General features: G+C 41.0%; 2 long non-coding RNA genes across 11 annotated transcripts; one reads left to right on the forward strand and one right to left on the reverse strand.

Moving 5' to 3' along the window:
- Positions 1-53964: 53964 nt before the first annotated feature.
- Positions 53965-181229, reverse strand: LOC138848806 (uncharacterized). Of its 2 annotated transcripts, none has more exons than XR_016230182.1 (3): positions 181000-181229; positions 79819-79970; positions 53965-57103 (listed from the first exon to the last, which is right to left on the reverse strand). It is a non-coding gene; the product is annotated as an uncharacterized LOC138848806 (long non-coding RNA). The 2 variants fall into 2 exon arrangements; XR_011386901.2 differs by lacking the exons at positions 53965-57103; positions 79819-79970 and adding exons at positions 90908-91902; positions 115578-115787.
- Positions 146483-205854, forward strand: LOC103346804 (uncharacterized). 9 transcript variants are annotated; one of them, XR_016230174.1, is made up of 6 exons: positions 146501-146641; positions 148926-148982; positions 166564-166664; positions 167904-167992; positions 168676-168854; positions 172309-173885. It is a non-coding gene; the product is annotated as an uncharacterized LOC103346804 (long non-coding RNA). The 9 variants fall into 9 exon arrangements; XR_016230176.1 differs by lacking the exon at positions 168676-168854 and having other exon boundaries at positions 146483-146641; XR_016230173.1 differs by lacking the exon at positions 167904-167992 and having other exon boundaries at positions 146483-146641.
- The last annotated feature ends 82504 nt before the right edge of the window (positions 205855-288358 follow it).

The raw sequence follows: 288358 nt of genomic DNA on the forward strand, positions 1-288358 counted from the left end.
AGACTGAATATAAGAATATTGAAGGAAATTTAAACATGGATTTATTATACTTGTTTGAAAGGCAAAGACAGAGAGACAGAGAGAGAGAGAGAGAGAGAGAGAGAAAGGTTGACTGATTTGACTGATTCCACTTCTATCCTCTGGCTCATGCTCCAAATCCCCACAACTGCTGGGGTTTGGCCAGGCTGAAGCTGGGAATTAGAAACTCAGTACTAGTGCCCCATATTGCTGGCAGGTACCTAAGTACTTGAGCCATCACCTTTTGCCAGGAGAAGCTGGAATAGCACGTAGAGCCAAGATTTAAACCCCTGACACTCCAAAAAAACTACTGTGTGAGCATTCCCAGTGCTGTCTTAAGTACCGCACCAAACACCCATCCCAGGATGTTTTTTCTCTTGATGATATCATCATTTAATGAAATAGAGGAGGACTGAGACCAGAATCTTTGAGAACACTCATAGAGAGTTGTTCAGAAGAAAAAACTTGGAGAATGATGGAGTGGTTAGAAACAGAGGCAGAGACTCAGGGGGGTGCAGGGAATGAAGCATTTTATGGTGCATGGACAGAATACTGGCAGATATCACAGGAAGGTTGGAGGGACTCCTATTGTGTAGTCCTTATTATTCACTACATTGCTCCACGCTTGTAGAACATCATCTCATTTAATCCCAATAGCAATGTGGCCCCAAAGAGGGGCCATATCCTTACTTTTCAGGTTTAGAGAGGGCGGATTACCTTGCTGAGGTCATTCCATTGTGGGGGAAAGAGCCTAGCTGAGATTCTGGGGTGTCTGGGTGAACACCCTTGCCTTTGTGTTAGATATTATGTTGTCTGTTTCTCCAAACCAGAGGAAAATTGTAAAAACTGTACACAATTTCTAGATAACCTTTTTTTCCTAGGACAGGGATCAGACATCTATGGCTAGTGAGACAAATCTGGCTCACTGCTATTACAATAAACAAAGCTTTATTGACACACAGCCATGCCCATTCCTCCATGTATTATTGGTGGCTACTTGCTCAATACAACTACAGAGTTGAATGGTCATGAAGGAGACACATAAAGTATATAAGTTGACTGTCGGCCTTTCCCAGAAACTTTGCTGACCCATGCCTAACTTACAAAGTTATATAAAAATTATGGATTATGAATGCTAATTCTGTTTAACATAATTCTCCAAGATGGTCAAATAGCGGTGCCTGGTATTTGTCTCTTTCTCCATAGAGAAGGAGCAACATAACAAGCAGAAAACTTAATTCTAAGGGGAATGCCCAATGGAGAGCAGCACTGGAGCTCTGGAAGAGAGATTGGGGGATGTCTGAGGACACAGACACCTGGAATGGCAAGACACATAGAGGAACTTAGCACATGGGCATCCACGACCCTAGCCCCGCAACCAGGGGATTCCCTATTGCAGGACCCAGCAGACCCCATCTCCACAGATGCTGGATATTTGCAACCTTAGTTACAGAAAGAATTCTCTGTTGTCACAAGTTTGGAACCCAGAAACGTGAGTTACCTGGAAGACACACGGTAGCTTTGTTTCACAGAAGGAACTCACATGGCCTGCTCCTCAACTTCCAGAGTGCAGATTGAAGTAGTATGACATAACCTGGAGAAAACAGTAACTGTTGGGATCCAAATTGCCCAAGAGGACAGAAGCGTCTGACTAGATTCATCTGTGAGGCCCCACCTACATTCTATCATATTAGAAAAAGGACTACAGTCAGGCTGGTGCCATGGCTCACTTGGCTAATCCTCTGCCTGTGGTGCCGGCACCCCGGGTTCTAGTCCTGGTTGGGGTGCCAGGTACTAGTCCCGGTTGCTTCTCTTCCAGTCCAGCTCTTTGCTGTGGACCGGGAGGGCAGCGGAGGATGGCCCAAGTCCTTGGGCCCTGCACCCGCATGGGAGACCGGGAGGAAGTACCCGGCTCCTGGCTTCAGATCAGCATAGTGCCGGCCGTAGCGGCCATTAGGGGAGTGAACCAATGGAAGGAAGATCTTTCTCTCTGTTTCTCTCTCACTGTCTATAACTCTCTCTCTCTCCCTCTCTCTCTCTCACTGTCTAACTGTGCCTGGCAAAACAAAAAAACAAAACAAAACAAAAAAAGGACTACAATCTTACAAACTTAACTGGACCCAGCAGCAATGTTGACTCCATCACTTCAGCCCAAGAAATCCTGCACTACATGGGTCAGGTGGTTCTACTTAGCAGAGTGAGTTCAGGAAGAAGCTCCTGGCTCCTGGTTTGGATCAGCACAGCTCCGCCTGTTGCGGTCATCTGGGGAGTGAACCAGCGGATGAAATACCTCGCTCTTTCTCTCTCTGCTTCTCCTCTCTCGGTGTAACTCGGACTGACTTTCAAATAAATAAATACATCTTTTAAAAAATACATTAGAAAGTCTTGACAATAGACTAGATAAAGCAAAAGAAAGAAATATTTGAACTTGAAGACAGGAATTTTGAAATATTGTAGTCAGATAAAAAATGAAAAATCAAAGAACGAAGATAATTGGAGCATAATTAAGCAAATAAATATTCAAGTTTTGGGAATTTTTGTGAAACAAAATGGAAGTAAAGGATTGGGAAAATCTAGTCAGAAAAATAATAGCTGAAAACTTTCCCAATGTGGAGATAAATGGATGTCTAAGTACAAAAGGCCTACAGAAATCCAAATAGATATGACCAGAAAAGATCTTCACCATGAAATATTATACTTAAATTCTCAAAAGCATAAAGAAGACAGAACCCTTAAATTGACAAGAGAAAAAGATAAAATTCATTTTTTGAGGGAACTCCTATTAGATTAACTCAGATTTTTCCACAGAAACTTTATAGACAAGGAGGAAATGGAATAATATATATTTCAAATTCTGAAAGTAACTGCCAACTTTTTCATAAGTGGAAGAGAAATGGGGACTTCCCAAGAAAAGCAAAAATTGAAAGAATTCATCATTATAGACCAAACTCACAAATATGCTTAAAGAATACAGAAAAACAAAGAATCTACCATCATGAATACATGTGAAAGCATAAAATGCATCAGTAAAAGAAAAAAGTTTATTAAAAATAAACAAAACAATTTTAAAATAACAGAACTAAAATTACTTATCAATAATAACTATGAATATAAACTGACTAAATTTACCAAATTAAAAGACACAGGCTGGCTGAATAGATAACAAACAAGATCAATGATATGCTGCCTACAAGAAATTCACTTTCCCAGTAAAGACATACAAAGACTTAAAGTGAAAGGATTGAGAAATGTGATTGATGCAAAAAGAAATGCCAAATGAGCAGGAGCATCTATACTTATATCAGACAAATAGACAAGAACTGTAAAAATAGGCAAGGAAGAAAACAGCATAATGCGGACTATGTCAATACAACAAGATATCACAACTGTAAATGTATACTTACCAAATGTTAGGCCAGCCATTTTTTTTTTTTTTTTTTTGACAGGCAGAGTGGACAGTGTGAGAGAGAGACAGAGAGAAAGGTCTTTCCTTTGCCGTTGGTTCACCCTCCAATGGCCACTGCGGCCGGTGCGCTGCGGCTGGTGCACCGTGCTGATCTGATGGCAGGAGCCAGGTGCTTCTCCTGGTCTCCCATGGGGTGCAGGGCCCAAGCACTTGGGCCATCCTCCACTGCACTCCCTGGCCACAGCAGAGAGCTGGCCTGGAAGAGGGGCAGCCGGGACAGAATCTGGCGCCCCAACCGGGACTAGAACCCGGTGTGCCAGCGCCGCAAGGCGGAGGATTAGCCTAGTGAGCCGCGGCGCCAGCCAAGGCCAGCCAATTTTATAAAACAAATATTTTAAGATATTCTTTACGATATAGGGAGAGAAACAAGCTCCAAGGGAGTAATAATGGGGGACTTCTGCAGTCCACTTTCATCAAGGGATAGATCATTCAGACAAAAATCAACACACACTGGAATTAAATCACACTATAGATCAAATGTACTTAATCAATATTTATAGTGCATTCCATCAAACAGCTGAAGAGCGCACCCTACTTTCATCAGCACACAGAAGATTCTCTAAGATAGACTATCTATTAGGCCACAAAACAAGTATCAACATATTTTAAAAAATCAAAATTATATCATATGTCTTTTCTGAGCACAATGGAATAAAACCAGAAATGAACAAAGGAAAAAAATCCTGTAGAAACTGTACAAATACATGGACACTGACGAACATGTTTCTGAATGAACTAAGAATCATCACAGAAAAGAAAATTTAAAAATTTTGTGAAATGAATGAAAATGGAAATACATACATGAAAATTTATGGGACATAGCCTAGTACCAAAAGAATGTCTGTAGCGGCCGGCGCCGCGACTCACTAGGCTACTCCTCCACCTTGCAGCGCTGGCACACAGGGTTCTAGTCCCAGTCAGGGCGCCGGATTCTGTCCCGGTTGCCCCTCTTCCAGGACAGCTCTCTGCTGTGGCCCAGGAAGGCAGTGGAGGATGGCCCAAGTGCTTGGGCCCTGCACCCCATGGGAGACCAGGATAAGTACTTGGCTCCTGCCATCGGATCAGCGCAGTGTGCCGGCCGCAGTGCGCCGGCCGCGGCGGCCATTGGAGGGTGAACCAACGGCAAAAGGAAGACCTTTCTCTCTGTCTCTCTCTCTCACTCTCCACTCTGCCTGTCAAAAAAAAAAAAAAAAAGAATGTCTGTAGCAAGAACTATGTTCCCTGCTATGGCCTGGGAAAGCAGTAGAAGATGGCCCAAGTCCTTGGGCCCCTGTACCCATGTGGGAGACACAGAAAAAGCTCCTGGCTCCTGGCTTTGGATTGGTGCAGCTCTGGCTATTGCGGTCAGTTGGGGAGTGAACCAGCAGATGAAAGACCTCTCTCCTCTCTCTCTCTCTCTCTCTCTCTTTTTCTCTCTCTTCCTTTCCTTCTCTATGTAACTCTGACTTTCAAATAAATAAATAAATCTTTAAAAAAACACAAAATTTGAGGCATCACAAGATTTTATTGTAAGACATACTACAGGGCTATTGTTACAGTATGGCATTGACATAAAATGGCCACATAGATAAATGGAAAAATTAGAGATCACAGAAATTTATTCAGGCATCTACAGTGAACTAATTATCAACAAAATCACCAAAAACATACACTGGAGAAAGAAGGATCTCTTCAATAATGGTGCTGGAAAAGTGGATATTCATGTGTAGAAGACTGAGTCTTACCCTCTCCCATTTCTTACCTCATACAAAAACCAGCTCAAAATTGGCCAGAAATCTAAATTTAAATACATATAATTGTATTAAATCTAAAGTTTAATACATAAAATTGCTAGCAGAAAACATAAACAAGACCTAGGAAAAACCAACTCAAAACCACAATGAGAAACCATTATAATCTAGTTAGAATGGCTATTGTCAAAAGATAATAGTGGCAGGCACCTTGGCTCACTTGGCTAATCCTCCGCATGTGGCACCAGCACCCCAGATTCTAGGCCCTGTTGGGGTGCTGGATTCTGTCCCGGTTGCTCCTCTTCCAGTCCAGCTCTCTGTTGTGGCCCGGAAGGCAGTGGAGGATGGCCCAAGTGCTTGGGTCCTGCACCCGCTTGGGAGACCAGGAGGAAGCACCTGGTTCCTGGCTTCGGATCGCCGCAGTGCGCCAGCCGTGGCAGCCATTTAGGGGGTGAACCAACGGAAAAAGGAAGACCTTTCTCTGTCTCTCTCTCACTGTCTAACTCTGCCTGTCAAAAAAAAAAAAAAAAAAAAAAAGACAATAGTAACAAATACTGGCAAGGATCTGGAGAAAGGAAAATCTCTATATACTGCTGGTGGGAATGAAAATTAGTACAAATGTTATGGAAAACAACACAGAGATTCCTCAAAAATTAAGAATAGAAGTACCATACCAGCTATGCCACTTCATATATAAGAAGTGAAATGGGGGCCGGCGTCGTGGCTCACTTGGCTAATCCTCTGCCTGCGGCCCTGCATCCCATATGGGCACTGGATTCTAGTCCTGGTTGCTCCTCTTCCAGTCCAGCTCTCTGCTGTGGCCCGGGAAGGCAGTGGAGGATGGCACAAGTGCTTGGGCACCTGCACCTGCATGGGAGACCAGGAAGAAGCACCTGGCTCCTGGCTTCAGATCGGCGCAGTGCCGGCTGTAGCGGCCATTTGGGCGGTGAACCAACGGAAGGAAGACCTTTCTGGCTGTCTCTCTCTCTCACTGTCTACAACTCTACCTGTCAAATAAAAAAAAAACTTAAAAAAAAGAAGTGAAATGAAATATATGTACATTCATATTAAGGAAATACATATACAGAGGGAATGAAATCAGCAATATGAAAGTGGTACCTACACTCCCGTGTTCATTATGGTAGTATTCACAACAGCCACAGGTAGAGAATCAACACAGGTGCCCATTAATGGATGAGTGCATAAAGAAAATGTGGTATATATATATTTTGGGATATTATTCAACTATAAAAAACAATGGAATCTTGACATTTGCAGCAAAATGGTTGGAACTAGATGGCATTGTGTTTAGAGAAAGAAGCTAGTCAGAAAAAGAAAACCAGCACATATTATTTCCTACTTGCAGAAGTGTAATAATAGGAAAAGTGAGTAGAGGCTATGAAGGGGAGGGGAGGTCAGATAATGGATCCTGAAACACAGCCATATAAATTAGCAAGTTCTAGTCTTCCATGAGATGAGTGTATAATGTACATCTTGTATAAACAATGAAGGAGAGGAGCTGATGGGCTCCAAACACGAAGAAAAGACAAGGAAATGTAATGGTTAGTTGCCTGTATTAATGGGTTTATACTATGTATATGTGTTGAAATATTGCACTATACATCCCCAAAATGTGCAATTATTACATGCTGATCAAAAATTCTAGCTAAACAGTAAGATACTTGTTTTATAATGAAAATATACCTACAGAGAAAATCAGATATAGTACCAAAATGATTTCCATCTCTCTAGGAGTAACACCTGCCACTCCAAACTGTACTTAATTGGGCTGCTATTTCTTATTTTCAGAGATTTAGAAGAAACAGAAGATGACAATCTGCATCTTTTAAGGACACAAGGAACATAGGTTGAGTGGGGAGGTAGCAAAATAAGGGGGCATCATACTTAAATACAATAATCTCCAAGGACTATGAATTTAGCACACTAGGGGCACCAGCTAATTTGGTCCCCCATCCATGCGCCAGGACCCCAGGGCCTTGAGGAAGGACATCTGTCTCTATTCTGCTCTGTCTGGCAAGACCTTGGGCTCCTTGGAGGCGAGGCGTGTCCCTTGGGCTGGCAGCCTCCCTGGTGTTGGTAGCACAGCAGGCTGTCAGAGGTGGCAGTCCTGCTGGGGCACATCTGTCCCTCTCAATATTCACACTGCTAATATCTCACTCTGGTGACAAATGCAAATTGGGTTGCTTCGTCCAAACATGTCAGCCTCATTAGCAGGTGCATAGCAATTGGCACAAGGCACCAGCCTCCCGGCTTCTTCTGTTCTTACCTCCAAGATGCTCAACCTTCGGGGTTGATGATGGGACGTCTTGTTGTGGGGAGCAAGCAGGAAAACCCGTTCTGAAAAAAAGAGAAGTCTGTGGTTGCTAGGGGATGTTTAACTGAGTTTATTCCCTGTAAAGCAAATGGGCCTGGTCAAAAATTAAGCAAAACCAGGCAAAAATATACCTTGAACTTGAAGAAAACTTGTGACATTCACTGTCCCTCCAGGCCACAATGGCCTATACAATTACAGCTCTGGAGATGAGAAAGAAGCAGATATGGATTTTTTTTTGTTTGCTTAAATGCAGTCTTGTTGATTAAGAATGATTTTTAAATGAATAATATCATCAAATCACTAAAATGCTGTCTTTTCCTTCCATTTAATTGAATCTACACCTTTAATTAATTTTTCTGTTACAGCAGGAATTTGAAAGCACGGGGTGATTTTGAGTTTCTTAAATGTTTAACAGGGTTATTGTGATAACAAAAGCCTGGAAATTCAGTTGAGGACAATATCTTTCTCCTTATTAAATGTCCCCACGTTCCTATGTCCCAGAAAGATTTGGATTGTCTTCGTTGTAATAGAAATCCTTTTTAAAGTCTTTTTTTGATACCAATAATGTGCTTGTTTAATAACTTGTAACAGAATAAGAACACTATTATTTAATAACGACAAGTGATTTCTACTTTGAATTTATTTGATTGAATATACATTTTTGCAATGTCAAATAAGTAATTTTTCTTGCTAACAACTCCTGTTTAATGATTTTAAAGTCTGCTATAAAGTGGTATCAATTTTGGCTGGATACTGTGTTTGGGACACTAAACATGAACCTTTTGGATTCAAAGTCAGTTTTTAATATGTTCTTGAGTATGGAAAATTTTGAATTCCCTCCCAACTTTGTTTTTCAGAAAAACAAAAATAACTAGAATTTCTAGTCATTCTACTAAAACACATCTTTGCTCTGCCTAAGGCTCTACAAAATAATGAATGACAAAAAGTTAATGCAGCAATTGAATATATAATTCTTTTATAGTTTGCTTTGTGCTTTATTTCCATAATATCAAAATAACGCTATTTGGCCAATTATTTTGATGGTCACAGTATAGATATTTGATACTAGTGACAAACATTTGAATTTTCATGCTTGTTTCATGTATATTTACTTGGTGTTTAGTTCATTCTATATATGCTTAGGGTTTCATTTTAAGGATTAAAAATTATATTTGTATTTATTTGAGGGACAGGGAGACACTGAAAGAGAGAGAGGGAGAGGCATTGCATGTGAGAGAGAGAGAGCGCTTGAGCACTCATATCTGGTTGTTCACTCTCCAAATGCCCTCAGTGACTGGGATTGGCCAAGGCTGAAGCAAGAGCCAGGAACTTAATCCAAGTCTCCCATGCAGGTAGCAAGAATCTATCACTTGAGTCATCACTTGTTGCCTCCCAAGGTCTACATTAGCAGAAAGCTGTAGTCAGGGACTAGAGGTGGGGCTTAAATCCAGTTATCCTGATAAGATAGGTGCAATTTAACTGAGAGACCAAATGACTTCCCTTCTTTAAATTTTTTTAAAAGACTTCTTACTTTTTAACAGTAGCACAGATCTACAGACTTCAAGAGCTGAATTGATAAAAGAAAGTAAAGCATCAGTTTGAGGCATCAGTTGGGATAGAGGTTGAGATACCACTTGGGACACTGCTTCCCATATCTTATCTGGTTGCCTGCCTGCAAGTCCCTATTCCTTTCCCAACTCTAGCTTCTTGCTAATGCATACCCTGGGAAGCAGCAAGTGATGACTCCGGTATTAGAGTCCATACCACTCATGTGGCAGATCTGGGAAGAGTTCTGAACTCTTGGCTTTGGACTGGCCCAGCTTTGGTTGTGGCAGGCATTTGAAGAGTGAACCAGAGGATGAGCCATCTCTATGTCTAACCATCTGTCTGTCTCTTTCTTTGTCTCTGTCTCTGCCTTTCATATAAATTAAATACATAAATAAGAATTGGGACTGCGGTTGTGCCACAGTCAGTTTAGCTTCAATACCAGCGTCCTGTTCGCACATGGGTTTAAGTCACAGCTGCTTAACTTCAGAGCAGCTCCCTGCTAATGTACCTGTCCGTACCACCCATGTGGGCAATGCAATGGAGTTCCAGGCTTCTGGCTTCAGCCTGGTCCAGCCCTGGCCATTGGAGCATTTGGCAAATAAGTCAGTGAATGGAAGATCTCTCTCTCTACCTCTGTAACTCTGCCTTTCAAATAAACAAATCTTTAGAAAAGTTTTGAGAAGAAATAAAAATTAAAAAAAGTTCATTTTGGTGAATGCCAGTTTGAAAATCTTTTTTTCATAATATGTATACTCTATAACCTTTTTGAAGACCATGTTTATATATGTATATTTCAGTATATATGTTTATTATATATATTATAAATGTATATATTATATATGTATATTGCAGAGGACATATCAGGTCATTATGTTGTCTTCTCTTTAAATTTCCAAAGTATAGCTTATGGATTACAATGGCTTTGTCTTCTCTTTAAAGGAACAAAACTGCCCAGGTTTAGGACTCACAGAACCCCATGCTGTATGCCTGTTTTGGGAAGATCAAACCAAATAGAAAGAGAAGAGAGGAGTCAGAACAACAGAGATGTAGCAATCCAGAATCTTTTTTTTAAGGAAAAGAGTTTATTGGGGGAAACCTGACAGACTGGAGGGAAGGGGCAAAGAAGAAGAAGAGGGAGAAGGAGACAGAGACAGAGTTTAGGAGACGGGGAGGGAGAGATAGAGGAGAGGAGAGGAGAGGAGAGGAGAGGAGAGAGAGGAGAGAGAGGAGAGAGAGGAGAGAAGAGGAGAGGAGAGGAGAGGAGAGGGGAGGAGAGGGGAGGGGAGGAGAGGAGAGGAGAGGGGAGGGGAGGAGAGGAGAGGAGAGGGGAGGGGAGGAGAGGAGAGGAGAGGAGAGCAGAGGGGAGGGGAGGGGAGGAGAGGAGAGGAGAGAGAGGAGAGGAGAGGAGAGGAGAGCAGAGGAAAGGAGAGGAGAGGAGAGGAGAGGAGAGGGGAAGGGAGGGGAGGGGAGGAGAGGAGAGGAGAGAGAGGAGAGGAGAGGAGAGAGAGGAGAGGGGAGGGGAGGGGAGGGGAGGGGAGGGGAGGAGAGGAGAGGAGAGGAGAGGAGAGGAGAGGAGAGGAGAGGAGAGGAGAGGGGAGCCAAGAGAGAAGAGAGAGTGTGAGCAGGAGAGAGGAGCTGAGAGAGAGGAGAGGAGCAGAGAGCACAGAGAGTGAGAGAGAGCAAGAGAGGGCCACGTGTTCAGGAACAGGTCCTTTTAAAATTTTGGCAGAGGGCAGCCAGGGAAGTAGGATCAGCGAATCCCATTAGGATGGGGGTGGAGCTTGACACCGGTGGTTGGGCCATCTGGCCACCTGGCTTTCAGCAACGGCGGTGGGGAGCTAGAGACTAGGATGGTGTCAGGGTGTAGATCACCCATAGATAAGACTGCACCGTTTTCCTAACATTCCCCCCTTTTGTTTTTTTATAAAGCAGGAGTTGTATGCAATTGCATAAGTCCCAAAACTCCAGAAGGGGTAGAGCGACGATGATCTGTTCTTAGAGCTACTTCCTGCTGACATGGGGTGACGAGATACTCTTCGCTGGCATGGGGCGATGTCTCAAGCTGCTGTCTTCTGGGTGGGGAGCCAAGCATATCCCTGTAGCAGCAGCAGCATTTGGTTGACCGCCTGGTTGCTGAAGGCCTTGGTTCATTCCATTATCACCTGCTGTAAACACTTAAACAGACACTGTAGTATACAAGTCAGGGTTAGAATAGCAACCAATGATCCTAAGAGTGGCATTAACCAGGTAATGAGAGGATTTCATAGAGGAGAGGAAATGAGAGGTGTCTCTGGATCCTTGTGAGGACAGTTTGATGGATGTGGTTTAAAGCTGATCCAACCAAGACCGGGAGAAGGGCCACTCAACTTTTGTGGGTAGAGAGGTTTGTCTGTAGAGAAATTCTGAACAATCATACAACAGTAAGTGGAGGAGAGGACCATCAGTACACACAGGTTGGGAGTAGAGCCTTTGATGTTAAACTAGAGGCTATGACTATGAAGGAATGAGGCCCAAGTGGGCTAAACAGGTTCTAGAACAAAGGACAGAGTCATTATTAGAGTACCTAAGAAAGGTGCTAAACCAAATAGAACCTGACAGAAAAGGCCTGATAACAATCAGGTTGGCTTTAAGGCCTCATAAGTTAAGAGGCCTGGACTTATCTATCTCTTCATAGGCTACATCCTAAGGGAGGTGTGAACCTCCTTGAGGAAGGCACCCTGTTGACTTCCATTACCTAGCTGGCCTGGCAGGAGAGCTGGCTAGGTAAAGGCAGGTGGCATCTCTAACAGGAAATTTACAGTTCTGCCTGCAATGTTACTGACCCTACTCGGCTGTCCCCTCCACAGCAGTGGTTACTTTGGAAGCTGGGCCGAGTGAAGGGCTTTTCATCTTAGAGCCATAAGATCTGTGGCTCTGACCTGGGCGTCCTTTGGCTCCAGGGCAGTTCCATTTCCAGTGATCCAACTCTGGCAGAGCTGCCAGGGCTCTTCACAAGCTGACTTCTGCTGAAGCCCAGGCTTACCACATTGAAAGCCACTGCAGTGGACTGTTCTGTTGGGTCTCTTTGAGGGCAGATCATTGTACAGAGCAGTCTTTAATTGGCCTGCCACCTATCTTTACATTGTTTCTGATGCCTAGCTTTCTTTTCCTCCTGGTTATTGTTAAAGCAGACCAGAGGCAATCCAGAATCTTGATAAGAGTCTGGGATGGTCTGAGGAGCCACCTTGGCCATATGGGCCTCAAAGGCTCCAGGGCTCCCCCATCCACTACACTGCACTCACCACCACCTTCACAACAAACTATCAGCACTTCATCTTTTCTACTTTTCACAATATTTTGTTTATTTATTTCCACTTTATTTGAAAGATTTTCCATTCACTGGTTCACTCTCTAAATGTCCACAACATCCAGAGATGGGCCAGGCCAAAGTCAGGAGAGGGAACTAAATGTCTGTCTCCAACATGGGTGGCAAGGACCCAAGTACTTGAGCCATCATTGCTGCCTCCCAGGGTGTGCATTAGCAGGAAGTTGGACTCAGAACTGGATTCAGGACTTGAGTCCGGACATCCCACGCTGTGTCTTAAACACTGCACAAATTTTCTGCCACTTTCCTTTTGTTTTTAAAGCATTTAGCTTCTCAGGGTAGCAGCCATTGTGACTGCCTTCCTCCTTTCCAGATGAGGTACCTGCAGACTGCCTTAGCCACTCCTTTTCCTTCTCTGCATTGGACCATGCACCTGTCTATGCCAGCTCCTAAATTCCAAATTTAAAAAGTAACTCCTCTTTTGGCGAACTCAAAAGGCTTCCATAGCCTTGGTAGCTCATGACAAGAGCCTCCGGTGATTACTGACGCCGTAAACAAGAGTGTCAATTGTTAAATCAACAACAGGAGTCACTGTGCACCTACTCCCCATGTAGGATCTCTGTCCTTAATGTGTTGTACTATGTAAATTAACGGTATAACTAGTACTCAAACAGTACTTTGCACTTCGTGTTTCTATGTGGGTGCAAACTGTTGAAATCTTTACTTAGTATATACTAAATTGATCTTCTGTATATAAAGATAATTGAAAATGAATCTTGATGTGAATGGGATGGGAGAGGGAATGGGAGATGGGATGATTGTGGGTGAGAGGGAGGTTATGGAAAGAAAAAGCCACTGTAATCCAAAAGCTGTACTTTGGAAATTTATATTTATTAAATAAAAGTTTAAAAAAAAAGAAAAAAAATAACTCCTCCTTGGGACTGTGCAGTGCCCAGTTTTCTCATCAGCAGCTGCCTGCTCTAGACCAGTGACAGCAGAAATCTGAAGAGCTGTTCCACTGAGGACATTCCCAGGGTGGGGACAGTTCTCAGGCATCTGCTTCCTGCAGTCACCTTTTCACTTGCAGCCTAGCCCCTCCATGGGATTCCTCTCCGGTGACAGAATACAGTCTAGAGGTGGGCCCTGGGCAGGAGGTGGTGACTGGAGTCTGGGGGCACAGCCCGCCATGGGTGAAACTTGGACAATGGCTGTATTAATCAGTTTCTCATCACAATATCAAGATATCTGGCAGAAGCTTCTTCGAAGGAAGGAGGTTTATTTTGGCTCGCAGTTTTAGGGGTTCATAGTTCAAGACTGGTCAAGCCCCACTGGTTCTGGCATTCTATGTAGTTAAAGAAGGGCAATGGTGGGGTGTGGAGCAGGTGCCAAGGATCACTAAATGAAACAGGAAGTAGGGCAAACAGCTGGGCTCAACTTGCTATAACCAGCCCTTTCAAGGAAACTGCGTATTGATGGCACAGCGTAAGTGACCAAAGGACCTTGTCCTAGGCCTACCTTCCAAATACAACAATAGGGTTGAGTTTCTATCTTGTTAGCACCATCAGTTAATAACTTTAGGATTTAAATGTCTATTTAAGCTCTGGAACCAAATCATGTTCACTTACTGTCATAAGTAAATGAAGCTCATGTCGTTTCTTAAAGGGGAAGAGGAGAAAGGGGGCAGGAGTGCTCTGAGAGATGACCCCTTTCTATCCTTTCGTGTAGATAACTTGTATTCGGGATCTGCAACACCTGTGTGGAAAGCTATGTCCACTTTTGAATGCCACAGGTCTAACTCAATGATGGAACTGCATTAGCACCCCAAGAATTTCCTCAAAAGCCACAGAAAGTTTGGCTATGTACTTAGAACCACAGGGGAACAGTTCTGAGCCAGTTTCATAACTTGAGGTCAAATGTCTTCCTTTTTAAAAACCCTTAATTTTACCTAACCCAATTTCTTAGATGTTTGTTGGAATAGTTGGGCTGCTGTACATGCCTCTTCTAAGGAGGTGAATATTTGCTGGAGTAGCACAGGGAGTTAAGTCTTTGGAAAGACTGTGGGTGTTAAATTATTTCAGGTGCTCCATTCAGAATAAAGAGCACTTCAATATCTGAAAGCTGTAAACGGATTTTTTGGTTCAAATATGGGGGGAAAATCAGTCACTTGGAATTAATCTGCTAAAATGTGGGATTTGTAGGCATTCAGCATGTGTAGAGGTTGCAAACTTAAATGTCTTCTGAGAGGATGCAGGACAGCTGGCTGTGGTGGGTGGCCATGCCTGAGCTGCAGGCTGCAGGCTCCACTGAGGGCCAACAGATGCCATTAGCTTTAACATACCATGGTGGCTCTAAGCCATCCACCTGGACGTTGAACCCACCCATTTATGGGAAGGAACAGAGGCCCAGGGTCATCCTGTAACTGGCCTAGGGTGACTCAGTTCATCAACCAGAGAGCCAAGAAAAACCTGGAGCTTCTGACTCCTAGCCCAAAATTCTTTCCATTGCCACTGCCAAGTTCCCACAAGGAGGAAATAGAGTTGAAAGTTTTGTACATGGTCATCGTTCTTCTCTTCTCAAATCTGAAATTATTGGAGCCTCTTCCTCTCCCATGTGTAAAATGGGCATAATGTTTTTACCCATATGGTTGGAGCAAGGATTAAGTGAGATAACATACGTTGAAGAACAAAGCAAAGCTCAGTCATGGGAGTACAGCTGACAACGAGCTTTCCTCTCCTGCCCTCTCTCTTGCCTTTCCTCCTGTCTTCCTTGCTACTTTCCTCCCCTTTCTATTTTTCCTTCCTCTTCTCTCTTCCTTTGCCTTCCTCTTTACTTCCCTCTCCACCTTCCCTCTCCTCTCATTTTTTAAACTTGAATTGTAGTTCCAGAAATAGTAGAATTGCCTTTTATGTGCACCAAACTTTCAGTACATTTTGACTGCTGTGACATGTGCTGATGGTAAGCTATGGGGGCAAAAGCTGTGGCACATTGTAGGCCAGGAGAGGCCTCCATCCTACTACTGTTTACATGCTTCCTTTTATGGACAGTGGTTCTGAATCTGTGCTTCCCACAGTCTTTCTGTCAATGATAATAGGTTACCCTCTACACATATGCCAAAGGGCTGCCAGGGTCTGTGGAATAGCCTGCTGATTCTGTGCAAAACCAACTGAAGCATTTGTGTGCTGAAGACTCCAACTTGGCCTCCTCAGCTCCAGGCTTCATTCAGTTAATTGACATCTTTCTTCTGTTTTCAAATTTAAGACTACTCCTTTTTATTTTATTTATTTATTTATTCATTTATTTGAAAGGGAGGGTGGAAGAGAGAAAGAGAAATACCCTACCTTCTTGTTTGCTCCCCAAATCCCTGAAAAATCAGGCCTAATCCAGGCCAAATCTGGGATCCAGGAACAGAATCCGGATCTCCTATGTGGGTGGCAAGAACTTAACTACTTGAGTCTTTACTTGAGGGCCCCATCCCCCCAAGGGTACACATTCACAGAAGGCTGGAACCAGGACTTCAACCCAGGCACTCTGACTTGGAATGTGGGAGTCCCAAGTGGTTTCCAACCACTGTGTCCCATGCCTATCCCTGTTTACCTCTTTTTCATGTATGATGCTAAACCTTGGGGTTTGATACTGGAAGGAAAACAAGCAGAGGGTCATGTCTCTTTGTCGTTGGAGTGGGGGCTCCTCTTATCTCTTATGCAGGGACAACATGCTGCCAACCTCAGGAGAAGCCTCAAATAGTCAGGGCTGAGAGGTCTCTGTGGCACCTGTTTCTGGAACAAGGGGGTGTGGCAGGACACATCCAGTTGCTCCTGGGGGAAGATCCCTCTGTAGGTTTCTGGTGATGATTCCACTGGTCTCTGCTTGGTCATTCAATCCTCAACCTCTCTGATTTATTCTGTAGGAGTCAGTGTTGGCTGTGGCTGGGGAAGGCTCTTGTCAGCTTGCATTGTTTGCCATTCTGTCTCCTTTTTGGGAAAATTCCAATTTCAGTCCCAGTATTATTTCTCTTGCCAAAACATATGTTAAAAATTACAGGGAATTAGTCAAAGTAATACAAATATGAAGAAATACTTGACATAGCTCTTGTTCTTTGTCAGTGCTTCACAAACTTAAGCCATTCAATTATCACAGATTTTTGGAGGTAGCTACTATCATATCACCATTCTCTGTTACACTTGAGGAAATGTAAGTGTTGTATGTAAGTGTTGAGTGGCCAAGAATTGCCAACAGTCACACATTTGGTTAAGGGTGGGGTCCACATTTGAGAACCTGTGTAGCTTGGCTCCATAGCCTGACCATTGAACCCTCTGCCATATTGTCTTCACCAATGGTGTCAGAGCACTTGAGGTGTATGTGTGCTGTGCCTGATTTTTGTACTCTGCAACTTGCATCACTCCTTATGTCAGTGATATCATATGGACAACTGCTACTGTGTGTGTCATTCCTCCTGCCCCTACCATGGCACTCTTAGTCTGTTCAGGCTGCTATAACAAAAATACTTTAAACTGAGTGACTAAGCATCAGTAGAAATTTGAGTCTCACAGTTCTGGAGGTTGGGAAGTCCAAGATCAAGGTGCTGAGGGTGGTCTATGGTTCATAGATACAGCTTCTTGCTGTTTCCTCACATAGTGGAGGTGAATGAAGCCCTCTGGGATCTCTTCTTATGATGGCATTGATTGCATGCTCATGAACTAATCACCTCTGAAAGACACATCTAATACCAACACCTTGGGGGTTAGAATTTCAACATGGGAATTTTGAGGTGGGCAGCACAAATATTCAGGTTCTAGCACAGTCTCTGTTCTTGCCTCAGAATCTTTGTTAAAGTAGTACACCCAGTAGCCTCTATAAAATAGTTGCAAGTCCTATGTGAAATGAAGTGTATTTGCCACCCTTAGAGTATGCAGAAATTACTATTTTTATACTTTGACCTACTTATATTTGAAGGAAATTTGAAATATTATACCTGAACTCTGACTAAAACAATGGTTTTTGAATGCATATGTTGGCAACGGTGTGTGTGTGTGTGTATGTATGTGTGTGTGCGCATGTGCGTGCCTGGGATCTCCAAAGGGTTATGCCCTTTGAGAGTGCTCATTCCAAGGTTCCATTAAGGGTAGTTTCCCATCCAGTAGGTTTCATCATGCTGGGATGTACCTGTGGCTTGGCATGCACCAGGAACTCTATAGGTGACTAATGATGACATGGCCCTTTTGTTCCTGACAGTCATCATTGTGAGCAAGTAACACATTGGGTTCCCAAATATGATCACCAAAGTTGAGTCAAACATAGCTCTATGTTTAACCTGGAGTTACTGGTAGGAAAGAAGTCATCATTTGGGGTTGTAGATTTGGATAATTATTAATACATGAAATTCTAGGTCCCAACATCAGGAGATGTTTTAGATAGCTTCACAACCACAGTACCAAATCCATCCTCCATGACTCCTTTGTCCAACTCTCTCTTTTCTTTGTCTTCCCCAATCATCTATTACCCAGGGTTACCCTTCTTTCCCCTATCTTTTCATTTAAGGTTCTTCTCTTCTCCATGTAATTAAAAAGAAATCCACGAGCAGATAAGAAACAGTTTCTTATTTTGCTGCTTTTTAAAAACTTAGAAGGGTGTATGTATGAATAATTTTACGTTTTTATGCATATGAAATTGAGGAAGATAGAATAAGTCTAGGAGAATATTCGGGTAGTGGGGGAGAGAGAGAGAGGTAAACAGGATCTGTAGAAATTCTATCCACAAAATAGACATTTTTCAAATTTTAATGAGGAAATACAGTTTCTATTCTTAAGTTCAAAGCTAAATAAGGAGTAGATGTCGTAATATTTGCCAGATTTTACATTTATTAAAAGCCAGGATAGACAGGAATAATAGCATAACTCAATATTTATGATGCAGCAGCTTCTACATAAATATTAAAATGAGGCAGTTATCATCAGAACTATTTGTTGTTTATATTTGCTTTCAAATTTTAATGAACACAAATGCTACTTATGTGGTAAAGTTCAATACCTGAGAAAATAACTCATTTGTCCATTAATGAATCTAGTCAAAGAACTGTCATGAGAGAAAGTCATCTTTTAAAAGAAATAATAATTTAAGGAGACATGAAAAAAGACTTCCATTTCTGGGAAGACAGAGTGAATGTACTTTCTCCTATTCCTTCTGCTAAGAGTAACTACAAATCATGGATGCTATAGATGGAAAAATCAAGAATTCTGCAAGGTAGAGAGTTGGACTACATAAGAACTGTGGGAGCTGATAAGTGACATGTCAGTGACGTTGTGGTTGTCCTTTGTGCATCAGATGTCCCAGAGTAAGTACTAGAGATGCCAGCTGCCTGGAAATATCAATGAGTGCAGGCAAGAAAAGGACCAGGTAAGGGGCAACCTGGCCCAGCCAAACAAAAAATGCTTGAAAATATACATTGCTATTCCAGATAAACATCTCAGGAAAATGGTGACCTCCCCACTCCTGTTAATCAAGTTTGAGTAGGGGTAGTCTAGACTTCCACCTTCCCAAAGGGTTTAGCAAGGTGCTCCACCCCCCATCCAGTTCCTATTCACTAGACTAGGACAAGGGGATCCAAGACTTTCATTCTACAGGTGGTAATGGTTGCTCCCCCCAACTTTCACCTCCTTGTGAGAGCCTTCACCTCCAATGCCTCAGCAGTGAGGAGTTGCCTCCCATTCTGGGGAGATGTGAGACCAGGCCTGGTGGAACATCAAGACTTTTACTGACACTCAGCAGTAGCAAGGCTATTTATTCTTCCACTTCATTTGGTGTCAGTTATGGACTTGTGGGGAGTAACAAACAGGCACCCCTGCCCCTCCCAGAAGGGTTCATCAAGAGAGTCTAGTGGGTGGACTCCCCAGGAATAAAACTCTTCCCAGTAGTAGAAGGGAGCCCTCACAACCTGAGGTGTCAAACTCAAGTCAAGTCATGAAGCTGCAGCTCCTTACCCACCTGATGCTAATGAAGTAATGTTCCTCTTTCCTCACCAGAGTAGGGTGAGAGAAGAGCTGCTAAAGTATGATTTAACTATCCTATCACATACTACTCAAAGGTGTTAATCTAAGATCACTTGTGTAACTATCAGAAATATTATAAGTTGTAAGGGAAGAGAAAAATCAGCATTCAATAACACGGGGATGATAGAGATGCTAATAAATAGATAGAGATGCTGGATAAAGAAATTATGGGATATGTACTCTTTAGAATACTATACCGCAGTAAGAAACAACGAAATCCAGTCATTTGCAATTAAATAGAGGAATCTGGAACACATCATGCTGAGTGAAATAAGCCAGTCCCAAAGGGACAAATACCATATGTTTGCCCTGATCGGTGACAACTGACTGAACACCAAAAAGGAAACCTGTTGAAGTGAAATCGACACTATGAGAAACGGTGACTTGATCAGCATAGCCCTGACTGTTAATGAACAACTTAATACATTATCCCTCTTAGTAGGTTTTTTTTGTCTGTTCTACTTAATATGACTGGTTTAATTCTGTAATTAATACACAGTTATTCTTAAGTGTTGAAATTTAACTGAAATGTGATCCCTGTTAAACATAAGAGTGGGGATAAGAGAGGGAAGAGATGTACAATTTGGGACATGCTCAAGCTGACTTGCCCCAAATGGTAGAGTTAGAAACATACCAGGGGACCCCCATTTAATCCCATCAAGGTGGCATGTACCAATGCCATCTCACTAGTCCAAGTGATCAATTTCAGTTCACAACTGATCATAATGAAAGGACTAAGAGTCAAAGGGAGCACATAAACAAGTCTAGTACCTGCCAATACTAACCGATAGAATAAATAAAGGGGAGAGTGATCCAACATGGGAAGCGAGATACTCAGCAGACTCATAGAATGGCGGATGTCCTAAACAGCACTCTGGCCTCAGAATCAGCCCTAAAGGCATTCCGATCTGGCTGAAAAGCCCATGAGAGTATTTCAGGCATGGAAAGCCAAGACACTCTGGCAAAAAAAAAACAAAACAAAAAAAAAAAAAACCACACCACAAAAAACCTAAATGAAAGATCTCTGTGTGTGAGATCCCAGTGGAAAGAACAGGTCCTCAAAGAAGGAGGTACCTTTCTTTTTTTTTTTTTAACTTTTATTTAATGAATATAAATTTCCAAAGTACGATTTATGGATTACAATGGCTTCCCCCCCATTCCGTCCCTCCCACCCACTACCCTCCCCTTTCCCACTCCCTCTCCCCTTCCATTCACATCAAGATTCATTTTCGATTATCTTAATATACAGAAGATCAGCTTAGTATACATTAAGTAAGGATTTCAACAGTTTGCTCTCACACAGAAACATAAAGTGAGAAATAATAGATGATTTTTTTTAAATGATGATGAAATCAGATCAGACCTATTGTCATGTTTAATCCCAGTGAGAGTCAAGTTGGGAGTTGATAATTTCTTTCTTTCTTTCTTTCTTTTTTTTTTTTTTTTTTTTAACAGAGGATCAGTTTAGTATGCATTAAGTAAAGATTTCAACAGTTTGCACCCCCATAGAAACACAAAGTGAAATATATTGTTTGAGTACTCGTTATAGCATTAAATCTCAATACACAGCACATCAAGGAGAGAGATCCTACATGAGGAGTAAGTGCACAGTGACTCCTGTTGTTGACTTTACCAATTGACACTCCTGTCTATGATGCCATAGACAGGAGTGTCAATTGGTAAAGTCAACAACAAGAAGGAGGTACCTTTCTCTGAAGGGAGGAGAGAACCTCCACTTTGACTATGACCTTGTCTAAACAAGATAAGAGTCAGAGAACTCAAGGGGCTTCCATAGCCTTGGAAACTCAAGACTGGTGCATAGGGAGATTACTGATGCCATAAACAGGAGTGTCAATTTGTAAAGTCAACAACAGGAGTCACTGTGCACTTACTCCTCATGTAGGATCTCTGTCCTTAATGTGCTGTACATTGAGGCTTAATGCTATAACAAGTACTCAAACAGTATATTTCACTTTGTGTTTCTATGGGGGTGCAAACCGTTGAAATCTTTACTTAATGTATACTAAACTGATCTTCTGTTAAAAAAAAAAAAAAGAAGAAGAAATTATCAATTCCCAACTTGACTCTCGCTGGGATTAAACATGACAATAGGTCTTATCTGATTTCATCATCATTTTAAAAATCATCTATTATTTTTCACTTTATGTTTCTGTGTGGGAGCAAACTGTTGAAATGTTTACTTAATGTATGCTAAACTGATCTTCTGTATATAAAGAGAATTGAAAATGAATCCTCATGTGAATGGAAGGGGAGAGGGAATGGGAAAGGGGAGGGTTGGGGTGGGAGGGACGTCATGGGGGGGAAGCCATTGCAATCCATAAGCCGTACTTTGGAAATTTATATTCATTAAATGAAAGTTAAAAAAAATTATTTAACTGAGGTTTGAAAGTAGTCATATAAAATGCTTCAGTGAGGAATTACAAACATACTTGATAAAAGTGACAAATAAAGAGTCTCAGCAAAAGAAGACATAAAGAAAAATCAAGTGAATATTTTAGAAATGAAAAATATTATAACTGAAATTAAAGAAATCAGCAGCAAATGAAAAAGACAGAAGTAAGAGTTTTTGGTAGAAAAGTAGATATATTCAGGCTCAGAAATAGAGAAAATAGAGTTGACTGGGAGAATTCAGAACCTCATTGAAATACATAATCATAATAAAAGACTTAACATTTGTGTCACTGAAGCACCAGAAAAGAAAAAAAAAAAAATAGGTGATACTATTAGACTTTGGTAGGTCATATATACAGCAATATCTAAAGCTACCACAAAATAAAAAGGTTAAATTTAAAACTACTATAGATAGATCAAAATGAGATTCTAAAATGGCTGAAGTACTCCACAGGGAAGTAGAGAAAAGCAAATACTGAAATAAAAACAGAGGGATGGGCATTTCACACAATGGTGACAATGTTGCTTGGGACTTAGACCCCATACAGAGTGCCTGAGTGAATGCTGGCTTTGATTTTGATCCACTTTTATGGTAATGTATACCCTAGGAGGCAGCAGGTACTTGAGGCAGCTCAAGTACTTGGATCACTGCCATCCACATAGGAGATCCAGATTGAGTTCCAGGTTACTGGCTTCTACCTGGTCCAACCCTAGCTGTTGCTGGCATTTGAAGAGTAAGACAACCAATGGAAAATCTCTGTCTCTCTGCCTTTCAAATAAACAAATCAATAAAATTTTTTAAAGATTTGTTTATTTGAAAGGCAGAGTTAGAGAGGTGTGGGGGGGAGATCTTTCATCTCCCCCAAATGACAGCAATGCCTGGAGTTGAGCAGATCTGAAGCCAGGAGTCAGGAGCCTCCTCCAGACCACTCATGTTGCTACAGGGGCCCAAGCACTTGGGCCATCCTTTGCTGCTTTCCCAAGCCATCAGCTGGGAGCTGGATCAGAAGTGGAACTGCCTGGACGGGACTCCAATCAGTGCCCCTGTGGGATGCTGGCACTGCAGACAACGGCTTTACCCATTATGCCACAGCACCATCCCCAAAAATAAATTAATTTTTTAAAGATTTATTTATTTACTTGAAAGTCAGAGTTATACAGAGAGAAGGAGAGGCAGAGAAAGAGGTTTCCATCTGCTGGATCACTCCCCAGATGGCCACAATGACCAGAGCTGTACCCTTCCAAAGCTAGGAGCCAGGAGCTTCCTCCAGGTCTTCCATGCAGGTGCAGGGGCCCAAGGACTTGGGCCATCTTCTGCTGCTTTCTCAGGCTATAGCAGAGAGCTGGATCGGAAGCAGAGCAGCCAGGACTTGAACCAGCGCCCATATGGGATGCCAGCACTGCAGGCAGTGGCTGTACCTGCTACACCACAGTGCTGGCCCCAAAAGTAAATAAATTTTTAAAAAGAATTGAAACATAGAGAACAAACAGAAAACAGAACATAAAATTGTAGACTTAAATTTTACTGTATCAATAAATACATTAAAATGCAAATGCTCTAATTACACAAATTAAAAAACAACAGAGGTCATTATCCTGAACAAAAAAAATAAGCCAGCTCTGTTTTTTACAGGAAATTGTTCTACATCAAATATAATAGCACATGGAAATTGAATTAAAACGGTGGAGATGTACCACACAAGCCTTAATCAAGGAAAGTAAACATAGATAAGCTAATAGAGAAAACATAGGGTGAGAGATGTACATTGTATAATGATTAAAATGATTAAATACCAACCCACCTAGAAGAAGACATAGCAGTACTGAATGTATATGTCTCAAAGAACAGAACTGTTAAATATATGAAGCAAAATGGATAGAAGTACACGTGAAGAATTATAGTTGCAGACTTCAGAACCTTCTCTGAACAATTGCTACAACTAGAAAAATTATGAATGACATAGAAGAATTCAATGAAACCGTAAGTCAGTAGGATCCAATGGACATTTATAGAACATTTCACACAGCAGGAATAGAATAAGCAAACAAGGAGTCTTCACAAAGTTCAGGGAAAATATACATGAATTATAAAATTTATAAAATTATATATGAAATACTGCATATGAATTTTAAAATTTTTGGTACCAAAAGCCTTTTCTTTTAATTCCACTTTCCACATTTTGAAGTACTCTTACATTTCTCAAGTACCCTGCCATATATATTCATGTAGTGTAGACCATAGCCTGAACTACCAATCACAAAAAGTTAAAAGAATCAAAATTATAAAGAATGTGTTCACCCACAGAGAAATCAAACTAGAAATCAGTATCAGGAAAGTTTCTAAACACCTGGAAACTTCAAGTAATCCACGAACCATAGAAGAAGTCTCCAGGGAAATAAACCAAAGGAAAGATGAAAATTAAAATACAACCAAATTTGTGGGATACAACTTAAGTGATGTGGAAAAGGAAATTTATAGTAGTAAATAAACTAGAAAAGATGAAAAGTGTCAAAGCAATAGAGAAATCCCACCCCAAGAATCAGAAAAATAAGAGCAGAACAAGGCACAGAAAGCAGAGTAAGGAAATAACAAAGATAAAAACAGAAATAAATGTGACACAAACACTAAAACAAAACTGGTTCTTTAGAAACAGCAACACCAACGTACGGCATCCAACTTTATTGAACGCATTTATTAGTTCTAAGAGGATTTTAAAAAGTTCATAGTGGGGCCAGCGCTGTGGCTCAGCGGGTTAACGCCCTGGCCTGAAGCTCCACTTCCAATCCAGCTCTCTGCTTTGGCCTGGGAAAGCAGTAGAAGATGCCCCAAGTCCTTGGGAGACCCACGTGGGAGACTGGGAGGAAGCTCCTGGCTCCTGGCTTCAGATCTGCACAGCTCTGGCTGTTGTAGCCAATTGGGAAATGAATCATCAGATGGAAGACCTCTTTCTCTGCCTCTCTTCTCTCTGTGTAACTCTGACTTTCAAATAAAAATAAACAAATCTTTAAAAAATGTATTGATTTAGTTATTTATTTAAGAGCTGGAAATAGAGGTGATGGAGATAGAGACAGAGACAGAGACAGAGATAGAGATAGAGATAGAGACAGAGATAGACAAAGACATAGAGACATGGAGAAAGAGATGGATCAAGAGGACCCATACACTGGTTCACTCCCCAAATTCTCACAATGGCTCTTGTGTAGGTCTGGAGCAAGGAACCAGGAACTCAGTGCAGATCTCCTGTGTGGTCCCTTTAGTCATCACCTGCTGCGTCCTTGTGTGCACAGTAGCAGGAAATTTGAACTGGGAGTGGAGCCAGGTCTCAAACCTAGGTACTCTGACACAGGATGTAGGCTTCTTAACAAGTTACTAGTTACTAGTTCAAAAGCACAAAAGTTGAGCTTAACCTTTTAATTCTATTTCTCCAGTAACATATATATTTTTTAATTTTTAAAAAATGTTATTTCAAAGAGAGAAAGTGAGAGACAAAGAGGGTGAAAGATGAGGGAATGAGCCCCAGTCTGTGGGGTCACTCCCCAAATGCCCACAACAGCCTGGGTTGGACCAAGGCAAGAGCCAGCAGACAGGAACACAGTTGAGTCTCTCACAGGGATGGCATGTAACCAATTACTTGAGCCAACACTGCAGCTGCTCAGGGTCTGCAATGGAAGGGAGTTGGAGTCAGATGTGCAAGGGCGTATTACCTGCTAAGCTAAATGCTTGGTCCCCTTTAAAAATCCTTTAATACTTTTTATTATTTATTTGGAGGCAGAGAAAGAAAGAGAGCTATAAACTTTCAAAATTACCATCATAGATCATCATGTCATCTGCAGACAGGAACTGTTTTTTTTTGTCTTTCTTCCAGATATGTATGCATTTTATTTCTTTTCATTGCCTTATTGTGCAGGCTAGACTTCCAGTATTATGTTGAATAGCAGTGATGAGATCAGACATCCTGTTTTGTTTCAGGCAAAAGCATTTAGTCTTTCACCACTAAGCATTACTTTAGCTGTAGATTTTTATAGATACTTATTGAGGTAAGGAAGTCCTTTATTTTTATTTTTTTGAGAATTTGTGCCATATGTGATGTTGGATATGTTAAATACTTTTTTCTGCAATAATTAGTATGATCATGAGACCATTTTTCTTTAGCATTTTAATGCAGAAGATTACATTGGTTGATTTTTTGAATATTGAACATACCTGCCATTCCTGGAATAAACCACATTTCATCATTGTGATACAGTGAGTTAAGCTGCTGCTGGCAACACCAGAATTTCATATTCCAATGTTGGGTTGAGTCCTGGCTACCATGCTTCCAATTCAGCTTCCTGCTAATGTGCCTGGGAAGGCAGCAGAAAAAGGCCCAAGTACTTGGGTTCCTGTCACCATATGGCCAGGACGGAGTTATTGGCCCCTGACTGGCCCAGACCTGTCCATTGCAGCCATTTGGAGAATAAACCAGTGGATTGAAGATCTCTGTCTCTCCCTTTCTGTGTAACTTTGCATTCTAAATAAATAAATAATATATCTTTTTTTAAAAATCATGGCATATACTGTTAAAATTCAATATTTCAAAAACCCAGTAGCAGGTGTTTGGTGTAGTAGTTAAGACACCACACCTGGCTGCCCGTATTCTAAATTGGAGTGCCTGCTTTTGAGTCCTGGCTCTGCTTCTGATTTCTGCTTCTTACGAATGTGCACTTGAGAGGCAACAGGTGATGGCTCAAGAAATTAGGTTCCCACATCCTACATCTGGGACCTGGATCAAGTTCTGGGCTCTTGACCCAGTTTGGGTTATTGTACGCATTTGTAGAATGAACCAGTGGATTTCTGTCTGTCCCTATCATTCTTTCTGTGTTTCTCTGCCTTTAAAATAGAATTAAAATGAGTAAGTAAAATATTTAAAAAAAAACACAATTAGAAAATGGGATAAAGTCACCAAGATTCATTTCAACAAAGAAGATACATAGTTGGAAAATAAGTACATACAAAGCTGTTCAATGTCATTAGCCATTAAAGAAACATAAATTTAGACCAAAATGAGATATCACTATGTATCTGTAAGAGCAGCTAAAAGAAAACTAGTGAAAATAGCAAATGCTGGGGAAGATGCAGAGAAACTGGATCTCTCATACATTGCCAGTAGGAATGTAAAATGATATGATGACTCCAAGAAATAGAAAGTTTCTTTAAAAATGAAAATACATTTAGCATATTACCCAGCAATTGCAGTCCTTGACATCTTTTTCCAGAGAAAAAGAACTTTAGTTCATAGAAAATAGCAAACATCAATATTCATAACAGTTATGATATCCTCAAACAAGAAATCACCAAAATGTTTCTCAATAACCAGTATCCATGTGGGCACCAGTTCCAGTCAAAGCTGTACCATTTCCAATCCAGCTTCCTGCTAATGAGCTTGGAAAAGTAGAGGAGAATAGCCCAAGTACCTTTCCCACCTATGTGTGAGAGCTGGATGTAGTTCCAATTCCTGGTTTCAGCCTGGCCTAGCCCTGGCTTTTGTGGCCATTTGGGGATTGAACTAGTAGATGTCAGATCTCTCTCTCTCTCTGTCTCTCCCTCTCTCTCTCTGTAACTATGACTTTCAGATAAATGAATGAATGAATGAATGAATGAATAAATCTATTTTTAAAAAGGAACTGGAACTCATAAACTGTAGTAGTATATTATTCTTAACCATTTCTTCAACAAAGATATAAAACAAAATTTTACCAAACATTCTTTTCAGAAAAACTGACACAAACAGGCATTTCTTTTTTGGTTTATGTTTTTTGATTAAAAAATTGCTTTTAGCCCTTGCCTATAAAGTTTTTTTTTACTTTTTATTCATTGAATATTACTAGTGGAGCATTAAACCTTTGACTAAATGTAAACTAAAAAGTATGTTGTCTCAAAAATGAAAAACAAAAAATGAAAAAAGAAAAAAATTTTAGAATATTTAAAATAGAAGATTCCAAGATGGCTTAATAGGGAAAGGACATACTGCTTTAGCTGAGGGGAAAATAGTAGCAAAGAAGTAGAGGAAGTGCATTCCCAGAGGAGAATTGGAGAGAAATCTGCAGTGGAAATTCTACAGAAGGAAGAGGGACACTGTGGATCAGTATGGAAGTTAGGGACACACAGCAATGAGTGCAGACACAACACACAATCCCTGTAGCTGAGAGCCAGAGGAAGCCTCAGCTTTGGAGAGAAAGGTGAGAGCAGATTGCAGCAGCCCCTGTCACTGGTGATATTGCTGGAAGGAGAGCCTTGCAGATTACACAGTCTTTGAATCCAGGCTGGAGTTCTAATAGGGAACAAGGTATCCATCTAATCAGTGATAAATGGTCACATTACTTTCTCCCCATCCCCCCACAAAGGCCCCGCAACTGTCAGGGAGACAGTGCAATTTTGACACCAGTTGTGGCTGTGGTGGCTCTTTTGCCTGTGCCTGGCAACCAGCAGAGAGAAGGTGCCATTTTGACACCAGTAGTGGCTGTGGCAGCTTTTGTGCAGGTATGTGATCTGGGAATTTTATCAGAGGGAAAAATGCATATTCTCCCCTGGCTTTTGAGTCAGGCTGGGAAGGTTGACAGGGGGTTGGGCACCCAAGGAAAACTGTAAGGTGTCCCTAGCCTCTCAATATATCATAGGCTCCAAGGCTAAAGCCACCAAGTTGGAGCACCTACAGGCAACTGACTCTGGAATCATCTCCGCTCTCTCCGTGGATGGAACAGGCTAGCAGGTCAGAGCTGAGCCTCTGCACCCCATGACTATGGGACCCTTGTGTGCTGAGACTTATGGCAACTCTGACTGCATGAGAGGGCCCAGGGTGTAGCTTGGTCTCTGGGCAATCACTGTGTGCAGTACCAGAGGCTTAGAGTTCTCTGACTGCAGCAGGATCCACACTCACACTGAGGACTGCACAGATTCTTTGTTGTGATTCATGCAGCAGTATGGGTGAGTGTTGTACCTACTGTGGGCTAACTGTAGGCATCAAGTACCTTGGAAGAGAGGTGAGGGTATGATTATAATAACAGAGATGATCATACCCTCCACCTGCTGGCAGTAGAGGAGATCTATCACTCCCAAGTTGGGTGTCACCTGGGATACTTGCCTCACCCTGGAGCACTGACCAGAACTCCCTAGTCATATCCAGCACATACCTTTGGATATCCATCGAAAGAGCAGACACTCAAGTAAGCCACAGAGGTATAATTCAAAGATAAATGCCATCAGAGGAAAAAAAACACAAGTATTTCCCCAGTTGCCAAAAGATAAACACAGAAATTCAAGAAACAAGAATAAGGAAGACAACGTAACTCCCCCAAAGGAACACACAGCACTTAAATATTATAACATGAAGATGAAGAGATTGATGAAATGTCTGAAACAGAATTCAAAAGATCAGTCACAGATTACTCAGATGCATTGAGAAGCAAATTCACAAATTAAAGTAATCCATACATGACATGAATGAAAAATTCTCCCATGCAATTCAGATTTTGAAGATAAATCAAAATGAAATAATAGAAATAAAGAATACTATAAGTCAAATAAAAATACAGTGGAAAGCCTTAACAACAAACTTGGTAAGGCAGAAGAAAGAATATTCAAGTAGGAAAGGCAAATCTTTGGAAATTTGAAAAATTAAAAACAATGTTGAAGATTTATGGGATATGCTATCAAATGATGCAACAAACTGGTATTAGGAGTTCCTGGAGGTGTGGAAAGAGAGAATGAATTAAGAGGCTGATTCAGTGTAATAATTACAGAAAACTTCCCTAATTTGGAGAAGGAAAGGGACAGCCAAGTAAATGAGGCACATAGAACTCTTTACAGATATGACCAGAAAAGATCTTCACCACGACACATTGTAGTCAAACTTTCCACAATAAAACATAAAGAAAAGATCCTAAAATGTGCAAAAGAGAAATGCCAGGTTACTTTCAGAGGATCACCATTTAGACTCACAGCTGACTTCCCATCGCTACAGGCTAGGAGAGAATGGAGAGACATAATCCAAGTCTTAAGAGAAACTGTCAACCCAGAATACTGTACCCTGCAAAGCTCTCATTTATGAATGAAGGTGAAATAAAGACCTCCCATAACAAACTGATATTGAAAAAATTTGTCACCACTCATCCAGCCTCACAAATGATGCTTAAAGGATTTGCTACACACAGAAACACAGAAAGATAGTCATCATTAGGGAAGAAGGTGAAGGCAGAAAGCCTCAGTAAAGGTACAAAGTAAATCCATAGCAAACAACAGGAATACTTTTTGGAAAAATGGCAGGACTACATCGTTACTTATCAATAGTAACTTTGAATGTAAATAGCCTAAACTCTCCAATTAAAAGATACAGAATGGCTGAATGTATTTTTAAAAAGATCAATTTATTTGTTGCCTACAAGAAACAGCTTATCATTAAGGACACATGCAGACTGAAAGTGAAAGAATGGAAAAAAAATTATTCCATGCTAACAAAAAGCAAAAATTAGCAGGTATAGCCATCCTAATATCAGAAAAAAATAGACTTTGGCACAAAAGCTGTTAAAAGAGACATGATTCTATATATTTAAGGGAACCAAAAGACTCTATAAAGAGACTATTGGAACTCATAAGAGAGTTTGGTAAAGCTGCAGGATATAAAATCAACACACAAAAATCAATAAGCTTTGTATGCAGACAATGCCATGGCTGAGAAAGAACTTCTAAGATCAATCCTTTTCACAATAGCTACCAAAAATACCTTGGAATATAGTTAACTAGAGAGGTGAAATATCTCTATAATGAAAATTACAAAACATCCAAGAAAGAAATAGAAGAACACAACAAATGGAAAAAGCTTCCATGTTTATGGATTGGAAAAATCAATATCATCAAAATGTCCACACTACTGAAAGCTATTTAGATATTCGATATGATCTCAATTAATATAACAATGAAATTCTTCTCAGATCTAGAAAAATGATGCCAAAATTCACATGGAAACACAAGGAACCACGAATGCCTAAAGCAATTTTATATAATAAAAACAAAACTGATGCATCACAATATCAGATTTCAAGACATACTACAGGACAGTTATAATAAAAATAGTCTGGTATTGGCACAAGAATAGACATGTAGACCAATGGTACAGAATAGAATCAATCCATGCCTCTACAATCTACTAATCTTTGACAAAGGAGTTAGTCAATCCCTGTAGAAGGGACAGTTTCTTCAACAAATGGTGCTGGGAAAATTGGATCTGCTGGTGCAAAATTATGAAATAAGACTCCTACTTTACATCTTATATAAGAATCAACTAAAAATGAATCAAAGATCTAAATCTATGACCTGATATCATCAAATTACAAGAGCATAACATTGGAAAAATGTCTGTAAAACATTGTCATAGAAAAAGACTTCTTAGAAAAGACCACAGATGCACAAGCAGTCATAGACAAAATACATAAATGGGTTTCATCAAGCTGAGAAGCTTCTGCACTGCAAAGGAACCACTCAGAAAAATGGAGTGACCACTGACAGAATGGGAGAAAATATTTGCAAACTACACAATTGATAAAGGGTTAACAACCAGAATCTATAAAGAGCTCAAAAAATTCAACAACAACAAAACAAACAATCCAGTTAAGAAATGAGCAAAGGACTTGAACAGGTATTTTTCAAAAAAGTAAATTCAAATGGCCAACAGAAACTTGAAAATATGCTCAGTATCATTAGCAGTCAGAGAAATATGCATCAAACACACAATGAAGTTTCACTTCATCCCAGTTAAAATGACTCTCAGGAGGGTCAGTGCCGTGGCTCACTTGGTTAATCCTCCAACTGTGGCGCAGGCATCCCATATGGATGCCGGGTTCTAATTCCAGTTGCTCCTCTTCCAGTCCAGCTCTCTGCTGCAGCCCAGGAGGGCAGTAGAGGGTGGCCCAAGTGCTTGGGCCCTTGTACCCCCATGGGAGACCAGGAAGAGGCACCTGGCTCCTGGCTTCGGATTGGCGTAACACTGGCTGTAGCAGCCATTTGGGGAGTGAACCCACGGAAGGAAGACCTTTCTCTGTGTGTCTCTCTCTCACACTATCTATAACTCTACCAGTCAAATAAATTAAAAAAAATGACTCTCATACAGAAACAGAAATCAATAAACAAGAAATGCTGGTGGGGATGTGGAGAAAAAGGTCTCCTAATCCACTGTTGGTGGGAATGTAAACTAGGACAGCCATTGTGGAAGACAATATGGAGATAACTCAGAAAGCTGAAAACAGATATAGCGTATGGCCCAGCCATCCCACTCCTGGGAATTTACCCAAACAAAATGAAATCAGCAGATGAAAGAGTTATCTGTACCCCCATGTTTACTATAGCTCAATTCACAATAGCTAATATATGGAATCAACTCAGGTGTCCATCAATTGATGACTGGATAAAAATTATGATGTATGTATACATGTATATATGTATATATATGTGTGTGTGTGTATGTATATATATATATATATAGTGTGTGGGTTACCACTCAGCCACAAAAATGAATGAGATTCTGTCTTTTGCAACAAAATAGATGCAACTGGAAACCATTATACTTAGTGAAAGGAGCCAGTTCCAAAAAGACAAATAGCACATATTTTCCCTGATCTGTAGTAACTAATAGAATATCAAAAATGTGATATATAGGAGTGAAATTCACACTTTCAGACTCAATGATTATTTGCAGCCCTTGTCTCTACTGTTGAGGAACAATGTTTTTTTCTTCTTACTATTTGTTGAACTCTTTACTTAGTGTAGTGTTAATCTTATGAGTATAAAGTAAACTCAATAGGTCATTGTAAAAATTAAGAGAGGGAATAAGAGCAGAAGAAGGAATAATTGTGGGCTTTGGTGGGGAGGGGGGGAAGGAGGGTAGGGTGGAAAGTATCACTATGTTCCTAAATCTGTGTGTATGAAATTTGTTTACCTTAAATAAATTTTAAATGAAAAGAATCTTTAAAATAAAAGAAAAGAGGAATGGACATTTGATTTAGAGGTTAATATACTTACATTACACCAGGTAGTGCCTGTGTTCCACTCCTGGTTATGCTCTTGACTTCAGCGTCCTGCTAATAGAGATCCTGGGAGGTAGCATGTGAGGGCTCATGTTGTAGGCTTCATGCCACATATGTGGGAAATGTGAACTGAGTTTCCAGCACAGTCCGGCCATTGCAGACACTTGGGAGAGTGATGAGCTGATAGGAGTGTAGGAACATGTACTCTCTCTCTCTGCCTCTCAAAAATAAATAAACTAAAATGTTAGAAAGAGAAGAACAGGAGAAATTGAGCTTAATCTATATTTTTTCACTTGGCATTATCACCATGGATTGTAATTGAGAGCCAGAATACCTGAATAAGAGAAATGAATGAACGATGGGTGGATGGGAGAATCACCCAGTTCTTGGTTTGTTGATTTCTCCCCCATTTAAGGATTATGAGTACGTGTGAGTAGGAGTGGGTTTGCATGTGGGTGAAAATGCGGGGGCTTGTCAATTTGCTGACATTTTATTGCAGGTTCTGAACATTCATTTTCCATTTAATGTTGCTTCTCTTTTGATTTCACAGCAGCTCCAGCTACCAGAACATTCTGTGGAGACCTGCTCAAAGACAGGAAGGGAATTGTATCAGCCTCTGGCTAAATGCTCTAAGGGAACGAACTTCCAGAAATGAGAGGCACAGACATTGGATAAAACACTTTTGGAACTAGTACAAGTACAAAATAAGGAATCAGAAAACCAGCCCTATATCTGATCATTGGTTTGTCTATATGTAAGGATTCACTAAAGACATTGACATGCTGGTGGTGTCTAAAACACACCCGTATTAAAAAGTCTTTTCAAAGTGTGGCTCCAAGGCAAGCCTTCCTCTTTTATTCTGATTTCTTTACAGCTACTCGAAGCCCAGAATTAGATGATTGTAGCATCTTATGCCAACTTGGCCATCTCTGAGAACAGCAGCCTCAGCTCAGGTTTCTGACCGTATGAGAGGTAATACACTTTTCCCTGGGTGTGGAAGGTCTTTTAGATCATGCCACCCTCATTTTGACACTTATTCTTCTCTCCTACTGCCAGCCACATGGCCTGTCCCTTTGTCCACATGCTAGAGATCATCCAAAGTTCATGGAAAAAGCTGTGCATGCCTCAGATAATTTGTTTCTGTCCCCATTGTCACCTCTCCCACTACATAAATGAAATGCAGGTCCAGAGGGTCACACCTTCACACACATGTCGTAGTCTTTAGACTTTTCCACGTGGGACTCTGACTTTATATTTAATCTGTGACTTTTAAAAATGCAGTAGGATGGGGCCAGCACTGTGGTATAGTAGTTTAAGCCCCGCCCACAATATAGACATCCCATAAGGGCACTGGATTGTGTTCTGGCTGCTCCTCTTCCGATCCAGCTCTCTGCTGTGGCCTAGGAAAGCAGTAGAAGACGGCCCAAGTCCTTGGGCTCTTGCACCTGTGTGGGAGACCCAGAAGAAGCTCCTGGCTCCTGGCTTCAGATCAGCCCAGCTGTAGCCATTTGGGAAGTGAACCAGCAGATGGAAGACGTCTCTCTCTGTCTCTCCCCCTCTCTCTCTCTGTAACTCTGCCTCTCAAATAAATAAATCTTAAAAAAAAAAAAAAACAATGCAATAAGTTCTCTCCTCCCTGACTGAAATAGAATTAGCACTGAGGGCCACTGTCATACAGAGCAGACGGCATAGAAAGGATAAGGATAGGAAGACAAAGCAATTAGAATTGCTAACCACTGTGGTAATGACGATTATCGACACAATCACACTTCCACAGCAATGCGATGCCTGCAACCTCCTGGAAAATTAACCCTACCCAGACTAACCAGTGTACACTTTAAAAAATTATTGTTGTTATCAAGGACATGTCATGCTTGGGAATATATCTGTGCCACCGAAAGAGATATGGCATCTTTAAATTACGGGCAGCATAGATCAAGAGCTGGAGCTCTGCCAAGGTAAAAGTTGTAAAAGTGGATTGATTTTCTCTACAGCTTGCTAAGGGCTCCCCAGAGCCAGGATGCAGTGTTCAAATATAATAATTGATAGCCTGAAAAAATATTTCTGATAAGTGTGTCGAGGTAACCCAGAGCCCTGCCTGAGATGAAGCGCGTCTTTGTGCTACCGCAAACGCCACAACTGACTGAGGCGACCCAGATCTGCAGCTCGGGCAGGCCATCAGTCTCTGATTAGAGCCACGGGCTTGCTGCTCCTGGTCCCCCCCCTCCCCAGCCCTGCCTCCCCGCCACCACCCTCTCTTGCCTTGACTGCTGCTTCCTCCAGCTGCAGAGAAAATGGTCTTGGGCTTCACATCGGGGCGTTTGTTAAATGCTGTTGTGGAGAAGTAATTATCCAACAATCAGACCTGTATGTGTGTGCGGGGGAAATCGCATTCGTTACTAGCACCTTGCTAATCCCAGGGGGCAGAGGGGTTCACGCTAATCTGACCCTTTTTCAGGCTTGCCTTGGTGAGCTGACCACCCCAAGCTGTGAGTGTGTATGTCTAAATTGCTTGGGATTCAATTGAACACATTAAAATTTAAAAAGGATTTAACTGAAATTTTTCAATAGCTTCTGAGAGGGGGCATAATTTATTAGCTCGGAGTAAATTAAAATCTCAAGCAGGGGTAAAGACTTCGAAGATTGCTTTAATACATTTTATATGCTTTCAAAAGAAATGTTCTTTTAAATGGCCCCAAAATCAGCTAATTTTGTCCTATTTAGCAAATTACCTCCTAAGGCCACAATGTTGAAAAACTTAACAATTATTATTATTATTTTTTAGGGAAAAAGGAAGAGGGGTGAAAAAAAAATCATACACCTTCCATAACAGCCAACCAAACTGTAAATTGCTGTGCCTTTTATATGCCACAGTTAGGATTTATTTTTCCGTACGTAATTCAAAAGTCAGTAAAACATTTGTGTTCCCTTCTGCCAGGCCACACAGGGGCCTTTTTGCCACATGGCGACTGCAGGCTTGGGAGGTTGGAAGGTTAATGGAGGGGCATTGGAAGGCTGAGTCCCATGTGCTGTGCTGATAATTTACACCATTATCACAGGCTGTGTTCACCTGTGGAGTAGCAGGGCCAGCAAGGTGAGTTGAACTTGTTGCCCTGTTCAGCCCTAGGCATCCCTATCTGACAGATTTCTTGCTTTGAATTATCTGTGTAATAAAAGAGCACTTCCCAGCTTCAGCTGACATCCTGAAATGGAGAGAGGAAGGCTTAGGTCTCCTCAATTCGTGCTTTCCTTCACTCTCTTCCCCCTGCAGGTCAGCGGTATTTTGGGGTTTAGCTTTCGAAGGATTTGCTTAATGTGCAAAGTATATCTCCTTGCTTGTGTCTTTTCCTCCAATTGGAACGTCTATTCCAGTTTCCCCAGGAGCATCGTGTACATCAGTTTCATTCAGAATGGGGGGACACTGGCAACTTTCAGGTCATTTCAGATATGAACCAGTTTGAAGGCATAGCTATGATCAGTCTAGAGGTCATTTCCAGGCAAAGTGTGTGCAGCACTTAAAAACACACACACACACACACACATACACCACATGGCCACTTCAAAAAGTTCCTGGAAGTTGGAATAAAACGATGTTTATTTTGGAGCAGAATAATTTGAAATTGAGGTATACATGGGTTCTCCAAAAAAGCTCATGAAAAGAGAGTATTATGAAAAAGCAATGCCCAGATTTCAATTTTTTGGCATCAAAATAAACTTATAGAATTCCGTTTTTTCCATGACCTTTTTGAAATGCTCTCATGTGTACACATCTAATTAAAGATGAGATGGGGGCAATAAAAAGAAAATGAAAGAAAATGAAGAAATAAAAGAAGGGCGAACCAGCCGGCCTGAGAAGTTTATTCTTTCCAATCAAGAATTAATCATTCCTGTATCAACACTCTATTTGGGGAACATATGCCCTGAGGAGTAGGCCATAAAAACATACTCTGCACACAGCTCTGACTTCTAGATTCTTATTGCACAGTCTAAAACGTACCTGTTTCTAGGCAGGGACCCATCCAGGATATAAACAGTAGCCCCAGCCTCTTGATTTTAGACCAATATAAGGTCTGAAAAGACCAGCTTGTAGAAACAAGAACAAATGATTTTTATGGTTGGCTGACTCAAAGGGCACTTGAAAATTCACACAGTTTAAGGATAAGGGAATAAATCATACAGGTCTCAAGATTAACAAACTTCTCTCTCTCTTTTTTTTTTTTTTTTTTTTGACAGGCAGAGTGGACAGTGAGAGAGAGAGATAGAGAGAAAGGTCTTCCTTTGCTGTTGGTTCACCCTCCAATGGCTGCTGCGGCTGGCGCGCTGCGGCCGGCGCACCGCGCTGATCCGATGGCAGGAGCCAGGAGCCAGGTGCTTTTCCTGGTCTCCCATGGGGTGCAGGGCCCAAGCACTTGGGCCATCCTCCACTGCACTCCCGGGCCACAGCAGAGAGCAGGCCTGGAAGAGGGGCAACCGGGACAGAATCCAGTGCCCCGACCGGGACTAGAACCCGGTGTGCCGGCGCCGCAAGGCGGAGGATTAGCCTAGTGAGCCGCGGCGCCGGCCAACTTCTCTCTTTTTTAAGATTTATTTATTTATTTGTAAGCAGAGTTACAGAGAGGCAGAGGCAGAGAGAAAGAGAGAGAGGTATTTTCCATCCACTGGTTCACACTCCCCAGATGGTCACAATGGCCGGAGCTTCGTCAATCCGAAGCCAGGAGCCAGGAGCTTCCCCTGGGTCTCCCACGCGGGTGCAGGGGCCCAAGCACTTGAGCCATCATCCACTGCTTCTCCAGACCATAGCAGAGCATAGTGGAGCAGCCGGGACTTGAACTGGTGCCCATATGGGATGCCGGCACCGCAGGCGGTGGCTTTTCCTGTTTCGCCACAGCACCAGCAGCAAACTCTTCTTGATGATCTGGAAATCCAGCAGGTGAGAGACCTGATGTGCCAAAATCATTCATTTCTCCTTAAAATGTCAGGGATTGCCTTATAACGAAAGGTGATTAACTTGAGGCTTCTAATCTTTATTATTTCTGTTTTCTAGTTCATGACTATCTGTTAACTTTTCCTTCTCTTTTTTGAATTTGTTTTTCTTCTATGTCTCTAATTTGTTACATTTGGCATGTAACTCCTTCATTTTTATTATACTAACTAGTCTATACTATGTCATGCTTTTAATTTTACTTTTAATTTTTATTAATATAAAGAGTACAGTTTTCATAGGTAGAATTCCAAGAAGATAACCATACTTTCCTAACTTCCTCTCTCCCTCTCTTCATCCCCCTTCTCCCTCCCTCCCTCCCTCCCTTCCTCTCTCTTTCTCTATTTCTTTTGTTTAATTTTTGTAAAAACGTAATTTCAAACCACTCTATAATCACAAGCTTAATGCTCCACTAACCATAATATTCAACAAGTAAAAAGTAGAAAGACCACAGCTCCATAGGAGTATAGACAAGGTCTTAAAACAACAATTAAATCACAGGATGTCCATTTCGTTACTATACTGTATTTTTGTAATCTACATTAACTACCACATATCAGAGAATACACATGATATTTGCCTTTTAACTATCATAAGGACTTCCGGTTCATGCATATTGTAGCAAAAGAAAGGATTTTTATTTTTTTGTATGGTTGATTTGTATTCCTGTGTGTGTGTGTTTGTGTACATCACATGCCATGTTTTTGCATTTTCCTTTTTTTTTTTTATTTTTTTTTGATGTTGTTAGTTTGATAGCAATTCTTTATTTCATTATCTTATTTCCTTCCCAGATTAGAAAGTGACTTAAGTCTTATTTCTGGATTTTTCTTAAAGTTATACAATGAACAGATTGACTAGGAAACTAAACTCAAGTGTAAAGGATAAACTTGGGCTCATTTTCATCTTCCAATCCCAACGATGTGACTCACGTGGGTTTGCGTCATTTGAAAATTTCTAAATGGTGTTGCATGTTGTTCTTAGGGGAATTAATATAAGCTTCACTAATTACATAAGCTTCTGGTCCCGGGGCACCTGACTGGGTGAGCTGCGGAAGCATTTGCTGTGATGAAATATAGGTTTCTCAACATTTCTAGTGCCTCCCAGAGGATCGGAACCTTTTCATTTATAACTTATCTCCTGTCTTCTGTGCTGTTATGGATAAGCACTTTAATGTTTGCTTTTAAATTTTTCCAAATTAGATATATTTTTAATGTTAATAAGTTAATTTAGATTGATTTATAAATATTTATATTCTTACACCCATTTTAAAAATATCAGTGTTTCTGTGTTTTACTTTTTCCCTTTTGAGTTTTTTCAAATATGTTTTTCAGTATTTTTTGAGTAATAGTTTGTGAATGCTGTATTCTCCAAATGCTGATTTCAAACCATCTTTATTTGCTACTCACATGTATATAACAGTTTAACTGCACAGGGATTGTCAAGCAATTCTATTTTTTTTTTGTTTCCTCTCCTATTTGTAAAGAAATACTTTCAGTCAGCACTCCGTGTGTTTGCTTTGAGAAACGCTAATTATTTTTAAGATGTTCTCTTTGTTTTCTAATTTTATTATAAATGATCTAAATGTGAAATGCTTTTCATTTTTTAATATTTTAAAGATTATTTATTTGAAAGGCAGAGTGACAAAGAGAGAGGGAGGAAGGAGACTTTCCACGTGCTGGCCCACTCCCCAAATGGCCATGTCAGGGTTGGGCCTGACTAAAACCAGGAGTCAAGAACTCCATCCTGATCCCCCTAGTGGGTGGCAGGACCCCAAGGACTTGGGCCATTGTCCGCTGCTTCCCAAGCACATCAGCAGGGAACGGGATCAGAAGTAAGCAGCCAGGACTCGAGCCAGGCACTCCAATGTGGGGCATGGACCATAAGTGCTGTGCCATTATGCTGGTTCCCTCATGTTTACTTACTTAGGAAGTGGGGTTCCTTTTTTCCATCCAAGTACTAACCAGGCTCAGGGCCAACATAGTGGTGTAGCAGGTAAAGCCTCTGCCTGCAGTGCCGGCATTCCATATGGGCACTGCTTCGAGTCCAGCTCTCTGCTATGGCCTGGGAAAGCAGCAGAAGACAGCCCAAGTCCTTGGGCCCCTGCACCTGTGTGGGAGACCCAGAGGAAGCTCCTGGCTCCTGGCTTAGGATCAGCACAGCTCTGGCCATTGCGGCCAATTGGGGAGTGAACCAGTGGATGGAAGACCTCTCTCTCTCTCTCTCTCTTTGCTTCTCCTTCTCTCTCTGTGCAACTCTGACTTTCAAGTAAATAAATAAATCTTTTAAAAACAAACAAACAGGGCCAGCGCCGTGGCTCACTAGGCTAATCCTCTGCCTTGCGGTGCCAGCACACTGGGTTCTAGTCCCGGTTGGGGCGCTGGATTCTGTCCCGGTTGCCCCTCTTCCAGACCAGCTCTCTGCTGTGGCCAGGGAGTGCAGTGGAGGATGGCCCAAGTACTTGGGCCCTGCACTCCATGGGAGACCAGGATAAGTACCTGGCTCCTGCCTTTGGATCAGCGCAGTGCACCGGCCGTGGCGGCCATTGGAGGGTGAACCAACAGCAGAGGAAGACCTTTCTCTCTGTCTCTCTCTCTCACTGTCCACTCTGCCTGTCAAAAATAAATAAATAAATAAATAGAAAGCAAACAAAAAACCAAACAACAAAGCAATAACAAGTACTAACCAGGCCTGTCTCTGCTTAACTTCTGAGATCAGAAAAGAGTGGGCATGGTCTGGGTGGTACGGCCATAGACAGTGGGGTGACTTTTTAAGCTGAGACTTCATGATTTTCTTCAATTGTGAAAATTTACCATTTTCTCTTGAAATAGGATTTTTTTAAAAGATTTACTAGAATCCTTACTACATGTATATGGAATATCATCTCTGTTATTTTAATTTCTTTAAAATTTTACCTTTCTATTTGTGAATGCATTCTGAGTTATTCTCTCAATTTTCCCATTCAGTCCTTTTGCCTACTTTGTCTGATCTGCTAATTGATCCCATGCGGTGTTTTTAAAAAATATCAGTAACAACAATTTTGCCATGTTACTGCAGTCTCTCATACTCAGATCTCCCATACTCAGTCTCCCATAGATACTCAGATATTTAGAGCTGCTTCAAATTTGTGACACTGCAAAGCATTTCTTCCAAAAAGCCAGGAATGATGGCTATATGTCATGAGGAACTAGTACATGATTTTAAACAAAAGTGATGTAGGTGCTGATATTTACTAAAGATTCACAATTTACACACTCGTGCACACCCATTACACATTTTAAATGTGGCAGGTGTTGTGTGATGTATTTGTGTATTTTGTTGCATTATCTGATTTATACTGACAAAACATTATAATGTGGACATTACTATCATTAAGTGTGAATAAGCCTTTTTTATTTATTTTTTTAACCAATGAGGACACCCAATTAGAAGGCAGATAATTTTCCAAAAATAACTTGATCAGAAAGTTTGGCAGTAGGATTTTAACTTAAACACTCTACATCTGGAGTCCATGCTGTAGATACAGACATAACGATGATGGTGAAGAGAGGTTGACACTTATTAAGTGCATGCTATATCCCAGGAAATTATGCATTTCATTGATTAACAAATTTACATCTTCACAAAATTCCCATGAGCCAGTAATTATTTTTGCTCCCAGTTCGTAGAAGAAAAAACTTGGGGCCACGGGCTATCAGCCATATCATTTGTAAATGGTTGGTTTGGATTTTGAAGTCAGGCAGTTAGAGTCTAGAGCTCACCCTCAGAAATTACGCTCAGAGTCGGAGAGAGATGAAAGATTACTTAGCTGTGTGCTCAGGTTGTCTAGTTAGGGAATAATTAGGGTTTGGGCTACAGTGGTTGTGATGAGAATGGAGGAGCATCAGGTATGAAAGTCCTGACAGAGTTAACATAAAAACACTTGGCTTTGTGTGTGTCTGGGAGAGGAAGAGCTGTGGCTCAGGACAGACCTGAGGACGATTCCCTGACATCCGGATGCTGTTGGGTACTAATGGTTTTACCCCAAATGGTAGTACATGAATAAGAACTGTGTTGGTTGCTCTATAAGAGATATATTAAACTGAAAAGTTTTGTTGAATTCAGCTACTACTACTACTATTATTTTTTAAAGATTCATTCATTTATTCAAAAGGCAGAACTACAGAGAGGCAGAGGCAGAGAGAGAGAGAGGTCATCCATACTCTGGTTCATTCACTGATTGGCCACAATGGCCGGAGCTGCGCTGATCGAAAGCCAGGAGCCAGGAGCTTCTTCCAGGTCTCCCATGGCGGGGTTCAGAGTCCCAAGGACTTGGGCTATTTTCTACTGCTTTCCCAGGCCATAGCAGAGAGCTGGATCAGAAGTGGAGCAGCCAGGACTCGAACCTGCACCTACCTGGGATGACAGCACTGCAGGCAGCGGCTTCACCCACTATGCCACAGCACCAGCCCTGAATTCAGCTATTATTTTGATAACATTGAATCAAAGATTTTCCAGCGAACTAATTCAAGAATATTTGTGGTAACTCTATGTAAAATAAATTTCCTGCAAAGTGAATGCTCATCCCTCTGTTGTATTTCTTTATTTTATCTGAGATGCAAATTTGAGAGAGAAAGAAGAAATGAAAGAGAAAGAAAGAGAAAGCCTATTACCATCAGCTGTTTCAGTCCCCAAACACGAACAACAGCCAAAACTGGGCCAGGACACAGAGCCTGGAGCCTGGAACTAAATCCAGGTGTCCTTTGTGGGTGACAAGTACTGACTCAGCTATTTAAGACATCGCTGCTGCCTCCCCGGCTACATTAGCAGGAGGCTGGAACTGGGAGGTAGACCTGTGACTCACACTCGGGTGCTCTTATATGGGAGGCAGGCATTTTAACCTGTAGTTTACTCACACTGAAGGCTACCTCACCACTCTTCTGTCTCACAAAATCTCATTCAATTATGTATTTCTCAGGGATGTAGAATTGCATGCCAATTTAGCAAGTCATTCACAAAATCCACTTGGTAGAGACCATGCATGTATGGAGAATTATGCTTGTTGTCCTTTCTAGATGAAGTTTACTTCCATCAACCTCGAGGTTCTCATACAGCGGTCGCTGTTGGAGTCATAATAGATTCGTGGTGCTCTAGCCGAATCCTTTTGCTTGGCTCCTCCCTCTGCTCATAGCCATACATTTTTCCAGACAGGTGGCCTGTGTTGGGAATAGTCTGGGTACAGGAACGAGACAAAAGCTAAGTGGCCCACATGGGCACTGAACCCCTCACCTTCACCTCATTAGCACAGTGCTCTGACCATCTGAGCTTACCCGCCACCGACTAATGATGTGTGCATGGAGGCGCAGCCACATCAATCACATTTTCCAAAGCAAAACTCACTATCCTGAAAGCAACCGGAAGAGTCATCCATTTAGATCTGATCACTGAGGGAACACAAAGCTATCCTAATGGATGGTGGCTGTATTTCTTTTCTACAAGCCATACATTCATCATCCCTTGGTCCTAAAAAGATTTGAGGATGCCTAGGAATTTATGTTAGTTAATTTGCACTGTTAAGAATGTTCGTTTTCTTCCTTGTTGACTGCTATAGCCAGCACTGTGCAAACTGTGATTCTGTTATGTCAAGTAGCAAAGACCTAGAATTCCCCCAGGTAGGAATTCTTAATGTTTTCTCATAGATAGGGTTTTAGGGGTTATCTTCAAGCTCCCAAAAATTTAGGTTAAAAAAATTTAGGTTAAAAAATTTTAGGTTAAAAAAAAGTGTGTGTGCATGTTTGTGCATATGCACAAATGCATTTCTTTTCTTTTTTCCTGTTTAGAGAATATTCATAATTTCTTTAGCTGAAGATCTGTGTCTTTGGGACTTGTGCCATGGCACAGCAGGTTAAGTTATCACTTGCAACACCAAAATCCTGTATCAGAGCCCTTGTTCAAGTCTCAACTTTTCTGCTTCCATCCCAGCTTTCTGTTAATGTGCCTCAGAACATGGCACAAGTAGTTAGGTCCTTGCCACCCACATGGAAAATCTGGATAGAGCTCCAGGCTCCTGACTTCAGCCTGGACAGCCTTGAGGCCATTTGGGGAACGAAGCGGCAGATGGAAGATGTCTCTCTTTCTCTCGCCTCTCTCTGTTACTCTGCCTTTCAAATAAATAATAAAATAAATCTTTAAAAATATGTGGCTTTAAACCATAAAGGCAATAAAGGAAGGATGAAGGAAAAAGAGCATATTTTCCAAATGCCTACTCTATGTAAAAGGTCACTTGTCACATTATTATTATTTTAATTTATTTTAAAGGCAGAGAGACAGGAATAGAAACAAAGAAATGTCTTTCATCTGCTGGTTCATTCTTGAATGCCCACAACAGCTGGGACTGAGCCAGGCTGAAACCAGGAGCCTGGAACCCAATATGGCTCTCCCACATAGATGGCAAGGACCCAGGTTCTTGAGCTGCCACTGCTGCCTCCTACATTAGGTAGAATCAGAAGAAGAGCTGCGACTACAGCCCCGGCACTGTGATATGGGTTGCTGGTGTCCCAATTGGCATCTTAACCGCTGTGTCAGTGTGTCGCTCCCCCTCTTCGTGGAGGAGCAACACAGGACCCTGCGCTGTTCTTTCGTCTGCTCGGCCTTCCCCGGGTTTGCTGCTGGTTCTTCCCGGGTTGGCTACTATCCCTTCCACCTCCGTGGAAGGGCAGTTCCCCCTGGCCGCATTCCCCACTTCCGCAGGGGAACGGCACACCGCCGGCCGGCTTTCTCGGGGGCTGCACGGGTTCCCTTAGATGTTCCCCATAGATGTTCCTGGTACATGCCGTCTCTCTCCTCCTTTATAGTCCTCCTCCGCCAATCCTAACTCGGCTGCCCACACGCCGAGTACGCTGCTCTCCAATCAGGAGCAAGTCCTACAATTTATTAGTTGAACTGGAGGCAGCTGTGCGGAAGCTGTTTACTTCTCTCCCAGCGCCATATTGTGGGAGAGCAGATGCATAGAATAAGTCTTAATTCGAGTAACTTAGTCTAGTCCGGATTGCTCCCCACAGATCCCCCTTTCTTTTTATTTTTGGCGTTGATACGCGCCTGTCTTCGGTGTCCCGCGGCACACACTCTGCTCTACTTGCTAGAGTTGCCACAGGCTCTTACAAGTCCTATCAATCAGGAAAACCGAATCCGGGTCCTTTCTTCGCCATGTTGTGAGGAGGTTTTTAGGCGCTGATGCGTGCCTGTGTTCGGTGCCCTGCAGCGCATGCTCTGCTCTGCCTGCAGGGGACTTACAAGACCTATCAGGCAAACCGAATCCAAGCTTAATATTGTTGTATTGTGGGGAAGCCTTACTGATGTTAATTCGTGCCTGTCTTCGGTGACCTGCGGCGCATAAGCTGCTAGCTGCCCGCAGGTGCTCATCGCCTCACTTGATTAGGCAGACCGAATCCAAGCTCTCACATTGCAGTGTTGTAGGGAGGCCTATTTCTCTATTTCTCTATCTCCGGGCATTCCTATCTCTCCCATTTTACTTCTATCTGCCAACATTCCCATTTCTCTCACTCCACTTCCAAACTTCTGTTTCTCTTATCCCCGCAGCTTCCCGCTCTCATTCCATTTCTAAACTTCTGTTTTCTCTTATCCCCGCGGCTTCCCGGCGCCTCGCCCTGCCGGCAGCTTCACGGCTCCGCGCAGCTTCCCGGCGCCTCGCCCCGCCAGCGGGCTCCGCCCCGAGGCTGCTTCTCCGCGCCTCGCCGGCTCTGAGCCGCTTCAGCCCGCGCCTCATCTGCGCGGCTTCCCGGCTTTGCGCGGCTTGGCTTCGCGCTCCGCGGTCTCCACGCCCTTCGCGTCCGCACCACGGCCTACGCCAGCCCCGTTCCCTATCTATTCACGCCCCGTGCTCTCTCTGCACGCGGCGGCTTCCGCGAGTAACACAGCGTAGCTTGCGTCTCCGCCACTAGGATTCAATCTAAGTTCCCCGGGCTAGCCTGGCGAATTCAACCCAGCGTACGTCTCCGCCCCACGGTTTGGCTTCCCGTCCTTTGCTCCCCGGGCTAATCAGACGGATCCCAATCTGGCTTACGTCTCAGCTTCTGGTTTCAACTTTTCGCCCCCTATTCCCGGGCTAACTTGAGAATCCCAAAGTGGCTTTCGTTTCCGCCTCGGCCTGCCCCCCGCGGCTTCAATTTCCCTAACATTTTTCTATACCCGGTATGTTTCCCCAAGCTTTCTTCCAACGATATTCCTCCCTCATTTCTCCTGGCCTCTCCCCACAGTCCGCGTCCGAGTCTGTTTGTTCTAGCTTTCACTTTCGCTTTCGACCTTAAAGATTTCTCCCAGCTTCCCCCCGTAGTCCGTATCCGAGTCTATGCCTAGGCTTTCAATAGCTTCTTCCGGCTCCTTTTTCGTCCGGCTTTTCCCTAGGCTGTTTCGAGTCTATGCCTAGGCTTTCAATAGCTTCTTCCGGCTCCTTTTTCGTCCGGCTTTTCCCTAGGCTGTTTGCTAGTTTCTCTCTCCGATATTTTCCCAATTCTTCCCGTTTCTTCCCTCCTAAGTTTCATATCCGTCCTAAGTTTCCTATCCAAGCTAGGTTTCCTATCCGAGCTAGGTTTCCTATCCGAGTCACGGCACCATTATGTCGCTCCCCCTCTTCGTGGAGGAGCAACACAGGACCCTGCGCTGTTCTTTCGTCTGCTCGGCCTTCCCCGGGTTTGCTGCTGGTTCTTCCCGGGTTGGCTACTATCCCTTCCACCTCCGTGGAAGGGCAGTTCCCCCTGGCCGCATTCCCCACTTCCGCAGGGGAACGGCACACCGCCGGCCGGCTTTCTCGGGGGCTGCACGGGTTCCCTTAGATGTTCCCCATAGATGTTCCTGGTACATGCCGTCTCTCTCCTCCTTTATAGTCCTCCTCCGCCAATCCTAACTCGGCTGCCCACACGCCGAGTACGCTGCTCTCCAATCAGGAGCAAGTCCTACAATTTATTAGTTGAACTGGAGGCAGCTGTGCGGAAGCTGTTTACTTCTCTCCCAGCGCCATATTGTGGGAGAGCAGATGCATAGAATAAGTCTTAATTCGAGTAACTTAGTCTAGTCCGGATTGCTCCCCACATCAGTGCTTATTATTTTTAAAGAAATATGAAAGAGAAAATTGACATAGTGACAAAAATTCAAGAACCCTTGGATGGCTGAGCATGAGGGTGTGGTTGTTTGGCAGGAAGCAACTCTGTTTCCTGGAGAATATCATACCTCTGACCAGTCACTGACGGGGAGATGTAGTGAGACCACAACCGATGCCCTGCCTGAGAGATTATGTCTGGTTGGTGAATGGTTGTTGCTTATTTATTCAAAGAAGTCTACTTTGAAAGGAAAGGAATGGGAAATAATCCGAAGACTCCCAGCTTCCTCTGATACATATTCTTTAAGTTTCTCAGAGAGACTGAAGGGTAGGAATATGTGAATAATGAGACATCAGAATAGAAAGTCTATACTGCAAGAAAATAAGAATGAGAAAGGAAATGAGAATGCTTCTGCTTCCAGCAAGTTTGCAGCAGGATGGTCTTGGGCTCTTTCTTTATCTGTTTACCTATAACCTATTTAGCTATCACCTGTCATGTATTTCTCTATCACCTATCATTATCTATGTGTCCTCTATGTATCATGATCTAATATCATTTCTTACAGATGGTTTTATGCTATTGTTCTACCTCTATAAAGGGTGGGCAAGTAATATTAGGAGAAATTTAAACACCCAGGGTCATGCAGCCACAGATCTTGGCACCAGTGTTTGAACCTAGATTGCCAGGGTCCAGGCCGTGGGTCAGCAAACTGGTCCTGAGGCCACATCCAGCGTGCAAAAATACCTTTGCAAGTCACGTTTCAGTGGAACCAAGCCACACTCATTTGTTCCCATATTGTCTCTGGTTGTGTTTTTTCTTCAATGGCCAAGGCAAACAGTTGTGATGGAGGCTGTCACAACCACACAGAACTGAAGCCTATTTTTAAGATGAAAACTCGGTGTCCCTTGCTTACAATGATTAAGAATTTAAAGACAGTGACAGCTGAGAATTAAACCAAGCACAGTGATCTACCTATGGGGCCTGGTGTGACTGTGTAAATAATCTTGTGACCATGAAGTCAATACTGGGTTCACAAAGTCTGAACTCTATGGCACGTAGTAGGAAAATGTTGCTGAATTCCTGTGTTTTTCGTTTCTGCCCATGATAAAGCTTCACTTTACCACAAATGAGAAGATGTATGGGATTTCCCACAAATCTAGATGGTCCAGATGTGTCTAATATGAAATCCTTTAACTTGATATTCTTCCCAATTTTTTGGTACTAAAATACCCTTTTCTTTAAGATTTATTTTATTTATTTGAAAGACAGAGTTACAGAGAGAGATATAGACAGAGAGAGAGGTCTTCCATCTGCTGGTTAACTCTCCAGATGGCCACAATGGCCGGAGCTGCGCCCATCCAAAGCCGGGAGCCAGGAGCTTCTTCCAGGTCTGCCACGTGGGTACAAGGGCCCAAGGACTTGGGTCATCTTCTACTGCTTTCCCAGACCATAGCAGAGAGTTGGATCAGAAGAGGGGCAGCTGGGACTAGAACCCCATATAGGATGCTGGCACTTCAGGCCAGGGTTTTAGCCCACTGCGCCACAGTGCCAGCCCCAAAATAAACTTTTAATGAAAAGGTAAGGAAGAGTAGGTGGTAGACATTTGTCTTACACCCTTAATTGGCAAAAAAAATTATTACTTTATGCCAATAATCTAATTAAAGAGTTACCAGTACAACAGTCACAAGAGGTACATAATACTAAATGGATGGACAGAAAAAAAAAAAAAAAACAAAAAAACATGGCATTGCACATACAGCACAGTATCTCACGTGCATAGTAAATGCACACTCTCTCTACTTCAAATATGTGAACTATATACCCATATGTATCAGAGACATTTACCAAACTTTATGGCATAGGGAAGGAGGTGGCATTGAGCAGGAAAGTATGGAATTAGAGAAGGCCATGCGCAATGTAACTTTCAAAACACATATTTAATTGAGAATCCAATTAATTGAACTGAACTTTCATCATCTGAGGTTCAAAACACAAGCCATTCTTGCACTGACATTGAAACATTATCTCAGGAAGTGCACCCCTAAGGCTCTGTATAATCCTCTGGGATGGGCAGGCCTCCTCATAGCCACTGTTTCTCAGAGCATCACAATAAAGCATTTGAGATACGTTTTGTGGTTGGCAAAGTGCTTCTCTTTCATTAGCTTTTTGAATTCCAGCTGCACCCTAGGATCATTGATATTTTTATCACCAGCTGATAGACAAGCAACCTGAAACTCAGGTCATTGACCAGTCAATAAAAAATATGACAGAAACTAGACTCAGAGCCAGGCTGTATGGATTTCATTCATAGGCTTTTCCCAGTCTCCATGAGATGATTAGAACATCTGTCCTGCCCAAACTCAGTTTAGTCCCAAGTCTTATGAAATGGTGCTAAGAGGTTAGAAACTTAATCCAATATGGTGGCTGTAAGTGAGGTCCTTGGGAAGGGGTTGGATTGGGTTGAGTTGTTAGGTGCAGCCTTCTCAGTGGGGCCCTTTACAGCTTTGTGAGAGACCACACAGACGACACTTGAGCTTCCAGTCCCTCATGATGTGATGCTCTGTGTGCCACCTCAAGACTGCTACCACCAGACAATAAACAATCTTGGACTTGAACTTCCAGAACCATGAGCCAAAGTCAACCTCTTTTCTTTATTAAGTTAGGCTGCCTTTTTATCATAGTACTGAAAAACTGCTTGAAGTTGTACAAGCTAAAGAATGTCATACTTCAGAAGTGACAGCCAGATGAGGAAATGTTTGCTTTTACGAACATTATGTTGGTGGTGTCTTTAAATACAGTTGCAAAGGAGTAAGAAATTCATCCCTTAGGGTCTCTGCCTTTATTCTCTCCCTTACTGCTGTTTGTCTCATTCTCATACCTGGCTTTATCAAATTCTAGGGTTAAATGTGTCCCTTGGGGGTGATTCTAATTTTACTATGATGTAGGACACAAGTAAAAAATTCTAAATATATGACCATTCATGCTTTAAATGACCTGATTCTGATTCTCTAAGTATCCTTGTGTCTTCCACTCAGTCTTGCAAATGGACCATTCTTGCTTGTAGCCCTCCTGTTGCATTTGCACTATAGTCCTTTCTTCTCAAGAATCCCGCTCTGTTCTTTAAGACTGTTATCAAGTGCTCTGCCCTTCCTCAGGCTATTGAAACCAAGATCCTTTTGCATTTTGTCATAGATACTTCATGACATGTTAATCACTTGTTTCTCACTCCCTTGGCACTTGATACTCTCCCACTTTCTCTTAGACATTACATGGCCTCTCTGGATGCCTACAGTGACGGTTTACAGCACTGACTCTCAAAGTGTAGTCCCTGGACTGGCAGCATTAGCACCATCAGATCATTTATTTGAAATATAGATTTCTGGGCTCTACCCTGAACCTTCCATGTCAGCAGCTCTGAGGTTGGGACCTCCACAGTTTTGTTTAGCAAGGGGATTCCAGTGCATGTAAAAGTTTAAAAATTATTTTTTCAATACTCCATTTTTCTCTTCTGTTGTGTGCAGAAGCATTTTTTGTCCCCACTTATTTGAGTGCATTCAATAGCTTGCATTGGCCAATAGGATGTTAATTAATGTGAGCCTTAATATGCTGGGAGAGCCCAGAAGATTCATCAGCTTCCTGTTTCAGGTTCCACTTGCTAAAAACTACACATTGTGAAAGAAAAACTATCTATTTCAAAAATATGCATTGATAGAGCCATTCCTAAGGAAACTACCATTTTTATTATTACAAATTATTTTGTTTCTCTTTCTTCCTCCCTCTCCTCAGTGTTAAAAAGACGCAGCAAGCTTGCAAATGCAGATGCTCATAAATTGTTTGAAACATGAAAATTTTTATTTGTTCCCTCCCCAAGCAGCATTGTAATTATACATTCTTTGCTTCAAAATATGTGAAGTGAAAGCTTAGGGGGGATTTCTCTGAAAGGCATTGCCCTGGAGAATTAGACTTATGTGCACGCATCCAATCCTACAGCTTTCGCTAAGCAGGCCATCAATAGCAACAGAACCTCTTCCTCAGCTCCTGCTTCTAGGATATTTCCTGTCATTTTATTCTCTTTGAGTTAGAGCTCTTTCATGTTTATCACCTGTTCTGTACCTAGTCATGATAATATGAGATACTATAAAAATTTCGTAGAAAATGCATATTATGAAAAAACTATGCATGGGTTTTGATATGTGTTGTGCCAAAACAAATTAATCTTTGAATCCTACTTTTCCATGGATGTTTTGAAGTATATTCATATTTATACATTTCACAGCTTGAAAAATACTTTTGTATACTGAATTTGCATAATTTGATTTTGATTTTAAAACTAGCCTTTAAGATAGGTAAAGAGATTTTATTTATTCATTTTATAGCTGGAGAAACTGAGATTTGGCTGGTCATTTAACGACCACTGAAAAGCAATGTAACCATCTAATATAGAACTCAAACTGGCCTTGGTGACTGCATCTAAACTCAGAGTAAATTTCATAATTATACATTGAACATCTCATAGTTAGCAGGTAACAGCTGAGCAGAATGACTAGAAGGAGCTTCTTGGGTTGGATACCTGGGTTCAAATCCTCCCCGTTAAGTATTAAGTGACTTATTGCTCTGAGCCTCATTTTCTGATATTTAAAATGGGATCACAGTAGCATCTTCCTCCTAAGGTTGGTGTGAGGATTTAATGGCATAAGATATATTAAATACTTATTAAAAGTCATGGCCAGGAGGCTGGAGCCATGGCTCACTAGGCTAATCCTCCACCTGCAGCGCCGGCAACCCGGGTTCTAGTCCTGGTTGGGGCGCCGGTTCTGTCCCAGTTGCTCCTCTTCCAGTCCAGCTCTCTGCTGTGGCCCAGAAGGCAGTGGAAAATGACCCAAGTGCTTGGGCCCTGCACCCGCATGGGAGACCAGGAGGGAGCACCTGGCTCCTGGCTTCGGATCAGCGCAGCACACCAGGTGTGGAGGCCATTTGGGGGTGAACCAACAGAAGGAAGACCTTCCTCTTGGTCTCTCTCTATCACTTTCTAACTCTGCCTGTCAAAAAAAAAAAATAAATAAATAAATAAAATAAAAGTCATGGCCAGGGCAATGCCAGCATTCCATATGGGCACCAGTTCATGTCCTGGCTGCTCCAATCCAGCTACCTGCTAATGGCCTGGGGAAAGCAGCAGAAGATGGTCCAAGTGCTTGGGACTCTACTAACCAAATGGGAGTCATGGAAGAAGCTCCTGAGTCCTGGCTTCTTCCTGGACCAGTCCCAACCCCAGCTATTGCAGCCATCTGTGGAGTGAGCTAGTGGACAGAAGATCTTTCTCTGTCTCTGTTTCTCCCTCTCTCTCTCTATAACTCTGACTTACAAATAAATAAGTCTTTAAAAAAATCATGTCCTGGCAAATTTGAGACCCTCTCAAATGAAATATCTGTTACCCTACATAAAATGTGTGTGTGTGTGTGTGTGTGTGTGTGTGTCTGTAAGATGTAATAGAGGTTTATTAGGCTAGCTAATGAAGTTATTTTTCTAAGTAGGTTGAGATGTTTCCATTGTCTTTTACCTTAAATCTGAGCAATGTCAATCATTAACTAATAAATTTCTTATAAGTATGCTGAATGGTTTCATAGATCTTAATTCGGTTTTCCAATCTTGAATGAAAAAAATGAAATAATAATTAATACAATTAATTTTAATTTTAATTTAATAAAAATAATTTTTTAAAAATACAATAATTTTTGATAGAATGGTGGGCATTGTGACAGTAAGTTAAACAGCCACTTGGCATGCCCACATCCTATATTAGAGAGATAGTTTGCTTCCCTGCATTTGCACTTTGGATCCAGCTTCCTGCTGATGCATTCTGGGAGACAGCAGATGATGGCTAAAATGCTTGGATTCCAGCCACCCACATGGAAGATCAGGATCAGTTTCAGAATCCTAGCTTTGGCCTGGTCCAGCCCTTGCTGTTGTAGGCATCTGGGGAGTGAACCAGCAGATGGAAGATTTCTCTCTCATGCTCTCTCACTCTTTCAGCTTTTCAAGTAAGATGAAAATAAACAAGTAAACATTTTTTAAAAAATTTGGGTAAAATATATAATAAATAAAATTTATAATCTTAATCATTTTATTTAAAAATGTATTACTTTCATATTTATTTACTTTAAGAGAGAATGACAGAGAAGAGAGTTACATACACACACACACACACACACATACAGAATCTTCCATCTGCTGGTTCATTCCCCAAATGAACGTAATGACTGGGTCTGTGCCAGGCCAAAGCCAACAACCAGAAACTCCATCCCGGTCTCCCACATGAGTAGGAGGGATCCAAGTACTTGGGCCATTTTGTAATTGCCTTCCCAGGTACTGTAGCAGAAAGCTGATTCAGAAGCAGAAAGCTGGACTTGAACCAGAGCTCCTACATGGGATACCAGCATTGCAAACAGTAGATTAATCTGCTGTGCTACAACACCAATAATCTGTTTAAAATATACATTTCAGTGGTAATAAGTAATTGATACCATTGTGCTACTATTGTCATCATCCATCTTCAAAAATTTTTCAACTTAAAAAACTGAAATAATATCTCCATGAAACACTAAATCCCCATTTCCCTCTGCTCACAATCATCATTCTACTTTCTGCCTCCACAGTAAATGTGACTACCCTAAGGACTTCATGGAAGTGGACTTACCCAGTATTTGTTCTTTTGTGCCTAGTATATCTCACCAGCTTAATGTCATCAAAATTATCCATGTTGCAGCATGTATCAGAATTTCCTTCTTTTTTGAGGCTGAATAATACTCCATTATATGGATATAGCATATATTATTTACCCACCCATTTGTAAATAGACACTTATGTTGCTTCCAACATTTAGATGTGATTAGTACTGTTATTCATAGAAATGTATAAGGAAGTAAACAATTCTTTTTTTTTTTATTTTTTTTATTTTTATTTTTTTTGACAGGCAGAGTGGACAGTGAGAGAGAGAGACAGAGAGAGAAAGGTCTTCCTTTGCCGTTGGATCACCCTCCAATGGCCGCCGCTGCAGCCGGCGCACCGCGCTGATCCGATGGCAGGAGCCAGGATCCAGGTGCTTTTCCTGGTCTCCCATGGGGTGCAGGGCCCAAGCACCTGGGCCATCCTCCACTGCACTCCCTGGCCATAGCAGAGAGCTGGCCTGGAAGAGGGGCAACCGGGAAGTAAACAATTCTTATTCAAAGCTGTTTTCTTTGAGAAATGAATAAAGAAGGGCCTTTTATGTAGAAAATAGTTTACACAGGCATGCTAAATTTAAATTAAGTAATTGTGTATAGGTAGCTAATGGAGACATATGTAGACATACCCTTGGATATCTTGGGATAGGTCAGGCAAGAGAACAGAAGTCTGAACATTATGAATATAAAGGAAACTTACAGAATCTAAAAGGAAGTGAAATGCAGTAGGGCGAGCGTGGTGTTGGAGGTGACTACTGAAGTGAGGCTGACCCATTCTTTAGACAAAACTACAGAAAGTTTAAATCAGCAAAATCTTCTTGGTTGAGAAGAATATGGAGAAGGCAGAGAGTGGAAAGCACATGGACTGAAGCAATATTTCAGAACCAGTATTTCTTGAGGACAGTCTACAAAGGAGCTGAACTGGTAGAATACAGAGCACCATTCACAAATAGGACAGTAGGCATTGTGAAATCTTGTAATGAAAATATAGCTCTTTGGAAAAAAATAAAAACTTATGAATGTCTCCTAGGAAAGTTGAGAAGTCATTCAGGAGGCATTTATTTACTTCTAACAAACAACACAAGACATTCTCAAAGTATTTTCAAACTTGTCCATAACAGTAATGCCAGTATCCCCTGTTCTTTTGGAATCTTGCCACACTCAGATCAGAAAGCAGAGTTTAATTTCCCTCTCTTTGAATCTGATTAAGCTGGTGACTCACTTGTAACTGAGAGAATGAAATGGGAGTGATATTGCATGACTCCGAAGACGAGTTCAGAAAAGGCATTGCAGTTCCAGTCTTGCTTCTGACACTTGATCTCAAAGTCTTGAGCTATTAGGTAAGTAGTCCTCTTATCCCCCAACTGCCATGATGTGAGGAAGCCCGACTAGCCAGAAGAAGCACCACTTTGAGAGGCCCTGAGTCTTCAAGGGACAAGGATTCTCAGAAAGTCCCTATCTGTACCATGTTCAGTAACCACATGAGAGATTCTGAGGCAGAGCTGCTAAGCATAGGAGTCAGAAAGGAGTCCCTTTCTAATTCCTGACCCACAGGAATTGTGAACAATAATAAGATGGTAGTGGTTGTTTTAAACTCCTACATTTGTGTTATACAGCCTTGGCTAACCTGAATACTATTTTGGGGTCAGGCACTAGTTTATGTACTATTGTGTAGTGGTTTGAAAATAGAAGTCTTTATTCTTATGAAATTTACAGATGAGTTGGAAAATAACAATAATTTGAATAAACACCTGTCAAAGAGACAAGATGGAATGACTAAGAACAATGGTAGAGTAAATTATTGAAAAATCAGAATGGCTAGAACTTTCTTGGTATTTGGGGGTGAGAGGGAAAAGGACATAGTTCCTTCTGCACTTCCTTGATGTAGGATAGGAAAGGAAATGAGGAGAGGGAAGTACCAGGAAAGAAAAAGTAAGAAGGAAAGAATGAAATGTAATGCCTCCCTGAGGACAATTCTATCTTCAACTATGGAAAGTAGTTTTTAGCCAGTCCTAGACATGAGGAAAATGCTGTTACAGTCATCCCCCTTTTGGGGGCACTCAGGGGTCATGCTTCCATTCAGGTACTGATTCTTAAGCAGTGGGCAGAACCAACCCTGGCTGTGGGTGTTCTGTGACCAGAACAAAGGGCAAAATACGTGAATAACACTCCCCCCTCCCCGTATAATTTATAGCATTTTAATTCTCCTACTTGTCTCCGCTTATGAATTTCTCATGGAATTATTTAATGGTGTGAGTTCAATGGGCAATTTAAAAACCTACTTAACTTACCATTTCTTTCCTCAGCCATGCGGCTAGAAGTACTGCACACCATACTGCCGAGGTGGCAGCCCGGACGTGGCTGAGCGGAAATTCACCCAACATCAGACAATTAATACTTAAGCAGGCTCCAACTCCCTCTCCCCAAACCCCAATAACCATGACAGAAATGCTTGGGAGTTTCACAGATCAAAGGAAGAGTGAATCACGTTAAAGCAATGGCATCAAATATATCCTGTGCCCAGTTGATCGCCCCCTGTGTCTCTAGACATCCTCCAATGTGAAGGGAATAGATTTTACAGGGCAAGTGCAATAAACGCAAAGGAGCAAAGGATGTAATCTTAAATTGAGTCAGTAGTCTGGAAAGAGAGACATGAAGAATATGCCCAGTAGCATTGGAGAAACTTGTTACTGTAATAAGCTCAGGAATCACTTGTACAGATCGCTGACATTAGTGAATATATATTAGTAAATTAGGGTTACTATGAATATTCAAGATTCTTCTGAATGGATCCACTACAATGGCTGGCAATAGACAACTTGTGAGGCAGAGGATAGAGTGGGTGGGAGTAAGAGGCTGAACGAGCAGCTACTAAGAATCCTAGGCAGGCAGATACGTATGATTGCCTCCCACTAGCTCTGCTCCCAGGGTATTTTCCCATCAGAGCAGTGGCAAACCTGATAGATAGTGAGGGAGTACCACCCACAGGTGAAATATCCCACTCCTTCCAGGCAAGGGTGAGCATCTCATCATATCTTATGGCAAATCAATTTCAGGGCATTTGTTTCTTGCGTTAGGCAAACCAGTAGGTCACAGTTTCAAAGCCAAGTTTGTAATAACTGAAAGGCATTCCCTCATCTGGGAGAGATGACAGACAACCTCTGCATAGCCTCATATGAAATGAAGCGTCTGTCTTCATGCAGTTCTTCATAGAGGAACTGTCTGCATCACTCAGCTGATGCTGACAGTTTAAGGAAGGAAGAGGTTGACACACATGCTGGGTATTCCCTTCTCATCTTGACATATGGAGATGGTGGGGATGTGTTTGGTCACATAGATGGAAAGCCACGGACATCAGAATCATCAGCGGAGCCTTTACACAAGCATGGAATTCAATCTGGAGAGAGAGGGGAGAGAGAGACTCAAATTAGTAACCAAACATGCCTCTGTTTCCTGATGCTTATTCAGACAGAGGCTCAGTGGCTGGAAATTATTGAAATGAGGCAGATGTCAAGGGATGGTGCAAATACAGCCACTTCCCAGCAGAAGCAGTGGTGCACCTGCAGCTGCAGCGTCCATGTCAAGTCTCCACATTGTGAAGAACCCCAAGTACCTGCGGGTGCAACTTTCCTCTGCGGGGCCAAGTTGAGCAAAAGCTCTGTGAGCTACTTGAGGATAACCTTGTCCAGTCTGTACCTCCCTTCCTTCCCCCGCAGCAGAAACTTCTTTTCAGAGTGAGACTCATTTACTCTTTCCTGTCCTTGGACTTGCTCTGTGCCTCCCCCTTAAATGGATGGATATCCATTTACAATGAGCAGGAAGAGAAACAGTTGGGAAACCAGCCATTTCCTTCTGGTTTCTCAACTGAGTGCCATCAGGTTTGGTTTGTAAGGCATCTTAGAGGTGAAGGAATATTCAGGTTTACCATGGAGTTCTTACTGCTGCTGTTTGAAAGGTGGTCAGGTGGTTGGTTCTGAACAAGACAGGAGGTGGGAGAGTACCTGCCTGTTCTTATACCTGTAACCAAAAAGATGCTTTTCTGCCTTCTGCTGACTTCAAGGAATGAAGCATCTGTTTAAGGAAGTTCTGAATGGATCCTCTGTAGGGTGAGAGAGGATCATCTAGAGTTGTCAAGCTAAGGTAGATCGGGATACCAGGGTTCTCCCTCCCTCCCTCCCTCCCTCCCTCCCTCCCTCCCTCCCTCCCTCCCTTTCTTCTTCCTCTTTCTTTCTTTCTTTCTTTCTTTCTTTCTTTCTTTCTTTCTTTCTTTCTTTCTTTCTTTCTTTCTAAGGCAGAGTTAGAGAAAGAGGGAGAGAGAGGGAGATACAGAGAGTGAGACAGAGATCTTCCATTCACTGGTTCACTTTCCAGAGGATTGCAATGGCCAGGCAGAAGCCAGAATCCAGGAGCTTCTTCCAGGTCTCCCGTGTGGGTGCAGGGGCCCAAGCACTTGGGCCATTTCCTGTTGTTTTCCCAAGTACATTAGCAGGGAGCTGGATCTGAAGTGGAGCCACATGAACAGGCTCCCATATGAGATACCAGCATAGCAGGTAGAGAGAGGCTTCATCCACTTTGCCACAATACCTGCACCACTAGGGTTTTCTTTTGTAGAAAAACGACTTTATGTTTAACCAGGGTTATGTTTAACCAGCTAAAAGCTTACAAGAGACCAATTTGTGTTCTAAAATGGTACTGATAAGTCTGAGCATTTTCCTATTCTAAGGCTGCACCCTGGGCAAATGTTTATGTGGTCATTGAAGAAGTGGCCATCTGCTACACCAACCAGACTTAGGAGAATAGGACATCAAGATTCTCCTCCTAAGGAATGCAGCCTCAGTTATTTTGAAATCATATACTTATTGTCTTATATTAACTATTGAAACTAGATTCAATATGGAAAATATGAAAGGGAAAATGTATTCACCCAATTCAACATCTAACCTCACCTCACTTTAGAGCAAGGTTATTAAAAAAAAGGGATTTTTTTAAAAAAACGTTTTATAATTTTTAATTAATTTATTTTTAACACTCCCTTTTTGTTTTTAATAAAGCTAATGTTTTATGGGATTACATTGGCCCCAAAAGTTCAGGAGGGGTGGAGGGATGATGATCTGTCTTCTAGAGCTACTTCCTACTGGCATGGGGAGATGAGTTACTCTCTGCTGGCATGGGGTGATGTCTCAAGCCACAATCTCCTGGGTAGGGAGTTGAGTATATCCCTGTAGGGATACATCTTTGCTTCATAGAGATTGTGACTTAGAATGTGTGAATTTCTTCCTTCCTTTTCCATTCACATCAGTTTAAAAAAAAAAGAGAGAAAAAGATAATAACATCACAGAGAGAGAGTGAGGGAGAGAACGAGAAAAAGAGAGAGAGAGAGAGAGAATCTGTCATTTGTTACTCTGAATGTACTTCAAGAGTTCAGGTAGTTTTAAATTTAAAACTTTTAGATACAATATAAAAAATTGTTGAAAGGCATATATATGATTTTGACTTCACAAAAGACACACTTCATAATTCACAGTAGCCATTCTTGAGGACAGAACAACATCACTACTCATAAATTGCTGGTTTCTCCTTCATGGTTAAATATTCACCGTCTGTCTGTCTGGTTCATATTTTTTCCATTTCTAGTGAGCACTCTCACAAGTCAGGAATACATTTGAAACTCAATGCATAAGGACTTTTATTATAAATTGTGACAAACTGGCAAAACTCAGACTTGATGAGTTCAACATCATCCATAAACAAAGGCAAGGAACTGGGCTGGGTAGATCCTGAAGATGGCTAATAACACTCCATGGATAATCTCTAGTATCACATCACTGGAAAATAGTTGCGTCCTTTTAACTTTATTTAGGAAACTGCTTTTATAATGTTTAATTCAATAATCTGTTAAAATTTTAAGTATGGAATGCTAAATTATCCTTATGTTTGAAATGACATTCAATTGCAAGCCATCCTAAACATTGATTAGAATGGGAGCTAGTCTAGACATTATATAAAAATTCCTGAATTATGAACTTCACAAGTAACTTACACACTGTATATCATGGCTGTAAATTCATGTATTTTGTTAATTCTCTGGTTTGGTTGTATAAGTTTCACATATATAAAAGCAAAAATAGGTATAAAGTTGCTCAGAAAGAGCTTGGTTATGGAACAGATTGGAATTTGGATTTTAGTCATCAAAGATGTGATAAACAACACTGGGCATTAATGCAGAAAACAGATTGAGCTTTTTAATGGGACATCAAATAAGAGTTTATTAGCATCTATTAGGTTCAACCCAAAGCTCAGGAAATAGCATTAATGAGCATCATATATCAGTCTGTCTGTTATTAGATAACAGTATCCCTTAAAACTAGCAAGCCATATAGTACTTTATACTTTTTTACCTTTATCTTTAGAATTAGCTGACATTCTATCCTGCCACACTGGCCTTACTATTAGTAATAGTGAACCAATTTATAAACCCATTAGTGACACTTTTTCCAGAAGATAAAAACAGTCAAAATTATCTGGCAGCAATTAATCTTAATGGCTGTATGTAGTAAACAGCAATGGGCTAATTCCAGCTCTGTCAGCCCCATCAAACAATCCCGCATTAGGCAGCTTTTCAGTGATCCATTAAGCATATTCAGAACAACAACAAATTCAATGCTGAAGGCATATGCACTAAACATTACAACAGTGATCTTCTGAAGCCATCATTATCTCTTAAATAGTACTTCCCCCATGTATTATCATTATGCTGTACATTAGAAATACTTTGATTAAACTCCCTTAATTCATAACAGACAGCTGCAGACCATTTATGCAGTTAATCTCAACACAACAGCTATTGAGGAAATATAACAAATGAAGGCTGTAAACTGGAAGTCATTACTATGAAAGATACTGGTTTTCCAGCCCTCTTAGAGCAGAGTGCATCATAAGGATGGGCTTTGGGCCTACAATAATGAGCGTGAACTCGTTAATGACCTTCCACTTTCCTGTAACATCTGTCCCCAGGCTTGCACTGGAAGCTGGGCATGTGACCATGTTTCCTGTGTGTTGACCAGTCCAAGGGCTGGATGGAGAAGAACTGATGTACTGGTTAATGCCCCCTTTCCAGCTTTTGGACCAAGAAGTCAAGGTTTTGGTTGACTATGAATGATCATATTGATTCCACTAACTCATGACTATGAAGCACTGAGAAACTACGCTGGCTGTGTGTCATCATTAGTAACAACTTCTGATTCCCTCTCCAGGAGGAATGTCTTTCTACATGCAATTCATAATACTAGAGTTTACATACTTAAACAATACTCTACATTTCCTCCATAAACTGCATTTCCAATATGGTATGCTCACTTAATTCAGAAAAGTTTTGCACTCAAAATTTAAAATATGCCCCCCAACACCAATTCAAGGAGCCACACCCTAGTTTCAGCTCTGCGGAATAAAATATGCACTGGTTTAATCTGATGAACAAGAAATCTATGTCAACTTTCCCCACACTACACCTTCATAGACTCTCTCCTTTTCACAGGTAGAGAAACCATAAACATGTGTATGAATAGGCCCTATGTGCCTGGCATGTTTTTTTCCTCATATAGGGTTCATTTCAAAGTCCTAAACCACAGACACCGTGTCTACCGTTTGATGAAATGGCCAAGTAATTAAAACATAAATTTAGAGTCCCCTAGCCAACTTTGACAGTAGTTTCAGGTTTTGGGGTTAGCATAAATGAATTAAATATTGATTCAAAATGTAAAGCACCATCACTGTGAAGATAAGGTGTTGCTTTCAGAGGGAAAGGCTGCTCCCTGTGGCATTGACATTGGAAGTCTGAAGACATGGCCGCAACTGGGCTACATTGACCCAATCCTCCAAGCTGTCCTTGAACACAAGAGTGTGAATGTTCACGGCTCAGTCCTTGAGATCACCTTGGTGCTACAGAGACCCCTTCTTGCCTTCCCCCACACTCCCACCTACCCACTTCTGGAACTATGCTTTTATTTCATTTTTATTGTTTTTATTAGGTAGACTCAAAACCTTTTATTATGACAATTGTTAATGAGCCATAGCTGATTATTACAGCAGTGCTTCTACCTGGTAAATTTGTTAGCAGTTCCCACATCTGACTAGGTATATGGATCCACATTATATAATTGCAAAAACTTTCCCTACCATATATCAAATTAATAGGAACCATGGTTTTTAAAAATGGCAGATCTGAGCAGCTTTCTAGAACACGTTCTTGCTTCCCTTAAACTCTTGGATAGGGTGGATATGGTGACTGCTTCTGTGCCTCTTGCTTCTTAGATCTTGTGCCTGGAACACAGCTCTGCAATCACTCCTGGGCACCTGGGTGTCCTGATGCTCTGGTTATGGGATTCGCAGCTACTTTGTAAGGTCTTCTTATTCTGAACTTGAGCTTCCCACCACGTGACTTACAGAGTTTCACGAGCAATGGTTGAGGCACAAAATAAGTCTGAGAACTGATATTCCTCCCTTGAAATTTACAGCACATGTCAGCATAGTAAAGCCTCCAAGAAGTTCTACAGAAAGGAAGCTTGTTGAATGGCGATTAGCTCAGCACACCAAAGCTACCCAACTGATTTTTTTTAAATAATACAACTGTTAACATCTTACAGGGCACTAATCTTTTACAGAAGATATTCTAGGGCATGTTTTTCTAAATTCCTGCATGTAATCTTTATGCCTCCAGATTAATCTGTGGCAGGAAAGAACAAGTTTACAAATTGATTAATTTTGCTTGCTTCTAATTTTGGTTGTAAGATTCCATTTGGCTTTAACTTAGTTCACAACTGACAAGTGGCCATCAGCAAATGAAATTAGATTTGGAATTCACAAGCTTGTTTGACATTGATTCTTGCCATTCATTCCAAGAATCTAAGTTCAATAAACAATGTTCATATAGAACATTTTTCTGATTGAGACATAAGATTTTCTTCAACTTATAATTAAATTTTTGCAACTGATGTGAAACATATGCATAACTCTTGAATGTGTTAATTTTCCCTGCTGTGGAACATTATCTTTAGCTAAAACACATCAATATCTTATATCAGGAGTTCTGTCTAGATGTATCTACATTTACCTATATCTGTCCCCTGTTTAGGAAACTTCAGGTTCTATGTGGGTAACTTCTAAATGCTAATTTGAAATACATTGCTCAGGATACATTTTCTCAAAAGAATATCTCACAAGTAGTGATTACATTCTACAACCGAACTGTAAAAGTCTGTTTAACCCATTGCAACTGCATGGCTCACACACTGTGTACTCTTGAAAAACAAGCCAAATGTCAGTACAGCTGCTTTGCTGGTAAGTTAAACCAAGTAGAAAAATAAGGTAATAAAATTAAGAAATGCTTTTACAGGTTTGAGCTAAAATGTTGATGCTTGGGGACATGTAGCTTTAAATTTAAAGAGAATTGTAAGGGCCAGCATTGTGACGAAGCCGATTAAGCCACCAACTGTGCAAGGCCCGTGTCCTGTAGGGGAATCTCAGCTTCTGCACTTTCAATCCAGTTCCCTGCTAATGCTTTGGGGAAAGCAGTGGAAGATGGCTGGAGTGCTTGGGCCCCTGTCATCCACCTGGGAGACCTGGATGGATTTCTGGTTTCCTGGCTTTTGCCTAGACCAGCCCCTGTGGTTGCAGCCATTTGGGATATGAACAAGCAGATGAAAGATCTCTGTCTCTGTCTCTCTGTCTCTCTCTGCCTTTAGAATAAATAAAAATAAATCTCACCCAAAAAAGATGAAGTATAGACTAAGATTTGTATGTAATTACACACAAGTGTGCGTGTGCATAGTTTCTGATGGAAATTTTTTTTAAATTATTTATTTGAAAGGTAGAGTTACAGAGAGGCAGAGAGAGAAAGAGAGAGAGAGAGAGAGAGAGAGAGAGAAGCTTTCATGAAATTAAGAGAGGCGTTTGTAGTGAAATACAAAAATGATTAGGGAACCACACCGCACCTGTGCAGTACTTTCCAAAGATGCTCCTGGAAAGGATAACAAGAGTGGGGATAGTTTTGTTGCCACCTACTTAGTGGCCAATTTGCCTTGGGTTGTGCTTCACACATCTGTATACCACCAAGTTCCAACCTTTTCCTAATTCATGGTCTAGAGCTTAGTTCAGCTCTGATTCCTTGGTGACTTGGTATTTGGGCACCCGAAATCTTCTCAGTTCTTTTCCCCCTTTTCAGTCCCCCACCCCAGCCACTGCCTTGACTCCTGACACTGCTCCTGGCTTGCCCACCTGCTCTTGCCTCCTGCTGGTCCCTGCCATGCTTCCCCTGTTCTGGGCCCTCTAGCAGCCTCTGACCTAAACCTCTAGGGCTCAGGGCAGGCCTTCACCTCTGTCAACACTCTTGTCTCCCCAGCGTATTCTTTACACTGCTGTGAGCCATTCTGTTTTTAAAAAATAATTTTTAGTTTGTTTTAAAGTGACACAGAAAACTACCTGTTTGTGGGATGCCATGTGACATTTCAATATATGTTTATATTGTGTTTTGTTCCAGTCAGAGTCAGCAGATCTATGCCCTCCAATACTTACCAGTTCTTTATGGTGAGAACACTCAAAATCCTTCCTTCTGGCTTTCCAAAACATGTCGGGTTCAGTACCAGCACCTATAATCACCCCACTAGACAGCAGGGTGGCAGAACCTCTAGAGTCATCTTAATAAATGCCATATGGTCTGGTTAGAACCCTCCTGAACCCCAGTCTGCGACTTCTTGTATGATCCATCTTCCACTCTTTCCCCTACTTTGTTTCCTGCCTCCTGAGTTTCAGCTCTGCTGGCTTCCTGAAGAGTTGTCCCATGAGCCACTATTTACTCTCACCTCCATATCTCTGCACAAACTGATCCCCTCCCCCTAGCTTTTTTTCCTATTAACTGACTCCTACTCGTCAATACTAAGTTCATTTATCATGTCTTTTGAAAATCGTGGTCTCTGGCTAAGCAAGATGCTCCTACTCACTGAATTCTAATTCACCGAACTGTAATTACTTTCCTTTCTCACAGAACTGCTGGAGGACAGGACAATGTCCCTCATTTTGTCTCACAAGCTCATAGAATATTTCTTGGAACACAGTATGCACTTAAAAATGCTCCCTGAATGGATGAACCAATGAATATACAGAAATGTCAGGTAGAGGGACCGCTCCTTCTTCTAGTGTGATATTGGAACTGCAGAATTGTCAAATGGTTCACAAACAGTAAACTAGTCAGTTTTTCATGGCTGTAACAGCATACCTGAGACAAGATACTTGTAAAGCACACAGGACTAGATTTAGCTCATGGTGTTGGAGGATGGATGTCCAAATTGTTTGATGTGAGCTCTGGAGAAGGCTCCATGAGAGTGCACACGGCAGAGCATGTGTGGAGGCAGGAGCACATGATGGACTGGGGATCAGAGGGAGAGACTGGGCCTCCTAAAAAGAATGATCATTCCCCACCTTGATAAAAATCCTCCTGCTAGACCTGTCCTCTGAGTTCATGCTCCAAAGGACCTCGCATCAGGCCCTGCCTTTTAACAGTTCCTCCACCTCACAATAGTGTCGTACTTGGAACCAAGCCTTTAACATATGGGCCTTTGGACAACATTCATCATTCAAACTGTAGCAGTTCGTTATAGCATTATAAATTAACTATACTCTAGAGAAAAAAAAAGATGTTTTTATCTAGAAAATAGGCATCAGAAGATTTAAAACTGATGCTCTGAATGGAGGTGGGATTATATGTAATTTTATTATAGTCTTTTTTAAGATTTACTTATTTATTGTGTGACAGGCAGAGCTAGAGAGAGAAAGGAAAAGAACGAGACAAATCTTCCATCTGCTGGTTTGCCCCCCAAATGACTGCAAAAGCCATGTCTGGGCTAGGCTAAACTTAAGAATCAGGAATTCCATCCTGGCCTCCTACATGGGTGGCAGGGGCCTAAGTACTTGACCCGTCATCTGCTGCCTCTCCAGGCACATTAGCAGGAGCTGAATCAGAAGTGGTGTAGCTAGGACTTGAAGCGGCCCTCTGAGATGGGATGCTGGTGTTGCAAACCGCAGTTCAACCCACTGCACCAGAGCCAGCTCTGATTTCATTCTACCTGTATGTGCATGAACACATTCATCTAAGTTTTTAGAAAGAACATGGGTTATACTTTTCTTTCTGACAGAGAGAGAGAGAGGGGGAGAGAGAGAGAGAGAGAGAGAGAGAGATTGATTGAGAGAAATCCCATTTGCTGGTTCACTCTTCATATGCCTGAAATGACTGGGATTTGTCCATACCAAAGCCAGAAGCTTGGAGCCAGGAACTCAATCAAGGTTTCCCACATGGCTGGCGAGGACTCGATTACCTGAATGATTACCATGCATCCAGGGTTTCCATTGCAAGGAAACTAGAATCAGGAGATGGAATCAGAATCCAACCCAAGTATTCCAATGTGGGAAGTAGGCATCTTAGCCACTAGGACAAATGGTCACCCATTGGCTTACTTTCCTTATATAAAAACAAGACCACCAATCCTACAAAATGAAGTCCCCTTGACTGCTGCTTCCATGATGACTGCTCGTCTTCTTTCCTGGCCCCCTCTTTCTCTCTCTTCTGGTTTTCCCTCCCAGAGTCACTGGTAGGAGTTTTGGCCTGGACTTAGAGAGAGTTGGCGGCCTATGTTTGAATGTGGGCAGGATGCTTCCCACTGGAAACTTCAGGCTGACTGTTCTTTTAAGAACAGCTCTGCTAAACTAGCCTTCTGTCCATCACTGACCAGTTGAACCTCATTGTCAACATGTCCCAAAGCTGTGGTGGCAGCGATGCCAAGAGCACTAAAGAATTCACTTCTCCTGGCATTCCTGGGCAAGCATTTCTTCTAGAAGATGAGAGTCAAGGCCAGTCATTTATTTGCTTCAAGACGCACTGTATCAACTTCTCCTAAGGAGGCAGAGTGGCTGGTTCACCAAAGGAAAATAAAGGAACCAGCCAAATTCTCCCCACACCTCCCTCCCACAGCCAAGTGTATCCTGAGCCTTCCCCTGCATCATTAAGACAGCACCTCTGCCCACAGCAGGGCAGAGCACAGAGCCCACCCCATAAATGTTGTTGACGGGCTGGTCCTTATGGGTTCCACTCAATAGGCCTTTCATTCCTATGAAGGTTTGCAAATTCTCTTAAATAGCAGTGCAATATTTAATGTTTCTTCTAACTCCTTGTCTATGGACATATTGAGGAAAATTGGTACAGTAGTCTAATACTATTAAAGATGATCAAGAAAAAATGTAATGGCACTTGGAACACGCTAGCCCTCTGCTTTCATGGCAGCATCAGGGGACTGCAGTCTTCTGTCTTAATCATGAGATTTATTGATAGGCCAAGTTAATTAAGTTCAACAAACATTTAGTGGGTGCCTAATACATTCAAGGTTCCATGCTAGGGGCTGAAAGGATAAAACAAAAATGGTCCTTGTCCTCAAGGAATTTTGAATATGGTGCCTGCAACTGAGGTATAAACGCTTTCGTCTTTGATTATAACTCAGCAGAATAAACATTTTTGTTTCCATTTATTAAATTATTTTTAAGGTGAGGTTGAGTCTCCATTCCTCTGGTAAACTTCAGTAACTTACTCACTATATTACACATGCCTTTTAGCCAACTTCATCGATACATTCATTTATGTCTCACTCAACAAATATTTATGTAATGCCACTATGTGCCAGGAACAGTTCTAAAAGTTCAGAGATATAGTGGTGAATGAACACACTTACATCTATATAAATATGCATGTATACATGTGTATTGCATGAATCATATAAATATGAATCTGTATAAAGACGTATGTATAGTTATGTATCATGTAAGTATGAATATGTATATAGATTGTATATTTGTATGTATGTGTGTGCACATATATGAATGTGCATACTTTTGACCCTCTAACGCAAATTCTGCACCTATGGATTCAAACAACTGCAGATGAAAAATCAACTGTGTCTGTGGTGACTAGTGCTTTTTTCTCTTGTCATTATTTCCTAGGCAATAAAGTATGTCAACTATTGACAAAATGTTTAGCTTGTGTTAGATATCATAAGTCATCTAGAGATAGTTTCAAGTGTACAGGAGGATGTGCATAAATTCTATGCAAATGCTACGCTTTTATAGAAGAGACTCAAGCATCAGATTTCAGTACCTGCAGGAGGACTCCTGGAATCAATACCCCATAGGCACTGGGAGGTGACTGTATGTATGTATGTAGATGTACGTTTGTATGTATACATATACACTTAAATGAACACACACATACATCTTCCTTATCATGAGTTAGTAAGAGAAAGCCAGTGGAATGAGAGGGCCCAGAAAGTGCAGGGTCCATCTGGGGTGGGTTGTGTCAGAAAAGGCTGCATGAGGAGCTGGCCCTTGTGTGGAGCCTTGCGGAAGGAGGCAGGCACCTCTGCAGAGCAACACAGGGACTGCATGGTTTGAACAATGTGGGGGGTAGGAGGTGAAGGCTGAGCCAGGATCACGTTCCAGATTAGAGGGGCTTGCAGACTGGGCTGCATTCTCATTGTGGAGGATTTTGAGCATAGAAAGGACCTATTCTGACCTTAATTCTTAAAAGATTATCCTGACTCCTCTCTGTGGAGACAGACTGCCTTGTAGAATATGGTAAAGTAAACAAATGTCTGCTCCATTACTTCAGTTCTAGTCCTGATTAATTTGCACAAACAAGTTACTCTTCCATGGCTTCAATTACACTACCAATAATTTGTCAATACAATCACTGTTACCAAAGAGCAGTTTCTAACCAGAAGATTTTAACTCAATATCAGTAAAACAATGTGACCACAAGAACCGCCCAGCTGTGAGCTCCTGTGTTTAGAAGGTTCCAAATAAAAATCATGCTCTTGGGGCCAGTGCTGTGGCACAGAGGATAAAGCCGCCGCCTGCAGTGCCGGCATCTCATATGGGCGCCGGTTCAAGTCTCGGCAGCTCCACTTCCAATCTAGCTCTCTGCTATGGCCTGGAAAAGCAGTAGAAGATGCCCAAGTCCTTGGGCCCCTGCACCTGTGTGGGAGACCTGGAAGAAGCTCCTGACTCCTGGCTTCGGATCAGCACAGCTCCATTTGGGCCAACTGGGGAGTGAACCAGCGGATGGAAGACCTCTCTCTCTCTGCCTCTCCTTCTCTCTCTGTTTAACTCTGACTTTCAAATAAATAAATAAATAAATCTTTAAAAAAAGAAAACATGCTCTTGAGGGAATCAGAGTCATTCTACAGTAAGGGGACACTAACTTTGGCTACTCTAAGATCCTATACTATTCTGAAAGTATCTAATTCTCCATCTTCATTTCCTTCCCGTTTAGTGATAGAGAACGCATAAGATTTTAGATTTACGTTGAGACACAGGGAGTAGAATGGACATCATGTTGAGCTTTTCACATCCTTTGAGGATTCAAAAAACTCCCATTTGCTGCTGGGAGTGGTGATAGCAGACAGTTGTCCACTGACAGGCACTCCAGAAATTTCTCTGGGTTGGAGGGAGCTGCCTGGCTCACACTCATGCATTTTTTTAGGATATCCCATATTCAGGATTGGGGTATAGATACCCAGGCCCAGCCTGGGACAATTTTGAATGGGCTTGTGAACGCCACAGCTCTTCCCTTGGCCTCTCCCTGCTGCATTTCCTTCCCTTCCACCATATTGGTCCCCCCTGGAGCTTCCCACTCAACCTCCTGCACTTCGAGCCTCATCTCTGAGTCTGCTTCCTGAAAACCCAAGTGGAGAGCACCCTTGTATGGGAAAACAGAGTATCCTTGAAGTCATTTACACAGCTCAAGCCCAGGGCTCTTGTGTGTGTGCTGAAGAGGCTCGTTCTCACCAAAGTCTTAGGAGAGCTGTGGACCAGGGAGGTGCCTCACTTCCACAAAAAGCAGATACCCTTGTCATTAAGAGTGTGGGATTTAGGCAAGAGCTAGGCACAGGAACAGAAGCGGAGAATCTGATACAGTCTAATCATCAGAGTTTGTTTTCCAGGAGGACTTATCTTACAACAGTGTAGTGAGAAGGGCTGACTACCAGTCACCCAATGAAAACTGTAAGAAACCAGAGTTTTTTAACAGTGCATGAAGATGTTTGATGATTGAGCAGGAAGGACTCTCCCACGGCTCCTTTTCACATCCTGGATGTGTATTTCAGACAGGAAGGGCCTGCTGCTTTCCTTTTTCAACATTTTAAAACACTTCCCTAACCCTTGCAATTTAAACCTTGGAAACTTGCTTCTTCAAGAGGCAGTTTCTTTAGGGAACTATACCTTTCACTGTCTCCTTGGAGCAGTTCCAGCTTGAAGGTGGTTGTTTAGTGACACCCCAAGCATACAGACCTCTTGTGCCTCCCAACACTCTGGGACTCGCTAAGCATTCTCCACGCTGCTGGTGCATGTACGTATTGAGCACAGAGTGGTAGCTCAGTAACTATGTACAGGAAGTTATTCAATATAAACCACAAGACTTATCCTGATTCTGAAGGTTCTGTACGGCACCCTGGGCCAGTGGTAGGGTGCTCTGGAGATGAGAGCTGAAGCCTAGGTAGGGATGAGGAAAAAGAGGACTCTGGTCTAGAAACATACTCTGGAAACTGCAAGAGAAAAGTGGGCTACCTGGCAGTGTAGACTGGGAAAGCAGAGCAACGCTGTAAGAGAAAATACATAAAGCTGGGAGATCTGCCCTTCTCAAATATCCTGAGCAAGTGCTGTCATTTATGCATTTATTCCAAATAATTTTATATGTTTCTCTGATATTTTATCCTAATGCTTTTTTTCTTGAAATGCTTCAAGAATGGATTTTTAAAAACACCTTTCACTTGAATATGCTTATTGGCAATACAACTTTTAATGACAAATTTAGCTACAAAAGCAACTACGTTAAATATTATATGTTCTGGGCTGGCGCTGTGGCACAGCAGGTTAAAGCCATGGCCTGCAGCCCCGGCATTACATATGGACACCAGTTCAAGTCCCGGCTGCTCCACTTCTGATCCAGCTCCATGCTGATGTGCCTCGAAAAGCAACAAAGGATGGTCCAAGTCTTTAGGCCCCTGCACCCAGAAGTCCCTGGCTCCCGGCTTAAGCTTGACCCAACATTTGGGGAGTGAACCAGCTGATGGAAGACCTCTTTCTGTCTATCCCTCTGTCTCTAATAAATAAACAAATCTTAAAAATATCACATGATATACATAGCATAGAGGTCACTGGAACTTCGTCTACATTAGTTGCATTTTAGTCTGGGGTAGGGAAAATTTTTATGAACATTAATTTGAATTCTGCATAGGTATTATGAGAATAGAAAGACATCTGAATATGTTGTCCTAAAAACAATAAATGCTGCGGGGCTGGTGCTGTGGTGTAGCAGGTAAAGCTGCTGCCTGCAGTGCCAGCATCCCATATGGGCGCTGGTTCTAGTCCTGGCTGCTCCACTTCCGATCCAGCTCTCTGCTATGCCCTAGGAAAGCAAGTGAGTCATGGTGCTGGCCCCCACAAGAGATTTTTAATCCAACTTTGTTACCTCCATTCTACGTGTGGTCTGGGTGGGCCACTCTTAAGTCCCATAATATTCAGGGTAGTTCAAAAAGTTTGTGTAAAATGGAATTAAAATTAAAGATAAATTTTCCTTGGTGCAAGAAATTTTGAAATCATTGCCTTGTTTTGATAATATGTATTCTCCATTAGTTTTTTTTAATTCATCATATTTAACTTGCAATGAATTTTAAATTTTCTAGTTTTAGCTTACTTACATTTCTCTGTTCTCTGACATGGTAACAATACCAATGAAGTTTTCAAAATTCAGTGCAAAGTATTTTCTCAACATTTGACCTCTTTATGCATTTTTATACATTTCATTTGAATCATATCAGTAATTCAAATTGATTAGTATTAACACCACGAAAGAAGCGACCTTATAAAGATTTAGTGTGCATATCTACATAGAGATACTGTTGTAGACTATGGGAAAAATAGTCTTTCTACAAACATCCAAGAGAAGCAAGGAAATTGATGGTCGTGAACTATCTTTTTTCCAAATAAATGCAAAAATTCTTTCTCTAAAGTTAGGCAGTAGTAAGTATGAATCTTAAGTTAGATACTGAATACATTTGTTATAGCCTTCTTCGTCGTTTCTTTATGAAGTTGAGAGGCTACCGATGCTCAGGCTGTTACGCATTCTAATGTACACACACAAATCTAACGCATGGGAAACTGAAATTCAAAGACACTTTTATTTGGGTGCAAAAATTTTTGAAATTCATTTGTAGCTTTCCCATAATGTGTATTTTTCATGAATCTTTTGAAGATATCTTGCATGCTTGGATTTCTTTGTTTGTTTTTACACCAAAATTAAAGTATCTTTTCATTCCATTGCCGTGAACTTTTTGAAGTATCCTCATGCTGTGATATTGCTTCCTGCTTTGGTTCAACAGAGATACCTGAACGCCAAACCACATTTCATTCGATCTTGTCAGCATTAACAGCAAATGTTCTCCATCACATTCACATCCCCATCATATTTTTTGGAACCACATATCTGGGTTTTGTGAAATGGGGGCTTTACACACGACAGACAAGGAACCTTCTGGAAGATTATGGTCTGGAATTTTGTCTTCTCTCTCAAAGTCAGGTACATTTCTGTCTTTTTTTAAAGTCATGAAGCTGCAACAGTGTTTATGCTCCCATGAAGTATTTCAGCAATTCATAGCCAATTTATCAATGACCATGCAGCTGCAGGCACTGCAGTTTATAAAAATATACCAGCTCCCTCCGTGTTTACATAGGCTCTGAACGCCCGCGGCGTGGTCTTGGTGGGTGATGGGAGCCACTGGAGTGATTAGAAAGGTACACTGGAGCCCCGCCTGGGATGGAGGAGGGATGTTTGCATTACAGCCCAACACATCATTAAAGACACAATTGTTATTTAATGTGGCACAATCATCTTTCTACTCTTCATGAAATCCACTTAAGTAATTACCTTCTTAGCTCACTGGTTCTGAGAGCTGCCTGGTTAGAAAGGGTTATATCTAAGGAAATATTAAAAACCGGGCTCACACAATTGCCCCTTTTAAACTGACTTGTATTTATTAACATATTCGCCATGAGGATTTTTTTTTCCCCAGCCCTGAAAGAGTGAGGAAACTCCAGGGTAAATAAAATGCTGAAGAGCATTAGCTGGATTTACAAAGAATGAGAACACATTAGCCCAAGTCTCTTCCACTGTCAGCCATTCTTAAAAAACAGCTGATACCTGCATAACGTGGGGCTCTTTGTAGTTTCAGTTTGACATCTGTTTTAGCCAATCAATTTTTCATTACAGTCGAAATGCTGTTTTAAATTTTGTCTTGGCTTTCTCTTTTTGAGACAAGAGCAAATTCATGACGAAAATACTCTTTTACAAAATTCCATGCAGCGGCTTCCTAAGCTATGTGGATCTTTCTAAGCGGTGTGGTTTTGAAGACTGGATTTGAATAGTCTAGATGTTAAGACGCAAGATTTAAAGACTGCACAGAACTTATTTTCAGAGCACATTTAAATGTCTTTCAAGCACTTTTTTTTTTTTTTACTATGACGTGTCCGAGATGAGCTTGCAAAGAGTCAGCATCATTTAAGGAAAGCAGCAACCAAGTCTCGAATTGAAATTACTTGAAAACACACATCTGCATTGGAAACTTTAAGCTCGCTTTCAAAATACACTGTACAATCCTTGTTTACTATAAATACGGTGAGGTGAGTCTGAAATACCTTTATCTCATTGGTAGCTCTGTGTTTGCGCCTCTTTGTTTGAGCAGAAGTGTCAACTGTATTTTACTTTATTATATAAAAAAGTTTCAGAACTTAATTAAGGGTCAAGTACCAGCAGTAGATAAATGCAGCAGCTAAAGCATATTTCTGATCACTCTGAAGTCTGCAATCATGAAAATTATTATCATTGAGTAAAACTGGTCTCAATGATGGTGGCTGGGAGATGGATTCTGTGTTACTCAGCCGTCATTTACATAATAATGGGTTCCAGTTTTCATCAGCACCTTTTGTTTGTACAGTGCTTACTGCTACAGTAAATTGTCAAAATGTCATTCCTCTCCAATCAGCCAGAAAATATCAACAGTAAACAAGGCACAGGAAGAAATTCTCTGATTACAAGTGTGGCAGAGGAAGAGTAGTGCTGCAGTCTCCGTGACGGCTTGAAATGTGTTATTCTGGTGTTCCCAGTGATACAGGCGGACGGCTTAGGAACACGACTCCTCTCTCCCAGCCCCACTAATGAAGAAATACCACTCTGCTGCTGAGGTCACTCCCAAACCTCAAGGCTGTCACTGGGGAGTCACAGACTTCTGCATGTGCTTGTCCATGCCACTCTGGTTCCTCTCCCTGGGGGTCAGTCTCTCCTTGTCCTGCCATGGCGTCTTGGGGTAAGCAGGCTGGATTCTCTTCCACTCTTCTTCTCCCTCTTGGGTTCTCTGCCTCCTGACCAGTGGGATCTCTGAAGATCAAGCAGCTGTGGTGCAAGACCAAGCTGCCATCACCAGGGCAGCTACAGAGATGCTCCCATCAGCTGATTCCCCTCCTTTCAGCAGAAGAGCTGCTGGAGCAGACGCTGGGGGATGGGTTCCACCTCTCCCCTTTCTTGTGGCCATCACCAGAGCCTGGAGACCCGGAAGGAGGAAGGATAACATGCCAAAGCCGAAGCCAATCCAGAGCCAGCATCTGGGGCCCTGAGCCCAGGTGCCGCACTCCACACTCTCTTTTTGCCTTCCTGGCTGCCCATTTCTCCTTATTTGATGTTTTAAAGGATGTGAGAAATCAAGGTATCTTTCTGTTCCTCAAGGAAATCTCCCCAGGACCAGGAAACGATGAGGATGAATTAGTACAGTATATGCCTTATAAACATTATAGTTACCAAGTATATTAAAATTAAAGACTTCACATTGTGTTTGAAATAAAAATGAAGACAGTGGCATCGTGCCAAGAGTCCCAGAAACCACTCTTGTGTGGAATTGAAACATTTGGCTCATATAATACTTAATTTATTTTTATGAAATGACAAGTTATATAAATGTGTGTTTAAAACAGAGGGGTACGGTGTGGTTTTCCGGTAAGTTTCTTTGTATTCTGCCTTATGGAGCTACACACAGTTAGGACTTTCATCCAAACGGAACAAAAACCCACAGCATTTCCCAAAGTGTTGCTGTTTCTTCCAGCGCTGTTCCCCCAGTATCACAGAATATGATGGAGTAGTTAGGTTGACCCAGGCGGGACTCACCCTACCTTCTTTTGGAAATGAATAGGAGTTTTTAAAAAGCTACTGAAATGAAGTGTTGTGTGTCATCAGGGAATATTGCATAGGGCTTTCTGGTTTCTTACCATGCACTTTATTTTGCTTGGCTACTTTTAATTCCTGTCCCCCCCTCCCGCCCCCCGCCACGTCTTCTCTTTGAAAATCCGACATTGTCCAAACCCTTTCGATTAAGAAGCTTGGCTGAATGGAAGCACCCGCACTGCTGTGGTGGAGCATCAATAAGCAGGAGCCCTGAGAAGCTGGGCAGCGCGCGGAGAAATAGGGTTGATCAGTGGTAATTACCCTGACACCTCAAGCAGCACAGGGAATTAACTCCTAGGACTTTGGGCCGAATGAAGAAGAAGTTGATGTTTCACGTTGTCAATGCATCAGTGCCTGAACCCATTACCAGTTTAAACAGAGATGGGAATTTACTATACACTTTTTTTTTTTTAAGTTGGGAATGTAGATGGTGTGCAGAAAATGAGAAAGGAAGTCAGGATGCTGAAGCAACAGCGATGTGTGTGTGTGTGTGTGTGTGTGCGTGTGCGTGTGTGTGTATTAAGGCTTCTATCTTCTGATTCTATATCATATCCATAATGTGTACATAAATAAAAGAGCAGGTCCATGGCAACCATTGTCTTGAAAAGAAGGAGCTCATTGTCTTAAAGGAAGGGTTAGCAGGTCACCGAAGTAGGTGAAGGTCTTCCGTGACAGACCTATAGAAAGGAAAGTGCTTGAAAACGCAGAGCAGGAGGGGAGGCACAGCTCAAAAGGCAACTAGTTAGCAGCTGCCACTATGACCTTTAGCTGCATCCATGGTAACTGGGCTAAAGATGGAGTTCCATTTTATTATTCTCACACCCACAATGTTAAGCCTGTGAATCCCATTGCAATTTAATGGCTGAAATCAGAAGGCAGATCTGTGTTCATTGGACCAGTGCCGATACCCTCTTAGCTAATGAGCGCAATAAACATTTTCATGCCAGGAAGCCAGTGCAAGTAGAAATATTATGCCATACAGAAACGTATACTCAAACACAAAGAAATGGTCAGTAAAGCTCATCTTTTATGTGTATTTGCATATTCTAACATTCAAAGCCAATCATCTTTTAAGAAAAGAATAAAAAATGCTGCTAGGTGTTCTAAAAACGATGGCATAGCACGAGGCTTATTGTGAATGAGAAACCTGAAGAGTTATGAATTCTGGAGTTAATGACTATTGCTGCCTGTTCTATTATTTTCCTTCGTGAATCTTATTATTTGTAAATGTATGCTTCCCTTTATGTGACTCTAATATACTTCCTGCCTTTTCCCCGACTATATACTGTACCTCCAGCTGAGTCACATCCAGGGCAAAGCAATGCCGGTTTTGTTGGTAACGGCGAGGAGGTTTTCTTATGACTTTGCCTTCACAGCCAGTTGGTTCATAGCTCCTTAAAAATTAATGACCCCAGTGTCATACTGCTGTCACTGACCATGCAACCTGCAAGGATACTTAGCTCATACTTTTGGGTTTTGAACAAAATGGTGATAGCAGCTGACCATTAGTGACCATTAGCCTTTGAACACACGCTGCCTCTTTGAGTGAGTTCTGGTAATGCTTCCAATGGAAAATGCAGATTTCAGTTTAGAATGAGACGAGAACTGAATTTGAGCTCCTCAGGTTAAGAAAGAGCCATTTTCAGAGGTTTAAGCATGATTAACACATTATATGAATTCCTAACTCTTACTGTTCTGCTTCTCCCTGGCATTAATTCCTTTTATGAAACTTATTTTAACACCTTGAAGTTTAGCTGTGTAAATATGCTGCTTGTATCAGAAAGCTGCAAGGAATTATCCTTGAAACATATCCCATTTATTTGAATAAGGTTTGGTCAAAGTTATCAAACTACATGCATATCTGCAGATAAGGTAATCTATGGAATTTTTTCTGTCCTTTTCTTCAAAATTTTTCTCCATAGTCCTAAAATAGTTCTCAACTTTATTTTGGTTAAAGTGTTTTCTGAGATGAGAAGAGGGCTTAATGATTTTCCTTATCAGGAAGAATATATACTTTCCCTATGGAATGATGCCAAGTGTTCTTTGTAGGAAAAATCTTAAACTATTTTGCTAACAGAAGCTGCTTGTCCGGGAAGCTAAAAAGGTCAGATAGAAAATAATTTTAGCTGCTTCTTACCAGCTAAAACAATGTCACTTTTATCATTATGAGGGAATTTTAGTAAGGTTAAAAAGAGAGAGAGAGACAAAGGAAGTGAGAACTCAGACCTGCGTAATCACACCTGTTTACTTGACTTATAAAAGGGCAGGATGTGCCTCCATCAGTTTAATAAAAGATGTTCTATCAATTTAGACAATTATACCAAAGATTAAGAATGTCATGAAGCTGATGAAATCTCCTAGGTAACATTAAAAAATAATATGCTTTTAGATCACATCATATATTAAATGACAACTGCCAATTTTTTTAGGAGTACTCAAAATTCGTTCTTGAATGACAATTTGAAGTTAAAATACTTTGTTCTTAATAGTTAACTTCATTGACATGAAGCCGCTGTTTCTTGACTGAAGAAACTTGGCTAATAAGAGCTTTTTGTTTAGTCAAGTCAAAGTGGACTGCAAGATATAGTATTTCACGGCCTCCTGGCATTTTTGCTTAATTAAGGTAAGCATAAGAAATGTTTTGCTAGTGCATTCCTTGGCTTAAAATATTTAAATATGACTCCCATTTAAATATTTAATCTCTACCTGAACAATGTTTTTTTCTATCATGAACCTAGGAAACATCATTACCAGCTTTAACTAAAGGAGTGATGGTACTCACTGCAGAAAAGATCAGAAGATGGACTGACAGTGACCTTGGTCCCAGATCCAGCTCTGTGCAGGACTAATTGTAGGAGCAGACATGGATGGGTAGATGCAGTTCTCCTTCATGGCCTATTTGCTCAATGTGCATAATATTGTCTTTCCCACCTTGAAACTGTTATACAGATACCCGACAGCCATTTGTGTAGTCTAACCTTCCCTCACATGGAGCTGGAGAAACCTATAAACATTGAACCGCCTTTAAACAACGTATTTGCTGTAGCATTCAGACCTGGGGGAATGATTCGAGAGTCCTTCTAGCTATTACCACCTGCAGCCCCACCTTCACAAAGGTCCCTCCTTCTTGTTTGATCTGCAAAGTAGAAGGAGAACAGACACCCAGGTGGGCTACAGACCTGGAACCCAGGCATTAGTGGTGATATCTAGGGGTCCAGAATATAAGTAGAGGTACCACAAGCCTACTGAGACTCTCATCTCCAGGGGCGTCTGCCATCACCACCCAGCTCAGACTTTCTTTATGCTTCTGCTATGGCTTGAATATGTCCGCGAAATTCACATGTTGGAAACTGAATCCCCAGATGCATATGTTGGTGGTATTTGGAGGTGAAGCCTTTGAGGGGTGGTTAGGATGAGATGAGGTTATGAGAATGGCATCACTGTGATGGAATTTGTGGCTTTCTAAGAATAATGAGAGAGGCTCCAGCGGGTGCACTTGCTCTGTCTCGCCATGGGATGTCCTCTGCTGTGGTATTGTGCAGCAAGAAGGCTCTCCCTGGGGCTGTGGTGTTGGACTACACAAACTTCAGAACTGTGGGCCACATACACTTCCATTTTTTTGTAAACTACATGATCACCAGTATTTTTAGTTATAGGAAAAGAAAATAGACTAACACAATTTCCACTGTCAAAATCTGCCTTCTCCTCCTCATCTACCTTCACCCTCACCTTCTGGCTCCTGGCCCAGTTTCATAAGTTGATTCACTGTACTGTCAGACAAAGCACCAAGTGCTTGTGGATTAAATGTGACATCACATGAAAAGCCCATTGTCAATGTCTACTTTTTACTTCCAGTCCCCTGACAGGATCCCTTTGCCTTTGTAGATGTCAAATTGCCATCATTATTCTCATCAGTATCTGCAGCAACAATACTCATTTATCAAGCTTTTACCTGGTTGTGTCCAAAGCACTATCTCATTTAATCTTTACAGTCATTCTATGAGGAAACCAACTGTGGAAAGCTTCAACTTTCCAGAGGTTACATAGATAGGAAGTCACTGAGTTAAGTTGTAATTCCCAGAGACATCAACTATGAAGATGTAAATATGAGGTTTGGTTGCATCTTTTGGGTATAGATGCTAAGGTCTAAGGAAACTTAGGCAGTTCTGCTACTTGTGGAAATGGAGGGTGGGTTTTTCTTTTCTAAGGGATTTTATTCTGAAGTTCCTGGCAAACCCATCAACTCTACTGCTCAGAGGTGTGGGAGGGAGAGTGCTAACCTGTGAGCTGCACTTCTGATCCTTTAGTGCCCACTGCAGAGGGTTGATAGCAAGTTCAGCACTCCTGTGCCATTCTCAGCCTGTGACCTGCCTGTGTCTGACGTCATGTAGTATTCATGTGCTGGGTTTCCTCCGTGTCCTGGCTTCTGGTGTGGATTCCAAAGTATCTCCATTGGACAAATTTTGGGCATCTTTTTTTTAGCAAAATCACTTTCTTAGATGCCCTCAATGGAAAGGGAATGTGGAAGAGAGATGATCACTCCTTTTTCAGTTGAGGTAGGATATTCTTTACATATGCCTATCCCCTCCTATTCTCTCCTCAAAGGGAGACACAGATAATACTGGCACATCACAATGTAAGGGCTGAGTTCTTAAGAAGAAAGACTTAGGCATGAAGATGTATCTGACTTTGCAAAAATGTCCAGTGTGACTTGAAAATCACTGCTGGGCTACAATATGATGGAGCTTCCTCACCTCCACTTCCAGCCTCAGTCTGTGTGTAGAAGTAGGCACTGTACAATGGTCAAGTCAGGAAGACCACCAGAGCAGGGAAACTCTCCATGGGTCAGTGAGAGAAACAGTTCTGATTCCAGAAGAATCTTCTCTGATTACTCAATGTATTGTATCTGCAGGGAAGGAAAAGTCAAATTGCAGAAGAATTGGGAAAAGGAGGTAGGTAAACAGTGGAAAGCAATTTTCTGAATGTATCAGTTGTCAGACTATGGATGATAACAGGAGAAATGAAAGCAACATGTTTCAAAGGTGGCACAATGGCAATCTAACACCAGAGATGGGAAAACACGACTAATAGGAAGGAGCAAAGGAGAGCTGAGTGTCGCAAAATCATTTTTGTGGGGATAAGTCAATAACATTGAGGGAACGGAGAAAACACACAAACCATAGAACCTTGATCTTTGGGTAATAAATAAGGCAATTTGCATGCACCAGTGGCTCAAAATGGAATTGTATGGGAAGAAAAACCAAACAATAATTCAAAATGAAAAATCACGCCAACCTCCAAAAAACAAAACAAAACAAAAAGCCCACAACTCTTCTTATCAAATAACAAAGTGCATCAACCAATTCTTGTCAATGTTGTAAAATATTTTTGGCAGATGTTTCAAGTTAATATTCAAAAAGATTCATATACAAATAATAAAGATGTTTTTCTAAAAATCAAGGCCACAAACTTTAATTACTTAGTACATTTTGGCACCGTTAATATCACTGTTATTGGTCCCATAATGAAAAAATCAAAATGATAAATAGATCAAAGAGAGAAAAGCATTCATATGGTAGATTCTGATATTCATATGTTAGTTTAAAAAAATCACATATTGCTATTTAGGATTGGCTAAATATAACAAAGTTACAGATAAAGCTGTGCTCTAGCCTCTGGCTTGACACACTTGGGACAGTTTTATTATTATAAATCATGACTTCCCTAAGCCAAAATACAATGTTAATCTATGCTTCTATTTATTTCTGCTTTAGCATGAAGTAATTGCAACATTCAGTGTGTGCTGATGAGTCCAATAGGCACCAAGATAAATAAAGAGAGGGAAAACACATCAGATTCAATGCACTCCAAGCCCAGCCCATAACAGACAATTCCTGTTGACATCTTAATTAAGACATGCTTTCAATTGGTCACTCTTTCTGAAGATGGTAATTGCTTGTGCTTACCAATGATCTACGATTCTTATTCTGTTTTCCTTGTGATTCCAAGAATTGTCTAAAACCTTAATTTTCTAGGATGGTGGTTTGGATTTTCTGGAAACCGAAATGCAAATAATTAGGATCAAATTTGGTGTCTATCCATTTCTACTGATATGCTTCTGAACTACATTGTGATGGAGTGTTGCATCTTCACCCAAATCAGTGAGATTCAGCCAAATGGATTCTAAGAGGAATCGAGAGAGGCAGAAGAGAGAGAGAGACTTGATATGGTTGTCAATGTGCTCTGTTCACGCTTCCACGGGATGGCGTTGACATAGGGTGAGAGGGGTAGAGATTCCTGAGACTCAGTTCTTCAACTGATCACCATTTCTGTGGCTCCACTCATGGGCATCTCTCCTTTGAGTGTCATTCTGGTGAATCTAGGTCCAGGAAATGCATTCATACAGTGTGGCACCTACATATAAAATGGCTACAACCTCAGAAGCTGTAATCTATTCCAATTTGGGAAGAAAAATAGTCTGTGTGCAATACTGAGAGGTAGTGCCATGCTTCATTTGACAGTGGAGATGGAGGAATTACTTTCAAGGATGATTTGAGTAATCTTGTTTTTGTTTTTTAATCTGAGCTGAAATTCTCTAAGATATGACTTTATCTTATCTACATGTTTAGCAAGACACATCAAGTGCAGTCATCCCTCACTATCTACAACATAACGGTTCCAGGCCCTGTGGATCCCAAACTCCATGGATGCTCAAGGCTCTTATAGAAAATTGATAACATCTGCATATAACCTCTGTATATCCTTCTGTGAGCTTTACATCATGCCTGAGTGACTGATAATATTTAATACAATGTTAATGCTATGAAATAGTTGTATACTGCATCATTTAGAAAATAATGACAAGTAAAAAAGTGTGTACATATTCCACATATGTGCATTTTTCTACTATTTTCCATTCAAGTTTGGTTGAAGCCACAAATGCAGAATTCACAGATACAGACTGACTATATGCCACATTCGAGTGTTATCTTGACTTGGGGGTCATATTATTGCCTACCTTACACGTTTAAATGTTTAACCTATTAATGCATTCATTTCATCTTTTTTTGTCATTCTGTTATTCCAAAACATAAAATTCAGAAAGAATTGTGCATAAATTCTAGGTAGTATTTAGGGGGAAAGTGGTGCAGTGAAAAAGGTCCTAATTATAGCATTTATATCACAAATTTGCTGCATTTTTCTTTGATATATTAACACACATTTGAAGGATGGCTTCTCCCTGCCCTTATTTTGATCTTTTTGTGTTCCATTTTCACTAAGTCTGTGTCATTCAGCATCATAGGCATAAGCTGTTGTGATAATTTAAATTTTAATTCTTTAAAATTGACTATTAAAATTTTAAGTTCTTTAGTAGCATTAGCTGCATCTCAAGTGCTCAAGAGCTGCAAGTGGCTAGTGGCTACCATGTAAGAGAGCATAGATATAAAAGATTTACAGAAATAAGGAAAGTTCTATGAAACTGAGCTGTGTTAGACTCTTAATTTGAAAAATGGAGATGACATTTCACATATTAATTAAATTATCGTTTTTTCCCCTTCAGGGTGAAAATACACTTTTTGTTATTAAGGACTACTAAGACATTGTTGGATATCTGAAAATATAGACAGAAATGGAAGACAAAATTACTGATTTTTCAATAGCACTAACTTCACAGGGTTTCTATTTGCTTTTACTTTCAATTTTGTTAATCTCCTGATTTACTGGTATTTGACATATTTAAGAAATTAGAGAATTTGAAGTTGTGGATAATTTGGAATTTTACAGAAATAGCTATGGTTTATGAGTATAAAGCTTTTAAAATACATGCTACAGATATTGTGCCTTGTGCCATAGCATGCTAAGCCTCCATCCCACAGCAGAATGCCTTCAATGGAGGCATGCCTCTGTGTCTAACCCAGCTTCCTGCTAATGAGCCTAGGAGACAGCAGATGACAGTTTGAGTCAGTGCCACCCACATGGGAAAACCTGATGTGGTCCCTGTTTCCTGGCTTCAACGTGGCTGTTGTAGGCATTTGAGGAATGAACCAGCAGATGAAATAATTCTTTCTCTGTCTCTCCCTCTTTTCTGTAGCTGTGCCTTTCAAATAAATAAGTAAAACTCAAAAAAAAATACATAGTACCGTTTCTGGCTTTGGGGAATGGTGCAGTAGACTGGTAGTATTAACTCTCTGTGGAGCAATGGCAAAATCTGGACAAAATTTAAGCACATACCATAACCCAAATAAATTGAAGTTGCTTTTTTATTTAAGGTATACAAATTTCATGCACTTCATATGTACAAATTTAGAAACATAGTAATTCTTCCCACCCTTGCATCACTGCCACCCCCACTCCCACCCTCTTCCTCCTCCTTCTTCTATTCCTACTCATGTTTTATACAAAGATCTATTTAAAATTAACTTTATAATAGTAAGACGAAATCTACAGTGAGTAAAGAGTTCAACAAATATGATCTAGAGATTCTTGACTGAATGTTGTTGATTTCCAGCTTCATTCTGTTGTGGTCAAAAAAGATGCATGGTATGATTTCCATTCTTTTGAATTTTCTGAGACTTGCTTTATGGCCTACATATGGTCTATCTTAGAGAAAGTTCCATACACTGATGATAAGAATGTGTATTCTGCAACTGTGGTGTGAAAAGTTCTGTAGGTATCAGTTAGGTTCATTTGGTCCGTAGTGTCAACTAGCTCTGTTGTTTCTTTGTTGACTTTCTGTATAGTTGATCTGTCCACTGATGAAAGTGGGGTGTTGAAGTTCCAATACTATGTGTTGGAGTCTATGTCTCCCTTTTGATCCATTAACATTTCTTTTAAATAGCCAGGCACTCTGTAATTGGGTGCATACACATTTATTTTAGTCACATCTCCCTGTGGAATTGATCTCCTTAATACATAGTGCCCTTCTTTATCTCTTTTAACAGTTTTTATGTTAAAGTATATTTTGTCTGATATTATGATGGCAACACCTCCCTTTTTTTGCTTTATGATAGCATGGAACATCTTTTTCCATCTGTTCATTTTGGGTCTGCATGTATCTTTGTTGGTGAGATGTGTTTCTTGTAGGTAGTAAATAGATGGGTCTTGTTTTTTTAATCAATTCAGCCAGTCTGAATCTTTTAACTGGAGAGTTGAGGATATTTACATTCAAGTTAACTATTGAAAATTAAGGACTCGGCCCTGCCATTTTCCCATAAATATTCCTATTATTTACTTTGGATTTCCTTTGTACTTTTGCTGGATAACATGTTCCTGAATGAACAGTGGGTTATAGAAGAAATCAAAAGAAAAATCAAAAAATTTCTGGAAACAAAGGAAGATAACAGTACAACATATGAAAATTTATGGGATGCAGCAAAAGCAGTGTTAAGACAAAAGTTTATAGCAATGGTTGCCTATGTGAAGAAATTGGAAAGATACCATATAATTGAGCTATCACTGCATCTCAAGGACCTGGAAAAATGACCACAAAACAAACTCCAAATTAATAGGAGGAAACAAATAGTTACAATTAGAGAATAAACAAAATTGAAACAAACAAAATGGATCAGTGAAATGAAAAGCTGGTTTTATGAAAAAATAAACAAAATTGATACACCATTGGAAATTGGCCCAACTAACCAAAAAAAAAAAAAAAAGAGAGAGAGAGAGAGAGAAGACACAAATCAATAAAATCAGAGATGAAAAGGAAATGTGACAACAATGACCACAGAAATAAAAGGAATCATCAGGAATTACTACGAAGAGCTGTATGGCAACAAATTGGGAAATCTAGAAGAAATGGATACATTCCTTGACACATAGAATGTACTAAAATTGAGTCAAGAATATGTAGAAAACCTAAACAGACCAAATAACCAGGTTGGAAATTGAGTCAGTAATAAAGACCCTCCCAACAAAGAAAAGCTTAGGACCGGACAGCTTTACTGCTGAATTCTACCAGGCATTAAAATAATTATTTCCAATTCTTCTCAAGCTAGTCAAAACAACTGAAAGGAAGGGAATACTCCTAACCTCCTTCTATAAAGGTTGCATCACCTTAATTACTAAGCCAGAAAAAGAATCAACAGAGAAAGAGAACTAAAGACCAATATCTCTGATGAACATAGGAGCAAAAATCCTAACAAAATATTTGCTAATTAAATCCACCAACACATCAGAAAGATCATTCACCCGACCAAGTGAGATTTATCCCTGGTATGCAGGGATGATTCAACATTTGCAAATCAATAATTGTGATACAACACATCAACAAACTGAAGAACAAATACCAGTTATCTCAATAGATGCAGAGAAAGTGTTTGATAAAATATTACATCCTTTTAATGATGAAAACTTTAAGTAAATAGGGTGTAGAAAGAATATTCCTCAACACAATCAAGGCGGTCTATGACAAACCTATGGCCACCATACTATTGAATGGGGAAAGCTGGAGCATTTCCCCTAAGATCCAGAACCAGACAAGAATGCCCACTCTCAGCATTGCTATTTAGTGTAGACCTGGAAGTTTTAGCCAGAGCCATTAGGCAAGAAAAAGAAATCAAAGGGAAGCAAATTTGAAAGGAGGAAATCAAATTATCCCAATTTACAGATGACATGATTCTGTAAATAGGGGATCCAAAAGACTCCACCAAGAAACTATTGGAATTCATAAAAGAATTTGGTAAATTTGCAGGATATAAAATCAATGCAGAAAAATTCAATAGCCTTTGTACACACAATGTCATGGCTGAGAAGAACTTTTTTTTAATACTAAAAGGCCATATATGCCTTTAAAAAAATTTATTTATTTATTATTTGAAAGAAAGAGTTACAGAGAGGTGGGGAGAGAGAGAGAGTCTTCTATATGCTGGTTCACTCCCCAAATGGCTGCAATGACCTGAGCTGAGCTGATCTGAAGCCAGAAGCCTGGAGCTTCTTCCAAGTCTCCCTTGTGGATGCAGGGGTCCAAGGAGTTAGGCCATCTTCTACTGCTTTCCCAGGCTATAGAAGAGAGCTGTATTGGAAGTGGTGCAGCTGGGACTAAAACCAGTGCCCATATGGGATGGCAGAACTGCAGGCAGTGGCTCTTCCTGTTATGCCACAGGTATGGCCCCAGAAATAACTTTTAAGATCAATCCCACTCACAATATTGCCAAAAAGAATTAAGTGACTTGGAATAAATTTAAATAAGGATATCAAATATTTCTATGATGCTAATTGCAAACACTAAAGAAAGAAGTAGAAGACATTAAAAAATGGAAATATCTTCCATGTTCATGCATTGGAAGAGTCAATATCATCAAAATGGGCTGGCGCCGCGGCTCACTAGGCTAATCCTCCGCCTAGCGGCGCCGGCACACCGGGTTCTAGTCCCGGTCGGGGCGCCGGATTCTGTCCCGGTTGCCCCTCTTCCAGGCCAGCCCTCTGCTGTGGCCCAGGAGTGCAGTGGAGGATGGCCCAGGTGCTTGGGCCCTGCACCCCATGGGAGACCAGGATAAGCACCTGGCTCCTGGCTCCTGCCATCGGATCAGCGCGGTGCGCAGGACGCAGCGCGCCGGCCGCGGCGGCCATTGGAGGGTGAACCAACGGCAAAAGGAAGACCTTTCTCTCTGTCTCTCTCTCTCACTGTCCACTCTGCCTGTCAAAAAAAAAAAAAAAATCATCAAAATGTCCATACTTCAAAAAGCAATTTACAGATTCAATGAGATCCCAATCAAAATACCAATGACATTCTTCGTAGATCTAGAAAAAATGATGCTAAAATTCATATGGAAGCACAACAGACCCCGAATAGTTATAGCAATCATGTATAACCAAAATAAAGCTAGAAGCATCACAATACCTGATTTTAAGACATACTACAGGACAGTTATACTCAAAACAGCCTGGTACTGGCCCAAAAACAGATTTGTAGACCAATGGTCCAGAACAGAAACTCCAGAAATCAATCCATGTATCCATAGTTAACTCATCCTTGGTAAAGGAGCTAAAATCAACCCTTGGATCAAGGATGGTGTCTTTAACAAATGATGCTGGGAGAACTGGATCTCCACATGCAGAAGTATGAAAAATACCCCTACCTTTCACCTTACACAAAATCCACTCAAAATGGATCAAAGACCTAATTCTACAACCTGATACCATCATTAGAGAACTTTGAGTAAACTCTGAAAGACATTGGCATAGGCAAAGCTTCTTGGAAAAGACCCCAGAAGCACAGGCAATCAAAGCCAAAATTGATAAATGGGGTTATATCAAGCTGAGAAGTTTCTGCACTGCAAAAGAAATACTCAGTACAGTGAAGAGGCAACTGACAGAATGGGAGAAAATATTTGCAAACTATACAACTGATAAAGTTTTACTATCTAGAATCTATAAAGAGCTCAAGAAATTCAACAATAACAATACAAATAATCCAGTTAAGAAATGAGCAAAAATAGGCATTTTTCAAATGGAGAAATTCAAATGGCCAACAGACACCTCAGAAAATGTTCAAGATCTCTAGCCATCAGGGAAATGCAAATAAAAATCATGGTGAGGTATCACCTTACACCAGATAGAATGGTTCTCAATCAGAAGTCAACAAACTACAAATTCTGGCGAGGATGTGGGGAAAAAGGTACCCTAGTCCACCATTGGTGGGAATGTAAACTGGTGCAGCTGCTGTGGAAGACACTGTCACGATAACTCAGAATTCTGAATATAGACCTACCATAGGATCCAGCCATCCCACTCCTGGGAATTTACCTATTCAAACAAATCAGCATATGAAAGAGTTATCTGTACCCTCATGTTCATTTCAGCACAATTTACAATAGCTAAGATATAGAATCAACCCAGATGTCCATCAACTGTTGATGGATAAAGAAATTATGGTATATATACACACTATGGAGTACTACTCAAAGGTAAAAAAAAATGAAATTCTGTATTTTGCAACACAATAGACACAATTGGAAACTCATATTTAGTGAAATAAGTCAGTCCCAAAAAGACATAATATCATGTGTTTTCCCTGATGCAAGGTAACTAATATAGTACCTGAAATGTGTTATATTAAAGTGTAGTAGACATTTGAGATTCAATGGTTGTTTACAGCCCTTTTCTCTTCCATTGAGGACCAGTGTTTTTTTTTCTTCATACTATTTGTTGCACTCTTTTACTTCATGTGGCATTAACTATATGATCTTTGTAAAAACTAAGAGTGGGAATGTGAGAACGGGGAGGAGGAAACTTTGGAGCATGGGTAGGAGGGAGGGTTGCAGGGAAGTGTGAATATGTTCCTACATCTGTATATATGAAATACATGAAACTTGCATAATTTTAAAAAGTTTAAAAAAATGGTATGGGTAAATAAAAAAATATGTTCCTCAATAGTCACAAGGGCTGTTCAAAATCTTAGCATCTCAAAGTTGCTTTAGAGAAAGGGAAACTAGGAGGATACTTGGAGGAGATAAGTCTGACCTTGAAAGATGGATTGCAATAAATGAGATTTGAAAGTTTGTGCCCAACAGTCTGAGAACACTCCCTAATCTTCTGTGGTTCTGGTGGCAGAAAGCCATAGATGTATTGACTTGCAGTGTCAGGAGACAGTTTTGGGGGCTGGCCAAGCAGCCAGAAAATTTGTGGATAAATCCTGGAAGGACAAGAGGTGCAAAAGGTTAAGCTTCCAATTTGTGTTAAAAACTTTCCCCATATCCTCTAATTCCCTTTAAATACACATAATGTGAGACTTTAAGGAGCACATCAGAAAAGCAATAGATTTAATCCAAAATGGTTGTATAGAAATTTCAACTGCTGCTTACCACTGGAGACACAGAGTTTGTGGTTTGAGCCTGGCCAAATTAACTGGCTGCTATGGCAGAAGTCATACTTCAAAGAACACCATGGAATCCAGAGTCTCTACAATATATTATTGCTAGGGCCCAGTACTGATAAAAGATGCTTAAATGTGGAATGAAACAAGAAAACATAATTTGCATCAAGAAAGACGTCAGTCAATGGAAATTTAAACTCAGATGACTCGGATATTTCCATTAGCCAACCAAGATGTTAAAATTATTATAAACATATTTAGGCTGGTGCCACAGCTCACTGGGCTAATCCTCCGCCTTGTGGCACCTGCACACCAGGTTCTAGTCCCGGTCAGGGCGCCGGATACTGTCCTGGTTGCCCCTCTTCCAGGCCAGCTCTCTGCTGTGGCCAGGGAGTGCAGTGGAGGATGGCCCAAGTCCTTGGGCCCTGCACCCCATGGGAGACCAGGAGAAGTACCTGGCTCCTGCCATCTGATCAGGGCAGTGCGCTGGCCGCAGCGCGCTGGCCGTGGCGGCCATTGGAGGGTGAACCAACGGCAAAGGAAGACCTTTCTCTCTGTCTCTCTCTCTCACTGTCCGCTCTGCCTGTCCAAAAAAAAATTATTATAAACATATTTAAAGATATATGGCAAATATATACACACAGTGAATTAAAGTATGTGGAAACGTAGCAGAGAAGTAGAAACTACAGCAAATATCTAAATGGAAATTATAGAATTCTATATTGTATTAGCAGAAAAAGAAGAGCTGGATAAATTTGGTTGCAGAGTGAATATACTGAAATGAAAAGTAGATCAATGGAAATCATCTTATCTGAAAAAGAGAGAAGAGGGGCTGGTGCTGTGGTGTACCTGGTATCTTAACATATACGCAATTCAAGTCTCAGAAAGAGAAGACGAAGAGAATGGGGCAGAAAATATATTTGAAGAAATGATGGCAAAAATTTTGCTACAACACTCTAGAATTTCAATTAGCTGCCAAAATAAATAAAAAGAAAATCATATTGTGGGAAAATGCTAAAATCTAAGCATAAAAAGAAAATCAGAGAATTGGGTAGAGGAGAACAACATATAACATGAAGAAAAATATAGCATACATGAAGATTGACTTCTCATTAGAAACATGGTGGCCAAGAAATCAAACTGCAGCAAATCATAAATAATGAGCCAAATCTTTAAAATGATGACAGAATAAATATGTTAAATAAATATAAATATGCTAAAATGTGTTGTCACATAATTCTATATTCAATGAAAGCATCCTTCAAAATTTTAAAGTTAAACAAGCTCTGAGAATGTATTGACAACAGATCTATATTAGAAAAGTTAGGCAATGATACCAGAAGGAATGACAGTCACTAGAAAAGTTATGTAGATACATATTAAAGACTAAAAATACGTATTTATTTTCTTCTATTATTTAAAAAACATACAGATGTTTAAAGAGAAAATTACATCCTGTGTCAAGGGCATTTTAATGGTTCTTGGTATAGCTAATATGTTGATAATACAAAGGGAGGTAAAGGATATTTTATTCTTGAAACTTCTTACATTTTATACAAGGTCCTATTTACTCCAATTAATTGTTTTAAACCAAGAAGTTATATTATAATTCCTAAATCATCCACTAAAAATACAAAGGATAGTTAAGTAAAAGTCAACACAAGGATGAAAATGAAATATTTAAAACATTCAGTTATTTCAAAATAACTCAAGGAATGAGAGAAATCAAAATCAGATGAGATAAATATAAAACAAATAGAAAAAAATCAAAATACCACCATAACTATGACTATGTTAAATGTAAATGAGTGAAATATTATAAGCAAAGGGCAGATTGTAGGGTTAGATGAAATAGAAATACCTAACTGTATGTTTTCTATGAGAGATACACTTGAAGTGGAAAGACATAATTAGATTTAAAGTTAACATGACTATATTGGTATAGCTATATTAAGTCAAAGATGACTTTACAAAAAGGAGTATTACTAAACAAAAAATGAATATTTCATATTAAAAAGGGTCAATAAATCATGATGACATAATTATGTGCTAAATTTTTATTATGTGCATATTATTGATATATGATAATAATATAACAATAATAATTATGATATACTATTAATACAATTTCAAAATAAAAACTCTTGGAACTAAAGGAGAAATAATAAGATCACAGTGAAAAAGTTTGATAGTTTCTACTCCATAATTCATAGAAGATTTAGAAAAATTAATTATGTCTAGAGGTAGAAAAATCAGTAAGGACATGTGAAAACACTTTCAAAGCTTAGAAAATGGAACTAATAAATTTTTTTGGTACAAAAACTTTTGAAATATATACATATAAGAAACCGTCAAAAAGTTCATGAAAATTGTGTTTTATGAAAAAAACTAAGCATAGATTGTAAAAAATTGACACCAAAATAAATTTAGTTTTAGCTCCATGTTTCCTCATTGTTTTTGGCATACTAATAGAAAATGTCGATGATACTATCAATGACATGGATTAACTGACATTAATAGACCACAACACTCAACAACTGCTGAAAGCACAATATTGTCAAGTGCACATGGAATGTTCATCAAGATTGCTCATATGCTGGACTGTAAACAAATCCCACAATTTAAAAATATAATCATTTTGCAGCATATGTTACTTGAAAAAAAAGAAGGAATTAAAATATAATGTGTACATTCTGAAAATCGGGTTTTATAATTTTACAGAGTGCAGATTATAACATCAGATAGAATTCTCTAAAGCATTTTTATGTTGGTATGATTATACACACACCCATGCATGTGTGTGTGCGCACACACACACACATTGATATTGGTTTGCGGCCACAATTCTTAGATCATAGCTCCTTCCTCAAAGGAGTCCATAGAAATTAGAATTTCTCTTCCCCAAAGCAAGTTGTAGAAACTCTAATCTTCCTTTGCCGTTCTGTGTTGGAACTGGTGATAAAGAAGTTCTCTGATCTACCCTTGTCCTACCGAGGGTATGTGGTATCCGGGAGGAGGAATGCTGTGTAGAAAAGAAAAGAAGAAAATGAACAGGCAGATTTTGTTGGGTTTCCCCACCAGGTTTAATAGAAATTCTGCATATGTAATGAGGCCTCTGTAAAAGTCCCATGGGACAGAGGTTGGAGAGTTTCTGGATGCCTGAACTCTTGAAGGTTCCTGAAGGGTAGTTCACCTAGAGAGGGCACGGGGATTCTGCACTCCTTCCAGTTTTCTCCCCAGGCATCTCTTTACCTGGCTGCTTATCTGTATTCTAAAATGTCCTATTTGCTATTGTTGCAACTCTAATTGTCCTCCTGAATGCTGTGTGATACCCAGATTTATGGCCATTGTCCAGAAGCAGTGGTCAAACAAGATAGGGCTTGGGACTGGCATATGCATTTGGGGGTCGGGGACAGTCTTGGAGACCAAGCTCCCAACTGGTGGGATATCCAGATAGACAGTGTCAGAACTGACAGAACTGAATGAATTGGAAGACACCCAGCTGGCAGCTGCTGCAGAATTGATTTCTTGGTGGGGAGAGGGAAAACCCCCACAGCTGGTGTCAGAAGTAACCTGTTGTGAATGTATCATAGGAGAAACTGAGTCTGAAATTAAGTTGTTTTCTTCCTATTCTATTTCCAGCATCAGAAATTGGGACTTCAACATAAAAATTCTAGAAGGAGAGGATCACATAAGATTATACAGAAACTTAAATGTAAGCTGTCAGTAGAACCAGTTAGGTCAACAAAGATTCACTAGACAGAAAACCAGAATTGATATAGCTGAAATGTTATAGTCAGCTAGTGCCAACTAGATTGGTCTACATCAAAAAATATGTGAGACTGCCACATTTTCATAAAAATGTGACATGAAAAATATTTGTAATAAAAATTGTTGGGGGCCAGCGTTGTGACGTAGATGGTAAACCTACTACTTGCAATGCTGGAATCTTATATGGGTGCTGGTTCATGTCGTGGCTGCTCTATTTCCAATCCAACTCCCTGCTAATGTGCCTGGAAAAGCAGTGGAAGACAGCCTGAGTGCTTGGGCCTCTGCTATCCAAGTGGGAGACCTGGAAGAAGCTCCTGGCTCCTGGCTCCTGGCATCAGCCTGGCCTAGCCCTGGCCGTTGCAGCCATCTGGGAGTGAACCAGCAGATGGAAAATTCTTTCTCTCTCCCTTTCTCTCTGTGACTCTGATTTTCAAATAAATAAATCTTTTTACAAATAAAATTTGTGAATATGTCTTATAAATCTTGGAAGATAACCTGCTATGTCACTTTCAAAAGAATACTTCTTAGGGTGGTTGTTTGGCCTAGTGGTTAAGGTGACAGTTAAAATGTCTGCATCCCATATTCATACCCAGCTCCATTCTTGACTCCAGCTTCCTGCTAATGCAGACTTGAGGAGGCAGTAGTGATTGTTTAAGGGACTGAGTTCCTTTTGCATATGTGAGAGAATTGGGTTGAGTTCTCTGATCTTTGCTTTGTTCCAACCCATCCCCAGGCATTGTGGGTATTTTGGATGTGAACCAGTGAATGAGACTCATTATCTCTCTCTCTTTCTGCCTCTCAAATAATAATAAAAATAAAATTATTATTTTTACTTTTATTATTATACTTCTAAAAACATTCTGATTTTATGTCCCAAGATATCCAAAATATTGATATTGGCAGTAGTGAAAATAACTATTTCAGTCTTATTGCAGAATATTATTTGCACAGAAATAAGTCCATAATATATTGCTGAGCCATAAAATAAGATTCTATTGAAAATCTACAGAATTATACTATTTTATAAAAACCTATATATGAAGGTGCTTCAAAAAGTTCATGGAAGAATAAAAATGAAAAATTCCATATGGGATCGCTGGCTGCATTCATATCAGAGAGCCTAGGTTTATGTTCCAGTTCTACTTCCAATTCCAGCTTCCTGCCAATGCATACAAAGGGAGACAGCAGGAGAAGAGCCCCTGCTATTCACAGGGAAGTCCCAGATTGAATTCCAGGCTCCTGACTTAAGCCTGGCCCAATGTCTGGTATTGTGGGCATTTCAAGAGTGAGCCAATGGAAGGGACATCTCTGTGTGCCTGTCTTTCTCTGTCTCTCTAGCTCCCTGTCTTTCAAATAAATATAAAATAAATAAAAACATTCAAAAACAATAATGTTAATTTTTTGTATACTTTTTGAAGTCCTTTCATCTGTATGAAGATATTCTATAACTTCTAATGGGGTTATATTCCAACCAAACCATTATAAGTTGAAAATAATGTATTTAATCTGCCAATCAATAGAACATCATAGTTTAGCAACACAGTACCCTACAGTTTATGGGGTGCCCCCCTGGGGCTGACTTGCAGCTGTAGTGTACCTACCACTGCCCAGCATTGTGTGAGAGCCTGGAAAAAGGTCAAAAATCAAAATTTGAAATACAGTTTCTGGTAAATGCATATTGTTTTCACACCATTGTAAAGTTGAAAAATTGTCAGCTGAACCATCATAAGTCATTGCACCATCTGGACTCATATATGTTAGAAAGAATTAAAGAGTAAGTATCAGAAAAACAGTAGTTGTTTTCTCCAGCCTTGCTTTCTTTTCTTCTTTCCTTAACAAACTCTTTAAAAATCTGTAATATCACAGTTCCTGTGGCTTAACTGTGGTGTCAGCATCAGAATGAGCATGCAATGGCACACACTGTGATTTAGTGCTTTGTATATATCATCTCATTTAATTCTTGAGCAATAATTAGATAAACAAAGAGATTGAGTAATTTTTCCAAGCTTACACAGGCTTCATGTGATTAAGTTGGGATTTTAACCAAGGAAGCCTGATTTTGGAGCTGCTACTCTGAAACTCTATGCCACCAAAGTTACCCAAAAAGTCTGTATCAGTGATTGAAAAAAAAAAAAATCTAAAAGAGCAAATAGCTTCTGAGATAAGTCTCTCAGGAGACAACAAAGAAAAGCAAAGGCAGAATCCAAGGCCAATGAGGACACAACTGGAGGAACAAATGGGATATTGTCACTGTGGGTAACAGGGCCCAGAGATGAGTCAAACGAGTTGCAGGCAGGGCATTGGGATGACTGTCTGAGAGTAGGTCTGAAACGGAGCTTCCAGGTTGGTGAAAGAAGCCTTGAAAAACCTTTCCTGCTGCACTCAGGAGCTGTGACACGAACCTGTGTGCTCAGAGAGGAAGAATGCACTGAGACTACTCTAGCATCAGGAACCAGGACAAGCCACTCCCTGAGTAGAGTCATCCAAATGCCGTTGCAAAGCCAGAGTGTCCTGTGACTCCTGTAAACCCTGGGTCCGGAGTCAGAGCTCTAGGGATAGCTGGTAGGGTACCAAAAAGGTGCTCTGCACAGGAGTGCACAGGGAAGAGTGTGAATTGCATAAAAAATTTCAACATTCCACAGGTGTACCTACAAATAAAAATTTCAGACTATTTTGAACAACTCTAGTGCCGGCAAAGAGCCAACCTACAAATTCACTACAGAAAAATCAGAATACTAGAGTAATCCTGAAAAAGGTTTCAAGTATATGTATAAATCCTTAGTGAGACAAGTGAAGGAATAAAATCTGTCACATGAATAATAAACTACAAAAAATAGAATTAAAAGTTTTATGTAAAACTGGAAATCAGAGAAATAATTCAAATAAATTTATCAGGTAAATCTATAAAGGAAATATTTAAAAGTGAGTAATAAAATTTAGAAATAGTACTGAAAATTTCCCCCAGATTAATTTTCTCTCTCTCTCGTCTCTGTCTCTCTCAATAAAAGGAAGACACAAGGTGACTGACTTGATAAAAATAAGACCCAACTATATGCTTCTTACAAGAGATTCACTTCACCTTTAAGGATACTCATTGCCTGAAGGAAAGGGATGGAAAAATATACTTCACGCAAATGGAAACCAAGAAGGAGCAATGATAGACTTTATGTCAAAAACTGAAAGAAGACACAAAGATGGACACTGTATGTTAAAAGGGTAAATCCATCAACAAGATATAATGATTACAAATATATGCCCACCTACCAGTGGGGCACCTAAAAATATATCGAGGAGAGCTGTTTTAAAATGCGTTAAGAGTAGGGGCTTCAATATATAGTTTGAACACTAGATTGTGTGGAAAGAAAATCAATAAGGAAATACTGAATTGAAACAGCACCTTAGACCAAATGAATTTAACAGACATACAGGACATCCCACCCAACAGGTGCATACAGAACATTCATCCAGATCACATGTTAGGCTGCAACACAAGTCTTCGCAAATTTGAGAAGACTGAAATACTATCAAATATCTTTTCCAAACATAGCAGTATGAAACTAAAAATCATTAACAGGAGGTATTCTAGAAAATTAATAAATACAGGATAGTTAAATATTATGCCTCTGAACAATGAAAAGGTCAACAAAAATCAAAAGAGAAATAAAAAAGTCTTGAGACAAATGAAAATGGAAATACAGCATACCAAAATTTATGGGATCAGCAAAAGCAATTCTAAGAGGAAAGTTTATAGCAATAAACATTTATATAAAAAGAAGACTGCAAGTATACAATTTAATATTATGTTTCATAGTAATAGAAAGATAAACTAAATCCAAGTTTAGCAGAAAGAAATAATAAAGACTTAAGCATAAATAGATGAAATACACAAAAAATACAAAAATCAATGAAATTGAGTTGGTTCTCTGAAGAGATAAATAAAAATTAACAAACCTTTACCCTTACTAAGAAAAACAGAAAATTCAAATAAAATTAGAAATTAAAGCAGAGAGGCTGGCCTTGTGGCACATTGGTTAACGCATTTCATATGAGCACCAGTCCAATCAAAACTCTGCTTCCATTGCAGTTCCCTGCTAATGCCTGGGGAAGCAGTTGCTTGGGAAAGCAGCAGAAGATGGCTCAAGTGTTTGGGTCCCTACCACCTACATGGTTACTCAGATAGTGTTCAAAGCTCCTGGTTCCAGCCTTGCCCAGTCTCAGCAATTGGGGCCATTTTGGAAGTGACCTGGCAGATGGAAGATCTCTCTCTGTCTCCCTAATGTCTGAAGTTCTGTCTTTCAAATAAACAAATTAACTTTTTTAAAAAATAAATGAAAGCAGAGACATTATAAGGGATCCACCAGAAATACAAAGAATGTTTTAAAAAATTAACTGTCAAAAATTTGGATAATCTAGAAAAAATGGATAAATTCTAAGAAACATACAACCTATTAATTCATAAGGAGGTCAGATAAGCAATAAAAATCTCCCATCAAAGATAAGCCTAGGACTTAATGGTTTCACAATTGAAATCTACCAAACATTTAAATAAGAATTAATGCTAATTCTCCACAATCATTTCCAAAAGTTGAAGAGGAAGTAATACTTCTAAATGTGTTTTTTTTGTTTTGTTTTGTTTTTTGTTTTTTTTCTGACAGGCAGAGTGGACAGTGAGAGAGAGATACAGAGAGAAAGGTCTTCCTTTGCCATTGGTTCACCCTCCAATGGCCGCCGCGGCCGGTGCACTGAGGCCAGCGCACCGCGCTGATCCGAAGGCAGCAGCCAGGTGCTTCTCCTGGTCTCCCATGGGGTGCAGGGCCCAAGCACTTGGGCCATCCTCCATTGCACTCCCGGGCCACAGCAGAGAGCTGGCCTGGAAGAGGGGCAACCGGGACAGAATCCGGCGCCCTGACCGGGACTAGAACCCGGTGTGCCAGTGCCGCAAGGCGGAGGATTAGCCTAGTGAGCCGTGGCACCAGCCCTAAATGTGTTTTACAGTGCCAACATTATCATTACATTATCAAATCCAGACAGGAACATCACAAGAGAAGACGAGAGGTTAACATCTATGATAAACATGGATATAAATATTCTCAACATAATCAGTCATAGATCAAATTCAAGAGCACATTAAAAGGATCATTCATCGTGATCAAGTGGGATTTATCCCTGGAATGCAAGAATCGTTCAACATTTTTAAACCAATACATTTGATACATGGCATTTAGAGAAGCAAGGGTAATAACACTGTGATGGTCTCATTAGATGCAAAGAAAATATTTGATAAAATTCAATGTCTTGTCATGATAAAAAACATCCTATAATAATAAAATCACACCTAAAATACTCAATAGAAAAAAAAAAACTGAATCCTTTAAGACTTGGGACAAGACAAATATGTGGTTCATATTCATGACTTCTAATCAACAGAGTATTGGAAGTCCTTGCTAGAAAAATAAGGTAAGGATGAAATAAAAGGAGGAAAGAAAGAGGGCCCAGCACTGTGGCATAGTAGGCTGAGCCTCTGCCTGTGGTGCCAGCATCCCATTAGAGCACTGGTTCATATCCTGGCTGCTCCTCTTCCCAGCCAGTTCTCTATCATGGCCTGGGAAAACAGTGGAAGATGGCCCAAGTTCTTGGGCCCTGGACATGCATGGGAGACCTGGAAGAAGCTCCTAGTTCCTGGCTTCTGATTGGCTCATTGTGGCCATTTGGGTGAGTGAACCAGTGGATGGAAGACCCCTCTCTCTTTCTGTCCCTCTCCTTATCTGTAACTCTACCTCTCAAAGAAAAAAGTAAAATCTTTAAAAAAAAAAAAAAGAATGGGCACTTTTGATCACAGGATCCCATATATAGAAAACACTAAGGAATCTACCAAAGAATTCTTAGAACTGACAAACAAATTCAGTACAGTTACAAAATACAAATCAACATGTAAACATCAGTAGCATTCTCTATGCTAACAATGGATTTTTCAAAAAAGGAATCAAGAAATAATTCCATTCAATATAAATAGTGAAATTAAAATACTTAAACTTTAACAACTGAAAAACCTGCACTCTAAAAACTATAAAATATTAGTGAAAGAAATTGAAGAATGGATAAATAAATGAGAATACAGCCTGTGTTCATTGTTTGGCAAAATTAATGTTGCTCAGTACTGTCCAAAGTGATGTGCAGAGTCATGCACTCTTTACCAAGAATCCGATGTAATTTTTCATAAACATAGAAAGACAAATTCTAAAATCTGCATGGAAACACAAACATTCCTGAATGGGCACAGCAATCATGAACAAAAAGAACAAAGCTGAAGTTAACACATTGCTTGATTTGGAATTACACTACTTAACTAGCATAAAATGAATTCACATCTATGGTCAATTGATTTTTTTTTACAAAAATGTCAAGAAAGTGCAATGGAAAGGACAGATTCTTTAATAAATGAAATTGGGAAGATTGGATATCCGTGTGAAAGTGAATGGAATGGACACTGTCTTACACTATATACCAAAATCAACTGAAAATGGATTATAGACTTAAACATTAAGCCCAAAACTAAAGTTACTAGAAGAAAATATGGGGCGAAGCTACATAACCTGACCTGGGCAAGAATATTTTATATCCAACCCTAATGTGTGATCAAAGAATAAAAACATAAATGCATGTGCTTGTATCAAATGAACAAATCTGCACAGCACAGGAAACAACAGAATGAAGAGACACACTGTGGACTGGGAGAAAATATTTGTAGACCATACATATTATAAAAATTAATATCTAAAATTTACAAGGAATTCAAGCAACTTTATAGAAAACAAATAATGCGATTAAGAAATGGGCAAATTACCTAAATAGGTATTTCTAAATAAAAAAACAAATGACTAATGGACAAAAAGGTTGACATTACTAATTATTAGGTAGATGCAAATTAAGACCACAATAAGGTATCACCTCACACCTGTTAAATTGGCTATTCTCAAAAAGTGAAATGATAACACATAGTGGCAAGGATGTGGACAAAAGAGCCCTTATATATTGTTGGTGGGAATGTAAATTGATATAATAATTATGGGAAGCAGTATAGAGATTCCTCAAAAACCCAAAAACAGACTACTTTACGATCCAGCAATCCCATTACTAGGTAGATTTGAAATCAGTGTGTCAAAAATCTGTCTGCAGTCCCATGTTCATGGCAATACTCTACACAAGAGTCAAGTCATGGAGGCAAACTGAATGTCCATCAAAGGATAAACAAATACACATTTGGTGTACATATACACAATGGAATATTGTTTAGTCTTAGAAAGGAAGAAATTCTGTTGTTCGTGACAATGTAGATGTATTTGAAGAACATTATACTGAGTGAAATAAGCCAAAAAGAAAGAAAAATAAACCCCACAAGTTCTTACTTGTATGTAATCTAAAACAGTTGAACACGTAGGAGCAGGCATTTGAAAGAGTGGTACAGAATTTGGGTTTGGGGGACTGGGAAATGGTACAAAGCCTCAGACAGGAGAAATAAGTTGGATTTTTTGGGATCAATTTCAAAACATGATAAATATAGCTAATAATTGAGTTCTGCACATTTCAATATTGCTGAAAGAGTAATCTCAAATGTCCTTATCCCCCCAATATGTCAAAGATTTGAGATAATAGATAAGCTAATTAATCCAATTTAATAATTTAACATTGTATTCAAAAATCACAACACTTTGTAGCTCATAAGTTTACATAAAATAATTTGTCAATGTGTAATTTAAAGAGATGTAACTCCTTAGATTAAAAATTATATTTGTGCAGGGGTTTGTCTTGGCAATTAGGGCACTGATGGGGGTGCACTCATTCCACATCAGAGGGCTTGGATTTGAGTTTCAGCTCCAGTATTGATTCATATTTCTGTTAATGCACACTTTGGGAGGTAGGTGGATCTGTAACATACACATGGGACACCTACACTGAGGTCCCGGCTCCTGGCTTTGGCCTGGCTTCATCGCTGTCATCACAGGCATTTAGGAAGGGAATCTGCAGGTGGGAGTTGTCTTTCTCTAATAATCAAATAAATGAAATTTTAAAAATATCCTCCATAGATACTCAGGTGTATGGGAACTCTTTATACTATTTCACAATTTTTGCTTTATAAATTTAAAATGATTCTGAAATCAAAAGTTAAGAATCCCTCCAAATAGAAACTAAGGAAGTGGGGAACCTACATTCCATAGTGAAATAATATACTACAAAAGAGCCCAACACAAAAAAGAGTTTACATTTAAGTATTTGACAACTGACTTCTCCCCCTGGCAATAAATGACCCCTGAAGACAATGGAAAAATATCTTCACTGCTATCAGCCTGTATCCCACACCCCACAAATTTATAACTCAATCAGGAGAGAACTTTTTACAGAATTCATAAATACTGCGCTTACTACTCACAGATTTCATTGAAAAAAACTCAGTGCTGTACTTCGTCAGGATGAAAAACAAGTATGGAGAGGAGTAGGATAGGAAAATAAGAACAGGAGCAGGTGTCTAGCACATCTGTTAGGACACCACTTAGGATGCCTGCATCCCATATCCAAGTGCCTGGTTCAAGTCCTGGCTCCTCTTCTTCTGATTGCGCTCTCTGACAATATACATCCTGAGAGGCAGTAGGTGATGGCTCAAGTACTTCATCCCTGCCACCCACACGGGACATCCGATTCAAGCTCCTGTCTCCTGGTTTCAGCCTGGCCTAGTCCTGACAGTTGCACACATTTGGAGAGCAAACCAGCAGATGGAAGATCTCTCTCTGTCTCTATCTACCTATCTTTCATCTATCATATTCTATCTCTATTATCTCTCATCTCAATATCTTCTCTGTCTGCCTTTCTGTCTTTCAAATAAAATGAAAATAAAGCAAAATTAAAAAGGGAAAAATAACAAATCTTATGGTGGTGTAATACAGGACATACTTTTTATATTTTTTTTAAAAAATTAAGATTTATTTTATTTGTTTGAAGGATGGAGTTACAGAAAGAGGTAGAGAGAGAGACAGGGAGATTTTCCATCTGCTGGTTCACTCCCCAAATGGCAGGAATGGGTTCGAGTTGGGCCAATCTGAAGCCAGGAGCCTGGAGCTTCTTCCAGGTCTCCCACGGGGGTGCAGAGGCCCAAGCACATGGGCCATGTTCTGCTGCTTTCCCAGGTCACAGCAGAGAGCTGGATGGGAAGTTGAGCAGCCAGGACTCGAACCAGTGCCCATATGGGTTGCCAGCACTGCAGATGGCAGCTTTATCTGCTACTCCACAGTGCCAGCCCCTCATATTTTTTCTTTTGTTTTTAAATATAATACTACAAATATTCAGCTACAATAATATGATAAGAGTGAGAGAAAAGAGACAAAGAGAGAGAAATTGGAGAAAGATGTATGGGTGTGAGCTGCTGCTGTTCAATTGCACTGCCTGAGAGCTGAGGCACCTGTCATATTCAGAAAGGGCACGGAGACACCAAATAACCATTGATCATGTTAGAAATATTTACAGTTAATATTCTGAGACAAGAATATTTAAAGTATTTCTTTATTTATTTGAAAGACCGAATTACAGAGAGGGAGAGACAGAGAGAAAGAAAAAGAGAGTGAGAGCTAAGGAGAGATCATCCATCCGCTGGTTCACTCCCCAAATGGCTACAACAGGCATATCTGGGCCACGTTGAAGCCAGGATTCAGGAAGTCTATTCAGATTTCCCACATATGAGTCAGGGGCTCAAGTGTTTCGGCCTGATTCCCAGGTGTGTTAGCAGAAAGCTGCACTGGAAGCTGAACAGGCAGGACTCAAACCGTCCGCATAATACAGGATGTTCACATCGCAAGGGGCAGTTTAACCTGCTGTGCCACAACTTGAGCCCCCATGAGAAAAATTTTTTAATTTTTTAAATTTTTTTTTAATTTTTTAAAAATTTTTGACAGGCAGAGTGGACAGTGAGAGAGAGAGACAGAGAGAAAGGTCTTCCTTTGCCGTTGGTTCACCCTCCAATGGCCGCCGCGGCCAGCGCACCACGCTGATCTGATGGCAGGAGCCAGGTACTTATCCTGGTCTCCCATGGGGTGCAGGGCCCAAGCACTTGGGCCATCCTCCACTGCACTCCCTGGCCACAGCAGAGAGCTGGCCTGGAAGAGGGGCAACCGGGACAGAATCCAGCACCCCGACCGGGACTAGAACCCGATGTGCCGGCACCGCTAGGCAGAGGATTAGCCTAGTAAGCCGTGGTGCCGGCCCCCATGAGACAAATATTAAAAAGGAATATAAAAAACTTTATTGAATATACAGAAATTAAGATTATGAAAAATTGCAAAAAAGAATGACAGAAAAATTAATTACAAACATATCAGTAATTGCAATAAATGTTAAGAAATCAAACCTGTCTATTGTAAGATTGACACCGGTAGAGTGAATTTTTTGAAAAACGAAACATGAAACAAAATCACATAGAAATATTAGAAGTAAAAGGACAGAAATAAATTTAATGATTTGCAAATGTTAATATAATAATATTTAATATCAAAAAAGAAAATAAAATTGATTATTATGGTTAAAGAGGGAAATTGTGTAATTTTAGTAACTCGGGAAACATTGTCCAAGTGAGCTGTTAGAATAACCATGACCTTGAAGATCAGAGGGTAGGAGAATGTACTGTCCCTGCCTCCTCCCCCTGAATACTGCAGACACTAAAGACGTTTTATGAGATTCAGTTTTTCCTCTTGAAATCCCTGCTATTTTGATGTCCAATTTCTATGAGTTGAAAGGAAAAGTAATTCTCCTGATTTTATTTGTTATTGCTGTTACAGTTTTAACTCTGCTTGCATAGTTGTCAGCATAGTACTGAAGGTGATAAAAAGCATGTCCAACGGGAATGAAAACTGAACAAGACACATGAAAACATTTGCTAAGGTGAGAGAGAGTATTCATATCAGAAGATAAGAAAATTAACTGGACAGTGTGCATGACATGCAGAGATCCAAGGGTCATAGCTGGGAAGAGTCAGTTTCCTTTCATCCATTTGACAGGTGAGAACTCAAGTCCACTTTGTCCTTACAGGGTCACTGAGACAGAGTGATCAGTGACTCATTTTCAGGTGCCTGGGGTGCAAAAAGAAGTTGAGCATCAGTGTAACTCAGCCCTCATGATAAAATCTGGAATGGCGCAAAGAAAAGAGTCAGTAAAAAGTTTCAAATGTTGTACAAAAGATGTGAGCTGAGGTCCTTTATGTGATTTCAGAACACTTTGGTCTTCAAGGCAGAGAGACAAAATGTGGTTGCAAAATATGAAACCTAAGAAAAAGCTGTTTGGGTGTTACAAAATAGATACCTTCAAACTCAAGCAGTTGTCCAACTCAGTCAAGAACATCACAGTAAATGTGAAGTAGACAAGGAATAATTCTTAATATGTTTTTTTACCAGACCAAGTGGGATAATTCATTCCTGGTATGCTGGGATGGTTCAACATTCACAAATCAATAAATGTTACACATCACATTAACAAACTGAAGAATAAACACCACATTATCATCTCAATAGATGCAGAGAAAGCACCCGATAAAACACAACATTGTTTCATGATGAAATTCTTAAGCACACAATCAAGGCAATTCATGACAAATTCACAGCCAGCATCCTACCGAACGGGGAAAAGTTGGAAGCATCTCCACCAAGAACCAGAACCAGACAGGGATGCCCACCCTCACCACTGCCACTCAATACAGTCCTAGAAGCTCCAGCCAGAGCCATCAGGCAAGAAAAGGAAATCAAACAGATACAAATTGGAAAGGAGGAAGCCAAACCATCTCTATTTGCAGATGACATGATTGTATATATAGGGCATCCAAAAGACTCCACAAAGAGATCACTGGGACTCCTATAGAAGAGTTTGGCAAAGTGGCAGGATACAAAGTCAACATACAAAAGTCAACAGCCTTTGCACACACAGACAATGCCATGGCTGAGAAAGAACTGCCAAGATCAACCACATTCACAACAGCTACAGAAAATCAAACACCTTGGAATACATCTAACATAAGAGGTGAAAGATCTCCACGATGAAAACCACAAAACACTAAAGAAAAAAATAGAATAATATGTGAAAAAAATGGAAAAAATATTCCATGTTCATGGATTGGAATGATCAACATCACCAAAATATCCACACTACAGAAAGCAATCTACAGATACAATGCAATCCCAATCAAAATATTAATAACATTCTTCTCAGATCTAGAAAAATGATGCTAAAACTCACATGAAAACACAAGAGACCCTGGAATAGCCAAAGCAATCCTATACAACAAAAACAAAGCCAGAGGCATCACAACACCAGACCTCAAAACACACTTCAGGGCAGTTATTACTTCTTCTAAATAAGCAGCTCAAATTTAAAATATAGTGCTTTTTTAACCAGAAGAATTTGTGGTCTTTTGACAAATTTGAGAGGAAGCCTGGAGGTTTGTCTTAGACTGACAATGATTAATCACTAATAAAGATTGATTTCTCAAGGTACTGGAGACTGGGAAATCCAGGATCTGGGGGCTTTCATCTGGTGAAGGTCTTACTATCTCATCCCATGAAGAAAGGAAGAAGGTCAAGAAGGCACACAGGACTGAACGCGATCAAACTCGCCATCACAAGCTCCTCGTAGACTCAGCATCATCCCTTTATAAGAGTGCAGACCTGCGCCGGCACACCGGGTTCTAGTCCCGGTTGGGGCGCCGGATTCTGTCCCGGTTGCCCCTCTTCCAGGCCAGCTCTCTGCTATGGCCAGGGAGTGCAGTGGAGGATGGCCCAGGTGCTTGGGCCCTGCACCCCATGGGAGACCAGGAAAAGCACCTGGCTCCTGGCTCCTGCCAGGATCAGCGCGGTGCGCCGGCTGCAGCGGCGGCCATTGGAGGGTGAACCAACGGCAAAGGAAGACCTTTCTCTCTGTCTCTCTCTCTCACTGTCCACTCTGCCTGTCAAAAAAAAAAAAAAAAAAAAAAAAAAAAAAAAAAAAAAAAAGAGTGCAGACCTTAGCCGGCGCTGTGGCTCAATAGGTTAATCCTCCGCCTGCAGTGCCGGCACCTCGGGTTCTAGTCCCGGTTGGGGCACCGGATTTTGTCCCGGTTGCTCCTCTTCCAGGCCAGCTCTCTGCTGTGGCCCGGGAAGGCAGTGGAGGATGGCCCAAGTGCTTGGGCCCTGCACCCGCATGGTAGACCAGGAGAAGCATCTGGCTCCTGGCTTTGGATCAGCGCGGTGCCATTTGGGGAATGGGGGTGAGCCAACGGCAAAGGAAGACCTTTCTCTCTATCTCTCTCTCTCACTGTCCACTCTACCTGTCAAAAAAAAGTGTGCAGACCTCAAAATATAAACACTTCCTGTTAGGCTGTGCCTCCACCACAGTTTCCTTGGTGATTTTAGCTTACAACATATGCTTTTTGGAAGACACATTCAACTCATAGCAGGGTTCTACATATTCTTTCTCTTCTGTTTCTGCAATTTTTCAAAATTAAGTGACTTGAGTTGGAGCTTCTCTAGTTCTCATTTGAACCTTACTTAAATAAAAATTTATGATCCATTTGGTTAACAACAATTAGATATATTTTATTGTAGCTTTCTTTGTGTATCTTATTGTATAGAGGAAGACGTAACCATTTATTCCTGCCTTGAACAAAATGGAGCAGTGCAAATATTTTCTGTAAAATCAGTAAGTGTGCTATTACTGAGAAATTCATATAGTTTTGAAAAGAACACCTGAACTCAATAATAATAAAAAAAGAACTGTGTCAGATACTTCAGGTGGTAAATATATATTTGTATTTTGACCTTGTCATCAATTTCCAAACTTTACTTGCTATTTTAGTGTTTGTGTTTTCTCAAGTCAACCTCCTGGGAATATCTTTTTTATATCGTTCAGACACTGCAGCATCCATAAATAGCTTTGTAGCATTACCTTGAGCCAGAGAACCCAACATTCCATTGCATGAGCAATGTGGAATCTTCAGTTTTGAAGAAAAAGTAGTCTAAATGACATTTTGCTTTCAGTAGTGAAATTCAAGAAAAAAACAAATCACAGAAGAGAGACACAGATGTTTCTCTGATAGTTGGAATCTTTTGAAAATGACTATCAATTTAATGAAGGTAATTGATAACATTGTGTTATATGATCAGTGTATTTGGTTGGTTATCTACAAAGTCATCAAAAAAGTCACCTGTATATAGTGTTCCAAGCAGGGACTGCTTCTGGACTTCATCAAAACCTCTTCTGCAAACCTTTTTTATAACTTAATTAGCAAAGTCAAGATCAAGATGCAACTCCAGGGTGTTTAGATGAGACAATTTCTTTGCAAGGACACTTCATTAAAACAGTTAATAATGTAGTAAACTCTTGTTATCAAAGAAATCTCTTAGAAAATATTTTTGTCAATTGATAAAATGATTCCACCCAAAATATTTATTCTGTGAGAAACATACAAATACTGTTCCCCCGGCAGCCCTGTCCTGGCTCTGTATCTGTCTCTGCTTTCTAACTTCCAAAACAGTTTTGTGACTGAGGGTTCACTGAGTGTCTACTCTGTGGCAAGCAGTGTTCTAGGTACCGTGGGAACAACAGTGAACAGAATAATGGATTCGTTTTCATGAGGTTCACTTTCTGAAAACGATAGGCAATAGACAAGGACACTAATAAAAACCACATATACTTACTGCATTCAGAGAGTGGATCACACAATCAACTTTAAAGAATTTTTATCATGCCAGAATGAAACTTTCTAGTCTTTAGTGATCCTCTGCAATTCTCCCATACAATACTCATACTCCAACACACACACCCAGTCCTAGGCAAACACTAACCTATTTCCTTTCTCTATAGATTTACCCATGCTGGACGTTTCGTAAAATGGAACCGTACAGTATGTCATCTTTTGTAAGTGATTTCTTTCACTCAGTATACTAAAGATTTATCACATTGTACCATGTATAAATATTTGTTTTGTATTGCTGAATAATAATCTACTTAGATGGATTAATTAATTCATAAACACTGGTGTTTTTTCCACTTTGGGTGTTATGAGTAAGGCTGCTATGAACATTCATCCACAGGTTTTAATTTATTTTGAGTATATTCCAATGAGTGAAATTGCTGTTATATGGTAACTATATTTTTAATCTTTTGAGGGTATTTTCCAAAGTTGCTGCATGCATCATTTTACATTTCCCTCTGTCCTCACCAACATTTGATTGTTTGTTATTGGATATAAAATGATATCTCATTGTGGATTTGATTTGCATTTCCCTAATGAATAATGATGTTAGCTATTTGCCACTTACACATCATCTTCAGAGAAACGTCTATCCTTCAAATACTTTGCCTATTTTATTGGGTTATTTGTCATTTTATTACTGAGTTTAAGAATTCTTAGTTCTCCATATATTCTAAATATGTCTCTTATCAAGGACATTATTTGCAAATATTTTCTCTCATTCACTGTAGTATCTCTTTACTTTTAGTTATTTTAACTAAATTTTAATTTTAACTGAGGGTGTCCTTTGAAACACTAAAGTTTTTAAATTTTACAAAGTAAAATCTAATGATTCTTCTTTGGTTGGTTGTGCTTTTGGTATCATATCTTATAAATCATTGTCAATTCACAGGTCAGAATGGTTTGCTCGTATGTTTTTTCCTAAGATTTTTGCAGTTTTTAACTCTTCCATGTAGGTCTTTGATCTACTTTTGAGTTAATTTTCACATATTGTGTAAGGTAGCGATCATGTGACTGGGATTTCCCAGGAAGGGGACAAATTCCTCTTAGTAAAAGCATTTCCGAAAACATATTGCTCATTTATTTAAAACTATTTATTCTTGTTCTGGGCACATTTCTGTCAATAAAATAACAAGATTCTCGCTTTCAGGGAGTTTCCATTGCATGTTGACAGAAGAGAATAACATATACAAATAACAAAGCCCAAAGCTCCAGAATGGTAAAGGGTGGAGAGTGCTGAGGGTGTTGTTTATATTTTGAGATGTAATAGAGGGCTTCTAGGGTGAGGGATTTGAACACAAACTTGAAGAGGGTGAATGTGAAACACCTGGGGCCAGCTGAGGAGAAAGCAGCTCAGGCAGAGGGAACAAGGAAAGGACAAGCCTAGAGGTGGAGATGTGTGCTATGTCTGTGGAACCGCAGGGGTGTTCATCATCCTGGAGAACCGAGAGGTACGCGGGAGCAGGGTCAGTTGCATCCTCATGGATCCTGGGTGAGAATTTGGATGTAGCATTGACTGAGACTGGAAGACATGGGAGGGGTTTGAGCAGAGGGAACAAATGATTTTTTTTTATGTTTTTAAAAGATTATCCTGGTGAATATTGGAGAATAACCCAAAATGCATTAGAAGGTAACAATTCAGGTTAGAAGGGGACAGAGCTTCAAGGTAGTAAAACTGGGAATGGTCAGTGGCAAGGCATATTTGGAAGAAAAACCAATAAACCTAAGATATGAGGAAATAGAGGGAAACTTAGTATCATTCCAGAGTTTTTGAACTGGGAAAATGGAAGCATGAGTTCTCATTAACTAAAATGGGGTAGAAGTCAGAAGGAGCTTAGACTGAACAGGAGGCAGGAGTTCAGCATGGAGCATGCTAACATTGAGACACCCAGCAGACATCCAAGTGGAAATATTCAGTGGGTATCTTGATGCAATCTAATTGTGAATGGAAATGCCTGGTGGAGGAACACATTTGATACTAACAGCAAAGAGTTGAAGTTTTCACCATTAGGATGGTAAGAGGTCATATGTGGAGTAAGGAAGGTGGAGAGGGTAGAAATAAGCACTGGTTCCTTTGATGCGTCCATGATGCAGGTCTAAGTGGAAAGAGGGAAAAGAATTGGCACAGAATGATGGAGATGTGATCAGTAATCCATGAGAACTCAGAGAAGCTGGTGTCATATTGCAACGGCTTCAAAGGTAATTGATGGGATAGAAAGCATGGACAGTACGAAGATGACAGTAAGTTACTTAGCTTCAGCAAATATGTAGTGACAACTATGCTAGACGTTGTTTCAGAGATAACCAGTGAAGAAGAGAGCCTCAGATCTAGTCTTTATGAGCATGGCGTTCTAACAGGGAGCGACAGAAAATCAATGATGATCACTATGTAAATTATACAGTATTAGAAGATAATTCTTGCTTTGAACTAAAAGTAAGGACTTGTGGGTGGGGTTTGTGTAGAGACAGATATGGACTGACCAGGGCAATATTTACTGCAAAGATGGCATTAAACAATGATGTGAAGGGGGTAAAGAGCGTACCAGACAGAATATTCACCACACCAGGCCTGGATGGGCCTACGTGGAGGAGAAACAGTAAGTGCACCACAGCAAATGGGGAGTATTAAGAGGCACAGTGGGAGAGGTGACACAGAACGAGAGTTAAGTTCTTGCAAGAGATTTTAAAGATGTGCGCTTCTGCTCTGTGTGCAAGAGGGACAATCAGGTGACAGAGTGAAGGAACGACCCAATAGGATAACCTGATGGGTAGTCAACAGGTCAGATTCTGTATGTATTCTTAAAGTAAACCTTAAAGAATATGTGTGTGTATGTATATGTATATGTATATGTATATGTATATGTGTTGCTGTGGTTTTGTTCTGAGAGTAGGAGCACAGTGGAGGCTGAGGTGCGGAGTCACCACACAGACACTGGGAGTCGGGTGAAAGCAGGCTAGAGGCAAGCAGCTTACAGATTCATTTATTTCAATTGGTGCAGCAGCATATATAGCCAAGGCAGCCCATCTAGTCAAGGGGCGGTTTATGCCGTAACCAATCACTGCCTGTTGCCAGGCAGGCTCCTTTGCCAGGTGAGTTCCAAAGCCATTTCCTGAGTAACTGATGCTTGCTTGCCAGAGGCCATCTTGGCATGACCTTCTCATTCCACCACATATATGTATATGTATTTGTATATGTGTGTGTGTGTGTAAATATTAATAAATGATTCCTGGCTTATAAATCTCATGGTCTTTCTTATTTTGAAATGGTTTCAGTTCAGGGCTAGTATTGTGTCATAGTAGGTTAAGCCTCCACCTGTGGTGCTGGAATCCCAAATAGGTGCCAATGCGAGACGTGGCAGTTCCACTTCCGATCCAGCTAATGGCTGGGAAAGCAGGGGAGGATGGCCCAAGTGCTTGGGGCTCTGCATACCCATGGGAGACCCAGAAGAAGCTCCTGGCTCCTGGCTTCGGATCAGCCCAGCTCCGGCTGTTGTGGCCATTTGGGGAGTGAACCAGCATATGGAGGACCGCTCCCCGCCCCCCACATTGGTCCCTGTCTGTAAGTCTGTCTCTCAAATAAATAAATAAATCTTAAAACAAAAAGAAATGGCTTCAGCTCAATACAGATGAAAGACTATCCTTTGTTACGATATTTGGTTTTTTCAGCCTCAGAAGGAGATCTGAGAAAGCAACATCTTTCTGATCCTCTCCTTCCCCCCGTCTCACCTGTATTTTCTTCTTTCCAAGGAGGCCATAGAAGCCAGAATTTCTCTTCCTCAAGATGAGTCATAGACACTAATCCTCCCCCACCTTTATGTCTTGGAGGGAACTCTGTGGTCTATCTTGTCTGATAGTAAGTCATAAGACCCACCTCCCACCACCACATCTGAAGTGATTCCACCCCATGGCCGGGAGGAAGAGATGATATGCAGAGATGCCTGGGATCCTTGGACCTCACCTATGTATCTCCTGCAGCTGACTGCTCTTTAACATATCCTTTATAATAAAATGGTAAAAATAAGAGTTTCCCAGATGTCTGCGGGCATCGCAAGCAAATTAATCAAATCTGAGAAAGGGCTCATGGGGATTTTAATTGGGGGCACATTGCTCAGAAGTTCTGGAGGTCCGGCGGGAGCTGATATTATCTACAGATTGACAGTATCAAAATAGATTTGAATTAGAGGACCCCCAGCTGGTGTCTAGGGCAGAGTTGCTTGCTTGCTTGCTTGCTGATGGGGAGAACTCACATGGATTTCGGGTCACAGCAGTGATTTCTGCTGTGAGTACGTGGTAGAAGAAGCTGAGTCTGCATTTTGCTTCCCCTCCACACCTTCAGGTCAGGTTTACTGATGAAAGCTCTGTGAGGATTCCAAGAATCAGAAATCCTACAGAGGGCCCATTTTTGACCTGGGCAACATGAAGGTTTGGTGGTCTTCACTTGAGATGGGGTAGAATGGTGGGTGAAACAGGTAGGGGAGAAAGTTCAGGTACAGTTGATAAAATACTGCAGTGTTGAGTCTTCAGGGAATTTCTGTTTAGTCAAATATTTCTAGTACTAACACCCTAATGAATTCATTCTCAGCCAAATATTTCTTAAAGTCCTCCAGATTTTATGTCAGCCTCTTATATTCTCTTATATTCCTATGATAAACCATGAGGATTTTAATTATGGTAATAAATTTTTGACATGAGGTAAACAATAGTTTCCAATAAAGAAATTTTGTAGAATACCATCTTATGTCTCCTTTTTAAAGATTATGAATAAAGAGGAATCTGTGTGTATTTGTAATCCATGTTTGAAGAATGATCGATCCTCTTAACAGAAAACAATCTCAGTTTGGGTGGTTAAATAAGCATTTTAAATATTTAGACTGTATAGTTTCTACTAAGGGTAAAAATTTGGATAACTGAGAAGTTCATATTTTCTGTGATATTTTACATCCGTGTTGTATATTCCCAATTCTATATGTTTACATTTATGAACTGAAATAAAAACAATTTCAAATATCTTTCTTTTTCTCAACTGAAATGATTCTAAGGATGTGAAACACATTTGACTGCAGCTCAAATATCACACTCCATTGAAGCATGACCTGATTTCACCAGGAGAGTGGTTGCTCATTGGACTGTCCTCTCGTAGCAGTTGGTTTATATCTTGATTAAAAGCATTATCACATTGTGTTTCAATAAAGTGTGTGCATGTCTGTTCCTTTGATCTATAGGGTCTTCCTAGAGCAGACAGCAATATTTGCCTACCGTGTGGTCCCCAGAGTTTTAGTGGTTCCTGGAATATGGAAGACGTTCAATAGATGTTGAATGAATACATTCATGAATGAGTACAGGATTCCATACATTTTTTTTAAAATTTATTTTATTGATTTGAAAGGCAGTGTTACAGAGAGAGGTAGAGACAGAGAAAGAGGTCTTCCATCCACTGGTTCACTCCCTAGATGGCCGCAACGGCCAGAGCTGCGCTGATATGAAGCCAGGAGCCAGGAGCTTCTTCCGGGTCTCCCACGTGGGTGCAGGGGCCCAAGGACTTGGGCCATCTGCTGCTGCTTTCCCAGGCCATAGCAGAGAGCTGGTTTGGAAGAGGAACAGCTGGGACTAGAACTGGCGCCCATATGGGCTGCCGGCTCTCCAGGCCAGGGTGTTAACCCGCTGCGCCACAGCGCCGACACACATAAATGTTGTTTCTGAACTCTCTTCGTGAGGAGCTAAGTTTTTGCCCTGATTTTCACTGGGCCCATCTGTCACATTCCTCCACCACTTGAGAAAACCCTGAGAAACTTGAGAAAGACAAAGGTACTCACTACATCCCAGGTGCAACATTGATTAAACAAACAAATCTCTTCTCTGCATTTTTTTTTTCATTTCAAAGTTTCCATTTTTTCCTAAAAGATTTTTATTTATTTATTTGAGAGAGAGAGTTACAGACAGTGAGAAGGAGAGACAGAGAGAAAGGTCTTCCTTCAGCTGGTTCACTCCCCAAACGGTAATAATGGCTGGCGCTATGCCGATCTGAAGCCAGGAGCCAGGTGTTTCTTCCTGGTCTCCCACACGAGTTCAGGGGCCCAAGGACTCGGGCCGTCTTCTATTGCTTTCCCAGGCCACAGGAGAGAGCTGGATTGGAAGAGGAGCAACCAGGACCAGAACTGGCGCTCATATGGGATGCCAGCGCCGCAGGCAGAGGATTAATTTACTGTGCCAAGGTGCCGGCCCCTCAAAGTTTCCTTGTCAAGTTTCATCATGAAGGTAACAATTCTAGGGGCCAGCTTTCTGGTACGGTGGGTGAAGCTGCTACCTGCAATGCCGAATTCACATTTAAGTGCCAGTTGAAGTCCTGGCTGGTCTTTTGACTAAGATCTCTGCTGATGCACCTGGGAAAGCAGCAGAAGATGGACCAAGCACTTGAGCCCTTGCTACACAGGTGGGAAACCTGTATGGAATCCCAGTCTCTTGGCTTCGGCCTGGCCTCACCCTGATTGCTGTGGTCAGTTGAGGAATGAACCTACGATAGAAGATCTATTTGTGTGTGTGTGTGTGTGTGTGTGTGTCTCCCTCTCTGTAACTCTGCCTTTCAAATAAGTAAAATGCATCTTAAATTGCATGCCATTCTCAGTAGCATTCTGAAATCTCATGCCTTCTTATGCTGTTCAACCTGGGACATAAATTATCCCTGTGTCCAGCATATCCATACTCATTACCTGCCCATGAGTCACTTCGCAGCCATCTGGGTTATCAGATCACTACTGTGGCAGTATTTCAGTGTTATGGCCAAGTAACGCTTATTCCACAAAATAATGGCTCCAAAGCGTAAGAGGTGATGCTGGAGATTCAAACCACCATAAAGAATCTATAAAGTGATAGAAGTTTGCCATAGGTGTGAATGTATAGTACATATTGAGCTTGGTACTATCCACAGTTGCAAGCATCCTATAGGAGTCTTGGAACATGCCCTCTATGGGTAAGAGGGGACTACTATATACACAAATAGGTTATTTCCCTTTCTGGCCACTCTAGCACAGATTTCTCCCACAACATTCTGGGCAGAGAATGAAGCTGAGAAAATGTTGCTTCTGGATGCTATAAAGGACAGCCTTAAGGAGGACACATGGGTCTTTATAGACAGCATCTTGTTTTTATGGGAATACCTCACCCTTTGATGTCACATCACCAGTGTTTTGCAGAGTGCCTATTTAGGACAGGAGAAAATGTGACTACCTAAGTATTTGCAAGAGGCACAAGGCTGGTAAAGAAATCCCACTGTTTGAGGGTCTCTCCATTGCTTTGAGGGAACCAGGGAATTCTCCAGAAGCCATAGTTAAGGGTCACTTTAGCAATTGGAAACAATGATCAAGCAGCAAATTGTTGGCAGGGGAAATTCAGACAGAAGGTAGCTTAAATTGATGGCTCCCGAGGAGGCTAAGGGAATTTGAAACAGAATTTGCCTGGATTTTGTGCGGCCAAATCACCTTTATGAAAGAACTGCGATGCCCAAACTCCAGGTCAGATTCAGAAAGAGAGAATCAGGAGTTTCTAACCAAATGAAAGTTATTCTAGAGGACTGAAGTGACTACAAGTTTGCTCCCTCAATTTGTTTTATAAGCATTATTATTCTTGTTTACCAGCTTCTAAGAATTTTTTTTTTGACAGGCAGAGTGGACAGTGAGAGAGAGAGACAAAGAGAAAGGTCTTCCTTTGCCGTTGGTTCACCCTCCAATGGCTGCCATGGCCAGCACGCTGCGGCCAGCACACCACGCTGATCCAATGGCAGGAGCCAGGTGCTTCTCCTGGTCTCCCATGAGGTGCAGGGCCCAAGCACTTGGGCCATCCTCCACTGCACTCCCTGGCCACAGCAGAGAGCTGGCCTGGAAGAGGGGCAACTGGGACAGAATCCGGTGCCCCGACCGGGACTAGAACCCGGTGTGCCGGTGCTGCAAGGCGGAGGATTAGCCTAGTGAGCCGCGGTGCCGGCCAAGAATTTTTGTATGATTTATACCACTTTAAACTTTATTTGATTGTACAGGTGCTCAACTTGTGATGGTGTTATGTTTTATCAAACTCATCATTTGTTGAAAATATTCAAAGTTAAATATGCATTCAGCAGAAGCTCAGCTTAGCAGTTAGGCTGCTGGTTAAGACGCCCATGTTCCGTAGTAGAGTACCTGGATTTGATGCTCAGCTCAGATCCTCATTTCAGCTTCCTGCTAACGTAGGTGCTGGCAGACAGCAGTGATGGCTCATGTGATAGGGTTCCTCCCATCCATGTAAGACCTGGATTGAGTTCTCACCTTCCCTGTCAGCCTGGTCCTTGAGGGTATTTTGCAAGTGAAACAGCAGATGGGACCTCATTCTCTGTCTCTCATTCTGTTTATCTATCAAAGAAATAAGTAAATGAATACATAATTTTAAAAATGTACTCAATACATCTACCCTACAACACATCCTAGCTGAGTAGCATGCTCAATGTAGAGGATGAGTTGTTTCCCTTGTGACCGTGAGCATGACCATGGGGCTGACAGACAGCTGGGGCTGCTGCTGCCGACTACCATGAGAGAGGACCGGAATGCACAGTGCCAGCCCAGGAAAACATCCAAATTCACTATTCCAAGTATAGTTTCAACAAAGTGCCTATGGCTTTCCTACCACTGATGAATGGTAAGACTGTAAGTCCAACCATTGTAAATCAGTAACCATCTGTAATGACTCGTATCCTCTTTTGTTAGAGTGCAGTTCACTAGGACAACTTTAACCAGTTTAAAAGTGTTGATTTTAGCTCCTTTGTCAAATATTAGTAGGTTGAAGATGCGTGGATCAAATTCTAGAGTTTCTGATCTGCTCCATGACTCTACACGTCTGTTTTTGTGCCTGTACCAGGATGTTTTGATGACAACTGCCTGTAGTATATCTTGAAATCTGGTATTGTGATGCCTCCAAGTTTGTTTTTATTGTTTAAGATTATGTCAGCTATTCAGGGTCTCCTGTGTTTCCATATGATTTTTAGCATCATTTTTTCTATATCTGAAAAGAATGTTATTGGTATTTTGATTGGGATAACATTGAATTTGTAAATTGCTTTCAGTAGTATGGCCATTTTGATGATATTAATTCTTTCAATCCATAAAAATGGAAGATTTATCCATTTTGTTGTGTCATATTTCTTTCTTCAATGTTTTGTAATTTTCATTGTAGAGATCTTTTACTCTCTTGGTTAAATTTATTTCAGGTATTTAAAGTTTTTGTAGCTATTGTGAATGGAACTTATCTTACAAGTTCTTTCTCAGCCATAGCATTGTCTGTGTATACAAAGGCTACTGATTTTTGTGCACTGATTTTATATCTTGCAACTTTACCAAGCTCTTTTATGAGTTCCAATAGTCTCTTAGTGGAGTCTTTTGGTTACCCTATTGAGAATCATGTCATCTGCAAACAAGGATAGTTTGACTTCCTCTTTTCCAATTTTTCTCACTTTGATTTCTTTTTCATGCCTAATGGCTCTGGCCAAAACTGTCTGAACATTATTGAATAGTAATTGTGAAACTGGGCATTCTTGTCTGGTTCTGGATCTTAGTGGAAATGTTTTCAACTTTCCCCATTCAGTATGACACTGGCTGTGGGTTTGTCATATATTGCCTTGATTATGTTGAGGAATGTTCCTTGTATACTCAATATACTTTAAGGTTTTTTTTTTTTTGTCATGAAAGAATGTTGTATTTTATCAAATGTTTTCTCTGCATCCAGCTCTAGGCTCCTGTTTTCAGGCTGAGCCAGCCCTGGCTGTTGTGACCATCGGGGGAGTAAACCAGTGAGAAGCAGATTTTCACTCTCTCTCTCTTTCTCCCTCTCTCTCCCTCTCTTTCTCTCTGTAACTCTGACTTTAAAATAAATAAATAAATCTTAAAAAAAAAAAAAAACAAACAATTTGCACCAAAGATGAGTGTGGGTGCATCTGATGTTCAAGCAGTTTACCCTGGCAATGTCTTATAAGGCATGTAGAGAGAGCAGGCACAACATGATGATGCCTGACTGCAGGGCAGCTGTCTAGAGAGTATTTTCAGAGTTTGGGGGTTCTTCCCTTTCTTAGAGGTATATCCAGTCTTTGACAAAGGAGCTAAAACCAATCCCTGGAGAGAGGACAGTCTCTTCAACAAATGCTGCTGAGAAAATTGGATCTCCACATGCAGAGTATGAAACAAGACCCCTACCTCACATCCTACACAAAGATCAACTCAAAATGGGTCAAGGATTTAAAGCTATAACTTGATATCATCAAATTACTAGATGAGACCATTGGAGGAATTCTGCAAGACATTGGAATAGGCAAGACTTTCTGAAAAAAAAAAAAAACAAACAAACCCAGAAGCCTAAGAAATTACAACAAAGATAGACAGTTGGAATTATCTCAATCTAAGAAGCTTTTGCACTGCAAAGGAGACACTCAATAAAATGAATATACAACAGAATGGGAGAAAATATTTGCACATTATGCAACTTATAAAGGGTGGAAAGTATCATTATGTTCCTAAATCTATATATATATATGAAATACATGAAATTTATACATCTTAAATAAAATAAAAAATTTTTAAAAATTACAGGAAAATATTTTAAAAAAAGATTAATGTCTCGAATCTAAAGAGCTCAAGAGACTCAACAACAACAAAACAATCCAGTTAAGAAATGAGCAAATTACTTGAACAGACATTTGTCAAAAGAGGAAATTCAAATGGTCAACAAACACATGAGAAAATGCTCAGGATCATTAGCCATAAGGGAAAGAAAAATCAAAACCACAATGAAGTTTCACCTCACACCAATTTGATGGCTATCACACAGAAATCAAAAACCAATAATTGCTAGGATGTGAGGGAAATATTATCCTAAACCACTGTTGGTGGAAATGTAAACTAGTACAGCCACTTAGAAAGACAGTATGGAGATGCCTGAGAAATCTGAAAGTAGATCTAGCATATGACCCAGCCATCCCACTCCTAGCTCCTAGGAATGTATTCAAGGGAAATGAAATCAGTGTATGAAAGAGTTATCTATACTCTCATGTTTATTGCAGCTCAATTCACAATAGCTAAGATATGGAATCAACCCAGATATCCATCATCAGATGACTGGATAAAAAATGTGGTATATATACTACAGAATGCTATTCAACTGTAAAAAAGAATGAAATCCTGTCTTTCAAAACAAAATGGATGCGACTGAAAACACTGCTTTTTAAAAATTTTTTTTTTAATTTATTTAAATTTTTCTCTGTGTCTCTCAAATGAATTCACTACACTCTCCAAATGCCCTCAACAACCAGGATCTTGGAACTCAATCCAGGTTTCCCAAGTTGGTGGCAGGGACCTAAGTATTTGAGCCATCACCTGCTACCTCCCAGGGTGTGCTTTAGTAGGAAATTGACATTGGGATTAGTGCCAAGACTCAAACAGAAACTTCCAATTTGAGATGTGGGTATCACAAACAGTGTCTTAACCGATGATCCAAATGCCCGCCACTTGTTGTTGTTATTTTGATTTATTTATTTATTTTTTTTGGCAGGCAGAGTGTACAGTGAGAGAGAGAGACAGAGAGAAAGGTCTTCCTTTGCCGTTGGTTCACCCTCCAATGGCCGCCGCGGCCGGCACGCTGCGGCCGGCGCACCGTGCTGATCCGATGGCAGGAGCCAGGAGCCAGGTGCTTTTCCTGGTCTTCCATGGGGTGCAGGGCCCACTGCACTCCCTGGCCACAGCAGAGAGCTGGCCTGGAAGAGGGGCAACTGGGACAGAATCCGGTGCCCCAACCGGGACTAGAACCCGGTGTGCTGGCGCCGCTAGGCGGAGGATTAGCCTAGTGAGCCGCGGCGCCGGCCGTTATTTTGATTTTAGTGATCCGTGGAAGTAATGAATCTAATACGTAAGGGTCAGGGACTGATGGTGTGGAAAGTTTCTGTGCCTACACCTCTCGTCAACACTTCCTCAACTGCTGTTGTTAGAGAACTGCAGAGTCTTTCTAATCAGCTGTTTATTTTACAATTTTATTTAAAATGGAGTACTTTGGAACCCTTCATATGGACAAATAATGCTAACAACCTTAGAAGTCACACTCAGAGGGTTTACGGCACGGCAAAAATGGTGATCAGTACATCACTGTGTGGTTTCATTTTTATTTTATTTCAGAGTGATCTTGGAGAAAGGTTCCAGTTTTCAGAATGTCTTAGGTCGGATGGCATGCTGTGACAGAATACCACAGACCAGGTGGTTAGCAAAAACAGGAATTTCTTAGAATTTTGGAGACTGGGAAAGTTAAGATCAAGGTGCTGCAGGCAGATTCAACATCTGGTGAGGGCTGCTTCCTGGTTATAGGTGACGCCTTCTTGCTGTGTCCTTTCCTGGTGAAAGGGGTGAGTGAGCTCTCTGGAGCTTCTTTCATAAGGACACTAACCCCATGCATGACCTCATGACTTAATCACCTGCCAAAGGCCCTACCTTCAGATAGGATCACCCTGGGGGTGAGGACATCAACACAGGAATGTTAGGGGACACAAATGTTCAGAGGCTAGCAAAGATAGGAAACTGATTGTCTAATTCCAGTATTTCCTTGGACAGAAGGAATGCTTTGTTTCATTTTCTGCAGAACTGAGAGTATTCAAGCGAAACCCTTCCAGTGGTCTTCTGTGCCTTCTGAACTCTTGCTGGCTGGTTAGGAGTGGCTGATGTGAGCAGTGAGTTTGGGAGGGTGAATGGACTCGGTCAGGCTGCACACAACCTGCTCCCTTTGGACCCTTGAGTGCACCTGCTGGAGCTTTTTCACCTGCTCACAGGGATAAGCTTCACTTGTACGGGATACTGATGTACCTAAATCACTTCTCAAATCAGTTAGGTTGACATAGTTGATATTTCCACTAACATTTTTGTCTCCTGTGTCTGATTCCTTATTAGATACTAAACTGGGGAGGGGAAGACAGGGCTTTTCTTGGCCACCATGAAACTTCTAAATCAAATTTTAACTGGAAAATCAAAGACTGAACAATGAACTTTGCATTAAAAACACATTCAGTGATTCCTTGGAAAGTAACAAGCAATTTAAAATGGCCTCAAAGAAATGAGATTTATGAAGATTTGGATATCAGAATCTTCTTTTTGGGAGGAGAGATAAAAAAAAAGTTATTTGAGGAAAATGGGTACTGCCAAAGCCTTGGCCATGAGTCTAGAAGTGTTTTGTGCTTACACGTGAACATACATACCAGATGTTACTTCATAGCCCCTGCTGGGGAGAAAATGTGATTTTTGTTGATAGAATGCTATCATTTACCCATACCTCATGGTATGGGAGACAAATAGGAATTAAAATACTAATTTATTTATTTATTGGCTTTACCAGTCTGACAAACATGAGGATACTTCAACAGTTTGTAGAAAAGTGAAATTAAAAGATTTTTAAAAGCCATATTCAGTTTTTTCATAATACACATTTTCCATGAATTTTCAAAAAAATGGTTTTTGGGGGCCAGCATTGTGGTATAGCTGGGAAAGCTGTCATTTGAGATGCTGGCATGCCATATTGGCACCATTTTGAGCCCTGGCTGCTCCAGTTTCAGTTCATCTCCCTGCTCATGACCTAGGAAAGTGGAGGAGGATGGCCCGAGTATTTGGGCCCCTGATACCCATGTGGGAGACCCCAATGGAGTTCCTGGCTCCTGGCTTTGGCCTGGCCCAGCACCGGCCATTGTGGCTCTCTGTGGAGTGAGCAAAGATGCAAAAATCTATCTCCCTGTCTTGCCCTCTTTGTCTGGAACTCTGACTTTCAAAATAAATCAACCTTTTTTAAAAATGTTATTCATTTAGTCAGGAGCTGGGATCTCAATCAAGGTCTGCCACATGGTGGGTGGCAAGGACACAGCTATGTGACCCATTGCTGCTGCATCCCAGGGTAGGCATTAACAGAAACCTGCAGGCATGAGCTGGAAACAGATACTAAATCTCCATACTCTGATGTGGGACCCTGACATCTTAATCATCAGGCTAAACACCTTCCCCTCCATGAATTTTTGAAGATCTCTCTTATGCATGGATTCAAAAGTCATTTTGCACCAGGATCAATTTTTTAATTCCATCTTCCATGAACCTTTTGAAGTATGCCTGTCCTAGCAAACACTGGATGGTGACTGCTGCCTCTCAAATCTAGAGACCTCCAAGTGGTATGGATAGTAGACAACCCACCTGAGAGAGAAACTCCCTGGTGTGTGGAAGAGACTAGGGACCTTGGCTATGCCCTGGGTGAGCCCCAGGTGTGAACAGCCTCAGACAGGGCTGTTGATTGGCTGGGCTGTGGCCCAAGCCTAGGAAAATGGGACTTTCCTTCGGAGCAGTTTGGGTCCTGTTACTAGACAAGCAGCACCTGCTTCTTTCATGAGGCAGGAGCTGGCAGGGTCGTAGAGAGAAGGCTGACCACTGCTCTCAGGAGCATCTGCCCCAGAGGGGTGGCTGGAGGCAGCTAGCCCAGGAATCTTTGCCTGCCCCTAGGGAGTGGGGAAGGAGAGGCACAGGCCTACAAGGCTCCCTTCTGCCATGCACCTCTCTTAACACACCTCCTTCTAGATGACAATAACTCTTCATCCTGCTTTGAAGTGGAATTCATCAACTCTGTAAAATAAAAATATTCAGATCACTTACATATTTGAATGGAGTGAAGGAATGTCAACATTGTCCAAATTGCTTCTTTTCTTAGTAATACACCTATTGTTAGTGTGCTTGTGTCCTTCAGATATGGATGTTTGATTTGTCTGAGTGACACATGGAAGAATCCCAACTATGCATTTGGGGGCTGGGAGGCAGGAGTGTAGATATAATCTTCCTTCAGCCCTGCTATCATATGCCCTTTCTCAGCACTCACAATGATATTGATAAGGTCAAGGTTTTTTATTTGTATCCGCATAGGGATTTCTAATTATTTAATCTATATTAAATAATAGGCAGACAGAGACAAATACAGACCACACAGAGAGAAATATGCCATTCACTCTACAAATGCCTGTGCCCATCAGAGCTTGGTCCAGTCAACGCTAGGAGGCCAGAACACCCTCTGGATCTCACATGGGTGACAGGGACCCAAGAACTTGAGCCATCACATGCTGCCTCCTAGGATGCACGTTGGCAAAAAGCTAGAATGGGAAACAGGGCCAGGACTTGAATTCAGCCATACTGATATGCGACCAGAGCAAACCAAACAGTGTCTTAGCTATTGCTGACCAAATGCCTGTCCCCTGAGTGATTTTGGATTTTTGCTTTTAGAAAACTCCTATGAAAAACTGTCTTGCAAGTTTGTTTTCACTCTCCCTCTTGGAAGGCCACTGTGCCTTGCCATTCCTAAATCTGGGTGCTGTCATCTCCATCGACTCCCACGGGTACAACAGGGTTTCTCCGGAATAAGAGTATAGAAAGAGGCTAAGAGGCTAAGATGTGCTGCTTCGTGGCAGTAAAAACTGCAGTGTTCCCCTTTCTCCCTGAGACTATAAAAGGAAGGTCAGATTAGGTTTGAGATCACAAGGACAATTCCTTGGGAGGCAAACTTTTCTGTCTGATATGAAAGGCACCGCTCAGAGGAGTCAAACAGATAGCCCTCTCACCCCCGAGTCAATAGGAGATTCAAGTCCATTCACATTGACATTGGCAGAAGGAGTTTCCGGATGATTGACATAAATTGCTATCTCGGAAGAACTGTGCAGAAATGTCATTTCCAAAATTAAATAGCTCGAATCTCCGTGACCAGAGGAGGGGTGGCAGGTGGGCGACCACACACAGCAGGGTGCTCACTTGGCATTTAGCTCACTTACACCGGCACGCTGAACAAGACCCTCTGCAAAGAGAAAGAAAAGAGATTCCTTTGCTTAGAAAACCAAAACTTCACTATACATAAGCCAGACAGAGGAAGGAAAAGCTCTTTTGCTCTTTGACTGCCTTTGTATCTGATTTTTCCTTTTTAAAGGAAAGGAAGGAGAGGAACTATTCTGATGAATCACCTGGTGTGATGAGAAAAAGTGAGTCAGGCGCTGTCTCCTGGCATCTCCGCTGAGGGGTAATGACCACCTGGCTCGCAGCATCTCCAGGAAGGAGAGAGGACGGACATGCAGAAAGTCCTCTTGCTAATGAATAATATCTTGGCACACAACCCGCCAACTTTTCATCCTGTTTTACACAGTAGTAGAAAGGAGTAAAACAAGGGCAGCTTTCAGAGACAGAATGTGGCAACGGAGAGTCAGTATTCTCTTCACTTAAATGTGAATTTTGCTTGCACACTGGTTGCAATGTGTCAGCATACGTGATTTGTAGGGAAATATATATATACATATATATAATGGTATTTCAGATGAACATGATCCTCTGAATGTGTGTGTCTTTGAAGAGTGAGAAATGCTGTAACAAATTACTAACTTTTAAAAACCTGGAAGGAAGCTTTTAGGAAAGGAGATGTATACTTAAGTTGTATTGAAGTAAGTAAGTGCTGACCATTTAAAGGGAATAAAATTGACGTTAAATAGTGTATGTTAGGGTGCTGAACTTTGCTTGGTGTTTTTGTTTGGTCACAGATCTTGCAACAGTTTCACAGATACCTCCTTTGTATATAGAGCAGTTTGCCTTGCCCTTCTGGTTGATGTTATGTATCATTGCTGGAAAAACCTGTACCACTTCGCCAGGAAATACAGAACTCCCAATTTCAACATCTCTTCGTCTTGTCTAGATTAAAACTCTTCAGAACTGTCCAGTAAATTTTTCAATTATCTACAACTATGTAGCAAGCATCTCAGATCATGTTATGATGTGCACAGATTCTTTGGGTCAGAATTTCACGGTGGATCCGATCAGTTGTCTGGGTTCTCTGCTGGGAGGTCCTGACACTTGTTTTATTTTGGGGGGGGGGATTATAATTCTTTATAATTTTAAAGGAAGTTTCACATCTTATTTTATGTAAAAAATAAGAGATACATTGTTGCTGAATTTGTGGTTCTTAAAAAGTTCAGAACATTTGGAAGCTGTGGTTGATGATGGAGGATCTACTACTTTATGAGACTTTAGAATAGAATTATTAAGCATTAAAATGAATGAGTATTAGCCAGCACCATGGCTCACTAGGCTAATCCTCCGCCTTGCGGCACCGGCACACCGGGTTCTAGTCCTGGACGGGGCGCCGGATTCTGTCCCGGTTGCCCCTCTTCTAGGCCAGCTCTCTGCCGTGGCCAGGGAGTGCAATGGAGGATGGCTCAAGTGCTTGGAACCTGCACCCTGTGGGAGACCAGGAGAAGCACCTGGCTCCTGCCATCGGATCAGTGCGGCACGCCGGCTACAGCGCACTGGCCGCGGCGGCCACTGGAGGGTGAACCAATGGCAAAGGAAGACCTTTCTCTCTCTCTCTCTCTGTCCACTCAAACAGTATATTTCACTTTGTGTTTCTATGGGGGTGCAAACTGTTGAAATCTTTACTTAATGTACACTAAACTGATCTTCTGTTAAAAAAAAAAAAAAAAAGAAAAGAAACTATCAATTCCCAACTTGACTCTCACTGGGATTAAACATGACAATAGGTCTGATCTGATTTCATCATCATTTAAAAAAAAATCATCTATTATTTTTCACTTTATGTTTCTGTGTGGGAACAAACTGTTGAAATCCTTACTTAAGGTATACTAAGCTGATCTTCTGTATACTAAGATAATCGAAAATGAATCTTGATGTGAATGGAAGGGGAGAGGGAGTGGGAAAGGGGAGGGTGGTGGGTGGGAGGGACGGTATGGGGGGGAAAGCCATTGTAACCCATGAGACGTACTTTGGAAATTTATATTCATTAAATAAAAGATAAAAAAAAAAAATAAATAAATAAATAGAAAAAAAAATTATTATGAGATACTGATTTAGCTTCCTAATTCATAAAAGAAAGACAATGCTAATTTGAATTCCATTTAAAATAAAGCTTGTAACTAAACAACAAAAAAAAAAAAAAAAAAAAAAAAAAAATTAAAAAAAAATAACTTAAAAAAAATGAATGAGTATTACATTGTGGAAGCACTTGGGGAGACACTGAAGTAGAGTTCCCACACAGAAACTTAGAGCTGAAATGATTGATGATAGAACTCAGAAGAAACTGGCCGGCACCGCGGCTCACTAGGCTAATCCTCTGCCTTGCGGCGCCAGCACACCGGGTTCTAGTCCCAGTCGGGGCGCCGGATTCTGTCCCGGTTGGCCCCTCTTCCAGGCCAGCTCTCTGCTGTGGCCCGGGAGTGCAGTGGAGGATGGCCCAGGTGCTTGGGCCCTGCACCCCATGGGAGACCAGGATAAGTACCTGGCTCCTGCCATTGGATCGGCGCAGTGCGCTGGTTGCAGCGCGCCGGCCGCGGCGGCCATTGGAGGGTGAACCAACGGCAAAAAGGAAGACCTTTCTCTCTGTCTCTCTCTCTCACTGTCCACTCCTGCCTGTCAAAAAAAGAAAAAAAAAACTCAGAAGAAACTGGCAGTTTTCTGGTTTTCCATATTTCTAAGCAGCCCATATATAAATATCCACTCTCTGTAAATAGTGACACCACAATCAAGAACTTTTTTCTTGAGAATTAAAAAAGGCATTATGCGGAAAAGGCTACATCCTTTATAATTCCAACTCTATGACACCTTGGAGAAGGCAAAACTATGAATGCAGTGAAGTGATCAGTGGGTGCCAGGAGGAAGGGAGAATTAATGGGAGTTTTGGTCAGTGAAACTATTCAGTATGATTTTATCAGGGGAACAAATGCTCTTATACATTTGCCAAAACTCATTGAATACAAGGATGCTTAAAGAAGTTCACAGACTAATGGAATTATAAGAGAATACCCATTTTCCACAACTTTTTGAATGCCCCTATGTATACAACACCAAGCATAAGCTCTAATGTCAACTGCAGACTGTGGGTGACAATGATGTTGTAACAACTGTACTATTCTGGGCAGAGGGTTAATGATTGGGGGTGGCAGGGGACTCTGGGTGATGGCAGCTGGTCTATGGGAAATCTTCATATCTTCTGCTCAATTTTGCTGTGAACCTAAAACGACTCATTGTTTTAAAGGTATATCAGGTGGATTGGCTTTACTAAGAAAATTTGAAAAAAACAAACGGTTTGTACTCAATGCAGGAATTTCTTTGAAGACGCCTGCTATCAAAATAAGGACGAGTTAGTGAAAAGATTCCAACAAGTACATCCCTGTTGAGCAGAGGCCTTCGATTGCTCAGAGAAAAGGCAATTAATTCCCCTCTCCAGGTGGACGGTTGGAGTGGAGAGCATAATAAAATGCCAGCAAATAGGATCGTCTGCCAAGAAAAGCTGGACTACAGCGGTGGATGTTAAGGGGTGCTCACACTGAAAGCCAGCCAGGCAATTATTCAGCTTGCCTTGGACTGGACGGGTTCCATTCGGAGCCTTGGTTTGGGGCAGGCCGCCTTTCACAGACGAACAAATTAGAGGGAGTTCTGAAGGGAGCATCAGAAGTGATAAAAGGTTTAGAAAATGTGACCCATGAGAAAAGGTTAAGAGAACTGGACACATTCAATCTACAGAAAAGAAGACCTGAGGGAGACATAATAACTATTTTACTCCTACATAAAGGGATATTATACAGAGGATGGGGACCAATTATTCTCATTAGTCAATGGGGACAAAACAAGAAGTAATAGGCTTACCCTGCAGTAGGGCAGATTTAGGTTAAATATCAGGATGAGCTTTAACACTATCAGAAGTTAGAGAAGAGGAGGAACGCTTATGTGGGGTCATCTCCCCGAGGGATGGCTGAGGTTGAAATGAATGTGATGTTAATTGAGAAGGGTTTGGAGTTTTTAAATCAAGTCTCACTGATATATATGGCTCAATGTGTCATTTAATCCTCTTTTTCCCATTTAAATAATTGACTTGGGGATCTATGTGTATGAAGAAAGATATAGATGTTCTAAAGGTTTCTTATTGTACATCTTTACATTATTGTGTCAAATGTGGGAACACTGTTCTTAAATAAACGTCAAAATACATTTATTACATCTGTTATTAGAGAGTGCACAGTGTACCATTTCATAATTCGTAAAATGTACAACTTCCATCAACCTTTGAAATGTTTTACAGAAACATAACACTCAATAATGTCTAAACAAGTATGTGACAAGAACGTTGAAACATGCTTTCTATAAGGAATAAAATTGTATCACTGGTAGATTTGTTCCTGTTTCTCTCTCTCTCTCTCTCTCTCTCTCTCTCTCCCCCCCCCCCCTCTCATTTCCTGGTTTCAATCAGGCTTTAGAAAACCCCTGGCACCTGGAACCAAGGAACATACAACCCCAAACACTCACCCCCTACTGTGGCTTATTGGAATTTTATCTGTCTAAAGATTGGGCAAGTTTACCTCATTATTTCTCCACTCTCTCATTGGTCACAAAGTTTGTAGCCCTTGATACATCTTTTCATGGAGCCATTAAGTGAAACAGCCAGTAATGAGTGTCTTCATAATGACTCATTTAGTTCCTTCCACTGGAAGCGATGCATATTACTTCTGCAACACTTCACCTACTCCATTCAAGAAGCCAGCAGCCCTGGTTAGTTCCCATTACAAACTTAACTTCTCTTGAAATTCTCTGGTGCTACAAAACGTTCTTTTAACATCCCATAATCTTGATTTTTAATATATGCTATATCTTGTTTATTGTGAAAGCAGTGAAGTGGTTTTAGGGATCCCTATGGTTTTCATGTATTTATATTTATCCCAGACTCTTTCAACTGCCAATTGTTCATTTAAACTAAGTAAATTGGAGTCATTCATAAAGAAATAAAAGTACGTTAATGTTACACTACATCACTCTTACCAGGACATCTTTGTGAAAACAACATATTTCGAAATAATTCTGAATTTCCAAATGATTGTTTAAAGACAAGCTTTCATTTATAACTACTGATCCTCTATGCCAATACCCACTTCTGCACTAGCAATAAATTCGCACAGTGAAACTCTGAGGTTGGCATTTCTCATTTGCAATGCTATACTTCTGTTCCACTAACAAAATCGATTCCCTGAATTCAAAGAATTCTAGCAGACAAATGATTAGAAATACATAACTTTAGGTGACAACCATAGGCCCACAGTAGAATAATTTGATATTTGAATGGGACACATATCATAAGAAATATTATTGTGATGTGATTTGAACTACAGTAGGTACAAAAAAGGAGGGGGCTCATTCAGGACTCCCCAAAAACACTTTGTGCAGGACATGGGTAGTTTCAACTCTGTTTTGAACTATTACTATGGGATAAGCTTAAAATTAAAAAAAGTTTCAAGTCACAGGTAAGGAATCTTTTATATGTCTTTCAACTGATAAATCTGTTTTAAGAGACTTTTTTTGAGAGGCAAAGTGAGGAAGCATGTACTCCCATCCACTGACTCACTCCCCAGATATCCACAATAGCCCCTGTTTGGGTCTGAAGCTGGGTGCCAAGAACTCAATCCAAATCTTGCACATGGGTGACAGGAACTCAATCACTTCAGCCGTAACTGCTGGCTCTAAGGGTCTGCATTAGCAGGAAGCTGGAGTCAGAAGTGGAGCTAGATTTGAACCCAGACATCTTGACCAGCATTTCAACTGCTAGGCCAAAATCTACCTGCTTGAAGACTTTTGATGGAAATAATAAATTTATCCCCACATATATTAAGATCTAATTTAATTTATGGAATTATTTTTCTTTCTGGAACCTCATCTAAAAAATTTTATAGAGGAATTATGTATGTGCAAGTGGCAGGGGATTGCAGCATGTATTTTTATTTTTATTTATTTATTTATTTATTTTTTTGACAGGTAGAGTGGACAGTGAGAGAGACTGAGAGAAAGGTCTTCCTTTAGCCGTTGGTTCACCCTCCAATGGCCGCCGCAGCCAGCACACCGCGCTGATCCGATGGCAGGAGCCAGGCACCCATCCTGGTCTCCCATGGGGTGCAGGGCCCAAGCACCTGGGCCATCCTCCACTGCACTCCCGGGCCACAGCAGAGAGCTGGCCTGGAAGAGGGGCAACCGGGACAGAATCCGGTGCCACAACTGGGACTAGAACCCAGTGTGCCGGCGCCGCTAGGCAGAGGATTAGCCTAGTGAGCTGTGGCGCTGACCGCAGCATGTATTTTTAATTTGGTCCATCTCTAGATGTCAGGAGCACTCTGAGGTTGAAGCAGGTATTTAGAATCATGCAACTTTCCTGGGATTCAGGGTCCCAAGAAACATCCTGTCTGCAACACTCACTAGGAGGGCGAAGGGATGTTCTTCTGATTCTTGATATGTCTTTCACAGCTGATTACAAAAGAATGTCACCTGGTGTTTTGTTTGTCTGTCATTGGTGCATATCCAAACATCTTCCAATGCCATTGAATATACCCTAAGGGGGACTCAGGGGCTGTATTTTTAATATGGTTTGTCCTCAGCACAACTCATATTCAGGGTTGGTGCCCAGTGCTATAGTTATTGAGAGCTGGTGAGGATATTAAGAGGAATTGATGTAATCCCCCATCTGGAGGTGAGGGTGGGTTGTTACACAGCATTCAGACCCCTTTCTCTATTCTTTCTTCAGCCCAGGCTGTTGCGCTTCCACATTCCCTACATAAACTGAAGCAGCACAAGGCTTTCACCTGAAGCTAAGAAGATGCCAGAGCCATGCTCTTCTATTCACTGAGCTCCAGAACCATGAGCCCAGGTCAACTTCCTTTCTTTATAAATTACCCAGTCTCAGATATTTTGTTTTAACAACAGAAAACAAGATACAGGATATAAAGCATGGGCTGAGTTAGAAGACCTGGGCACTTGCCTTGTTTCTGGTCTGTGAAATATGCGATTTTCTACAAATAACAGCCTTGTGCCTCCAGTCCCATTTGCACCATAGTGTCCCTGAGTGTTCTTCCATCTCCATGTATTTCCTGTATGGCTTTGGTAGTCTTCCCCTTGCTCTGGTTATTTATCTGGAAATAATGTCACATGGCAACCAAGAGTATAGGATTTAGGCAAAAAGGGGCCCTGGATCACAGGCAAAGACAGAGAACCTGAATGGTTTGTAAGTACATACTCTCTTGAGCTTGTCTTTCAAGGATTTTCTAGGAACACTTATCTTACAACATTGTAGTCAGAGAGGGTCAGATTCATTCACCAGTAAGGAGCCGACATCCGGGACACGTCCTTAACATTTGCTATAAAAGTGCAGGTGAATTTCTTCTCCAGAAGGCAGTTATTTTAGGGAATTTTACCTTCCCATTGTCCCCTTAACTTGTCACAGGAAAATAAAGCTTTCCTCTGTGCAATATATTTTTTTGGTTCTGCCTATTTTTTATTCTTTTTATTACTGAATAAATGTGAATTTACAAAGTGCAACTTTTGTATTGTTGTGGCTAATTTTCCGGTGACACCCTAGGTGTCCAACTCATTGTTTCTGCTAACACAATTGGCAAACCGAGCTGGTGCTACATGTTGCCTAGGACTGGGGTGCTCAAGAACTGAGAATGAGGCAAGTGGCAGAGGCAGCACCTCCGGAGCTCACCTGCTGTAGTGCGCGGTTACTGTTCCATTGGCAAGGAAGATTTTGCTTGGTGCCTAGCGATCCCGAGTTCCTGACCTGAAGATCCCAAAGGGTAAAGTTGCCCCCTGGACCCTGTTTATCTCCAGTAGGTTCTTGTGGAACTTAGAGGCAACTTACTCTAATAAGTGTCTTACAGTTGCTAAATGTGAAAGCCAAGACAGAAGGTACACTACCAGGAAAGAATTAGGAACTGGAGAGGGACAGCCATCGGGGGACACCAGAATGCAAGTGCCAGGTTTTGCCCTGGGATCTTGAGGACTGCGAAATGAATGGTCAGAGGAATTCCTGAGCCAAGTTTGTCTGTTGGTCTGGGTTAGTGTTCCCCATCCCACAGATGCGGTGCTTTTTATATCCAGTCATGGAAATCTATGTGAAGCAAGTAGAAAAGGATAATTTCATCTTTTAGATGATTTGAGTTTTGCCTAATTATTTTTTTAAGATTTATTTTATTTATTTGAAAGACAGTTACATAGAGAGGTAGAGAAAGAGAGAGAGGTTTTCCATCCACTGGTTCACTCCCCAGATGGATGCAACAGCTGGAGCTGCACCAATCTGAAGCCAGGAGCCAGGAGCTTCTCCAGGTCTCCCACGTGGGTGCAGGAGCCCAAGGACTTGGGCCATCTTCTACTGCTTTCCTAGGCCATAGCAGAGAGCTGGACCAGAAGAGGAGCAACAAGGACTAGAACCAGCGCCCACATGGGATGCTGGCGCCTTAGGCCAGGGCTTTAACCCGCTGAGCAACAGCGCCTGCCCCAAGTTTTGCTTAATTATTCAAACTTCCTAGAAGAGAGGAATTCTACTGGGAGAGATACTGGTGCTATTGGTAAGCCAAAGAGTGTATCAATAACCCACCACTGAGTCCTCCTTAGAGTATATTCAATGGCACTGGAAGATGTTTGGATATGCACCAATGACAGACAAACAAAACACCAGGTGACATTCTTTTGTAATCAGCTGTGAAAGACATATCAAGAATCAGAAGAAAATCCCTTTGCCCTCCTAGTGAGTGTTGCAGACAGGATGTTTCTTGGGACCCTGAATCCCAGGAAAGTTGCATGATTCTGAATACCTGCTTCAACCACAGAGTGCTCCTGGCATCTGGAGATGGACCAATTCCCTTCAGTTGGTGGAGATTATCATTAAGATTGTTAGCAACTGAGACATGGCAGAATATGATGAAAAGGGGAAAAGACAGCTTTGTTGGCTGTTGCTTTCCAGTCTGCTGCTGGTAACCCAGGAGGATGAGGGAAGCCATGGTGGATGAGCAACTCTGTTCCCAAAGTGGAACCACCAATGGGTTACCAGCTAGGTTAAGGACTAACCAGTGTGCACACTGCCCACAGGAGGGCTGGTGGGAGTAGGAGTGGTCAAGCTGCCCCTGGAGAAGGGGACTCAGGGAAAATCTGATTCCTTTCATTCCCGGTCAACAGCAGAAGAAGATTGAGAATGACAGGGGCTCCATGTCTGGTGCTTCATGATAAACCTCAGCTCTCTCCTGAGGCTCCATGAGTCATATTTGAAGTATAAAGGACAGAAGTTGAATTTTTGTTGACATTGGAACAACAAAGTCTATGTTGACTATTAAAAAGGGTTAGTGGTTAGGATTCGGCGCTCTCACTGCCGCTGCCCAGGTTCGATTCCTGGTCAGGGAAGCCTTTCTTCTAGGCCGGCGCTGCGGCTCACTAGGCTAATCCTCCACCTGTGGCGCTGGCACCCAGGGTTCTAGTCCCGGTTGGGGTGCCGGTTCTGTCCCGGTTGCTGCTCTTCCAGTCCAGCTCTCTGCTGTGGCCCAGGAAGGCAGTGGAGGATGCCCAAGTGCTTGGGCCCTGCACCCGCATGGGAGACCACAAGGAAGCACCTGGCTCCTGGCTTCAGATCGGCACAGCGTGCCGGCCATAGCGGCCATTTGGGGGGTGAACCAATGGAAAAAGGAAGACCTTTCTCTCTGTCTCTCTCTCTAACTCTGCCTATCAAAAAAAAGGGGGGGGCTGTTTTACTAAAAGAGATTATGATATAAAATGAATATCAGGGAAAAGAAAGGATTTCTGAAGCCATTTACTTGTGAAATAGGTTTTGAAGTCCTTATTCACTTGTCCCTATATCTTTGGGAATGCCCCATCCCACCCTTAGGAGCAGATCTTCCAGATAATCTAGGCTCTACAATGCATGTAAGCCAAGACCAAGCATAAGTGGAATTCTCAAAGAGCCAAGGAGTAGAATTCTTGGTTTTCTTCCATGAAGTATTTAGGAATCATGAAACCATTCTAGAAGGTATTTTAGCCTAGGCTAACCCAGGGGTATGTGCCCATGGTTAGATGGGATAGGCTGTCGACACGTAATCTTTAAAAAATGATACTACAACAGACTCATTGCTGGTCCCGGGCCAAGCAATATCTACTGAAACTGGAAGCTGAAATCTTGCCAGTCTTAAACATAGTCCCTTCATTCAAGATTAACCAAGCCCTGTAGGTTTCCTCATAACATCTCTTTACTATCAGTTAAAAAGCCCAGGTATGATGAAAACAGATTTATATAGGGCTTGGGAGGCCATGAACGAAGCAGCTTAGGACATGCATCCCAGAGCACCCAACCCCTAGGCTCTGTTCACCATTTTCCCGAGAGAAACAAATATTCTTTTACATTCTTTGGACCCTGAGTCTCAAAGCTATTTGCCTTTGACTGGGAAACCAGTCCCTCAGAGGAAGCGTCTGATAAAAACACCATTCAAACCCTGAATTATCTGGCAGGGAGAAGATATAAAGTATCAAAAGAAAATATCCCAGAAAAGCAGAGTCTACTCCAAGACCACGAATTGGCAATTTGTAACTTGGCTCTGCCAAGGACCAGAAAACAATTACAGGGAATCCTGGAAATGGCTGGCTTCTGTTGCATTTGGATACCCAGCTTTGGGCTGGGAAACAAAACTGACCTGTTTAATTGGATGAACGATGTGTCCAGCCTTTTAGACTGTCTCAGGACTGCCTGATCCAGAAAATCTCTTTGTCCTATATATACTTGGAAGACAAGGAGTCGTGGTGGAGATCCTGACCCCAGGTTGGGGGTCACTAAAATGAGTGATGTCTTATTTATCTAAACAGTTAGATGCAGGATCCTGGGATGCAGCACAGTTAAGTGTGGACAAGCCCTGTGTGGACCCCACACTGGGTAGCAAAGGTTCTGGCAACAAAAGCGCAGCATGGGTTGACTGGTGGCTGGAGGGCGCAGTATCAAGCTTTAATGCTGTTTTCTCTGAAAACTCTGCCAGACTCTGAACCCTGCCCACTCAGCACCAGCGTCTCAGGATCCCCAACACATGAGCTCTCTGAGTGACAAACCTGAAGAGGAAAAATCTCAGAAGTGAATTTAGGCCGGCGCCGCGGCTCACTAGGCTAATCTTCCGCCTTGCAGCGCTGGCACACTGGGTTCTAGTCCTGGCCGTGGCGGCCATTGGAGGGTGAACCAACGGCAAAGGAAGACCTTTCTCTCTGTCTCTCTCTCACTGTCCAGTCTGCCTGTCAAAAAAAAAAGAAGTGAATCTATGCCTTAATGTTAAGAAATACAGTTTGCAGATAGTAGTGGTGTTATAGGAAATAGTCATGGCAGGGCAGGATATGCAATTGCAATTGTGCCTTTACCTGGAACTGCTGAAGTTGAGTCTCTCTCTGGAGACATACGTACAAAAGGACAAAACAGCAGCCCTGCCAAGCGCTCTGGAGCTGGGAACAGGAAAGAACTTAACAACTGTGGTGACTCCATCAGTGTCTTCTCAGTGGCCCATCCTCTCGGGGCCATCTGGAAAGAAGGCTCCTAAATGCTAACTACAAAGAAATTAATTATGGTAAAGGAATTCTCAGGCTGCTTCAGGCCGTAGAGAAACATAAAGAAATAGCTGTTGTGCACTGCAGAGGACATCACAAGGGCAATTCTGCAGTAACAAGAGGGAATACCGTAGCTGCTCTTGCTGCCAAGCGGACAGCCCCTGAGGAAACCCTCCTTGCCCCTTTAGAAGCCTCAGCCTGCCACTGTCTCCTGGGGGTAGGTGGTAGATGAAACAGCCAAAGTGTGAATACACAGGAATGAGGCTGGGCTGTTAGCAAGCACTCACATGATTCCACCTAGTATGGCCAGGCAGCAATGTCTAATTGCCTGCAGACTCAGAAATGAAGAACCAGATAGCTAAACAAAGCACCTGCTGCCTTAAAAATAATAGGCAGCCCAAACTTCCTGTACCTATACCAGCCACAGCAGTATGGAGAAAGGGTATCATGCCCAGAGGAGATTAAAAAAAGTTCCAAGATTTGGAATGTCTAGGACTCTTAAAAGTGATGATGGTCAGCTTTTATTTCAAAGATGGTGGCAGTGGTGTTCCAGGGTTTAGGGGATAAGTTGGAAAGGATATGCTGCCTTGAGACCCCTTTCATCTGGAAAGACTAAAAACAAAATCTGGCCCTAACAGTAGCCTCAGTGGTTGCTTTCAAATGCCCTGCTGTGTTGCTGATAATCTTGAAGGCTGATCCTGGTGACCCTAAAGTTCTCTTAATCTTGCAGGATTTTCACTCCTCTAGTCTCAGGGATGCGGGCACCCCTGTTCAGCAGGAAGTGGTTATGAAAAAAATGACCCTTGTTCCTTAGTGCTCAAGAACTAGTGGGATTTCGGCCAAAGGTGGTCAACTGGAACACAGAGAGTGTCTGAACGTTGATTCTCTTGAGCTTGCTTTTTAGGGGACATTCTATTGCAACTTTGTACTCAGAGGTAGTCAGACCGCCACAAACAAGGATTGGGCATCATGGACAATCCCTTAACTCTTTGTAGAAAAGCCCTAGCAAAGTGCTTCTCTGGGAGGCAGTTTGCTTAAAGAATTCTACCTTTCAATTGTCTCCCCATGTGTCACAAGTGGATAAACCTTTCGTGGGAGCAGCTCCTACTTGAGGCTGTTTATTTGTCAACACCCGAGCAAATGGACCCATTCCATCTACCAGCATCACCCTCAGCACATTCAGTTCCCATCCTGGGTCCTGGGGACACAGTTGTCCTCATCAACACCTACAACCATGATTGAAACATTCGCACCACTCTGGAACCTTTGGGCTCATCCATGTCCCTCTACTCTGTGAAGCTGAATGACACATGATTCCAGACAGCCCTGAGAAGGAATGCTTGTGAGAAGAAATGGGGGACATTCTCAAGGCACTTGATGCTGGGGTGTACCTCAATCAGCGTCTGCCTGGCTGTCTGATACAGGACTTCAGAGTGTGGCCCCTGCCAGTTATCTGGGTGGCACCCAGAGCAGAGCTTTCAGGGTGAGCCACATGTAACCCAAGATGGAGCTGGAGGTGCAGAACTGGGGGGGTACCTTCATTCCAGATGTGCAGCGCCTTGCATTATCCAGCTTTGAAAGAGACAAAGGCTATTGTGTACTTATGGCTTATTTTCCTCTAAGAGAAAAACTTAGTAAGCATTTTTGACACATGGACTAAGTATGTCTGTGTAGCAGCTGGAATGACACAATGGACCCTAATAGCTTTTTTTCAGGTTTTTTCATATGATTTCGCACACTGCAATTCCCCTCATCCCCCAGAAGATTTGCTTACAAACCACCTCCCTGGGTAACACTTGGATTTGGGTATTTATTAAGCAAAATGGAAGACCCAGGCAACTTCTACAGGTCCATCCCGTAGAGGAGAGACTTTGTTCTTTGCACATATTTTTTTCTTCTGAGAGTCTAAATGCTGCATACATGGGAAGTACTTTTGCATTTTGATTGATGAAATAATTTAGGGTGCAGAGATACCAGATCTCTGAAGTCTGTATTTGTACATCAAGTTTGTACCCTGCCAGGTGAATGCCCCTATGTGAGCTGCCAAGGTGGTGATTTGTAGCAAGAGGGGCTGCCTGGCTGTGATTATGAATGAATTAACACAACAGCATTATGAAACTTTGAGGAAAACACATTTTTCCCTGTTGTGTATTTGTGGCTTGTAAGTTTGTAAATGGAAGAGATGAAACAATGACACACTCTCTCCCCTATGTCTCCTTGAATATTTGCTGCTTTATTTGCTGTGTTTTGGACACGGGGATATGAAAGACAGGTAGGAATGTGTGTGTAGATGTTTATCATTTATAAACAGAGTGTAAATTGAATATGCCATTTCTCCATCAGCCGTGATATAAATGCTTGATGTTAGAATCCGTTTCTTCTCAAGTGATTGTCTTTGTGGCTTTTGTTCATACCATCTTTTTTGCTTTTAGTACTGGTAGGGGGAGTGGTAGGGGGTGAGAAGAGAAAGCCTGGTGTGAAATTGGAGAACTGCAGTGTTCTGATGGCAACTTTCTTTCTCCATCAAATTCTAGCAACAAGCCACAGGAACATTACTTAAAATAGATCCCTAACAAAGAGTTAAAAAAAACACACATTAGCTCTTTTTGTTCTTCTGTGGCAAAATAACAACTTGAGCTTGTGTTTCAAGAGGCGTATTTGCTCTGTGAGTTCTGCAGACTTAAAAGTAAGGTTGAAATCAATCTCAGATGGATTATCTGTGTGATACAAACATGTGGGCATGAAATGTATAGAGACTACATATGGCAGCCCCATCTGATATAAACAAGTGGGGCTGAGAAATATACATCCCTGCCGTGATTGATTTGTTAACCGGCTATGTAAATGGAACTGAAAGCCCATTTTCAAGCATGACCTGCGATAAGCAAACGCATATAAATACACAATAAACCGAGATAACACAAGAATAACATCAATTAAAACAATTAGGACAACTTTCTAGTCATCAGGAGGTATTGTTTCAGTTCCATCTTAAAAACAGGAAAAGCTTCCAATTGTTCTTAAATTCACTGGTAACTGATTCCACATTTGTAGGGGCTTGACACAAAAGGGTCTTTGTCCCTTGTTTGTATTCATCTGAGGACATGTGAGTTCCAAAGCCTGAGAAGGGAAGTTTTGTATGGCTCTCTGTCAGACAGGGACAGGTTGAAGTGCAACCTACCCAGCAGTCTCTCCTCTTATTTCCTTACAGAAAATCTGCACTTTATATTTCCTTACCAAACCCAAAGACAAATGTGTCTGCACTGGCATTTTTAACAACTGCCTTGATATTTACCAGCTAAAGAATGTGAAACCCACCATCTACACTTTAGTAAATCAATCTGCATTATTTGGTGATAGACTTTAACAGGACATATAGTTACATATACTTAAATTTACAAAGGCAAAACTTACTAGAAATTCATAATGCCGAGACATGAAGTCATTGAGATGCAGGCAGGCGGGTAGGATAAAAACAATTAGGTTTGTGAGCTGGGAGACCACACGCCCTGTGTGATCTCATGTCCATACCTGACCCCACCTGTACACCCACCTGCCAAATATGACCACGGAACCACTCCCTCTTTGGGAGTAAATATAAGGCCTGAGACATGGTAGGCCCCTTTTTGTTGCCCGTGCCTTCGGGGCACAGCCTTTTGGCCACCGCTCTCGTACTAAGCTACCTGTGGCTGTTCATAAAAATATGCTTGCTCCACGTGGCTCGCTCCTGGCCTGCTCTCTGCCTGGTATGGACCCAACATAGCTTCTAGACTTCTCTTTCTCCCCCTAAATAAAGCCCTTGCTCTCCTGCACATTTTTCTCACTGAATAAAATCCTTAAAAACTTACCATGTTGTCTGGTCTATTTGAGCCAGTATTCAGAATTCTTCTCGGAATAAATGGCAAGAGCACACAGGTTTATTAATAATGAAAATTATTAATAAGCAGTCCGACATCAATTGTGTTCCTGTGCCCAAATGTACATTTCTTCTAAAGACGAAAGTGTTACTGCCACGTCCCCGGGGCTTCAGGACTCAGTTTTAGGTGCATGTATTCGGGTCTTTGTGAGTACTTCCCTTCCACCACCATTTGAGAGACGGTTAAAACACCTCCTTTATAAAGTCCCAATGCCTTCCCACAGCAGAGTGGATTGCTTGTTCTTTCAGCCTCTCTTCTGCTGCAGGGCCCTTGGCTGTGGCTGTCACCACTAGCCCTTGTCAATCACAGGTTAGAGATGACCCAGGGTATAGATCTCTCTCCCTCTTGAAGCTGTGAACTTGGGGAGAGGCAAGTTTCTTGTGGGTCTTCTTGGACCCATTTTTCATAATATCTGATGTTGAAGCTTTTCAACAAGCAGAGACTGAATGGCATAAATCATTTTAGAATCTACAAATACTTGTCTTTGAATTTCAGACATCTAGGGGCCAGCATTGTGGCATGGCACTGCAGGTTAAACCAGGCATCCCACATGGGCTCCGGTCCAAGTCCTGGCTGCTCCACTTCTGATCCAACTCATTGCTAATATGCCTGGGAAAGCAGAGGAAGAGAGTTCAAGTCTTTGGGTCCCTGCACCCATGTGAGAGACCCAAAAGAAATTCATGGCTTCTGGATTCAGCCTGGCCCAACCCCAGCCAATCAGTCAATTGGGGGAGTGAACCAGCAGATGAAAGATCTCTCTTTCTCTCTCATTCTCTCTGTAATTCTGCCTTTTGAATACATAAGTAAATCTTTACCAAAAAAAAAATTTTAGACAGCTAGGTAACAACAGCTGGTCCTCATAGCAAAACACAAATGTGGCCACTCGGCAGTTGTTACATCTATTAAAAGATCAGAGCCAAATAACCCTGATCTGTAACCTGCCTGTCGGGGCTGGTGTTCGGGAGAGCAGTTAAGATGCCTGTTAGGACCTGTATCTCATGTTGGAATACATGCGTTCCATATTTGTCTGGGCTCTTGACTCCAGCTTCGTGGCACTGCAGACGCCAGGATGCAGTGGTGATGATTCAAGTAATCGAGCTTCTGCCAACCACATGGGAGACTTGGATTGAGTTCCCAGCCCCTAGCTCGTGGCTTCAGTCCACAGGGATATTTGGGGATTGAGTCACTGAATGGGAGCCTTCCCTCTCTTTCTCTCTACTGCTCAAAAATAAAAAAAAAAAAATAGTGTCTGCTTTTATCCCCACAAGACTCACCCATGTGACCTCTATAAGCACATACATGGCCATAAAGACTGATGCAGGAATGACCGTTCTCCTCTGAGCCCTGTCAAGTGTGCAGCTCCTCCAGCCACCTTCCACTCAGACATTACACTCCAGAGTCAGTGTCCACAGGTAACTGTCTTCTCTCTTCCACTTGATTTTAAATCCTTCTCAGGAAAAGAAAATTCATGTATGCCATCAGAATATCAGAGTGATTATCTTGAATCCTCTATTGACTTCATTTTTGAGGGCCTGATTGAACACCAATGATGATGATGTAATCCTGGGTGTAAGTCTTCTTACTTGTAGTTTTACCCATTTGCAAAATGAGGAGAGCTGGTGTTAAAATTGAGTTTCTATATGAGACATGATTAAGTAATTTCTCCTGAAACCCACGGCCTTCGATACCAGCACAACCCCCAGTAGGGAGATACATTTGCCTTCTGATTCCGAATGGCACTGCTTCGCCTTCGGTACAGCTATGCTCATCTCACGTGGAAACTGACCACGACAAGGTGAGTGAGTTTGAAGAAAACACTACAGTAATCTCCAGTCCTTTGTTTTTATATGTTTCTTTTTTCAAGGACTCAGTTCATATCACAATAAAAAATAAAGAAACTCAGGGGGTCTCTTCATGCCTGAATCTCCATTTCCTCATCAGCCAAGCAGAGACTGGACCAGGAGATATCTGTGTACGCTCCCTTTAGCCCTCAACAGCCCAGTTGGTTCTACTCAGTGCCACCAGGTGGACTACAGTCGCCTCCAAAGTCTAACTATAGGAGGAGAATTCTCCATGGAATATGTCCTCTCTATAGGGAAAGGGGATATCTTCAGGGTAGTTGGTCCTGAGAGGCCTGATCAAAGATCTTTATTTTTAAAAATAACATCCTGTGCAGGCATTTAACCTAGTGATTAAGATATGCATGTCTTGGCCAGTGCTGCAGCTCAATAGGCTAATCCTCCGCCTGCGGCGCCAACACCCTGGGTTCTAGTTCCGGTCGGGGCGCCGGATTCTGTCCCGGTTGCCCCTCTTCCAGGCCAGCTCTCTGCTGTGGCCAGGGAGTGCAGTGGAGGATGGCCCAAGTGCTTGGGCCCTGCACCCGCATGGGAGACCAGGAGAAGCACCTGGCTCCTGGCTTTGGATCAGCACGGTGCGCTGGCTGCAGCGGCCACTAGGGGGTGAACCACCGGAAAAGGAAGACCTTTCTCTCTGTCTCTCTCTCTCACTGTCCACTCTGACTGTCAAAAAAAAAAAAAAAAAAAAAAAAAAAGATATGCATGTCTTACTTCATAGCATCCAAGTTACATACTTGGCACTGGCTCCTGACTCCAGCCTCTCACTGATGCAGATCCTAGGAGAAGCAGGTAATGGCTGAAGTAGTTGGATCCCTGCCACTCACATGGGAGATCTGGACTGCATTCCCAGCTCCCAGGTTTGTCCTGGCCCAGTCCCAGTCATTATAGGCATTTGAGGTATGAACCAGATGATAGAAGCTCTCTCTCTCTTTCTCTCTCTGATTCTTAAATGAATAATAAATACTTTATGAAAAACAACACCTACCAAGAGTTTATTATTATAAGAAACTGTGATATTTGTGATAAATTTTAAAAGATACTCAGCTCCCTGGATGAGGCAAATCTGAGGATGTTACTCTGTGGGGAGCAACTGAGACTAGACTAAATTACTGGAACTAGGACTAATTCTATGCATCTGCTCTCCCACAATATGGCGCTGGGGAGGAGCAAACAACTACGCAGCTGCCTCATCAGTTTGATAAGCTGCAGGAGCTGATCCTGCTCCTGATTGGAGGAGAGCAGCGTGCTCGGCATGTGGGTAGCAGAGCATGGATTGGTGGAAGAGGACTATAAAGGAGGAGAGAGACAACATGCACCGGGAAACATCTGAAGGAACATCTGAGGAACCCCTGAGAGCCGGCCGGCGGTGTGCCGCTCCTCCGTGGAAGCGGGGGGAAAGCGGCAGGGGGTGCCGCCTCTCCACGGAGGTGGAGGGGACGGCAGCCAACCCGGGAAGGACCAGCAGCAAACCCGGGAAGGACCGAGCAGACAAAAGAACAGCGCAGGGTCCTGTGTTGTTCCTCCGCGAATGGGAGAGCGACATTACTCATGCTCAAAAAATTCATTGCAGAATTCTGAAAACAGACTAAATGTCTATGATGATCATTTTCCATGGAATCACCAGGAAGGACATCTTTGACCACAAATAAAGTTAGATTCACTGTGAATTAAGGGGAATATGGATGATTGCATCATATGGCAGATTAAACACTAGTTAAAGAGCGTAGGTGATTAATCTAGGCATACAAGTAGAGTTAGGGCTCAGTACAGTAACACATCATTCTCCCTGAGGCTGATGAGCTCTCAGAGTATTATAAGCCAGGAGGGATATGGTGAGGCTGTTGTGGTTTGGATATGATCAGAGTGCATTCCCCAGTGATTCATGTGCTGAATTCTTGGTCCTTTGTGAGGCAGTGTTGAGAGATAGTGGGTCTTTTAGGAGTGGGGCCTGGTGGAAGGTGGTTAAGTCTTTGGGACACCACGCTTGGAAGGAATTAATGTAGTTCTCTCAGTGCTGGGTGAGATCTCAACAGTGCAGGGTTGTTATGAACTGAGTCCTCCAACCCCAAGTGCTTGGCCCCTTCTGCATTAAGTGGTTGCCCTTCCTACGTCTTCAGCAAGGTGACCTTTGCCAGACACAGAAGCTGGTGCTGTGGTGCTTTCCAGCCAAATAAACCCCCTTTCCTTAAACATTAAAACAATCTAAGACACAGGCTTCCTGAACCCTTGGTGGCCACAGGATGGATAGACATTGGCACACAGTGCTGTCCTCCTGGCCAACAGCATGAGATTCCAAGTTCCTACATGCAGAAGAGCTTTGCAAGGGGCATGGCTGGCCTGGTCTAATTGGAAAAGAGAAATGGGTACTAATTTTGCAGAGCTTCAGTGAAGTTGGATGCAATTCTAATTTGTGCTGTGGATCAATAAGGAGTGTAAAAGGACTAGTAGTTCTATTGTGCAAAACTGAAAAGTGAATTCTGTCATTATTTCCAGGACAACTTGTACCTAAGCAAGCCTCCTTGTTTGGAGTTCAAAGTTGAGTGTAAGTTTCTCAGAAACTCTTCTCAGACAGCTTCTCTGCTACTCAGGAGATGAACAGGATGAAAACATGGAAACAAAAGGATGTGGTTGTGATGGTTTCCACCAGTGTCCACGTCTTCCAGTCACCTGGAACAAGCATGGGGATATCCGAGGTGGGAGTGTTGAGAAGCAGATGTGAGAGGAGGATTTGTGTGCAAATGATGCATGAAGAAAGCACTCCCGGGTGAAACTGGTAAGAGGATGGGGTGAACAAGCCAGGGAGAAGGCAGAAGACAGATGAGGGAGTCATTTTGCGGAAAGTCACAGCCTCAGTTTGATCCTGTAGGGAGCTCCCAAGTATGAGCCAAACCTGAGAATGGACTGACTGGAAGTCAGATAGGTAAGTACACCAGGATCCCAAAGGCAGTTCTCTGCAAAGAGGCCAGGCACATAGCAGAAGGTGAGGAATGGAGTTACCACAGCAGGATGCAAGGGACTCTCAGCTAAGCAGTGTTTCCTACACATTTTGTTTCCTTGGTAAGATGATCAGAGTTCAGAGTTTTACTCTCGTAAAGTGCAGATAATTGTATTGCCTCCCTATGGAACTGTGAGGTTTAAAGGACACAAGCTATCTTCGAAGGTAGTTCAAATATTTCATGGAATTTGAATTAAAAATATTTATGCTGGTGTAAAAATTTGAAATCCACACATAGTTTTTTCACAATATGTAATCAACTAGATATCTAAATGTAGTAAATGATTAATAAATATTAGCAAAAATGAGTATTTGGCTTCTTATGCTTCAATAGTCATTAGTGACCAAGTGGTAAATCAGAAAGCATGCAAATAGTGTGCATACATGAAACTATAAATACAAATTTGTTCTGATATTTAAGGGAAAACATACAATTTGGCTTTTTGAATTCAGATACTTCAGCTTCTTTTGATCTGAATTATTCAGGGAACCAATTCAACTTTCTGCCTAGTCCTGTTTTGCTGGAGAAACACAAATTTTTCTAATATCATGATTTTTTCATTGCACATATCATTAAATCTCTTTGGACCCAAGTTTCTCATCTATAAATAAAAAATTTTCCTTCCGAAGTTCACTATGATTGTAAAATTTTGTGCATACCATAATGGAGTGAGTTAATTATAGGAAAATAAACTTTTGATTATACTGAAGTTGCAAATGCCCAACCATTAAAATTAAAAATATTCCACTAAAACTGTAAGTTAGATGTCAGAAGTATGACAAAAGGACCGTGTTGTTTAGGTGCTGGTTTAGGTGTATTGTTATTTTGGATTTGAAACAGTGAGGTATGAGAAGAGATGAAAGTAATTTTAGAAAGGACTCAAAGAGTTGTAATCATTTCTAAAGAAAATTTGCAGTCTGGAGGAACAATTGTCTGCCACATTTTGACCTGTATGAAGGACATGTTTAGAAGGATAAATCTTTTTACAACAGAGTTCTTATGTTGCTAGACATTTGCCTACAATACTAGTTCTTGAGCTACAAGATATATAATCTTCATAAGATATGTAGACTCTAAAGGAAGCTCTCAAGCTAAGATATAATTGTATTCTTTAAAAGAGTTTAAAAATAACTAGCAAACACTGTAACAAGGTATCATGATTTAAACACCTCTAGGGAAATTAGAGAGAATACATACAAGAATATTTGAAAGCTTTGTTGAAAAATGGAATCAAAATCTAAGTTCACTTTGGTGCTAAAAATTTTAGAAATTCACGCAGTTTTTTTTCATGTTTTCATTTTCCCATAAACTGTTGGAAGATCTCTCAAATGCATGGATTTTAAAAACTTTCTGTATAAATATCTTTCAATTTAATTTCCATGGAATTTTTGAAATACCCCTGCAAATGCATATTACATTATAATTGATATAAGAATGTTCTTTTTGATCCTAGTAGGAGATTTAATCAATTTATAGTATTTAGCTTTACATTTTAAAATCCTCTTATGGAGGGACATGAATTAAATAAGAATTTCTTCATGAATTTAAATACTAAGCTTAAAAATACAAAAACAAATCACATCTACATGCAGGTTATCAAACTCATATCTTGGGTAGACGACAGTAGATGAAAATGAGTTAATATCAGACACAGCATATTTGAGGACAAAAATGCATATGACAGAATCAAAATAGACTTCTTCCTTCTTAAAAGGCAAAATCATGCAAGCAGATAATGCTTGTGAAAGTTTGTAGACAGAATTACATGATAATAAGTTATATAAATGAATGCTGTTGCAAATACAAGGGCCAATTGATTGATTTTCTTTTTTTTGGACAGGCAGAGTGGACAGTGAGAGAGACAGGTCTTCCCTTGCCGTTGCTTCACCCTCCAATGGCTGCCGTGGCCAGTGCGCTGCGGCCAGCGCACTGAGCTGATCCGATGGCAGGAGCCAGGTGCTTCTCCTGGTCTCCCATGGAGTGCAGGGCCCAAGCACTTGGGCCATCCTCCACTGCACTCCCTGGCCACAGCAGAGAGCTGGCCTGGAAGAGGGGCAACCGGGAAAGGATCCGGCGCCCCGACCGGGACTAGAACCTGGTGTGCCAGCGCCACAAAGTGGAGGATTAGCCCAGTGAGCTACGGCGTCAGCCCCCAATTGATTGATTTTCAACAGAAGTGAAACATTTTGACATACTCTTATGAGCTCTTAACACATAATAGGCACAAAATGTAGAGTAAAAAGAACTAAATCATGAAACTAATTTAATGTTACAGACTAGATATATGATCTATATATATGTTAAGTATATATGATTAAAGTATATGTGATTAAGTATATATGATTAAATATGATTAAATAGTTACAAAGCAAATCTTAATACTTTCTACGGAACAAATTCTCTCACAATCCTCTAAAAACAGTGTGATAAATTCAGACGTTAACAAAAATATTTTAAAAAACTCAAAAATTCTTATCTTTTTATAAATAAAAAGACACTTAAGAAATGCCTGACAAAAGTGCAGGTAGAGTGGTGGTTATATTAATAACAATCACAATAAACTTACATATTACAAAACACACAAAGGGTTGCCACATTCTAATTAGGGATGATTTTACAGTATACGTTTATAGTAAAAGTATAAAATTGTTTTGGAATTAAATAAGATACAATTGAATAATACGAATTAATTATTAATAAGTTTAGCAAATAAAAGCAAAACGTACCAGGAGTTAAGGAAGCTGCTATAACAAAAGTCTGAGTGTGGGAAGCAGGGCCCGGCTCCCACAACACAGCGTTGAGAAGGAGTAAACAAGTCCTACACAGCGGCTTCGGCTGCTTCATCAATTTGACTAATGAGCTGCAGGAGCTGACCTGACCTCTGATTGGAAGAGAGCGGCGTGCTCAGCACGCGGGCAGCAGAGCACGGATTGGTGGGAGAGGACTATAAAAGGGGACTCAAGGGCACTTTCTGGGACAACTACTGTCTCCGGGCTGGTGGAGAGTTCGGGGGTGGTTGTTTGGAGAGTCGGTTGGTAAGTTCGCTGGCGAGCTCGTTACTTCGGTCTTCTCTTTACCTGTTCTTGCGTTGCTATAGAAAAAACCTACAGCGTGGGAAAAACCGCGTCCGGTCCGGTGCTGCTCCTCCGCTCGCGGAGGAGTGACCCTGAGGGCTTTTTTTTTTTTATGAGTGTTATTTATAAACTCTAGCAAGTCTCTCCTTTTTTTTAAAAGATTTTTTAAAAATTTATTTTGAAAGACAGAGTTACAGAAAGGAAGAGACACAGGGAGAGGGATCTTCCATCCACTGATTCACTCCGTAAATGTCCAAAACAGCCAGTGTTGGTCCAGACCAAAGCCAGAAGCCCAAAGCTTCTTCTGCATCTTCCATGTGGGTGAGAGGCCTGAACACTCGGTTCATCCTCTGTTGCCTCCCCAGGCACATCAGCAGGGAGCTGGGGCAGAAGTGGAGCAGCCGGGACTCAAACTGGCTCCCATGCGGGATGCCAGGGTGGTATCCTTACCCACTACACCAAAGTGTCAGCTCCTAGTCTCCTTAAAAAAATGAGACAAGATGCATATCCCAGACTCAAAGGAAATTAAATTTATGGAAATAAATTATAATTCATGTTCTATGTCTGCTGTTTTGAAAATTTTAAATAAATAATTCTCCCCCAAATTAGGAAAAGCTTGATGTGGCTCATTAATTATGGCAAATGTTAGTAAATATGAGATGTTAGTACTAGGAGAAGCTGGGGGTGGAGTATATGGGAATTCTTTGGGCTACAATGGTTAAAGCCATTGTTGAATAAAAAGTTTTTAAAAATAGTTTCTCCACTGCTTGGCGAAACAATTTCTGCAATCTACGAAATATTTATGCTTTACATTTTATTTCTATAATTTTATCCATTACCTTTAATCTGCCAAGCTATTCTAGAGCCATCATCACAATGTTTTTTTAAAAGTTTTATTTATTTATTTTTATGTATTTGAGAGGCAGAGTGGCAGAGAAAGAGAGACTGATTTTTGGTCTGCTGGGGTTAGGTCAAGCAGAAGCCAGTAGCCGCAAACCCAACTGAGTCCCCCACATGAGTGGCAGAGACCCAAATACTCTAGCCATCACCTTGCAGAATGCACATTAGCAGGAATTTGAAAGCAAAGTGGAGACTTAAACTCAAACATTCTGCTACAGGATACAGGCATCCCAAGCTGTATCTTAACTGCTGCACCAGACACCCACCTCTATATTTCTAATTTTAAAACTTTCAAAGATATTTAAGATATAACTTGCTATTTCTAATTTTTCTTAGCCTTGCTCATCCATTTCTGAATGTATAATAATTTTATCCAGTTACACGTGTCATTAAAATTCTAACAAGTGTGTTATTTGATTTGGTAAAAATAAAATTTTCATAAATATTTTAATAAAAATGTGTTATATTCCTTTGATTTATTGGGTTTTATTTTTTCAGTATAGTTTTGAAAAGATATTAAGAATAGTAAGTACATTACCAGGGTGGACCACTTGGGATGCCTTTATGCCATGGAGGGGTGCCTGGATTCAAGTCTGGGCTCTGTTCATCCTTGATTCCGTTTTCCTGCTGACGTGCACCATGTGAGGCAGCAAGAGATGGCTTTCGTAGTTGCGTCTCTGGTACTCACATGAGAGGTGTAGACCGAATTCCCAGCTCATGGTTTTGGCCTGCCCCAACCCTAGATGTTGCAGGCATTTGGAAAATGAATAAACAGATAGAAGAGCTCTCTCTGTGTCTGATAAATAAATTATTAATGAGAAAATATATTGCTAAGTTTATCCTCAGCAATTTTATTTTTGGAGCTAGCACTGTGGTGTAGTGGGTTAAGGCACCATAAGGGGTGGTGGTTTGATTCCTGGCTGCTCCATTTCCAATCCAGCTTCCTGCTAATGTGCCTGGGCAAGCAGCAGGAAAATGGTTCCAGTGCTTGGGCCCCTGCACCCACGTGGGAGACCCAGAAGAAGCTCCTGGCTTCGGCCTGGCTATTGCTCTATTTGCTGAGTGAACCAGTGGATGAAAGATCTTTCTGTCTCTCCCTGTCTCTCTCTAACTTTGCCTTTAAAATAAAATAAATAAACCTTTTTTTAAAAAAATAAACATTTTTCTATTGTGAACTTTATCTTTTCTTGTAAATTTTTGGTTGCAGGAAACTATTTCTAACTATATGTTTTTATAATTAATTATATAGTTATTGATTATATTTATATTAGATATTGCTAGTCACAAATTGAAATATCTATTACTAACATAATTTGAATTTGTTTTTTTTTGGTTTTCTCGGAAGCCAATCAAATTATCTGAATGGAAGGATCAAATAACAAGCTTGTCTCTTCAGTTCCAGGTAGGGTCTTTTCTATTTATTTTATTCAATTTATTTTCTTGCCTTATTTTGGTTGCCTATTGTTTATTTTCTTGTATCATTTACTGTATTTCCTGTTTGGGTGTGATATCTGATTTTGGCTACTTCAGAATATAGTTATTATGTTAAGAGAGTGACTTTTCAATTTCACATCACTAAAATATTTTTGTAGAGTAGCCACTAAGAAAACTATACAAAGACTTATACTCAAAATTTCTAAAAATAAATCAAGACAGAACCCTGAAAAAATGTACGAGTATCCCACAAGAAGCCAAGAAAAGTGAAAGGAGTGAAAAAGAAAATAAATTAAAACAAATAATAGAATTAGGCTGAAGGCCTATCATATCGACAACTACCTTAAAAGCCAATGATGTAAATATGCCAATTAAAAGATAGAAATTGGCAAGGTGGATTAAAAACAGGATACACAATATGCTATTTGTCACTTTAAAGACAGTAACCTAAGTTGATTAAAAGTAATTGAATAAAAAAGTTGTACCATGTAAACTTGAATTTATAAAAATAAGTGTGATTATAGTAATAGAAGATAAAAGTAGACTTCAAAGCAAAGAACATTACATAGTGATAAGAGAGCCAATACACAAAGAAGACGTAATGAACCTAAAAGCAAGTGTGCCAATTACACGGAGCCTCAGGATGCAGTAAAACTTAAAGAGAGCTAGGAGGAAAAATGGACAACACCACAATTGTAGTTGCTGAATTCCACAGCCCACTATTAGTAACTGAATAATCTCCTTATAGAGAGAAAATCATCAAGGATGTAGAAGAAGACAGCAAAATAAGGTAAAAGGAAAAATGTTAAGGATTCACAGAATATTAAGTAAAATTGGCCATATCCTGGTTTATAAAACAAAACTCATGATTTTCAAAATTAAGTCCCACAGAGTATATTCTGTGAGCACCATGTAATCCTTCAGACACTTGGAAATTAAACAACACACTTACAAATAAAGAGAAAGTGTAAAAGGAAATTAAGGGGCCAGCACCGCGGCTCACTAGGCTAATCCTCCGCCTTGCGGCGCCGGCACACTGGGTTCTAGTCCTGGTCGGGGTGCCGGATTCTGTCCCGGTTGCCCCTCTTCCAGGCCAGCTCTCTGCTGTGGCCAGGGAGTGCAGTGGAGGATGGCCCAAGTGCTTGGGCCCTGCACCCCATGGGAGACCAGGAAAAGCACCTGGCTCCTGCCTTTGGATCAGCGCGGTGCCGTGGCCATTGGAGGGTGAACCAACGGCAAAAGAAGACCTTTCTCTCTGTCTCTCTCTCACTGTCCACTCTGCCTGTCAAAAAAAATAAAATAAAATAAAATAAAATAAAATAAAATAAAAATTAAGACAACGGAAAAATACAACATATCTAAATATCTAAATACAACATATCTAAATATGTAGATACTGCTACAGCAGCATTGAGGAGAAAATTAAGAGAATTAAAGGCTTACAAAGAAGGGTGGGAGTGTGGGCAGGAGGGCGGGAGGGGTAGGAAGAACTACTATATTTCTACATTTGTATATATGAAATGTATGGTTTGCATACCTTAAATAAAAGGTTTCTAGGTTAAAAAAGTCTCTAATGCATAATCTAAGTTTCTTACTTCATGAAACTAGAAAATAATACAGATTATGTAATAAACAATAAGAAAGAAGAGAATAGCAAAAATAAGAGCATAATTCAAGAAATTAAAATGAAAAATAGATAAAAATTGAAATAAACAGTAATTTATTGGGATAAAGCTCTAGAAGACTGATAAAGATAAAATATTAAAAAAGAGATGATAATAACATCAGTATCAGAATTAAATAAGAGCTATTGTTACATATTCTACAGCCATTAAAAAGAAAGAATAGACTGAAGTTTTAACCTAGCAATTTAAGATTCCCATTAATGGTACCTGGGTTCAACTCCTGGCTCCTACTTCTGATTCCAGAATCCTGCAAATACAGGATCTGCCTTAAGTAATTGAACCCCTGCCACCCACATGTCAGACGTGGATTGTCTTCTGGGCTTCTGGCTTCAACTTGGCCCAGACCTGGCCATAGTGGTCATTTAGGGAATGAACATGTGAGCATGTGAGAGCTCTCTCTCGCTCTCTCTCTCTCTCTCTCTCTTTCTCTTCCCTCTCTTTTTCTCTTAAATAATTTTTTAGAAATTTTAAATTATAAAAAAGTAAGAGAAATATTATACTGTATGTTTGTAATTTCAGCAATTTAGAAGACATGGACTAATTTCTTGAAACCATAAACTACCTAAAATAAATGAAAATAAAATATACAATTTGAATAGAGATCAACTTGTAAATAAATTGAATTTGTTGGCAAAAAGCTCTTGGAAAAGAAATCTCCAAGCCCACATGGTTTCACTGTAGAATTCCATAAATAATTTAAAGGAGAAGTAATGCCAACATCACATAATCTTTTTCAGAAGATAAAAGAGGAGGGAAACCCTTTCCTAAATATCTTATTACCAATAATGTACAAAAAGAATACACAAAAGAAAATTATAGACCCATATCTCTCATTAACTTGGTAATAAAAATCCTCAAACATATTATTAGGAAATTCAGAATTACATAAAAGGAACTATATACAATGGCCAAATGAGATTTCTTCCAGATGTTCAACTTTGAAAATTCAATCTATGTAATCCACCATATCAACAAGCTAAAATGAAAAGTGATATGATTATATCAATTAATGCAGAGAAACTCCAATGCCATTCATAATTAAAATTCTCAGAAAAAAAAAAAAAAGAGTAGAGGGGAATCTCTTGGATTTAACAAAGAACATCCACAAACTGACCTATAACTATCATCATACTTAGTGATCAAAGAATTAATTCTTCCCCCTAATATCAGAAACAAGGAAGGAGGTCTGGTTTCAACACTCTTTTTAAATATGGTGATAGAAATTCTATCAGTTCAATAACAGAGGTACACATATCTTAACTAAAACAACAAAAAGCAGTCCCTATTGGAGTTGACATTATTGTCTATGTATAAAATCCCAAAGAATCATAAGCACCTTTTATGGAATCAATAAATGGACTCGCAAGAACACAAGATACAAGATCAACACAGAAAAATCAATAATATTAGTTTTATTTTTATAAACTAGCAAGAAATTAGTAAAAACCAACATTAAAAATAACAGCATATAGTTGCTACAAAGAAAATGAAATTATTGTAATTCTAGCAAAATAATTATAAGATACACCTGCTGAAATTTATGAACTGCTAATGAGTAAAATCAAAGGAAACATACAATGTTCATAAATTGGAAGAATCAAGATAATGAAGATATTATTAATTCTCCTCATTTTTCTTTATGGGTTTAATGTAACCCTGTCAATCCCCAGCATATATTTTTGAAGATACAGACAGATTTAATTTATATGGAAAAAGCAGGCCCTAAAAGAGCATAAATCAATTCTGAAGAAAAATCAAAATTGTATGGTGATTCAAAGCAGAATTGTGTTCTTGGCTGAGGAATAGACACAACACAGTGGAATAAAATACAGTACCTTGAAATAGTCCCAAACAAATATGCCGAACTGATTTTCAAGAAAGGAGAAAAAGTAATTCAATGGATATAAGATAACCTTTAAATAACCGGTATTAGAACAATTGAACATCCATTTGCAAAAAAAATGAACATCTACCTGAACCTGCCACCTTATATGAAAATCATATGGCTTTGCAATCATAAAAATATTATAAAATATTTATTTATTAATTATTTGAGAGGCAGGGAGAGAGGGACAGAAAGAAAGGCAGACAAGATGTATAGATGATGACAGACTGACATAAATAGATTGAACTGATAGATGATAGATAAATATATATGTGTGTGTGTGTGTGTGTGTGTGTGTGTGTGTATCTTTTGCTGGTTCACTCCTCAAATGCCCACAATTGCCTGGCAGGGCCAGGTCAAACCAACAGCTAGGAACTCAATCCAGGTCTGTCACATGAGTGGCAGGAAACCAATTACTTGAGCCATCATCACTGCCTCTCAAGGTCTGCATTAGCAGGAAGCTGGAGTCAGGAGCCAGAGCTGGGTATTAAACTCAGTTATTCCAATGTGGGGCACCATGCATCTTAACCAGTGTTTTAACTTACAGGCTAAATTCCTGCCCAATATACTCTTTTTTTAAATTTATCATTTGAACAACAGAAACTTATGTTCATGGATAAACTTGTCCTTAGATTTCCACGGTAGCATTATCTATAATAATTCCAAATTAGAAACAATCCATAAATCCTTCAACAGGTGAATGATTTAAGAAAATTTTGTGGTCCATTCATAGCACGGAATACCAGTTGGCAGGAAAAAAGAAACAAACTACTGATACACGCAACAATTTGGATGGCTCTCAAGGGAATTATGTTAAGTGGAAAAAAATATCAGAAAGGTTACATATATGGTGATTCTGTGTACCTAATGTTCTTGAAAATTAAATGATAAAATCAGAATTAGAGAAGAGTTTAGATGCTGTCTGGAGAAGTGGCTGTGGCTATAGAAAGTGGCATCAGTGACCTTCATGGTGCAACTGCTCTGTGTCTTTACTGTGGTTAGCAGCATGCGAATCTAAATTGTGATAAAATTCATAGATGAAACTCAGCACACATAATGTAAATGCAAAAAAAAGGTGAGTAGATTTTTTTTCTTTTACTATGTATCTCCTGCTTGCACTGTAGTTACACAAGATGTTTTCCGAGAAGACTAATACATCATTTCTGTATTACGATTCTGTACAATATCTTATAACTGTGTGTGAACTTACAATTATCTCAAAATTTAATGAGTTTAAAAAATCAGATATTTGGGGGCTATATTTGGTAATATATTTGGTAATGTATTTTTGTAATATATATTTGGTTTGTTGCTATCAATTTAGTATTAACAGGTTTCCCATAATGAACCACCCATCACATTGTAGAGTTAAATCTATGGCATATGAATTTTTCTCTGTACTGATAGACTTTGTTGATTCAATCTTTCAGTATACTCTAGGATTTTTACATCCATATGCACAATTGAAATTAACCTGTAGTTCTGATTTTGAATGTTTTATTAGCTTTGCAAAAATAACTGGGAAACTTTCCATCTTTTTATATGCTCTACTTAAGATTATATACCATGGAACTATTTTGAAGTTTTTGGAAGAATTCACCATAATGTTAGCTGGACCTACTGTATTTCATGGAGGTAATTCTTTGAAAACAGTTCCAATTTCTTCCATGCTTATTTTTATGTTCAGTTTTTCAGCTTCAGCCAATTTTATCATTTTACATATATTTTTGGAAACATGAATATTTCCAAGTATATTAGCATGGAGTTTATGTTTGATATTCTAATTTTTATATATTCTTATTCAAATGTGGTAATGTGATGCTACTTCACATGGTAAAATGGAATTAAAAGATGTTTATTTTGAAAAAAATATTTGAAATCATGCATGTTTTTTCATTACATGCATTTCCATGAACTTTTTGAAGACCCCTATACAGCTCATATCTCATTTGTATCCCACTAAAACTTACATGTTCTCATTATTTAAATCTTGGGTTTTCTGAGTAACTTTTAAAATTAATAGGAATTGTGGCTGGTGTGGTGATGCAGCAGATTAAGCCACTATCTGACATGCTAGCATTCTGTATGAGTACAGTTTGAGTCTGATTGAACCACTTCCAATTTAGCTCCCTGAAATTATGCCTGGAAAAGCAGAGGAAGATGGCCCAAGTACTACATACTCCTGTGACCCATGTGGGAGACCTGTATGGCATTCCAGGCTCCTGCCTTGAGCCTGGCCCAGCCCTGGCCATAGGGCCATTTGGGGAGTAAACCAGCAGATCAAGAACCATCTCTGTGTGTCTCTTTCTCTTTCTCTGTAACTGTCTTTCAAATAAATAAATCTTTATAAAACAAATCAGCAGAAATCATTTTTATGTATGGATTCATATAAGATATTAGACAACTAAATAATTATGCTATTATATTAACATATAGGTATGTGTGTATTATATATGTATTTCATTGACTATCACAATAAATTTCAATTGGATTAAAACATGGAAGAGGAAAGAATGATGAAGAAAAGGCCTGGATACAATGTAATTTACTTGGTCTCCAATTGTAGAAGTTTGTTCTAAAAATAAAGGCAAAGGAAGAAACAAACAGATTAAAATATTTAAGTGAGCCAAAAAAATTTTAACAATTTATATAATCAAATAATGTAGACCTTTCAATAAATGGTGCTGAAAGCAACTACATACCTATACCCAAATAAGTGAATTTTGATTCATATATCTCTTATGTGAGAATATTAACTCAAAATGTGTCACAAACCCAAAATACAAAATCTGAAACTATATAACTTTTAGAACAGAGCACAAGTGAAAATCCCATGAATCCCTTGAGCAAAGATTTCTAATATGCAATAGCAAAATGACTATCCATAAAATAAAAAAAAATGCTGATAAATTGGAGTTCATCAAAATTTTAAAAATTCTGTCCTTGAAAGACACTACTAACTGAAAGAACAAGCTACCCAGTGAGAGAAGATATTTTCTTTTCTTTAAAAGGTTTGTTTATTTATTTGAAAGTCAGAGCTACAGAAAGGGAAGGAGAATCCATTGGTTCACTCCCCATATGGGTGCAACAACCATGGCTGGGCCAGGCTGAAGCCAGGAGCCAGGAGCTTTAGCCTTGTGTTCCACTGCAGGCCATAGCTTAACTAACTGCACCATGGTGCCATTCACTAGAAAAATTATTTTTAAAACACATCTGTAAAAATATTTTTGTCAAAAAATATAAAGAAGAGACAAGCATTGTGGCGTAGCAGGTAAAGCTGCCAATCTGTGACAGCAGCATCCCATATAAGTGTCAGTTAGTGACCTGGCTGCTCCACTTCCAATCCCTCACCCTGCTAATGGCCTGGGAAAAGCAATGGAGGATGGCCCAAGTGTTGGGCCCATGCTAACCATGTGGGAGAGCCCAGTGACGCACCTGCCTCCTGGCTTCAACCTGACGTAGTATTGGCCATTGCAGCCATCTGGGAAGTGAGTAAGTAGATGAAAAATCTCTCTCTCTCTCTCTCTCTCTCTCTCTCTCTCTCACACTCCCTTAATTGTGACATTTAAAAAAGTAAATAAATCTTTTAAAAAAAAAGTATATAGGGACTGGTGCTGTTTGTTAGGCTAAGTCTTCACCTGTGGCACTGACATCCCATATGGACACAGGACCTGAGCATCCTCTGGTCTGTGTATCTTTGGAACATTCTGGATCCAATCCTGCCCCAACCTCAGCTGTTGAGGTTGTTTGGAAATGAAGCAACAGATGGAAGACCTGGCTCCCTCTGTGTCTCCTCTTCTCTCTATAACTAACTCTGCCTTTCAAAAAAAAAAAAATAAATTAAGAAGTGGATCCAGGATTATAACCCCGGACACTCCATTCCAACTGATGTTTTAACTGCTGTACTGAACACCAACCTTATACTTCTCAAATTCAAAGTCCTATGTTACTAAAAATCCAAATACCAAGGTAGAAATCAATTTTGCGATCCTTTCACAATCTAGCAATGCTTTATTTCTACCAAACTGTTTATTTTAATACTTAACAATCTCTCTGAACTGGATTATCCTTTCCATTCAAATCATTACCCACCCCACCAGGCCCTGGTCCCCAAATATAATTTCTCTGTGTGTAGCAAGCTCTCTTTCTTCATCTTTAGCAAAGTAAATATCTTAGTGGCAACATCCTTCTTTGAAAAAATTTAAGTTTCAAAATCAAGCAGAACTCCCCTAAAATACTTTTTGTATATACACGTATGATTCTGGATTGAATTGTATTGATTTATCCCTGTTCCTTATACCATGTCTATTTTATTTCTTTATTCACAAACATTTAAAATATTGATACATGCCAGTCACTGTTTTGGGTTACAGGGATACAAAGTAACATAAAACATGCCCTAGTTCTGCAGCTGTAATGGTCTACCTCAGTTGAAACACAAACATAACACCAGTAGCCAGAGAGCAATGCAGCTGATGTGCACATAGGGCTGAAGGGTCCTTGGCCCTCAAGTGTTCTACTTTTTAACCATTGCCCGCTATGAATGACCAACCAATACCAATGACCAAATACCCAGAATGTATTCCATAAATGGAATATAATAAATGTGAAAGTAAAAATAAACATCTGAAATACAACATGGAATATAAAATTCAAAGACAGGATGAAGACTACTTGAGTCTTTTAAAGTCTCACCATTGTCTTTCTTATGTTCCCTGCAACATGGTAACTGGCCGAGGGGTGCTAACAGGATACTTAGATTTCTCGTTCTGGTCATCTGGTTGACTTGATAACATGAATTCCTTCTGGTACAGACAACCCAAAGCTTAATAAAAATTCGTTTAAGCATGTGGCTGAGCTCAGGAGTGGAAACTCCTCAGGTGCCAGAATGAAAGACGTGGAATATCACCCTGAGTGTTCCTGGCAGAACATAGCTAGGCTGCCAGCACAGGATTTCAAACACAGATAAGTGGCCTCTTGAGACTTGAGTTGAAATTCAGACTGTGATAGACAAAGATTCAGATTGTTTACAATTCAGAGGCGTCCTCAAAGAAGATTTACTTCAGCAATAAAAATGTGAGCCCCAAAGAAAGCAGAAAGATGCAAAAGGGATTTACAAATCATGCAAAGGCAATATACCCATACAAATAATGATAGATAGGAGAAAAATAGATAGCAAGGATTATTATAAAACTATAGTTAACTTAATCAATACAATACACATAGTGGATTAAAATAAATAGAATGCAAGAGTTCACAAACAGATGCGTGTTTTTGTCTGTGCATGCATTTATATATGTGTGTGTACATGTGAATACATGTATGCACATGTATATGTAAAAATATTTTACACACACAAAGGAGCTTGGAATAGTGAAACTATATCTGAGCTGGAAATGCCAAGCAAGGAGAAAAATTAAAAACTTGTTAATCAATGACGCTGGAACAACTGGGAGGGAAAGATACTGAAAAGACATCATGTTGAATGAAATAAACTGGATACAGAAAGACAAATATCACTTGTTGTCCATTATAAATGGGAGCTAAATTTTTTTAAAGCTCTAAAAATGAAAACAAAAAAATACAAAGAAATGCCTATGTGTATTGGTTTTCCTACAAATATAGTGCTTTGTCAAAATTGTTTTAAATCTTTATCAAATTGTTGAGAAATATGTACTACTGCAGTTTTAATGATCTGTGACTATTCTAAGACTTATATATGTGAGTTAAATCAACATCTTTTCTTTTTTTTTTTTTTTTTTTTTTTTTTTTTTGACAGGCAGAGTGGACAGTGAGAGAGAGAGACAGAGAGAGAAAGGTCTTCCTTTGCCATTGGTTCACCCTCCAATGGCTGCCGCTGCAGCCGGCGCACCGCGCTGATCCTGGCAGGAGCCAGGAGCCAGGTGCTTTTCCTGGTCTCCCATGGGGTGCAGGGCCCAAGCACCTGGGCCATCCTCCACTGCACTCCCTGGCCATAGCAGAGAGCTGGCCTGGAAGAGGGGCAACCGGGACAGAATCCGGCACCCCAACCGGGACTAGAACCCGGTGTGCCGGCGCCGCAAGGTGGAGGATTAGCCTATTGAGCCACGGCGCCAGCAACATCTTTTCATTTGATCACAATTTACAGCCCTTGCCAATATTTCTGTTGAACTATGGTCTTTTTACTTTTTGTTTAATGAACTGTTTATTTAGTGGAGCAAAAAGCCTGTGACTGTAATGTAAATTAAGATTGTTATCTCAAAAATAAAAAAAAAGAGAATTAGATCCCTACCTCACACTTTTGCAAAAAATATATTGCAGATGAAGAAGTGTTTTAAATATGAAAAGCAAAATTAGGCATTTAAATTTTCTTATTTGTATGGGTTTATTTGAAAGGTAAAGAGACAGAGAGTTAGTTATCTTTCACATAGTGATTCACTCCCCAAATGTCAGCAACTTCCTGGGCTGGATGAGGCTCAAATCAGGAGCCTGGAATTCAATCTACTGTGTCCCATGTGGGTGGCAGGGACTCAAGTACTTGAGCTGTCACCTGCTACTTCCCAGAGTGTGCCTGATTGGAAGTAGAGGCAGAACTGGAACCCAAGTACTCTGACCTTGAATTGGACATCCTAAGCAGTGCCTGAAGCCCTGTGCTAAATGTCCATCTCCAAACTAAACACTTTAGAAGAAAATAGAAGGGAACATATTTTTGATAACAAGCTTTAGGGTGATTTTTTAAATGGCAAAAAAAGAACATTCTATAAGAAAAGATTCATTTGTCTTTAATGGAAAAACATCCATGAAATACAAGCTTAAAAAAAAAACTTAAGTCATATAATCAATAAATTTGGCATTCTCAGTATGTAAAGAATATCTTCAATTAAAAATATAAACCTTAAAATTAAGTAGGTATGTGAAACCAAAGCCATTGCCATGAGTAAATGAAGAAAAGGTGAGATTGATTCAGTGGGAAGAATGTGAGTTTAGGGTCAGGCCAACTTGCAAATGACACCTTTTTATTGTGTCACCTACTTGTGACAAAATGGGACTTCCAAGCTTGGATTCCCTTATAGACAAAATAGTGAGTGTGGTGCTTAATTCCCCTAAATTTTGTGTGAGCAGATATATCAGCTTATTTATATTTTATTCATTTAACCAACCCTTCCATAGAGCTTCCCAGGAACCAGGAAGATAAATACTGCAATTGTTCTCTCTTTTAGGGATAATGAAACAGGCACAGAGAGGCTAAGGAACCTGTCCAAGTTCACACCTAGTAAATGGCAGGGCTGGGATTCCAACCCAGAGTTCTGACTGGGCTTCGGAGCAGTGCTCCTAACAGTCTCAACTGCACAGAAGCATTATCTATGCATACACAATAGTTCTCCTTCATCCGCAGTTTCCCCTTCTGCACTTCCCGCTACTTGCAGTAGACGGTGGTCTGAAAATGCTAAATGGAAAAGTCCAGGAATAAGTAGTTTGTAAAATTTAAAGTATGTGTTGTTTTAATAAAGTCTTAGATCACCCAGCTTCACCTGACTAGGAATGTGGATCATCCCCTTCTCTGGCGTGTCAGAGCTAGATATGTTAGTTACTTAGTATCCTTCTTGCCGATCAGAAAGACTGCTTGTGTTCAAATAACCCTTGTTTTACTTAATAAGTGCCCCAAAGCACAAGGCATTGTGGTACTAGTAGTTTTATTATAGTGTACTTTTTATCACTCTTCTTTTTTATTGCTCATTATTGTTGTTAATCTCTTTTTCTGCCTGATTCATAAACTTAACTTTATCGTAGGTAGGTACGTATGTCTGAAAATCCCATAGGATTCAGTACTACCCATGGTTTCAAGACATCCATCTGGAGTACTGGAATGTACTCCCAGCAGGTAACAGGAGACTGTGTACATAAACATATGTGTGGGAGGATATGTGCATATATGTGTGCATACACACACATCTACACCTATGATTACACTACCAAGATTAGTGGAGGTTAGTGGAATAATTTGGATTTTGAAGTGGTATTTAATTATATTTGTTTGAAAGGAGGACACACACACAGATACACAAGCACATATCCTATCCACTAGTTCACTTTCCCAAAGCCTTTAATAACTGGGGTGGGGCCTAGCCAAAGTCAGGAGGCAGGAAGTCAAATTGGGCCTCCCATGTGCCTGTCAGGGTCCCAACTCCTTGAGCGACAGTTTCTACTTCTCAGGTTGTGCAGTAGCAGCAAGTTGGAATTAGGACTAGAGACGGGACTCAGACCTAGGCCCTCTGAGATGGGATGTGACTGTCAGTGTGTTAACCACTAGTCCAATTGCCTGAGTTTTTTTTTTTTATTGGAAGATTCTGGAGATTTGCCATTTGATATACTATGTATTTTTAATTTGTAATATGATTCTGTTGAAGTAACTTTGGGGTATGCTGTGGGATTCTCAAATGTTTTCTCTCAGGAATAATTTGTCTCCAAAATACTATCAAGAAGTAGCCGGTAAGAGTTCAGTCTTTAAGAGCAGATTATTTTTGTCCTGAAAGAAGGAAGTTGGCAGTTTATCTTAATAGTTAGGCTGGGAAAAAATTCTATTTCCTTAAAACCAAAGAGCATACTTTTCAACTTTTTCCTTTTCAACCATTTTCGCAACAGGGCTAAGTTCAGTCAACAGATTCAGTTCCCCACAGCCTGGAGAAATTTCTTCTCCTAGCCCTTGGCCTCCCCAACCAGGGGCAGCCTGATCTCCCTGCCCTTCCCCCCAGGTGACACGCCCCTTGGTCCTCTCCCTCCCCACTTACCTGAACCTGGGAAGTAAGTTTGGGTCTGTAACTCGGACTTTAAATACACTGTTTACAGTAACTGATTTGTAGGCTGAATGCCATTCTGCCCCACTTTGGTCTTGTCAAAGAAATTTAGGTAATTTTCAGCTGATGAAGCATAAGCGTACGGGGACCTATCGGAGACTCTGTCACTCTGGAAGCACTATTTGGAGTGTGTGTTAGGAGGTGGGGAGGGGGCAGGACGACTGTCTTTGGAAAGAGCAGAACTTGTCAGCACTCGCCCTTCCCTGCTGTGAACAGAATCCCTCTCTTTTCCCCCCAGGAGGCCAGGAGGGCAGGGATTTGGTGTCCACATCTCTGAGGTCACAAATCTCCTGCGGCCCAGCCACAGGGCCAGGCTCTGGGGCTCAGGCAGCTTCGGCAGGAGCAGAGCTGGGGCCACGGCGATCCTGTGTTCCCTCCTCGCAGGCGCTGCGGCCTCGCTGCGGATAAGACTCAGGAGCTAGGGGGGCCCGGCGGAACACCCCTGGCGCGGAGGTTCCTGGAGATGCCGGGGAGTGACTAAGTGAGAAGACGATCCCAGTCTCTGACTATTTATAGCTCTTTCTGTGAGCAGCTTTCATTCTCCCTAATTACCTTGCAGCGCCATAATGAGCGTATACCGTGCGGCCCAGCGTGCCAGGTTAAAAGTTGGGGCGTTCTTTCTGTCTTCAGTGGCAAGCAGGCTGTGGGTGATGGCGCTCGGTCCTTTCGCACTTGCCTGTCCCCTCATGGGTCAGTGAGCCGAGGTCAAAATTAGGAGACAGTGCAGTGGTTATGAACACGTGCTGGGAGTCAGAGCAATTCGAGTTTGCATTGCACTCCATCTCATGGTGTGTGACACTGGAAAATTACAAAACCCAGCCTTAGTTTTCTCAGCTGCAAAATAGGGCTGCTAATAAGCACCTGCGACATTGCTGAAGAATTCACCGGGACAGTGTGAGTCTAAGTGTGCAGAGATTGTTGTCGGTGCCATCAGGAGTGTGGGCTTGGAACTCCCTCTCCCTGACACCACCAAGTTTTCTGGAAGGCTTATTCTTGTATTTAGTAAGGCATTCTGACATCTCAAAATGGAATGCTCATTTAAGTCAGGATGTGATAGAAAAAAACAAAAACAAACAACAACAACAACAACAAAAAAAGCAAAAGATCGGTCTGGCTTGGAAGATCAAAATCAGCAAAGATTTTGTTCACCTTATGTCAACCAGGAGCTAGCAATCAAAAATTTGATCCCTGAAAAGACAACACCAATTTTTAACTGAAGTCTGTTACAGCATTGTGATCAGTGGTAATTCATGTGCTTTGAGCAACTGGTATTTCTTGTACAGCCTGTCCTTTTTGTTCCAATCTCACAAAAATGGAGTTTCTAAACCAAAAAACGTTCATCGGGAAGGAAACAATAGGGTCAAAATAAATCGCCAATCCAATAAATCTTTAACTTGAATTCACAAATACAAGGAGCCTTCAAAAAGTTCGTGGAAAATGCATATTATGAAAAACCTTATGCATGGCTTTCAAGAATTTCTGCACCAAAATAAACTTATTTTAACTCTATTTTTCCATGAACTTTTGGAAATATTCTTGCACCCTGCCTCGTGGTTAGAGGGAATCCATTATTCATGGATTAATTGTTTGGAACAAAGTTTTGGCGGTGCAAGTTTCCCTCATAAATGCCCATATGAACTACTGTGCATTTTTTTCTCCCTAAAATTCACACTGCAAAACGGAGGCATGGGAGGGACAGGTAAAGGTGAAGCTGCTGTTGCACTAACGCTTTTGCTTCAGAAGTGAAAAGAACAGAGATTTCTGTAGCTTGTTTGAAAAGCTAGAACTTTCAGCTCTCTGCCAGCAACCACAGCTGAAACTGACAAGGCCTGACATCTCCCTGCTTTTCCTGCTCCCATTTTCTGTGAAAATACTGCAGACGCTGGATCAGGAAAGACAGTGGAGCCTTAAAATAATCACTCTTTCAATTTGCCCCGAGTTAGTTTCCATAGGAAACAAAAGTAGGAACTGTAGCCGGCAGCAAGCAACTGTCTTGTTAGAACCCTCCCTTGTCGGTTCAGCTGTGGCTGTTGGCTGGAATCTGAAAGTGGCATTTTTTCAAAAGGTCCTTTGGCTTCTCAGTCTATGGAGTTTTCACTTTGGAAAGCAATAAAAACGAATGGAAAAAAAGTGAAAATTACTTCCAACACCAAGTTTTCATATACCTCAGGATACTATTTTTCATGCAAAGAACTTTTCATTTCTCTACCTGGTAGTTTATGTATGAGCACTGAAACCCAATTTATAAAAGCAAAATATACATCAAAAAAATGAAACTGCATCTTTGCAAGGTTAAATCCTGGATCTTGTGGGCTACCTTCGCTGTAAACCTGATCGTGTGAAATTGCTTACATAAACATTCCATTTAGGGGGGTAGCTCAGCTTCCACCCCCACACCTTCCTGGGTTCCTTTATATTTTTACAAACATGTTCCAAGTCACAAATGCCGGACAGGCTTCCGCAGAAGAAATGAAGAGAGGAGTTACGGAAAACACAGCCAGCTATGGAATTGAAATTGTTTGTTTAAAATGGACTCACTTGGGAAAGAATATTACCCGGACTTTACAATTGAGCAGGACTTCAAGTACTAATTCTGATCCAAGTTTAAAATAAAAGAGCCTCAATATCATCACTCTCAAGTGCAGGGATGATTTCACCAGGGAGAAAGCCTTTGACAAACATCACCATTATGAATTATAAAGTGTGGTAGTAATTCTAACCTGGGTGAAGGTAATATAAAAAAAAAAACTGCAGCTCAAGAAATATCACACAAAAGTAAGGCTAATTGATGTGGCATGAGCTCCCAGTTATTGTCATCAAATCTATAACATGTTCCTTTAAGGGGGAGGGGGAACCACTTTATTGTAAAAGAAGAGTGGAAAATATAGAAGGAGGAGAAGAGTTCCTGTACATATTTACACAATTTAAGTGGAGAGTAATCCATCAGACACATGCTTACACCAAAGAGTAATCCATCAAATACACTTAAGCACGTTATCTAATACATCTGTGAAACCCCATGCACTTTCACTTTCCTTTTGATTTCCCACCTGCAGCATCAACAAACAAGAACCACAGCCAGAGGATGTGGCTCTGATTTATTTTTTTTAAACTCTGAAATAAAAGCACATTATAGTGTTCACATTACATTTTTTTTATCATTTGAATATTTAGACCTAAAATAATGTCCTTTAACTTAGTTCCTACTCTCATCACCTGGGGGCATTCGTGCTCACATATCTTCCTTTCTTGTTTTTTGTTTGTTTGTTTGTTTTTTCATTTCAAATCAAAGAAGAGGCCATTTTTGAAGTACACTTATGTATTTCTCGGTTACATGTAGATTTTTAGAGAATTTTTTTTAATATTCAAGTCTTAATGTTGGAACAAAACTAAACATCAGGATTGCCATGTGAGAAATATCTTGCAGATTGGAAGTTACAGATGAAAAGAGCCCAGTTTTGAAGGGAAATTACTCTGCTTAAACACACCAGAACTCTGGGGTGTGTGTGTGTGTGTGTGTGTGTGTGTGTTTCTAAGGGATTGCTAAACAGTTTATGTGTAAGTAAGATTGTAATGATGGAAGTCACGTTTGGCTTGCCTACTCTTCCTTCATAACTCATTAATGCCTTTGCCATGGATCCTTTATGGGGCATCCATTACAAGTGTACACTCATAATAGTTTAATCCCACTACTCCCAATTATATACCCCCTTCACGAGAGCTTGCTTCCCTTTCTCTACCTCTGAATTATGCCCAGTAAAAAAAGAATATGCTAACAGAAAGGATTAAAAAAGACAACAAACCTCTCCCCTTCAAACATTAAAAATTACAAACAGTAACTGTAGTGCAACAAAAATAGTCCGAGAGTGGGCAGAAGTGGATAATGATGTGCAGAGGGAAGTACCAGCCCATCACCCCACCCCCTATCATTAATAACCCCACACCTGACAAAGCAAAGGCCCTGCCCGCTAGAACAAGACCACATAAACACCCAATATTTTATTAAACAACCCATTTTAGAACTCAAATCATTAAGCTGCATCTCCATGGGCTCTTCAGAAATACTGTCTGAGAAACATAATGGATTGACTGCAAACTTTTATCTTAGCTATTGCCTCTAGAGTTGTGCTCCTTAATTATTGAAATGCAATCCTGGAAAGAACACTACTTTTATCATTGCACATGAAAGGCAAAAATTTAATATACGGAGTGTACTGTATACACATTACAAATGTATCTGCGTCCACCTTCCAAATAGCAAGCACCCCCGAGTTCCCCCTCCCCTCCTTTACAGCTGCTCAATCTGCAAGAATGTGCAGAAGTAATTTATCTGAAATGGCCACTATTGTTCTTGATTCTGATTTGATTCCAAAAAAGCCAAATAATAGAAACCATTTTGAACATCTATTTTGTGCACCTGTTGTGCGGCATTATGATACTCTGCGATTTCCATTTACGTCAGATCTCTTGACATGCCTTTCATGCACCGTGCTGCTTTGCTCAACAAAAATCCAGGATGCTAGAAACCAGTTCCGTCCTTATTTTATTAACAAAATGGCAATGGCAAATGCTATTGAATGATAGCCCTGGGTGGAAACAGGGGCATATCAACCTCACTACCAGCCAGGGTGCATTTAACAATGTTAAGTCTATTTGAAATCACGGAGCAGCCTGGAGGAGCTCAATGAAAATGTAAGACATTAATATTGTTAATGATTCTGTTATTTGAGCAAAACCATAAGGCCTTGGGTGTTTCAGATTTTTTTTTCTTGTTGCTCTGGTCTTTGAATCTAATGTGAACTGAGAATCTCAACAGTTTTTTGTTAGGCTATTTATGTGGGCTAGTGTTGATCAACCCCAGAAGTTTCTTTGGTGATTAATCCCAGAAGGTGTGGGATAGATACTACACCTGGTATTTCTAAATCATGGGGCATCACTTTAATTTGCACCGCAATAATAGGGCTCCAAGGGTTTCAAAATATTTTCTTAATAGTTTGTCTTAGCTTCTCCGTATGATGACACCACAATTAAATGAAGACTAACCGTGTCCAAAAACAATTGCTCCTGAGGCTTTGTGAGTTCTGAAAGTTAAGCTTTGTGTAGCACAGACTAATTGAACACCCAAGTCTCGTTGGCTGTTTTCAGGTGTATTAATAAAGCGTCTTCCACGCTGAGTGGAGTTGTGTAAAGGTTCCTAACGTCCAGGCATGCAAGGCTACCTCTACTTATGGAAAATGATCATCCTGGTAAGATTTTGTGAGATTTTATTGTATACATTTGAGGTGAAAGTGCCAAAAAAATCTGAGGGAGGGGGAAGTTTGGCATTTCTGAATCCTGCAAAGTAGTTCTTCTCAAAACTCCGAAGGTGATGAAAATAATCAGACTCTGCATGAGAAGTGCCCCTGTGGTACAATCTGGCTTTGTCCTACTATAGGGATCAATCCCTCCTCCATTTATGACACATGGTCTTCCAGGTCCAAGGCCAAACCCCTGCTTCCCAAAGCAATCAGCTCTGTTTGTAAGAAGCTCTATTAGGTAGTGTCCTTTCACATTGTGCTGAAACCTGGACCTTGAGGCAGAGGTAGATAATGGGAAGGGAAGACAATGCCCAGCATAGGGAGTGGGCCATCATGTAGGGTCCTGCTGTCACTGTCCTGAAACTCTGAATCATTGTGGAACAAGGGGTCTCACATTCTCATTGGACACTGCGCCCACAAACTATGCAGCTGATCTTGACTTTGGCTAGGATTTCAGATGGGGGACTGTTAAGAAAAATCTTATACAATGTGCTCTGTTGGGGACTTCTAATGCTATATTATTTTCTCATGCATATCTTGCTAGAAAAATTACCTAGTCCCTTTTGCACTTACTTAAAAAGCAATTTTTAACTAGCAGATTATACATACTTCCATCCTCACATCTACCCCGACTCCAGTTCATTCAATGCAGTGCCAGGATTGGGTAGGAATACAAACCTTGACTAAGGTGTAGTCTCTGACTCCTAGTGTTATAAAATGTCTTGCTCGCTTTTGAAATACTAACTCAAATCATCTGTGGTAATCACAACTAACAGGGTGGGTCTTGGCCAAGTGAGTCAGAGTCTAAAATAACAAGCAGAATGACTTGAAAACACTTGGATTGAATGCTGATTCACGCTTCTGACTGGGGCTGGGCCTTTGGGAATGAGACTTTACCTGAATGCCTCCCTTTTCTTATCTGTAAAGTGGGATACCTGCACCTGGCCTGCCCACCTCACAGGGCCTCATCGAAGGTTGAATGAGACAGCAGGAATCCTGAGTAAGCCCAGGGACCTCGCTGAACCTCAGTGCAGGGTATCTGGGGCCCTTCCTGTTGCTCTGTCTCCTCCATCCCTGTCTGTTTCTGAGAACACAGGAAAGCATCTTGGAGCCATCTGAAGGAGGCACTAACAGTGAATTTTGCATTCTTTGTTCTGCTGGCTCGGTCCTATGATTCTGACCTCACAGTCATATGGAAGACATTTTGCGAAGTCCTCAGGGAAAAGCCAAGCCACTGGAACATTGGTAGAACCTGACAATTGAGTTTGAGTTCCTGAGTGAGTTCTTTAAAGTTTTAACCGTTCATCCTGGGGAAATGATCCTATGGAGATAAAGCACAATCTAGGGCTGGCGCCGCGGCTCACTAGGCTAATCCTCCGCCTGTTGCGCCGGCACACCGGGTTCTAGTCCCGGTTGGGGCGCCAGATTCTGTCCTGGTTGCCCCTCTTCCTGGCCAGCTCTCTGCTGTGGCCAGGGAGTGCAGTGGAGGATGGCCCATTTCTTGGGCCCTGCACCCCATGGGAGACCAGGAGAAGCACCTGGCTCCTGGCTCCTGCCATCGGATCAGCGCGGTGCGCCGGCCGCAGCGCGCCGGCCGTGGCGGCCATTGGAGGGTGAACCAATGGCAAAGGAAGACCTTTCTCTCTGTCTCTCTCTCTCACTGTCCACTCTGCCTGTCCAAAAAAAAAAAAAAAAAAAAAAAATTAAAAAAAAAAAGCACAATCTATCCCTCGATTAGCCAGGATTGTTTATGTAAGGTAGAAGTCAGAATCATATGAGGGTACTCGTGGAAAATGGAATTAAAAGATAAGTTTATTTTGCTGCAAAAGTAAATTGAAATTCACACATATAAGGGGTCTCCAAAAAGTTCATAGAAAATTCATATTGTCAAAAAACCATACAACGATTTTACAAAGTTCTCACCGACATAAACTTGTCTTTTAATTCAATTTTGTCACAGATTTTTTGAAGTTCTTCATACATGAGCCATTGGGAGGAGTCAGAAATCCAATAAGAATGACTGGAACATAAGTCATGTCCTGAAAAACAAAATCTAAATGCCCTGCTGCTGTGTAAGACAAACAGTGCTGGGTTATCTCTAGTCTCCAGTCCCAAAGAAGACATCTAAGTTTTTACGAGGTATGAAAACTGTGCTCTCATTAGAAAGCCTACTTCAGCAAATATTATGGAAAATATATCAAGTGGACATCATTTTTAAAAACATATGATTTGTACTAGGCATTTAGCCTAACAATTACCAATTTGATTCCTACATGGAGTGTAGGGTTTGATACCTGTCTCTGCTCCTGACTCCAGGTTTCTGCTTCTGCAGACCTGGAAGGCCATGGTAATGATTCAAATAATTGAGTTCCTGTCACCAGCTGGGAGACCTGAACTGAGTTGCAGGCTCCTTCCTCTGGCCCCAGACTAGCCTGGGCCATTGGAGACATTTAGGGAGTGAGCTAGCAGGTAGGAGGTCTCTCTGTCTCTCTGCCTCTCAAAGCATAATAGAAACAATTAGAAAGCCCCTTTTCTATTATGTGGTGCCGACATCCCATATGGGTGCTGGTTCTAGTCCTGGCTGCTCCTCTTCCAATCCAGCTCTCTGCTATGGCCTGGGAAAGCAGAAGATGGCCCAAGTGCTTGGGCCCCTGCACCCTTGTGGGAGATGGGAAGAAATACTTGGCTCCTGGCTTCAGATCGACGTAGCTCTGGCCATTGCGTCCATTTGGGGAGTAAACCAGCAGATGGAAGACGGCTCTCTCTGTCTCTCCCTCTCACTGTCTGTAACTTTACCTCTCAAATAAATAAATAAAATTTGTTTTAAAATGGAAAATACTAAAATTATAGAAAATACTAAAGTTATATAAATATATAAATATATATTATATAAGTATATAATATAAAAATAAAGCTATTATTATGACCAAGTCCATGATTAAATGTGATCAAAATAATTAAATCAACTTTGCTGATGCAGTTTCTTTTTTAAAATAAATGTTTATTTATTTGAAAGGTAGAATGACAGAGAGAGAGAGAGAGAGAGGCACATGAGAAAAGAGAAACCTTCTACCTGTTGGTCCACTCTGCAAATGCCAGCAACAGCCGGGGCTGGGCCAAACAGGAGCCGGGAACTCCATCTGGGATTTCCATGTAGGTGGCAGGAATCCAAGTACATAGGGAAGTCATCTGATGCCTCCCAGGGTGCACAGTAGCAGGAAGGCTGGATTGGAAGTAGGAGGTGCTGGCACTCCAGATTAGGGATGTGGGTGTCCCAAATGGAGGCTTAACAATGCCTGCTTCTGGTGTATAGTTTCAACTCTGCTTTTCTTTACCAGCTGGTTAAATAAGCTATAATTAACTTTCTTTTTGTAATATAACTTGAATATTTATTAAAAGATAAAATGAAATAGCATACATGAAAATGCCTTGACATTATGTTCACCTAGGAAGTAGCCTCATCTTAGAAAGGAATGTTCAAGTCTAGGGGAAAAGTTAGTCCCTTAACTGAACGTAAGTGGTAAGCAGGTAAATATTTTACTCAGTACCCTATTTTCTAGGTAAATGTGAACTACCTTGATATACTTTCAGAGTGGCTTTTTTTTAAACTGTGAATCTTCCTGGCTTTTATTTCTGATGAATAGCAGTACTCAGATACCATATCTGACTTTAAGATTCCAAGATTGTTGATCTTGGATTTCTCCAAACAAGAGCACACACAGATTCTTTGGGAAGCTAGAACCTTGACCAAAAATAATTACTGTCATGAAAGCAAGTCATTTACTTCTTCATCTAAAAAATTTATTAATTTGTCAACTAAGCCAATTTCTCTGTCAGCTCAGCCAATAATGGAAAAGGAAAACAGAGGTGAGGCCTTTGAACTTCCTCTCCAGTGTGGTCTCCACCTCTGACTTCTGCTCTAGAAACTGTATTGCACACCTTGGCAATCTCAGTGGATGGGTGAAGGCCCCAGGGCGATTTTCCCACTGTTGGCTACAGCGTGGAGGTCTGGACACGTTGGCAGTCACAGAGTGCCTTGAGCTCACAGCAAAGGTCACGGGTTATCTCAAGCTATCTTTCCTGACACACATGCAGCACATGGTCCTTGTTTCCCACAGCAACTTGAAGCAATGGGTTGCATGGAAGTCTAAGCACTGAAGCGTACATTTCCTTGTATACAACCACAGGTTTCTGAAGAAATGTTTCCCCTACGAGGGGAAAAAAAAACGATATTTTTTTCTCCTCTGGAAAATATTCATTTCATGTGTGAAACCAGTTGGTAGGAGTGAGATATTTTTATTGATTGACTTAGACTACAGAGATGTTGTAATCAAGAAAAACATTAAACTCATAAAAACAGAAGGAATTCATCACAAGGCAGAAATGGGAAATGAGAATAGCACATGTAATATGTAAGACACAATTTTAATCTCTTAACTCATCTCCCCCTACCGCTTGATGCATACACACTTTTCAGAAGGGAAATTGAAACCTTCCATTGGCCTTATCTTCTGCCCCTGATTATCTTCCCTCTTCACCAAGGTTTACCTTGCACCCACTGGCTATGAGAAAGGTAAAGATGAAGGCGGAGAGGAGCCAGATGGCGTTCTGCTTGCTTGAGAAGACTGGTTTTACTTAAGTCAGACTTCCATGGCACAAACTCCTGCCACCCTTGCCTCCTCATGATAGTGAGACTTTGACATTGCATCTGAAAATGAAGAATACTGGGCTCTGGGTGCCTGATTTTTGTACTCCCACACCATCCAGCTACTGGGGCCCAACAGTGTATATACAGGTGTCTATTAGCTTATGTTTTACTTCTTTCTGGCTCTTGTGACACTGGGAATGCTAACTTAATCTAGAATCAGGAAGCATTATGAAAAGAGACCAATCTAATTCCTCAGGGTCTAACGTTGTTTCTTATTTTGTTATGATGGGCAAAAGCCCCATCAAAGAAAGAGCCCAAAATAATGCTTCATTAAAATCAGAAATCTGCATTTGCTCTAACACATTAATTTCTAGCCCATCAAGTAAAATATGCTTTGGTGAGACTGGCTTCCAGGTACTGAGATGGGCTCCCAGGGACCCGAAGAAGATACTCAATTTTCATACATTCACTGATATCTCCCTCGTTGGTACCCAGAACATGGCAGAATATTTGTTGACTGTCAATCAGGCCTGTTTCCTCTTGATTTCTTTCTTTCTTTTTTTAAAAGATGTATTTATTTATTTGAAAAATAGAGTGGCAGAGAGGAGAAGAGAGAGAAAGAGATCTTCCATCCATTGGTTCATTCCCCAAATGGCTGCAATGGTCAGGGCCAGGACAGGATGAAGCCAGGAATCTAGCAATCCCTCTGTATCTCCCCTGTGAGTGGTAGTGGCCCAAGTACTTGGGACATCTTCCACTGTATTCCCAGGTGCATTAGCAGGGAACTGGATCAGAAGCAGTGTAGGCAGGGTTTCAACCAGTGCACATATGGGATGATGATGTCACAGGCAGCAGCTTAACCCACTGTGTCACAACACCAGCCCATTTTCTTAATTTCTAACTCTTTGTCTCATCTCCCCTTCCCTCCATTTCCTTGTATTTCAGGACTAAGAGAACACAAGGACATAAATGCCATGGTAGCCATGTTATTGAACTGTCACTGCCTGGTATTTACTTCACTGAAAGGCAGAATGCCACATGACACAAGATGATGATTTCTGTAGGTCTCCTGGGTTTCTACCAAAGCGTTCAGAAGACTGCTTCATGAGACAACGAGAAGAAGCCTATTTCAACGATTCCCCTATATCACTTGGGCAAAGCTGGGTCTGTGTGGGGCAGACCAGATGGCTTCTCTTTTCTCTGCTCAGTATGCAGTGATGTTTGAGCCTGTAAAGGCAACCAAGGTGAACTCGCTCATTGCACACAACAGGGTGGGTCGTTCACCACAGGGAGCTCTTGAGAGCACTCTGTCCACTCTCATTTTAAACATGCAAGCCACGGGAGTCCTGCCACTTTCCTTGCAAGATTACCCTACAGTCTAATAGACCTCAGCATTAAGAAGATTTTCAATTGGTAATTGGTAATCAGCCTAAATTTCCCTTCTCTTAATTTCACCCCATTATGCCAAACCCTATCCCCTGTTCCACCTAGTTCCTCACCTTCATTAGTGTTTACGCTCTCCAAATACTAATAGATAGCTGGAAAAAAATGCTTGTGGTCATCAGTGGCTCTAGAAAAGACAGCTACCACTTTGAAAAAGAAGTCAGTTCCTGCATGTATCGTTTTCCTTACACCTTATCTTTCATAGTAAGAGACTCGAGTATTTTTTAACGGGAAAAATAAGTCCTTAGGTGAAAGGCACAGCAATCTGTAATGGCCTTGCAGGTAATAGATACATCCTTAATGTGGGTGAGTCATAACAGCATAACTAGGTTCACCTCTCTTCGCCCTGCACACACTGATATAGAACCAACCCTTGAAACAATTGGATAAAACTTTTCCCCTTGAAGTAGTTTATCTATATGTTCATTCTTGTATTAGGAATGTTTATTTATCTCATCACTTCTCACTAATATTATATAGCATACATCATATTTACTGTATTATTTAGATCATAGCTGTAAATGTAAGGTCTTCAGATAGTTCATGGATACTAGGTATCATGCAAAACTATGCATGGAATTCAAAAATTTTTTTGCACCACCAAAAATAAATTTACCTTTTAACTCCATGCTTCCACATAGTCTTTGAAGTACTCTTGTATATAATAGTACTGACAATTTGTGTCACTAAATAAGTACTTGAAATATTTTAAAGTGGCCTTACACCTGATAACCAAGCTTCATTTGTGCCTTGTTCATGACACTACACTTCTTCATGTTTAGACCATATCACTGATTTTATTTAAAGTCAAAAGATCATGTTTCAGTAGCAAACATTCAAAACAGTATGTTCTGAACATTGAGATTTTCATTCAGTCTTCTAAAACTCTCTACCTGGTCTCAGTTTAAGCAATAATTAGCTCTCTATGGTATCTAGTTCCCTATAGTAGTGGTTTGGTTCTGTTTTTATCCTTCACTACCGTGATACTTCTTGATTCTTTTAAGTATTATCTTGAATTTGAAATGAGTTTTCTGCTTACATTCAACCTGATGCATGTTTTATATGAATAAACAAGCCAATGGAACAAAAAACGTTGTGTGATTTCTGGAGTTATTCTATGGACAGTGCCCTGGAACACTTAATTCTGTAAGAGGGCAAGCTTTTGCTACAAACTATTGGCTTCTTGAAGACATTTATGTGCCTTTCTGAAAAATTTCTGCTGAAATCATGAACATGTCCAGCCATTACCAAATTCAGTATGTGGGCACAAGTTCAAGAACCAATTCCGGTCTTCCTCCTTTAGACTACATGATGGAAAATCCAGAGTATTGCATTAATTTCTAAGAATTTCTTGTTAACATTTTTTTGGCAGCAAGTTGAAAAAATACTCTTGGAAGCTGAAAAAAAAAACCAGAAATAAACCTTGGTAAAGTTAAGGAGAAGGGAAGGAACTGGTTGAGGTAACACTGTGACATTTCAAGAAGCTCAACATGAGTAGACCACCCATGTGTGTGGAAGGAGTAGTGGGTACTGGCTTCTAGGTCTTTTGGAAAGGGCAGAACAGTTCACGTGACTTCCGCCATTCCAGTGTTAATGTACTCTGTCCCAACAACGTCCAGGAAGTACAATTCCACGTTTCAGATTCTAAATTCCTAGGAGACACAAATGGGTTTTCCCTTGAGCCTGATCTGTGAACTAGGCAAGAAACTGAGACTTGAGATAGTGGAAGTATGAATGGGGCCCACTCTTGTACATAAAATATTCCTTCCAGAGATGGGGAAATTGCATAATAAATCCACACAGAAGAGACATTCAATCCTCTGGAGTTAAAGTTATATTGCATACCAGGTGCAGAAGACTAATTTGACCTATTGCAACCAGTACTTGTTCAATGTTCCTTCCCCTCCTTTTCTGAGGTTGACATATAAAGTTTCTAACATTTCCTTGGGACACTGAAGTTAGCTACCTATGCAAAAATCTAAGAACTTAGGTGTAACTGGACTGCAAAATTTCAATTGCAATATAACATATACAAAATGAAAATATAATTTATTTTCTTATTTTGGTTGCAGTTCATCTGGCCTCTTCCTGAGCTCTCAGTTGGTAGTGAGTGAGGGTACAGGAGAGAAATTAATTAAATGTCCAGTCAAGTTTGGAGCTGTCAGCCCTGATAACTTAAGCTGTCTTTCTCAGATGGCGCCTATTCTTCCATTTGGATAAAATGCCCAGTCTCTTATGTGTTCACCCATCCCACTATTTCTTCCCCTATGATGATACCCAGGTATGTGAGGGAAAGGTAAGTACAATTTCTGGGTCCTGCTGGCCTTAGAAATAAGTTGGAATTCTCAGATACCTGGGGTACCTTTGTGTCCTCTGATCCTCTCCCTGCTGAACCCCTGTTTCTCAGATTGCTAGATGTCTGCTGAAATTCCTGGCAGGAGTCTGGATCTGGTGAACTTGTGGTCTTGTATTTTGGCTAAGGCCAACAGGGGAAGAGCACATGAGCATGGCCTTAGTTCAGCTTACTCTGTAGATCCCCAAGCTCCACCTTGTGCTCAATGCAGCGCTCTGGCCATGCATTCCTGGCGGCTGCTGTAACCAAGAGGATCCAGTGCTGTTCAATCAGAGCTTTTTATCAACCAGATAAGGGCGGTGGCCATTTTGATGTGTGCTTTACAAAAATAATTGAGCCAATTTTTCCATTTTTTTTGAGGATAAACATTGTTTGGAAGATATCTATATATAATCATACTTCCAGGGCCTGTTTATCCTGAGCTTTAAAATTTGCTGGGCATGTCTATGTGATAAAATATTGAGGTTTAAGATGATTTCCATGTGCACAAAACTTGTAGTTTACAAACTTTTCTGACCATACAATTTTTAATCTGAAAGGTCAAGCAGAAGTTGCCTTTCCAATAGCAAATTTAGTTTTCCAATTGGGGGCCAGCACTGTAGCATAGCTAGTAAACCCATCTGCAGTGCCGGAATCCAATATGGGTGCTGATTCCAGTCCTGGCCATCTCACTTCCTATCCAGTGCCCTGCTAATGCACCTGGGAAAGCAGAGGAAAATGGCCCAAGTCCTGCACCAATCTGGGAGACCTGAATGAAGCTCCTGGCTCCTAGCTTAGGCCTGGCTCAGCTCTGGCCATTGTGGCTATTTGGGGAGTAAACTAGCAGATGGAAGACCTCTCTCTCTCTCTCTCCCTCTCTCTGTCACTGTCTCTTGCTTTCCCTTTGTAACTCTGACTTTCAAAAAAAATAAAATAAATACATACATACATAAATAAATTTTTTTGAAGGAAATAAATTGTTCAAGGACTCATCTTACCTGAATCTCTGCCCTTACTTGTTAAGCTCTAAGGATTTTGCATAAGTTTAAAGAAAACAATCTGAATGATTTCAGACTTGATTCAGTTTCTGGAGCTACAGTATCCTTAATTATTTTCAAAGACCCCTAAACAGTGGGGTTTTATTTTTTTTCAGATTGGTACAATAAATGTCCATTCCATTAAACATAATATTTGTTTGAAAACAATATGAGTTGTTTCATCCAAGTCCCATGTGATATTTTACAAATGAACTCCAAAGATGGGTTTTCAGTCATACATTCCCAGAACCAGGATCTGAATTCTGGCGAGCATTCTCCTTATTGTTTCTAGTTTTCAACTACCTGGCTTACAGAACTATAAAATGAACTTTCCAGCATATATTGTTGTTTTAAAAAGAAATACTGTTGAGGGCTGGTGCTATGGCTCAGCGGGTTAACGCCCTGGACTGAACGCCTTGGCAAACCATATGAGCACCAGTTCGAGACCCGGCTGCTCCACTTCCAATCCAGCTCTCTGCTATTGCCTGGGAAAGTAGTAGAAGATGGCCCAAGTCCTTGGGCCCCTGCACCCATGTGGGAGACCCAGAAGAAGCTCCTGGCTCCTGGCTTTGGATTAGCACAGCTTCGGCCACTGCAGTCAATCAGGGAGTGAACCATCAGATGAAAGACCAATCTCTCTCTCTTTCTCTCTCCCCCTCCCTCTCCCCCTCTGCCTGTCCTCTCTCTGTGTAACTCTGACTTTCAAATAAATAAATAAATAAATAAATAAATTTTAAAAAAAGAAATACTGCTTCTCTTTAGTCTGTGTATATTATATGCTTTCTTCATACCCAGGAAACAATTAAATTGAATGTCTTTTTTTCTTTTTATACTGACTTTTTCAGAGAAACATAATTCTCTTTTCCTTGCCACTCATGACTGCTTTCTGGCCAGATTTGACTTTCTAAAAACTCATAGATTTTTAGAATTTGGGAGTTCTACTTAGTCTGGGGTTGTATGTGTCATTTCTTCAGAAAAACACACTTGTATTTTCAGTGGATTTACAGGCCAACAAAGTTTAGGGAACCAGGGCGAGAACCCACGCTTCTCACGTCTCTTCCCTCTCCTCGTGAGCAAGGATCACTAGGAGCAAATTCTCCTGCCCCTCCTTTCCCACGCTTATTCTCAGCACCGTTCATTCCCTCAACAGGAATCTTCCAGAATCCTCAGTTTCTGTGAGTGAGGAGAAGACAGCAGACAGCAGAAATCTCTGTCTTTTCCACAATTTGTATTGAACTACAGTTAGTGTTCTCTTACTTGTAGGGGAACCCAGATAATAAAGTATGAGATCAGATTCCAGTCATCACAATATAGCAAACACAATGTATAGAAATTAACCCCTTGCCGATAGCCCCCATTACAGTGAAGGTCTTCAGTATCTCCATCAAATCATTATCCTTCATGCTTACAGAGACATTGAGTTCTTATGTTTATGAAGTACATGATCAATAACGTAGAGGGCAACATGTATCAGGCATGGCAGACAGCAGAAAGGCAGGGATGTGGGACAGGTGTTTGACCAGGTGATTAAGATGCCAACATCCCGTGTTGGAGTGCTAGGTTTGATGTCAGACTCTGGCTCCTGACTCCAGCTTCCTGCTAGTGTAGACCCTAGGACACAGCAACTTGGTTCCTGCTGCACAAATGGAAGACTTGGTTAGAGTTCCTGGACCCAGTTGAGGTTTTAGCTCAGCAGTGTCTAGCATAGGCATCTGGGGAGGAAACAGCAGATGGGAACATTTCTCTCTCTCTCTGTATGAATCTCTCTCTCTTGGTATGAATCTGTGTGGGTGTATGTGTGTCTGTGTGTGTGTCTGCCTCTGCCTCTCAAATAAATAAAAAATTTAAAAGATAAACCTACAAAACCTATGCTAAGTCAAACAACGTTCTTGTTTGAGGCCCCTGTCTATAAACCCATGATAGGCTAAGACAGATTATGATAATTTGACTCCTGTGTGTAGAGTCCAAGATAAATGGATCAATTAATAAAAATATCGTGTTGTTTACTGTTAACTTCTGGTGTATACTACATGTACATGAGCACTCAAATCATAGTTTAGAATTTTGTCTGGTAGATATATTTAATGCTTTTTGTACTCAATATAAGTGCTGTGCCTCTTTTTGAGTAATATTTATTTATTTTTATTTATTGGAAAGGCAGAGCAACAGAGAAGGAGATGGATACAGAGATAGAGAGATGGATCTTCCATCTGGTGGTTCATTCCCCAGATGGTGGCAGGGTTGAGTCAGGCCAAAGTCAGGAGCCAAGAACTCCAGCTAGGTGTGAGTGGCAGGTCCCGAGAATTTGAACCATTGTCTGCTGCTTCCCAGGGTGTGTGTTAGGAGGAAGTTGTATTGGAAGGAGAGTGCAGATCTGGATTCGGTTCTGATACAAAATGCAAATATTCCAAATGCAAGCATCCCAAATGGTGTCTTAACTGCTGCACTCACAATGCCCACCACGACTCTTTGTAATAGTGTCATTGATTCAGTCTGACTCTGTGTGTGCATGACTATATATAAAATGTAGAGTTGCATGTATTTATACATACATACGCACCCACAATGCAGATATATTTGCATATATATTTTTTGTATAAAGTAATCCTTTTTAAGTACTTTATATTTTTACTCTAATTTTCAAATAAGTGTTTGGTTTTTGCTAAATAATTTTATTTAAAAACATTTATATTGCAACATAGAAGAATTTACTTCTTAAAACATTTTTAATAGCCAAAAGAAGTTCTTAAAATTCCAATGAGTTGCCCCTGTATGAACTTACAAACTGTGCAAAAAACAAATTTTGGCTTTTTAAGATCAGTGAAAAACAGCTATGAAACAGAAACCAAAATGCCCTGATAAGAAGACTACAGCAGGGGCTTGTGCTGTTGCATAGCAGGTAAAGCTGCTGCCTGAAATCAGCCTTTCATATGGGTGCCGGTTCGATTCTCAGCTTCTCCATTTCCAATTCAGTTCCCTGCTAGTATGCTTAGAAAGGTAGCAGAGGGTGGCCAAAGTCCTTGGATCCCTCCACCCACAAAGGAGACCCAGAGGAGACTCCTGGCTCCTAATTTGGACAAGCCCAACTCCAGCAATTGCAGCCATTTGGGGAGTGAGCCAGCAGATGGAAGATCTCTCTCTCTCTCTGTAACTCTGACGTTCAAATAAATAAATAATTCTTTAAAAAAAAAAAAGACTACAGCAAAGACTTATGATTGGTTGACAGCAAAACTCATACATCTGTGGATCCAATCCCTGCCAGGTGTGCCCAACTCTACCATCTTTCTCTTCCTTAGTTAAGATCATAGCATCTTTATGACATTTGGTGTTGTTTTCACACTAGTGTTCCTTCAGTGTTTTCTTTAAGTTCCAATTTGTTCTTCAATATGTTGTACAAGGTAAGCAAGGAGCCTTTCAATAAATTACTAAAGGGTTTCAAAACCCTCCTCTCCAAAGGCTCTTGGAAAACGCAGGCAAATTAGTGAACTTAGAGAATTCATGGTTAAAGGATAACTTATTGTAATGGCACACAGCTCACTAATTGAATTTCAGGAATGGCATCAGGAAGTACCTCTGCAAGACCACTAACCTCAAAAGACTGGGAATGTTGCAACATGGATTTACAAAAGTTTATTTCGGACTGTGCAAAATAGTATACTTGACTTATTCTCTGTTTGCTTTGGAGTAGGGGAGGGTTGGAGGAGGCCCCTATGAAGCTAAGTAGTATTTTTTTTTTTTGTCTACTAATCTATATTATTGGTGGGATTACTTATGCAGAGCTCTGAGTCAGAGTGAAGTCACTCCCTGCTCTTCTCATAAACAATTTGTTGTTAGTTTCTTCTATATCCATCTTTACCAGTTTGTGATGGTCCAATTTAGATGAAGGATATGCCAGTATGTAAGCCAGGGAGAAAAACCTGTTTCCCTTATGTCACCTTATGAATTTGTCAAGGGCAAAGACAGTTCCAAGGGAGAAATTTGGGCTTGAAAACTGAGTTCCCACCAGTGTCAGTCCCCTGGCACTTGGCCATCCTCTGGAAGGAACACCACAGCAGGATGTCCCCCTGATCACCAATGTGTCCTCCAAAAGGTGAGACAAGTGTGAGAGAGTATTTGACGCAACCCAGTCTCTCAAGAGATGACTCCAAAGCAAGGTCACCATTTAAAACTAGAGCCATGGTTAGCTGCTCTCAGGCAAACACCACAGCACGTTTATAAAACAGATCAAGGTGACTACACAGTGGCGCCCCATCAGAAGAGAGTCTTTATTTTTATATTTTCCCCCTTCTCTAAAATGGGCGATTGCTTTGCTGCCAAAGCAGTTCCAAAGGGTCCTGAAAAGCTAAAGTCCTTCAAAGCTGTTCAGTGCGTCTTCAAATTTACAATAAAATTCAGCATGACAAATCTCCCAGCAAACCCTCTGGAGCACCAGAGCAGCACTCACACAATTTTCCTTTTCAGTCAGTGTTTTAGTATTCAGCACCTTGAGAAACCGGGGGAGAGCCAGTGTGGGCGAGGGAAACAAAACCAAACAAAACCCAAAATAGGGAAAAGACAACAACAACACCCAACAACAACAAAGACAGTGGGGGAAAAATGCAAACAGCCATGCAAGCTATTAAACATATGCCAAAGTAAACAATCGGTGCGGGTTTGCCGTGGCTGTGCCCTGCAGGTAGACGCAGGCAGCAGGGGAGCCAAAGGAAGGGGAAAGAGAAAGACAGGCAGCAAGTGGAGATGTTGCTGTCGGCCGCGGGAGCAGCAGCAGGGCCGCCTGCCTGGGGGCCACAAGACACACCATCAGCCATGCAAAACAGGACATACCTTTCTGGCTTGCTGGTTCTGTCGGCTGAGACAAAGCAGTCCCATTCGCAGCGGGAGGCCAAATCAAAATGAAATTTTATTTAGTCTGCACTGCCCTCAGATTGGGTTTCAGAATGACTGTTTTAGGAGATAGCATGGATGTGGCTGATGCATGCTTTGCATATGAAACTGCAGTAGGAAAAGAAATCTACATAATCAAAAAAATCTGTGCTGTGTATCTGTGACAAAAACCCTGGACTCCAGTGATGCTGCTGCCGTGTGTGTTTCAGGCAGGCCTTTTTTTGGGGGGTGAAATACATTTTTTTAAAAAAATTGAAACAATATTATTAACAAATACTAATAAACCTATAGTACTCTAGTTTATGAAAATATATACAGTATCCTAGGTACAACTCTGCCACATTGAAATACTTGTGATTCCTGTATATTTATGAGTGCATCAGAAATTTGTGTTAGAAAATAAACTGAATTTTAAAACGTGCACAGGCTATTTTTTGGGGAGGGGCATTGTCTGACAATTACTAGAGCTTCTAAATCTTGCTAAAATAAATTGAAAGCTTAAGTTTTCTGTAATACTGAATAACTGACTTTTCCCTAACTCATTCATCTTGAAGCCATTTTGTTAAAAAAATAGGGAGAAAGTCTTTCAAAACACTGTTTAGACATTGGAAATTATATTTCTAAAATTAAGAAAAAGTACAGAAAATGTATATAGAATGCATATCAAAAAGCCATTGAATATGTTTGTAACACACACACACACACACACACACACTCACCCCATACACTGTGATCATAATACAGGTTTACCACCTGCATGGGCTGGGAAAGGGCAGAGTGATGCAAAGGGGCAGAGTTGAGACTATTGGTAAATATATATTATTTCTCAAAGAAATACTTATCCCAGCTTGGTTTTGGTAGATCACTTCCTTGTGGTTGTGGGCCACCAATCATTTTCTTCAAAGCAGATATGAAAAGAAAGCAAAAAAGAAATTGAAAGACAGAAAACCTACCTGTATAAAATGGTAGAGAAAAAAAAAAGAAAGGAAGAAAAAGAATAAGGCAAGACAGCCTCTCCCACTGCACAGTTCTCTGAAAAACATGGACAGTCCTCAGCCTGCATTCCCAAGGACGGGAGGAACATTAAATCTGCACAGTTAGGCTCTGAACGGGTCGTCTCCAAGCCAAGACCCCGGCAGCAGGAAAACTTCTCCCAATATTGAGATACAAATAGCTCACACAATGTGCCTCCCCACACCGCCCCAGCAGTAATCACCAACAGCCCAGGCTCACTCTGTGATTCAGGTTTGGACCTCATTTTCTTAGAAAAGCATTACCCTGCTCCAACTTGCACTGGTAGCCTGTCAATAATAATATTTACAAATATAAAGGTCTACTTCATTTGATAATTTTATATTAGACAGACGGAGTGAGCGAGCCACAGCATAAGCGAAACCTAAAATCCAAAGAGAGCGAATGGATTTGTTTCCTTTATGCTCCCAAAGCATTGCATCCAGGTCTCCCTTGTAACAAGGGCAGTGTGTTGGCTTCTCTGCTGCTTGCAAGTAAGGCCTTCTTTTGCCTTGTGTTTCTGCTAATTTTCTAAATTATTTAGATATTCATTAAGCATGAGTTTTGCTTGCATCTTATTTTTAGTGACAGGACACTCCTTTTCTGAGGATCGGAAAGATGTGACTTCTTAACAAACCCTCTATCCCCCAAATTCAGTGCACCTGGCATTCACTTTCTACCTAATAAGCATCCGTGAATATGCAAATGTTCAGTGTCTCAGTAACCTCATTAATTTATTCCTCAGGCAATCATGGAATGTGAACCAGTCCTGTGCCACTAGTATTGGAACTGGTGCCGACCTGGGCTCCGAGAATCCGCTGAAATGCACTCAGGCTGCATATTGAAATACTGTTTCATCTTCATTCCATCCTTTGGCACTCTAATTCAAACAAAGACTCTTACCTTCCTCTACTTAGCTGACAGCCAAAAGCAAAAGTGGGGGGAAGAAAAGCCTAAGGTTAATAATTAAGATCTTCCTTCCACCGCCAAATACAAACCAGAGGTGATTCATGGTTTGAGCAAAATCTCCACAGCAAAACAGTTTTCCAACTGCCCAAGTTGTCTTGTTTTGTTATTTATTGGGGGTTGGGTAGGGAGGGGGAGCAGAGGGCGACCTGCTTTCCATACTGCAATGCAGTTGAATCATCTTTCGCTTTGCCCACATTAAAAGCCCTGAATAATGTTTATGAAATGTTAGGGAATCCCGGTAGGTTTCCTATTTAACAAGCCATGTATGACAAATCACAGTGTAATGCACTACGTTCTTAATCTTTAATTAGAATGTGAATATCTGCTAGAGAACGCAGTTAACTTTGACACGTTAAATCTTCTGGTTAAAGTGCCTTACAGGAAGAGCAAAGATGAAACACAGTAACAATCTCCCGCTTCTCTCCATTCACCCAGACAGTTGGGGAAGGATGATAACATCTTGTAATACCTGCTCTGTAGTAATTAATCGCTGTGGTATTTAGGACCATTCAAGTAGACAAATATGACAGAGACAGGGACAATTAGAAACCTTGTTCAAGCTACATTAACTTTTCCAGCTATTACAACACAGCAGCTCAAGTTTGCTTGTAAAAGCTGCAGAGGGATTGCTATGCATTAGCCGTGCGATTATTAATGAAAGAAAAGGAGAATTGTGTTTATTGTAGTTTGAAAATTGCAAATAAATTTCAATTATCTGCTATGTCATTTTGTTAAACATGCACTCTGGAAATGCCTTTGTACTCTAAATCATGAGCTACTTAGAGCAAACTAATACCAGAACCCCTCAGGGACATAGGAAGTCAATATTTTTGTGAAACTGGACTTTTTTATTTTGGTAAGTGAAATCGGGGATGGGCGAAGTCCCCGGTAAGGACTGTTGAGGCAACAGCCTCTGCAGCATCTTGGCATATATGTGGCTGCTGTGTACCAAGGGTCAGGTGTCCTGGGCAGACATCAGGGCTATTAGAACCACATTGGTAAAGGAAACCAGAGACACTCTCCCTCCTTTGGGGACATCCTCAAAACAATTATAAGAAATCAGTTATGGTAAATAAATAAAGGCTTCCATCTTGCTTCTTTCTAATAGCAAAGCCAGTCTTGGGGAAAGAAGAGAAGGCCTAGAGGAGGTTCTAGTCAATTGTAGAGGTGATGAGAAATGAACAGATGACTCCTGTCTACTACCTTTCATGAGGATAACTGCCAATCACTTTGAATGGCAAACTTGATCTTCAAACACACACACACACACACACACACACAAAACAGGGATAAATCCATTTCTCTGCTCTTTTGTGAGATTATTCATTTTGTAGAGTATGCAGACTAATACATCGAGCACCAAACCTCCCTTAACGTGTCTCCCACCTAAACCACACCATAGAGCCACTTCTGAGGGGCTGGAGAGATGCATATCCCACGGCCCAGAAAAGGTCCCACATCCAAACATCCTATCCACTCTGCTGCCTTCCCACCAAGGTCTTGCCTGTGATGCCTCTGCCCCTAGTTTATCCTCCAAAGTTTCTGCCCATCAGAAACTGAGCAGGCACAAATAACTGGCGTGCCCTGGAGCTGGGAACCTGATCCAATTGTCTTCTGTAAATCAAAGAAAGACCAGCTTAGCATGGCACAAATCTGCATCCCCACCCCAGAATCTGTTGTCACACACACACAAAAAAACCGGCTCAGTACTCAGGAACAATCTCCTCTCTCAGCCGGGCAGCGATGATGTCAGCTTTCTGATTACAAACTGCTTATTTATGCTTCAACAGCTGCCAAGAGCAGCGAATAAGTGGCTAAAAGAGTGTCTAGACCAGGCTTTCAGGCATCTATTGTTTGGGGGTTGTTACCTGGTTGACAGCGATGGGTCCAGCTGCCTGGTGTGAAAGGGAGCAGGGATGGGGAGGCGGTGATTGACAGAAGGGCCCTCTGGGTCAGCCCGATGGCCCCACGTCTTTATATTCCCAGCTCCAAAGGGAAAGCCAGGGCCCTGCCCAGGGGTTGGAGGTGAAAGGAAATGTTGGAGGGTAATGAAAAAATCTTTTGGCCAAATTTGCGATCATGAACACTTACCCCAGGGAATCAAAGGCAGTCCAAGTGGCCATGGAGTAGCCAGAAATGGCTACCTTAAGGACAGCAGTGAACCTTTTCTGATAATCCACACAGGCCCCAGGAGGAGTGGGGAGGACCCACAGGCACACACAATCCACATTTTTTATCCCTGTTGCTTTTCTATTGCTTTTTTCCCATTTTGTTCCCTGATGCAGGATAGTGAGGCACAAGCAAATGCATTTGTGGCCACCTTTTTCACTCACCATCCTGAGACTTCCATGAGCGTTTCAGAAACTTTCCTTTTGAGTGCATTCAATGGAAAGCTGACAGAACATGAAACACTCCAACATTTGGGAGAAATAAAGAGCTTTGCAAGCCGATGTAAATGTCTAATTAGAATTTCTGCCACCACCACTTGCAACCTTTGAATCTTCCCTCCCTGTTTGTTCCCAGCCATGCTCTCCATTGGAACACTTTGCAGGGTAGATTTGAATGTCCCAAATCGCTGCCTTGCCTTCATCCCCCACTGTTACAGTTCACCACAGTTGATTGACACACATGTGGCCTCAGCCCCACTCCTCCCCTCACCCCCCAAGTTTTACAGTTTGGGGTAGACTGCTCAATAGTGATTATTGAAAGACACTCATTTGAATATAATGATCATGATGAAGTAACTTCCCGTCCACAGGACATTTCCTGGTGATTGCTACTCAAAGACCATGCTTCTTTTAGGAATTGTAACATTATTATTTAGACACTTTTGTTCCTATATGGACGATCAATAAAGTGCAGCTCCCAGGGGAGCAGCTGCTAATGACCATACTTTCACATTCTTATTTACTTTGTCCCAAGCATTAAAACCAGCATTTCTTCCAAATGCTGGCTATGACCAAGGATGCAAATTGTATAGACCTGATGAATCCATATCATTTAAAAATGGTTGCATTTAAAAGAACTGAAGGGGAGGAGCAAGATTTTACTGCGTGAAAAAATAGATTCCATTTAAAATTGTGGCAATCCTCAGAAACTGCCAGACTTGAATGAAATGCAACAAAGCACCTGAGGAGTCAAAGCTTAATTTGTGTATACAGTTGGCTTTCTCCATAATATCTGATTCAGACTCTGGAACGAAAATGAAATCACGTTAAATTAACTGTAAAAAATAAGTTGATTTAATTAAGCACAGAAAGACTTAATAGATATAATAAAATGTTAAAAAGTCAAATGATGTGCAGTTACATTTCAGTTAACACTGCTCAACAAACGTATTAAATTTATTCCTTTCAATAATGATGTGTTTTGAACATTTAATTAGATAAATAATGTCTAATCACTTCAGCAAATCTGAACCGGAAGAGTCTCTTGTCATCAAAGGTGACTCATGCTTGCTACCTTGACCTTGGAAGGGAAGACGATGCTGGTGAACTTCCACTCTTTGTAAACAGGAGGTGACCAGGAACCAAGGTAAAGCCTGTCTTTCAAGCCTCATTAAGATGCAGGGTTTGCCAAACAAACTATTGTTTACAGTAAGAACAGTGTTATTGGGAAGAGACTTCTACTTGTTTGCCTTTTTGAAGCATCAGAAACTATAAGCAGCTGATAAGAAAAGGTATTCAGTGTTAGATGTCCTATAATTCATCATAATACTGTTTCCTTTAATAACTACTTTGCTCAAGTGATTGGCATGATTACAAGAAAATTACTTCAAATTATTCATCTCTTATCTTTCCTCTAAGATGTCCTAAGTTGGATGATAGTTAGCATAATGGGGCTCTATTAATTACTAATGTAGAAAGTCCTTCACAATTTGGATAGAGTTTGTAGCCCAAATAAAGAAAATAGTGCCAAATGCAAACTTGTATCATCTGCTCCTTAAGATGGTGCCACCCACTGTCTATTAAAAGGAATGTCAAGGACATTTATTTCTTCGTTTGGAATTTGTGAGGATGAACCCAGCCTGTACATAAAAAGCAGGCACACAAATTGCATCTATACATGTATACACACACGAGTGCACACAACACACTTACACACACACACAAGAGCACATACCCAATGCACAAAAGTATTGATGCACTGTGAAATGTAGAAGATGATTAACATAAAATTACCATTTCAAGCTTATGGTGTTAATTCATCCATATCTTTCAGGAAAAAAATTCTTGGTAGAGACTCTTCATTTCTAATATTTCCTTGAATAATTTGCTTTGGGAAATTTACCTATAAATCTATTCAATTCATTCCAAATTAGAATACAGTATGAAGTTCTGTTTAACCCTGAAACTTTTGAATTTATGGTTCAATCATTGTTACAAACTCCTTTAATTTCTTCCTGTACTTTGAGGAAGCCCAGATTCATAAATAGAGTCCAAACACACAAACTCAGAATTTTCATTCACATTCATTCAAATAATAATTTTGTTTTGGGGCTGTCATTGTGGCATAGCTATTGGTCGGCAGCCTGTAGCCCTGGCATCCCACGTGAGCACTGGTTCCAGTCACTACTGCTCCACTTCTGACCCAGCTCCCTGGTAATGCATCTGGGGAAGTAGTAGAAGACGGCCCAGGTACTTGGGACCCTGCACATGCATGGCACACTGGAAAGAAGCTCCTGGCTCCTGGCTTCAGCCTGGCCCAGCCCTGGTCATTGCAGCCATTTGAGGAGTGAACCAGCAGATGTAAGACATCTCTCTCTCTCTCTCTCTCTCTCTGTCCCTCTCTCTATGCCTCTCTCTGTAGTTCTGCCTTTCAAATAAAAAAAAGACTGAAAAAAAGACTTCTAACTATCCTTTAATATCTGTGCTCCCTGTGTTCTTTAGAGAACCTTCAAGTAAAAAAAAATTCATCTCGTTTTAAGTTATGTTTCTTCCTACACAACATTTGAGCAGTATTTGTCATTTCATACTGCTTATTTTCTATTTTTTTAAAAAATCTTTTTGTCATTATATGGTATTTATAAACCAACTCTGAGAATCCAGCATCATGTAAAGTCAAACCCAGCAAGGTTAGCAGTGGAAATCTAAAGGTTATTGTGTGTCTACATAATGGCACAGCTATTAGGGGGTAATTTATCTTCTTGTTGTACTGTTGGCAACTAAACAGGTCTTGAAACTTTTTACCTTTTTAATGTTTACTTAAACATTCAAAGTTGTTTTCCTTTGGATTTGTAATACATACACAAGCTTACCCGTGTGCATGTAGAGCTTGACATTGCAATAAAAAAGTCACCAACATCCACCAAAAACTAGAAAGCAAAACTATTGTGTCTGCCTCTATTTACTGCATGTAAGTGCCTTACATGCAATAAACAAAATTTCATTTCTTTAGGTTAGAGATCACTTGCAGTTGGGGTTAAAATAGTCTCTCCTGCTTCAAACTCTTTATGACTGCTGGGCCAGGACATTCCCTGATTATCCCTTCCAGGTAGGAGAGAGAAAAGTCACAGGGCAACAGCATCTGGCCTAAGATCAGACTTGCTTTGTGTGAGACCCTTCCGTTGTCGCCCTGTATGTCTCTTTGCTTACCTTGACGGAGGACCTTCATTAATTGCAACCATCCACTTATTGCTTTTTGCCTGGCTAGGCCTTCCATTCATCACTGTGATTTTAATCTCCAGAGTAACTTCTTAGGGACCTGTCGTATGTCCTGTCCTGTTAGAATGTTGTACATATTTTGGCCCAGCCACGGAAACTTAGAGAATTTAAAATGTTCTTCGGTGTACAAATATACAGTGATCAAATATACTACATGGCAAAATATTTGGAGCACTGTAACGTAAGATGCAAATATAAGCTCTCATTATGGTTTGTTCAGATTTCTGTCATTTCAGAAATTTTTTTCTAAGAATCGTGGGTGAGTAGGCAGTTTCAAAAAATTAATGATTAAACTTAAAGCATTCACAAGGAGAATATTCATGCTTAATTATACCTCAATTATGTATTGGTAATACAGACCATGAAATGCATATGCAAGTAAAAAATATTTTTATTTTACCCTGTTATGCACAAAGTATCCCACAACATAATTTTAATTAAAAGGTGAGCTTTTGCTCTCATTTTGTTCATCAATTGTCCCTTTATTTGTCTATTTGTGTGCATATATTGTAGGATTTTGCGGAGTAAAATTTGGAATTTTGTGCTTACTTGCGGGCAATGTAAGACTTCTATTTAAAATTCAGGAAAGTAGTCTTGTTTGGGTTGCCTTTTCATGTGTAAGTTGCATCGTCTGGAACTTGGCCCTTCTCTAGAATAAATTAACTTCCAAAGTCCAAGTGAGCTAATGCTTAGTCATGAATGTCCCTGAGCAAATTGCTTAGTCACCCTCTGCCTCAGTTTCTTCATTTTCAAGGGGGAATATATGATTCATCTTAGAAAAAACTATTTTTAAAACTTACACTTAGGAAAGAGTAACAGTGCCTTGTGAAAAAAAGACAGTGTGTATTGCTAAAGCCAGCTGTTTTAAAAACACAAAAACCTAGGGGGCAGGGAGGAGACAAAAAGGCAAAATGAAAGAAAGAACTGGGTCTTATCTCTTCTTTGGATGGGCATATCTAAACTTCCTAGAGTTTCTGTCCATGTTCTGAATGAATTAAAACATCAACAAATGAAGCCGGAAATGACTTAGGGGAAAAATGCTGGGCTGGGAACAAGAACGCAGCAGATTCTGCTCTGACACGAATGGCTGGAGTCGCCCTTCAGGCATCTTGTTCTCTGCTTACTAAGTCTGCTCCAGGATAGGTTTCTGAATTAGAAACCAGATCCCATATAGCACAAGTGTGTGAAACTACAGAACTTTTAACAAGAGAAGGTAATCAGTTCAAATATTACTGTTTTTGTTGCACAAAATTGAGCAACAAGAAAAGGAAAACCTGCTACTGAAATCAAAAAGAGAAGTCGAATGAACCAGAATGGTTGCGATTCTTACAGAATATGTTCATAGTACTTTGCTATTCTATTTAAAGAATCATGACATGAGCAAGACAACATTTACTGCATATGAGAGCCTTTTCCAGGCACTTCACCTGGGAGATTTGGAGCCACTGTTATGCCTAGCAGGTATGACTCCATGGAGATTTCCTTCGGGTAGAGAACACCCAGTGAGAAACTGTGCCTCTTTCCAACAAAGAATTCACAGCATCTTCTTCCTTGTGGGGAGCCTACAGCACCCCCTGAAATCAGCCCAGAGTGTTATCTGAATGTTATTTTTATAACCATGAAAACAAGTTTCCTCAAATTCTTTCCTAACATACCCATTTGCTTCAGTTCCAGGAACAAACAACTTTATGATAAAATCATATATTGCAAAATTACAATTTGACTTTTAATGAGTATGTTTTATTTCAAATTGGAATATTCCACTAATTTGTTAATTAACTTCTTGCTACCTGTTGTATAGATGAGGTGTTTATTAGCCCATTTTCCCATAGCTATAACCAAATACATCTGGCTGGGTAATGGACAATGAAGAAAACTTACCTCTCAATTCTGGAGATTCAAGAACATGGGTCAACATTGGCTCATGTCTGATAAGGATATCTTGGTGGAATGTACCATAATGGTGGGAACAGATGAGAGAGGGAGAGATTACTTGGTGAGACTGGAAGCCAGGGAGCCCCGAAGAGCCAGTCTTGCTCTTTTAGATAAATTCAGTCTTACAGGAGCTAGCTGGAGTCCAACAAGAACTGTGTGAATCCTTTTCATGGGCAGTGCTCCCTGGGACACAATTACCTTCCCAACGTTGCCACAGTGGGGAATAATATTCCAGCACAAGAACCCATGAGGGACACACTAAGATTACATCCAAACCATGGCAGGTGGCGAGCCAGTGAGAGGATGTCTACATATACTTGTTTGTCATAGATATAGCACACTGATGTTACTACATGCTATTTAATTCAGTTCAAAGTGAGCACAGTGCATAAGGTTCCAATAAACGTTAGTAACAAGTTAAGAAATGAAGTTCAGGGGCCAGTGCTGTGGCACACTGGGCTAAGCTTCTGCCTGTGAGGTTGGCAGCCCATACAGGTAGGTACCAGTTCATGTCCTGGTTGCTCCTCTTCCAACCCAGCTCTCTGCTATCGCCTGGGAAATCAGTGGAAGATGGCCCAAGTGCTTGCACCTACTTGGGAGACCTGGAAGAAGCTCTTGGCTCTTGTCTTCCAATTGGCCTATATATGGCCATTGTGGCCACTTGGGAAGTGAACCAGCAGATGGAAGACCTTTGCCTCTATCTCTCCCTCTCTTTGTAGCTCTACCTCTCAAATAGAAATAAGTAAATCTTATAAAAAAAGAAGTGAAATTCAAAATTTATATCAATAAAGCACTCATATATCCAACTTAAATACTATTGTCCGAAATTAGCCATAGTAATAGATCTAATTTAAACCTACTTTTATTTGTATGTTTGAGGAGCTATATGTATATTTAGGTGAGGGAATTATATAAAGTCAGTGAATCAGGCAACCTAGTTTTCACTCATTCATTCAGCAAACATGTATTGAACACCCACAGTTAATAGTGTCTTGTGTATTCCTGGGACTAGAAGTATAACTTTCAATTTTCTACAGCTTCAACAAATTGGTGTGATAGATAATTAGATCCACAACGGAGGGACATTCTGGTCTCCATGAGAACAGAGCAGAACTCTCCGAAGAAGGCTCTGCGTTTGAAAGTGAGAGGAGAGAGTCTGCTGGTGGGAATAGAGAAAAAGGAGACTCCAGGCAGACGTCGAGTTGAGAGAGGCTGGTCACCACAGGGATACATAGACCTAAGAAAGCCATCCCCAGGGCCCCGGATGTCTATTTGCAAATATCATCCTGGTTAAGAGAGTGGTATGGAAGCGCGGGACATTCATGCTTTAGGGATAAGGCAACAGGAGCTAAAATCTAGTGAGGAGACTAGATGGGGGCTGTGGGAAGACTGCACCTTGATCCTACTCTAGGGAACTTCACACGCTGTTCTATACTCTCGGTGTACCACATGCCTTCACTCATGGAAGCCCTGCTAGATTATGTCTGCTGAAGCCTCTTTACCTATGGCAACCCCTTTTCTAGAGTGGTGGCTGCTGAAATCTGGCCCAGAACACCACTATACTGGTTGAAATGGATCTTGCTTCAATATGACTGTAACCCCGCAAACTGAATTGTGCGTTGTTCCCCGCTATTGCTGGTGGTGCAATTGGTGTCATTCCCCAGAGACTCTGGGTTATGCCACACCCACAGGATTAAAACCTCAGTTCTCTGAGCCATCATGATATTAGGATATAGATATCTACTCATAGGCATCTCTATGGATGGATCATGGATCTACATACAACTGGGCCTCATTAAATCTGCTTCCTTTCCTCTCCTGGAAGTGCATGAAGGAAACAAGGAGGAAATACCCTCTGAAGATCAACTGATGTGGAGATGGGGCAGGAGGAAGCATAAAGGCAAATGGGGGAAGCAGAACCTGGAGGCTGCTTGTGGGCAGAGAGAAGAAAACCATGATCATTAGCTCCCATCCAGTGCCAACTTCCAGTCCCCAGGATGCTGTTCTAGGTAAAAATCTTGAAAACAGATTAAGCTCTAATAAAGCCAAGGGGGTGTTCTGTCTAGCTGCTCTGTGTTGAAGTTGGTCAAGACCTTTGTGAGTCAGGATTGAGGGATCCCTGCTGCAGGCTTCCTGTGTATGGGAGATGCTTGTTTTCTGCCTTCTCTAAGTGTCAAAAGATTGGGTGTGATTTCTCCAAGGACCTATGTCTTTGTTTCATTTAGGTAATCTGGGGGAGGGGAGCACTGAAGGTATTGTTTTCCATCCAAGTTAAATCTTTGTCCATGACCATCAAAGGTGGAGTACGTCTCTTTGTTCTGTTGACTGTGACTCATAGCTGTTAATGTAACTGGGTCACGTCATCAGAAAGGCACACCACATATAAAGAATATGAAAAAAATGATGTATGGGGTCGGCGCTGTGTCGTAGCAGGTAAAGCTGCCACTTGCAGTACCAACATCCCAAATGGGTGCCGGTTTGAGTCCCTGCTGCTCCACTTCCAATCCAGCTCTCTGCTATGGCCTGGGAAATCAGTAGAAGATGGTCCAAAACGTTGGACCCCTGCACCTGTGTAGGGGACCTAGAGGAGGCTCCTGGCTTTTTGGATTGGCACAGCTCCGGCCAACTAGGGAGTGAACCAGCAGATGGAAGATCTCTTTCCCTCTCTCTCTTTCTGTGTTTCTCCTTCTCTTTCTGAATTTCAATTCTATACTGAGAGTATAGAATAGCACATGAAGTTCTCTAGAGTAGGGTCAATGTGCTATTTTCCTGTTTCTTCTTCTCTTTCTGAATTTCAAATAAACAAATACATCTTTAAAATGATGTCAGCAAAACTACTTTGTCAATTCCTTGAAATGATGAAACATTTGAAACATTCAGTTTTTGAAGACTAATACTGGCTGTGAGTTTTTAAAACATCTGTTAAAAGCAAATGGAGGATTGGACTTCAAGGCATAATGAGTCAAGCTACATATCCCTGCCAGGGTGATCTGCTGCATCCTGGCTCCTCCACTTTGATCCAGCTCCCTGCTAATGCTTTTGGGAAGGCAGCTGAGGATGGCCCAAGTGCTTTAGTCCCTGCCACCCATGTGGGAGACCTGGATGGAGTCCCTGGCTCCTGACAACAGCCTGACCCAGACCTAGCTATTGTGGCCATTTGTGAAATGAATCAGTGGATGGAAGATCTATCTCTCTCTCTTGTCTCTCTGTCTCTGTCTCTGTGCCACTTTGCATTTCAAATAAATGAATAAGTAAATATTAAACAAACACATAAACAAGGTAAAAACAAATGGAGATAAAGAAATTAATGGATCATAGCAATACATTCTCTATTTAGAAAGTGTTTTGGAATAAAATATATTTCTTCCTGTTCAAATTCTCTGCTTTAAAAATGACCGGTATTGTGGTGTGTGCATGTGTGTGTGTGTGTGTTTGTGTGCATGTTGGGAAGGAAGATATATTAGAAAAAAGAGGTAAATATTTGCATCTTCACTGTTTTGTTCCACTAGCCCATATTACATTATTGAAACAATTCAATGTAGTGTGTTACCTAGAATAAGTCAAGGGCATACAGAACATTGCATTAAAAATATAATGTGTACCTATAAACTAAAATACAGTATCTGAATGTTGATAGAGTGGATCATTCTATGTTTTTGTTTTTTGGCAGTTCCAGTTGGTTAACTTTGTATGAACTTAGAAAAGAATAAATGAGAAAAGTATGGTGTTGTTGTAGGCTTGAAGTAAGACAGAGTGTCCAATGAATTGCCAAGTGAGGAAGATCTCCTAGGGACTTTTGAAATACTTTGATGTCACCTATTGCTGATCATGTCTCCTTGGATAGCATGAATGATGGCTACTGAGATAGGCTTCTTTTAGGAAGAGTAACTTCCAGAAATCCCCCAAGTTACATTCCTACTTATTAGAACCTGTGATTTATAATAAAGCCTGATGTTTGGGGATGGATTGAGATGGCTTATAGAGTTTGCAGCAGATACAGAAATAGGATATTCCTCAAGGTATTGTTGTTAATTTGCAGAATGGCTTAACAGACACTGAGGCAGGTTTCTGATAAGCCGTCCATTGCTCTCTTCCTTGTTTTCCATTTAGTATCTCATGGTGCTTAAAATTGTTGGGAATCATGTCAGTTTGTTTCCAGACCACTTTTGCTTTGCATCTGAGCCATACAGAGGCAGATCTGGAAATAGCCAATACCACTCATGCCACATCAGAATGCATTTTATGGTCTTGAACAGGCCTTTTGATTCCTCAGCCTCAATCCCCTTCTAGATCCTCCAATAGTGAATAGGTTTCAATGTAGCCCTCTGTGGCTGCAAGGCTCTGAAAGGCTTCTGGCTGAGGGCATGAGTAGGAGTTGAAATCCTGCCCTACTCCTGTCTGCCAACTCTGAGGACGGTCCTGATCTACCAAAAGCCACCTTGCAGACTCTGAGGGGTTCCTGTCCAGACTACCATGGTGCTCTATAACCATGCCTTTCAAACCTCAAGCCAGGGCCAATGGAAGTATAAGCATATTCTATAAGATAGAAAATACCAGAATACTTCACAGGTGGTAAAGGTTTATTGTTTTGTGAAACTGCTTATACAATTGTGCCTTCTTACAAACATAAAATGTATTTATTTCTGTAGGTCATGGTCAAAATTGACCTGTCTATCCTAGCATTTTGGTCATTAAGAGGCTAATAATAATAAAAAGTGGTGGTGGTAATATCTCAGCAGAGTATATTCCAAAATAGGATATTTTTAAAAGGTTTGTGGAAAATGGGATTAAAAGGCATACTTAGGTTAGCACAAATTTTTTTTAAAACTATGCATATTAAGGGTCTTCCAGAAGTTCATGGAAAATGTAAACAATAATGTATGGATTTCAAATCTTTTTGCACCCAAAGCAACTTATCATTTAATCCAATTTTCCAAGAGTGTTTGGAATATCCTTGCATTTAAAAGTATCTACATGTTGTTGCACTTGGAAATCAGAATCCTGAGTTCACTGGGAACATCGTCCTCACTTGGCACTTATGGGAAGAAACAGTCAGATGGGACAGCGGTTTGCTGGAACATTCTCAACCAAACCCAGGGCCGAGGTAGATAAAGAAAGGCAGCTGGAACTTCACACTGCAAAATTCACTGTTTTATCTGCGAGTGGCCTTGGATTATTCTGAAAGTTTAACTGGAGGTGTTAGCTTATCTTCCTCTGATAAGACATAGGTCTGAGAGTTTTCTGAGAGGAGGTGAGACTACAAAAGAAAAAAAAAAAACCACTCAAGTCCACAATGTTCAGAGGCGGGGCAGAGTCAATGATGGTGGCAGCATCCACCTTCTCCCCTCACACGGAGTTCTGACGGTACCCTGAGCTAAGGCGAGAGCAGTAGACCAGCAGGTGGTTTGGAAAAGGAAGTTTCCATCTAACGGAAAAGGGAATAGCCGGAAGGGAAAACATAAAAGAATCAAGTAAGATGCAATACGACTGAACTGCTTTCACTAAGCTGCTATCAGCTCATCCTAGTCCCAGGAACACAGTCACAAAGTCAGAAAGTACAACATTAAATGGGGAAAAATGCCATGTGAGGAAAACACAACAGAACACGGTAACAACAATAACAAAATATGATTATAACCAATGCAGCTACACATGCTTCTAGCCCAGTGATTTTTTTTTTAAGGGGAATGGGGAATATGGGTCAGAATCTTTGTCCATTCTAAGTCCTTGGAATACCCTGGCACCCCTTGTGACAATTTCCTGAATGTTCTATAGCAACTTGAAGAGTTAGGATAGAGGGAGCCCAGCACCCAGGGAGCACACCCTGGGGAGACGGAGCAGCAAAACCATACACTGAGTTGGAAGAAGGGAACTTGTTCTTGCCTATTAGTGAGTACATGGTTTCTACATCATGTGAAGACTAGAAATCTCATTACAGATAAGTTAGCGGGCTCCCCTTATTTTACCCAGGAGCAAACTGAGACCTGGGTGTCCACAGGCTGCAGGTCACACACCTGTGAACAGGAGCCAGGGCCTTTCCGTGGGCTTGACCATCTCTCTTCGCTCTCCTAACACCTGCTTGTACTCCTCAAAGGAAGGCAAAGATCTAGAGCCTCTTTCAAAGCTGAGCCCTGCCTGAAAGGTAGCTTGTGGCAGATTCAGTGATGCCTTAGACCTCAACAGAGTGTGGTCCCCCAGATCAGCATTGCCACCGGTCCTGCAGGGATGTTTGTCATTTTCCTCCAGATGTAAGTCTTCTGATTGCGCAGCTCCACTGGAGTCAGTGCACTATGTACATGTCTCACCTCTGGAGCCCTCCCAGAAGACGGCAGGAAATACAAGGGACCCTCAGAGGGATTACGTCACCCATGAGGCAGAGTCTGCTGCATAGTGTTTTCATAATACGTATTTTCGAAGACCTCTCGTGCAAGAAATAGACTTATCTTTTAATTGTGTTTCTCATGAGTTTTTTTTGACATACACTTGGGTACTGTGCTTTTTACTCTACATACATGCCTGTAGTCAAGTTTTATAGTAATCAATTTATAAATTATGATTCAAAATTATATAATTATAATACAGATATTAACACCAGTGACCAAATAAAACAGAACAATTCTAACAAAATAATGTAATGAAATCATCAACACTCTTATGCTTTGGGAACATTATTACATAAAATAAGAATTAGTTGAAGCCGGCGGCGCGGCTCACTAGGCTAATCCTCCGCCTTGTGGCGCCAGCACACTGGGTTCTACTCCTGGTTGGGGCGCCGGATTCTGTCCTGGTTGCCCCTCTTCCAGGCCAGCTCTCTGCTGTGGCCCTGGAGTGCAGTGGAGGATGGCCCAAGTGCTTGGGCCCTGCACCCCATGGGAGACCAGGAGAAGCACCTGGCTCCTGCCATCAGATCAGCGCGGTGCGCCTGCCGTAGTGCGCCGGCCGTGGTGGCCATTGGAGGGTGAACCAACGGAAAAAGGAAGACCTTTCTCTCTGTCTCTCTCTCTCACTGTCCACTCTGCCTGTCCAAAAAAAAAAAAAAAAAAAGAATTAGTTGAACTTAAGCACGGGGCTACTGTGACAGTTGATGTGATCACTGGGACAGCCACTAAGCGAAGGAGGGGTGGCTAGCACATATGGTGTGGATACACTGGACAAGGGGGTGATTGATGTACTTCCAGGGCAAGGTAGACCTGGAGAACATAAGCTCTCATCATAATACTTAGAACAGTGCAAAATTTAAAACTTGCAAATTGTTTATTGCTGGAATTTTCCACCCAATGTATTCAAATCACAGTTGACAGCAGATAACTGAAAAAGAAAAAGGCAAAAACCACAGATCAAAGGGCACTACTGTACCAAGGATGTCATGTGTGTGTGTGTGTGTGCATCTCTGTGTATAAATATGTGTGTGTATGTGTGTCTGTGTGTGCTATATATTTATGTGTGTGTATGCATCTATATGTACATGTGTGTGTATGCTATATATGTGTGTGTGTGTTTATGTGTGTGTGTGCATAATTTTCACTCCCCAAATGACCATAATGGCTAGGACTACGTTAAGCCAAAGTCAGGAGCCAGGATCTCCATCGGGCTCCATTCCACTATGGAACGCTGGCCTCGAAAGCGACAGTTTAACCCACTGCATCACAAAACTAGCCCAATATTTTGTATACTTGAAATTATGGAATGGAAAAAAAATAAGATTGAAGAAACCTTATGGTTTTGAGACAAATTATAGTTCAATTCAGCTAGAAGTAAATTTTGTAAACTTTTAGAAAATTGTTTCAGATGATCACTTGCCAACATCAAAATTGTTATTTTCTAACAACCTGTTAAAATTCTCCCTTTTGGTAATGATTATGATGTTGTGACTATGCCAGCATAGGCTTAATCTCTTTTAGAATGGGGGAAATTTCAACGACTTAAGATATTAATTTTTGCTGTTGAAAATATTGATTTTTTTCCCAGTTCTCCATGTTCTTTAAGATAAATGAACTTAGTAATAATTAAGAGAAAAATAAACAGTTAAGCCAGGAAAGTAGCAAAACCCAAGCCATGGGTGTCCTATTGCACATATTAAAAAGCATTCAGGCTTTTTAAGCCTGAAAAGGACGTCTGTGGCTCTCTGAGCCTCTGAACACACTTGACAGGTGGACTTTCTCACATTATTTTGTTCAAAAGAAGGTCGCTCTTTACATAACGTCCCAGTATCAAATTCATACCACTAGAGAGCCACAAGTAAGGCTTAAAAATTAACACATGATTAGAGAAACAGCTACCGCTCTTATTTATAAAAAGTACGTAGCCCCATCTACAAGTTTTCTATTAACAGTGATGCCCACGGTGAGCCCTCTCCCCCTCCCCCACTCCTCTCTTCTTCCCAGTTAGAAAGAAAAGCCGGCGGCCCACCCACCCGTCATGGCGGGGGAACTGGCAGGAGGCTAGGGCAGGCACGCCTGCAGCCTTCGCCAAGGATGATAAGCCTGCATGAATTTTACGAGTCTCAGTATCAAGGTTGCCCTCGCCCAGGGGATTTAAGAATCAGGGGGGGGTGGGGGAGGAAAAGGCAGATGTATGAATAACTGGCATTGTAAATCTTCACCGTGGCAACCTACAGCTCGAAAAAGTCTGTGATGGGTTCATGACTGGAGAAGAAAGCGACACAGCAGAATGTGAATGGATTTTCTTCAGCTACTTAATACACTGCTTAGAGCAGCTTAGGGGGGTGCGTGTGAGTGTGAGCATGGGGAAGTGTGTGAGAGAGGGGAGAGCCTGGGTGTGTAAGATGGAGAGCTCTCTGGAAATTCGTTAGAAGGAATTACTAGTGTTAGACAGCTCACCAGCTTTGGGGGCAAAAAAGAATATCGTTTAGCCTCAGAATATAAATGACTGGATTTTGCTTGGGGAAAAAAAAAAAAGAGGCTGTGGGGGAGGGGCATAGGATTATGCAAGCGAGTAACAATGAGCAAATTGGACCCTCCGCTATGCAGCACAAGGTCACGGCGAAAGTCGCGGTGTTGGCTGGTGGAGGTGGTTGATAGAAGAAAATGGCTCATGATAAATCGCTTCCCATTTTGCAAAATCTGGCAGTTAATGAAAGTAAGATGCATTTGAGTCGTCTATAGGAACACCTGATTTCTTCCTTCCCTCTGCCTCGCCTCCTCTCCACACACAGACACACACGCGCGCGCACACGCAGGGCCTGCTGATGTATGAAAGCAAAGCCTTGGCTCTAATTGTGCAATTATAAAACGGAAATGATGCAGGTTTGGCAACACAGGGAAAGAAGGCAGCTCAATAACATTGTTTAATAACAAGCAAATAAAGCTCAGAGGTAAAGAGGTGACTATTTGTGCTTTAGACTCATTAAGGAGCCTGAAACATATTGTAAAAGAGTGATATTTAATTATGGGCTGGACTGATAACAGAGAGCAGGGCCTCACTGGGAGAAAGAGACCCGGTGCTCCTAGGAGCTCACAGCTCCAAACATCAATTACCATGATTATCTACCCGGTGCTTACAAAATGCACCGTCTCCATGTTCCATCAGCGACCCGTAAACAGGCATCGCATAGGCAAATTTATGGGCACAGGCAGCCAGGGCCAGGTGGGAAAGCCAGCCTCCCATTGGTGCTTCCCGGCAAAGAAGGAAAGGAGCAAAGAAACGAGAAATCCCTTTTCTGCACCGCTGAAAGAACAATTTATTACCGAGCATTTGCAGCAGAGAGCCTTCGCTGCCCTGCTGCTCGCCACCGCCCCCCCCTTCTCTGTTGCCTGTCTGGATGAGGAATGGGAGTGTATTAACCAACTCCTGGTCACAGGGGACCACTTGACATGGTCCCATCAAACTTGGTGGTGCTCCGGAGGCCACCAGTCCAAATGCACAAGGAATTGGGAGTGGGATGCCTGGCTCTCTTTTTAAACTCCACTGCAGAGAATGCCAGGACAACCTGTTTGTGTGCTGATCAGAACTGGGTAGCAACCACCCGGCAGTGAGCAGGATAGTGTTCTGGTTTACAGGCATTAGGAAGTATTTTTGTCTTCCTTCCTTTCTTTCTTTCTTCCTTTCTTTCTTCTTTCTTTCTTCCTTTCTTTCTTTCTTTCTTTCTTTCTTTCTTTGCTTCTAGAGTAGATTGTGGAGTTTCAGGATTTAAAAAAAAAATGTTTGCAAGGACCCATGTTGCAAAAAGCCACCTCTCAACAACATGGGCATCTCATATGGGTGCAGGTTCACGTCTTGCTGGCTCCATTTCCAAACGAGCTGCTGGCTAATGCACCTGGGAAAACACTGGAAGATGGCCCAATTCCTTGGGTCCCTGCTACCCACATGGGAGATCCAGATGAAGCTCCTGGCTTTTGATCTGCCCAGCTCCAGCTATTGCGGCCAACTTGGGAGTGAACCAGAGAATGAAAAATCTCTCTCTGTCTCTCCTTCCCTATCTGTAATTCTGACTTTAAATAAATAAATAAATAAATAAATAAATAAATCCTTAAAAAATAAAGAAAAAAGTGCTTAGAGATTATTGTCTTATCAAATCTGTTCCTACAGAAGTAATGACATAGGCTATGTCCACTCTTACCAGTTCAACTTAAAAATCAGTCTCTTTCCCGTACACATCATTCCAACAACTGACTGAAATGCTGCCAAAAATGACCCAGATAATTCTGATGCTCTGGATTTATGTTTATATTTCAAAACTTCACCCTTCACAGCAAACTGTTTGGAGGCGGTTGTTCCCTCTGTAGGCAGGTGCTCAGGTCTAGGACATCTGAACTTTGTTCTTTTCTAACGGGTTTCCCTGAACAAGATTGGCCATCTACAATGTGTGCTGCCCAGCAGACTTCAGGTGGTTGGGCAGGAGTCCCTGTGGGTTGACAGCAGGCAACGGTGCCTGGTCCAGCTCCTCTCCCATCATCTGCCTTGGGAGGTAGCACTTCTTGTGGCTCACAAATTGATAACCACTAAGAAATACTACTGAATACTACTGACTGTGAATGTTCCTGTCAACCCCATCCCGAAGAACAAAGGAAATTTGGGCTACTTTTTAATTCTACCCTCTCAGCTCATCAACACTTGCTTTGCATTAAAATGTAAGAACATTACACTCCACACTCTGCTAATAATCAGAAAGTACTGCTTTGAAGTTTCTCTATTTCTCAGCTACTACCCACGACAGATGTTTGCCAGGGAAAAACTCAGGGGGCATTTGCTTGCACGCATTTTGGCTGAGAACGGTAACCATAGTGCCACTTAATATTTCAGCAATCTCTTGAGTAATCGGGGAATAGCAGTTACTTATTTATCTCACGTCTTGCTCCTTGCTGCCTTCCCACCACCACCAGCTCGACCTCTGAAGACACACATTAATTTCAGCCCAGTCTTTCTGTAGCATCAATTAATAAAAACTGACTATGTTTTCAACAAACGCACATGTCCTGATAAATGAGGGTCCTGACTTAATTGCTCCGTGAATTAAGAGCTCACCGTAGTGACAATAGAGAAGAGTTTTAATATTTAAAAACTCATTAAATTTGTGTACTTTGTGAATAATTAAAGTCACAGGACCACTTTAAGCAGCTAATTTAAGTTTCATTCTTAAATGTATATCACAGATGAGGGTAATTCACCTCCCCCCCCCCAAAAAAAAAACCCACCAAAGTTGGACAATGTTCTGAAGTAGTAAATTTGGTGACTTTCTGTCCTGATTAGTGATACTCTCTGGCTTATTCCTCATCGTTTTCTTTTCCTGGTGACAATAACTGAATTAAGATATTGTGGTCTGAGAGTTTAAAAATCAGTTATCTGTTTACCTAAAAGAGAAAGCTCCAAAGGTCAAAGTTACATGGCTGGCTTTCCTTTTTTTTTTTTTTTTTTTTTTAATAGGCGCTGAACCTTTTCATTTGCATTTGATTGCTTTCATTTGAAGTGTATTCTCATTTTTCGGTCTAAATATTTTTTTAGGAAGAAAGTTCTGTTGTTTTTGTTTATGACTTACAGCTGTCCAAGGAGCTAAACGCTTAAGTATGTGTGATGATGACAGGACTTAAAAAGATCTGCAGGAACCACAAATCCCCAAGATTACAAAAGGGAAGCTCTCTGGAAAGAGCTTGCGTGGAAAGCCCTGAGTCACCAGCAAATACAGAGTGGAGATTTTTTTCCCCTTTAACTCAGAAGCTTGATTCTGAAAGTGGTGATGCTACTAAGGATGATCTAGGGTCCACTGGCCTCATGCTCACAGTTGGGAAGGGGCCTCCTTTGTCACCCTTGCACCTTTTCACATTTCTCGCTCCTCACCTCCATGGGTCAAGGTTAGTACTGCATGGATATCTAGTCCATGGTGGATCTGACGCTTGCGGTCTGCTCCACTTGCAGAGATCACTGGACATTTTCAAGTGTGAACTCTCTGAAGAAGGCAAACATAAGGAATCCCGTATGGTATTTGCTCCTGGAAATGTACGTACCATTTTGAAAGACTCACTTTCTTGGGAACTTGATACTTCTGAAAATAAAAAGGGAAAAGAAGCTGGGGAGGAGGTGCACTGGGATTAAAATAGAACATTGATCTGTCTTCAAGGGAAATCTATCATGGAAAAGAGGTGTCTCCAAGAAAGCAGATAATGGTCACAAAGCTCGGTTTTTACCCAGGTTAGAGGACACGAGTGGATTTTCTAGGCAATGGGGTTGGAAGGGGGCACACATGTGACTCCTTAAAGGAATATGATTCCAGGGAAATAGCTGGTTGTGGTAGCAGTCCAAGGGCTGAGTTCTTCTAATAGAAGACACAGAGGAAAGTAGCTAAGAAAAGCATACAAAGGATAAAAATGTAAACCATCAATTAATTATCTCCACTTAGTTTAATGTCCCTCTGTCTTAGACTAGGGGCTATCATTTCAGAGTTCTCAACTCTAAGAAAACTATTACATTAAAAGGCTCCCACAATGAATCCCATGGGATTGGGGAAAGCTATGTTGCAAATGGGATTTTGCACTGTGTGAATTGCCAATCCCCAAAGATTGCGAAATCCTGTGGCTAGGCACAGGTTCTACAATATGTGCATTTGTGAAAAGGGAATGTCATCACTACATATTATTTTTACCTTTGGCAAGAATTTTATAAAATTTCAGAGCATATCACACTCAAAAATACTTCTATAAGGGTGGCAAAATTGAAATGAAATCTCTCTGGGTGCCGTGCTATCATGCATTTATTAATTTTGTCTCATATTGTTTTTACTTTCTTTGACCTGGAAAATAAATGGAAACAGTAAGTTGCTAGTTCTATAAAGTTGAAAGCTTGAAAGCACAGTGTAGCAAATACTACCAGTGGCATAAGAGAGGAAAGAGAAGACAAAGGAGTGACATTTGGATGATTGGTCCCCAGCAAAAATGCAGGGAAGAACATAATGGGAGAGTGAAGTGTCCTTTCTCTTTTTAGCTTCTGTTTTGGATACGAGCAGATGAGAAAGGAAAAGAAATTGATATGGAGAGAAACACATGGTGGAGAATAGCCCAAGATCACAGCACCCTAGCCACTTGTCCCGATAGAAGTCACTTCACATCCTAAAGAACAGAGGAAGAACAGAATTGTCTATAGCAAACGGTTACCTTGTTACAAAGCATTCACTCAAAAGAAAATTGGTTAGATCCGACCACATTCTCCTAGACTGTCCTGTTCAGAAACCTGCTCTCAGAAGTCTGTTTCCCTGTTTTAGAACTCACACAATGGGTGTGTGGAAGCGCCTGTTCATCCACCAGGGGGCAGAAAGGAACACTTTGCTTGGCCATAGGTCTTTGGACTTCAACTTTGGTTTGGAATAGGTGTAATTTGCGCAGCCTTTTCAGTGTTAGATGCACTTTCACTTGTCATCCTGTCACTAGGGACATAACATACAGAGTTTTCAAAGAAACATGGGAACTGGGTGTTACATTCTGAACTTCACTTTTCCAATTAAGCTTCTTATTTACCATAGAGAAATGTGACGGAGATGCTGGGTCTCACATTTGATGGTTTTTGGAATTCAGGTCCGTCCTTTGTCTTTTTTTTTTTTTCCAGTGTCCACAAGATGCAGTGGTATGAATGCTCTGTTACTGGATTTTAGAACGGTAGAGCAGGACTATTAACAGTTTCAATGCCTCCTATTTTATGTGTTTTTTTTTTTTTTATTGAAAATATACATTTGAAACTCAAAATCTTGGGGCTTGTGTTGTGGCGTAGTGAGTTAAGCCTCAATCTGCAGGGCCAGCCTCCTATGTGGGCTCTGGTTTGAGTCCTGGCTGCTCTATTCCGATCCAGCTCCATGCTAATGCACCTGGGAAAGCTGCAAAGGATGGTCCAAGTGCTTGGGCCCCTTTCACCCACATGGGAGATCCAGAGGAAGCTCTGGGCTCCTGGCTTTGGCCTGGCCCAGAACTGGTCATTGCTGCCATTTGGGGAGTGAACCAGCGAATGGATCTCTCTTTCTCTCTCTCTCTCTCTCTGTGTGTGTGTGTGTGTGTGTGTCCCTCTCTCTCTGTAACTTTACCTTTCAAATAAGTTAGAAAATAAATCTTTAGAAAATAAAGAAATTCAAATTCTTTATCACTTTACTACAGGGCTTTGTTGTTGTACAAGGGTATTTTAAAAGTTTGTGGGCAAATGGACAAGTGGACGTTTGCCACAGTGACTGAGATACCACTTGAGACCCTTGCATCTCACATCCAAGTACTTCAGGTCAAGCCTTGCTCTGCTTCCAGATTCAACTTCTTGCTAATGTGCCCCCATGGCAGTCAGCAGTGTTAGTTCAAATAGTTGTGTTCAGCCACCCAAGAGAGAGACCTGGAATGAGTTTTTAATTCTTGGCTTTGGCCTGGCCCAGCCCTGGCTGTTGTGTGCATAGTGTGTGGACCAGTGGGTGGGAGAATTCTTTCTATTTATGTTTCTCTCTGTCTGTTTATCTCTCAGTCTCTCTGCCTCTCAAATTAAAAAAAAGTATATTTATATTGGTACAAAATGCTTTTTGTGAAATTGGTGCTTAATTTTTAATGCATTTTCTATGAACTTTTGAAATACTCTTGTATTTGGTGCTGGCATTTTTTTTTTTCGTGGGAGGGTGGGAGGACAGCTTCCTGGAAAGAAGGGCCGAAGTGTAAAGTCACCTTGGGGTGTTCTTTCTCATTCCAGCATGATGTGGAGCAGTGATCACAGCCGCTATCAACGGTAGAATTAGAGAAAGGACACCCTTTTCAGGAGAAAAAGTAAGTGTTGGAAATAATTAAAATAACTACAACTGATATATACCCAGGGGAGCCATAAAATGTAGTTTTCTCTGTTGTTGCCAAATGTCTAGCTGAACTGAAATATAATCCGTTAGCATCTGACATGTTAAAAAAAAAAGTCTGACTTAGGAATGGACATTGGAGTTGGTTGTTCACCACATTTCTGAAGTTTACATCTGTTGACCAGCCCTAAGTCCTACTTAACATATGAAATCTGATGAGAGATCACAGTCTGAATTAATAGATGTGAAATGCATTGAGTTTAATTAGCACATCTTTACTCGTCCATGCTGAAGACTTGGCATTGAAAGAAAACTAGAGCAAAATTCAGTAGCACAAACACTCTGGTACACAGAGATTTTAAAAAGAAATTGTAATAAGAAACATGAAGCCTATTGAACTCCTTTAAAAAGCCAAACCACATGGAGGTAGCCAGTTAAAAAGTACACCCCTTGGAATTTAGTCTAAAAGTCCGCTAACACATCTACGCCTTTACTGCTGAATCACATCTGACATGACTGTGATCGTGCCAGAAGAAATAAAATAATAAAACAAACCCAGGTGGTTTCAAAACCATCCTTTTTTTTCTCCCTTCAAAAGCATGATAAAACAAGCTGTTTAGAATGTTGGTGATATTTTTTGGTGGGGATGAGTCCCTCTGGTTCCAAGTTCCAGCGTTGGTAAAAGGGCCCCACTTTGCATGCATTCACATCCCCTTTGTGGACCATTTTCTGTCCCTGGGAGGCCAAGACACGACTGTTCTTTACTCTCTGGCCAATGCATGGCATTGATTAGCAACACAGCACACGTATTTTACCAACTGTGGAAAAACGGTAATAATGGTTGGTACACACCATGGTAAAACTGGTAACACACAAATTCTCCAGTAATATACACAAGATGACCAATAACTCAATCTTTGCTAAGGTTATAAAAAGTTAATTCAAAAAGTGCCAGGAATATGGTATCAAAAGATCCATTTATTTTGGTGCAAAAAAAAAAAATTGAAATTCATGCATAGGAGGGGACTTCAAACAGTCCATGGAAATGAATTTTATGAAAAAAAAACTATGCGTGGATTTCAAAATTTTTCACCTCAAAATATGATTTTGTTTAAATTCAGTTTTCCACGAACTTTTTGAAGTGCCCTGGTATATTCACGGCTCCTTAGTGAGTAGCTTACCCCTCTCAGGGATTCCCCAATATCATTTAATACACCTGTTTCTTCAAGATTCTAATTTCATGAATGCATTTCTGTTTTTTCTTATTCATAAAGCTGTCTGACTTTAAGATACTGGTTATTAGTAATTTGTTTCCTCAAATAGCAAAGAGGAGATGCCAACATCTTCTGTCTGTTTGTGAAAATGATGCTGCTTATTGGGCCTCCATAGGTTATTTGCCCTGAGTAGTTTTTCAGATGGATTTATGCTGATCTTTTTGTTTTTCTCTTACTTGGTCCTGCCTGCTCTGCACTATCATGTTGTGCTGCATGAGGCTTTGGAACAGACTAAACTTGACAGACTGGGTTTGAGAAGAGTATTCGTGGCCTGGGCCCCAAAAGCCCAGATCTCTATTTGAGGATCAAGTCAACCCCTGGTTTTCCCCAAATATTATAATTTTATCTGGAGCTCTATTAGACACTGCAAAATCATAAAATATATTTTTAAAGCTGTTTGTGGCCTTAAAAATCCATCCTTGGAATTGTTAAATGTACTTTTCTCTCTTTAAGGATAAAACAGACATGCCAAATCAATTAAAACTACAGTGGTTTAATTGCTTGCATATTTGAAACCAGTAGGAACCAACTGCCACTGAACAGGACAGACATAAATCCAGCCCTGGGTGTCCTGCGACTGTGAGAGACTCACAGCTGTGGTGGGCACAGGCTTGTTCAGTTCTATAGTCCCATCTAGAGGTGCTGCTGGATTCTGGGTGGTGACATGGAAAGCAGCTAACTATTACCTGAATGAGACAAAATTGAAAAACCTCAGAAAAGGAAAGGGTTCTTTGCTCTAAAATACCAATCCAACTCGGAACTTCAGGATTACAATTTAAGGACACACTAGAACTACAGGTGATATTCTGATGAGAGGTAGAAGTTTCCAAATCATTAACTATGGATTTTTACGATGCATTTTGGCCTCCTTAGCATGAAGGAAAGTCCCATCTTCTTGAGTTCTGCATAAACCTGAAGTAAACAGCTCAAAGTTCATTTTCAGAAAATGCACACACACACACACACACACAGATCATCAAGAGCTCTGGGGATATGAACACCTAGACTGTAATTCAGATAATAGTAGTAACAATGCTATGAATAGCTGCTGATATAAGTTCTATGCAAATGCTTAGTGAGCCATGGTATTTCTCTAAGCTTAGCTGTCAGATTCCTATGGAAGCTTAGGACTTTTCTTGGAGTATCTTGTGACTACATTTGGCTTTTTCTGACATGTTGGTGTGCCCAGCAGCCTGCCTTAATGACCTCCTGTGCCTGTCACATATCCTTAACCTCAGGACCGTGCTTCAAATAACATCTTAACAGAGAGGCTCAGAAGAGATTGGTAAAATTCTAAACTATCTATTATTTATCTCCTTTCTGTTTCTTCCCTGTTCATCTTGTGGGTTCTGCGGTATCATCCTCGACATAGAAGTTCTGAAAATGATGGTTTGCAGATTATCTTCTGTAATTAACTGACATTCGATGTTGGTGGACTCCTCTTGGATTTCTTTTGGTGATGTGATCAGTGATTGCATTAGTAATCAATATATTTAATAAGTGTGGATGTGCATATTTGATATTGCACACAGCATTCTCAACAACATATCATGTAACTCGTCCAGAGTTTCCAAATCTTGATTATTTAAACAAAAGCAGATTTTACCTCTGCAAATCTTTACAAAGATTTCCAATGACAAAAAGAAAAGACAAATGGTTATTTGGTTTCAATTTGGCCTTAATAATTTTCCTCTGTCTATTTTCCATTAAAAAGGAGAAGGATATACAATCCAACATGGGCTACGGAATACTTTTAAAAATCCAGAACTCTGCTTGATATAGTCCTACCTCCTTACTCTTTGTTAGTCCTTACCATTTTCAATCAGCTCAGATCATTATGATACGAATTGCTATGTAACTTTGTTTAATTCTGAGGCTGAGAATGTGAACACTCCATGAGCTTCTTCAGGGCTCCTTCCTGTCAGGAATTTTCCCCTTAAGATGCCCTGATAAAATGTTGATTGCTTAGAAAACAAAGTTGCAATATTCATCAGTTTGTGAGCACCATGACAAATTACAGAGCATTGTTGTTTAAATTAAATGTTAAAGTAGGTTAGTCCAGACATTTATAATGGTGCATGTAATTAGCCCAAACACCGATGAAATATCAACAAATTAACTGTTTTTGAAGAAAAAAAAAGTAATATTCGAAATACTTCCGTCTGAGCACGGGGACCTTTAAACAAATGATGTCACAGAGTCTGGGTAGCTTTGTCATGTTCAGTAAATTAGCATGGCCTAACCACAGCAGAAAATTTCCTTGAGCTGCAATAAAGGCTAAACGCTTTCAGACTCCCATGGTCCTTTGTAGTCATCATTTTAAAGCACTGCCTTAGCGAGCTCAACCTGTAAAGTTTTCTTTGGAGCGGCTGTGGGTTGATTAGATCTATTTCAGCCGAGGAGTGGTAATGGGCTCCTCTCTGCGCAACTGCTTACCCTCTGCTCCCCTGGCAGCTGGAGAGACTGGAATTAATCAGGTCTGCTGGGGACTTCCTCCGCGTCTCCGCAGGCCAGCGACTCTGGAATCATTTACCACAGAATCTCACTGTCAACTCTGTCATTTAGGCTTTTGATTATGCTTGCTTGCTTTCTCTCATTTTCCTTCCCTTCTTATTTTTTTTTCCAGGGGAAAAAAAAAGGAAAATGTATGATGGATTATCTGAATGCATTCTTTTACTAGTGACCTACACAGATAGCTGTTATCACCTTTCATCTCTCCTTTAAAAAAATCTAGGTGTGTTCTAAGATAGTGAGGACCTGATATTAAAATGAACTAGCCCCCCACACCCCATGAAGGTGTGTATACCCAGCCAGAAGACAGGCAGACCCTGGTGGCTACACTGCCCATGGATCTGAAGAAGGGTGCATTTGGAGACTTCATTTTTGGAGGACCTCTGTGATTCCTTTCAGCAGCATCCAAAGAAATGCCCTGCCTTGTGTCTCTAGCTCAGATTCGCCTGTGTTTCAACATGTGCGGAATCACTACTTAAAACACAAAGCACATTAGCATTCATGGCAAAACCCTTCCAAGTACCCGCAGAAATTACAAAGAAACAGATTCAAGTCCACATAAAAATCGAGCCTAATTTCAAGTATTTGATTTTCTCGGATGCAAATATCTTGATAATCGAGTTGTATGATTTTTATGCTTAAAATTAAAAAAATTCGCATAATGTCATCACAAAAATAAACCACCCAAATCAAAGTACAATTTTACATTAAGGATTTTTATCTTGGGGCAACTTTTTCTCCAATTTAGCAAGCCAGGATATTTTCTCTTATTTCAGCATCCTAATTGTTTGACAGGGTTCTCCTTAGGAGAGAAACATATACCCAACAGATAGGGTAAAGACATTTAAATATCTTCTCTAGGGTATAACCATAATAATTATATGTAAATGTTGGGACTTAATGTTTCTAAAATTGTGATACATAATATTCTAGGATAAATGTAATCCCCCTAAAAGTATCTTTGCAAACAATATTTTCTTTCACCTAATTGGTATGAGGGCTGTAATGAGTGAAACAGAGAAATACTGTATATTGTAAATGCCAAGATGTAATGAATACATCAGTATCACATAGCCCATACCAATAAATGTGTTACTGGAGCAGACAACAGACGAGATGTGTTTACCTTATGACATGAATGTCCTGCTTTCTGTAGGAATGTTCAGAGCACTGCAACAAGTTTCCAGTAAGGAATTGTGAATTATGTCGGGCTTGTGTACTCTGTAGAGAATGCAGCTTTCTCATTTGTTCTCTCCTGACACTGTTTATGTCTGGTTGAGCCACAAATAGACATAAATATAGCAGAGGTTTGTGGGCTCACTCTGTGTGTGTGTGTCGGGTGGCTGGTGTGTGTGTGTGTGTGTGTATGCGTGTGCACCTACACCTCCTCTTAGGAGCAGAGAGAATGAGAGCTCCAGGGCCAAGCCCCGAAATACACGATGCTAAAGGCACATGGCTGATTTACATTGTACTGACATTTGTGGCTTTAAATTTTTTTTTAAGGATTCAAGCTTTCAGACCACTCAGAGCTGAATGGATAGGCAGAGAGCCTGCTCCGGGGTGCACTCTCTTCCCCTCTGTCTGTCTCCCTGGTCACGAGCACCGGCTCTGGCTGCCATCTCAAAGCTGCCATCTATTTGGGTGGGCAAGATGCCCAGTGCTTCTCAAGGGTCTTCACCTACATTGCTCATTAACCACCCTGTAGAAGGAAAAACCTGTCTGCTGCTGTGCTCCCTGCTGCCTCATCGCCCCACAGGGCCTGGGGAGGGGAGTTTCTCAGCTGCTCTCAGGTGTCCTAGACGTCAGAGCTATAAAGGGATGTTGCTAGGCTCATTTGGCACTGCCCCTTCCAACAATGCAGCATGCACTTGGCAAAATTCAATGAGAGAGCGAGAAAGAGAGAGCGAGAGAGAGCGAGAGCGAGAGAGCGCGCTGCTCACTAATTGAGCTATTTAACAGACTGCAGAGCCACCTGGAAAGCAGCCAATCATTACTCAGTGTCTTAATAGTATAGAGACTCTCGAATCATTCCAAGTAAGAAGTTTCACATATTTGTTTGTTTGTTTGTTTTATTTTTGTTTGTCTTTTAGGGTGGTGTGGGAAGAGAAGAGGGTGAGAATAAGAGCATAGGAAAGGGGGAGGGGAGAACAAGAGGGGCACACTGTGAAGCGTATGTAAATCCAGATATCGAAAGATAAAAAGCCAGTGTGCATTCTAAGATTGGCTCAAAATAAATACATAAATAATTTACGATAGGGCACAAAGACTTTTTTTTTTAACGAGACTCTAATTGTCTTTGCAAAGTTTCTTTCTTCCTTTCTTTGGAACAGGTCATTTTCTACCATACTGATGAATTTCTTTGGCCATTTGTCAACAGCCGTGTGTCTCGCGCTTTGCAGACTGGAGCTGTGCACACACACGCCATGATGGCTTGCGTTGGGAACGGCCCTTGGACTGGGAGGATTTGTTGACTGGCAACATGGCTGGAGTGAGAAAACTCTGCCAAGCCATACCCCTCTTTTCTTTCTCAACTTGGCTCTGAATTTCCCTTTCCCTGGAAGCCTCTGGGATGGCTCCCTCTGAATCCTCTCCTTTCAGCCCTTTGTATGAACGTTTTATTTTCCCGTGTTCACACACATGCATTTCTATTCACCCATTCCTTTTGGAGTCCCTGGTGTCTGCTTCATGTTCTTGACCAGAAAGTAAACCCCCTCAGTGTGGGGAGCATGTCTTCTCATTCTTTAACTTTTTCCCGTACTAACTTCCTCTAACACATTTGTGTGCTCTATGCATTTATTGAGGTTGATTTGTGGCACCACTGTGGGGAGCTATCGCTGGGAGGTGAAGCTTCCCTTTAGTTAAAATCTTGGCCAAGCCATTAACATTCTCAATGCCTCATTTTATCAATATTAAGAATAACCACAATGATGCATTTTCAAATGTTCTATGAAAATTAATGGATAATTAATGGCGACAGCGCAAGATAGTGATTAAGAGGGCTGGCTCTGGAATCAGTCTGCCCGGTTTGAATCCTGGATCTGTACTGACTAACTGTTCAATAATTATAATGCTCGAAATCTACCATTCAGTCTTAAGCTTAACAGTTATTGAATGTTTACTCTGTGCCAGCCACCGTGACAAGCACTGTAGAAGCATTCTTGTGCTTCGTCCCCAGGATGCCCCTTGGAAACAGATACCGTCATTAGTCCCTTTTTGCTCACAGGCAAGGCCAAGTGGCAACAAAGTGCTTGGTATGTAGTAGGCACACAATAATGGCAAAGCTAGAGCCATTGGGTGCATTAAAGTTTTTGCTAAAAGCTGAAATTAAAAGAGAGGACAGCCTCATCATCTCTCTAGTCTCCCTTCACTTGCCCTGGGTTTGAGCTCTGGGAAGCGACGCAAACCTGGCACAATGTGAATTCTGCCATGGGCACAGTTTACAGTGAAGGCAGAAATAAACAGAGTGAAGCCTGCCTCGTGTTCTCGCCAACCCTGCTCTCCCTGCACGCCTCATTCCTATTTTAGTGTCCCAGCCAAGGGCCCATAAAAGGGTTTACCACTGAGACTGGCTTCTCCTCAAACTGTCAGAGCCATTGCCAAGTGTTGCTGTCAAATAGTGGCACATCTTTTCCCTCTCAGAATTCTGAGATTCTCTACGGCTTTTTAAAGAAGTCGATTTTGTGTGTGTATATGTGTTGTTCATGTTTCTCTGTGTGTGTGTTCTCAGACCCTGGGGGTAACTTATGTTGTGCTCTGATTTATCATTGATTGTATCAGTACATGAACTAGTCTGCATACAGAAAACATGCTATGGATGAGTCTAGAATTTACTGAGCAGTTGGCATACCTTATAAATGTTTAAAACTGTATTTTCCATAATTTACTGTTTTTAAAGGAATGACCTTTTGAAAATTTTATTTTAAATGTAACTAGTATGTCTTTGGTTTCCTTAATAAACTTAGAAAGTTATCATATTCATTTCTCAATCACTTGATTCAATTTTATAATTTTTTTTTTTTTTTTTTAGAAAAGATGTTTATTTACTTGAAGGCAGGGTAATAGAGAGAGGAAAGACAGAAACAGTGAGATCTTCCGACACTGGTTCACTCACCAGATGGCCACAATAGCCAGGGACGGGCTGGCCAAAGCCAGCACCCGGGAGCTTCATCCTGGTTTCTCAGTGGGTGTAGGTGCACAAGTACTTGGGCCATCTTCTACTGCTTGCCTGGGCACCTTAGCCAGGAGCTGGGTCAGAAGTGTAGTGGTCGGGACTTGAACAGTGCTAATATGGGATCCTGGCTGCCCTGCTTCTAATCCACCTCCCTGTCGCTCCCCCTCTTCGTGGAGGAACGACACAGGATCCTGCGCTGTTCTTTCGTCTGCTCGGCCCTCCCCGGGTTTGCTGCTGGTTCTTCCCGGGTTGGCTACTGTCCCTTCCACCTCAGTGGAAGGGCGGTTCCCCCTGCCACATTCCCCACTTCCGCAGGGGAGCGGCACACCGCCGGCCGGCTCTCTCGGGGGCTGCACAGGTGTTCCCCTTAGATGTTCCCCTTAGATGTTCCTGGTGCATGCCGTCTCTCTCCTCCTATATAGTCCTCTTCCACCAATCCCAACTCGGCTGCCCACACGCTGAGCACGCTGCTCTCCTCCAATCAGGAGCAAGTCCTACAGTTTATTGGCTGAACTGGAGGCAGCTGTGTAGAAGCTGTTTTCTTCTCTCCCAGCGCCATATTGTGGGAGAGCAGATGCATAGAATAAGTCTTAATTCCAGTAACTTAGTCTAGTCCGGGTTGCTCCCCACACCTCCCTGCTGATGCACCTGAGAAAGCAGTGGAAGACAGCACCACGTATGTGGGTCCCTGCCACTCCCATAGGAGACCAGGATGGAATTCCAGGCTCCTCGCTTTGGCCTGGACCAGCCGTGACCATTGTGGCCATTTGGGGAGTGAACCAGCAGATGGAAGATCTCTCTCTCTCTCTCTCTCTCCAATGTTGCCTTTCAAATAAATACGGAATTCTTTTTTTAAAGGAGTGTCAAAGTAGATTATTTCTATGCTAGCCTTCCTGAAGTTCCCTCTTGTCATTTAAAGGATTCCGAGGGATTGCTGCCACCTTTCGTCTTTACCCCTTCGAGCTTGGCTCTTTGTTTCCTTCCTGCTCTGCTTCCAGAAGCTCCAGATGTCAGGTGCAGCCTCTCTACAGCCGGGAGACACAGAGTACCATGCTACTGCTGCTGAACTCCTGCCTCCCCAGAGTGCCTGCTCAGTGGGTGGAGTACCTGGTTGCTGGTGCAAATGATTCTCTGGCCGAAGCTGTTTGTGCCCATGGAGCTGTACTGAAGCTGCATTTTTAGTTCCAATTTTGTGGCCTCAGACTCTAGACTTCAGCAGGGAGCTATTGGGGAGTGAGCAGGAGAGAAAAAACGAGTATTAAGCATGCTTTCCTGTTCAGATGTCCTGTCTTCTGCAACTTTTGTGTCAACAAGTGGCACCCACCAGCCCCAACAATGGGGCTGGACATTTGTTCATGATCAGCTACCAGATTTGCCTCAGTTCATTTGGGCAGGTATGAGGGGTCTTTTCCCTGTCTCAGAGAGCAGATGTCTAGCATCAATTAGTGAATAATTTATAATTCTTTTCTTTTAGGTGAAAATAAGTACCAGATATGCTTCTCGGAAGTGTAGACTAAAAAGGACACATTAAGGTGGTTGTCTACTAGAGTGCCAGACAACAGAGATACTACAGTCAGGCAGAGCAAAACCAGCTCTTACAGTTACCATTTGTGTGACATTCATCGTCTGAATGCCTTCAGTGGGCAGAGCTGAACCAAGACTCAGGAGCAGAAGACCTACGTGAGTGACAGAAACCCAGTCACTTAAGCTATCACTATTAACTCCCAGGGTCTACACTGACAGGAACCGGGATTCAGGCACTCTGATGTGTGATGAGGGTGTCGTAACTACTAAGCTAAATGCATGCCGTTTACTTTCTGTGTGTTAAAAAGATTTTGTCCTGCACAACATTTGCTTTTAAAATATTCTTTTACTCTACTAAATGTAAGAAGACAGAGCTGGGTGGGATGACATGTATGTAGGAGGGGCCAGAGCAAGTGATGAGAACAGAATTAAATCTCTGAAGAGATGTTCAGTATTATTGGGAAACATTTTAAATGCTTTTAACTTGGCCAAGAATTCACATCTGGATCTATTTTCAGTTCTGATAAACCAGGAAAACTTAAACATAAAAGACAAATTGCAGAGTACCAAGTGAGATGATAGCACCTGGACATTTGTTGAAATATTTGACGAGTTTTTGTAATTGGCTTAACTACTGAATTTTCATAGACAAATAATCTAATACAGCACATGTATGACTGTGTGCTTCCCAATTAGAATATTCAAGGTCTGCATTTGTGAATCAAGATCTGATACCTTTTCCAAGTTTTTTGGAAAGTGGAGAAACCTGGAAATGCCTGATACATACTATACAGTGTAGATACATATTACTACTTCCCTTTATTTGTTAAGTATGTGAATTTCTGAGGAATCTTTTTTTTAAATAACCAGGAACATTACATTTTTTCCCATTTCACCTCTTTCCTCTATGCAATGCTATTGAACTTGGCCTTTGAAAGATTAATCAAAGTCTGAACTTACAATTGGTTTAAGACTGTCACTATAATTTTGAGCTCATGTAATGTGATAGGATCTAATTTGGAGAAAACAAAATTAAACAATGTGTAGCCCACAATGGCAAAATATGTCTTTAGCCTTCTTAGTGCTGAGGCTGGTATTGAAAACCTTGCCAGAGGAGTGTTTGGAACTAGGTAGAGGGATTCCATTTATTAGCAGAAGACAGTGCTGGCCGGCGCCGCGGCTCACTAGGCTAATCCTCCACCTAGCGGCGCCGGCACACCGGGTTCTAGTCCCGGTCGGGGCGCCGGGTTCTGTCCCGGTTGCCCCTCTTCCAGGTCAGCTCTCTGCTATGGTCCGAGAGTGCAGTGGAGGATCGCCCAAGTCCTTGGGCCCTGCACCAACATGGGAGACCAGGAGAAGCACCTGGCTCCTGGCTTCAATCAGCGCGATGCACCGGCCATTGGAGGGTGAACCAACGGCAAAGGAAGACCTTTCTCTCTCTCTCTCTCTCTCTCACTGTCCACTCTGCCTGTCAAAAAAAAAAAAAAAAAGTCAGTGCTGAGTGGGTGAGACTGGGTATGTTGCTATAATATTTGATACTCTCCAAAATTATCTTGTTTTATTAAGACTCTTGAAAATAAGAAAGACATAATATAATTTAGAGAAACTGTATTCTTTCATTTCCCAATGCTCTAGCCCCGTGAAATGAATCTGGTTCTGCAACACCTCTCTTCTTTGACTTTTCTGGGTAAGTCTAGTCTCTCTGAGTTTGGGACAGGCTTGGGGTACAGGTGGAAGTAAGAGTATCAGAGATATTATTTCATGCATGGTTGCCCATTGCTGTCCATTAGGGGAGGTGGCCCTCGTTTCACTCTTGCTTGGTCTTATTTCATCTGATGTTCATGGTTCCTTCCAAAGTACTGTCTTCTACATGGAAGGTATATGAGTTTCTTTAGGGTGTCACTTTGCTGAGGACTCCTTTAGAGGGAGGAAATCCTTTATGATCCTCCAAGTCTCTATCCCTCTCTCTGGATAGGGTGTTGCTAATTTTTATCTCTGTGTTTCTTACGTACAGTCCTGTCACTGCTATGTTTCTCTTTTTCCTGTCTCAGGGCCCTGGGAAGCTAGGGAAGGGTATTACACAGACTTCCTATTCTGCCAAAGGCTATTTCCACAGTTTTCCTCCATGACCCAAAAATTGCTACACCAGGTGTGTGACACCAGACCTGACATTGTCTATGACATTTATAACCAGAATGGACATGTCAAGGCTCTTTGAGGTCTTCCTCGTTTGCTGCTCCCTAGTGATGCCCTCCATGTGGGCCTCTGATTCCCACAACTCTGCCAAGTGCTGTGAATCACTGGTGTTCCCTTCTTGTAGGTGTTCCTAAACCAATGTCTGGTTCTCTTAGCAACCCATTTATTTACCTTTGGAGGAGAGAGGGAGGCACCATTCCTTCTTGACACAGTGGGCTTGTAAGGGCAACCACTCTAAGTGCCCTTCCATCTTCCTCTACTTGGCAATCATTTTGCGTGGAGTGGGAAGAGGGTAATGGTCATTAAGATGGTAGGAAGGCTGGTTCTGCCACCTCTTAATGGACTCAGGATGTTGTCTGGCCATATAGGTTTTGCTTTTTTTTTTTTTTTTTCATAGTATGTTTTCTTTTTTTTTTTTTTTATTTTTTTTTAACAGACAGAGTGGACAGTGAGAGAGAAAGAGACAGAGAGAAAGGTCTTTCTTCTTCCGTTTGTTCACCCCCCAGTGGCCATTGCGGCTGGCGCACCACGCTGATCTGAAGCCAGAAGCCAGGTGTTTCTTCTGGTCTCCCATGCGAGTGCAGGGCCCAAGCACTTGGGCCATCCTCCACTGCACTCCCTGGCCACAGCAGAGAGCTGGCCTGGAAGAGGGGCAACCGGGACAGAATCTGGCACCTGGACCGGGACTAGAACTCGGTGTGCTGGTGCCGCAGGCGGAGGATTAGCCTAGTGAGCCGCAGCGCTGGCCCAGGTTTTGCTATTTATCACTTGTCAGGTTGGAGTGTTAGAGTACATTCCAGTTCAAAATTAAGTCTGTTCATTACCCTGTGGATGTGCTTTTGAAAATCATCAGCACCATCCATCAAATAATTCTGCTTCTACAGTGAGGCATATAGTAGAATTTCATTTCCTTATCTCCTTGGACTTAGGTATGGGCATGCTTGAATAACTAGTTATATCCAATTGGACGGGAAATTTTTAGAGATTTAAAAGTTTAAGACTTTATATTTTAGAGCTACTACCTCCTCATTTTCACATGTAGGTTATTGTATAGGAATATGTCTATATGGATCCTCCAATATACTAGTTTCTCATGTGTCCATGATGAGTCAATCCTCTCCATGATCTTTATGTTGGATACATGACATCAGTGTTTTGACTTCTTGCCTATTCTGGATCAAGTTTCCCGTCCTTGTGATAGTGTCTTTCATCCAAAGTTATGTCTGCAGTGATTACACTTATAATACACTAATTGTTAGCTGTTAATCATCAGTACTTTTTTTCAGTTGATTTATGTTGTCTTTAAAGAGCTGAATTTATGATCATGGTTCATTTGCTGAGTTCCAATAAACACATCCACATGTGTGAACACAGAGCATGTTGGATTCTGATAGGATGAATGTGCTGTGATCTAATTGGCCCAGAGGTAGTCACAGATACAGTTTGGCAAACAAATTGGTGGAGATAATGTTTCCTGCCAGTAAGTCAGAGCAAGTGTTGCTCTTTGCATAGCACCAGCTGAATGCATGTGTACTGGGTCCATATCTGATTGATTATGCATGGAAACGCTTAAATCATGGTCTTTCCCCTTCAAAAAACCATGAAAGCAATGACATGGATATACTTTTCAGAGCACACTGCAGAGAAAGAGGTTGCAACCCACTCGCCTGTGCTCTCTGGTCTCAGGTTGTGTTACAATGGATCCGCTGGGCTTCAGTCTAGGTGCCTTAGCTGATTGCTTGGATAACCACCTGGTTGATCCAAAGGTATGGTAGCAATGACCCAGCTCTTCATTTTATCAGGTTCCTAAGGGGAAAGATGTAGTAAAACATTCAATGTCGGTACATGGTTGTCAGTCTCTAAATATAAAATCAAGGATTGCATGCTTGTTAATTATTATGAGTATTGGGAGTATAAATGGAAGGCTGTTTTGAGCTGAAACTACCTACTACAAAATAATTAGTAGTCCAAAAAGCAATGGGCATTAGAACTAAAACTGGGAGAATCTCAGGTCTCAAACTGCTACTTATGTGCCTACAGGCTAAAAGTTGCAAAATTGAATGGGCAAGTAAGTATGGTCATTAAAATTTAAGTAGATGAAAATTGGATAATTGCATGCTGCTTTTTATCCTGACACACATTGTATTAAAAGTTACTGTGTAGAACCATCTTCTTGGGAAATAAATAGAGGAGATGATTAAACAAGTGACTATTTCTAAATCATATCAGCGAGAGGAGAGCAACTGAGCAACATTCTTTTACTGCTCTAGTTGTGTTCAGCTCAGGACCCCTACATATAAGAGCCACTCCATAAATATTTGTTGAGTATATTAATGTACGAATGTAAACAAAATTCTATCTTTCCATTGAAATGGAAGTGAGTACAATGGGAAAATCTTTAAACTGTAGCACAGAATCCAACACCAATCATTTCAATTTAGCTCCTAATTAGCATGAAGAATATGTTATTTTGTGTCAGTTTTTAAAATTTGCTTAATGATAAGATAGTGGAAGGTATTTGTGGTATGTTCTCTAGGTTGAGTTTATGTAAAAAAAATCTCCACTACAGGAATATATTTGGCATCCTTTCTGTGAAGTGCTCAAAATATCATTTGGGGGGTACATTTTAGAGATGTGAAGGGAACGTCTAAGCTATAAAATCCAATTTGGGATCTCCTTTTTAGCTTCAAGCTAAAGAAAAGTAATTCATCACTGAGTGTACGTGCATTTTGAGTGTTCCAGGCTCTGGGCGTATTGGATTGCCTCTGTGGTGTAGGGAGTTTTATGCTTTCTGACTGACAGGAGACTGGTGAAATGATTGAAGGTGGTATGTTCATTCATTTGTGATTGTATCATCTGTGGAGGGAAAGACAAAGAAAATCTACCCCCTGCAAGTGGTTTTTTTCCCACAGGGCAAAGTGCCCAATCCTCTGGAGACTTCTAAGCAAAAATTACTCTCACAGAGAAGACTGGGTAACAATTGCTTTGTAAAGTTTGCATCTACAATGTCTAGAGTTTTTGTGAGGGAAAGAACCTTTAGTGTGATTAACGAATTCAGGCTAAATTTTTTTTTAAGATTTATTTATTTATTTGAAAGGCAGAATCATACAGAGGTAGCAACAGAGAAAGAGAGAGAGAGAGAGAGAGAGAGAGAGATCTTTTCTCCTCTGATTCAGTCTTCCAAATGGCTGCAATGGCAGGGGCTGAGCAAACCTAAACCAGGATCCAGGAGCTTCACCCAGGTTTCACACATGGGTGGAAGAGGCCGAAGTACTTGGACCATCTTCCTCTACTTTCTAGGCACGTTATCACATTAGCAGGGAGCTGGATAGGAAGCGGAGCAGCTGAGACTAGAACTGGTGCTTAGATGGGATACCAGTGTCGCAGGTGGAGGATTAACCCACCATGCCACAAGCTGTCCGCCCTCCCCCCCCCCTTTTTTTTTTTTGACAGGCAGAGTGGACAGTGAGAGAGAGAGACAGAGAGAAAGGTCTTCCTTTGCCGTTGGTTCACCCTCCAATGGCCGCCTTGGCTGGCGTGCTGCGGCCGGCGCACCATGCTGATCCGATGGCAGGTGCTTTTCCTGGTCTCCCATGGGGTACAGGGCCCAAGCACCTGGGCCATCCTCCATTGCACTCCCGGGCCACAGCAGAGAGCTGGCCTGGAAGAGGGGCCACCGGGACAGAATCCGGCGCCCCGACCGGGACTAGAACCCGGTGTGTCGGCGCCGCTAGGCGGAGGATTAGCCTAGTGAGCCGCAGCGCCGGCCCGCCCTCCCCTTCTTGAACATCTCATCTAGCAGATCGTCATTGCATAGTGCTTGGAGCTAGAAAGAGAGGTGGAGCTAAAAGACAGGTTACCTGGTACACACCTGCAAAGTCATAGCCTCCTGGGGCCGAGATTAGAACTCACTTTTAGGTTTCCTGATTTCCTGCTCAGCTTCTTGTCCCAGCCAGCAACCCAAGAGGAGCTCTCTGGTGGTCCTGGCCTCTATCACATGATGGTTTGATTCATGGGCCATAGTCTGGAAGCTGTATAGACAGCAATGCCTGTACAAGGAAGCCTTAACCAGTGCTGCCCTCATTACTGCAAGAGGTTTAACATACACCACAGGATACTTTTCTTCCTTTCCCCTCAAATACCAAAGCTATCTACATGATACCCATGTTGTATAGGTTGAAGCAATTAACTCATCACATCCTTGTCTCCCATAGGATTGCACACCTGAAAACTTCCTCCAGTCAACTTCAGCTTCAGATTGTCATCATCACCCAAGATCATGGTTGGGCACTCAGAATGATCCTGGGATCCCAGAAATTTTAGAGTCACCAGAGAAACTTTTAACTCAATTGACAATGTCAAAGCTACTATTATGGATAGCTACTCTTTATTGATCCTTTATTATGTGTTGGTCCTCAAAGCTGCACTTCAAATTTTTATAGACAAGCATCAGACCCCTGGGGCAGCCAGGCCTGGATCCCAGATGAAAGGTGACTTCAGCCCACTGTTCGCTCTTATGACTAAGTTGATGTGTGCTCTCTTTCTGAAGTGTGATTCCCATTTCCCTAGAGTTTTGATTTGATATTATTTAAAATTGATAAACACAAATGAATATATTTATGATATAAAGCATGATATTTTGAACCATGTATATATTGTGGGTTGACAAAATTGAATTAATGAACATATGTATTATGTCATGTACTTTTTTGTGGTAAGAACACTTAAAATCTACTGTCTTACAAAATGCATGAAGTTTTTATTCCTTAAATAAAATTTAAAAATAATTAAAAATCTGCTGTCAGCATTTTCAGAATATAATACATTATTATTAACTGTAGACATATTATTGTACAACAGATCTCTTGAACTTATTCCTGCTGACTAACTGAACTTTTGCATCCTTTGAGAAACACCTTCCCCACCTTCCCCCTGTCCTCCATCCAGCCCTTGGTGACCACCACTGTACTCTCTATCTCTACAAGTTTAAGTGCTTTAGATTCCATGTGTAAGAGAGATTATTTGTCTTTCTATGCCTGCTTTGTTTTAACATAATGTCCTCCAAGCTCATTCATGTTACCAGAAATGTTGAGATTTTTCTAATTTTTTTAACACAATGAATAGTATTTCATTGTGTGTATACAGACCACACCTTCTATATCCATTCATCCCCCTAGCTTGATTCCATATTTTGGCTATTGTGAATATGCAACAATGAATAAGGAAGTGCAAACATTCCTTTTTCCATATTTATTTCAATCCCTTTGAGTGTATACTCAGTAATGGGGTTGCTGGACCATATGGTAGTTTCATGTTTAATTTTTTGAGGAAGTACCATAGTGTTTTCTGTAATTGTGGTTCTAATTTACATTCCCATCAATACTGTGTAAACATTTTCTCCACATCTGCACCAATACTTGTTATTTTTATTATTTTTTGATAATAGCAATTCTAATAGGTATGATATCTCACTGTAGTTTTAGTTTGAACTTCCTTGATGATTAGTGATATTGAGCATTTTTCATATACCTGTTGACCACTTTATATGTTTTCTTTTAAAGAAATGTCTATTCAGATCTCTTGCCCATTTCTTATTTGGGTTATTCTTTTTACTAGATTGGGCTATTTGAATTGTTTGCGTTCCTTACATATTCTCAATATTAGCCCCTTTATGAGATGGATCGTTTACAAGTACTTTGTCCCGTTTAATATGTTGTCTCTTCACTTTGCTGATTGTCTCCTTTGCTAGGCCAAGTTTATTTACTTATTTATTTTTAGTTTGGTATAATACCTTTGCTTTTGTTGTCTGTGCAAAGTTTTGAGTTTAAATTTAAGGGAAAAGCAGATTTTTTTTGTAATCTTCAGTAAAATGACATGAATAATTTTGAGTGCTTAGATTTGGTGATTATTCCATTATGTTTCCTCACACTCCTAACAGCATTTACTCCTCTGCCTTCTCAATGTTTCAGATCAGATCTCAGGGACGGGGTCTCGATGCCACTCAGTGTTGGAGCTCTGGTATCAGTCTAGCTTACGGTTAACTCCAACCGATCCTTTGGTTCTCAGCTCTGGGTATTCTCTTCTATGGCATGGGTAGAGTCGGAGTGTGCCCCCCAAAGTTTCATGTGCTGGAAAGCTGGTCCTCAGTGTGGTGGTGTTGAGGTGGTGAAAGCTTAAAGAGGCTGTGAAATCACTGAGCATGCTACCCTAAGAAGGCATTGTGATAGATTTTTGAGGGACCTGGGATTAGTTTCCCTGAGTTGGTTGTTGTAAAAAAAAGAGTGAGCCTTGTCTTTGAATCTCCTTGTTTCCTATCTTGCCACATAATTTATTTGTCACATTCCCACTGTAAAGCCATCTCTCATAAAGCTCTCATCAGAGGCCAACAACTGAAGCTTCTTGATCTTAGAACTTTCAGCTAAACTAATCTCACTTCTCTTTTAAGCCCCAGATATTTTGTTATAGTAACATAAAATGAACTGAGACATCTTTTTTTTTTTTTTTTTGAGAGACACTCCCTAAACCCTAAATCTAAACCAGGATTCCCTATTTAACACCCTAAAAATGTCCTTATTTTCCATTAAAGGCATTTACTATGGCTTGAGACCCCATCTGCATTAGTGGATGTGTGTTTAAAAGCGATATCCTCCTCTCCACTGGGAAGTAGAGGAATGTGATTGCTTTGCTCACTGCTGAACCACCAGTTGCAGTCACAGTGTTGTTGTGGAATTCAAGAAATCCAGGAGACCGCTTAGCTTGAGGAGTCTGGGCTGGCTCCCCAGGATTCTGAAGTGTGAAACATCCTCCAGGAGGAATGAGTGGGCAGTTATTGTTGGAAATACCTGAAAAACGCCGAGATGAAAATGAACGATGCTGGAAGGTCAAACAGAGGTGGTGCTTTGGGCTGCAGAGTAATCTAATCTTTGCTCTGGTCAACCCAGCTTTGCCCACTTTTTATGGAGAGTGCTTACTGAAGCGGGAAGGGGAGAAGCTGAGGGAAGAAACAGAACCAATTAGGGACTGTGACCAGGTCAGGGGGAGAGAGATTGTGGCTGCAGTGGAGATCAGGATCTGTCATGGCATCCAGAGACACACTGTTGTAGTTGATTTCTCAACAATGTTGCAGTGGATTCATTTCTGAGAGGAGGAGTGTGGTGGCGGCAAGAGGCGTGGAGTCACCACACAGACCCCGGGATTCGGGTGAAAGCTGGCTTGAGGCAAGCAGCCTGCAGACTCGTTTATTTCAGTTAGTACAACAGCTTATATAGCCAAGACCAGCCAATCCGGTCAAAGGGCGGTCTATGCCCCAACCAATCACAGCCTGTTGCCAGGCATTTTTCGAAGCCATCCAATCACAGCCTGTTGCCAGGCAGGCTCCATTTGCCATGTGGGTTTCAAAGCCATCCAATCACAGCCTGTTGCCAGGCAGGCTCCGTTGCCAGATGGGTTTCAAAGCCATTCCTGAGTAACTGACACTCACTTGCCAGCGGCCATCTTGGCATGGCCTTCTCATTCCACCACAACATACAAGATAAGTTAGTGACACAGATGGCCAACTACTGTTGAGCTCTTAACTCTGTGCAGGTGCTGGCCAGTCCAAGATGAACTTTCACAACATTGTCACGTTATTATTTCTAACCCCCATTTCACAGATGAGCATGTTGAGTCAGGTGTGGAAGCACTAGGGTTTTAAAGCATTTGGCTTATTTGAGAGTGTGGACTCTGGAAGTCATGTTCATTACCTTGAATGAGAGATGAAACTGGGAGTTGTTAGAGATTTTAGCTATAGCCAGGGAAGATGGGGAGGACTTCCAAAGGGATGTAGATGGAGGAGTCATTGAGGACCAGGACCAATTCTTTAAGATGGGATAGAGGAGGTGGGACCATAATGAAGTCAAAAAAGAATCATCCAGAGAACTGGAAGAAACTTGGGAGAGAGGGATATAAAGAAGCCAAGAGAAGAGAATAATTCCTGGGTGGAGGAGTCCCATGTGTCATTATAGATCAGATGAATACCAAAAGTGCCTAACAGTGTCAGGGACATGAAAGCCACTGATAACCTCACACATTGGTGTTTTAAAAATTCATCATCCTGAGATAGCTGCAAACGTCTGCCCTGAGACTCTTTGTTTTCTAGCCATAGAATTTTAAAGCATATCAAATTCTAAGATGGCAATTACTTAACACATACTGGTATCCTCTGTTTTCATTTTATCATGCATCACACTTATAAGCTGAAATATACTTATGCACTTAAATAAGATTTTCCTCTGACTAAATTGCCAACCTCCTGAGAAAAATCTGATAAACTAAATTTTAATTAGTCTCTGTTATACCCTTCTCATCTTTCCTCAAATGAATTAATTTTTCCCATAGCAACTTAATACCTAGTTTAGTTAGACACCAATTTTTACTTTAGAGTCCTTACTTTTGTCTTCATTTTATGTGCGCTGAGATTTTCCCAAAAATATGTTTTTTAAATATAGGTGCTTCCCCCCACCTTAGATCCAGGTGGTACTCTATTTGATTCTTTATTTTTTTTTTTCATTTTTTTTCTTTTTTTTTAATTTTTGACAGGCAGAGTGGATAGTGAGAGAGAGAGACAGAGAGAGAAAGGTCTTCCTTTGCCGTTGGTTCACCCTCCAATGGCCGCCGCTGCAGCCAGCGCACCGCGCTGATCCGATGGCAGGAGCCAGGATCCAGGTGCTTTTCCTGGTCTCCCATGGGGTGCAGGGCCCAAGCACCTGGGCCATCCTCCACTGCACTCCCTGGCCATAGCAGAGAGCTGGCCTGGAAGAGGGGCAACCGGGACAGAATCCGGCGCCCCAACCGGGACTAGAACCCGGTGTGCCGGCGCTGCAAGGTGGAGGATTAGCCTATTGAGCCACGGCGCCGGCTGATTCTTTATTTTTATATTTTACTAATTCATTGAGAAAATATTTATTAAACACCCTGTGTGCTGGGTCCTGGAGTACAATGATTGACAAGAACAGGATGCCATTGCGGTTATTAAACAAATAAAGGAGAGACAAAACTAAATGGATAAGTGTCATGCCATGCTTTGGACTTGGGGCCACTGGATGGTAGGGTGGTTCTCAGTCCCATTCAAGAAGCTGCTCCCTATATAATATCTTTTTTCTTTGAAATGCTGTCTTGATCCAGTATTGTGGCATGGGCTAGGAGTTGGTAGATTCTCAGAGCTGAGCAGATGATTAAGTTTGTATGTTAATCACCTCTCTTGCACTCCCTCACTCACTGCCATGCACTCACTTTAGTCTCCCTGGGGCCAGGTGCCAGAAAACCTGGGACAGCCTCTGTGCCACGGAACTCAAGAAAGTGGAGTTTCCCCTTGGTATTTGTGAGGACTGGTTGCAAGAACCACCCCATGGATATGAGAATCAGAGGATGCTCAAGTCTCTTGTATAAAATGGTGTAGTATTTACATACAATATGCTCTTCTATACCTTAAATCATCTCTAGATTACTTATAATCCTTATGAAGTAAATGCCGTGTAAATGGTTGTTACATTATTATCTAAGAAATAATAAAAAGAAAAAAATCTTCACATGTCCAGTAAGGATATAAATTAAAAAAATTGTTCTTGATCTGTGGTTGGTTTAATCCTCATATGCAGATCTTGCAGATAAGAGGGCTGACTGAATTTAAACTAGCTTATTCACAGGAGTCTTGAAAACTAGTTAAGCCCACCCAACGTGTCATATACATGCTGATCCCAGCAGCTCCAACTTGCTGATGCCTGGTGCCTGGGTATAACACCCTCTGTGGCCTTGCCTGGAAACCTGCTCTGGTTTGGAACAGAAGGTAACAAAAGGCTCTGTTTCTGATCTTCATGAGTATGTTGTATTGTGTCTACCATCAAATAATCTTGAAATCATTTGAAGTGCTAAGATGAAACTTTAAAGTGTTTACACATTGGGTGGGTGCAGAGGGTATTTTGGTGGGGAAACAGTCTGGGCAAGGACCAGAATGTAAATAAAGTTGTGATGAGAAATCAGATAAGGAATTGAACTCAGGACACAATATATGGGCTCCATCAAGGCATTGGACACTATGGGGATATTTATGCAAAAGGGTGAAGGCCAAAGTCAGAGACCTGGTCAAAAAGACATCTAAAGGGCGGGAGGGTAAAGGTGCAAACTCCAGGGAGGGACAGCCAAAGGACTCCCTGAGAAGTGTGAGGTTGCAGTATGGTGGAATGTGATGGCATAGGGGAGTCTGTATTGTGGAGAGTGATCTGCAGTGTCCCATGTAGGAAAGTAGTTCAGGAAGGCCAATGTGAGAGAGAGGCTGCTGCACTTGGTGGCGAGGAGGTGACTGATAGCCTTAGGAGGTGAAGTGTATTTCAATAGCATGGTTTGCACACAAGCCCATCAGTGGGGTATGGAGTACAAGTAGGAAGGAAGCCTGGAGTTAGTGAGAGAAGACTAGTCTGTTGAGAAAGTCCAACAGAGAAGAGATGGGGGCTATTTTCTGGAAGTGGATGTAAAGCCAAGACTACGCATGTATAAACTTCTTTCTTCTATTCATGTGAGAGAGGCTTATGCATGCTTATCATGGAAGAATAGAGAAAAGGGACTGGCTAGCAGAACCAATAATTCCAGAATAGATGGGGGCAAAGCTAGAGAAACTGTGTTGGAATCAGAATTGCAGGGACTTCTTTCTCTCAGAAAGCAGCTGGTAATGTGTGTGTGTATGTGTGTGTGTGTGTGTGCATGCATGCACATGATTGTGTGTGCATATGTGGATAAGCCAATGTCTTTATTTGTGAATTTTATATTTGAAAATTCACTTACCAACCTTGACTTGTAATCTCCAAATCAATACTCTTTGTGCTTTTATGGTCATTTGCAGGCATGTACGGAATTGTGAAATAATTTCAGTTGTCCAGTGTGCATGTTCTCAGGAGAGGTTCAACATGATGATGCTTTGACTTTGCGTTTCTACCCTTATGCTGTAAACAAGTATCCTTTTCCTTAGATCAGTGGCATATTTTTAAAAATTTTATGGCTTTTGGTTGGTAATTTTGCTGTCCTAAATTATGTCTAAGTGTAGCCCTGGAGCACTGTCTGGGGTTTCTATACATAAGAAGGCTGTGATGTCTCATATGGAGACAAGATGTGTGTTAGATGAACCTCATCCTGTGTGAATTACAGTGGTGTTAAGATGTTAGTTTGATGTAAATGAATCAATGACATATTTTTATAAGGTGTATTTAAACATAAAAACACATACACATGGGTATAACTTGATTCATTGACAAAAATTTGTGATCAGAGACTCAGGAATATAACTATGTATAGTTCCAGATTTGCTAATTCAGTGTTTTTGGTAACTTTATAGAACACTACCACCACAAATAATGAGAATCACCTGTACACACACACACACACACACACACAGCATACATAAGCATGCATATCAGTGTATATGGACTGTAAGACATTGCTAATTTGATGGGTCATTGAATCCTCACATCATCCCTACGAGGTAGATCCTTCTTATTTATTTATTTATTTATTTATTTATTTATTTTTTGACAGGCAGAGTGGATAGTGAGAGAAGAGAGAGAGAGACAGAGAGAAAGGTCTTCCTTTTGCCGTTGGTTCACCCTCCAATGGCCGCCGCGGCTGGCGCGCTGCGGCGGGCGCACCGCGCTGATCCGATGGCAGGAGCCAGGAGCCAGGTGCTTTTCCTGGTCTCCCATGGGGTGCAAGGCCCAAGCACCTGGGCCATCTTCCACTGCACTCCCTGGCCACAGCAGAGAGCTGGCCTGGAAGAGGGGCAACCGGGACAGAATCCGGCGCCCCAACCGGGACTAGAACCCGGTGTGCCGGCGCCGCTAGGTGGAGGATTAGCCTAGTGAGCCGCGGCGCCGGCCCGAGGTAGATCCTTCTATCATCCACATTACATCAAAGATTATGTGGAGACAGAGATATTAATGACTTTCCAGTGTCACAGACCTGTAAGTGCTGGCCTGGGATGTGAACCTAAGTACTGTGGTTTGTAGGCTGTGCTGTTAACCATTCTGCCAAGTGCTTGCTTGCGTTCAGATCTAGACTAGATAAGTGGTGTAAGAAAGGCATTTTATTTTTACCATTTGTCATCTGAAAGTAGAAGCGAGAAAGACAAAGATTGATTGTGATTTAGAACCAGGTGGTTCTCAAAGGTGAAGCACTTCTGGGGTGAGATCCTAGTGTTGAATGCATTGTCCAGAAGCACTCATAGCTCAGAACAAAATTATCAGTCATGAGTTGAGTTATTTAAACAAATAATAAAAACCAAAACCAAGCAATTAATTATTGAGTTCTTGCCAAGTACCTTTGTTCTTGGCCCCAGAGTTATAATGGCTCATGAACCATTATTCTATTCTTAAGGCATGTAGGATGTCATGGGGACTTCTGAGGCATAAATGGATAACAATCAGGGAGTGACATATTTTTTTTCTGTGCCTGCAAGGTTACAGGAGGCTTCCTGAAAGAAACATCAGCTTAGTTCGCTTGAGAAAGATGAGTAAGAAGAATGACCTTGGATCTCTTGAAACTTTAGATTCCTTAACTTTGAAAATAGCTTATCAAAATAGTTCAGCATAGGTTGTTATGAGAATTAACATAGTGATTTGGTGAAAGCTCTTGGCATAATGCCTGAGACATAGTAAGCCCTCATTATATGATGCAATTAATGCAGTATTATGTAGCAGACCAAGATCTGAAAGAAGGATGCTTAAGGAGGGTGAAGAACCCAGTACAGAAACAACTCAGTTCATGACAGTGGGCAGAAAACAAACCTTGGTGTGAGTGCAATGGGTGGTCTAGGATATGCGGAGTGGCAGTGATGGGGAAGCAGAAAGCTGCAGGGTCAGATTTCATCACCATCAAGGAGGGATGGATATTTGAATGAGGTATAATTCTCCAGGCAGAGATTCTGGATGAACCAGATCATTGACTTGAATTGTCTTCTGTAACTGTCAAGTTCCCTAGACCCACTCCTCAATGAGACAGTTGTTGACAACGACTCCAGTTCAATCTTCTGTTGCTGTTCTCCTCAATGCCATCAGTCTCAGTTTCACTCAGGCTCCTCAGGGAAAATGAGCTGGTCTTATAATCTCTGGACAGCCCGGCGCCGCGGCTCAATAGGCTAATCCTCCGCCTAGCGGCGCCGGCACACCGGGTTCTAGTCCCAGTAGGGGCGCCGGATTCTGTCCCGGTTGCTCCTCTTCCAGGCCAGCTCTCTGCTGTGGCCAGGGAGTGCAGTGGAGGATGGCCCAAGTGCTTGGGCCCTGCACCCCATGGGAGACCAGGATAAGTACCTGGCTCCTGCCATCGGGTCAGCGTGGTGTGCTGGCCGCAGCGGTCATTGGAGGGTGAACCAACGGCAAAGGAAGACCTTTCTCTCTGTCTCTCTCTCTCACTGTCCACTCTGCCTGTCAAAAAAATAATATCTGGACAATTCATTCATTCATGCATTCATTCATTCATAGGCTCATTTATCTGTTCCTCCATCACTCACTCATGAGACATGTACTGAGTCATTCTCACATATCAAGACTTTTGTCTACAGATTGAGAGGTGCACATGAGCAGACATGGAGACACTAATAGTCTTGACAGAGAGGAAAAGAAATAAAAATAACGCACCTGTGGGAAACACTAAAACAGTGATGAGAACTGGTTTTTAGGGGAACATCAATGAGAAAGGTATTGGAGAATAAAACGTAAGAAATCCAGGCAAATGGGTGCATTTGTGAGGTTGAGTTTCATGCTTGGCCAGTATTCCTGACGAGTATTCCATGCCCTTCTATTCTGTCAATGCTCTTCGGAGATGGTATCATAGATCTGGGGAGACTAGGCCAGAGCAAGCCCAGGGAACACTGTGCAAAGCAGAATTTCTCAACAGCTTTGAGATCACTTCCTGCAAGATGAAGAAAATGTAAAAATTTCCCTAGAAGTTATGTTTACAGTTACCACAAAATTTCACATGGAAGATAATGGAACCACTGATCATCTATAATCCATTCACAGATAACAATTATAATTTTGTTTTGAATGATATAGTGATGTGAAACTTTCTATCTCCTGAATTCATAAGGCTCAAGAGGTAAAGGACTGATCTTCCAGCAAGGAATTATGTAGAAAGGGGTTGGGCTAAATAACTATTATTCATTTCCCAGTTACTATCATGAGTATGGAGCTGTGATGTTGGTATCCCATAAAGGAGCACCAATTCCTATCCTGGTTGATCTGTTCCAATCTGTGCTTGGGAAAGTAGCGAAAGATGCCCCAACTACTTGGGCTCCTCCAAAGCATGTGGGAGACCTCAATGGAGTTCCTGGCTCCTGGCTTTGGTTTTGCCTGGCATCACCCACTGCAGTCATTTGTGGGGTGAACCAGCAGATGGAAGATCTCTTTCTCCTTGTCTCTCCCTCTTTCTGTCACTCTGCTTTTCCAAAGAAATATATCTTTAAAAAAGATCTTGAGTAATGCAAAGGATTATTTGGGTGACCAAATGATTTCCAAGAAGATAAAATCAGTCCCTGTTGACAAAGTTACACAGATTACCATGCTTTGAAAGATTCAAAATCGAGTTACTAAGGCCAATAACTATTGGTGCTGTGAACCTTGACGTAGGAGGGATGAAACAATATGATTTTGAGAAATACAACCTGATTTTATTATATTACTTAAAAATGGCTATTATTTTGATTATTTGAGAGGGTGGGGGGGATATACATCTCCTGGTTGAGTCCCCAGATGCAATGCCCTACCACAGCTGTTGCTGGGCCAGGCTGAAGCTGAAGCCTTGGAACTCAATCTAGGTCTCCCACAGGGATGTCAAGGACCCAAGTTGTTGAGCAATTTGACTCTGTATTGGTAGGAAATTAGACTTGGAGCTGGAGTTGAGACTCTAATCCTCCGCCTAGCAGCGCCGGCACACCGGGTTCTAGTCCCGGTCGGGGAGCCGGATTCTGTCCCGGTTGCCCCTCTTCCAGGCCAGCCCTCTGCTGTGGCCAGGGAGTGCAGTGGAGGACGGCCCAAGTGCTTGGGCCCTGCACCCCATGGGAGACCAGGAAAAGCACCTGGCTCCTGGCTCCTGCCATCGGATCAGCGCGGTGCACCGGCCGCAGCGCGCCGGCCGTGGCGGCCACTGGAGGGTGAACCAACGGCAAAGGAAGACCTTTCTCTCTGTCTCTCTCTCTCACTGTCCACTCTGCCTGTCAAAAAAAAATACTCAATATTTATTTAATTTTACTTGAAAGTCAGAGTTACACAGAGAGAGAGGGAAAGCCAGAGAGAGAGAGGTCTTCCATCTGCTGGTTCACTCCCCAATTAGCTGCAATGACCAGAGCTGCATGATCCGAAGCCAGGAGCCAGGAGCTTCCTCCAGTTCTCCCATGTGGGTACAGGGCCCAAGATATTCTACTGCTTTCCCAGGCCATAGCAGAGAGCTGGATAGGAAGTGGAGCAGCCGGGACTCAAACTGGCATCCATATGGGATGCTGACACTGCAGGCGGCAGCTTTACCTGCTTTGGCACAGCGCTGGCCCCAGGATTTAAGCCTCTTAACTGGCTTGTTAACCACTGCCCCCAAACATGTCCCCCAAGCTAATCTTATATTATACTATTGACAAAATACTTTCATCAAGATTCTTTAAGGAAATCACATCTATAGTAAAAGTATTCTGTATATATCTTTTGAAAGTGACTTTATGCTGCAGATGGTAGCAAAGAATAAATTAACCAAAGTATCTTTAATGTTCCTTTCTGTAACTGTGACTAGAAAAATCCATTTCAAAGCTCAAATAGAGTTGATGTGCTTATTGACCTATCTCAGGTCACCAATAAACATTTCAAGCCCCTATCTCAGGGATTTTAATGATTGTAGCAGACATTTCTTACAATACTGTATATTCTCTAACCCCTCCTTCATCAATACAAGTATCTTCGAGATCTTTCTAGAAGACTACAGTGGCTATCTGGAGTGCACAACTCATGGTGATTACACGTACTCAGTAGTTGTGAAAAATCAATCCAGTATCAGGAAATTGTGGAACTTGTAGAAATGCAATGTGATGCCAATCTACTAATTGCTGCGAATGCAGGAGCAAGGGAAATAGCAGATGCAAAGTTATTTTATCACTGAATAAAGTGATTTTATTTAAATTGTATAATCCTCCAAACTGATTCTAGTAAGTAGCATCTCCCGACTCAAGCATACATTTGAAAGAAGACTGTTGTCTTCAACTGAGAAAGGGAAAGTCATCCCCAGGAAGAATCCCTGTCTTTGCAAGTAGAAATAATTGACTGAACAGGCATAATGTGATTCACTTTTAAAGTAGGTTCTTCCATACAACAGTTCAGTAGTAATAGTAACGATCTTTCTTATTTTATGCTCCACTAGGGCATATGTGGCCAATTGTATCGCCAGTGTAAGTCTGGATTACTTTCTATTACTTTCTATTGATAATTTTTAATAACTGAAGACATTTGGAACTGGAAGGCAGTCAGTGGTGCTTGCAACAAAGCAGGGGCAATTAAGATGGGTGAGGGCTTTTAACTGCATTGGTCTGTGCACATCGGGAGAGGCAAAGTCAGCCATTAAAAAAATTAAACCATTTGGGCCTTGGGTTAAGGTCTGTGAACTGTTTAATGTCATAATTGCCTGCTGCCTCAATCATCAAACGGAATGAACTTCTAAGTTGAAATGTCATAAACGCTCAGCATAAAGATTTATATAACCCAGGTATCCGACCTACCGCCAAGCCCTGCCTGTGGCAGGAAGTGTTTGTTATGTCTTACTCAACCTTTTGGTAAAAAAATAAATAAATCCGGAAATGTGTTTGTTCTGGCAATGATCAAAACATTAAGAACCAATTCTGTTATCTGGATGGTGTGTTCAGAATCTGTGATAAACATATCCATTTCCAATAAAAAATAATTTAGATTGAAATTCCTTTCATGGAAAATGGTTATCGTCACGTTTCTTCTCTGTATATTTTGCCAAAATGTGACAAGAATATTTCCAGTTAGTAAATTCCTTTTTGTGAAAAAGTGAACTATTTTGTGATTCTCATGTATTAATATATATAGACCCTCTCTAAAGAAAGTAAGCCCCACAATTTCATCATAGGCATGTTATAAATGTGTGCTAAATTCAAAATGATATTTTGCAGTAGGATTTTTTAAAGTAATGATTCATATAATAAAAAGAATAGTTTCTTTTTATAAAAGCTAAAATCAATTTCAGAAACACTTTGACAAAAGTTGTCCTACAAAATTCTATCAATAGGTACTTCTGAAATTATCAAAACTGTGTAGCTTAAACTCTTACAAATCAATAACAAGAAATAAAAAATAGAGACAGGGTGTTGGATGGTATACCACATCCCATATCAGACACTGGTTGGGCCCCACATACCCTTTCAGAGCACGTGGGTTAAGTTCTAGTCCCACTCTGAGTCCAGTGTCCTGCGAATGTGCACCCTCGGAGTCAGCAAGGGACGGCTCAAGTACCTGGATCACAGCCATCTAGCAGAGAGACCCAGATTGAGCTCCAGGCTCTCGAGATGGACCTGACCCAGCTCTGGCTGTTATGGGCATTTGAGAAGTAAATCAGTGGATGGAAGATCTCTTCTGTCTCTGTGCCTTTCAAATAAGTAAAATAAAATAAAAAAAAAAGAAAAAGATGAGTAAAAGACTTCAAAATATTCTTGATTAAAGAAGATACATATGTAGTTAATAAGTATGTGAAGAAACATTCAACATTATTAGTTTTCAGGGAACTGCAAATTAAAATCACAATCAAATGAGACACATCTATTAGAATGACTAAAATTTAAAGAAGACTGAAAATACTTAAGAACTGGTAAGAATGTGGAGCACCTGAGCTCTTATGCATTGATGGCAGCAGTGTATATTAAATGCTTCTTGTGTGTCACGCCTTATATTAGATGCTGACAAAAATAAGGAAGCATAAGATGTTGCTCCATAGGGAAAGGACTAGTTTCTGGGGAGACTGGTAGGTGACAATGGCACTGTGTAAAGGTAGGGTATGCAGCAGGTGCCATGGGAGCTCAAGGGGTTGTATCTCAGCCAGGCAGGATAAGAGATGGAAGTCTGACATGGTGTAGTAGGTGGAGTGTCTGCTGAGCTTGAGAAGGCCACAAAGACTTGGTCAGGGGAAGAAGGAATGAGAGAGGGGTACCATAGACAGAAGACCACCGAATGCGAAATGATCGTCATGGAACAAGCATAGCTGAATGAGTTCATTTCCAGCAACCAGAGGGAATAATGGGAAGGCAGAAGTAGCAGGCAAGAGATTTCAGGGGTAGGGAGGAACCAAATATTTGAAAAACCAGATCTTATGTCATGCTAAAATATTTGATCTTTGTCCAGAAAGCTAAGAAAATCCAATGGAGGTTTGAAAGCTGGAACGTGTCATGGTCACACTCAGTTTTTGGAAAGATCACGCTTTCAGCAGCATTGAAAATTTACTGGGTGTAAGTGGAACTGAAGACAAGGCAATCAACTGACAGTTTAAAAAACGTTTATAATTCACTAAGGAAAACCAGTTGAGAGTTACCCCTGTCAGTGGTCTAGGTACTGATAGCTGGAAGTTTCCAACATGTCTGTGTATGTATGTGTGTGTGTGTGTGTGTGTGTGTGTGTGTATTTTCTTTTTAGAGGCTAGCTTGTTTTTCTTCCTTAAAATTGTGCAGTGAGTGATAAAAGTGCTGAACAGCCCTTAGTATGCCACTGAGGAAAGTTTATACCAACGATGACAGTATTTGCCCCAAAAGTATTCCGTTCAAAGTAACACTTCATCACTGAGAAACACCCTTGCAGAAAAAGCCATCAGAAGCCAGGGTGCCAGCAGCCTGCAGATCACCAGTTCCTTCCAAGCAACACTGTCAGCCATGCCCCAGTGCTCCAAACCCACCTGAAGCCTTTCTCCTCCAAGAAGAGAGGCAGTTTCTAAAGAGCATGTAGCAAGTCCACTTACCTTCAAACTGAAAGTCCAGGAGATATCTCAGCTGGGAGTTTCAAAGACTGTGGGAAACAAGTCAACCATGTTGACCAGAGTGCCAGGAAAATAGTTCAGGTCCAGGTAGTAGGAAGCTGCTACCACCCCAAGGATTAAAGGGGAAGAGGAAGAAATACATGGATGGAGCCTTGGAGAATGGGTCTTCTTGGTAGGAACAGTCTTATTTTTAATTTTTTTTTTAAATTTAAAGGACACAGAAAGAGAGAAAGAAACAGAAACAGAGAGAGAGAGAGAGAGAGAAAGAGAGATATTCTTTATGCTGAGTCATTTCTCAAAGACTGACAAAAGCAAGGGCTGGGCCAGTCTGAAGCCAGGAGGCAAGAACTCCATCTAGATGACCCATGTGGATGGCATTGACCCAGATATTTTTTTTAACTTTTATTTAATGAATATAAATTTCCAAAGTACAGAATATTGATTACAATGGCTTCCCCCCATAACGTCCCTCCAACCCGCAACCCTCCCCTTATCCACTCCTTCTCCCCTTCCATTCATATCAAGATTCATTTTCGATTCTCTTTATATACAGAAGATCAGTTTAGTATACATTAAGTAAAGATTTCAACAGTTTGCTCCCACACAGAAACATAAAGTGAAAAATACTGTTTGAGTACTAGTTATAGCATTAAATCTCAATGTACAGCACACTAAGGACAAAGATCCTACATGAGGAGTAAGTGCACAGTGACTCCTGTCATTGACTTAACAAATTGACACTCTTGTTTATGGCCTCAGTAATCCCCCTAGGCTCTTGTCATGAGCTGCCAAGGCTATGGAAGCCCCCTGAGTTCACTGACTCTGATCATATTTAGACAAGGCCATGGTCAAAGTGGAAGTTATCTCCTCCCTTCAGAAAAAGGTACCTCCTTCTTTGATGACCCATTCTTTCCACTGGGATCTCACTCGTGGAGATCTTTCATTTAGGTTTTTTTTTTTTCCCCCAGAGTGTCTTGGCTTTCCATGCCTGAAATACTCTCATGGGCATTTCAGCCGGATCTGCATGCCTTAAGGGCTGATTATGAGGCCAGAGTGCTGTTAGGACATTTGCCATTCTATGGGTCTGCTGTGTATCTCACTTCCCATGTTGGACCATTCTCTCCCTTTTTTTTCTATCAGCTAGTATTTGCAGACACTATTCTTGTTTATGTGATCCCTTTGGTTCTTAGTCCTATCATTACGATCAATTGTGAACAGAAATTGATCACTGGGACTAGTGAGATGGCATTGGTACACCCAGACATTTTAACCATCACCTACTGCCTCCCTGGATGAGCTTTACTAGGAATTTGGAATCAGAAGTACAGCAGGGACTTGAACCCAGGTATTCCAGTATGGGATGTGGGAATCTCAGATGCTGTCTTAATGGCTGTGCCAAAAGCTGGCCTCTGGTGAAAACAGACTTCTAGCAGAGACAAACCTGCTGCTGGACAAGAAAAATGATGGCTTGATCTTTCCTTTACCCACACTGTAATCGCTCACCAGTACTTCTACTGGTCAGGGATTCTGAGAAATGCAGTTTGTATTCATTAGACCACAGTGGGCAGGGTTGGACTGCCTCAGGAGTAATTGAAGGCAAGGAGACCACCTACTCAATCAATTGATCCCAGCCTATTTCCTAACATCAACAAAAGGCAGTCAGAGCTTGCTGTTTTGTCTGCTTCCAACAAGAAGACAACAAAATACTGCAAGGTATTATCAGAAGGTCTCAGGGATTTCCCAGTGGGATCCTATAGCGTGACTCAAGTTGATAAGTACAGTTTAAAAAGGTCTTATATTTAACAAGAGATACACTTCTATTTTCCTATCCAAAGTAGTTTCACAATACAGTTTGCTAAATAATTTAAACAAGATCAGGAAACAGCAGGATTCTAAATATAACTACAGAGAGGCAGTGTCAACCCGAATTATTATGACAATTCATGATTATAAAATTTTGAGAAAACAAAAGATTCAAATAATGATCGTGAAGAAGAACGACAAAGAAGATGACTGTGAGAACCCTCTTACCACCATTGCAGTCAATCCATTATTCCTCTGTCTGTTCTTTGTCATCCATCACAACGTCAATGACTGCTCCAAGGCCACATATCACTGACTTGAGAACACTTTGCTGAGCTTTGTCTCCCACCTCTATTTCAGCACTGTCCTGGGTATCCTCTGGTTTCTTTCTTCTCTGACCAGCCCCTCTACAACCATGCCCTCTGGTTTCCTTTCATTTCGTGTTGTTGGAATATCCTCTTCCATGAATTTAAAATGATTGTTTTTGATCTAGTGTTCTTATTTCAGTTTTAACATTGTGCCAAATAAATGAAGAATGCCAAGGCATGATTTTAGTTTCAAGGAGCTGATAAATCTTGACATTCTCTTGTACTCTTCCTACTCATTTCTTCATTTAATAATAACTAATTCATAAGCTGATAACAGCTAACATCTTAGTACTCATTGTATATAAGGCATTGTGTTAAGCATTTGATACACCATTGCTCTATTTTTTTCCTTTCATCAGTGCTATGAGACATGTCATATTATTGTCATCATTTAAATGAACATACAACAAAAACATAGAAAGTCTATACTGATCCATAAGTGGTGAAGCTGGGATCAGAACCCAGTAGGAGAGGAATGAAGATAGGCCTGTAATACAGATTCATATGGGATGCTTGTTGACTTAACTCTTCTTTCTTATTTGTGGTTCTCAGAATAACTTGTAGAAAATGCTGGTAATGTAACATCTGAGAAAGGGAATGACTGTCCCAAACAGCCCAAATGCTGTCCTCAATTCTCAGTATTCCAAATTGCCCTAAAATAATAATACCTAAAGTGGAGAACTTTTGGGGTTCCTCAGCTTTGCCCCAAGGTATAAAAATAAACTGAAATGCCTTGGGGATCCCTCACATGGGACATGCATTTATGAGAATCTATCTTCTCTGGACAACTTTCACATGCATACCCAGAATCCTAGATTTTTGTTACCTCTTGTTAATTCCTGTAGGTGATCTGCCTCACCAGTTCACGCCAGACATACAAACTTCAGTCCAACATGCAGTAGGTGGAAATGTTTGGACTTCTATTTCTAGTGCTTGGCATAGAGATATTTTATTGTCTTCCTCCTTGGGAGAACTCCCTGGGATTGGTAACCAGGGCACTAGGAACTTGCTTCACAGACTGACATGCTCATGGCTAGTCAGGGCCCTAAACTATATACATTGGTCTACTAGTACCAGTGCTGCTTTACTGAGAAAACAGAACTACAAGCATACATGAGTATTTTCTGGAACCTCAGGAGTTCTGGTTTAAGGGGGTCTGGTCTAAGCACAAAGGGATGAAGAACAGTTCTTAGAAAAATGTATTTAAAATATAGCAATTTTGTTGTCAAAATTTTATAATACCATTCATAGTTTTTCCATGAACTTCTTGAAGACCCTTCTTATACAAATGCTATGGTGCTACAAATGGTAAAAGATAGAAGATGGCTCCAATTGCCTAAGGAAAAATGAAGAATGAATCATTCTACCCTGGCCTTAGGGAAAACTTGGATAAAGTGATGCATTAGCCACGTCATGGACCTTAGCTCATCAGGAAAGTGGTGGAGAGTGAAGAGGGAGACATAGTCATTAACTAAATGTTAGCAAAAGTAAGGTTGGAGTAGAGTGGAACTTTAAAAACATAATTCCTTCATAAAACCTACATGTTCAAGAGATCAGAGTAAAGCACCAAAAGGGACAGGGGTTACTGTTAATTGAGCTATGCTCACCCAAGAAGAGTAGATTTTTTCTTCACTGTGGTGATGATGCTAAAATGCAGCTCTTTTTTTTTTTTTTTTTTTTAAGAAAGGCATCCAAGAGCAGTAAGAAGATTTGATGGATAATGGCAGCATGGATTAGTAGAAACCATAACTTCATTTTTAAAAAGATTTTATTTATTTTTTGAGAGGTAGAGTCACAGATAAAGGGAGAGGCAGAAAGAGAGATCTTCCATTCACTGTTTCACTCCCCAGTGGCTGCAATGGCCAGAGCTTGGACAATCCAGAGCCAGGAGCCAGGTGCTTCTTCTGAGTGTCTCAAGCGGGTGCAGGAGCCCAAGCACTTGGGCCATTTTCTGCTGCTTTCTCAGGCCATTAGCAGAGAGCTGGATGGGAAGAGGAGCAGCAGGGACATGAACCGGTGCCCATATGGGTTTAGGTTACTACATCACAATGCCAGACCCCAAACCATAACTTCTTTTTTTTTAAAGATTTATTTATTCATTACTTATTTATTTTAAAGTCAGAGTTAGACAGAGAGAGGAGAGAGAGAGAGAGAGAGAGAGAGAGAGAGAGAGAGAGAGATCTTCCATCCGCTGGTTCACTCTCCAATTGTCCTCAACTGCCGGAGCTGCGCCGATCCGAACCCAGGATCCAGGAGCTTCTTCAGGGTTTCCCATGTGGGTGCAGGGGCCCAAGGACTTGGACCATCTTCTACTGCTTTCCCAGGCCATAGCAGAGAGCTGGATCAGAAGTGGAGCAGCCGGGTCTTGAATTGGTGCCCATATAGGATGCCGGAGCTTCAGGTCAGGGCGTTAATCCACTGCTCCACAGCGCCAGCCCCTAACCATAACTTCTTTTTTTTTTTTAAAGAACTTTTTATTTATTTGACAGGTAGAGTTTTAGACAGTGAGGGAGAGAGACAGAGAGAAACGTCTTCCTGCCGTTGGTTCATCCTGCAAATGGCCACCATGGCTGGAACTGTGCTGATCTGAAGCCAGGAGTCAGGTGCTTCTTCCTGCTCTCCTATGCAGGTGCAGGGGCCCAAGCACTTGGGCCATCCTCCACTGCCCTTCTGGGCCACAGCAGAGATCTGGACTAGAAGACGAGCAACCAGGACAAGAACCCGGAGCCTACAAGGAATGCCGGTGCCACAGGCAGAGGATTAACCAAGTGAGCCATGGCACAGGCCCCAAACCTTAACTTCCTAAAAACTGAATTGGAAGGCTGAGCCAAAGGAGGAAAAAAAAAAAAAAAACCTGAAAACAAAACTTTCTTAGTTGAAACTAGATACATTCCAGCCTCATATTTCAAAATAAGGAAATAGAGAAAGTTGGTTTGTATTGATGTTCTTCTCTGTTTTTCTGCCTCTCCTCCCTTTGCCATTTCCCTTTGTCCATTTATAAAACTTGTGTCTCCATTTTTTTGGTGTGTGTCCTTCCACGCTAGACTTGTGAGAAGTGCTCATTTAGGTGACATCATTTGAAGTTAACGTGGCAAGAATTTTCATCCGGATGTAATTCTCACCCAATTCCAGAGAACTAAATATTCTCTGAATACCTTAAACATTGTGTTTTTTTTTCCTTTGAACATTGGCAAAATGAATTGAACAAATATAAACAATAATTTAAAAGTACATCTGAAAGCTGGTTAACAAATGGATGTGAAGCAAATCTGTGTGACAGAATCAGTGACGGCCAACACATTTCTGGCTTGGGTGTCTGAGTGATGGTAATGAGGCTTGATGATTTAGGAAAAATAATATTTTGGAGGTAAAATGTGCTTATATTTTATGCTGAGTTCATGGTGACTGCTTGACTTTTTCATGTGCATTTCCAGTAAGTAAATGGTAACAGAGTTCTTTAGCAGAGGAGAAGGGGAGTTATAGTCAATAAGAGCACATATGTGGTTATGGGAGTCAGTGTCATATCTAGATAATTATAAGGAAAGAAAATAGGAAAGGACCAAAGGCAGAACCTTATACAGTCCAATGTTTACAGTCAAGCAAAGGAAGAGGAATGTGTGGATAATATTGGGAAAGAAGGTCAGAGATGAGAGAACCAAAAGAATTTAGTTTGAGTAAGCTAAGTGGGGATCAATTTCAGAAGAAGGAAGAGGCCAAGGGAACAGAGGTTAATGATGTTGAAGACTGGAAGGAAACATCATGTTTGTTCATGAAGGGCCACTGGTGCTTTTAACACAACCAATTCAGTGGCATGCTGGGAATGGACAGTTGATTGCAGTGGGTAATAGAGAAGTCCACATAGTCAGTGCATGTGGGAAAAGCTGGCCTCAGAGAAAACTTGCTTGGCAATCAAAACAAGTAAGAGACGGGGCAATTCATGAATGCAGAGACTGTCAAGATTGTTGGAGTGGTGACAAGGAGGTAGAAGTGTGCACTGGTCCATGGAATTTATGCAATGAACCTGGGGGCTGAGGATGGGGGAAACCACATCAAAGCTTAGATAGCAAAGTTGATTACAAATCATTCCATCCATCACCCTCTGTAGATCCCAAAGTATTTCAGTCTATCCCAAGAGTTCCAATGCCCAAACCACAAAATAGCCTAGGGACATAATGGCAATCTGAGGCTGTGTACAAATGAGATTAGCCAGTGTGCCACTCTATTCCTGTTCCTTTTTACTGACCCCAAGTCTCACGAGTAACATCAAATCCCTTTAATATCAGTGAAGTAGATTCCATCTGGGAATGTTTAGATGTTTTAGTGATAGCCTTAGGCTGAGATAGATGGTGAAATCTACTGAAATGAGAGTCACCGTCACAGGAAATTCCAATGGCCATGCTTTCACGGGCCCCACGTTTCCAAGCTGGAACAAGTATGTGATAACTATGTGAACAAATTAGGCACATCACCCAGATAATGGATAGATAGTCAAGATCATATTGGTTGTTGTCCAACCAGAACCTCCACTCTTAGGCATGCTGCTTGGTAAGACCCTCTGGTGAATCACGGTTCATGGTCCACTGATCTGCTATTAATACAATTTCTGTTGCTCTTTGAGCTTTTAGCCCCACATGTGTAATTTCTCCAAGACATTCAGTGTGTTATCTGAAAGGTCTCTCAATGCCACTGCATCAATGCAAACCAGACTACACACAGATGAACAAAGGGAATTTAACTTTCATAAGTTGGTTTTAAAAATGCATTTACTTTGACTGCACTGAAAGAATCTAAAAAAAGATGAAAAGCATCTTTAGCATGCCAAAAACATCTGGTTTCATATTTTCAGACCAAAAGGAAATTGCATGAAGACTAAAATCTTATGTTTTGATTTATATTATTATTGGAGGGCTGAGAAGCTGCCAGTCACCAAGTAAAATTTTATGATGATAAATAAATAAGGAAAACAATCTGACAAAACATGTTGCGGAACAAAGCTGCGTTTCAAGTTTAATTAACTGATAACAATGTTTATGATGGAAGCACTGTGCCACCAATTATACAGTTAGTAAGTGTATGCTCCCAATGAGAAGGCAGGCCCATAAAACTATATAAAGGGCTCTCCTCAGCATGGAATTTCAGTCTATCCAAGCAAAGTTTGACTTCATGTAGTAAATTGTGCATCAATTAAGACTCTATGAACACGTGCATGAGTTGATCTCTAAGAAATGGTTCCTCCAAGTAGCACAATGAAAATTTGAATAATAGAAGGAGCAATGCTTCCCTAATAAACTGAGTGATAGTGTCTTCTGGAAATGACAGGCACTGGTACAGTACAGAAATAGCAGTCAGGAGAAGAAAGGAAAAAAAAAAAGCCAGCAAAGTAGAGAGAGAATGTTTTCATCTTTTTAGCACTATGCTTTTCCCTCCCCCTAAAACCTTAGACAAAATTCTAACAAAGTGTTGCAGTAGAAAATCTTTCATAGCGTCTGCAGATCCGGCAGCTGCTGTAGGTAGAAGTTTTCCTTAATCCTGTATGGGAAAGAAAGTCTCTTTGCTGTTCTGAATCTTGCATTTAAAAGCATCCCATATTCAGTTGTTGCAATTCAAAGACATCAGGATCACAGCTATTGTTTGCTGCCAGTGTAAACTGTTTGCTTTCTGTTTACCACTGAGACTACCTCATATCATGCTGTAGCATTTATTATATTTTTAGAGGGACCTTTTTCATAACGGATCCTGTAAGTTGATTTACTCAAACTACTGAAGATGATAAACCTAGGCAGATATGTAGAAGGTTTTTATGTTCAATCTATCTCAGCTTCTGGAATGCTGAACTATTTGCCTGCTTTAGGAAACACTGAAATCCCCTCATTTACTGGGCATTAACCATTCTGCTCACCCCCAACCCAGAATCCTTTCAAGAACAATAACTGTCATCATGTTTTTGGTGTCTCTGACAGTGAGCTTCACGTGAAAATAAGATCAGTTAGCACATTAAAGAACGCTTTCCAAATATTAGCTAGTTTCCCAATAGATATCTAATGGGATTCAAAATACATATATATTTGATATTAAGGGTTACTGTATTCAATCAAATGCTTTTTGTTGTTGTTGTTGTTGGTAAAACTCAATATTCTGTAGTCAGGCAAAAGGCCTGCAGAATGCAGAACACTTGTGGAAAATTCCTGGAACTTCAAGCCCAGATACAGTTGCCATCAAAAACATTCTGAAGTACATTTGTTGATTCAAGAGGAAGCACAAAGCATTTGGAATTTCGGTTTTCTTAGCATCCGCCGGGACTTGTGCATGGCAATTTCCTGTGTGAATTTCCTTCCTCCAGTTGTGTTTGTCCATAAATTAATTTCATGCCGTTTCTCTCTCCTTATTAAAATTATTAGCAACCAATTTAGTTGTGTGGTCAACCAATAGTTTGTTTCTCCTTTTTTGGTGAACATGGTAATTGACGTCCCTTTCATTAATGAAATGAACTTTTCCGTTCGGCAAGGAGGCTGTATTGGTTCCTTTCCTGTCTGCGTGCATGTATGTGTGTGGAAAAGTTAACATCCTGTCTCCAGCACTGTTGGGAATTACTACTGGCATGTTTTGACTCATTATCTTGAATCTTAATCAGCTAGTGAAAAAAATTAGTTTCATCAGCTGATGAAGGCTCAGGGTAATGAGTCAAAACATTCTGATAGGGTTTCTCAGCAACGAGATGTAGGACTTGAGTGCCTCACCTGACATGCTGTCTCTCAATGCTGTCCAACAAGCGATTCGCCCAATCTCTACTCTGACCACAGTGTAGCAGCCCTGGGCTGGTGTTGTGGCGTAGCGGTTAAGCCTCTGCCTGCAGTGCTGGCATCCCCTATGGATGCTGGTGTTCCAGTCCTGGCTGCCCCACTTCTGATTCAGCTCCATGCTAATGGCCTGGGAAAAGCAGCAGAAGATGGCCCAGGTATGGGGCGCCCTGTACCCATGGAGGAGACCTGGAGTAGTCTCTCTCTCTCTCTCTCACACACACACACACACACACACATTTTGACTTTCAAATAAATAAAATAAACCTTAAAAAAAGGGAAAAACAAAAACAAAAGCCAAATAACCTGGCATCCATAAGGAGAGACTGGTATTTCACCAGCACTATCTCCTAGGGAGAAGAGTTGTACTTTCATTCCTAGTGGTGTTCTGAAATTATTTAATTTAATGAATTTATTTATTTTGAAGGTAGATAAAGGAAGAGATAGGAAAAAAAAAGCCAAAAAAAACCCCAAAAAACAAAAAAAAAAGAAAAAAAGCCATTTGCCATTTTTAGAAAATATTTTATTTACTTGGAAGTCACAGTGACACACATACAGAGATTGAGAGAAAGAAAAGAGAGAAAGAGAGAGAGATCTTTCATCCACTGATTCACTCCCCAAATGGCAACAATAGCTGGGGAATAGACCAAAGCCAGGAGCCTGAAACTCCATCCATTTCTCCCACAAGGGTGGCAGGAGCCCAAGTACTCGGACCACTTTCTGCTGCTTTCCTTGGCACATTGGCAGGGAGCTGGACGAGTATAAGACAGCTGGGACTCGACCAGTGCTCTAATGTGGGATGCTGGTGTCAAAGGCGGTGGCTTCCCCCACCGTGCCATGGGGCGAGCCCTGAGAGAGAGATTTTCTGTCTGCTAATTCGCTCCACAAATACCTGCAATAGTAGGGCTGGGTCAGGCCAAAGCTAGAAACTTAATCTGTATCTCCCACATGGGCTGTCATGGGCCAAATTATTTGAGTCACCACCTGCTTTCTCCCATTATGTATCTCAGCAGAAAACAGGAATCAGATGCAGAGCTGGGACCCCAATCCTGGCACTCAGATCTGTGATGTGGGGTCTCTAGTTGTGTCTTAACTATTGTGCCAAATGCCCACTCCTGCCATTATTTTTTGTTGTGCAAATATATATACATACGTATAAATATATATTACAATATATAGTAGTAATTTGCGATTAGACCCTTTTCAAGTGTATGTATATTTGTTTTGTTGTGCAGGTATCACCACTCTCCAGCTCCAGAATTTTTCTATGTTGCAAAACTGTAACTCGTGCCTGTTAAGCGCTAACTCCTTATTCCCCAGTCTCTTCAGCCCCTGGTGGCCGCTAGGGCCATTTTTGAAGAATGTCCTTTCTGTTTCCATGCTTTGAGCACTATAGATTCTTCATTTAGGTGGAATCACACAATATTTGTCCTTTTATAACTGGGTTATCTCACTTAACATAATGACTTCAGTGTCCATCCATGTTTTTGTGTAGATCAGAGTTTCCTTCCTTTTCAAATATTCAAAAATATTTCATTGTATGCTCATGTCACCTTGGTTTAGCAGATCATTTGTCAATGACACTTGTGTTGTTTTCACCTTTTGGCTGTTGTGAATAATTCTTCAGTGAATATGGCTGTGTAAACATCTCTTCAAGATCCTGCTTTCCATTCTTTTGTATAAGTACCCAGAATGGAATTGCTGAATCACATTGTTTTTAATTTTTGAAAAATTATATATTTTTATTTTTATTTTTTTTTTTATTTTTCAAATGCTTATTTTTATCTACTTGAAAGAGAGAGAGAGAGAGAGGAGAAAGGGAGAAAGAGAAATCTTCCATTTGGTGGTTCACTCCCCAAATGTCTATAAGAGTCAGGGCTGGCCAGGCTGACCCAGGACCGTATACTCCTATCTAGGTCTCCCACATGGGTAGCACCAGCCATCATCTGCATTGGCAGGAAGCTCAGATCTGAAGAACCACTGAGATTCCAACCAGCACTCTGATATGGGATGTGGGAATCCCAAGCAGTGGCTTAACTGGCTGTACCATAACACCTGCCTCTAAAGTATTTTTTAAAGTAACTTTTAACCCTTTTTAATTTATGTTCACTAATGTTTATTTTATTTGACAGGGAGAGGATTCTTCTATCTACTGGTTCATTTCCCAGATGCCTGCACTAGCCAGGGCTGGGACAGGCGAAAGTTAGAGCCTGGAACTCCGTTTGGATTTTCCAAATGAGTTGCAGGAATCCAACAGATTGAGGAGTCACCTGCTGCTTCCCAGGGTGAATATCAGCAAAGCCAGTACTTGAAACAGGCACTTGATTGTGGGGTGTGGGTGTCCCAAACGGCAACTTAACCATGCACCACTGTCGCTCCCCGTCTTCGTGGAGGAACGACACAGGACCCTGCGTTGTTCTTTCGTCTGCTCGGCCCTTCCCGGGTTTGCTGCTGGTTCTTCCCGGGTTGGCTACCGTCCCTTCCACCTCCGTGGAAGGGTGGTTCCCCCTGCCACTTTCCCCACTTCCAAGGGGGAGCGGCACACCGCTGACCGGCTCTCTCGGGGGCTGCACAGGTGTTCCTTCAGATAGATGTTCCTCTTAGATGTTCCTGGTGCATGTTGTCTCTCTCTTCCTTTATAGTCCTCTTCCACCAATCCCAACTCTGCTACCCACACGCCGAGTATGCTGCTCTCCTCCAATCAGGAGCAGGTCCTACAGTTTATTGGTTGAACTGGAGGCAGCTGTGTAGAAGCTGTTACTCCCTTCTCAGCGCCATATTGTGGGAGAGCAGATGCATAGAATAAGTCTTAATTCCAGTAACAGTCTAGTCCGAGTTGCTCCCCACACACCACCTTATTTTTAAAGTAACAGTTATGAGTAAACCTGGAGACTCTCTGAAATTTATAAAGCATGTGGGCTCTGATGCTGGGTGATTCACAGGCCTTGAGTTAAGAAGAAAATGTGACCTTAGTATGTGATGGCTTCTTGCCATACATAATCAGGCAATTTAGTGAAGGAAAAACAACTGTCAGTTTTCCAGAAAAAGAAAATGAATACATACCTTTGCAAAACCATAAGCCAAAGTTTAAGACAGCATTGATTTCAAAACCTCTTCTTAAAAAATCAATAAGGAAGGGAATATCATTATGTTCTTAGAATTCTACCTACAAATCACGTTGAATCTATTAAAACTAATTAAACATTAAAATAAAAAAAATCAGAAAATAACAATTGCCCACACAGCTGTGCTGTAGAGTGGTGCACTGGAAAGTGTGACGGAGGCCTCTTGTTGCAGGCAGTTCAATTAAAGCCGAGACAGAACTGTTTGCTGCCACCGCGGCAACTGCTCTCTCATTTGTGACTGTCATCATTTCTCCTTTATCCTCGTGTGTCTTTTCCAAATTGGCACTTTATTTAGGTCAAATCTCCTTGCTTCAGTAGCACAACCAGAAATCCACTCAAAAGAAAGATGAAATAAATGAGAACACAGGGACTTCACTTACACAGCCAGAGAAGGCTCGAGAAGAGCCCTGGAAAAAAGTCAAAGCAGTTGTCAGTGTGAAGTAAGAAGACGTTGAGCAAGGGCATAGACAGTCTGAAGCGGGGAATATAGGGCAGATGACTTGGGGAATGGCTCTCTGCTCTGATATTAACCCTTGAACTATTAGTGATAGAGCCATGCTCTCCATTGCAGGTCTAGGAATTCCTCACCTAAGGGGCTCCCCTTGCTTCACAGTTGAGGAACTAGAGGCTTTGGGGTCACTTAGCTGTTAGATCCCAAAGGCTTCAAAAACCTCGCCAGGTGCAGATATTTAGCCTAGCAGTTAAGACCCTGGTTAAGATGCCCATGTCCCATAAGGCAGTGACCGGCTCTGGCTCCTGACTCCAGCTTCCTATGAACGTTGACCCTGGGAGGCAGCTCAGGGAACTGGTTTTCTACCAGTCAGTCACATGACAGACCTGGACTGTGCTTCCCATACCCAGCTTTGGCCCCGGCCCAATTCCAGCCACTGTGGGCATTCAGGGAGTGAACAAGTGGATGGGAGCTCGCTCTCTCTCTCTCTCTCTCTCTGTCTCTCAATTTTTTAAAAAAAGTCTAGCTAAGGAACAAATGGATGATTTTTCATACATTAGCACGTGAATAAATATTATTTTTGTGTGCTCTTATATTTTATTCGTGCATCAGCCAAAATACATCCTTAAATAAGCTTGGACTTTTTCTCGGCTGCTATCCTTCTCGCTATATGAGACACCATATCAGGCTTTCAAATTCTACCTGCCAGAGACAGCCACCTGCAGTATCAATTTGGAATTCCTCCTAACTGGTCATCCTTTGTGTTGCATTTCTGTGATCTTTTCTTTTATATTATTGCATTCATATTCTATTCAAATTATATAAATCTTTACCTCTTTAGTCCTTCTTCTAGGGGTTCACAGTTTGAAGCTCACTCACAGTTATAATTCCTATCATAGGCAAAGTAGCTGATCTTTGGACATTTGGTGAACAGAAGTGAATCACTTTATTTTTTTTAAAGATTTATTTTATTTATCTGAAAGACAGACTTACAGAGAGAGGTAGAGACAGAGAGAGAGGTCTTCCATCCTCTGGTTCACTCCCCAGATGGCCGCAATGGCTGGAGCTGTGGCGATCTGGAGCCAGGAGCCAGGAGCCAGGAGCCAGGAGCTTATTCTGGGTCTCCCACATGGGTGCAGGGGCCCAAGGACTTGGGCCATCTTCTACTGCTTTCCCAGGCCATAGCAGAGAGCTGGATTGGAAGAGGAGCAGCTGGGACTAGAACTGGCGCCCATATGGGATGCCAACGCTTCAGGCCAGGATTTTATCCCACTGTGCCACAGCGCCGGCCCCCTGACACACTTTAAAAAGAAGCCAGCAGGAAAGACATTGGGAATCATGAGTCCCCTGTTCTGCTAATGTTGAATGAAGAAATAAAAACAACAAACTTTCCCCAGGTCATTTGAATGTATGCTCAATTTCATGAAGACAAAATTTAAATTTTAAGATCAAGATTTTGACCTCTACTTGCTCCTAAGCCTTTATGCCCTCTGTTTCCTCTGCAATGGTGTCTCTACCCTTCTAGAACTTTTTCATATCTTCAATGTGATCTTCTTGGTGGGGCCTTCTGTCATCAACCTATTCAAATACTCTATAGCTTTTCATTAAATATTATGGAATGAATGAATGAACATCTTTGACTTGTTCCTCCTTTATATTTCAATTCCATGCTAGACACAGTTATGGCTGAGTATTTTTTCTGTAAAAATTTTTCTAGAAAGATCTCTCTCCATTTGAAACCATTTTCTTGCTTGCACCAATGAAACTGGTATAGTATATTTCCTTGCTAAAAGAACCATTGGTTTTTTTTTTTTTTTTTTTTTTGATAGGCAGAGTGGACAGTGAGAGAGAGACAGAGAGAGACAGAGAGAAAGGTCTTCCTTTTGCCGTTGGTTCACCCCAGAATGGCCGCCGCGGCCGGCGCGTTGCGGCCAGCGCACCGCGCTGATCGGATGGCAGAAGCCAGGTGCTTCTCCTGGTCTCCCATGGGGTGCAGGGCCCAAGTACTTGGGCCATCCTCCACTGCACTCCCTTGCCACAGCAGAGAGCTGGCCTGGAAGAGGAGCAACCGAGACAGAATCTGGCGCCCTGTCCGGGACTAGAACCTGGGGTGCTGGCGCCGCAGGCGGAGGATTAGCCTATTGAGCCGCGTCACCGGCAAGAACCATTGTTTTCAGTGCTCATAAGACCACTTGCTTCCTCAATCTTGCAGTAACACTCAACCTTCTTTGAAATCAAATTAAACTTGCTTTCTTTGTGCTCTCTGGCCCTCCTTTCCCTCATTCCTCTCTTATATTCCTGACCGTTTCTCAACATTCCAGGCAGAGGATCTACCCACAGCTTTATTTTCCCTTTCCCCGCATTTTCCCTTCTCACATATACCACATCTATCGCTATTTATTTACTTATTTATGTAAGAGAGATAGAGAGACCTGTCTTTGGCTTATTCACTCTCCAAATGCCCACAATAACTAAATCTGGGCTACATGGAAGTGGGAGTCGAGAGCACAATTCAGACTGCCCATACGCATGGCAGGAACTCAGTTATTTGAATCATTTCTGCTGACTCCCAGGGTCTGCATAGGTAGTAAGCTGGAATCTGCAGCTGTGACCCACAACGGAATCCAGATGTCTTGACATGGGTTGGGTATCTTAACCTCTAGGCTAAATGTCACTCCCTCTATGATTTCTAATACTTTATTCCTGCCTAAATCAACTCCCAACATTTGTATTAAGGATTTATTTATTTATTTGAAAGCCAGAATTACAGAGAGACAGAGGAGAGGCAGGGAGAAAGAGAGAGAGAGAGACAGATTTTCCATCCATTTTTTCACTCTTCAGTTGGCCTCAACTGCCAGGGTGGGTCAGGCTGAAGCCAGGAACTAGGAGCTTCTTTCAAGTTTCCCACGTGGGTACAGGGGCCCAAGAACCTGAATCATCTTCTGCTGATTTACAAGGCACATTAACAAGGAGCTGGATTGGAAGTGGAGCAGTGGAGCAGGTGGGACTAGAACCACTACCCATATGGGATAGCAATGTGACATGTATTAGCTTAACCCACTACACCACAATGCCAGCCTCATTATCCCAAATTCCATGGTCCATTTTCTACTTAAAATTTCCGGTAAAACTGAAATGACTGTACTTCCTTCAACCATTCCAGAAGGTAATTATCTATACCAGTCAGCCATGTAACATATATGCATTGAGAGTCCATTAGGTACCAGGCAATAGTGTGGGTATCGGGAATATAATGTGGCAAAAAGAAAACCAAAGTCACTGACAAATTGAGAGTTTGATGCAGTTCTAGTTCTTTATTCCTGCTTTCTCAGAGTACTTAGGGAACACATTCTCATATATTGTACATCATGTAACTAATATGTTGATTAAATGAGAAAATTGGTCTTAGGTATAATTTGAGATCTAAGCTTCTGTAACAATTACCTTGCACTTTCTTTGTCTTTCAAAAGAATTAAACAAATGATAAGACAAACAAAAGTACTTCAGAAATCCTGTGGAAAAATGGAATTAAAAGAAACATTTTGTTTGGTGCAAAATTTGAAATCTAAACATAGTTTATAAACATACACACTTTCTACAAGCTTTTTTTTAAGATTAATTTATTTATTTGAAAAGCAGAGTTACAGAGAGGCAGATATATATATATATATATATATGTATATATATATATATATAGAGAGAGAGAGAGAGAGAGAAAGGTCTTCTATCTGCTGGTTCACTCCCCAAGTGACTTCAATGGCCGGAGCTGGGCTCAATCTGAAGCCAGGAGCCAGGAGCCAGGAGCCTCTTCCAGGTCTCCCACATGGGTGCAGGGGCCCAAAGACTTGAGCCATCTTCTACTGCTTTCCTAGGCCACAGCAGAGAGCTGGATCAAAGTGGAACAGCTGGGACACAAACCAGCACCCATATGGGATGCTGGCACTGCAGGTGGCGGCTTCACCTGCTCTGCCGCAGTGCTAGCCCCTCCACAAACTTTTTGAAAACCTTATATGCATGAATTTTAACATTTGTTTGTTCAAAAAAAAAACCCTTATTTTAATTCTGTTCTCCATGAAGTTTTGGAAGTATCCTGTGTGTTTGTGAGTGTGTGTGTGTGTGTGTGTGTATAAGTATAATGTGACATGCATATCTTTCCTATTTGAATCAGCACAAACTCCTAGAGTACATTCTTGTTCACAAGTCTGGTTCTGTGCTTTTTTATTTTACTATGTTCTTAAACAGTGCAGGACTCAGGTTTGGGAGGGGAGAATATTATGTCCACTCACAGTGGCCGATTTCTCTAGTAGGACAAATTAAGTGAGAAGCTTCATAACTAATATCAGGTACCGTGTTTTGTATAGTAATTATTTTGGAATAATGCAATAATACATAATAAATGTCATGTTATTATCCATCAAGCCATGCCTGTAAAACTGAAATTTTATGGTCAACTCAAAACACTTTGAGGCCTTGTATTAACATACAAAATTTAAATTTTTAAGCCTACTGAGTGAGGTGCAACATTTTTTGAAATCAGATTAAAATAATGAAGCATTATCTGATCCATTGGTAGTGTGGCAAAGTGTTGCAGCTGGCAATTCAGAAAGTTGCACAGTCCTCAAGCTTCCTCAGTGTGTGTGTGCGTGTGTGTGCATGTGTGTGTGTGCATGTCTGTGCACCCACATCCAAGCTGATTTTCCATCCCTGTCCTTGTTCAGCCATTGAGTCTCTCTTCTCCTACCCGTATATTTATGACATGTATGGAACAAAACAATGTATTACCCTAGTTGGCCAAGCCAGTGCAATATCTAGAAGCCTGGAGGTAAAAGGAGAATAACTGAAGGGCATACTCAGTGCACAACTGATCAACTGTCACAAACAAAGTGGAGCTTTTCATGGTTGCAAGGAAATCAGAATTCTGGGATTTGTATCAGACTTGTATGTTTCTTGGCTATTTGGGCCACTGCGTAATTTAATGGTTCATTCTATTATTTGTTTTGCAAAGTAGACCTAAAATTGGTTTCCTTTTGTTGAGTTCATTCTCTAAAAGTCATGTCGTTCAGCTTGGTCACGTGGCTTTCAGCCTTTGGCAAAGGTCTTTGTGCTTTTTTCTCTTTTTCTGATGATGTAGGAGGTAAAATGCACACTACTGGAATCACCATTTTGGGAGCCATGGCTGTGGCGCAGTAAGTTAATCCTCCGCCTGCAGTGCTGGCATCTCATACAGGCACCAGCTCTAGTCCTGGCTGATCCACCTCTGATTCAGCTCCCTGTTATGTCCTGGGAAAGCAGTGGAAGATAGCCCAAGTGATTGGGCACTACACCCACATGGGAGACCTGGAAGAAGCTCTTGGCTCCTGGCTTCAGATTGGCTCAGCTCCAGTCACTGAGGCCATATGGGGAGTGAACCAGCGGATGGAAGAACTTTCTGTCTTTCCCTCTCATTGTCTGCAACTCTACCTCTCAAATAAATAAATAAAATCTTAAAAAAAATCACCGTTTTGCATTTTTATTTCAAACTCTTAATTTTCCTCAGAAGGGAAATGTCTCGATTTTAAAACATTCAGAGCTATTTTTTGTTATAAAATAGTTGCCCTACCCTTAAATGGTTTTGCCTTATTTATTATTCTTTCTTTTTAAGATTTATTTTGTTTATTTTAAAGACAGCGTCACAGAGATAGGTAGACACAGAGAGAAAGGTCTCCCATCCACTGGTTCACTCCCCAGATGGCCGCAATGGCCAGAGTTGTGCCAATCCGAAGCCAGGAGTCAGGAGCTTCTTCCGGGTCTCCCATGTGGGTGCAGGAGCCTAAGGACGAGGGCCATCCTCCACTGCTTTCCCAGGCCACAGCAGAGAGGTGGATTGGAAGTGGAGCAGACGGGACTAGAACCGGCGCCCGTATGGGATGCTGGCACTGCAGGTCAAGGCCTTAACCCGCTGCACCACAGCACCAGCTCCCTTATTTATTATTCTTATGAGATGTTGCACAGTGTATTGCTTCTCCTTTTGCACATAAAAGAAATAAAAAAGTAAACTTTCTAGAATACATTAACTGTCAAAATCTGTTAACTCAATTAAATTAATAAGGCTAATGATTCTTTTATTAAGATTTTATTTATTCATTTGAGAGGTAGAGTTACAGACAGTGAGGAGAGACAGAAATATCTTTCATCTGCTAGTTCACTCCACAAATGACCTCAATGGCTGGTACTGTGCTGATTGGAAGCCAGGAACCAAGAGCTTCCTCCCGGTCTCCCAAGCAGGTTCAGAGGCCCAAGCACTTGGGCCATCTTCCACTGCTTTCCCAGGCCATAGCAGAGAGCTGGATTGGAAGAGGAGCAGCTGAGAATACAACCACCGTCCATATGGAATGCTGGTGCTGCAGGCAGAGGATTAACCCACTGTGCCACAGTGCCGGCTCCAAGGCTAATGATTCTGAATAGTGTACTGCTTAGTGTGTTATGTTTGGAGATGTTACAGCATAAACTTTTCTTCTTTAAAATATTTGTCAACCTCCCCGTACACATGCATTCATTAATAATGTTGCAACAAGAATCTGCAATGTGAGAATGTTTTAGTGTAAAGAACACTAAACACTTTCTTGTAAAACAACATGACTAGACAACTTAAAGGGTGGAATGAATGCATGCATAGATATCACACTGGCTTGAGTATTGTTGGAGTGTGTCTCCAAGGGATCCTCAGTGTGACAATGTTGAGATGGCGTGGGACCTTTAAGAGGTAGAGCCTAGGGAGAGGTGGTTAGGTCATTGAGAGCATTACTCCTGAAAGGGATTAAGGAACCCCTGAGCCTTGGAAGAGAGTTGTTACAGAAGCATGATCCCTGAATTCCTCTAGCTTGCTGCTTGGCGATATGGTGTCTTCCTCCCACATGCACTGCCACTGTTGTGACACCATCTTCATGGGGTCTTTACCAGAGATGGGCTGATGTTGACACCATTCCCTTAAATACCCAGAACTCTGAACTTACCTCTTTTCTTTATAAAGTTAGCGTGCTTCAGGTATTTTGCTATAGTAAGGAAAACCACATTGCTACAGACACTTTTGGCTCTTCCTCTTCATAGCTTGCTACAATCCACTGAAATTTTCACAAATACCCAGCGTTAATGCAGGCCTGCCTGCGATGTTAACATTACTAGCTTTGATTTATGGTGGATAAGTTTTGTACTCTTTAAGATGCTGTCTTCTATGCTGTCAATCATTTCTTCAGCATTGGTAAAACTTGAGTTTCTCTTTAATTAAAGTCTTTGATGATTCTGCACCTTAGACAGCCTAATCTTAGTGTATTGTATGAATTGTATAAATATTGATCTCATTTATAAGGTGCTTAGATTTAAAAAATCTTTAATGCTCAAATAATTTGATTGTGAGTTTACACACTTTTGTTGGAAATTATTGAGGAACTCACATTTTTTGTCCCTTAACTTTCATGGAAATTTATAAAAAAATCTTTTTGTATACACAGATAAAAATTCACTTATGATAACTTAATCATATTTTTTCACAAGAAATAAAATATCCAAGTATTAATTTCAAGCAAAGTCTATTTGTTTGAGCCTAACTTAGTTGAGCAAACAATAACTTATCAGCAATAATCACATCAAAAAAGTCCACTGGCTCCAGAATTATAATGTTTCATTTTGTTTTCCTTATTTTCTGAAAGTATTAGAGCTATTTTCTATTTGAAAACTCCTTATATTTTAAATGGTCCTTCTTCTTTATTGATTATTTTGTTGTGGGAAGAATTTTTCTGGAAATAATGTATATAATCTTTATAACCCTAAGAAGTAATTATTAAAATACAAAAATATGTTTCTTTAAAACTTTGGGGTTCACCATGAATTTTTTGCTTCAGGATTAAAAATTTTCCTTGAAAATTTTTTTTACTAAATTATTAATTAATTAATGAATTAACTTGAGAGAAAGAGTATTTCTATCAGCTCATTTACTCTGTAAATGCCCTCCACAGCTGGTGCTGGTGAGCTGAAGACAGAAGCCAGGAACTCCATCTGGGTTTCCTCCGTGGCTGGCAGGAACTAACCACCTGCACATCACTGCTTCTTCCTGGAGTCTGCATCAGCAGGAAGCTGGAATCCAGTTCTAGAGCTGCGTATGGAGCTCAGGTGCCTGGATAAGGGACATGGAAGTCCTACCAGTATCTTAACTGCTAGGATAAAGGCCCACTTTTAAAAATATTGATTTGTATTACTGAACTTTCAATCATGGATAGGACACGGGTTTGTAGATGTTTCATTCTCTAATTGTATTTTCATATCACATGAATTATTACGATGATAAGAAATTCTGGTGCTTCTTACACTGCTTAAATTAGAACCTTATTTTAACTCTCCTGGTAAATGATTAGAAATCTTGTGGAGGGGCCGGTGCTGTGGCGCAGTGGGTTAAAGCCATGGCCTGCAGTGCCAGTATCCCATATAGGCGCTGGTTCCAGTCCCAGCTGTTCCACTTCCAATCCAGCTCACTGCTGTGGCCTGGGAAAGCAGTAGAAGACGGCCCAAGTCCTTGGGCCCCTGCACCCATGTGGGAGACCTGGAGGAAGCTCCTGGCTCCTGGCTTCTGATTGGCACAGCTCCTGCCATTGTGGTCATCTGGGGAGTGAACCAGCAGATGGAAGACCTCTCTCCTCTCTCTGTCTCTACCTCTCTCTGTAAGTCTGTCTTTCAGATAAATAAAAATAAATCTTGAAAAAAAGAAATCTTCTGGAAAAATATCACAACATGAACTCTTGTTTAAAAAAACATTTCATATGATAGAAGTAGGAAAAAATAAGCCTCAGTCAAGGCTGACATGTTGATCAGCTGAAGATGCGTAGAAACTCAAGTGCATCAAACAATGAAAAGCTTTGCAAATACCAACATGAACAGAAATGTATGTACAAGTGTTTAGATTTAGAGCGATGACAAGACTGTAGTATAATCATGAGCCCAGTTTTACCTAGTGCTCACAATTTTCCTTTTCTTTCAATTTTTAGTTTAATGAAAAATGTTTATTTTAATGGCAGTTGAAGAAAAATATAACCAGATTTCAGCATTTTAATGCAAAATTTCATTGTTTCTCTCACTTAACTATTTGGCACACCAACCCTATGATCCTGCCATGTGCAGTAATGTGCAGTCCCTTCAAAGTGACGTGTTCTACAGCTGAATCTTAGCCTTCTCCTTTTATATCCTAATTGTCAGGCACCACCACAGTTTTCTGTTATGTCTCATCATCAAATCCTGGAGGAAGACACACTCAGAGGGACTGGGGGAAATATTTTCTTCCCAGCTCCCTGTTCATGAAACTGTTAAGTCTAGATTTTTATGAAACATATGTAGGGAATGGAAATGCTTTGAACAGGAAGGCACATTCACAATTTTGAACTCTACTTGTTTGGGCTAGAGTTTAGTATATAAAAATTATAAGAAAGTCAGAGAGTCACGAAAGGAGGACTCAAAATACCTATCTGAGGAAGAGATTAAAAAATCATGCAATCATGTCCCATTTCTAACCCAGGGAGTCCCTAACCCTCGAGGAGCCAGGTGTTTATCATATAGTTTAAGCAAATCATGCTTGAAGCTGCCTGTGAAGTGCATTTGAGGAAACCTCAGGGCGAGTTCTCTGTTGTAAGATTAGGATGAATGGGTTGACATTGTGCTGCAACCTGAGATCTTGAACCCTTGAAGCTTTTGCACACTCAGAGTCAGAGGCTGTAGGCAGAGTTTAAGAGAGCCATCTCTATTTGCAAGATAACTTGCTGTTGATGGGATTGGGAGAGAAAGCAAATAGGGCAAGAAGATTTGTAGCAGGTTCTGTTATAAACTCCTCGGAGAATGTAGAACCAGGCTAAGGGCCTGGATAATTCTCAGATGTAGTTTGTTGGTATTTTTTGGTAGAAAGGAATGAAAGCTGTTTTGAAGATCTCTGTAGCATCCCTCTGGAGTTCCTATATAATGAGACTTTGCTAGTTGATCTAGTTTGTCTGAGATGAAAGGTGATTTTACAGATTCTGTCTGAAGATCCAAGTAAGCCCTTGCTTAACTTGGGCTGTCCAGAAATAATTTCTTTATTTATAATGCTGGATTCCTTCCCTTTCTCTATCATAAATTTTTAGAATGGTAAATATGACTTTAGTTTGAATTTATTCATTCTACTATGTTTTCATTTTATTGGGGAGGCCTTAAAGCTTGATGACATGAGATTAAATTCCTTCAAATACATCAGATAATCCAATCCCTGTGCTAGTCTTTGGCTTTTCAACCTTAATAAATTATCCTGCTGCAAGGTATCACACCCAGGTACAAGCCTATGTACAGTAAACAGCATGATAAAGGTCACTTTTTTTTTTTTGACAGGCAGAGTGGACAGTGAGAGAGAGAGACAGAGAGAAAGGTCTTCCTTTGCCGTTGGTTCACCCTCCAATGGCCGCCGCGGCTGGCACACTGCAGCCGGCGCACCGCGCTGATCCGATGGCAGGAGCCAGGTACTTATCCTGGTCTCCCATGGGGTGCAGGGCCCAAGTACTTGGGCCATCCTCCACTGCACTCCCGGGCCACAGCAGAGAGCTGGCCAGGAAGAGGGGCAACCAGGACAGAATCCAGTGCCCCGACCCGGACTAGAACCTGGTGTGCGGGCGCCGCAAGGTGGAGGATTAGCCTAGTGAGCTGCGGCGCAGGCTAAAGGTCACTTTTTTTTTAAAAGATTTATTTATTTGAAAGTCAGTTCCACAGAGAGAAGAGAGAGAGAGAGAGAGAGAGAGAGAGAGAGAGAGATATGTCTTCCATCTGCTGGTTCACTCCCCAGTTGGCTGCAAAGGCTGAGCTGCACTGATCTGAAGCCATGAACCAGGAGCTTCCTCCAGGTCTCCCACATGGGTACAGGGGCCCAAGGACTTGGGCCATCTTCCACTGTTTTCCCATGCCATAGCAGAGAGCTGGATCAGAAGTGGAGCAGCCGGGTCTTGAACTGGTGCTCATATAGAATGCTGGCGCTTCAGGCCAGGGCGTTAACCTGCTGTGCCACAGCACTGGCCCCAAGGTCACTTTCTAATCCTACATTGTGCTATGATGATTTTTACAAGCAGAGCCTGAGAGAATTACCTATTTTTGATGAATAGTTGCATTTACTATAATTATTTTTCATTGAAAAAATTTTTCTCCTTTTCCCATTTTGGTTGACTAACTCTCATATATACCTATATCCTCCCACTTCACCCATGGGATAATTTTCATATGAGAAATTGAACATCGTATTTTTGGGATGATCATTGGTAATTATATGATTTATTTCTTCTGGCTCTCTATATGCTCTCAACATGACACTCAGAAACTAAATAATGTGTGCAGAAACAAACATTCCACATTGTCTGTTGACCAACAGCTTTTCTTTTTTTTTTTCTAAAGATTTATTTATTTAAAAATAAGAGTTACACACAGAGAAAAGGAGAGGCAGAGAGAGAGTGAAACATCCACTGGTTCACTCCCCAATTGGCCGCAACAGCTGGAGCTGTGCTGATCCGAAGCCAGGAGTCAGGAGCTTCTTCTGGGTCTCCAACACGGGTGCAGGGGCCCAAGGACTTGGGCCATCTTCTACTGCTTTCCCAGGCCATAGCAGAGAGCTGGATCAGAAGAGGAGCAGTCGGGACAGGAACTGGCACCCATATGGAATGCCGGCACTTCAGGTCAGGGCTTTAACCCACTGCACCACAGTGCTGGTCTCTCTTTTATTATTTTTAAGGATTTATTTATTTATTTGAAAGAGTTACACAGAGAGAGAAGGAGAGGAAGCGAGACAGAGAGAGAGGTCTTCTATCCAGTGGTTCACTCCCCAGTTGGCTGCAATGGCTGGAGCTGAGCCAATCTGAAGCCAGGAGCCAGGAGCTTCTTCTGGATCTCCCTCATGGGTGCAGGGGCCCAAGGACTTGGGCCATCTTCTACTGCTTTCCTAGGCCATAGCAGAGAGCTGGATGGCAAGTGGAGCAGCTGGGTCTTGAACCGGTGCCCATATGGGATGCTGACGCTGCAGGCGGCAGCTTTACCCACTACGCTACAGCGCTGGCCCCGACCAACAACTTTCTAAGAACCATACCTTCATCAGATAATATCACTTCCTCTTCCCAACCAGACACCAAGCTCTGTTCGTGTTAGAAATTTAGCAAGAATACTTAAAACTGGGACACTTGTAGCTGGATCTTAGTTTAGATGAACGCTGCAGGATATGGATAACTAACTTAAATGGGGTTGAATGCTATAGGTTTAGGCTTGGGAAGCTCCAGGCTAAGGTTCTGTGTCTCAGAGGGTGATGATGAATTTGGAGTCATCCGGAGGGTCTCAGGCCAGCTGTAATGTGGGTTTTAGGTCTGTCCCTTCTTCCACACGAGAGTTCATTTCCTGGACACCAGGAGATGGGCTGCTTGGTATTTGTCCGACCCAGCCCTTGGTATCTTCTAATAATACTTTCTGCTAGATTTCCTTTGTAACTCCCCTCCTACGTTCCACACCCCCTACTTCCTAGGGGTCAAATTTGGTCAAATCCAGGACAAAACTAGGTCTACTCTAGTTATATCCAGGACCAAGAAGAGCAGACACTGTTACAAAATACCTTCTTCCTCCCTTTAAGGGAGCTTATTCATTTCAAGTTATTCTACTTGCTTAGTTCTCACAGGAAGACCCTTGTGCCTTAGAGATGTTATAACTGCACACCAGTACAAATGGGACGAAGTTCAGACAGTCTGTGCTCTGGCTTCAGCTGGTGGGCGGGGAACATGAGCAGCCACTTTCAGAAGCTCTCCCACAAAGGTTGGCTTAGCAATTCAGTCATTCATATTGTGGAGATAATGCGAGCCTGGTACACCTTTCAGAGAACAACTTATGGGGAACAAAGTTTGATCCATGAACTTTGACACAGTAAACCACAAGAAAGATATTTCCCAGGTGTAGTGGCTCCCAGAGCACAGCTACTGATCCTGACCCCAGAGGACGTTGTTTTGTGCCTGGGCTGGTGCTGCACATTACAGTGCCAACAAGGCCCAGTGATGCTGACCACATCATCTTGGAGAACCTCCCTCTCTGTTTCTGTTACTTGGTGTTTGTTTCTAAATATGGCCGACTATGCCCAGGCATGCCAAGGCTACAAATCCAGAAAGCTGTGTTTAGTTCTGTTGACTTGCGTTCAATCAGAGTCATCTTTCTAGGCTTAAGGTGGGCCATCGCTAATGGGTGAGTAATATTAATATTGACTCAATTTTGCTCATGGGATTAGAGGATAATTGAGTGAGACAAAAGAGGCAAAATGGATTAAAAAGAAAGAATGTTATGAAACTACTGGTATTCAGGTTGGATTTTAGAAGTTGTGCTTTGGAGTCTATACTTAGATGATTTAAACAGAAATGAAAACTTAAAGTTTATTGAAGTTTAATACAAAAGTTTGTAGAATAATGAAGACAGCTACTGTTGTGGTGCAGCAGGTTAAGTCTCTGCTTGTGACATCTGTGACTCAAATCAGAGTGCTGATTCCACTCCTGGTTGCTGGGCTTCCAATCCAGCTCCTTGCTAATGCACCTGGGAAGGCAGTAGATGATGGCCCAGGTCCTTGGGTCCCTTCCACTATGTGGGAGACATGGATGGAGTACCAGGCTCCTGCTTCGACTCTTTATTTTATTTTATTGAGTTTATGAATTAAACTGAACATTTAGGATGATAAATGACATGGGAGTTTTTTCTTATTTCTCTCTTGAGGACCACCTTAGAGATTTCTCTTTTTTCCTCTCATTAATATTTTTTATTAATATAAAGAGAACAGATTTCATGCATTACATAGGTACAGTTTTGAGACGACAACCACACTTTCTTCATTCCCCCTCAACCCAATCTCCCTCCTTCCCTTCCCTCTCTTCATAACTTTTTGCAAAGACATATTTTTAGTCTGCCCTATACTCACAGGTTTAATCCGCCATTAACCATAATATTCAACAAGTAAAAAGGAGGGCTGGCACTGTGGCTCACTAGGCTAATCCTCCCCCTGTGGCGCCTGCACACCAGGTTCTAGTCCCGGCTGGGGCGCCGGGTACTAGTTCCAGTTGCTCCTCTTCCAGTCCAGATCTCTGCTGTGGCCCAGGAGGGCAGTGGAGGATGGCCCAGGTGCTTGGGTCCCTGCACCTGCATGGGAGACTGGGAGGAAGCACCTGACTCCTGGCTTCGGATCGGTGCAGCGCCGGCTGTGGCGACCATTGGGGGAGTGAACCAACAGAAGGAAAACCTTTCTCTCTGTCTTTCTCTCACTGTTTATAACTCTCTGTCTCTCTCTCACTGTCTAACTCTACCTGTCAAAAAATATATATAAAAACAAAGAAAGAAGAGCACAGTTCTACAGGAGTATAAAAAAGGGCTAAAGATAATAATCATATCACGAAATGTTCATTTAATTCCTATATCTTTTTTCGTATTCTATATTAACTGTCACATATCAGAGAAAACATACATTTGTGATTTTGAGACTGGCTTCCCTTACTCAGCCTAATGGTATCCACTTGCAAAAGACAGGATTTCATTTTTTTTTTTATTTTTAAAGATTTATTTATTTTATTGAAAGGTAGAGTTACTGAGAAGCAGAGGTAGAGAGAGAGAGAGAGAAAGTCTTCCATCCGCTTGTTCACTCCCTAGATGGTCACAATGTCTGGAGCTGTGTCAATCCGCAGCCAGGAGCCAGGAGCTTCTGAGTCTCCCATGCCTGGGCAGGGGCCCAAGGACTTGAGTCATCTTCTACTGCTTTCCCAGGCCATAGCAGAGAGCGGGATAGGAAATGGAGCAGCTGAGACTTGAACTGGCACCAGTATGGGATGCTAGCACTTCAATGGGCAGCTTTATCTGCCACACCACAGCATAGGCCTCAGATTTCATTCTTTTTTATGGCTGAGTAGTATTCCATGATGTGTATATGCCACAATTATTTTATCCAGTCATCAGTAGATGGACATCTGGGTTGATTCCATATCTTAGCTATTGTGAATTAAGCTGCAATAAACATGGGGGGGCACAGTTAATTCTTCTCAAATGATTGGTTAGATAACTATATACCAAAATTCCTAGTATTCAAAATAGATAACTCTATAATTAAAAGATGTATTAAATGACTAAGAACAAAACAAATGTGTTAGTTTTCGATAAGATTCCTTTCAAAATTTATCACTAAAAATATGGTGTTTGAAAATGTTGTAAATTTCAATGATTTTTTTTCCTTTTTGGATGTAAAACAAAATGATTTCTTTAAGAAAGACTTCAAAAGGAGTTTCCATACACATGTAATTTATCAGAATAGGATTTAATCTAAATTGAAATTACTCAAGATACATCATCTGTACTGGTATGAAGATGGCTAAATTAGGGTTTCATTGAAATCATTGATGACAAAACAAAAATTCACATACCTAGGAGGAATTCAATTGACAACAAATTATAATATGAACCACCGTTTGGTTAACACAAGTTGATTTCTGTGTTCTCTTATATTATGATGATCACAGTTACATTCCCCTGAAGAACATGTTTTCACGTGTGCTCTGTTTTTACTAGAATATGCCTGCAAGAGACAGATGTCAAAGACTTTAATTTACAGGTGAGGAAAGTGAGGCTCAGCAGGTCAGTTTTGTCTTGGGTAAAGTTGAGCCAGCATACTTTTATTAAAACATTTATGATTTTAATGGTATATTTTATGCAGGAGGATGGAGTTGCAAAATATACTAGCATAGCAAACGGTAATTATCACTCACTTACCATCTTGCTTGCTCACTTTGCAGAACTAGACAGTGGATCATCATTTGCCCATGCAGCCCTACAGAGGTAATGTGAAACATTCTGCTACCAATTTTATATTGAGACTGAAAACGGATGAATTAATAGCAGGTCTTTCTTGATTGTAACAAAAAAATCTACTTCAGATTAAATTTTTGAATGATCTTACACGTAGGTGTAACTCTTCTTTTCAAACATTGCCCATCTCATGTACACCATCAGACAAGAGAAATTACCATCACATTCATGGGTTGCAAAGAGTTTCGAGTTAATAGCGGATCTTATGAGTGGGAGGGCAGACCAGTGACTTCGTGGAGGACTCTGAAGTCAATGTGAAAGTGTACTGTGATACTGTGAACAGTCTCAGGGTTGGGACAGCAGGGTTGAGTGTGAGACCATGATAGCTATGTGTGTAGATTATTACATTCTTCTCCAAAAACGTAATGGCTTAAAATAATCCCTGCTTGTTCACTTGTGGGTATGTATTTTGGTTTGGGCTTGGTTGGGCAGTTCTGATCTTGGCCTGGGTTTACTTAGTCTACTACTTTCAGTTGGTGGCTTTTCCAGAGCTGGATAATCTAATGTGGCCTGGCTCCTTTGCCTGACAGTTAGCTGACACTATCAACAGGAGCTCCTTTCTTCTCATGGCCTCTTCAGCTGGATAACCTGAAGTGTCTGAAGAGTCATGGTGGTAGTGACCCACAAAGGAAATTCTTAAAATAAAAGCACTTACCAATCTTTGCTAGTCTTCCATTAGCAAAGTTCCATTGGCTAAGACAAGTCACATGGCTCGTTCCTGAATCAGTGTGGGAGGAATTACACAGAGGAGGGAATTGAGATTTGAATCATGCTTCCATTATTATAAAAATCCCCAGGGCATGCGATGCAGTTGCTATTTGTGACACAGCAGGGAAAGATGATGTCTACAGGTTTACGCATCTGGGTTCAGTCCAGCTCTGATGTAAACCAGATGTATTTCCGAGACTAGAGTTTCAATTTCCACCCAGGTAAAAAGATACCATCACTGTTGTTCATCTTGGATTTGTAGGCTTATTTTTCATGCAATCGTTAAAAAATATTTATGTAAAGATAAAACCTCATTACAGTTGATAATGGCTCTGTTTCCTGGATACACACATTGCTGACTAAGTATTTTATAGAGAATATGAAGGCACAAATGTCAAGTTCTGGACTTTTAGGAGCTGACAATTTAATGGGGAGGATGAACTGTGTACAGAGAGCCATAACAACAAAAACTACAACCTTGAGTGGGATTTCATAAAGATTTTATAACAACGAATACTACCAGCTTCATAGAAGGAATGCCCTCCTTGGGAAAATCAGAGAATATTTTATGAAGAGCATAGGTGAGGAGGAAATGGAAATGGATGGAATAAAGATAAATTTGTTTTATTATAAAAGTAATACATTTTCATTATAGAAAATTTAGAGAAAGGGAAAAAACTTGCAAAAGACCCTTCAGTTTCATCAGTTTATATACATTCAGATTTTTAAAATATATTTTTGAACACCATTTTGTTAATAACTATATTTTATAAACATTTCCTATAAAATTAAATAGACTTAGTATTTTCCACTTAAGTGGTTGCATTGCATTCCAACTAGTGTTATATATCATAAATAATTTAAATATTTATTGATGAATATTTAGATTATTTATTTGCCTGTCTCAAGTAGTGTTGTTGCCATAAAAATTCCTGCAGGCAAATTTTCACTAATGATTACATAAAGACAAATTTGTATAGATGAAATAATTAAATCAAAAGAATGTAGAGATTTATATTTTAAACCTTTTAATATAATGGAAAGAATACCAAATTGCACACTTACTAAAGCTGAACTAGTGTATGATTTTCTTACTCTCTGAGTCACATTATCCTGAACTCTCACCAACGTGGGTATTTTGATTGGAGAGTGTACTTTTCAGCTTGAGGTTTAAAACCAGTAACTAACTTGAACTTGAACTTCTGTAAATACAAAAATAATCTGATATTGTTCCCATTTATTTACTGTAAATTCAATTACTTTCTGTTCATTTTCCTTACTGCTGGTAATCTTTTCAAAGTTATGCAAGAATATTTTATATATTAAAACAGTCATTTGATATCACAATATTTTTAAATTTCTGATACTTTTCCTCTTTTTTTTTTTTTTTTTTTTTTTTTTTGACAGGCAGAGTGGACAGTGAGAGAGAGAGACAGAGAGAAAGGTCTTCCTTTGCCGTTGGTTCACCCTCCAATGGCCGCCGTGGCCGGCGTGCTGCGGCCGGCGCACTGCGCTGATCCGATGGCAGGAGCCAGGAGCCAGGTGCTTTTCCTGGTCTCCCATGGGGTGCAGGGCCCAAGCACCTGGGCCATCCTCCACTGCACTCCCGGGCCACAGCAGAGAGCTGGCCTGGAAGAGGGGCAACCGGGACAGAATCCGGCGCCCCGACCGGGACTAGAACCCGGTGTGCCGGCGCCGCTAGGCGGAGGATTAGCCTAGTGAGCCGCGGCACCGGCCCTACTTTTCCTCTTTCTACAGTGATTTCTACAGTGATTTTTTCACATAATTAATTTGATCTTTCTTTATATTTTTTTCTTTTATAGTTTCTGTTTTGGCTGGTAAATACTAAAGCTTTTCCCAAAAAGTATTGTATAAAATTCATATTCATTTCATCCTATAAGTTTTGCCTCTTTTACTTTTTCGTGTTTAATATTTTATCCATTTGGGATTTATTTTGCTGTGTGATGCACCCTACAGGTCTAACTTCTATGTGTATTTGGGTGTATGGATTTGCATGTTCTCAATGGAACCAGCAATATATCTTAAACACTTTCAAAGATGGAGTTAATGCAACCAGAGACAGCATGTAGCCAAAAAAAGCCAATGAGAACACACATGTGAGTAGGTAGCTTGCAAACTAAATTCAGACCAACTCATGTATTGACCCATTAAATTATTTTTGTTTATGATGAGTTTGTATTATGTGTATATGTTTATTGGGTGCACTTCTGCTTAAATACAACATAACTTGATCAAGTCAGGTTATTACCATAATTCACATTTTAATTTCCTTGTCTTTTATTGGTTTTTGGAGCCAGAAGATCCTCTTTTCTGGTTCTATAGTATGTGATACATTATTATTAACTAGAGTTGTCTCACTGTGCTGTGGAGCAGTAGAACTTATTACTTCTGTTTTTTGGTACCTGTCACCCAACCTCTCTTTATCTCTCTCCCTCTCTTCTTTCTGCATCTGACATATTCTTCTTAACATGATGTCCTCCAGTTCCACCTATTTTGATGCAAATGTCAGGATTTCAATCTTTTTATGGATTAATAATTCTTATAAGTAGAGTTGCAACACAAGTATTGCAAAAGGCATCATTTTGTAAAAAGTTTTTTTCCATTTAAAAAAAATATTTATTTATTTATTTTGAGAGTCAGAGTTACAGAAAGAGAGAGACAGAGAGAAATCTTCCATCTGATGATGTACTCCCCAGATGGCCAAGGCTGAGCCAGGCTGAAGCTTCATCCAGGTCTCCCATGTGGATGGCAGGGGCCCAGACACTTGGACCATCTTCCACTGACTTTCATGGGCCATTGGCAGGGAGCTGGATGGGAAGTGAAGCAGGCAGGACATAGAATGGTTCCTATATGGGATGCCAGCAATGCAGGAAAATCTACCAGCTACGCCACAATGCTGGCCCCTGCTAAAAGGCGTTGAATGACTGGGAAAGAACCATAAGATAAATTCTACAGGTGTAATCTGAAGGGTTTTCTTCTCCAGGAATTGATGTCTGTTAAGAATGCCACCACAGATGTGATACCTTGCCAGGCTTGGGGTGGGAGCAATGTGACAGCCCTCAGTTGTGGCTGTGAGGATGTGCTGAGACTCCACTGATGCTAAGTTTAGATATCTGTGTCTCCTTCTTGGGGTGTAAGCTTTCCAGGAGGCACAATGACCAAATGAAGCTGGGTTCACTTCCCTCCTCATCTCGTAGCTTCTGCAGTCATGGGCAGGAGCTCCTTGGCCTCGGCTCTGTCCTTCTCTCACAGATCCTGGGTTGGGTGTTCCTGCTTCCTTGGGGAATGACGGAGAACTTCCTCTCTTCATGTCCATGCTCTGTCCACTGCCATTTCCCTCAATATCCAGAGATGATGGGAGGACCTAGAGCCACAGCTTCTCGCTTTCTGCAGTTCCCCAGGGTATCATCCCTTTTCCACCATCAATGACAAAGCATCTGGAAGATTTGGATCTGGAGCCAGAACAGGAGCCAGGAACTCAACGGAAGTCTCCATGTGGGTGAGAGAAATCCAACTACTCGAGCCATCGCCTGCAACCTCTGCAGCCTGTGTTGGTAGGAAACTATAATACTGAGTCAAAACTGGGAACTGCACCCAAGCACTTTGATACGGAATACAGGCATCTCATGTGGCATCTTAATTTGGAGACCAAGTGTCCCCCAACCTGGAATATTTTCATGGGGGATTAGAAATGAAGAACGCTGAGATACCCTGGACATTGCATGGTAGCTCACATGCTTATTGAGAACCACATAATTTTGGTGATGAGATCTGAGCTCTGAAGTTACTTGAACAAGACAGTGTTCAAGTCCTGTCTCTGCCACATGCTAGCTGTATGACCTTGAGCTGGTTACTCAACTCCACTGATCCTCAGTTTCCTCACTTATCCCATAAGAATACTAATAAAACCTCCTTGTGGCAGATAGAACTCTGCTGAGATCTTTCTCTCTATTTATCCCTAGTCAAGGGAATCAGATTCATTCCAAGTACTGAGTAATAAGTTTCTCAGGGTGGGCCAGTTCCTCCCCCAACATCAGGAGATGAAACAGATATGATATGATATGACCATATCAATTGACTATTTGATATGACCAAGTCAATGAGCGCAGGCCCATTGCCCTTTGTCAGGTGCTTTTTAAAAGATGAGGATACAATTTTGTTTTGCCTGGTGGGACCTGGGAGAAATTTGTTGGAGTCTTCTGGGAAAAAAAGGCATATTGGGGTTTTTTTGACAGGCAGAGTGGACAGTGAGAGAGACAGAGAGAAAGTTCTTCCTTTTCCATTGTTTCACCCCCCAATGGCCACTATGGCCAGCGCGTTGCGGCTGGCACACTGCGCTGATCCGAAGCCAGAAGCCAGGTGCTTCTCCTGGTCTCTCTTGCAGGTGCAGGGCCCAAGCACTTGGGCCATCCTCCACTGCACTCCCGGGCCACAGCAGAGAGCTGGCCTGGAAGAGGAGCAACCGGGACAGAATCTGGCGCCCCAACCGGGACTAGAACCCGTTGTGCCGGCACTGCAGGTGGAGGATTAGCCTAGTGAACCGCGGCACTGGCCAAAGGCATATTCTTGAGATAGAAATAAGTATGTCTAAAAAAAAATCACTCTCTTTTCCTCCTTGTTTCTGCACCTGTTTTCTGAAGATGGAACACTTGGGTGACTTCTTGCCATCTTGAAAGCATGCAGGGAAAACCAAAGAAACAGCTAAAAAATCCTGAGACTATTGCATAAATGAGCTATTAACCTTGGACCTGTCTCATTCAGAAGTTTGCTTTCATAAGCTAATAAAAAATTCTATGTACATGAGAGTCCTCAAAAAATATTAATTACTACTACTACTACTATTTGAGAGATTTCAAAAAAGTTCATGGGAAAAGAATTAGAAGATCAGTTTATTTTTGTTGAACTTCATGTATAAGAGGGGTCTTCAAAAAGGGAAATTACATAATATAAAAAATGTGTATGGATTTCAAAACTTTTTTTGCATGAAAATAAACTATCAATTTTTTCATAAAACTTTAAAATTATCTTACTATATATATTGGATATTTGGTAACTACCAAGTTCTGTGCTTTATAGTCAAGAATAAGAAGAAATAGGTAGCACAAAGAAGAAAGGAAGATGTATGGATGGGCCTGTACAAAACTGTTTCTAATTAGTGGAATTAAAATTACAGGAAAACAAATTTTTGGTTGGATGTGGTCCTGTCTTCAATGCCAAAAAATGGAGATGCAATATTGAAGATATAAGGAAAGCAGTCCTGAATTAATTCACAATCCAAGTCAGACATGAACCCACTGGAAAGCTGGGAGGTACCAATAACAGAGTGAAATGAGATTTAACACAAGGCTCAAGTTTAACACCAATTAACCATATCCAATTTGACAATGTATCAAGTTTTTATGACGCACTTTTTACAACATTTCTGACTACTTAGCTATTAAAGGATCAAAAGGTTAAGATTACCCATCATATTATTTTTCAAAAAAATGTATTTTATGTACTTTTTTACAAAGAGATATTAATAACTCATGAATTTCCATAGAAAAGTGGAGGCAGGATCAGTGAAGTTACTTTGTTTCCTAATTATTTTTGAAATAAGACTCTTTATAAATACTTTTTAGTAAAATTCCTTAAAAGCACAAAAGATGAATAGAAAAATATAACTTTTCAAAACAATTCTTGCTAGGCATATGTTAGTATCTTGGATAGCTAAACTGGTTATTAAGCATTAACAGGGTCTGCAGGCAGTAATGAGTAAATCAGAATCCTCACATAGATTGTCATCCTCCATCCTGGGCTCCTTTAAGGAGAGATACTACCCACTAGCCTCTCATCAAATTTCACTACTGCTCTTTTTGTAACTGCCTATCTTAGATTCATTTTATTTCTCCAGTTTCATCATCAATTCTTCTGTTTCAGCACCATTAATTTTTCTTACTTGGATTACTGTTGTCAATTTCCGGTCTATAATGTACCTCTCAGCACATACATACTTACTGAAAATGACCACAGCACTTTTCCTGTCTTCTGTGTTGGAAAGACAGATGAGATACTTCTCATTTTGTTTTAGCACTCTGCCCTCTCTCTTTTTCACCTCCTCTTCAAAACGTCTGTATAGGCCATTGATGAGTTTTAGCAGATCTGTTGATTTATGTTTGCTAGTTACGCTGGTACCTTTGAGGAGACTGCTTGGGAAAGGCTGAGCCTGGGAATAAGAGGACTCAGCTAGGAAACAAGGTGTGGATGCAGTTTTGGAAAAGGGACATCAGTGGAGCTGAGAAATAACTGGGAGGTGAAAAAACATGGCTACTTGATGGACTAGATATAGGCCTAACAGAAAGAGAGGAAAGGAAGGAAACTTGAAGATCTGGATCTGTAGTTGTGTCAGTTACTGAGGTAATAACCAGTACAAGAGAGCAGGTTTCAAGAAGTGGCTAACCAAGAGCTCCACTGGAAACAGTGTTCAGACATTCCACTGGAGGTGTCAAAAGGAAGTTCCACTTAGGAATTCTGAGTAAGGGGAGAGGTGTGGACTAGAAGCCTTGTGAAGCAAGGATTAGTCTATTGAAGCATACAAACGACAAGATTGGAGCCCAGAAACGCTACATGACTTAGACCACACAGCCACTAGTATTAGAACTGAGATAACATCCATTTCAATGTAAAGCTGCAGCTCTTTCATGGAATTATTTCATCACTGAGTGTCTGTGACTTAACCAGCATAAAAATATGACGTAGCTCTTTCCCTAATGAATTATATTTTACAGCTCACCACTCCTAGTACAATTGTCTCCCCAATAGGGAAAGATGGTCCAAGACCCTCAGTGAAACCAGATAGAACCCAACTCTATAAAATCATATATATATATATATATATATGTATATGTGTGTATGTGTGTACATACAAACATATGCAGTATGTATGTATGCATGATACAATTTAATTATAAGCTGAACACAGAGATTAGCAATAACAAAATATTAGTTATATTAATATAGCATAATAAAAGTTATATGATTATGGTCTCTGTCAAAAAACCCTGTTGTACTGTTCTCATGCTTGTTGTGATAAAGTGAGATGATACAACACCTGGATGACGTGATGAAATGAGGTGAATGACATAGGCATTGTGATGCAGTTTTGGGCTACTACTGAGCTTACAATGTGAAGGTTATTTTACCACAAGACTGACATATCCCAACAATTAAGCTGATAATCCTGACGATTACCAAGAGACAGACTGTAAGTAGCATATAGAGCTTAGATGTACTGGACAAAGGAAGGACTCCAGACTCAGGTGGCATGGAGCAATAAGCCCCACAATTCCATCATGCTACCGAGAATTGTACGCAATTTAGAATTTATGAATTGTTTATTTCCGTGACTTTCTATTTAGTGTTTTTGGATTATAATTGACCATAGACAACTGAAACTGGAAAATGAAACCATGGCTGGGGTAGGGGAATGTGTACTAGGACTACAGAAAGTAAAATAAAGCTAAAGGACAAATATTGAATTATTTTATCAGCATTTCCTGGATTATCTCTGGAGATTGTCTAGTTTACAGCCTATATGTGAAATGGACCGTATAAAGAACTTAGAATGCTTGCTTCTTTACAAAGTAATTTTTCAACATTGAAAATCAGGCACTATGGAGTAGGTGCTTAGCCTAGTGGTTACAGCACTTGTGTCCTACACCACAGTAACTAACTTAAATGCCAGCTCTGGCTCCTGACTCCAGCTTCCTATTAAATCAGGCCCTGTGAGGCAGCAGTGAAGGCTTACATATTTCGGTGTCTGCTACTCACACATTCCTGGCTCCTGGCTTCATCCCTAACCCAGCCTAACCACGTATGCACTTAGGGAATGAAACAGCAAATGGGAGCTCTGTCTTTCTGTCTCATAAATAAAAATAAAAATAAATTAAATAAATTAAGATAAATACTACAAAGAGTATTTTTGAAATATTTTAAACATCTTAGACTTAATTTCTGATTCACCCCTAGTTAGCATAGTAGTGTTACCTTAATAAATTTTGGCTAACACTTTATTATTGGAGCCAGCATTGTGGGGTAACGGGTTAAACCTCTGCCCACAGTACCAGCATACCATGTGGACTGAGGTTCAAGTCCTTCCAATCCAACTGCCTGCTAATGGCTGCTGGGAAAGCAGCAGAGGATGGCCCAAGTGCTTAGGCCCCTGCACTCACATAGGAGAGCCAGAAGAAGCTCCTGGCTTCTAGCTTTGGTCTGGCCCAGCCCTAGCTGTTGTGGCTATTTGGGGAGTGAACAAACGGATGGAAGCTCTCTCTCTCTCTCTCTCTCTCTCTCTCTCTCTCTCTTTCATAACTCTGCCTTCCAAGTAAACAAAATAAATATTTTTTAAGATTATTTTTCCCTCACAGAGAAAACTTGAACTATATCCTTAGTTACTTTCTCAAGGGTGGGATAACATGTTAATCAAATTCACACATAAAAAGGAGGAGAATCGAGCTTAAAAGTGCAGGTGAAAAATGATAGGAATATTGCTTGATAGCTGTCAGGATAGGAGGTGCACTGCAGAAAAAAAATAAATAATCTGAATATATATAAATAAATCATTCCTCCAAACATCATCAGCTGCTTAGGTAAGTTAGTGGTTCATTTTTCCTTCCCATTTTGTAGATCTTCAAGGTAGCCACAGAAGTGGAAGAGAGGGAGGAAGCATGCAGAGTAGCTTAACTGATCGAGCCAGGAAGTGACATCATCACTTGTCACTTTTTTTCAGAATCCTTTAAACCAAAACTAGAAGCAGATCCCCAACCTACCTACAAAGAGAGGGTAGAATATGCAAGCGAACATGTATATTATTTGGAGAGTTGATCATATTGGATTAATCAACAATGTGGCAAATTAAAACGGAAGGCTGAGGTAGTAGAAATTGAGACCAGTGAAAGAGGTGAAGCAGCTGTGGGGGAACCGATTTGCACTCCCTAGGGCAAATAGCTGGATCAGTGAGTGTTCACCTGATACAAAGATGAAGCAGAAAAATATTTAGCTTGAGGATTAGAAATCTGGGGGATGGGATATAATTATCTTCCTCATTAATCGGCTGAGTGCTGTTCATTCTCCGTAGCTCCAGAGGTGGTGAGCAGATTTCAGATACATGGAAAAAAGGAAACATCTACCTCCATGTTGAGTGATGTGTCTGGAAACACAGCAAAGTGATCATGTTGGAAATCACTCAGCGGCTCAGCAACTGTGCCAGTAATACTGGAGTGATTCTTCACCCAGAAAGTAAATTACCACTGAGTATATTTGAATCTAAGATCCTATGCTCTATTTTTTGCTGTTGTCCTATTGATTAACATATTCAGCCTGTTTGAAATATGAAGATAAATTTAAAGCTGGAAAGAAATGGACACATACCTTTTCTTATGACTTGGCTTTGTTCTCGCTCTCAAAATTGCAATTAGTTCAACACTGGGAAATTTTGCCATTTTACGTTTTCATATCTGTCTGCTGTGGATCATGGAGTCTGTTTTAAGGAAACTTTCCTCTTTTGCCTTCCTCTGTCCCACACTGGCACTGATGTTTTGTTTGTGCAGAATGTCCTTCAGTGTGTGTTTAAAGTTTGCACAACATACAAAGGAAACTGCATAAGATGAGGGGTTAGTTTTCCTTTTTTTAAATTAGAAATTCTATTCCCTTTCATCCTTGCTTTTTGATCCTAAAAATCTATTGCTATTGCCAGAAAACCTCAATTATTTCATTAAATTTCAATCACTGAAATGCCTGTGATCTGTCTTGGTGCATTCTTTCCTGCCTCCCTCCTGTGTCGAAGTAGGAAGCATCCTCCCTCCATCCAAGTCTTTGCTCTCCACATGGATTTTCATCTTCTTTCTTCCTCTCTCTGTTGTGTTATTTTTCTCAATTCCTTTCTTGATATTTTACTATTTTCTGTCTGCTCCCTCCCCTCTACCTGGCAGAAGGCCAACTTCTACCACCATGTTTAAAGTCAAATCTAAACATCTTCCCTCAATGACCTCTCCCCCCTCAACAAATTCAAGACCCTTCCTTAAGATTCCAAACTCAAAACTCGTGTCTCATTCCTCCTTCTCTTCTCACCTACCTGGATGGTATCTCTTGACTCTGACCCATATTGTCATTATTAATCCAGGTTTCAGTTCAGTAACATTTATACCACTATCACAGGTTGCATTCTGGGTCTATTAGCGACTCATACCTGCTTGTTCTGATTCGTTCTTTACACACCTGTCAGATTAGACATTCACATATCTGAGTCTGTTGTTCTGAGCAGAACCCTGTACTGATTCCCCAGGATGCTACTATTCACAGAGTGCATGCTTTCTGAAGGTTGTATCTCCTCCTCGGCAGTCACACCTGGTAATTCTCCAACCTCAAACACAGCGCACACCTCCCATTTCTTGACATTCCTTTCACTCCCTGCTTCCTCCTCTGTCTCTCTTATGTTATTGTTAAGGCACAGTTGACACATATACATTATATATGCTGTATTTATGGCACAAATGTGATGTGTTGTTATATGCATACACTGTGAAATGGTTAAAGTCAGCTAATTAACATATTCATTACCTCATCATTGTTTTGAGCACATCTATAATCCACTCTCTTTATAATTGTCAAATATACATATAAATATTATGAACTATATCATGCTGTGCAATAAATCTCTAAAACTTACTCATCTTAACTGAAACTTTGTATCCTGACCAACGACTCCCTATTGGTCATATCCTGCCATGCCTTAGGTAACCATCAGTCTACTCGGCTTTTGTAAGTTAGACGTTTTACATCCCACACAAAAATGAAAACATTCAGTATTTGTCTTCTGTGCTGGGCTTATTTATTTATTTATCTATTTATTTCTTTAGTATTCTTCAGTTTCACTTCTGTTGTTGTAAGTGATGGAATCTCCTTCTTTTATATGGCCGAATGGTATTCTTGTGTATATACCTACCACAATTTATTTATCCATTCATCTGTCAAGGGACACCTGGGTTAATAGCTTGGCTGCTGTGAATAAAGCTGCAATGAACATGGAAGTAAATCTATAACTTTGAAATATTGATTCCAATTTCTTTGGATAAGTATGCAAAAATGGAATTGTTAAGATTATTTGGTAATTCTATTTTTAAATTTTTTGAGGAGCTTCCTTGCTGTTTTCCATAACGACTACGCTAATTTACATTTCCTCCAACAGTTTTCTTGGAGGAATTAGTTGGATTCCTTTTGTGCACGTCCTTGCTAATACTTGTTATCATTTGTGTTTTTGATGATAGATATTCTAACTGGAGTGAGATAATATCTCATTCTCATTTTAACTTAAACTTTCTTGATAGATAGTGATTTTGCACATTTTTCATGTACCTCTTGTCTAGTTATATATTTCACTTTTGGAAATATCTACTCAAGACCTTTGTCTATTTTTATTTAATAAATATAAATTTCCAAAGTACAGCTTTTGGATTACACTGGCTTTTTCCCCCCATAACCTCCCTCCCACCCGCAACCCTCCCATCTCCTGCTGTCTCTCCCATTCCATTCATATCAAGATTCATTTTCAATTATCTTTATATACAGATCAATTTAGTATATACTAAGTAAAGATTTCAACAGTTTGCACCCACACAGAAACACAAAGTATAAAGTACTGTTTGAGTATTAGTTATACCGTTAATTCACATAGTACAGCACATTAAGGACAGAGATCCTACATGAGGAGTAAGTGCACAGTAACCCCTGTTGTTGATTTAACAGTTGACACTCTTGTTTATGGCGTCAGTAATCACCCGAGGCTCTTGTCATGAGCTGTCAAGGCTATGGAGGCCTTTTGAGTTCGCCAACTCCGATCTTATTTAGACAGGGTAGTAGTCAAAGTGTAAGTTCTCTCCTCCCTTCAGAGAAAGGTACCTCCATCTTTGATGGCACATTCTTTCTGCTGTGATCTCACTCACAGAGACCTTTCATTTAGGCAGTGTCTTGGCTTTCCATGCCTAAAATACTCTCATGGGCTCTTCAGCCAGATCCGAATGCCTTAAGGGCTGATTCTGAGGCCAGAGTGTTGTTTAGGACATCTGCCATTCTATTAGTCTGCTGTGTATCCTGCTTCCCATGTTGGATCATTCTCTCCCTTTTTTATTCTATCAGTTAGTATTAGCAGACACTAGTCTTGTTTATGTGATCCCTTTGACTCTTAATCCTATCATTATGATCATTTATGAACTGAAATTGATCACTGGGACTAGTGAGATGGCATTGGTATATGCCACCTTGATGGGATTGAATTGGAATCCCCTGGCACATTTCTAACTCTACCTTTTGGGGCAAGTCTGATTGAGCATTTTCCAAATTGTACATCTCCTTTCTTATTCCCACTCTTATATTTAACAGGTATCACTTTTCAGTTAAATTTAAACACCTAAGAATAATTGTGTTTAAAATCTGCTTTGTTTGTTTTCTTGCAATTGAGTTGTTTGAGTTCTTTAAATAGTTTGGATATTAATGTACTCACATTCCCTGTCCAAATTGTGCTGACCTTAGGAGTTCTTTTGTTGGAAACAGTTGTGCTGTCTCTGAATGCCTGCATCATCTTGTTTGTGTTCAAATATCTTGCATATTATTTGCTAATGCCTTACACTCCTTGAAGGCAGGAATGATATTTATTAGTTTTAAGCACTTAAAACTCCTAGTGCAAGATATTGCAATTAGTAAATTAACAAGAATGATTTCTGGATGAAGAAGGAAGGCCCTTCGTTATTTTGTATAGCTGATGTATAAAACTGGGAAAAATCTAGATATTTAAACTCCTTGTTGGTTTTGTCTTTTCTTGTTTGGTTTATGGTCTTGATTTTTTGGCTCTTGAAAATTTTTATACCTTTCTTTCCTGCTGTGATAAATTAGTAATTGTTATTGTTGCTGTGCTTATAGTTGTTATTCTATAGGAATTTTTACAACATCATGCTCGGATTGGTGAAAGAGAGTCTCAGTGTGATTCTTTAGGATTCTGCAATAGTCTCTGATGGCTTTTGCCATTATTATTTATGCTTGCTACAACTTTATTTCCCTAAATGCCAGCACTTGTTTCTTATAGTCTTTAAACCCATAATCCTGCAGAGTACTTCATTTCTTGAAGCAATATTTAGTGGAATGCTGTCTCATATCTCTGGGTTTTAAAATTTAATAGATGAGTTGAAGCTGTGATTCTTAGACCTCTCTGATAATCAAATGACATTTTTGTTTTTAATATTGACTAAATAAACCCCAAAGAATGCTCACAATTGTTTGAAAGAGTTACAATTCCAGCCACAGAGATTGAGACTTCTATTTTGAACACATCAGGATTACTCTGATACTTAATATTTCATACCCCTTCCCCACCTAGATTAGTTCTGTTTGCATCTCCTGTCAATTTATGATTTTGCTTTTTCTCACAGGACATGTCTAAGAATATAAACATATATCATAACCAATTTCTCTTGTTAGCTTTTATATGTCTAGAAAAATTTGGTAGTCAGTGTTATTATTGCTCTTTCTTAAAATATCTGAAAAAGCAGGATCGCTTTTCTATTGCAACAGCAGAACAAATTAGGTAACATTACCAAACTCTTCAGTGTTCTGTATGCCCCTTCACATAGTGGGCCCAAGGTAGTATTTATTAAATCATTCACTCAAAAGTATTCATTTTGGCAGTCACCGTATTCGATAAATCGTCTTCTATCAACTTCTCCTTACGGATTTCACTGCCTATTGCATGGACATAGAAAAGTAAACAAGGGATCGTTCGTAATTGACTCTGCAATAAGGCTTCTTCTGTGAATACATACGGGAGGGAATGCCTGACTACTCCCTACTTTACAGAAAAGAGGAAGAGAAATGAGTTGAATTTTAAATGAGAAGCAGGAGTTTAAACATTGGCAAAGGTTCAGAGAAAAGGGTCATTCCATCAGAGAGTAAATAAAACCTGAAGCTGTGAAAATATACCTGTTTTTAGGGGCAGGTACTTGGTGCAGTATTAGTGCACTGTTATGTGGGATGTCCACACCCCATGTAATTGTGCTTGGTTTAGAATCCCTCCTCCACCCCAAGTCTAGCTTCCTGCTCATGTGCATCCTTGGAGATGGCAGGGGATGGCTCAAGCACTTGGGGCCCTCTCACTTATGTGGGAAACCTGGGTTAAGTCCCCTTGTCTTGGTTTCAGCCTAGCCCAGCTCTGGCAGTTGTTGGCATGTTGGGGGAGTAAACCAGTGGAGGGAAGTTCTCTCTCTCTACCTCTTTCTCTGTCTTTGTCTTAAATACAATGAAAACAGGAAAATAAAAACTTAGAGAAAAATATTAAATTTCACACTGTGACCAAAAGTTTTATTTAGTCCTTTTCTAGAAGAAGAGGTTGCAAAAGAGAGAGACCCAGCGGCAAGATAGCTAGGTGGTAAGTGAGGGAAGAGAGGGCTCTCCTTGAGAGAAAGGCAGCCCATTTCCTAGGGTAGGAAAAAGATCTGCACAGCAGGCAGCTGTTGGGAAAAGGACAAACACAGTTCATGAAGTGGGGGTGAGAAGTCTTGAAAGCCATATTAATGTAGTTTTAGGTTTTAGATTCTACTACCAGTGGTTCTGAGCCATGCTGGGCACTAGAGTTATCTGGAAAGCTTTTAAACTATTATTCCTGCCTCAGATTTAATGGCTCCAGAAAAGGTCATCTGCATGTCTCATCCCAAGAAATGAGTCTGTCCCCCACATCCCAGGCTATGAACAAGGGAGATCCTAAATCCCAGGTCACAAACGAGGGAGATGCTGAGATGGCATTGCGTGGGTTACATATTTGTGTGAAGGGGTCATGGCTGCTTTTGAGGCAGATCATTCTCTTGAGACAATGGATTATGAGCCCGTGGTACAGAACATTCAGGGACTTTCAGATAACCCCTTTCGTGGAACCACCTCAGACAACAGCATGAGAACCACTCTCCACGGATCCTGAGTTCCTGCATGGTAGTTTCTTGATGTCCATAGGGAATGGGTTCCAAGGCCCCACACAGTCACCCAAGTCCATGGACGCTGAAGTCTCTTAGGTGTTATATTTGCATACAATCTATGCACATCCTCTTAAATTCTTTAAATCTTCTCTAGATTACTCATACACCCAACATAATGCAAATGTTATATAAATAACTACATTTTATTATTTAGGGAATAAAACTTACATGTGTTCAGTACAAATGCAGTTAAGTATTTTCTATCGATGTCTAGCTGATTCTTTGGATGTGGACTCCCTGGATACGAAGGCCAATGATATATTTTGAAGCTTCTTCAGGTGGTTTTTGAGAGCTATACACATAAAACAGAATATGGTGAGAATCAAAAACAAAGGTAGAAATCAGTAGGGTTGATTATAGATACAAAAGTCCTTGCCTCCTAATACATTGAAGTCCATGAGAGTACTGCTCAAGAAACACTCAGTGTGTTTACAAATAGATAAAATATAGCTTCACTGGAGGAGTTTTACTAGGAAAAGTACTATTGCCTCCTATCCTTTCCTAGAGGGTAGCATCTGTGTTGTCTAACCCTTTATTCACCCAGCTTTCCTTGGGTAAATACAAGTAACGATCTTCCTCCCAGGCACACCACCTGCAGGAAGATAAAAAGAACCTGAGACAAATTTGAAATATTCTGACAAGTTACACTATCAGGCTCAGAGTGAAATAATAGACTTCTGTCTGCTTCCAAGTGAGAAAGTGTGGGGGAGGAGAAAAACGGAGAACTAAAGTAGAAAAAGTAGCACTTACTACATGGTTTCCATGTCCCCAGCCACTAAGGATGGAACAGTTTCTGCTTATTTCTCTGACTGGTGACGTTTTATTAAAGGGTGGTGGCTGGCACAGATGTAACCTCGCCCTCATCTCATTTCCAGTCCCCAGCCTTCTGAGAGAGTTGGAATTGCCCAAGGGCAAGGATAGGAGGTGTTCAAGATAATGCGTGATGTGAACAATGGGCTTCTTAGCAATTGTGGGAGCAAATAAAATTATTGATACTAAAAAAACCACTCATCTGTCAAGATTCTCCCCACTCTCTGTGAATTCAGGAGTAGGAGAAAAAAGTCAATGAAGAATCCAAGATATCCTGGTAAATAAAAAGTGGTGAACTTCAGGAATGTAAGGAGATGCTACAGAAAGCAACAGGATTGGTTGTAATAGCAGCTTTCCCCCATGTCATTCCTTTTCCTCCTCATGGTGTTGCTCCAGGAAACATACAAGATTTTCTGCCTTTCAAATAAGGAAATAAATAAATTTTAAAAATCATAGAACATGTAATCATTTGAACTGGCTTTTTGTTTCACTCAGCCTAATCACTAGAGTTGTCTGTAGTTATAGCTATGAAATTCTATTCTATTACTTAGATCTATTTACAGAATGCTATTTCATCATATAGATACGCTATAGTTTGCTTAATCAGTTTTAGTGAATGATATGTGACAATACATGCATGAGTATTTGTGTATAGGTTTTGTGTGAACTCAAATCCCCAAATTTTCTTCCAAAAATTTGATGTTTGGACTGTAAGGTAATTGAATGTTTGGTTTGGTTGTATCAGAAACTTCCCAGTAGTTGCCAGAGTGCCTATATCATTGAACATTCTCACAAACAATGTGGGAATGAGTCTGTCTCTGTATAACCTTGCTAATAGTTGGTGTTGGTACTAATTTTTATTTTAGCCATTCTGATAATTGTGTATTTATATCTTATTGCGGCTTGTTTGACAGTTCCCTAATAGTCAATAATGATGAACATATCTTTATGTGCTTATTTGCCATCTATATAGACTTTTTGTTTATTATTTTATTCTTTTTTGCTTTTATTTTATGTCACTTTTAATTGAGAGACAATTGAATACATTTAGGGAGTGTAATGTGATATTTTGAAATGCTTAATCATTTAATCATTCCAAATACACTGTGTAATGACTAAATCACACTAATTAGTATATATACTACCTCTCACACTTTTTTGAGGTGAGAACATTCAAGCCTATTCTTTTAATAATTTTGAAATTGCTATTTTCTTTCATTTTTATACCAGTCTTTCTAGCAGGTGTGAAGTTATACCTTATTGTGATTTTAATTTTCCTTTCCCTGATGATTAGCAATGTTGAACATTTTCTCATATATCTGCTGGCCATTTGTGTATGTCTTTTTGGAAAATTTTTATCCAGTTTATTTGCCCAATAAAGACTTACATTGTTGGCTTTGTAACTATCGAGTTGTTTGAATTCCTTACATGTTTTAGATATTAGCTCCTTATTAGATGTATGGTTTTAAAACATTTTCTCTCAATCTACAGGTGTCCCATTTATTCTGTTGTTTCCATTGATATACAGAAAAATTTTAGTTTAGTGAAAGTATATATTTTTGTGAAATCTTTTAACTTGTCCTTTGTCCATTTTCTAATAGGATTTATTTTTACTGATGTATTTTAACAGTTTTTTATACATTCTAGATACTATTCCTTTGCCAAATACATAGTTTGTATTCATTTTCTCCAAGTAACTTGTATTTTCATTCTTCAATTTTGATGAGTTCTACTTTATCATTTTTCCTTTTAAATCATGCTGTTTGTGTCAAATCTAAAAATCATTTGCCTAGCCCTAGGTCCTTCAGATATTCTCATAATTTTTAACAAAAGTTAACAACATCATGTTCTACATTTATGTTTCTGATCCATTTTGAGTACATTTTTGTACAAAGTGTAAGATGCTATAGTGTCCAATGGCTCTAGTATTATTTGTCCAAAAGACTATCTTTCGTCCATTGACGTACTAGTGACTGTGTTCCATGCTGGAGGAGGTAATTATAATAGAGCATGTGTTCCTAAAGTACACAATGGGTTACTTTCATGCTATAGCCTATTTATTTGGGACTGGTTTGCTATATTTGTGTGTCTTTGTTGTTCATCGATATATGCATTTCCATTTGCATTAATACCACATGGTTTTTATTCCTATGGTTATGTTATTAGTCTTAATATTGAATACAATGATTCCACCTACTTTATTTTTGTTTTTCAAGATCATGTACGTTTCTCTGCATTTGGGTCTTTTCATAAATTTTAAAGTAAATTTGTCCAATTCAACAATAAACAACAAGAAAACTCTTCAGATTTTTCAAATTTATTTATTCAAAAGGCAGAGTGGCAAGGGGGAAGAGAGGAAGTGAAGTGGGGAGAGCGAGAGAGACAAAGAGAGAAGGGAGAGAGAGAGAGAGGGAGAGAGAGAGAGAGACTCCTCAAATGCCTACAAGAGCCATGGGGTTGGCCAGGCCAAAGTCTGGAGCCAGAACCTACATCTGGGTCACCTGGGGTGGCAGGGACCCTGTTAGCTACTGCCTTCCCAGGTGCACTAGTAGAAAAATGAATGACACGAAAAGGCTGAAATGGAAGCAGAGCAGCTGGGACTCAAATCAGCTGCCCGATAGAGAATGAGGGCTTGAAAACCATGGCTTAACCCACTCTGCTACAAGGCCAGGCCCTATCCTGAGATTCTGATAGAAGTTTTACTAGAACCACAAATCAACTTGGGAAAATAGAAAGCTTTACTTTTTCAAGTCTTCCAGTCTATGAACACAGAACTTTCATTCATTTATGTCTTCTTTGATTTCTTTCATCAGGATTTTGGAACTTTGAACATAAAAGTTCTGGGCATACTTTCCTTTTTTTTTTTTTTTTTTTTTTTTGGACAGGCAGAGTTAGACAGTGAGAGAGAGACAGAGAGAAAGATCCTACTTTTTCCATTGGTTCACCCCCGAAGTGGCCGCCATGGCCAGCATGTTGTGGCCAGTGCACTGTGCTGATCTGAAGCCAGGAGCCAGGTGCTTCCTCCTGGTCTCCCATGCGGGTGCAGGGCCCAAGGACTTGGGCCATCCTCCACTGCACTCCCGGGCCACAGCAGAGAGCTGGACAGGAAGAGGAGCAACGTGACAGAATCCGGCGCCCCGACCGGGACTAGAACCCAGGGTGCAGGCGCCACAGGCGGAGGATTAGCCTATTGAGCCGTGGTGCCGGCCTGGGCATACTTTCTGAAATTTACATCTACACGTTTCATTTGGGGTGATTTTAAGTTGTAGTTTTTACAAATCTCAGCTTTGATGTGTTCATTGTTACTATGATGATGACTTGATAGACTCTTTGGACTTACCAAACATCATCACTTAGCCTACCTCACCTTAAATATGTACAGAAAACTTACATCAACCTACAATAGAGCGAAATAATCCAACACAAAATCTATTAAAATAAGGATTTGAATATCTCTGTATTGGATAGTGCCATGAGTGTGAAAAGCAGGATGGATGAATCAGTATGCTTTGGTACCATCACAAAGCTGAAAATCTTAAAGTTGAATGTTTGCAAATAGTGAACCATCTATGTTTAGAAGGCTATTAATTTTTACTAATGAACTTGTAACCTGAGGCTTCACTGGACTTATTAGTTCTAATGCTTTTGTATATTTTAACTATATCATGATGTCATCTGCAAATGTGGGTGGCAATATATCTTCTTTATAATATATATCTTTCTTTATTCTTTTGATTTATTAAAGTGGATAGAAATTCTAATTCTGTGTTGAATAAGAATGGTGAGAGTAGATATTCTTGTCTATTCCTCATTTTGGGTGGATAGCACTTATGATTAAGTATATGACTGACTATAGATATCTTATACATATTATGCATAAAATTAGAGTAATTTCCTCTATCCTAACTTGAGAAGAGTTTTATCATAAATTGGTGTTGGGTTTTGTCAAGTGTTTTTTCAACATCAGTTGATATGATCATATACACTTTTGTTTTCTAGCCTATTGATTTGGTGAACTACATTTATTTTAAATGTGGAACCATGAGATGCATGGAATAAATCCCATTTAGCCATTATATCTTGTTGGATTTTACCTGCTGAAGTTAGATGGAGGATTTTTGTGCCTAATTTTATGAGAGGTACTGGTCTGAATTCTGTTTTACTATCTTTTTTCTAGATTTATCATCAGTGTAATACTGCCTTGTAAAATGGATTAGGAAGTGCTCTCTCTAATTTTTTTTTGAGGGGGAAGGAAAATATGTGAAGCAGTTTTAATGGTTTTAGCTGTTTCATATACTTTTCCAGTGACTCCATTTTCATATACTTTTCCTCTATTAGGTATCAGTTTCCCTATTAGCACAGGTTTAGCTGCATCGCATATATTTTCATGTTATGTTTCCATTTTCAATTAGTTCTATGTATGTTTTATCTCCTTTGAGATGATGGAGCTTCCCAAGCTGAGTAATGTGCTGTGCCAGCCAGTCCAGCTTTTTGTCTCTAGGTAGGAGAAACGGATCTCAATCTCTAAGGGAAAAAATGTTTTCTGAACCAGGGGCTTCTTGTGACAGGATCCCTTACCAGAAACTCTCACCAACCAAATGTCTGTCCGTGGGTATGAAGGAGTCTCAGGCTTGGTAAGCAGCTTGTTCTTAGTAGGGTCCATCATAGTTTGCTCTTGCATGCTCCTTTTGACTCAGTTGTCCATGGGACCGTAGTTCAATCCCCCAGTGCAGTTCTTTCCACGAAGCAACCTGCTTCAACCACTGAACCATTGTTCTTCACGATCATGACCTTGATTTTCAATGTTCCAGCTTTCAAGTGGTTAACATATAATATATACTATTTTGTGAATAAGACAGAAGTACACAACTTATTTTCAGCCTTACTAATTCAATATTATGTCAAATTACAGAACTTGATTCTTTTTTAGAAAAAATTGTTTTATAAAAACTATTTCCAAGATGAGAATTATTTCTTATTAAATAGCTAATAAAATATTCAAAAATTCTATGCAAATATTCATTTGGGGAAAACAAAACCAAATATCTTCATATACATGAAGATAGAAGACAGACGTCTAATATATATGCTATAGCTAAAAGGACCTGGACTTTACTTAGACATTGCTGAAATGGGAACAGAATTCATGCTCCAGAACTCTTTTGTCAGCTGAACTTGTAGAAGAACTGACGTCATTCTCACGTGCCAAGTTGAGTTCTTTCTGGAGTGCTGCTGCAGCTAGGGGAACTGTTGGGCAGGGCTGGGATGGCCTCCCGTTTGCAGTTTCCTGCTGCACTCAGCGAAGCTGTCCTCACTGAAGCTCCCAGGAGGAACATCTCCCTGACAGCCTTACTTGCCTCCTCTTGGGCTGATATTGGTCAATCCTTTGATGAACACTTCCCACTGCTCTTTGCACTGCTCACAGACCCAGTGGTCACTTTTGACTTTCAACATCCTTTTGTGTTAAGATGGTATTCACCCCTTCAACAGTGGGATTAGAAAGCAAATAGGGGGCCAGCACTGTGGCATAGCAGGTAAGGTTGCCATCTGCAGTGTTGGCATCCATAAGGGCACTGGTTTGAGTCCAGACTGTTCCACTTCCAATCCAGCTCCCTGCTAATGTGCCTGGGAAAGCAGTTGGGAATGATCCAAGTCCTTAGGCCCTTGCACCCATATGGGGGACCTGGAAGAAGCTCCAGGCTCCTTGATATGGATGAACCCATCTCTGGCCATTGTGCCCATTTGGGGATTGAACCAGTGGATGGAAGGAAAATATCAAGGTCTCTCTCTCTCTCTCTCTCTCTCTGTCTCTCTCTCTCTCTCTTTCTCTGCCTCCACCTCCACATTTCTGTAACTTTGCCTTTCAAATAAATAAATAGTGCTGAAACTTAACTGAAAAGTCATCGCTGTTAAATATGAGAGTGGGAATAAGAGAGGGAAGAGATGTGCAATTCGGGACATGCTCAAGCTGACTTACCTCAAACGGTAGAGTTAGAAACATACCAGGGGATTCAAATTCAATCCCATCGAGGTGGCATGTACCAATGCCATCTCACTAGTCCCAGTGATCAATTTCTGTTCACAATTGATCATAATGATAGGACTAAGAACCAAAGGGATCACATAAACAAGAATAGTGTCTGCAAATACTAGCTGATAGAATCAAAAAGGGAGAGAAAGATCCAATATGGGAAGTGAGATACACAGCAGACCCATAGAATGGCAAATGTCCTAACAGCACTCTGGCCTCAGAATCAGCCCTTAAGGCACGTGAATCTGTCTGAAAAGCCCATGAGAGTATTTCAGGCATGGAAAGCCAAGACACTCTGGGGGAAAAAAAAAAAAACCTAAATGAAAGATCTCCACGAGTGAGATCCCAGTGGAAAGAACGGGTCATCAAAGAAGGAGGTACCTTTCTCTGAAGGGAGGAGAGAACGTCCACTTTGACCATGGCCTTGTCTAAATACTATCAGAGTCAGTGAACTCAGGGAGCTTCCATAGCCTTGGCAGCTCATGACAAGAGCCTAGGGTGATTACTGAGGCCATAAACAGGAGTGTCAATTTGTTAAGTCAACAACAGGAGTCACTGTGCACTTACTCCTCATGTAGGACCTCTGTCCTTAGTGTGCTGTACATTGAGATTTAATGCTATAACTAGTACTCAAACAGTATTTTTCACTTTATGTTTCTGTGTGGGAGCAAACTGTTGAATCACATCTGCACCCCGATATAA

The sequence above is a fragment of the Oryctolagus cuniculus genome, chromosome 2, assembly GCF_051225735.1.
Source record: "Oryctolagus cuniculus isolate XC-2025 breed Fujian yellow rabbit chromosome 2, ASM5122573v1, whole genome shotgun sequence".
Lineage (NCBI taxonomy): Eukaryota > Metazoa > Chordata > Mammalia > Lagomorpha > Leporidae > Oryctolagus > Oryctolagus cuniculus.